The sequence below is a fragment of the Micropterus salmoides genome, unplaced genomic scaffold (genome assembly GCF_014851395.1).
Source record: "Micropterus salmoides isolate LMB-PRFRI ecotype aquatic unplaced genomic scaffold, ASM1485139v1 Ms_hic_scaffold_5, whole genome shotgun sequence".
Classification (NCBI taxonomy): domain Eukaryota; kingdom Metazoa; phylum Chordata; class Actinopteri; order Centrarchiformes; family Centrarchidae; genus Micropterus; species Micropterus salmoides.
In genome coordinates this window covers 21,453,913-21,740,632 of record NW_024044237.1, presented here as the reverse complement: position 1 = coordinate 21,740,632, position 286,720 = coordinate 21,453,913, and the positions used below count along the sequence as shown (strand labels likewise).

The 286,720-nt window shown below is 40.7% G+C and overlaps 14 protein-coding genes and 4 non-coding genes across 36 annotated transcripts in view; 9 read left to right on the top strand and 9 right to left on the bottom strand.

The window, feature by feature from the left end:
* Positions 1–21,757, top strand: part of si:dkeyp-115e12.6 (centromere protein F) — a 22,755-nt gene extending 998 nt beyond the window's left edge. Inside the window, exons 2-20 of one of the 3 annotated variants that reach the window (XR_005441869.1) lie at positions 1,018–1,109; positions 1,286–1,463; positions 1,997–2,193; positions 2,620–2,723; positions 3,036–3,100; positions 3,929–4,190; positions 8,167–8,360; positions 8,932–9,057; positions 9,239–9,367; positions 11,118–11,240; positions 11,898–12,033; positions 12,639–14,143; positions 14,704–15,567; positions 15,855–16,204; positions 16,356–16,455; positions 16,708–17,311; positions 17,984–18,112; positions 19,410–19,578; positions 21,598–21,757. Coding sequence is in view for 2 of the 3 variants with exons in the window: in XM_038698688.1 (XP_038554616.1) it covers positions 1,302–1,463; positions 1,997–2,193; positions 2,620–2,723; positions 3,036–3,100; positions 3,929–4,190; positions 8,167–8,360; positions 8,932–9,057; positions 9,239–9,367; positions 11,118–11,240; positions 11,898–12,033; positions 12,639–14,143; positions 14,704–15,567; positions 15,855–16,204; positions 16,356–16,455; positions 16,708–17,311; positions 17,984–18,099 (5,037 nt within the window). In the remaining variant the exon portion in view is untranslated. Of the gene's footprint in view, positions 1–678; positions 932–1,017; positions 1,110–1,285; positions 1,464–1,996; positions 2,194–2,619; positions 2,724–3,035; positions 3,101–3,928; positions 4,191–8,166; positions 8,361–8,931; positions 9,058–9,238; positions 9,368–11,117; positions 11,241–11,897; positions 12,034–12,638; positions 14,144–14,703; positions 15,568–15,854; positions 16,205–16,355; positions 16,456–16,707; positions 17,312–17,983; positions 18,113–19,409 lie in introns of those variants that run through there. The other 2 variants (XM_038698689.1, XM_038698688.1) reach the window with 2 other exon arrangements.
* A 420-nt stretch (positions 21,758–22,177) lies between these two features.
* kcnk4a (potassium channel, subfamily K, member 4a) lies at positions 22,178–42,844 on the top strand. 4 transcript variants are annotated; one of them, XM_038699937.1, is made up of 8 exons: positions 22,178–22,625; positions 25,270–25,445; positions 28,009–28,295; positions 31,804–31,921; positions 32,352–32,521; positions 33,700–33,886; positions 36,691–36,824; positions 36,914–42,844. In XM_038699937.1, exons 3-8 carry the CDS (start codon positions 28,107–28,109, stop codon positions 38,015–38,017), a joined length of 1,902 nt encoding a protein of 633 aa, XP_038555865.1. In that variant the 5' UTR covers positions 22,178–22,625; positions 25,270–25,445; positions 28,009–28,106; the 3' UTR covers positions 38,018–42,844. The 4 variants fall into 4 exon arrangements, with proteins under 4 accessions (XP_038555865.1, XP_038555863.1, XP_038555864.1 ...); XM_038699935.1 differs by having other exon boundaries at positions 25,241–25,445; XM_038699936.1 differs by having other exon boundaries at positions 25,241–25,445; positions 27,988–28,295.
* Positions 42,845–46,404: 3,560 nt separating this feature from the next.
* On the bottom strand, positions 46,405–54,806 carry tgfb5 (transforming growth factor, beta 5). The gene is made up of 7 exons (XM_038699933.1): positions 53,045–54,806; positions 51,880–52,043; positions 51,022–51,154; positions 50,805–50,915; positions 48,369–48,549; positions 47,802–47,955; positions 46,405–46,844 (listed from the first exon to the last, which is right to left on the bottom strand). Exons 1-7 carry the CDS (start codon positions 53,403–53,405, stop codon positions 46,686–46,688), a joined length of 1,263 nt encoding a protein of 420 aa, XP_038555861.1. The 5' UTR covers positions 53,406–54,806; the 3' UTR covers positions 46,405–46,685.
* A 1,647-nt stretch (positions 54,807–56,453) lies between these two features.
* On the bottom strand, positions 56,454–61,678 carry trmt112 (tRNA methyltransferase subunit 11-2). The gene is made up of 4 exons (XM_038699934.1): positions 61,481–61,678; positions 60,364–60,465; positions 58,339–58,431; positions 56,454–56,869 (listed from the first exon to the last, which is right to left on the bottom strand). Exons 1-4 carry the CDS (start codon positions 61,553–61,555, stop codon positions 56,768–56,770), a joined length of 372 nt encoding a protein of 123 aa, XP_038555862.1. The 5' UTR covers positions 61,556–61,678; the 3' UTR covers positions 56,454–56,767.
* Positions 61,679–61,922: 244 nt separating this feature from the next.
* atg2a (autophagy related 2A) lies at positions 61,923–88,808 on the bottom strand. 2 transcript variants are annotated; one of them, XM_038699931.1, is made up of 42 exons: positions 88,257–88,808; positions 87,801–87,963; positions 86,527–86,676; positions 86,249–86,351; positions 84,353–84,497; positions 83,419–83,661; positions 83,224–83,323; positions 81,371–81,535; positions 80,805–80,947; positions 80,387–80,465; positions 79,926–80,172; positions 79,606–79,747; positions 79,070–79,168; positions 78,160–78,315; positions 77,061–77,334; positions 76,549–76,621; positions 75,948–76,122; positions 75,709–75,851; positions 74,562–74,674; positions 74,314–74,471; positions 73,276–73,408; positions 72,951–73,132; positions 72,793–72,873; positions 71,303–71,409; positions 71,120–71,212; positions 70,909–70,979; positions 70,422–70,498; positions 69,499–69,669; positions 69,133–69,259; positions 68,231–68,454; positions 67,885–68,114; positions 67,590–67,725; positions 66,832–67,053; positions 66,507–66,608; positions 66,272–66,356; positions 65,926–66,079; positions 65,651–65,720; positions 65,428–65,510; positions 65,137–65,258; positions 64,866–65,020; positions 64,541–64,699; positions 61,923–63,712 (listed from the first exon to the last, which is right to left on the bottom strand). In XM_038699931.1, the coding sequence occupies exons 1-42, from the start codon at positions 88,425–88,427 to the stop codon at positions 63,476–63,478; spliced, it is 6,063 nt and encodes a 2,020-aa protein (XP_038555859.1). In that variant the 5' UTR covers positions 88,428–88,808; the 3' UTR covers positions 61,923–63,475. The 2 variants fall into 2 exon arrangements, with proteins under 2 accessions (XP_038555859.1, XP_038555858.1); XM_038699930.1 differs by having other exon boundaries at positions 72,951–73,135; positions 88,257–88,427.
* Positions 88,809–92,029: 3,221 nt separating this feature from the next.
* Positions 92,030–114,690, bottom strand: nxf1a (nuclear RNA export factor 1a). 3 transcript variants are annotated; one of them, XM_038698844.1, is made up of 23 exons: positions 114,477–114,690; positions 114,285–114,376; positions 112,085–112,144; positions 111,471–111,681; positions 109,805–109,994; positions 109,627–109,710; positions 109,253–109,357; positions 108,911–108,991; positions 108,508–108,577; positions 108,087–108,175; positions 107,841–107,948; positions 107,623–107,732; positions 105,227–105,263; positions 101,030–101,098; positions 100,782–100,837; positions 100,496–100,603; positions 100,208–100,266; positions 99,976–100,091; positions 99,841–99,883; positions 99,626–99,704; positions 94,044–94,226; positions 92,428–92,488; positions 92,030–92,339 (listed from the first exon to the last, which is right to left on the bottom strand). In XM_038698844.1, the coding sequence occupies exons 1-23, from the start codon at positions 114,533–114,535 to the stop codon at positions 92,301–92,303; spliced, it is 2,109 nt and encodes a 702-aa protein (XP_038554772.1). In that variant the 5' UTR covers positions 114,536–114,690; the 3' UTR covers positions 92,030–92,300. The 3 variants fall into 3 exon arrangements, with proteins under 3 accessions (XP_038554772.1, XP_038554773.1, XP_038554774.1); XM_038698845.1 differs by lacking the exon at positions 112,085–112,144 and having other exon boundaries at positions 114,477–114,687; XM_038698846.1 differs by lacking the exons at positions 112,085–112,144; positions 114,285–114,376; positions 114,477–114,690 and adding an exon at positions 112,225–112,484.
* A 1,454-nt stretch (positions 114,691–116,144) lies between these two features.
* Positions 116,145–121,176, bottom strand: si:ch73-22a13.3 (inositol-trisphosphate 3-kinase B). Its single transcript, XM_038698847.1, has 8 exons — positions 121,025–121,176; positions 119,935–120,869; positions 118,912–118,996; positions 118,308–118,521; positions 117,624–117,828; positions 117,409–117,510; positions 116,971–117,042; positions 116,145–116,776 (listed from the first exon to the last, which is right to left on the bottom strand). The coding sequence occupies exons 2-8, from the start codon at positions 120,850–120,852 to the stop codon at positions 116,525–116,527; spliced, it is 1,848 nt and encodes a 615-aa protein (XP_038554775.1). The 5' UTR covers positions 120,853–120,869; positions 121,025–121,176; the 3' UTR covers positions 116,145–116,524.
* A 155-nt stretch (positions 121,177–121,331) lies between these two features.
* On the bottom strand, positions 121,332–127,322 carry LOC119889302 (seipin-like). 3 transcript variants are annotated; one of them, XM_038700210.1, is made up of 10 exons: positions 127,241–127,322; positions 125,872–126,127; positions 125,627–125,705; positions 125,355–125,498; positions 125,204–125,239; positions 124,225–124,359; positions 124,019–124,116; positions 122,944–123,073; positions 122,710–122,791; positions 121,332–122,617 (listed from the first exon to the last, which is right to left on the bottom strand). In XM_038700210.1, the coding sequence occupies exons 2-10, from the start codon at positions 126,120–126,122 to the stop codon at positions 122,511–122,513; spliced, it is 1,062 nt and encodes a 353-aa protein (XP_038556138.1). In that variant the 5' UTR covers positions 126,123–126,127; positions 127,241–127,322; the 3' UTR covers positions 121,332–122,510. The 3 variants fall into 3 exon arrangements, with proteins under 3 accessions (XP_038556138.1, XP_038556140.1, XP_038556141.1); XM_038700212.1 differs by lacking the exon at positions 127,241–127,322 and adding an exon at positions 126,821–126,953; XM_038700213.1 differs by lacking the exon at positions 125,204–125,239.
* A 2,621-nt stretch (positions 127,323–129,943) lies between these two features.
* rnaseh2c (ribonuclease H2, subunit C) lies at positions 129,944–132,666 on the top strand. Its single transcript, XM_038700362.1, has 5 exons — positions 129,944–130,037; positions 131,092–131,246; positions 131,592–131,704; positions 131,830–131,949; positions 132,453–132,666. The coding sequence occupies exons 2-5, from the start codon at positions 131,093–131,095 to the stop codon at positions 132,474–132,476; spliced, it is 411 nt and encodes a 136-aa protein (XP_038556290.1). The 5' UTR covers positions 129,944–130,037; position 131,092; the 3' UTR covers positions 132,477–132,666.
* A 2,735-nt stretch (positions 132,667–135,401) lies between these two features.
* On the bottom strand, positions 135,402–141,549 carry zbtb3 (zinc finger and BTB domain containing 3). Of its 3 annotated transcripts, none has more exons than XM_038699749.1 (3): positions 141,458–141,549; positions 139,408–140,243; positions 135,402–139,219 (listed from the first exon to the last, which is right to left on the bottom strand). In XM_038699749.1, exons 2-3 carry the CDS (start codon positions 140,238–140,240, stop codon positions 138,151–138,153), a joined length of 1,902 nt encoding a protein of 633 aa, XP_038555677.1. In that variant the 5' UTR covers positions 140,241–140,243; positions 141,458–141,549; the 3' UTR covers positions 135,402–138,150. The 3 variants fall into 3 exon arrangements, with proteins under 3 accessions (XP_038555677.1, XP_038555679.1, XP_038555678.1); XM_038699751.1 differs by having other exon boundaries at positions 139,408–140,266; positions 141,458–141,541; XM_038699750.1 differs by having other exon boundaries at positions 139,408–140,296; positions 141,458–141,505.
* trpt1 (tRNA phosphotransferase 1) lies at positions 141,490–145,121 on the top strand. Its single transcript, XM_038699758.1, has 7 exons — positions 141,490–141,745; positions 141,959–142,040; positions 142,698–142,867; positions 143,635–143,812; positions 143,899–143,955; positions 144,107–144,217; positions 144,330–145,121. The coding sequence occupies exons 1-7, from the start codon at positions 141,680–141,682 to the stop codon at positions 144,350–144,352; spliced, it is 687 nt and encodes a 228-aa protein (XP_038555686.1). The 5' UTR covers positions 141,490–141,679; the 3' UTR covers positions 144,353–145,121.
* Positions 145,049–159,871, bottom strand: fermt3b (fermitin family member 3b). Its single transcript, XM_038699748.1, has 15 exons — positions 159,696–159,871; positions 158,381–158,534; positions 155,102–155,335; positions 150,744–150,860; positions 149,964–150,132; positions 149,326–149,428; positions 149,124–149,231; positions 148,436–148,570; positions 148,238–148,284; positions 147,956–148,080; positions 147,441–147,547; positions 147,031–147,252; positions 146,615–146,739; positions 146,321–146,462; positions 145,049–145,828 (listed from the first exon to the last, which is right to left on the bottom strand). The coding sequence occupies exons 2-15, from the start codon at positions 158,502–158,504 to the stop codon at positions 145,649–145,651; spliced, it is 1,938 nt and encodes a 645-aa protein (XP_038555676.1). The 5' UTR covers positions 158,505–158,534; positions 159,696–159,871; the 3' UTR covers positions 145,049–145,648.
* Positions 152,102–152,173, top strand: trnaw-cca. Its single transcript has one exon. It is a non-coding gene; the product is annotated as a tRNA-Trp (tRNA).
* Positions 152,477–152,548, top strand: trnaw-cca. Its single transcript has one exon. It is a non-coding gene; the product is annotated as a tRNA-Trp (tRNA).
* trnaw-cca lies at positions 155,413–155,484 on the top strand. The gene has a single exon. It is a non-coding gene; the product is annotated as a tRNA-Trp (tRNA).
* trnaw-cca lies at positions 155,854–155,925 on the top strand. The gene has a single exon. It is a non-coding gene; the product is annotated as a tRNA-Trp (tRNA).
* Positions 159,872–161,195: 1,324 nt separating the features above from the next.
* Positions 161,196–275,411, top strand: macrod1 (mono-ADP ribosylhydrolase 1). Of its 6 annotated transcripts, XM_038699754.1 has the most exons (11): positions 161,199–161,732; positions 162,602–162,700; positions 163,534–163,641; positions 222,097–222,126; positions 239,014–239,130; positions 259,408–259,529; positions 262,917–262,947; positions 265,344–265,417; positions 268,302–268,383; positions 270,644–270,673; positions 274,943–275,411. In XM_038699754.1, the coding sequence occupies exons 1-10, from the start codon at positions 161,312–161,314 to the stop codon at positions 270,646–270,648; spliced, it is 1,089 nt and encodes a 362-aa protein (XP_038555682.1). In that variant the 5' UTR covers positions 161,199–161,311; the 3' UTR covers positions 270,649–270,673; positions 274,943–275,411. The 6 variants fall into 6 exon arrangements, 5 of the variants coding, with proteins under 5 accessions (XP_038555683.1, XP_038555684.1, XP_038555685.1 ...); XR_005441976.1 differs by lacking the exon at positions 265,344–265,417 and having other exon boundaries at positions 161,196–161,732; XM_038699753.1 differs by lacking the exon at positions 270,644–270,673 and having other exon boundaries at positions 161,201–161,732.
* Positions 181,420–216,097, bottom strand: flrt1b (fibronectin leucine rich transmembrane protein 1b). 2 transcript variants are annotated; one of them, XM_038699747.1, is made up of 3 exons: positions 215,989–216,097; positions 190,218–191,237; positions 181,420–187,525 (listed from the first exon to the last, which is right to left on the bottom strand). In XM_038699747.1, exon 3 carries the CDS (start codon positions 187,508–187,510, stop codon positions 185,312–185,314), a length of 2,199 nt encoding a protein of 732 aa, XP_038555675.1. In that variant the 5' UTR covers positions 187,511–187,525; positions 190,218–191,237; positions 215,989–216,097; the 3' UTR covers positions 181,420–185,311. The 2 variants fall into 2 exon arrangements, with proteins under 2 accessions (XP_038555675.1, XP_038555674.1); XM_038699746.1 differs by lacking the exon at positions 215,989–216,097 and adding an exon at positions 210,669–211,326.
* Positions 275,412–286,720: the final 11,309 nt, after the last annotated feature.

The window sequence follows — 286,720 nt, the reverse complement described above, 5'->3', positions numbered from 1 at the left end:
TTTCTCTTTGTTGAATGTAACATCGTAATATGTTTGTGTTTTGGACTAATAAGGGCTGCATAAGCAAAGGATGTCAGCTTGGGATTTTGAAAGTTGTGACAGTGATCTATATTTAAATGGTTTCTGATGTTTTATTACCTAAAGTATAAATTGATGAATAAATTAAATTAAAAATTAAATGAAAGGTATTGACAGTTGCAGCCCTGAACCAAATCCAGCTTGTTTACCAGCATCTTGATCTCATTAATGCAAGGCTTAGCATGTCAAGCTAATGAAATCACACACACACTAACTTCAAAGAAGTCCCTCTACATAAGTGTTATGTGTAGTCTTTGTTAACACTCCAGGTGTTATATAAGGTGGGTATTAATGTCAGTTCAGTGGAGTATTTCTGCCACTCTTGTTTTCAGGAACAAACATGGTGACACAACCTGTGAGCTGTGACAGAAACTATCTGACTGACGTTCTGGTGTTAAGAGCCTTGAGGCTAGAGCGCATGTCAAAACTGAGTTCAAAATAAACCTTCAGGCTTTTCTTCATTCCAACACACAATTTTAACACTACTCCTTTGTGTGTGTGTGTGCATCTGTTGGTGTTAACCCATATAAAGTGCTACTAAATTCAGTGTTTGTAGATTTAACCTTTAAAACCATTGCCGTACAGATGTGATTTAATTGGAGCAGAAAATGTTCAGTTTTTATGTGAACATGTAAATGTTGTTGCAGACATATGATAGAGTAGGGATTTATTTCTAGCATGAAGTGCTCTCGGAACATTGTAGGCAGACTGTGTTGGAAAACATTGAGTCACAGCTGCCCAGCAGTGACAACCAGCTTCTCCCTGAGGGATCAAAGCCTTAGCAACATAACATATTCAAGAAATGACACACAGCCAGAGGCTCAGATGATTAAAACATGTTTGGATACACGTGGTATGGCTTGAATCCTATTTCATAACACAAATTGACATAGAATTACCTGTACCTCACTTAACAGGCCTGTACTTCTTTTGTTTCAGACTGTGTGTTGCTGGTTTCTGCAGTCCAACTACTGACTCCCATGGCTCCAGGAGCTGTCTGATTCTGGATCTGCTGAGCAGGAATAGCACAGGTCAGCTGGTACATTATCTCATAGATGCCAAACACAATCAGTCAAACCAAGTTGCCTTTAGACGTGAAGGGAAATGTTTTCTGCAGAGTGTCTTTATAATGCAGGCAAATTAAAACAAGGGAAAAAATTACTCATATTTGAGTTTTTGTTCTAATGTTATTTTCCCACCCTTTCAGGCCCAGGCAGAGAGAGATGAGCTGGGCTGAGGAGGACTGGACAGTGGGGCTGTCCGGACGGGTCCTGCAAAAGGTGAAGGAGCTGCAGGTCCATCAGGAGCGACTGTCCAGGGAGAACAAGCAGAAACAGCTGCAGCTGGACAACATCCATACTAGCCTCGAAAAACAGACTGTGAAGGTACAAGCATCGATGTTGGTTTATCACTATGACAATTAGTGCTGTTCTCCTTGGGGAAGAGCAGCAAACAAATTATTGTGGAACTTATCATTAATATATGTGTGTATATAAGTGTTACTGCTACTGTGAAAAACTGAGGTGTTGACATCAATAGAGGGATGGACTGTGGACAGGTTAAATTTATAAAGAACCGTGTAATTTGTAAGTTGGTTGTTGGACACAGTATTCTCATTTCAAAGTTATCTTTTTAATACATTTTCTTATCAAGCTAGGTAACGTTTGGTAAAGTCTGTTTCACTGTGCATATTAAAAGCTTATGCTGCGTAGTCCTGAAGTATAGTGTGCCTTGAGAGCCATATCCCAGTCTCAGTACACTATCTTCATGTTAGGTGTGACCTACAGTTAGTAACCTTTATGGCAATGCAGTTGAAAGAGGCTGTAAATATGATTTTGTATAAATATTTATTTTTCTGTGGTATATATACGGTGGTATGTATAAATATGTATGCTTTCTCCTCACCTCCCCTATTTAGTATGAGGAGGTGCGTGGGGAGCTCCAGTCTGTCCAGAGAGAGCTCCAGAGCGTTCGAGATGAGGCCAAGGCAGCAGTAACCAGCAGGGAGCGTCTAACCCAGGAGCTTCAGACTAAGCAGGCCCAAGTGTGTTCTTTCGAGGGCCAGCTAGATGCTGCTCGCACCCTCAACAACAAACTCACCCAGGAAGTCAAAAGGTTTGACCAGTGGAAAACATCTGGGATGATGTTAATTCTTCTATTTCTTAATCTGTCTTGCGGGGTTGGTTGTTGTTTTTTTTTATGGGGTTTTGCATTCTTGTTCAGAACAGCAGGGTTTTGTACCTCGACAGTAACTTGTACCTTCTGAAAAAATTAAACTGAGCAGTAAAATACTATATATTTAATGTTGGATATTTGTAGCAGATAACACTGAAATAAATGATTCTTAAAGCTATCTGCAACATTAAAATTAATTTTCTGCAGAGAGAAAGAGGAAACTCGTTTATGTATCAGTTGATGATTGACGATGAATTGAAACCAAAACATACTTGTTTCTTCCTGAAATGTCTTGGTTTTCTTGCCCACACACTGAACTCTTAACACTTCTCATTTGTTAATCCCTTTTCTCTCTCTCTCTGGCAGGCTGGAGGCAGAGCTGGAGAAGCTGCAGAACAGCAGCAGGTCAGCAGATACCACTCTGTTTTCTACACCCTGCTGGAATATAACCTCGCCCTGGGAACAGAATGGTATAGTCATGTAACTTTATGAATCCTGTGTGTATTCTTTGGTGTTTTCTTGCCTATGTGTTCATTAATGCACTGTGTAGTTTGGAAAATTAAATGGAAAAACTGCAAGACTCCCAAATGCAGAGAGGTTCTAAATATAGTCCCTCAGCTCCTGTTCTTTTCCAACCCTTCACTCTCTGGGGACTGTTGCGTTTCTCTTTCCTCTCTTGTCAGTAAGCCAGTTGGGTTCCTCACAGCTGCAGTTTCTGTTCAGCTTAGGTGATTGGTTTTAAGTACCAAGTCCAATCCATATGCTGTGTTTTTGCCCTGCAGGGAGCAGAAAGGAGGAGAGGCCAGGGCATAGAGATGAAGGACAGAGCAGGGTGCGCCACAACAGAGTAAGTACATTTGAGTTAGCATGTTTTTATTTTGAGCTATGCATAGGCTGCCTTTATTCTATATGTTTCTTATTGTCAACAAAGTTCATGAAAAGACCAAAACCAACCACGTGTTAATCCGCCTCCTAATACTTCCTGATGTCCAAGCTTGTCTGTGGCTTGTAGTCCAAGCCCATTGGCTCCTACTGAAGCCATCAATCTTTAAAAACCTCAGTAATCTCAGCATGGCACTGCAGTTTTTGGCTAATGTTACTCAAACAGGAGTAAATAGTGTATTTGTTGGGGATAAAGTGCTAAATGAACTACAGTACCTATATTCTGAAATATTCAGACTATTTTCAGTGGCGGCTTTGGTGCACTGTGTTTACGCAGCAACAATGGAGGTCTATGGAACAATGTAATACACCATATCAAGATTTAGGCACTCAAGTATTTGTTAGGTGCATCAGATTATTGCTGGTTTCTGTATTTTTATGGGATTTGTTTACAATTAAAAAAAAAAAAATAGAATATCACCAGACTTATCCTTTTAGACAGTTTTTTTCCTACTTGTGCACTGCTAAATTCCATAATGTACTTTGTTTTCAGGTCAAAAAAAGAGCTTCCACACTCTTTCTTATGTTCAGAAAATGTTTGTCTTAACTACAAATGTGTGGTGGGGCTTTACAGAGTCTAGTTTGTACTCAAGAAGTATCGTGAACATAAGTCCTACATCCCTGGATCTCTGTTGAAATTCTGTTAAAATCTTATTTTTAGTTTGACTTCCTGTTCAGGCTCACACCCTCCTCTTTCTATTCTAATCAAATCCTTCTCTCCTCCCTTCATCAGCAGCTGCAGTTCTCTGAAGGGGCTACGGCCTCGTTGCCGCAACAACAACACAAGAACACACCCCACCGCCACCCGTCCGAACAAACGGACACCTTCTCCACCCCCTTGGCTGTGTTTCCGTGGGAACGGGAGGACACACAGCCAGCAGCCAGGAGACTCTCCCCGTCCTTTCCCCAGACGCCCTGTGCTGCTGTCATCAGTCAAGGCCAGTCAGAGCAGAGGGTTTGTGGGAAGGAGAATGTCCACAGGACAGAGACAGAGAGTAAGTGGGGATGTCAAATGGTCGCCTTTGTAATATACAGTGAGGAAAATAAATATTTGAACACCCTGCTATTTTGCAAGTTCTCCCACTTAGAAATCATGGAGGGGTCTGAAATTGTCATCGTAGGTGCATGTCCACTGTGAGAGACATAATCTTAAAAAAAAAAGCTGCATAAAGACACCTGTCCACCCCATACAATCAGTAAGAATCCAACTACTAACATGGCCACAACCAAAGAGCTGTCCAAAGACACTAGAGACAAAATTGTACACCTCCACAAGGCTGGAAAGGGCTACGGGGAAATTGCCAAGCAGCTTGGTGAAAAAAGGTCCACTGTTGGAGCAAACATTAGAAAATGGAAGAAGCTAAACATGACTGTCAATCTCCCTCGGACTGGGGCTCCATGCAAGATCTCACCTCGTGATGTCTCAATGATCCTAAGAAAGGTGAGAAATCAGCCCAGAACTACACGGGAGGAGCTGGTCAATGACCTGAAAAGAGCTGGGACCACCGTTTCCAAGGTTACTGTTGGTAATACACTAAGACGTCATGGTTTGAAATCATGCGTGGCACTGAAGGCTCCCCTGCTTAAACCAGCACATGTCCAGGCCCGTCTTCAGTTTGCCAATGACCATTTGGATGATCCAGAGGAGTCATGGGAGAAAGTCATGTGGTCAGATGAGACCAAAATATAACTTTTTGGTCATAATTCCACTAACCGTGTTTGGAGGAAGAAGAATGATGAGTACCATCCCAAGAACACCATCCCTACTGTGAAGCATGGGGGTGGTAGCATCATGCTTTGGGGGTGTTTTTCTGCACATGGGACAGGGCGACTGCACTGTATTAAGGAGAGGATGACCGGGGCCATGTATTGCGAGATTTTGGCGAACAACCTCCTTCCCTCAGTTAGAGCATTAAAGATGGGTCGAGGCTGGGTCTTCCAACATGACAATGACCCGAAGCACACAGCCAGGATAACCAAGGAGTGGCTCTGTAAGAAGCATATCAAGGTTCTGGCGTGGCCTAGCCAGTCTCCAGACCTAAACCCACTAGAGAATCTTCGGAGGGAGCTCAAACTCCGTGTTTCTCAGCAACAGCCCAGAAACCTGACTGATCTAGAGAAGATCTGTGTGGAGGAGTGGGCCAAAATCCCTCCTGCAGTGTGCGCAAACCTGGTGAAAAACTACAGGAAATGTTTGTAATTGCAAACAAAGGCTACTGTACCAAATATTAACATTGATTTTCTCAGGTGTTCAAATACTTATTTGCAGCTGTATCATACAAATAAATAGTTAAAAAATCATACATTGTGATTTCTGGATTTTTTTCTTTTAGATTATGTCTCTCACAGTGGACATGCACCTACGATGACAATTTCAGACCCCTCCATGATTTCTAAGTGGGAGAACTTGCAAAATAGCAGGGTGTTCAAATACTTATTTTCCTCACTGTAGCACGACTGAGTGTCACCCATTTGTAGTTTGTAAATATGCACACACTCGCACACAAACACACACAGCTCATCCCGACTACCTGTCCCTAAAGCAAGATTAATAAAGTTAGTTGGATACCTGTGCTAAGTATGGACAAAATTAACCAGAGGTTCTAGGTTTTACTTAGTGATATTTATTTTGGATGTTTGTCACTGCTCTGACACCGGGTTTTGCAGACATCCATAGAAACACTTTCGGTTTTCAGGTGCTGTGTGCAGAAGTCAACATTGTTGACCAACCTAATGTCAACAGCAGTAAAAGCTCAGTCCCAGCTGGTCTGAATGAGAGAGAGCCATCCAACTCTGTTCAGAAAAATGTACAGTCAACTATTTGTTCGCTACTGAAGACTCAAATCTTTTTCAATGTTCAATAATAATTTCCTACAATAGCTCAGCAGTCATTTTTAGCAAAGTTACTCAAACAGGAAGTGCTAAATAAACTTTATTTGGGATCCATTAGAAGAAAGAAGCAGGATGTCACCCAATGCATCGTGGCTCATTTTAATAGTTTTGGAACAACAATGGTTGTCTTTGGCACAGAGGAATACGCTACTGTAAATGAATTTTTGGTGACACAGTCAGTACATGTTAGTAGGATCCATTCACTGTTAGTTTAGGGCTTTTTATTGGCATTTGTTGACTATAACAAATATCTAATGTAACTCCTTTTTAAGAAAATGTTTCCAATTTCCATCGGCACTGATATACTGACTTTGTTATTCATCAGTTTTAGTTTCGGGTGTAGTTCTTAATGTGAATTTGGGTTGAGCAATAATCCTGAATCTCATGTGCTCTGTATACTCCCAACAACACTTGTTACGTAAGAGGTTGTGTAGAAATCACTGGCTCAGTCGGTGAATCGTCTGCGTGCTCCCAGGCCAGCTTTACGATGTAGAGTGGCTCTTAGTACACATTGTAATTGGGATATAACAGTCTTCTTTCTCTCAGCTCCCCACTGTGGGGACAGTTCACTGTGAAACAATAAATGTTCCTTTTGTCAATGGGACACAGAGGGGGAGGGGCGGTGTTTACATTAGGTGTGCTTCTTTGCTGACTTTTTGTTTCTGCTGGTTTTATTTTGCTCCTCTCCACTGTAATCATTTAAGTCACATATGGATATGTTGCAGGATTTTATTCAGATTTGCTTCTTAATCAAGTAAATAAAAAAATTATAGAAACTGTTGGTTCTTTTTAGATTGGTCTAAATGGGTTTTTAGATTTCTAATAGTAGATTGTTGTTTTTTCTGTCTAGTCAAGTGAAGATGGTGACAATAATAATTATAGATACTTCATTGCAGCTCTTCACTTTATGAAGTTGAACAGTGTTGTAAAATTAAAGCAACAGGAAAATACGGACAGACAGAAAATTGATTTTGTCCCTGGTTTTTGAAATCAGTAGCCTGACATCCACAGGCTTGGTGAAAATGTCATGCAGAGTTACAACAGCTGTGGTTGTCAATAAACCAGTTGGTATGGATTGACCCCATTTCAAAAGACCCTAACTTTGTGGTGGTGGTGTTGTGTCGCTGACTGTTGTAGTCAGCTGTAAGAAATCAGGGTATCCTTTCTGATAATGTCGATGCCAATTTTGGGAAGAAAATATAGGTATGTGTTTCCCCAGTACTTCCTCTCTCTCATTGTTGTTCTCCACCCACTCCCCCATTTTAAAGTGGAAATCCTTCCTACACCGGGATTCAAATAATTTTGTTAACTTAAATTTGCCTCAAAGAGTTTTACTTAAACAATGTAATCAATATTTGTGACCATTGTTTTCTTCTAGAACAGTGGTTCCCAAACTTTCTGAGATCGAGACCCAAAAGAGAAATTTGATGTTTCCCTGTGACTCACATTTACAAAAAATCATGAAATGCCATGACATCTACATTAATAAACTGATAACACAGAAAACCATTCATTTAAAACTTGTATGAAATGTTTTTATTTCATTATAAAAGTGCATCACAGCAATAATCACAATTTCTGAGTCTAATTTGTAAGAAAGTGTGTGATGCAGACTAAATAATGATTTGATCCGTTCACTCGCTTTGCATTTTGTTAATTGATAAATATAATCTATTAACGTGTCTATTTTTGAAAGCATTCTTACTTTATAGCAGTTTTTTCACACTTGCCTAAAAGTCTTGCACTGTATGTATTATTTATATAAATTATTATGCAGTTACAGGACTGCAACACACCCACTCTGAGATTAATACAACATAGGGCGTATGTGCAATTTGTTCACCAACATTTTATCTGTAATCCTTACAGGACTTCATATCCTAAATGGATTTCCTGTTGTCACTTTTCTTTGTCCACCTTTAAGTCCTCCATTGATGCTTATTTCTTTGACATTTTTCACTTTAGTTTTTTAAAATAGTCTTGGTGGTGTACTCAAAGGGTTTTTCCTAAGACCTGTTTTTTTTTGCATAAATGACCTTATTAACCAGTACTTTTCTGTGTGTCTGGTCCATCCTCCAGTATCTTTGTCAGAAATGCGGAGTCGTGTTTCTGCTTTGGAGGAGGAGCTGCGTGCGAAGGCCGGGACGTTGAAGTCGATTGAAAACGAAATGGTGCAAAGCAAGAAGGAGCTCGCCGCCAGGGACCTCAGCATTCAGAGAGCCCGTGACGAACTCACCCTGGCGCACACACGCATGGCCCAGGAAAGTGAACGGGTAAAAACAGACACTAGTGCCACTGATCCAACTAGTGGTAATACTCCCCCTACTATTACTAATGAAACAAATTTGTTTCATAACAGTGCTAATGTATTTTCTGTAAGCCCAGTTTCTGCAGCCCTTGGGTGTTGGCCTCATTTTTTAAAAACATTTAACTTTGACTTCCCTGAAAATTACAAACATGTTGGGAATATTTTACTTGTTACACGATCACTTATTATCAGCAAGTTTGAAAAGGTTGAGCTGGAAAAATGTTGCCCTTGTTCTGTTTGTTCTGCGCTGTAAAACAATCCAGCTGATATTTTGTGAAATCTAACCTTTTGGTAAACAATAACATAAATGCAAGTCAATAAAACAGGTTTAGGGAAATTACTTAACATATACAAAGACACATATGTCTACAAATGTGACCTTTTTACATGTACACTTTAGAAAACTTGAATATGTGATAAATTGCTGTGTAGTAATTGAAATATCTTTAGTAGGATACACAGTCTTAAGCCCACGATGGCAGCAAGTGACCACCAAAAATATAATATTGATAAAGAATACGTTGTTTGTGTGGCAGACATCGGGAGCTGAGCAAAGGCTGAAGCAACTACAAGAGGAGCTGAAGTGTCAGAGGCAAAATGCAGAGAGCAGCCGACTACAACACCAGCAACGCTCTAAGGAGCTGGAGAAACAACATCAGAGGGTGAGGTGGAAATAAATGGGAAGATGATGTGGACACATGAAAGATTAAGAGAAACAACAGAAGGCGCTTCAAAAACAAATAAAGGAAGCAAGAGAACATAGTTTTTTGTTCCATCCATAGAAAAGTTGTGTTCCACAGTGCAGTTAATAGTGGCTCAGATTTTGTTGCGCGTTGCCTCCAGGATTTGACAGAGCTTCAGAAGGAGAGGCAGTGTCTGGAGAAGCAGCATCAGCAGGAGGTGAATAAACTCAACCAGGAGCTCCAGCAGGCCAGGACGCTCCACAATGCCCTGCAGGCACAGGCTGACAAGGTAAACGCACACACAAGGTCACAGAATCACACAAGTGAACAAGGCAAACAAGCCTTCTAAAATGCATTTACATCAAGATAAAGCCTTTAAATCAGATCTGTATCAGCACTGGAAACGGAAGGTCAAAGTAATATTCTGTACATGTTGTTTGCATTATGGTTCATATGTCTGCTCTGTTTGATCAGCTATTTCCTGTTTCTCTTTCCTGTTTTCTCTCTCCCTCTCTCTTTCTACTGGGAATTAAATTATTTATACTAAAGGTTAATAAACTTATCTCAGTACTTCTCCCACGCTTGCTTCTTGCCCTTGTTGTTTTCTCTCACTCTCTTGCTCTCTGTTTTTCTGTTTTCTTTCCCTCCCCCCCACCTGCTCTCCTCTCCGCTTCGTCCTTCTCTCGGTTTCTCCCCAGTGGAAAGGTTGAGCAGTGAAGGTAATAACCTGTGGATGCGTTTGACAGTGCAGAATGCTTTGGTTATGGAAGTTTAAAACAAACTCTTAACTTACGACTTGTGTGTGAGAAATACTCAGAGTTGTTACTAAGAGACGTAAAGGCACGGCTGCAGGATGAGGGTGAAGAAAGATGGAAGATTTGTATGAAGGTATTGAGGCAAATTGCATGAAAGAATGAAGGGGAATGTGTTTGTGCTTTAAGACATGGTGTTGCAATTTTCTTTTTATTTGGATTTCCTTTACGTGAAGGAATGCTGTGGTATTTATTTTTATTAGCTGAACAGTAATACACATTTTAAACTGAGCACATGGGGGAGCCTCTTGACTCATACGAAACATTGTTTTACCCAAACTTGATCCTTGTTCTTTTTGGACATGCTGTAAAAATTCTTAACAGTGAGCATTCATTCTACCCACAGTGTCCCTTAAAACCTTAATGTAAGCCCTTTGTAAAACACACAGATGTTATCATGTTATATCTAATATGGCTACGGAGCATAAACACACAATAGAAGCACAGTTTATGTTGAATCAAATTGCATACAAAACATCAGGTACATATTTTGCCTAGCTCATATTTACACAGCTCTTTCTGGAATTGTGTGCTGAAGGAACATCCTACTAGAAACTAGAAAGATCTGTATTGGGTCAATAAATATTATGATTTATATAAATTTATAAAGTTATTGTTAGTGTCAGAATTTGTCTAATTAATGACCACCACGACAAAAACCTCTGACACTTTCTCTAAAAGACAAAGTCACAACATTGAATTGCCACTGAGCTATATTCACCACCTTGTTTGCTGTTTTCTGAGCACTGTACTGTACATATTGCTATGAAGGTAGCATAAGACACAAGAATAATGAATCTAAAAAGAAATAGAGTAATGCAGGTAGTGACCCATTTGCTGGATTAGTAAAGGTAATGTGATTACTCTGTTCACATGCACCATGACATGAGATAATGTGCAGAGTAGATGAAGAATGCAGAATGAGCGCTGGTGGGAAGCCGATCAGCTTGTTAAGTCTTCATCACTTTCCCAAGAGAAAGTACAGTAGACAAACGTTAGACACAGCTTATGCTCGCTATTGATCACTGATTGCTTTCCTGCTTCCTGTTCCCTTCACTGGTCATGATTCCTGCGCCTACAACAACAGCCATTCATTTCTTTATTTCTTTTTTTGTTGTTTTTATGGCCTACCTCTTATCTTATTCCTATATCCTTTCCTTCCATTACTCTTTGATTTCATTTTTGCCTGTTTTGTAGCAGCTACTGAGTCATAATACCCTCTATCAGCTGTCTCTACAGAAGCAGGCTTTGGACAAAGAGTTGGACACTCTGAAAGAGAAACTAAAGTGGATGGAGGGACAGCTGCAGGAGAGCCAGAAGAAAGAGGCACAGACACAAGCCAAACTGACGGTAACAAACAAACACACACACACACCCTAGTCCTTCAGGGACTGCATGTGTCAATTATTCATTAACTGAGCGGTGGGTATATATGGATTTTTAAACATCCTAATGTGCCATATGTCAGTCTAGGATATTGATAATAATTTAACTGTAAATAAATTATAATTATATTGCTTCTTGGCTTCTTCCTTCATCCTGCTGCAATGTTATGTTTTAATAAAGCGCATTTCACAGAGCTAAAGAGATGAGTCTGACAATAATTGCCTCCACTGACAGTACTCAAAAAAACCTACTGTATTCAACTGTAAAACACTGAAATAGCTGAAAACAAGAAAAGCTTGTGTTCCCATGCATCAGATTTATTTTTATTTTAAAATAGCAGACCAAAACTGTTACTTCAGGGGTTTGTTTGTGGCAGTTCATTACATCTATAGTCAACATCGGCACTAATGCTGTCTTTTATATGTTTGTTAATGAACAACAATGGATAATTACTGTTCAACGGAGAACTAATCACTCGAAATAATCTGAGCACTTCTTTTAAATACCTAAATAAATTCTGTCCTGATGGTGGAATCGAGAACTTCTCCTTCTCCATTTTACTGGATTGATTTGACCTCATTTGTATTTTTTATTTGTTTTATTTTTCCATCCTCGCATTAGGAAGCGATGCGTGAGGCGGAGGGTGTGGCAGTGAGTCTGGAGCAGAGCAGGAAGAAAGAGCGAGCTCTGGAGGAGGAGGGGAGGAGACTGGCAGAGGAGCGAGCCGACGCCCTTCTTCTCCTCAAAGAACTGCAGGGTGAGGAGCGAGCTGTGGGTGGACAAACCCATGAGATTTATCATGTTTGTCATGTGATATGTACTGATGATAATTGTGTTAATGTGAAATGATTTTGAATTGGATTTCTTGTAGAGAGATTAACCTTTTTCTGTCCTTCCCCCACAGACAGTTTCAGAGATCAGGAGTTGGTAGGGATTAAGTGTCTTGCTGATAGACACTATTGCAGGGCAAATACTTGTCAACACAGAGGCTTGAACCGGTGTCCTCTGGTGGACTCCCTGTAATTATGTTTCTGTGTTGATTAATTTTGAAAAGAGATAAAAATTATGGACATTAATTAAGTGGTTGAGCTCTAGTGACATTCATGAATGCTGTACATTACAAGTAATGTTAATTCCCCTGTAATGTAGAAATCTCTCATCCTAGTACTGCCATCTGCTGGTCAATGAGACACCATAAATTTTCTCAAATGAAAATACAAGTTACTATTCCAGTAATGCACATGCTTACTAAAAAGACAGACATGCTCTTTCTTTATTGCTTTTCCTGTAGCCTGTTATTATACATCTTAGTGCATGTGTGGTCTAACAAACTTTTATATGTTTGTATATCTTTAACTCCAGAGCAAAAAGCTGCCCCAGCAACAATTTTACAACCTGTCCAGTTTTGCCCTGTTGGACAGAGTTTCTCCCCTCAGCCTTCTTACTCACTTCAGTCTCGGCCGTCAAATCACATAAAGAGGCCTACCTCTGCCACCTTAGCCGAGCAGAAGAGGGAAGAGGAAGAGGACGTGAACAAGCAAAGAGCAGAGACAACGGCATCTTACCCCTCTGATAGAGAGCCAGGAGAAGGCATCGACTCTGAACACATCACTGACCTTATCATCCCAGACTCTGAGAGTTTACAAAGGGGAGGGCATAGAAGAAAAAGTACAGAGGAAGAGAACAAGAGTAGAAATGAGGCGATAGAGTGGGACAGCTCTGGTAGAAACAAACACTCCACATTTGATCATGTACTCTCTAGTTCCTCTGTGGATGGTGATGCTTGCAGTATGATGCTTTCTCCTGAAAAGACACCTTCTCTTAAGTCCGAGCAGGCCAAGGCCTCTGAAGACCTCAAGAGGGAGAATGCCTCACTGCGTTCAGAGCTACATGACGTGCGCGAAGAACTGCAGAAACGTCTTGAGGACCTGGAAACCCAGCGGCGGGCCGAGGCAGAATCCAGGACCCGGCTCAAACAGCTCAGCCGTAAACATGCCGGCCAGGCTGTGGAGATGGAGCAGCAGGACAAAGAATGGAGGGCACAGCTGGAGTGTGAGAGGGCTGAAACGGAGAGGCTACGGAAGGCCATGGCTGCTTTGGAGACAGAGATGGAGAGAGGAAGGGGGGAAAGAGAAAAGACTGAGAGAGAGAGGCAGGAGGAGGAGAAAAACAAAGCGCTAGAAGACCAGGAGAGTGAAATGATAGAGCTTAATATCCAGCTAAAGAAACAGCTAGCGGGGTTGAAGGCCCAGCTGGCTTTAGAGCGAGAAGAGAGAAAGAGAGAGGATGAGGAGAGGAACCAAATAACAAACGCAGACATAGATGTAAAGAAGGAGCTGGGCACAAAACTGGAAGCACTTCAAGCTGAATTGGAAGAACTAAAGCGCAGCAAAAACAAAGAGTCACTGGAAGAGGAGAAACTTTTGGTTGCCAACAGCCCGCTGACATATCTGACTCTCCATGATGATGTGCTCAACTCCAACATGATTCACTGCGACAACAAGCTCCTCTCTTCACCAGAGCAGCACCTCCTCTTCTGTCAGTCCACCAACCAACGCAACATGCTTGTATCTCAGGCAACAGCAGATCTCATCCAGGAAGATGAAATAGTGATGGATCCTGAAAGCTTGCTGCAGTTAGATGAGGGGCAAAAAGGTCGAGTGGCGTCTGACCGGGAAGACACCAGACAAAACTATCTGGCCGGGTCTTCCCTGGAAGACACCAGAAAGGCACTTTTGGACCTCCAGAAAGGTGAGCCCGCACCCTCAGAATTCATGAAAGAGATGGAGGGTCTGCAGAAAGAGAATGCAAAGGAGACGGAACGTGCCAACGAGTACCAGGTTAAACTGGAGACCCTGCAGAGCCAGGTAAATAAATGTGGATTATACAGTTTAGTAATCAGTGGGACTTTGGTTCAGATATAAGAATGCTATTGCAATGTGAAGAATAATATTTAGGTATTGTTAAATATATATCACTAATTTTAAAAGGAGCTTATCAAACATATCTCTATAGCTGTTTTTTTAAAGAAGATACTCAGTCAATAAAGTAGAGTAGAGTTTAAATGTCCCCAAGGAGCATATAGACAAAGTATATTAAAAAAATCTTAAAAGTACACAGGTGCATAGGTTACTGTTGTCAGTGTTACTTGTCACCGAAAACACAGAGAAAAAGAAGCCAGAAACCAGGAGATGCGGCCACATTACACAAGGCCAACAGCTGTTGGAATAAAATACCATGGGTGTATATATATATTGCCACCTCCAAGGAAGCAAACCACACTTGAGCATTCTTTGGTTTATCTTTTTAAAATGTGCTATGTGCTGTCTTAACTGTTAGACAAAAACAATAAAGCTCTTCTTGTATTGGTTGATAACGTATTTCTCTTCAACAGTCCTCTGTCCGCTAATCTCTATTTTCTTCTCAGGTGACACGTCAGACAAAACAGCTAACCATGGCCTTTGAGAAGCAGAGTCTGCACATCTCTGGCCTTTTAGCTGAGCTGCACGAGAAGGAGAGTGCCCTCCTCAGCCAGGGACAGGAACTGCAGCTCTACAAGCAAGAACTGGATGCCCTAAAAGCCCAAAAAGAGGGAGAGGACAAGAAAAGAGGAGAGGAGATGAAGGTAGAGGTTGGGCAACAGACAGAAAAGACACAAGATGAGAGGTCGGTGGAGATCTCAGGGCTTCAGCCAAACCAGGAAGAGGATTTTGCTGTCACATTCTTCACTAAAAACTCACTGGAAGACAGTGACTCTAATGCACAGAGAGATGCAAGTTACCCGGAGATTGTGATTTCTGAAAGAGCAACATTGATTAGTGACAACGAAGCACTACGTTTAGGGGAACAGCATCCAGACTCTGTAGACTCAGACAAGACTAACCATGACTCTGCTTGTGTGATGGGAGAGACTGAGTGTGGTCAAGATGGAGGAACAACAGATATGGCTGCAGAACTGCTTGCTCTCCGGCAGGAGAATCAGCTGCTGAAACAAAGAATAGAGGGCTTGACTGTCTCAGACACCAGCAATCCAGCGTTACACACTGACGGTGAAAACCAAGGAGACCCAGTCAAGCAAAGCCAAAAGGAAGCCACAGGAGATGCTGTCCTGTCCTTCTTGGTGGTGCAGAGTTCACCTAGTGTGCCGAATGACATCACCCCTGAGGCACAACAAGGAGTGAAAAGTAGTGAAGATGGAGGAGATTTAGAAAGGGAAGATGGGAGGACTATGAGAGATGAAGATGAGCTGGATGCAGTGTCTGAGCTTCAGATCAACCGCCTACAGAAACAGGTACCGACAGTGTACCACCTCTTAATGTCTTTCTGAAGAAGTATGACAAAAATATGTTACATTAGTCACATAGACAGCAAAATTGCCATGTAGCTGTTAGTAGATAGACATCAGTAAAGGAAAACATAGAACCCAAATGTTTATAACATGATAGTATTCCAGACTTAATTACTGTGCAAAAATGGACCTGTAAACAAATTATATTATAGAATTGTATTTTTCCTATTTAAGTTTTATTTGGAAAATCTGTTTGATTCAGTCTGTCCTGTCCTTACCCTCCTGTCCAGGTGGTGGAGCTGCACATGAGGGTACGGGCTCTGTCTGAGGAGACCCAGCAACAGGCAGAGGAGCTCGCTGTGTGGAGACTGGCCTCCCAACCAGCCACAACATTTGACCAGTTCCTTCCCAACAAGGACAATCAGTCTGAGACCCAGGACCAGATATTTGCCGTGATACAGTCCCAGTTAAACCAGCCGCAGACTGATGAGTTGACCCACATCCTGCCAGGGACCCAGGTTCAGCCGCCTTACCAGGGTGTTCAGGAGAGCTCTGGTAATGTGACATGTGTCATCAGAGAAGATGAGTTACTCCTCTCCTGCTCCTCCGACAAACTGCAGGGCCGCATGTTGTTCTCCAGGTAACACAATCACACCAGGACTGGAGGAACGATCAAAAATATAACTTACATTTGGGCTATGTAAAGTGTATTTGCCAGTTGATCGTGATAACTGGTATGTACAGTGTACATTGGTAGATGCTTTGAATTAACTTTCTTCTTTTGCCACCAGACTGCAGAACAACAACTGTCCGGAACCAAAGAGTCTTAATTCCTTTAAAAAGACTGCAGAACTTCAGGAAGACACTCAGGACACTGCCAAGATTGACAGGGTGATTTTCTTTTATTCTTTTAATCATCTCTCACTAACATACCAGACCCCACTATATGTTTCAGGCTCTTTATATCAAGTGTTCCTAGAATATTTTAGTAGAAACGTCAAAACACCTGTCTCTCCTCAGTACTTGTCTTTACTAGGCAAAATAGAGTAAGGTGCTTCAAAGTTTTGACTTACTATTATTGGACACATCTTTGTTCACATATGGTATTGGGCCTTTCATTGTCTATGTTTTCTCTTCACTCAGGAATGTGAAAAAGAAAACCAGGAGATAAACGTCTTACATCAGTCAGATACCTGTCAAACACAACACAAGAAGAAGAGAGACACTGAAGTTATCCAGATGTCATCTGAGAAAACGGGTCAACAGTATGTCACCAAAGATTCACATAAAGTCTCAGGACCAAAGCAAACCAAAACAGTAGCATGTTACGTGGAGAATCCTGAAGGCAAACCAGATGTGTCCAGAGCAACCAGTGAAATAAACATAACCAATGATTCAGACAGAGAAGTCAGGACAGAAATGAAAAGTATCAGCAGTCAAACTGAAGAGAGTATATATCCTTGCAGTGCTCCAGCAGCAAAAGAACTCCACTGTGCCTCCACACAGACTGAGGAGGAGGAGAAGGAAGAAGATGAAAATGAAGACTCAGTGGAATCCCCTCCTGTCTCTCCTGGCCCATTATCTAAGGGGGCAGAGTTGGGAGATAAAATGTTTTCAGTTTCCTTCCCCATCCCAGCTGACCCTGCCAGTCTGGCTGCAAGAATCCGCCGTAACAGGACGCAGCTGTCAGCCGCCTTTGATGACACAGAGTATGAACCCTATGGACTGCCGGAAGTCGTCATGAAAGGTAACTTCATTAGGCTACTCTATGAAATGCAGGGTATGCAGATGTTAATAACAGCCGTCACATGTAAGCTACTTTCACCAACCAGTATTATGATATATTTTCTTCTGTTCCAAGACCAAAAGCATAAAACACGGGGGAAGAGCTGCAGACATTTATAAATAACTAAGATGTTGCTTTCATGTGGCTTTGTTGCAGTCCTTCACATCCTAACTGTCTGAAAGCTCCACCTCTTCTCTTATGTCTGCACTGATTATTGTATTATTAAGGACTGTAAAAAAAATAAAATAAAATAAAAACATTTTAACACTATTTTTCCAAGGTTTTTTTCTCAGAATATTACCCCATTCCTCGGCTCCATATTTAAAAAAAAAAAACTTCACAAGTCATCATTTAAACCTTCGCTGACTAATGATACTTGATACTTGGAAAATAAACAAGGAATGTGTCTTGTTGTTTCCAAAGTGTCCTCTAACTAATTTGGATTTGATTCAAGGCAATTTTTTTTTTAAATTTTGAAAGAGCTAGACTAATATTTACCCCTCCTTCCAGATACAAAAGTTCTTGCCTCTCTTTATGTGCTCTTTATCTTTGTGCTTTCACATTCTGCCATTCGTCTTCTTTCTCCTAATCCTCTTATTTGTACCCCTGTCTCGCTCTCTTCCCGTCCTGCAGGTTTTGCGGACATCCCCAGTGGCCCCTCATGTCCCTACATTGTGAGACGAGGTTTGTTAGGGACAGCTGTTGTACCTGGCCCTCAGAAAGAACCCGCAAAGGAGGAGACTGATTAAAACACAACTACAGGTAACCTCCAGAGACTGTCTGTCTTTATTTAATGAAATGTATGAAATTAATTGTTCTTTTGTAATTTATTTGTAGCTTTGGCAATATTGTTGTTTTACTTTCATGCCAATAAAGCTGAATTGAACTGACTGTTCATAAACACTGAGAAAACTAGTGTAGATTTTATGTCCCAAGAAATTCAAAAAGCATGTTGAGTAATAATAAGTTAAGCTAACTTAACATTGGTTTTTCATTTAATACAACAATATCAGGGTGTTTAAAGGTCCTGACAAGGCCTTAACATTTTACAGATTTAGACTGAATGTGCTGATGCATACAAATAAGTAAAATTTAATGTTTTGACTTTTTATATTTGAACCTAAACAGCAAGTTCATTAGAAATTAATAACCTATTTCATAGCTTGTTGTATTTAGTTTACTTGTCTATATATGGGAATAAGGACACAGTTGACAAATGTCAATGTCTCAAAACTTTATAAAGAGAAACTCTAGCATTAATTGTACACAGTTTAGTCACATAACACAACTGGCTTCTGATACAAATACTTTATTTCATCTTCTTTCAAAGTGGTGGTTTCTTTCCTCCAGTGGAGTGATCCAAAGTCGATTTTCAATCATTTTGTTATTGTCAACAAATTGCATAAAAAGACGAAAGGGGACTATTTTCAGCTGCAGATTTGGTGCACTAGCGAGTATTTATGGCAGCAGGACAGTGTATATAATAAACAACTGCGCTTATTAGAGCTGAAACAAATAATTGATTAGTTGATGAAATAATTGTCAATTGTTTTGTTAATTGATGAATCAATAGTCATTTTTAGAGTAAAAATATTTAACTAACGCTAAACATTTTCTAGTTGTAGCTTCTTCAATATTATTTGCTGCTTTTTTCCTTAAATCATCGTAATTTAAATATCTTAGTTTTGAACGGGTGGTCAAAAAAACAAACATTTGAAGCGGGCATTATTTTTGACATTTTATAGACTAAACAATTAATCAATCAACAGAACAAATAATTGGCAGATTAATCAATAATGAACATAATTGCTAGTTGCAACCATAGTGCCATTTCCATTCATGTCACAAATAACGGTGTGGCTCATTGATGCTTATTAGTAGGATCAATTCATTATTGATTTTTGTTGACAATATAAAAATTTCACCAGACTTATCAAGTGAAATTATTGTATTAAATTATTTAGTTTTCTTTTTTATTTGGATAATCAAGAATTAGACTCTATTCCAAGACTAAAATATGTCTTAAATCTGGATATTTTTGCACACTGACTGTCTACAGGTCTGGTGGAAAGAAGTGATCGCTATGGCTTGACAATGAACCTCAGTGGTGGATGACAGCAGCTATACACGGACACTCCGGTCACCAGCAACCTGAAGCACTTCAAATTAACACCGGACCAGTTAAAAAAGTGCTTCAATCACTAATGGACTTCTGTATGTGTGTGCAGGTAACTGGGCCTGTACTGGCAGAATCAACATTTCCACTGTGGATCTAAAATGTCTTAATGGTCACTAGTTTATCCTCTAATTGCTGTGTGGAGACATTGCTGTCCATCACAGTGCTGTTACTTAACACCCACTTGTGTATTTTGGTACAGAAGTAGTGATTTAGTGATGTTTCTTGAAGTTAAAACACTTTACCAAAGGGAGTGTTTAGTTTTTAGTAACTTAAGGCTCTAGCCTTGTTTGAATGACAACAGTGCCTAGATGCTTTTCTAAACACACACTTGTCAAGATAAGTTTGACTTGTTTTTCAAAAGGGTGAATCCAAGAGAGGCCTGCTATGAAAATGTGAAACATACATATTTTTCTTCTTTTTAATTCTCGAGGTGGCTTATTTATGGACACTTGAATGCGTTACAGTAGAGGGCAGGTGTTTACAAAAAGTGTGTGAAAGCATAGTGAGTGTGTGTGTGTGTGTGTGTGTGTGTGTGTGTGTGTGTGTGTGTGTGAGATGCTAGCTGGGAATGTGTGTGAGAGAGAGAGAGAGGGGGAGAGTGAGGGGCAAGCTCATGTCTATGACTCGGTCTAACCTGCGTTGATTTCCGCTCCATGTATGGTGATACACACTGCTCTCCCTCTCTCCTCCTCCTGTCGCTTTGCTTCTCTGTCTTACACTAGCGAGTGCTCGGTGGGCAGCTCTGAATTAACCAGAAACTGACATTTAAAGATTTATTTTATTAGCAGAGCATACAGATGAATTTAGTTGGTTTCTTATGTTTGATCAGATATTATTTATTTGATTGGTGTAACTGTTTTTGATCGATTTTGTTTCTTGCACATTTGTTGCTGTGCCATAGATGACCGTAGCCCACATGTATGTACTCTGTAGAATTTGTAGATATGTTTTGAGTTGATGTACAGTTTGTATTATGCCCTATTAAAGAGGATGTCACCACTTTGCTTGTTTACAAGGTTAAGTTAAAGGAGAGGTTCACATTTTGTTCAAGTGTATCACTGTACTCACATGCCAACATGTACATTGAAGGAGTTACTGGTTGTCATAAATGTTTCTTATGTCAATGCTGACTGCAAAGAGATCGTTTTCCAAATCAATATAAATATAAGAGATGGGGACAAAATCCACAGTACTCATTCAGTGTAAAAATACACAAAAAATCACAATAGCTCCTGGAGGCTTTCTCTAGCTTAGCTTGGGCGCTAGCGGGACAATAGTTTTTTTCAGATGATGCATTTGTACCATTGATTCTTGTCTTATAACTGTCTGCAAACCATTCCTCTCGTAAAGCAGTCAATACTCCGACAGCTAATAAGGCGCTATAGCTTCCTCCAACTCGAAAAGTTTACTTTCCCACTGCGAGTAAATCTACTAATCACAGCAATCCCATTTAAATCCTGTTGTGACCAGCCACCCACTTCAAGTGTGTATCTTCCAAAGTTACATTCTTTAAAGTATAGTCTTTATAAAGTGTTTCCCCGTAGTAACAAAAAGAGAGAATTTCATGCTGAAAGTCTGTAACTTTGGAAGACACATGGATGATTTGTCTTATCCTAACTCATACTGATGAAGCCTCATATTAGCTTCAGGTGTGTGTACACTGAAATTGCTTTGAGAAAGGTTTTCTTTGTGGCCAGCATGGACATGAGGAACAATAAAAACAACCATTGTTTCAACATACGCATTGGCATGTGAGTACTGTTTCAAGACAGACTTGACAAAATATGAATCCTTTAAAACCTTGCTGAGCTCTCTTTCAGTGACGAGATTATTTAGGTGGATGGTTTTTGACTTTTTTTTTTTTTAAAAGTGTGGAGTGATTTATTTTATTTAATGTATATTATATTATTTTATTTGGAGGTAGAGTCATTCTCTCCCGGCCTCAGCTTGTTGACTCAAGTCAGAACATTGTGTTACTGCACTGACTATGCCATTGCCATTCATTTGCCCCGTTGACACACTCACTCACTCACTCACTCACTCAGCTCTCTCTCTTCCCCTCTTTCAGCTGCCTTCATATCTCTGGGATCTGTAGTCTTTTGGCAGTGAAGTGGGATTGTCGGACTCTGAGCGGGGAAGCTCACTGTGTATTTGTTGCCTTGTTTTTGACACTTTCATGTGAATGTATCTGAGTGGTGTTTAGAATAAAAGGCTTTCTCTTAATTTAACAGTTGTCTCTCTCTTGGATTAATTTCTCCTTGAGCACCTCTGGGTCTGAGAAGTGTATCGGTGTACTTTAGTATTTCATGTCATGAGTTTAGGTCTGTTGGTTCCACTGTCAGCTGCGTGAGAGAAGTTGTTTGTGATGCTGGAGTACAATTAAGTCTAAATGATTGTCATGGTCCAATGAAGAGATCCTCAAAGCGTTTGAAGTGGAATATCTCGGTTAAATCACATCAGTATTTCCGCAATTAGAGTCCTCTCCCTTTGCCTCTTGGTCATGAGCACATTGTTGAGAAGGTGCTGAAAGCTTTGAATGAGCAGACTGGGATCAAAGAATAACAATCAATGGAAGAGTTGGGCTTTTAGAGTCTGTTTTATTTCATGATGCAATTCCTCCTCAAGTGCAAGAAAAAAACAGTGTGGACCATAACTCTGACTTTGAAGAAACAAGTGTCTCTTTACTTCCCAAAAAGAGAGGTTGGAAGGGCGAGGAGCTAAGCCCCCCCACATCCAGTTCAGGAAACTCCGGGGCCCTCTGCTCTTCCTCTGCAGTGACGGCACTTAATCACACTCGCAGTGCTGTAATGCTCCTCCTCCTCCCCTCCTATGATCTGCTCTCCTCTTCTCTGTCAGAGTGATGTAGAGTCACGAGAATGGGGAAACACCTTCCAAGGAGAAAACACACATGCACTTTCACAACACACACACACACACACACACACACACACACACACACACACACACACACACACACACACACACACACACACACACACACACACACACAGAGCTCCTCTCCGAGGGCTGAATGGTGAGAGAACAGCACATGCTGCATGAGATGAAGTTGGATTGCAACTTTTCTCCAAACTGAAGGTAAGAAATGCAGAAATAATTTCTTTCAGGGAGAGTTACATCATTTTATTCTGTTGTTAATTTTCACTTTATAAGCTGAAATGTGTACTTTTATCATACATTACTGTATGGTTTTAGATTCAGATTTTCTCCAAAATTTCCTTTTTATCTTTTTAACTATAGTTTACCAGGTATAGTAGCAGACTGTCACACTGATTTAAAAATAAATGATCAGTCCCCCTCTCTAACATTCCTGCCAATAGAAATTCTTTCAACCCTGACACTACAAACAACACCGTAATTTAAGTGCAAAATTTAGAAAACAACTTAGCTTAAAACTATATTTTAAGTTTCATGCACTGGCGAGTGCAGCTGCTGCTTTTGATAAGCGTTTCATTCTTGTTTGGTTTTGTAGCCTCAGAGGAAAAATGGCTGCTAGTTTATCTTTTTCTATGGAACTTCTGTAGTCCAAAACAGTCCCATTATTTTTGAGGATAATTCTTTCCCAGAGCAGGAAACCAGAATTGTAACCTGTGATCTCCTTCTGACGTCAGTGATGGCTAACTGAAAAACAGACAAATACTTTTTGGGGTGATTACATCTAAAGGAGCTTCATTTTCTCCCAGCACTGTAAATTCTTCAGTAGATACTATGTCCTCATTTGCAGACGGTCATATTCATCTCTGGAGGATTGTCAGCGCAGATAAGGGGTGGGACAAAATCTTTGTTTCCCTGGCTGTGGCAGATAGTCATGTTCACAATCAGGCCACTTTTTGTTAGCTGGCGTACAGTAGAAACAATATACACTCACTAAAACCCAGCAGTTGGTTTTGTTGATAATAGCTTTACTTCCTAGTTGCTCATAGTCTCACAGATTTCACTTCTGTGTAAACATCATAATAGAAATAGCAAAATCAACAAAAAGAACCCAATATGTAGAAAAGTACTGAACTGGAAACAAAATAAAGAAATGACCGTAAAGCATTATTATTACACCAAATAAGGAAAGTGTTCATGTTTTATATGCTATATTAGATAGTTATTTCCAAGTGTATATTACCTTTTGTTTGCCAAAAAGTAATTTGCAGACTATCAAAGGAAAGAATGTGATATCCTCCTTCATAGTGCTATTATTTATGTGTGAGTCTAACTCGCCGTTAGACTTTGTATGAACAAACTGTTAAGCAGAAATCTAAAAAGACGTATTTATTCACCAATCTAGAGCGCTAGTGCTGTGTAAAAAAACACTAGCCACAGATACAGAGCATATAAAAATCCGTTGTTTAACCATCTCTTTGATCCCAAAGAGGAGTAATGTATCAGACTTCCTGAAAAATGTCATCAGTTCAAAATCATGTTCATAAATCATCATTATAAATGTAGGAAAGGCATGATAAAACATTGTTAAAGACATATTTTCCCCCCATAAACAAAGTCAGTTATCTAGTTAGAAATATTATATTAAAATTAAAACCTTTTCTTTTTCCCTTAATTAAAAAGTCCACAATATGAATCTACAATGTTGTTTGTCTTTAAAAGTTTAACTGCTTGACACAAAATGACTCTTGCTTTACTGTGAAGTCTGTTGTCAGTGTTTGTGCACTGGAGGTTTCCAGTTTCCACATCGCACTTGTAAGTTGCATACTGGACCACGATTGGATCCAAAGTAGTTGATGTCAAAACTCCTGCTCGTACAACACGTGTTAAACTGAGATTTAATGTGAGAACAGAGAGAACTTTCCTCCTTTGGCAGATTAATGTGAAAGCCTTCTAAACCCTACACAGTGAAATTAAAACATCCAAGTGAAGTGACAATAAGCCAAGTAATTCTGTTTAGTTTTTTGAGGCTTGACAGTTAAACTAGGGTCTAACAAGTGAGAGAAATGTCTTGAGATGTTTTAGATTTCTTCTGTAGTTCAGCTCTTTTTTTCAGATTTGCTTTATACACCTACCTTAAATGTAAACTTAAGAAAGCTCATGTACATCTTCTCCCAGCCTTGTGCTTCTTTTCAAACAGCTCACCTCATGATTTATTTCCCCACCTGCCCCACTGTTTAACTTCAGATTAGATCACCGCCTGTCAGCCACAGTCCTGCACTTTCTAAGCTGCCCTCACTCAATATCTTAGCAAAATATCAAAATATGCCAACGCAGGTTTAGACAGTGATAACTAATAATATCTGTCAAGTGTTGAAGCCAGGGGCAGAGAGCGAGACTGTCCACATAAACCAAAGCCAACAGTCCATTAGCGCAGAATGCTAACAGTCAGCCAGACTCTGGGAAATCTCAGAACATTGTCAAGATCCATGGGGAGAGGACCAGGGCCGGCTGACCTAGGGCAAGAAGCTCCTAAATCCCAGTCCCCTGTGTGTGTGTGTGTGTGTGTGTGTGTGTGTGTGTGTGTGTGTCAAAGGTAAACACAGTTCAAAGAAAACATTAGACGAAACAAATGAAGATAAGCGATCAACATGTTTTCGATTAATGTCAAGATGTATGTTTGGGGTTTGGCAGAGTCTAATCGTTTGTGAGACCACTGGCAGGGTGGCCTGGTGTGTGTCAGTCCCTCCCTGGTTATTATGACAAAGTCTCGACAATGTGAACTCTTATTTAATGCCACTCATACCCTGCTGAAACAGGTCCTTTGTTCCTGTATCATGTTTACCAGTCTTCAAATGGCTTGAAGAAGAAAGAAAAGGACCCAAAGTCCTCCAATCCTGAACACTGAAGACGCAGGACAGTCAGAGAGAAAGCAGAACAAGCATACAGAGGAAAGAAGATTTCTCCATCACCTGACATGTGGGGCTTTAACATGGGATGAGCTCCTGACATCCGTGACTTAAGGTAATATCTTCATCAGCCTCTCAGTCATAACACTTTCTTTATTCATCATAAAAGCTATCATAAAAAGAAACCACATTAAACACGTGGAAGTGAATAGCTTCCTTTAAAATTACAGTTTTGCTCAATTTGGCTGTGATCACGTTGGATGCACTTCTTAACACACTGCACTTTATTTCATTTTATTTGTTAGACTGAAAGGAGTGATTACTGGCACGAGTAATCCAAGTTAAACAAGCCAGTCAGTGTGACACAGTGGAAACAAAGATTTTTATCTGGAGGGGCAGATGTGTTTACCTGGTGACAAGCAGTACTACTAAGGTCATATGGGTTTTTCAGATTGGTCTTAGAAACGACAAGTTTATAACAGAAAGACTACGTTACAAACTGGGGATGCTGAGCGAAACGGCGTAGACATTTACGAGGCAGTGAGGGTCTAATACTGCTTTCATATACAATAGGAGAGATTCCGATGTGAAGATGGTTGTTTATTTACAGAATTGATCGTGTGAGGATTAAAATGCTGTGAAGTGACAATATAACACCATATCCATTAAGTTGACGACCTTTGGTTGATGTGAGGCCTCCATAGTTGTTTGATATTCAGGCACTTCAGTGTTATTAAAGAGGAACTCAGCTGATTTTTATACATCAAAGTTTGCTTACAGATCTTGAGGAGTACTGCTATATATACAGTGTACATATAAAAAAAAAGTAGTACAAAGCCTTTTGTGGCTCCAGAGGGGAGCTGTGTGAAGTCAGTGATGCCACTTGAGTCTGCATTGGTTGGTTCTGAAGACTACAAGTTTAAAAAATGGGGTGTGGAGTTACAAAGAAGTGGTCTTACCAAACCTCTGTGGCTTGCTCCTCATCTCTGCTTGAAGCTAGCAGCTCGAGGCTACATTAGCCGCTACTAGCATGTCCGAACCGAATCTCTGACCAAAGTCGAGTTGTGGATAATGTAGGCACCGTGTATTTTTGTTTGTATATTTTTTGGGCCTTTTTAAGGGAGGAAATGAGGGAAAGAGAGATAGGGAGCGATATGCAGCAAAGGGCCGCATGCCAGATTTTAACCTGGGCCTCTGTATTAAGGTCTTAGGCTGGTACATGTTTTTTTTTTTTTTTTTTTAAATCTGTCCATTGCAGTGTTAGGATGTATAGGAATGCAGTGCTAAATCAGAGGAGTACACATTTAAGTGCAAATTCAGATACATCAGAGCTTTCAGAAAAATCATAATTATGACATAGATGTTGACATGAACACTATTTTCAAGTTGGATGCCATCAAGCTGCCTTTGGGATATGCAGGATCCCGTGTTTTGGAACCTTGCTGCTTTTTAATCTTTCTCTTTGTGCGCTCGCTGCTTGTAATGGGTTCTCCTTTAACACCAGTGTTAACCCACCTACGATATAAAATAACTGTTGCTCTCTATGGGTAGAAACCATAGACTGTATATAAAAAGGTAGAAACGTTTAAGCATATTTTACTTTGAAAATTATGTCACAATAGTAGGTGTTAAAGACACTATGCAAGTACATAGCGCTTTTTGCAAGTATTCTACAACAACACACACACTCAAACCCCGTTGGCAGCCAGCTACCATGTTAGGTGCTATCAAAACTTTTGGGAGCAATTTGAGGAAAACTGTCTTGCCCACACATATTTTGACATTTGGGCTGGAGGAGCTGAGGATCAAACAGCTGACCTTGACATCAGTAAACAACCTGCTCCAAATGGTGGTTTAGTGCTGATCTACCCTTATTTCCTCTGGTTGATATGACTCATCATCCTCATCTTAACCAACAGGCAGAGCTACTGTATCTTGAATATCTCTGAGAACGTTCTGAGGAGACGGTACATAACTCTCTTTGTGTCTGTTGACCGCTAAGACTAAACTAAACTAAGAAATTGTTGTACAACGAAGTGCAACACCATGAATGCCTTTTTGTCCTCCCATCTCATAAGTGTACCCGGGGCCTTAAGAGATGGGGGATAAAATCCACAGGAAAAGCATTGAAAAGATAATGTTGTACTGAAAATTTGGAAAGTACCCACTTGATTTAGCTGACTCAGACCACTGAAGCCTTTATAATAGCTTTGGTTAAGCTAGAATGCGTTTTGACACCGAACAAGGACTGTAGATTTTGTCCCCCGTTTTTTATATCAGAGTCCCTTTAGGACAAGCTCTCTTTATGTTGTATGGACAAGGTGAATGATTACAACATGCAAGTCTTACAGTGTTCATTGTTTTAAGATAGACTTGGGTAAATATGAAACTATTCTTTTAAGGTTATGGCTAATTCATAATGTATACTGCTGGTTAGTTTAAACATTTTATGGTCTGATGTTATGTACATTATTTATCTGTACTGCAGCCATCAGACTAATGTTGTGGGGTAAAAGAATACATAACACTAAATGAAAACACCAAGTGTGCTCATTTGACAACATGTCAGCTCTTAAATTTTCTGTCAGCCTTTCCAAGAACCCTTGTGTTGCTTGTTTACACATGTCTGTGGTCACGCATACAGTCTCTTTCTAAAGGAACTTCCTGTTTATGGCCAGCTGTACTCCAGTGTATCCTGACTGAGAGCCTGACCAGATCCTGGCCTCTGAGCTCTGACCCCTAACCCTGGAGGGGCGGGGGGGTCGACGGGGAGAAAATGCGGTGCACCACAGTCTTGGCCCTGCTGACGGGGGTCATGCTGTACCTGGTGATGGGAGCGCTTGTTTTCCGCACCCTGGAGGCCCCCAAGGAGAGTTTGGCGTATAAAAATCTGCTTGCTACTAAGCAAACCTTCCTCGATAATAAGTCCTGTGTCACCGAGCTGGAATTCCACAAGCTTGTGAAGGTACCCTTGGACACACAACAAAGCAAACTCTCATTACATAAACACTCACACTGACTGTGTAAATGTGGCTACAACTCTAAAACAAATTTAGCGCAGACATAGAGTATTTCTTTTGCTTTTTTAAGATTTAACACAGGACACAACACATGTCTGTTTTAAGGCATGCTACATTAGCTTCCACAAAAAACATATTGTGTTTTATTGTGATATTTAGGTCCAGTGTGTAATATTTAGGAGGATCTATTGCCCGACATACAAAATAATGTACATAATTATGTTTTCAGTGGTGTATAAAGACCTGACTTAATGTACATATTGTATTGTACATACTGTAATCATTGAAGTGGTCATTTGTGGTTCTGTTTGTTACATAGAGCACTAAGCTACTTGCACTAAGGTTGTAGGTTTGAGTCCCACTGAGGTCACACGGTGAAAATCTCACACCTTAGGGTGGTGATTCTGAAGTTTTGAATGTGAAGATATCAGGCAAATGAAACAACAATACATACATGTATATTAAGCAAATGTTTCAGCAGTGATCAATTAAGAACAATGAGCATAGTGATAGTAAAAGGTATTTTAATTGTACAGAAGAAAATCTAAACAAACATTCTTCATGTACTTTGTATGAACATAATGTATTTTATTGCTAAACATGTCTTTCTATATTTCTGTACCGAGTCAATGTCAGATGTGCACTGAGGACTGGGATTTAGGAGCTTTCCAGCAGAAAGTTGTGAAAAAAGGTCCTTTGATGATCTGTTGTGTTTTTTTGTACTAAGAGTTGTGAAATATTACCACATATTTATTTGAATAGTACCACAGCATCAGAAATAACTGTATGACCTAAGAATGAGCCATTTCTATCTACATACACCGCTGGCCCCCTTACAGTACAGTAGCCCAAATGGACAAACTGCTCTACATAGCATGTTCTGTCACTAAGTTGAATACATACGAAGAAGTAGTAGTAGTAGTTGACTGGTTTGTTAGAAGTAAGAACAGAAGAGAAATTAGGACAAATGTAGGACCACACGTATTATTTAGCACAAGAGCCGACAGAACGCGCCGGCCACCGTAGCTTCTCCTACGCGCTTGCAAAGGGGGAGGGGTGAGCGGTGACTGGGCAATTGGTTGCAATTCGCAACCCTCAACCCAAGATGCCACTAAAACTTACACACTAAACCTTTAAGTTTGTGCAAGAGTTTGAATATACAGCAGGTTTAAAGCACACAATGGAACATAACATTTTTTAGTCAGATAAGTCTCTGACACCTGTTATTAATGATCTCTAGAGCTGGAGATTTCAAACTGTGAGCCTCCACCCTGGGGAGGCACAGGAGAGTTTAAGGGCCAGTGTGTGAGGTGCATTTCGAGTCTAAAACTACTTCTCCTAGTTATGACTGCTTTATGGAGTCAGACAGAAAAATATATTTTTAGATTCAGTGTGACTAGCACTGGCCAATGATATCACTATCTCCAGTGTCCATCGCGGAAAGACGCCCTTAAATCTGCTGAGAAATCATAGAAAAATGATGTTCATTATAACTCCAGAACTTGCCTGAGAATCATCACATTTTTCTTCAGGTTCTTCAAGTTTTCTTCAGTATTAAAGTAATCCATGGATAGTCTGCCTGTTCATACATGGGTACAGTGCAAACAGGAACTACTAAAACTACTTTTAATGGCCAATTTGCCAAAATTTAAACAAATAGCAGCCCACAGCTAACTTACAACATTATACTTCCTGTTTACATTCCCCAAAGCATAATGGGAACTGTAGTTCCAAATCTTAGAGCATGATTATTTACCAAATAGAAGACTAAGAAATAATAGCAGTAACAACACCCATTAATATTGATTCAGCATAAACAGAATAATAATTTTTAGGCTCAAAATTCCCTTCAACATCTTATATTCCTTAAACATTGACACTGTCCTCTCTCCCTTAATAACATTTATTTACATAGCACTAAGTATAGCAGAGAGGTGTTTCATAAAACAACATTCCCAATTAAGGGGATTTTAAAAAGTCTGACACAAGTTACCATGGAAATGTATCCCTCCTGAATAACCATGTCCTGTTTTATAATCAATCTGCCAAACTGAAACAATGTTTTCTCCAAAGTTCCCCCCTGAAGGACGAAGGCTTCCCGAGTCAAATTCCAGTACATGCCATATGCGTTTCGTTTTGACATGGGCTGCACATACTGAGCTCATCTGCAGTTTTCCAGTCAAAATACAAGTTTATAAACGCACTGCAGTTAATATAAAAAAGCTAAACCGTAAGTAGCATTTTCACCAGTTCATTCTCTTTTTAAATGTGAGCTAAATATAGATGAAAATACAAGAGGGCAGATAGCCAATTAGGTCTTTAAACAGTATTTTCACCTCATGGATGCTGTTATTTCACTTGTATAAACCAGAGGTGGAAGGTAACTGAGTACATTTACTCAAGTATTTGTACTTAAGTACAGTTTTGCAGTACTTGAAATTTTCTTCAGTATTTACATTTTCTTCTACTTGACCACTTTTCAGAGGCAGATATTGTACTTTTTACTTCACTACATTTATTTGACTGCTACTGTTACTTTTCATGTTACGATTTTGCAAAAAAATGTTATAAGTTTATACCACTCAGTATTAAAGATTAAAGCAGTAGTTTTTGGCTATAAAAGTATTAACAAGCTAATAACGTAATGTAAAATAATATCAGTCACCAATGCCCTTTTTTTCTGCAGAAGGAGAACTCTTACTTTTGATACTTTATGTTGATACTATTACTCAATACTTTTACTAGGATTTTGAATGCAGAACTTTTAATGGAGCATTTTTATATTATTGCATTTGTACTTTTACTTAAATAAAGGATCTGAATACTTCCTCGACTACTGGAGCAAGGTCACAAAAGTAAAGTTAAAAATAAGACTATTAAAACAGTAAAAAAAAAAGAAACAAACAATAAAACATAAGCATCACAGACCTTAAAAAAAACACACATTACATTTAGCACTGTGCAACTGATAGAGAACCTATGTCTAGAAAATGCAAATAGTTTTATTTTCTTGATGTAAAAAAAAAAAAAGCTGGTTGGGGTTTTTATGTTTATTTTAAGCACTTATACAAACAAAGATTTCATTACTCATATCCAACTTGAACCCACGGTGATAAGATGACAAATGGAAACCTGAGCTGACAGGAGTTTAGTGGTGCTGAGTGTTAATTCTTTACTCTGAGCTAACTGCTGGTCTACAATCAGCTGCTGAACATTTTTCTTTTGCTGTTTTTGTGGCAGTGGTTTTGTCAGATTTTTACTTAATCTCATTCTTCGAATTATCTGTTAAATATGCGCTGCTCTATGTATTCGATAATAGAGTAATATAAGAATAATTGATAAAATAGAAAAACAAATGTATAAAACTAAACAAAGGACAATCTGTCTGTGATAGATTGTGTTCAGATTTGTGTTGGAGGGTACAGTTACATAAATGACAAACCTCCACTGCAGGGAGTGATGTCTGCAGTGGAGGCAGGCCTGGATGTGAGCAGCCTTCCTGCCAACTTTACCAGCCGCTGGGACCTGGCCTCCGCCTTCTTCTTCTGTGGTACCATCATTACCACCATAGGTAGGTTGGGACTCACCTTCAGGTTGCACTTTGAAGATCTTACAGCTATAAAATGCTCTCCTCTGTTGGAACGTTTACATACCTGATATGTTTTGGAAATGATTAGTAGGAGAACAAACTTTGTTTCCGTAATATTCAAGAGATCAGAGTTTAATTCTGAACAGACATGATCCTTTCTTCAAAACCAAATGGTAATCTGAAAACGTTTTACTTGTTTGTTTGTTTTTAATATAAGACTGGTAGGGATTTCCAGCAGAAAGGCATCTCAGAATCGGGTCTCTGTTCTCTTTTCAATCAATGTTAAGAAACTAAAGGGGCACAGCTTATGTATGTTGTCCCTTCTAATTTTAGATGTAACTATTAGAACTTGCATGCGTATTAACTTATATAAATAGCTGAAGATACCAGTGTTCCCCTCTTTTTTGGACAGGTTTTGGGAACCTGTCTCCTAGGACGTGGTATGGCCAGTTGTTCTGCGTGTGTTACGCCCTGGTGGGCATCCCCATGTTTGGCATACTGCTTGCTGGAGTGGGTGACCACATGGGCACAGTGCTGCGGAGAGCTGTGGCCAAGATTGAGACCCTCTTCCTGGTGAGAATGGTCTGTCCTGCCCAGGAACCAAATCTCTGTTGGATTTACACCTCTCTGAATCACAACATCAAACCTACAAGGCCTACACCTACTTTTTTTTTACTACTGTCTTAGCAGTGAATAATTGGGTTCTGTGTAAATAGTAGTGTAAATAGCTTTTCCTGTAGTTAAGATAGAAAGGATTATCAGTTTGGCCTAGTGTTTTAAAGAAAGATAATAATGTAGAAATGCTAAAGTAGCTAGAAGTAGCTGCTGCCTCCACAAAAGTCACAAAATGGAAACTGAAAACTTATTTTATTTAAAGCCTGTATTATAGTGTAGGTTCAATATATTGTCATTATAATTGAATCTGGCCTCTTTTTTTTTTCAATTAATCATTTCTTAATTTTGTTAGGAAATAGTGAAAATTGCCCTGTGTAATTTCCCTGAGCCCAAGTTCAAATGTCACGTTTTGTCTGACCAGCAGTCAAAAAATCTGAAGCTATTCAGTTTACAATCATGTATGACAAAGAAAAAGATACAATTGTTACATTTAAGAAGCATGAAACCAGCAAACATTTGGCTTTTTTGCTTGAAAAAATTACTAAAACAATTACTCCATTGTTGCTTTTCAGTCGATCGAAAAATCGGCCGTTCTAGTTGAAGCCCTGAGCAGATACACAAGATTCATCCTCAAAGGGCACCGTGGCTGATTTTTCTGCCTATCCTGACAGTCTTCAGTCTTCAACATATTTCAGCTGTCTTTTGTTAGATGCTGCTGTGCCTGTAAACAGTCAGGGATGTTCAACCTAGAAACCTTAATACAAAAATAGCTAAACAACAAAAAATGACAAAAAGAAAGATTAGACCTGACTTGACCTGACTCAGTATTTCACAGTAATGTATTGCAGAGTATAAAATGGCTTGCATACAATACATTGGGTATTGGAGGTTACTGAATAAATTATTCGGCATTAACTCTGAATCTTATCTGAAAAAGGGATATTATGGACACATCAGCATGCATTCAGGTAAAAAAAAGTTGACATTTGACCTGAAATTATTATAAATAAAACTGTCTGGTTAAAACCACACTTTAAGTCTAATGATTCATCACCTTGTTTCATTCAATCTAATTGTATCCTTAATTTGTAACTATTGCAGTCTTACGTTTTTTTGTTTTTGTTCTCTCTCTCTCTCTCTCTCAGAAACGTAAGGTCAGGCCGACCACTGTGCGCGTGATCTCAGCGGTTCTCTCCATCCTGATTGGTTGTCTGATCTTTCTCGCCGTGCCAACTGTCGTGTTTCAGAAAGTGGAGGAATGGTCGTTCCTGGAGTCGCTCTACTTTGTGGTCATAACTCTCACCACTGTTGGTTTCGGAGACTACGTACCGGGTAACTGACACACACACTGACACACTGACCCACCCACACACACACACGCACACACTACAACAAGTTGCACATAACCTCATGACAGCAGGTTTGTCTAGAGTAGTGATTAGTGACTAACCTTGGGGTCAAAACCAACAAGATGGTTGCCAGAGTAGGATACAAGAAAATCGAAATTTTCTACACAAAAGTCTGTTTATTTTTCAGATTTGTCTTGTATATATCTTCTTGTGTAATACTGAATATTTTCTTCTATTTAGGCCTTTAAAAACCATTTAAATGAAGCAGTCAGATAACAGGAACTTAATTATTAAATGGCTACAACCCATCAACAGGCACCATTTCATGAGAGGTTGCAAGTAAACTTTAGAAGAGATATTGCTTTGCCGCTTTGCTCAGTGCAGGATTCTTGAGGTGCAGTGTGGGAGTCTGAGGGTGCTAATCCACAGAGCTAACTTACTGCCGATATCCAGTTTCAGTTTGCATGTTTTATAACCTTTTACGGTCTGTTCTAACTGCCAGGAGACATTACTTTTTTTCAGAAACCAAGAGGCTTTTAAAAATAACAAACCGTATTTTTATAACAAACCTTGCAGCTGAATCTGATGGTGGATTTTTCACCCAGCAAATTCTTTTTTTAGTTTTGTCTCACCATTGTTTTGTGTGTTTTCTTCCCGTCGACCATGCACTTTTTGTCCTCCGGGTCAAAATTGACCCGGTCTGGTTATAAAGCATAATGTATAAATTATCACCCAATTCTGTGTTATACCTTCTTAGCCAACTTCATTCCAACTCATTACCACTAGTTTTAAACTTTTTTTTTTTGGAAATCAGGGTAAAAAAAATCTAATTTATATGAAAGTATGCCTGGGCATGCCATAAACTGGCTGTGGCTTCTTTACTGGATTAGTACCTGCGAGCATCAACAGACCCAAGTATGCCTGCTGAGGTATTTGATCGATCTTTGCTGTACACATAATGCCCCTGTTGTTTGTCATGTCCAGCACTATCTTTTCAATTTGCTCTGGCAGAAAACATTTTATCTGTTGAAGCATATTCCTCATCTTCTTTACAGTTGTGCTCTTCTTCTCATAAATCCTTTTCTTCTGCAGATTCCTCCTGGTCTCTCTCCTCCTCAACAGGGTTCCAAATTATATCTAGAGCCTCTGACACAGTACAGTATGGTAGAGCATGATAGGGAGGCCTCTTTATTGTGTTGTCTCAGACTAAAAGGGCTAAAAAGCTTCAAAAGATCAGATTTATCAACTTTTGTTGTTGTTGTGAAAGGCATATCAAAGGAGTGGTAGGAGCACGTTTACAGAGATGTACTTACACTGAAGAAACACTTTTGTTTAGGCTCCCATTCATTGTGAGCTGAACTCAAAGATCTAAGACTTTCTCTATGTACACAAAAGGCCTATTTCTCTCAAATATTTTTCACAAATCTGTCAACATTCTGTGTTAGTGAGGACTTCTCCCTTGCAGAGATAATCCATCCACCTCACAGGTGTGGCATATAAAGATGCTGATCAGAGAGCATGGGTATTGCACAGTTGTGCCTTAGGCTGGCCACAATAAAAAGGCCACCTCAAAATGTGCAGTTACATCACACAGCACAATGCCACTGATGTCTCAGGTTTTGAGGAAACATGCAGTTGGCATGCTGACTGCAAGAATGTCCACCAGAGCTGTTGCCTGTGAACTGAATGTTCATTTCTCCACCATAAGCCGTCTCCAAAGGCATTTCAGAGAATTTGGTGGTACATCCAACTGGCCTCACAACCGCAGACCACGTAACCACACCATCCCAGGACCTCCACATCCAGCATCTTCACCTCCAAGATCTGAGACCAGCCACCCGGACAGCTGCTGCAACAATCGGTTTGCATAACCAAAGAATTTCTGCACAAACTGTCAGGAACCGTCTCAGGGAAGCTCATCTGCGTGCTCGTCGTCCTCTTTCGGGGTCTCGACCTGACTTTTTTCCTGTGTGTTGGGAGTCAATTTCACTGTTTATCACGGGCCAGGGAAAAGTTAACATGAGCAGGCGGGATGGGAATCATAGATCTGTTTTTTATGAATAAACGGGTGTCATTCATTTGAAATTGGGGCGGGACGGCATTATTTTTGGGGAGAGTGAAAATCCACTCCCATGTCACCCTCTAATATACAGTATGGGATAAGACCTACAACCATTAATTCGTTAGTTGTTCAACAGAAAAATAATTTACATAATTTTTGAGAAAATTTAATTGCTTTGTCATTTTTCAAGCAAAATCCTCCCAACATTTGTTGGTTCCAGCTTCTCAAATGTGATTAATTGCTACTTCTCTTCGTCATATGCCATTATAAAATTGAATATCTTTGTGTTTTGGACTCTTGGTCAGACAAAACAAGCAGTTTGGGCTTAATTTTTTCACTATTGACTAAATGAATAATTGATAATGGAAAATCATCCTTAGTTGCAGCTCTTCAACTCTAATAGAAGAGGCCTGTGCAAAAGCTGTTTGCAATAATGTGAGCATGGCTGGTGGGGTCTCGTGCTAAGAAAGTTGTGAGCTACTGATCTGGTGAATAGAGCAATTGTCCTTCATCCAGGAGACCTATGCCAAAGCCACAACTGCAACCTCCAGGAAGATTCACTAAAGGAGAAACTGTCTCTGTACCTGCTCCAGGGCTGTTCTGTATCAGACTCTGACCTCTGACCATTGTGAGGCGGCAACAGAAAGGAGAGTACTGTATCTTTTTTGGGTATCACAAATCACATCACATTAAAACCCTCTTACATCCACTTTGTCTGTGTCCAGGTGGCGGTCGTGAGGGCATGTTCTTCAAGCCTCTGGTGTGGTTGTGGATAGTGTTTGGTCTTGCCTACTTTGCCTCCATCCTCACCATGATAGGCAACTGGCTGAGGGTGCTGTCTAAGAGGACCCGCGCTGAGGTGAGAGATATATGGTCAGCCAAGAATGTATACTGAGAGAGGAGAGAGCTTTGTCTTTTCCAATCTTTCTCTCTCTCTCTTTCTGTCAGATGGAGGAGTTGAGGGCTCACGCTACAGACTGGACCCAGAACATCCAGAACATGTCCATGGATTTTCGCATCCCAAACCCTCTGGAATTCAACGATCCTTTCCTCCTGCAGCGGCGGCGCTGGAAACGCAGTGAGCGTCGCCGCATGCGTCGGGGAGCCCAGGTCACTCTTGGACACTGGGATCGAGGAGGGTCTGAGAATGGACACCTGCCGAACCGCTGGGCCGGCCTCTCCAACTCAATGAGCCGGCTGGAGGTCCATTCGTCTCTTGAGAGAGCGGTGGTGGCCAACTCCAGGCCACGGGTCAGTGCTGCGGGAGATGGAACGGTCGCGAGAGTGGGGCCTGGATTGAGGGTTGACCCCGCTGTGAGTCTGCAGGTGGAGGGCAGGTCATACCATCACCTGCTGGCCCGCTCATTCTCCCTCCCTGCGGCCTGCTCCTCTTCAAAGCTGGACTCAGCGGGAGCAGCCATGCAGGGAGGATCCCTCTCTGGATCTGAGTCTCCTTTTGACTCCAGATCAGACTGCTCCTCGGTCTCTTCTTCCTTCTTGGAACCGAGCAGGTTCCAGCCCTGCCGCACAGTCAGCAACATGGAGGAGGGAGGAGCGAGAGATGCACACATGAACACAGCAGAAGAGAAAGACAAACTGATTCCTGCAGATAAATGTGGATCGGTATCAATCAATAGCCACAGACACGCACCTGCCTCTGGTTTGCTCCACTGCTCCTCCTCTATTCCCCCTTTTCTTCCTCCTTCTCGCCAGCGAATCCTCCTTCCCTCCCCTCCCCTCAACAGTGCCTCCGCATCCGGCTGCCAGCTGCTGGATTTCTTCGGCGAGAACCTGGCATACATAGACGAGTCCTCAGACACTCTGAGTGACCGTGCCCAGCCAGCAGCTAGCGAGGAAAGGATGAGACGGCCGCGAAAGCCCAAGAGGAGGAGCATGAGGAGGCAGCTGTCACACAGGTGGAGCCCCCTGCAGGTGAGGAAGCCCAACAGTGACATGCAGCCGCCGTCAAATCCCCCCACACCACCTCCAGACTCTTCTCTTTCAGACATGCTCTCATCAGAGAACCAGAGAGGTTCAACTCAGACACTCTGACAGCCACCACACTCACAATGTTTTGCCAAAGTCGAGATGTGACAGAACATAATAGTCCACACCAAAGCTGTGGGTTTACAGCAGACACTCTCAACCATCATGAATGTAGGTGATGTTCCAGGTATTTAGTATTTATGGTTAGCCTCACAAAGTCAGCCTACAAATTTAGCTTTGTTCTTTTGCTCGGGACAGGAACCTGCTGTACTCCAGGTTGAATAAGTGCACCGTTCTCTTGGCTGTCACTGATCTTTGCTCGATTGATCCATGCTCACAATGGTTGATCTCTAGCAGTTATAACGTTTACCATGTTGTTCATCCTTGTTTAGCTAGGTGGCACTAGATGAAAATGTTATGGAGTCAACAAAGATACTGGGGGTCCATTCTGATACCCACACTTGTGGCACCACCACATAGTAGACAAGTGTGTCCCCTGTCAGATAAATATGGACACTTAACCCACACTTGATTCTTCTTCTTTCGAAGCAGTATTCAGTGTATCCCACAACTCACCAGCCTACTGCGCAACAGCAGTCCAGTTGTTTGCGGTGGTGCGCCTATAAGCTGGTTGAAGGACTGACAATAATCAGCAGATGTGAAAAAGTTTATAAATTAATGACTTAAAAAAAGTTGGATTCATTGTGAATATTAATATTCATGATATTCAACACAAAGTTATGGCAGAACCTCCACAGATGGTCATCACATAATATTATGTTTGTCCTAATGCTACTGATAACAATAATCAGCATATCTGACACTGTCAAGATGAATATTAAATATCATATCCTTCTATCAAAGATTTTGAGAAATATTGCATGAGTGACTGGATGTCCTTTATAATAACTAATCAAGGGAGTTCCAGTGAACGCTAATCTTAACGGGCACTACTGGAAATATGCACACAAGTAGGCACTTTCATACACAGATGCCTAAGGTATAGGACATGAAAGCTTGTACGAAATATCATGGCAGTCCACCCAGTAGTTGTGGAGATATTTCACTTTGGACTAAACAGACCAGCATTGCCAGGTAGCTCCTGCATTTCTCAATAAATTGTTTTTATATAATTCTAAAGAGTGAAACAGGCCTTTCAACTGCAGGAATCATGCTTCCTTTTAAAATATACCACACCTGGTGTACGTACACAGTTAGTAAGAAGTTTCAGTGGTTTAAAGAGGTTATGAGTGACATCATTATCCATCATTACACATAATTATCTTCTTTGCTGATCTGTCTGGCTCAGTCGATTCTCGACAGAAGTATTCAACTTTAAACCTCAGATTTAAGCTGGCTTTGTGAGGCTAACTTTTGGCGACTGACTAATAGCTTCAAATTAAGTGAAGGTTTTCCTGCAGTGATTTATTGCTAAGGTGGGCCACCTCGCTTGAAACAAGCCAACGAAAAATGAATGCACTTTGATGAAATACAACAATGAAAGGGAAAAAGAACAGGGGAGGGTATTTTACACTGCAAATGCCACATATTTAAAAAGTGTGACTGTTGTTTAGGGTGTCATCTACAAACAAAAACTCCCGGAGGGAAAACCCTGCAGTGGGTGGAGAACGTGAACCATAACAACAGTACAATAGTATCAAAGCACGGCAGGGCAAGCGCTCACTCTCAGATCAGTGTCAGTACTCCGTGTAAAGCACGTCCTAATTATTGAAAACCTTCTTCAAGGTTGAAACTGTCCACTTGTTTGAGGGAGGAAGCAGGTGGCTACTTCCCCTAAAGGCCTTTGATCCTCTGGTTCATGAATCTGCTCTTGAATGTTTTTAAGGGTCAAAAAGGGTAAAAACCAGATCAAGTTACTGTCCACTGTTAAAACCTTTGTGCTTCCTACACCATGATAAGCATCTTCGTGCCTTGGATATAAGTGGTCAGAGGGCTGTTAAAGCAATGCTATGGTTATTTTTAAGTTTGTGGTGTTTACCAACTATACTATCAAGTGTCCTTACTGTTGTTAAGATCCTGCTGGTGACCACTTTTCCTCTTAGCTCATACTGTTTTATTATTTTTAAAGACTCAAGCCCCCGTGACACATAAATAACTGTGCGGGTTTTTCAACATGTGTACACACCAAGTACTGTAGTATTAGTTGAACTCAGTTAGATGCCTCATAATGACTTAAAATGACACGTTAAAGTGCAATTATCAGACACACATACACACTGCTATTTGATATTAACCTTAACAAGACTCGCCTGAGCAAATGCCTTTGTTATTTTATTTCTTTAATATTATTGTGACAATTTTCTTAAAGGTCCCATGTGGAGTTTTTGACTACCATTCATGCTATGGAGCAAGTTTTTCATGAGTGGCCCTGTCTTACACGTAGACAAGGACGCACATGCAAATGTTTTTAAGGAAGGAAATTCAATCAACACGTTTGTTAGACATCAAGGATACAAACAATGTGTTTAGGTAAACAGAAACTTTGTTTACAAGAAACCTCCACACAACACCTTTAAATTGTACAAAGCCTGTGGTGCCTGTGTAATCACGCTGAGTGTTATAGAACCAAACAGGTGTCCCAATTTCATACTACTACTGAAATTATGTCCATGTCTCAAAATACAGTAGACTATTATAGTATTCATACTATGTCCGTGCACTTGTCCCACAATGCGATGCAAAAAGGAAATGGAGGCTGCATTATTAGCTAAGAAAAATATAAGCTGTGACTGACTCCAGAAGGATTTTGGAAAACAAACAAAAGAAATGTCTAGAGAAATATTTTGTTTTCTCTTTGTAATGTTTAAACAAATTAAAGTTTAATGTATTGTTTAATTTCCTTACAGTATAAAAAGGTAAACAAGATTGGTATATAGTACATACTGTATACACTTATTATGCAGTATGAAATTAGGACACAGTCTGTTGCTGCCACTGGAGAGCAGGAGATGTGAAATGACCTGAACCCTGAAAGTCCTGAATGAACTCAGCTCTGGGTAGATAAACAGTAAGTTCCTGCTTACTCAGAACCAGGAACTCCAACAGGAGCCTGTCGTGGCATTATGCCCTCCACCAGGGCCAAAATAAGTAACTGACTGAATCCACACTCAAATTCAGGCTCCCACATATTTTGTCATTTGTTGACAGACGGCTGGAAGGAGAAAAATATTTAGGAACTGAGCTGGTGTGCTAACCATAACCCATCAGCTTTTGAACCTGACTCCTGACCTATGAAGGAAGTTTCTTTTAATTCTTCTTTAATGAAAATAAAAAAGACGGTGGGGAATAAGGGTATTTGAATTGTGCCTCGGCGATGACTCAAGACTATCCTTTATATCATATAATTTTCAATATGTGGCCCAAAACTCTAATTAACATTTCAGACTTGTGTTTGCATGATTCAGGGCACAATTTGTAGAGTGTAACATGCTCAAATTAATGCTCCATTTATGACACATTAATCTTCAAAAAAAAGCAAACTGAACTGAACTAATTTACAAGATTTCTTGAGATTTGCAAACTTTTTCATATCTATTTACTCTTTAAAGTAAATACCTGTCTAATAATACCTTAAGGCAATGTACAATCTAAACCCTTAATCTAATAATATCCTAAATTTAAATCTAAATGATCTATTTTAGTTTGTTTTTATTCCGTGTCAATGCAAAATATTTGACCCGCATCACATTGCATTACAATTTTGTATCAAACATTTAAATCTGCCAAGACATCTTATGATAACACATACAAGCCAAAAGAAAAAACTCAATGATAATATTACATATCTACGTATTTTCAGATTGTGTTTATTTGCAGAATCTAAACTAAATTGAAACTAAATTGTGCACCGAATAAAGAAAAGAAATGCTACAAGTCTGATAAAGATCTTTTTAAGAAGTAACTCGCTAACTTAAATGTTTATATGTGAAAAGTCAACTTGCGGCTCCCAGTAAAAAGGACAATAGAAAAAGCAATGAAACTCACTGACAAATCTGCTTTTCCTCTTGCACACTGACACTCCAGTTTAAACACTGGTAAAATAACTGATCTCAACTGGCCATAAAAAAGATTTTTGCTTCTTCTTGAAGGAATGTAGGATGTAATATGCACAATTGCATGTACGATATGACTTTAATATTAAGATTTAAGTTTTAGATTTCACATTTATGTTAATAAATGTAAGGTAAATCTAAAATCTAAAACTTAAATCTAAATATTAAAGTAATAATTTAATGTTGTACAAGAAAACTACAGAAAAAGAAGCAATCTTATGTTTTTAAAGTCAGTAATATGTGATTTACTGACTTTAAAAACATAAGATTGCTTCTTATTGTTAAACTAAATATGGCAAAATGGGCCATTAATTTGAGCACGTTACACTTAACAAAAAGGGGCCTATAACATAGATATGTAAAACGTTAGTCTTTGTTTGGTTGACTTTGCAGTAGGTTCCAATCAATACAGATCGATTGAACTGCTGAATGCCACTCTTTACCTTGACTAGAATCAGCCTGCCATGAATCCATGAGAGAAATAACAGAAATGTCGCCCTCATCTGTTTAAAGAGAGAACAGCCAGACATCTGTGGGTTTGGCCTCCCAGCTGTTTTGTCCCAGTAGGGCCTCAAGTACAGCTCCGGTCTCCAACTTTAACTGCTTCAGTAGAATATGGCTTCAGTAATGCTGAGGCAACGGATTGGTATCTCCTGTTTACTCTCGTGTCTCATTACCGCTCTGCTGCTTGTATAACTTTTTTTATTTTGTGCTTATGGTGTCCTGTTGCCCCCAACAGCTGTATTTTAATTTAACTGCCAGAAACAAATACGAACAATTTCAATCTATTTGTGACAAATAAAGTCTTGTCCAAACCTTCCATGCGAGCTATATTTGATGCTGACCATAAGGTGCATGAGAGAAAGAGAAATTTACTTTCTGTCATCTTCAAAAACATTTCACAACCGTTATCAAAGGCTTCTTACATTTTTGGTCAGTATGGGAAGGGTGAGTGAGTGGGTCGAGAACCAGAGCCATGAATCACAACATATTTTGGTATATGGAGGCTATACGAGCTGTACATATGTATGTATGGGTGTGCTTTTGATGCCTTGAAGGTGGTGAATGTGGACACCCCCTCTCAAGGTCAAAGGCACAGCCATGGTTTATGAAGAGAGGGGTGTGTGTGTGTGTGTGTGTGTGTGTGTGTGTGCGAGCGAGCGAGCGAGCAGGGGTCAGACTTCCCTCCCTCCCAAGGACAGTGGGACCCAGTGTGAGACAGAGCAGGGCGCTCTACCGTGGGATAAGTACAGGTTGGATATAGCAAGGGGTAGTTAAGTGGAAAAGACTAACAGATGCTGGGGCTAGTTTACTCGGGGGGAGGGAGCCTCACCACAGCTTGAGCACTAGCACCCTGACAAACACACACACACACACACACACACACACACAAAGTGAGGCTGCATTCTCACTGTGGCTTAGAAAAAACAATTTTACTGCGATGGCTAGAGAACAGTTTGTATCTCTTTTAAGCTATTTTAACAGCATAGCTTGGATTTAAAAACCTCTGAAGTAAAGACGGATGTATCTCCCGCTGGTGAATTTAATTTCAGGACATTTAAAGGCTCCGTTCATCATAATTACAAAAACAAAACAACAACACAGTGTAGTGGTACTGTAGTGGCATCTAGCTATGCAGATAGTTTTGGTCTCATTTAGCCAGGTTTTTCTAGTTATCCATCTGAGATTTTTGCCTCCAACCAAATACAATGGGGATGATCTGAATTTTATTTGTTGTGTACATAGCACTGAATAATGGAACTGAAAATATTTGTGTTCATATTTTTGTGATTGTGAACTGGTCCTTTAAGAATCTCACAACTACAAAGCCTGAAAAACAGTTTCTCTGTGGTTGGGATGAAGAGAAAACAAGGCCAGACGTATACATCTGGCCAAAGAAGTCATTAGTAGTCCCTGAAATAATGACAGGTAAGTGTGGGTGTGTGTATCCAGTGTGTCCTGATGTCATTACATAATGGACGAGGTGGAAAAAAATGTTAACAAATGTATCTAGTGATGTTAAAATCAGGAGCCTGCTGCACATGGTGATTGTAAAGAGGTCATGTCTAACTGCTACGTTATAACTCATTAGTTTTACACAAAAATAGATTGTTTATTTTAAGTTTATTTGTTGTCAGTTTAACCAGCGAGAGTTCAGGTACCTGGTTACTATGACATACTGGCAGTTTAAAGGCTTGGTTCATTCGGATTATAAAAGCCCCACATTGTTTCACTAACTGTTAGAGGTTTCTAGCCAAAGAGTTTGGGTTTTTGTCAATCCACTAGTAAGTGCGCCAGGCTTTGAAGCCAATTTGAGTGAGTAGGTCTATCTGTGGGTCTAGAGTACTACATCACACACCCTCTAAAACGGTCATAGCTGCGTTAGGTTTAGGCACCAAAACGACTTGGTTAGGTTTGGGAAACGATCATAGTTTGGATTAAAACAAATATGTTAATCCAGGAAGCTATCTCAGGGGGCGTGTCGTGTAGTAAAGGTTTTTTTGAGCGTCACAATGTGAAATTACTCATTAAACAATCGGAATTTAATCCATTTGGTCCGATAACATTTGGAAACACTAAAAGAGCCGCATAATTAAACAATTTTATTCCTATTCAAGTTAGCGGAGGGCTAAACCGGACATTAGCCGGCTCTGAACATTGCTGCCTCTACAGGCGGAAGTCTCTGGTGTGCAGTGTGCATTCATCCGAGAAGGGGTCTATCTGCAGTCTACACAACAACTGGGATAACTTCCTGGATTAATGTAATTATTTTAATTCAAACCATGATCATTTCCTAAACCTAACCAAGTCATTTTGGAGCCTAAACCTAACCAAACTGACCGTTTCAAGGGTGTATCATGTAGTAGGTCCCGTAGTACTTATTCATCCAGGTCATTTCTTTATGGGAAGTGGCTTTTTTGGCTTCATGCGCCACAGAGCAACCTTCACAAGAATGGACAAGGCCCCTACCTCAGCTGCTCCAGATCTTATACAGCCATGTTTTCTTTTCTTTAATCTATTATTATTTTAAGAGTTGAAATGTGTGAATGGACTTTTTTAGTGTGTTTTATTTATTACAGTTTTCATTGGAAAGCTTGTACAGAAAGAGTCCGTATCGTATAAAGCATATTTTCATTTTTTTATTGATCTGAGCAACCAAAGTCTGATTACAGATCTCTTTCTTTTTCAGTGATTCAAATATTGAAAGATAAAACACAATTTCCTTTAGAAACAAAGATGAAACAATTGAAACTGGTGGCCCTGATGTAAAATTCCTGCGTTTCTATGTCCAGCAACAATAAGGCTATTGTTGAGTACAGAAGGGAGACCAGAGGTCTCCTCAAACTCCACAACTGTATACAATGTTATTTTAACTAGCGCCTACCAGCCAATCAGAAACAAGTATTTCCTGCGGCTATAACTTCAGTAAAAGCATGAAAACCACTGGCTCTGTTCAGACATCTATGACAGGATGTTGAACACCCACCTGTCACAATCACAATAAAATTCACAATAAAAACCAGGGAATAAGTTCTGTGCTATGACGCATGACCTCACCAGCCACACACAAACACACACGCACGCACACACACACATACAAACCACCGGCATACCAGGGAGCCTATATTTAAAATGAGCCCTGGGGATGTTTTTTATTTTCAGCATTTAGACATTCTATCAAAAGTGGTCAATGTGGATACTTGGGTGAAGAGAGGCTGTGTATGTGTGTATGTGTGTGTGTGTGTGTGTGTGTGTGTGTGTGCGCGCGTGAAACATAGGTATGAGAAAATATAATCACAGCGTAGGAATAGCAGTGAGTCAACAGCTTTTTACAATAAATGCTCATTCAGAAAATGATGATTACTGAATGTTTGAGCCAGACCCAAATAGTTACAAATTTGCTAAGGCTACAAAATACCACCTTCCAAACTTGTAGCCGTTCCAAATACAGCCCTATCATCCCACGTCTCATTTTCAAAGCCACTCTTTTCTCTCTCTCTCTCTCTCCTCCCACCACAAATCCCAGAACCTCGAGCAACAGAGAGAGAGAGAGAGACACAGAGGAGATGAGGGGAGCATTTAAATCTAGCGTTCCGTGAGTGGTCGGGTCGATGTCTGGAAATCTTTCACATCCTGTTTACGCCGGGCACATTTCAGCCCAGGACCGCAGAGAGCTGGCAGGGCCTCTGGCTGGACACAGCTCCTCTCTCTCTTTTCTATCTGTTCCCTGCCTCCCTCGCCTTAAAGATCTCAGTCTGCAAACCTTTCCACTCCGCCTCCTTCCTATCAACACCTTCAAACCCAAAGCAAACACGCACACGTCTAGCTCGCTGCGCTCCGTTTCACCCTTTTACGCAGACCAAATCACACAACACCCCCTTTAATTTCCAAGTACAGGTTTAATACAGCTATGTCATATTTACAGTGTCCTATATCGAACGGAAAGTTCCAGAGAGAGAAACATTTCATGACTGTAAAGAGCAAAATCCTGATATGAGTCAGGAAGCGTAAAAATATAACGTCTCAAAAGTCTGCTGAAGGTGAAGGTTAATGAACAACCGTTTCATCTGTCCTCTCATCTGTATTTTCCCCCTGAACGAAGCAGTGTGTAGGTCCTGTCATCATTCTCCTCTTTGCCTCCCTCACCTCTTCCTGTGAACTCAGCGGCACTTGCAGGATTTGACGACCATGTTGGAGAGTTGCTCAACGCGTGGCGTGCGGCCTATGAAGTACATAATGGTGAGGGGCTCCAGGTCCTGAGGAACACAGCAGGGCGAGGCGGAGGCCTCAGGGTTCAGCTTGTTGTACAGAGGCAGGATCTGAAAACATAAAGGAGTATTATTTACCTTATTTACTAAAATGTCTCATCAAACTACACCTGCACAACCCTAATGAAGCAGATTAAGAAGAGAAACTAACTTTGGTTTCTGTGTAATAAGTCATACATATTTAATCTTGTATAGAAATACTGAAAAGTTTTCAGGGGCTTTTAAATATAACGTGTTTCCACATTTCTCTGTCAAATACTTGAACGTGTACAACAAAAATTTCTCATTGCTGCAAATATCACAATAAAGGATATGCAGGAAGAAAAGGGAGGATCAGAAGTCCAGTAGGAGTCAGCATGGCTTCAGGCCAAGACTATATGTTCAGAATCAGCCTACTGCGAGGTGACGGCCCATTTATGACGCTGGGGTTAACCAATCCTAGCTAACTATGGTGTTTAGCCGCCACAAACACTTTCAGCTCATTTAAGGTCAAATGAGCCGTTTCTGTACATTGAATTCAGGCTGAAAGTTGAGTGTTTTACTACAAAGACTTGAGAGGAATTACTTACATTTCAGAAGTTTTTTGACTCGAGCAACTGTTATAACTGATCAATCACAGATGATTTTAGTTATATAATTTGTCTCTCTTTGAGAAATCTGACACCTAGGGCTGGGAAATTTTCATACTAATGTTAATACAATATTTGAGATTTGGTAACAAGACCAAAACAATACTTTATTAGATACCTTACGTAACACCCCCCCATCCCCTTTTTTATGCAAAAGCAAAACTTCTCAAATGTTGATAGTTGACTAAACATGAGCAGCCATATTTTATATATTTATTAAAATAGTGACAAAATTGTGATTTGCATCAGGGCTGTCTGATCAAAGAATAATTAAACATGGAACAAGCATTTGGCGCTTCACAGTTTTCAATACTTTGTGCTACAGACCATTGAGACTCATACTTCATCTTACAGAAGTAGTTGACCCTGACTAACTCACCATGTTATAGTGGTTGTTGGCACTCCAGATGTAAGGACAGTTGCCGGCACAGAAGTTGGCTTTGTAACCCTTGGGCTCATGGATCCACTTCCAGTTGAGGTCGCGCCTGAAGTCTATGTAGAGCGAGCGCAGGCAGCAGCCCTGGTCTGAGCCGCTGAGACACATCATACACAGAGAAATATTTCAACTCACATACTGCTTCTTAAGGTCTGGGACAAGGGCCCAAAGCTGGGTCATGGGAAAATGACAACGGGTCACCATTGAAGAACCAGCCATCACAAGGTAATGACTATGCAAGGCTGCCAGAGTTTTCCCCTGCAGCGTGAGGTAGTCTAAATAAAACGCTGCACGCCTGTTGGCCTGCAGTCTAAACACAGGGTCAATATTGTTAGTTTTGCCACACAATAGTCTGCAAAGTGAGTTTTGGGTCAGGAGGAAAATAAACTGAAATCCACCGCCCACCACAACTAGATTTCAGAATCATAAAACTAAAAGTCCTGGAAGAATGTCAGTGCTGTCAGTCAGTCTCACATAACGGCACACACATGTGGCTGGTTGGCGGCCTACCGGGAGCAGGTTGTGGTGTCTGTGGCGGCCGCCCTCTTCTTACGGTTCTTCTTGGCCGGGTTGTCCACTCTGTCACTGGGCAGCACGGTGAGGATGAGGTGTGGCGTCTTGGTGCTGAAATCTGCCTGGCCTTTAACCGGACCGGGCTTTCTTATCTGACGAAGCTTCTCATCATCCACACCTACAGTATGGAAAGTCGTGCAGTGGTTAATGCAGTGGTTCTTGATCTGGGAGTCGAAACACCCAAGAGGTCGCAGGATAAACCTGAGCGGTCACACAAGACTTAACACCAAAAAGAAAATTTACACTGCAACATAAATAATGTTTCTTTTTTTGGACACTTCTCTAATGCTTTTTGTTTAAGTGTAAAAGATTGGGTAGTTTTACCTCTTCAAATATTCAAATGAAACAATCTCATAAGTTCAAATGCTCACAACTCATGATCTGTGACAAGGGTTTGTAAATAGATATTGCTTTGTTTTAAAGGGTCACAAGCCAATTAGGTTGGGAACTACTGAGTTACTGCCTTTGAGTTCAATTTGCCACAAAAATGTGGTAGTTCACCTACTGTTATAACCACACATTGACTGTTTCTGTTCATGAATTTCCTCTAATATGGCAATGTGTTTTTCTGATAAGGCAGTCGGATAGTTTTTCTTTTTTTTGCAATTTATGATTGTTGCTGATCAATCCAGTACATAGACAGAAATAAATACATGATACAGTTGTTTCTTAGACTAGCAAAGACATTCTGGGTCTTTGTGGCCTGTATAAGCACAAGAGCTCAAAACAAGCCCCTGCTTGTCTAACTTCAGTATCAAAAGTTGATATTTTTTCCAAGCAGTAAAAAAAGTGACTTGGCTCGGCTGAGTGTAAATCCGGAGAGAAGTGCTGTGAATTGGGGCCTAAATGAAGCAACGCAGACAGTCTAACATTCAACAGATTCACAGTGTGATGAAGAACAGTTTCTTCATTATTCCTGCATGATAGTTTTTAAATGATTCATGAATCATTTTGGAGGCGCCTCACAGAGGAGTCTCCACTTTCTGTTCACATTTTGTAACCTGCAGGATTATTGCCGTGCTGATAAATCTCCTTCAAGTGCTTTTAATGCCCCCACTAAGCCATTTACAACCAACCTCTGAGATTTGTCATCTCTGTGGCCACTGGGATAAAACGGAGGATTTAAGTTTAACTCAATGTTTTTCATCAAGTCTTTGGCACACTGGGTGTCACGTTTGTTTATGTATTGTATATGTGTTAGCTCAACAGCTAATTTTCACATGAAGATACAATGCAACTAATGTTCATCCACAAACAACCAACATCTACAGAAACTCACTGCAGACTTAGTAAAGCTTAAAACCCTCATAATCAGGCTGAATCTAAAATCCCTGAATGTCTCTATCCAGGACATGACACAGTTAGTCTGCAGCAGCAGGTAAAAATCCCATTTTTTCTGTAAGAGGTGTGAAAATGTCTTCTCAGTCAAAATATAAATACAGCTTAAAGGGGCAATGTGTAAGATATGGTCATTTTAGTTAGTTAAGCAACTAACATCAACAGAAAGTAAAAAAGTAACAGTTCTGGCATTGTGTTGAGTTCTATACATTGTTTACTGAAGTTAGCATGCTAACCAGCTATTTCCAGCCCATCCTGTGTTGTAATACAGTTTCGATAGTACAGCTCAGGCCCTCTGTAGTTTCAGCTGGGAGATGTGTGCAGCTAGGTCACTAAGTACACAAGCTCTCTTAGATTTTTTTAGTCTAATAAACAAAATGTCAAGAAAGGAAATATTCTAACACCTATTTTCCTCATTAAACAGACAAATACAACCCAACACTTTCTGAATTCCAGTCTCTCTCTTTTACGAATTAATTGCCCTGTTAACTCATCGTAAAACACACTTCACTCAAACTCGGGGGGAAAACAAAACTCACCAAAACAGTCTCGGTTAGACTTTCCACTGTTTCAACAATCACCATCTCTGGTTTGGTCAAGATAAACCCTTATTTTGCTGAGTGAGACGCTATAATATTTTGGCTCTACACGCTGTCTGATGACCAACCTGTCCCTGCCTGAATCTGCCACGTCTCTGACTCCATCGACCCTGGAGTTAAAGTCCTGGTTGGAGCGGTTTAATCCCCTCAGTACTGTATTCCCTGTCTGCTAAGTTAGCTGCACATCTAATTGAGTTAACTGGCTAATGACAGTATGCGGCAGCTATGACCTTATATGTGATACGCTGAGTATGAATTTGACAGGTGGCGACTAGCCTCAATTCTTACACACTGCACCTTTAAGGTTCATTGTCGCAGAGGGGTTAATCTGAGCCTTAGAAAGCTGCTCTAGTCGTCCACTCTGCACGCACATATGCAAGAACCAAAACCTGGCAAAGCGTGATAAGCCGTGAAAGCAACAAGAACTACAACAAACCTGCAAAGAGAGCCTCCAGCTCCTCACTTTTGTTGGGAACAATGTTGTTGGTGGATGGGACGAAGGTGCAGCAGGGACAGTGGACGCCCAACTTCAGGCCAAGATTATTCTCTGAAAAGTAGGAGACACAGAAGGACATTCATTAAGATAAATTAATAACTTATTAAGATGATCTTCATAAACACTGTAAAATGGCTTTGCTGGTGCTGAAGCTGACCTGGATCTGACACCCAGTCCTTGATGGTTTCGGTGACCTCAACCGAGATCCAGGCTCCCTTCGCCTTTGGCTGAACGGTGCGGGAGTCAATATAACGTTGGGTGGAGGTGCTCTCTTCATCTGGCCTCAGCAGCTGACACACACACATAGAGACAAGCCAAATTTTAGCATAGTCTGTCAGGACAGTTTCCACTATGATAAAGGGGGGCAGCGAGTTCATTGCCTTTTTATATCACTCATGAACGGCATGGAGCATAACAACTGTGTGTCATAACAAAAAATAATAATCTGCAAACCTTTCATCAGGCGGGTAAATCATGTTAACTCACTTTCCTGGGGCTGACATTTTTCTGTAAGAGGTGTAAAAGATCTCCCTCAAGCCAAAATATAAATTTAACTTAACTGGGGAAGATCCCTCCATCCCTCCATCCATCGTCAACCGCTTATCCTGCGTACAGGGTCACGGGGACTGGGGAAGATTTAGTGTCATAATAGTCTTATTGGCCTGATGCCCAAAATCCTGAAGGGAGAAATCTACACAAAATACAGATTTAAATGGTCTTCTTGGAAACACCTTATACATCATAAACAATATTTCTCTTTTGTTGGCTTCTTTTATAATAGAAGGGGACAAAAGGAGCCTGAAGTGACTTGAAAGACACATGGATTGAGTGTCTCTAATTGTCTGGGAAAAAGGGTTTTAATTCGATGTTAAGGTTTAAAAAGACCCAGCAATGTCATTGTCTCTCACTGTTATAACTAATTACATGCTGTTGCTTCAGCTGCCGTCAAAGTGATAAAAAGATGCATTGTGTTTTATGGTTGAGCTGCATCCCTCCATGTCGTACGGCTGCGTACCTGATAGATCTCCACTCTCTGCTCAGAGGCCCGGGCCTGCGGGTTAGGAGCTCTGAAGATCCTGAACTCAGCCTTGACCAGGGTGCTGTTCGTCAGGTCCACTCCGCTGACATCGAAGTGGACGACTCTGTAGTGGAGGTCGGGAACTACTGGCTGAACCGCATCTGGATGAAAAAACAGAGCGTAAAGGATGACTAATGATCCAACAACATCTCATGCCTTCTTTCACAATGTTGTATTTATACTATTGGTTAAAACAGCGCTGTGATGCATTGTCTCGGACATAATTACTGCTGATGAGTGTCTTGAAACTAAATTATAGGCTTGGGTATAGTGAGTAAATGTGTCTGGTCCTATGTTTAATATATGTGTAATTGTTAATGGGTTTTCCTGTATGAAACATCACCTCCCAACTAGACAGTTGTGTAATTATATACCATTCAGCACTATTAAACTTAAAATCTCTAAAATAAGGTCCATCTAGATCTAGTTTTGTTTCTTTGTGTGAGAGCTGCCTGCGACCAACCACAGCCAGTTTGTCACTGTAAAGATGCTCTGAAGGCATCAGAGAATCGAGCACCTTGCTCAAGGGTACATCTACAGAGGCTTCCTCATTTTCCTATTGCTTCCATTTTACGGGCAACAGTAACTCCCAGAAGTGTCCTTGATTAAAAAGGCAATGGGCAATATTTCAGTATATGTATTTATCTGTGCAAATACTGTAATTAAGTGAAATTTAGGCACTGGTACTTTACCTTTACGCTTCTCTATTTTAGATGGAAATATTGTAACTTTTACTCCATTTATGGTATCGGACAGCTCCAGATATTAGAACCATTGCAGACAAAACAATTTTCACTCACTACTAGTTCTGTTTATTTCTTCTCCTAATACTCCTGTACTATTATTTTGTTACATTTTGAATGCAGGACTTGTACTTGTAAAATACTTTCTACTTGTTTTACATATTGATACTTTTACCAAATCTGATTTGAATGTGGAATAAGTGACTCATTTAAAGGAGTCACAAGTGAAAAAGGTTGGGAACCATTGTCTATATTATTTAATGTGGATCATTTCTAGTAGGATCTTCTTGGACCCCTCTGGCCCCCCTTCAGTGACCACGGACCACACAGAGAATCCCTGTCACACATCATGGACTCACTTGTATCACTGCGGGGGGGCAGCATGTCAATCCTCTGCACCTCTTTGGCATAATAGTCCTCCTCGCTACTCTCGCGCTCGCACGCGGACTCGGCCAGTCGCGCGCGCTCCTTCAGCAGCTCCCGCGTACTGTTGTAGAGCAGCACGACCTCCGGGGGCACAGAGCCAGAAGGCGGGTCCTCGTCCTCGTCCGGCGGGCTGCGGATGCGAAGCTTGCTGAGGATCTGTCCGCGGACCGCCTCGATGCGCCGGGACTTCTGCTTGTCCAGGTTGATGGACTGGCACGTGTTGAACCCCTCCACCAGCAACACACCGGAGAAGCGGAGCAGCAGCAGCAGCAGCGCGAGGCGGGGGAGCCACATTGTCCGGTGAGGACACGGAGGGACAGAGAGACTCTCTGAACGGCCAAAACAATAATGGTCACTGTGGTGCAAGTTACTGCAACTAAAGCGAGGTCTCAAAGCATGAAGAAATATGTGCGTAAACTGGTTTAAAATTTAGCACCAGAGTCTCCAAAACCTCGAATAACATAAACGACAAAAACATCCAGGATCCAGTTCTACAAGTTATTTTGGTCAAAACCACTTTCTGTGGAAAAAGAAAACCACATCTGCTGACTTTACATTTATTCTGCTATGGTAATTATATAACAATGTTCATACATGCGCCTGCATATTTTAACACCAGACGCACAAAGACGCATTGTCATTTATTCTAAAATGAAGGTACTAAATCCTAAAGGAACTACTTTTTATAGACAAAAAGCAGATCAGTAGTAGTACTAGAAAAGCTGCTTCTGTTCGCTAAGTGATATCACACTACAACCAAACTCCACTGTAAAAACCTCAAATTTAGTGATTTGAAATTTGGCAGACGCCTCGACTCTAATCCGTCGCGCTCAAAAACGCCGGGGTTGCACTGTGCCGGTGAGTGCGCGGTTTCACGTGCAAAGGTGAGGATATTTAACGGTAGCCTATAACCGAGAAGTTAGAGTTTTATCCGTCTCCGTTATCCGTCTGCCCATCCTCGGATAATTCAACAGCTTTCAGGAGAGAAATAAGCTACTCATCCTAAGAGCTCAGCCCATGTCGCAAATCCTCCGAACAAAAACCTGAGCTGCTCACTTCATCGGAAGCGGCGTGGGTCCCGTGCTTTAACCTCCGAAAGACCCATCTGTGGAGTAAAAAAATGGTCCATACCCGCTTTCAGAAAATCTAGTTACAGTTTAAAAAAACCTCACTGAGATCCTCCCATTCCCTGTTATAGGTAAACAGAGCGCAGCCTGCACTAAAACGTAGGACCTGTTGATTTATGTCGGAAAACCGTGGTGGGTCTGTTAATCCCCCTCATATAAACATCAAAACACGGAAAAAGTCAGACGACATAAAAAGACATGACGCAGAAGAATATATGAAAGAACTCCTTGTGCTGTGAATTAAAAAAAACAGGAAACTGTACAGTAAATTACAGATCCCGGGTTTAAATGAGCTCCAGCCTGATGTCTGCTGGGCTGAAAGCTCTGCTGAAAACACTTAAATCTGCTGCATGATGTGACTCCATTATTCTGCAGATCCTCTGTGAGAAATGCACAGAGCCCCAGACAGAAAGAGGTGGAGGAGGGAGGGACTGGATGTGAGAGAGGTGGTGGTGGTGGGGCGGGTTGCCACCAAAGTCAAGGGAGTGTGTGATTATGTAGGCAAGAGCCATCTTCCTCCAACCAGAGTAGGCGGGCGAACGCGCGCGCGCGCGCGCGCACACACACACACACACACACACACACAGCAATTTCTTCTCTCCACAAAAATGCTTGCTCCACCTTCTCTCCGCAGGTAAACATCCCCTGTGGACATATCAGGCATAAAGGAATAGTTGGGACATTTTGAAAAATATGCTTAATTACTTTCTTATTGAGAATTAGATGAGAAGATTGATAATTTATCCCTCTCACAGTAAATATGAAGCTATCTTAGAGCCAGCAGTCAATTAGCGAAGCTTAGCATAAACACTGGGAACAGGGGGAAACTGCTAGCATTGCCCTGTCCAAAGGTAACTAAATCCACCTCTAAAGCTCACCAATTAACATTTTAAATCTAGTTTGTAAAGAGGAGTTATGCTGTTGCCTGACACCAGTTGAGACATTTACATTTACTTTGGCAGACACTATTCTCCAAAGTGTCTTACATATGAGGGACAACATACAAGCATCAATAAAGCATCAATATAGTAAGAGATCTAAGTAAGAGCAGCAATAAATACTAGTAAGAGCTATGTGAGTGTATGGCATCAATGGGTTAAATATATTAGGAAAGAAGTAAGAGTTAACTCCAGACACCAGGAAGTTAGTGGTTCCAGCCAAGAAATAGTCCGGCACATATCTCTCCATGAAGCATAGAATTGTCGTTTTTACGCTGATTAAACAAATAAGATATGACATGTTAATTATCGGGCTTTGTTGGTGCTGGTAGGTGGATTTTGTTACCTTTGGACGGAGCCATGGCTAGCTGTTTCCAGTGTTTCTGCTAAGCTAACAAACGGTCAACTTTAGCTTGACATTTACATGACAACCAAAAAGCCAAGAAGCAATTTCCCAAAATGTCAAACTCAGCTTATCCTAATTTCAATAAATCATCCACAGCCCATCCCTTTTTATCTTTATCTTTTCCTAGTTTCCAATCTAGGCCCTTTCTTTCCCCTCTGTTCCTCTTCGGTCTCATTGTTAATTACAGCTCAGAACTTGGAGAGGACTGTTAATCTGTCAGGGGTGGCTTTTATTGCTGCTCTGCTGCCATCCCATTATACCGTTATTATAGTTGCGGGTGCAGGCCTGTAATTGCTGTAAGTAGAAGGGAAAGGTAGGAGAGACTTAGGCTGCCTTGAGGCTTCTGGTCAGGGCCCCCCCCCCCCCCTCCTTCATCATCCATCCTGGCAAGGTTTCTAAAAATGATAACACCGCCTGTGAACAGTCTCCTGTTCCAACTTGAATGGTGCTGTACCATTTTCAACAGCCACAAACTATTAAAAGTACACTTCATTTGTCTATGTGGACCTCAGCTCTCTATCTCTTCAGACACAAGATCAGACACACTGTGGGGCATCAGATCAGAGCAGCCCGCCCAGGTGGGGTGTTTTTTTTGTGTGTGTGTGTGTGTGTGTGTGTGTGTGCACGCTTTAATGTATGGCATAAAAGGAAAATAGAGACTTCCTCAAAAACAAATTCTAGCCTGCCTGCTTTTTTTGCCTCTTTTCCTCAAAGCCAAATATAGACAAGCCACTGCCACGTCATCTGGCCCTCAGCACTTTCTTAAACCCTGACAGAGGGCGAGATGGGGTTCAGAGCCTGCCTTTCATTCATGGAGCCTCATGTCTGTAATATAAGTGAATCCTATATTTTCCACAAAAACCTAAAACAATTTTGGGTCGTCATGGAAATCAGGACCGCTTTATTGAAAAAAGAAAGAGCCCAAAAAGTTACAAAAATAAATACAGATAAAACCACAGGGGGTTACTCTCGGGGAACACTTCCATCTGTTATTCTTCAAATCTTTTTTCCACCACTGGCAGCATCGGCCATTTAATGTCATAACTACAGACAACCAAACAGCATGGCCTATTTTCTCATGGCATACACTTAAACCAGTCCAGCCTCTCTTCTCTCTGAATACCCACAGTCCCATCTGAGTGACAATTTGGGGGTGAGGTTGTGTATGAGAAACACTGGTGCCATCTACACCTCATCTTCGCTCAGCAGCATGTTGGGGATTCCTCTGGAGATCGGGAACTCTCGTCCTGATTCAGGGCACTGCAGAGAGCCCTCTATCACCTCCACCTGCAACACAACCCAGAGCAGACTGGGGGTTAGGGCTGAATAATTAATCGAAATCGCAACATGGCCAGCTGCAATTTTCAATTTTTAATATTTGTTGGTGATGTGAGTGTCAAAATCTTTTCAAATTAAATATTGTTGTGCTGCAGAGATGTGCTGGCCTATGCATCATATTCTAAAGACTTATGAAAACTCCTTTTGTTTGGTATAGATCCCTGCAGAAATCATAATTCATTTTAATATATTTTTCAATGAAAATGAGATTAATGATGTAAAAATTATCACCCCCCTTGTTTCACAAATCGTATCGCAATTGCAATATCGGTCAAAATAACTACACTTATTTTGTCAAAACCGTTCAGCCTTACTGGAGGTATGGGGCCACTACTAGATGTCATGCAGAGCACACTACATCGCCAAAAGTATATGGCCACCACTGCTGCCATACTTTTGATTTGGGTGCTGGTTTGTATGGTTTGGCCTCCATCTTAATGCTAAAGCATACAATGTTTTAGACCAGTGGTTCTTAACCCCTGGACATTCGGTCCAGTATTGTTGCTGCAGTCGGCAGCAACAAAACTGGGCTGCGACGTAATCCTTGGGGGTAATTGCGCCCTGTCAAAGTATACATCCACAAAAGTACATGTTTTTGTCACTGACAGGCTCAGATTGTTATTATACAACATTTTGGAAAGGATCCGTACAGAGACAAGAGTAAGATCCTTTTTGTTTAACCAGAAACAGTCACTATATCGATCTCATTGATAAAAACTCTAATTTTTTCAGTCAAAAAACTGAATGGACACGGTGCAGTTATGAAAAACAAGACACTGTGCAGGAAACTACCACATGAAAGTGTTGTTGCTAATTACTGTTTCCTGTAATAGAAACAGGATGTCACATTGTATCTTTCCATGTTACTGTAAGAGAATGAATTGTGCAAACCAAGGCAGTCTTTCCTAAGTGTTAAAAATGGCTGCAGGCTTGTGACAACCTGTTGGTTTGAAAGAAAATAACAAATTAAAGAGCAAAAACAACAATATATTTTTTCCCCCAAAACAAGATCTTTGTAACCACAAAGAAAAGAACTAGAATGATTAGTCTAACGTTATTAATTAGTTAGTCGATCGATAGACAATTATTTGGATAATCATTAAATGTTTTAAGTCATTCAAAACATTCTCTGTTTTCAGCTTCTTCAATATGAATATATTCTGTTTTCCCTGTTTTATATGATTGTAAACTAAAAATCTTTGGGTTTTGGGCTGTTGGTCACAACAACACCAAAGCCTCTGTGAAAATGTGATGGGCATTTTTCGCTATTATAAAAGACCAAAAGATTAATCAATTAATTGAGAAAGCAATCGGCATGTTATTAACAGAAATACAACTACATACTGTAGTAATAGATACCATTAGAGTAAAAACAAAACACCCACCAGTGCTAACAGGAATGACTGTGAGCTCCTTACCTCTAATAGCACTCTGTGCACTTTCTTCAGGAACTCTTCGTCTTTCTCGTATTCTGGCACCAGCTCACCCGGCAGGTCTTGTCGATGACCCAGCTATAGAAGGAAGAGAGACAATAACAAGTGTTCAAACTGGGCAGTGGACGTTACTGGGACACAAAACAAAACAAAACGCTGACACAATAACCAGCACTAGAGCCCGACCAATAAATCGATATGAGGTAATTGCAGTTAAATTGGTATTAGTGTTTATATCTGCCGATAAATGACAATTAAAAAAGAAACGGAGAGACGGACCCTTCAGTCATGTTCAGAGTGTTGTCATTACATAGTCTGTCCACCGGAGTAGTATTTATAACAATAAAAAAAGTTTATTTTTAAACTGTGAGGTCTCATAACGACACATAACAAATGTTAGGGATGATCTTTGTTTATGTGTTTCTGAAAAGAATGAGAAAAAAAAAAAGAATATTCTGCGATTTATATCGGGATATCGGATTTTAAATTCCTCAAATATCAACTCTACTGCATACTGGGAGGTAAATTCCTAGTAGTACATTTTGTTAACCATCTGTAACTGTTGTGGAAAATTGTGGTATTCCTGGCGAGGGATTGAGCGAATAATTGATTTACAACAAACCGTTGTCTTTGAAGAATTTATTAATAAAAGAGAATAAACACAGAAGTACTGCAACACAAATCAGCTGGACCAGAGGTTCAGTAGGACAGTCACTAACAATGGCCTAGAGCAAAGGGATGCATAATCATTTGCACAGTCTTGGTTTCTATGTTTTGGGGAACAAAGATCCTATCCTTGCCTTGACTGGTCCCAGTCAAGCCCACCCCCTTACATATCTACGCCAATCAAACACAAGAAACCTGAAATGAACATAAACAACAACGAATGAACGCCCCTAATCCGTGTGTTACACGATTTTAGATAACTTGTTACAGCAGGGACCAATTTATGTGTGACACACAAAAAAAACCAACACTGATCCACTGTTAGCTACAGTCAAAAACTTATTATAGAGAGCCTAAGTCACTCGCTTCTGCTTCCGGCCCACGGGACCCTATTTCAGGAAAATAATGTACGGTAGTCAATGGCAAGAGACAACTTATCTTTTTATCCTGTTAGAATTGAGCCCTGAATTACACATATAATGTTGGTCAATTTAAATATAATTTTGCAAGTCTTTGCTATTGGCCGAACATTCAGTGCATCCCTAAATAAACCCCAAACTCTTTATTGTAATTTGTAGATATGATAGCCACAGGAGAGTTCTTTCCAAAATTCAAATTGATGCATTGTTCCAAATCTAAAGAATATCCTTAAGTATATTGGCAGATATCTAACAGATTATAAATTTTCATACATGTCTCTGTCTCTCTTGCAATGATTTGTACTACGCGTCGTGTACAAAAAGTTCAAGACAATTCAACTTCGGCAGCTGGTGGGCATGCGCATGAGGAGACCACTTCACCTCACTAAAACAGGGACACTTGCTACTGAACATAGACTGTTTATGCTGTTCCCTGATAAAAGAAAAATGTTTCTGCTGCTGATACCTGTTCAGAAAAAATATGTTAACCTGTTGCTCAGAAAGTGCCTGTTATGATGTTATGATCGTGGCTCTGGACTCTAACTTCTTTTAACAAGCTATATAAATAGCTTTGGTTTTATATTTGATTTGATTACATTAATGTTTAAGTTGAGATTTACAAGAAATATTTTATTGCTATGGTGTAAAGGGAAAACTACTTGTAAAAAAGCACCTTATTTGTTTAAAGTGTTTGCAAACCACATGTTATTGCATTTTTGTGTATATAGCAGTACATTTAAATTAAAAGTGCGCAATACACTACTTTAGAATTCATTATTAAATTTTGAGCATAACAATGTGATTAATCACGTTAATCGCAGAAAATCATGCTATTAATTGCGATTAAAAACTTTAATCATTGCCCAGCACTACCTATAATCTATCTTCTGACAGTCTGGACAGACTCTGGTACAGTCTGACTCACCCCCTCTGCAGCCTGGACCAGAGCGCTCCACTCCAGTTTGGGGATCATCCTGCTGACAAACTGAGGGTTGAATTCCACCTCATTCATCTTCACCTCAGTTGCCTGCATAAAGAAATAGCAGGAGGAAACAACACAGTCTATTAGTGTGGACATTCCTACACTAAGTCCTTGCCAACACATTATGACTGGGTTCAAAAATCACTACCTCTGCCACTTGTTTCCATAGACATAAGACATCTAATAGTTGAAGTTGAAGAGTCTACAGTGAATTACAGCAGCAACAATTAATTGATTAGTTGTCTACTATTTATTTATTGGCCAACTATTTTGACTAGTCTGAGTAATTTTAGAAAAAAAGTAAAAATTCTCTGATTTCAACTTCTTAAATATTAATATTTTCTGTTTTTTTCTTCCTCTGACAGCAAACTGAATATCTCTGGGTTGTGGACAAAACACGACATTTGAGGATGACATGTTGGACTTTAGGAAACAGTGATTGACCCTTTTCACCATTTTCATTTTATAGACCAAACAACTAATCGATTACTAGATAAAATAAATCGACAATGAAAATACTGTTAGTTGCAGCCCTACAGTGAAGTGACTTTTTTGAGACAATATTATTCATCACGGATATGTGGAGTAAAGTGTCACACGTGTAATTTACACATCTATCAAATTCAAAGCATTGTCTTTTAGGATGTTTAGTAAAAACTGTAGCGTACGTAGGTTTTCTCATTCCATTGTGAGACGTTTTGAGCGCATTTGTGTGTCACATTCTTCATTCAGAAACTCGAATCAAAATGGCAAGAGTGTAAACATATTGCACTACGTAGCAAATAGTGTGTTAGTTTGAACGCAGAAGTTTCAAAATATAACGTTACATGATATTAATTCAAATTATATTTTGTGTGGCCAATAGCACAGCAAGATAGGTTTCTTTCCTGTCGCTAGCTTGCTGACATCTAGTTAGTTAGCTAGTTGTAAGATAATCTCTTCCAAACAAACAACATGTTCAAAGCTACAAGAGATATTTGGTATCGGTTAGCTCCCCACATAAAGCACAGGACTGTATGATGCTGTAAGTCAGTTAGCTTTAGCTTTGATGCTAGTTTACCTTGATGAGCAGCGGGTATCCTTTGGTGACTCCCTTCACGTGAGACGTCAACATGTTGTGCGTTAACAGCTTCATGTTTAGGGACGCTGAAAAGTCAGAGTAAACTGTATCTGGTTCAATGTAGACAGGTAATTACAAGCACTCGTCTGCATGTAAATCAGACGTTTACATGTGGACCGGAAGTACCCCTGTTGCATCCGCTAAAAAGTTCCCCGACACTTTTTCTCCACTACCGTTGGTTTTCTGCTTAAAGCCCAAATTTAGCTTGTTTAAATATCGATATTTATCTTTCTATTAGTCCCCTTTAACGCAACCCACTCTGTAAAAGAAAATCATCAAACATTAAAGTCCTTATCGGCTAAAATGTCTCTGGTATTATTTTACTTTAGTTACACTCCACCACTAACCATAACAAAATATGAGATTAGAAACAAAGATGGCGTTCAGTTTTTATACTCAAATTTTTAATTTTTTGTATTAATTTTGTATACACCTTATCTTTGTATAATACAGGTAATTCGTACAGTTTATGATATAGTAAATAGTAATTACACATGAGGTGTAACAAGCATCAACCTGCCACCTTCACAGACATGCATCATGTGCGCACACAAAAACACGCTCTCATTCACACACACACACACACACACACACACACACGGACACACATCCCTTGCACTTATTAAACAAAAAAAGATAAAAATGTAAAACTTTTTTTGAACCACAAAACGCTCCAATATTTCATCCTCCATTGTCACCAGGATTCACATCATCTCAACCTTTCTTTTGAAAACGAGTATGACAATACTTATGTTTTAACAAAATAAAAAACAAAACAAAAAATGCAGGAAGGCAACTAAAGAAGTGGGAAAAGCAATTCTGGAGACAGTAGGTTAATTCAAATCGCAGTCTTTAACTCTTCATGGAAACATAAGCACAAATGAGCTGCAGGTACAAGAACCACTGGCTGACACCTGGAAATTTTAAAGTGAGTTACAGACGACTGATGTCCAGCTTGACTTTGTGAAGCTTTAACAGAATCCAAAAGTTTCGTGTGATCCGGTGTGTCTATTCAGTCAGGAAACTCGTCCACAGTCCGGTGTGTATCAATTTAAACCAGTGTGTGTTAAACTTATAGTAGGGACGGTGCAGGATTGAGGGAGGCAACACAAACTAGTTAGAAAGGGCACTCTGTAAGATTTATGGCACAAACAACAGCACTGAGAGAAGCAAGTGCATAGCGGGCCAAAGCTGAACGAATGACATTGCCTTGTGTTGTGAAGTCGGGTGAAAACCATCTGCTCTGGGGGGAGTTAGCAAAGGACACTTTACTAAAATATTCTCCCCTTCTCCACTATGAGCATCACTGGACAACAAGTGGACCAAAACTCCGGTTTCTGGTGATCGATGAATTAGAACACAGAGCAGGGGTTTCTGTTCATCTACGTCTCTCGTCTTTCGAAGAAAGCTGAAACATGTTGGTCTCACAATAAAGTTGTTCTTTATATTTTAACTTAGAAGAAGGTGGAAAGGTGCCAGGAATCCCTATTTTAAATTAGACTACAGTTTAAAGCAGCACAATTCAGAGTACATGAAGTGCTCACAACCTGTGTCTTTCTTCTGAACAAGGAAACCTTGAGAGTGATGGTGATATGTTCACACAGACAGTAAGGAGAATCTGCAGACTAGTGTACTACTGAGAGGAGGATATATGAGAGCTCTTGCAGAATGCATAACAGGATGACTAATCTGTTAAAGTCCATGTATGATGGTGCCACATAAAACACTGGGTGTCAGTAACTGCAGTAGTCATTAGTCTTTGCTTTTGCATTGGAGCACACACTGACTCTTATTAGTCCATACACACATGCAAATACACATTCAGTCCTGTGATTCACTCCTTTAGCCGAGACTTTCCCAAATTATAATATCTCTCTCTCACACACACACACACACACACACTTTCTCTCAGACAGACAAAAAAAGAAGATGTTGTCATTCTTGGCCGTCCTCCGTGCGCCACTTCAGGAAATCCTCCTTCCGGGCGTCAGGTTTGATCTGGTTCCGCATGCCACCAAGCAGATTGGAGGTGGCTTCGGAGGCCACTATTAAAGGTCGGACCACAGTGGGTGGGATCTGCCGCAGTACACCGCCCACAGCACCGGGCAGGCCTTTCTGTTCATGGCCACGGGATGCTACATCGCACAAGGTCTGAGCCGTGTCAATCACTCCCTGTAGAGCAAAGAGAGGCCAGAGATTCAAATATTTAGTGTTTCAGTACATTTATATGCACACAAACCAGGCTACTAGTTAATTATGAAATCAGGCTATGCAGGAAATTAATTGATTAACTGTCTATAAAATGTCAGAAAACAGTTCTCAGAGGCCATGGTGACGATTTCAAATAGCTTTTTTTGGCCAAACAAAGCTCAATATCCAATGAAAAACAGAAGAGAAAGATAAGCAGGTCATTGCTACATATGAGAGCCTGGAAGCCTCAAACTTGGGGCATTTTAGCCGTAAAAATGACTCGTGCTATTAATCAACTGTCAAAATGATTGCAAATGCATTTTCTATTGATCGATTGATTCCTCGAGTAATAATTTCAGCTCCAGATCTGACAACCTGTTGCAGCAACATGCATTATGTATACCTACATAACACCTTGTACCCTGCCACACTGTCACAGCGATAGCTCATAGCAATATTTGTTTCAACTCTATTTGCAGAATGAAGACGATGTGGTTAAAAGTTCATCTGCAGGCGGACCTTTAGGTTCAGATTCTCTTCCCTTTGTGTTGTTTCCAAATACAAATCTATGCACGGATTAGAAACCTGCTAATGTGTGATCAAGAAACTGCTTTCTTTAGGAGAAATTTAGCCGCGGAAATCTGGTTTCTCTAACCTCCAACCGCGATCATCATAATCAGATTACAACAGCAAGTCAGCAGAACATTTGGTCAAGACTGTGAGAAGCTGAAAGGTGAATTTTGGTTTCTCTGTTCTCCAGAAGAAGAAGGTTCCATTATCAATTTTGAGAGGGAAAGTTCGGGGACGCACCTCTCTGACAGTGTCGTAGGCCTTGGCAACTCCTTCTCGGAGGTCTGCGGGCTGAGCAGCTCTGCGGGGCCGGCTAGAGGGGGCCCGGCCTTCTGTAATGGCATACCGGTTCAGGGGGGGAGTTGGAGACAGTATATCGTACACAGTCTCTGCTGTGGCCTGTAAAAAAAAAACAAAACAGACAGACATGAAACACCTGAGGCCCTATTCTAAATTCAACAACTCTGAACTACCTGAAACAAAATGTCGAAATCGAAATGTAGCTCCTCTATAACAATAATTCCCAGTCATGACCTGCACTGAACATCCCCTACAGACAAAGTACCTGTATGGCCTGCACCAGCCTGTTGCTGAGCTCCAGGGCAGCTGATGCTGTGGAGGTGCCAAAAGATGCTGCCCCCCTCTGGAGACCTCGAATAATGCGGCCGTCCTTCCTGTACTGCTCTATGGGCAACCAGAACAGATCCCTCACTCCGTGGACTGGAGAAACACACAGAGATGGAAAGAGGGCAAAAGGGAATGAGCCAAAAGATAAAACAGAATAAAGAACATGCAAATGTTAAGCTGACAGACAGACACAAGCAGTATCAACTCACACAGCTGGACAACCGAGTGCATGGGGCCAACACCTCCCAGAATACCCGGCAGCTGATTCTTCCTGATGTCAGAAAGCCACTCTGTGACGGCGTACTGAATCACTTTATCTACACCGAGGAGACTGGAAAGTGTTGCAGAAGAAAGACTAAGAAACTGAAAACTTAACTGGTGTAACATGGTGATATAGTCTCAAAAAGTCACAAGCCACTAAGCAGATTTGGGACTTTCTCGGATGACAGAAACATATCTCAAGCAACCAATGAGATGTCTGTGTTGGTGTGTATTTTTACCCGTGTCTGCAGCAGAGCCTCTTCAGCTTCAACTCAGAACAGTTTAACTGGGCCAGACCGATCAGAATCCCTGCAAACGTTCCCTGTGAAACAAAGAGCAGGACAGGAGAGGTGTGAAATTACAGTCAGCCTTACTTCCTGATTAAATACACAGAAATCCTACAGAATTCTTTATTTTACACGTTTGGTCAGGCTGACTGATGGACGAGCTGTGACTGCTCACCTGTTCAATGACCACATGTTTGCCATGATAGTCCAGCCAGATAGGCACTTCAGAGGTGAATCGGAACTCCCTGACAAGGACAGAGGGAAGGAATTGAAAAATGATCAATCAATAATTTAAACCTTTATTCATCTTAGTTCACTCGCTCTTATTTTAGCAGTGTTCTGCTTTCTTACCCTTTAGGCTGAATTGATGCCTAAATTTTGACATATTTGATCTTGTGTCTTCACAACTCAACTGCTTTGATGCCTTCTGGTGAATCAGTGTTTACATACCGGAAGTAGATCGGCTGGTCAGAAGACGAGGTGGAGCCGGCAGAGGAGGAGCTCTGCTCGCTGTAGGTAGTTTCCACAGAAGCAGTGAGGTCCAGTCCCAGACCAGCAGCTGACTCTGCCTCCTCAGACCCCTTCTGGGAAGGGTCTGCCTTCACTGGGAAAAAAAAAAAAAAAAAAAACATTCACCAGTATGTCTTAAAATAAATATAGGATCAAATGTTAAACATTCTCAAAATTGGCTTGAGAAATTATTTAAACATGTTCTGCAGTCAGTGAAAATTAATCTTAAGTATGAAAGACTACTGATGAATTATGCAGAATAAAAATATCATCAGACGTAGCTCACCTTCGGTTGCAGGGTCCACAGGCAGGTAAGGGTTAACAAAGGAAGCTAGATTACTGAAAAAGTCCTTCAGGAAAAACAGTGCGTCCTGGTCAGGAGACAGAAAAAAAAGGTGGGTTAGATGTGGAGAGGAGCAGCCCAAACTACTGCAGATCTGAATGCTCTACTCGGCCACTTCTAGGTGTCCTGTACTGGATTACACCAGCTGTTAGTATTCAGCCTCAGGAGCTGGAGTTACCTGGTCAATGTTAAGTCGTAGCGGCAGCAGGCTGACCCGGAGGCAGCACTCTGGACCACCGAGGCCAGACTCTGGACACACTTGGAGGGCCTTCACTGTGAGCTACAAAAAGTAAACACACAGTCCATCTAATTTACATGACACAATTAATATTTTGTCACTTTTATCAAGCCCTCCACCTAATTCTTCCTGCCTCCCTACACAAGAACGCTCTAAACTGTTTCAAAGCAGTTGCAAATGAAAAACCCTCCAACACAAGTGATTTCAGTGGTCTGTAAATCAAAGACTCTGTCCCACTCCTCCTCCCAGCTCTCTGCTGTCTCACCATGTTGGAGTGGGCTCGGCGGGGCATGCTCTCACTGGTGTGGAGGTAGAGGAATTTGTTGATTTGTGAGGAGGCCAGTCGGTCTCGAACCTCCAGCTCCTGGACGATGAACACCTGCCTGGAGAGGGGCTGCTCGCCGCCGGGACCAACCCCAACTGCAACTGCCACTGACCCCTCCCCATCCTGCCCCGCCGCTAGGTAGGACTCATGCTGGAAGGAAACCTGGAGGACAAAACAGGTGGAACGTGTTGAAAAAGATGGTGTTTAAATGTGTGTCACTATATGTTCAAAAGTTTGGGACTTCCGTGCCAAGAGTTAGATGAGAACCACTCATGTATCAGTATGATATATATTTGTGGAGGCAGCAGCTTGCTAGTTTAGCTCAGCATAAAGACTGGAAGCAAAGGGAAACAGCCTGGCTCTGACCAGGTAATAAATCTGCCAATGAGAGTGGTATTGATCTTCTCAGCAAGAAAGCATATTTCCCAAAGTGATCAAATAATTGTCATTTCAAACAAAAATGGACAGCTGAGATGAAACATTTCTTCTGGATCAGAGCAAGAATACCGAACAAAACATAAAAACATCAAGATGTTAACAAATGCGTGGGTGCATAAATACTGATTGCAATAAAATACCCAAGTTAGGATAGGTTTAGGGTTTTTTGCAACTATAAGTGGTCGTCAATTAGTTTATCTTAATATATATTGACGACCACTTATAGTTACTCTCATCTCAATTCAGCTGTACATGTATACCTTGGTGAGCTGGATCTCCATCAGCAGTGTGTGCTGACGCCCGCTGCCTCCAGCCCAGCGCCAGGAGTTCTGCGGACGAGAGGAAGTGGCAGAGCGAGATGGGGACCCACGAACACCAGCAGGGACTGAACGACCTCTGCAGAGAGAGGAGGACACAACAGTCATAGGAAAGGAGAGGGAGAGAAAACTGTACCACACACACACACACAGAAGTGAACAATTATCATGACCACTGATAAATATTGTAAGAGGAACTGCATTTCTGTGCATTCGAGAACCTACTTGTGTGTGTTACCTGTTTGCGTGCTGGGCGTGTATGGACATGGGCTTGCTGCCAAAGTCCTTGCCCCCATAGAGATGCCAGACCACAGAAATCTCCCGCAGCACCACCCTGCTCTGGGGCACCGGGAAGCGGCTGGGGGCTCGGAGCAGGTCTGAGCTACCTCGAGGTCTGGAGAAGTGACTGTCCTTCACCCTGATTGGCCCCGGGGACAGCACCGTCACAACGGGCTCCCCATCCTTGGGCTGTAACAAATCCCATGAGTGGGTATTTTGTGAGCAATGCTATCAGGGGAAGTGAGCTAACGTAGAGGTAAAAGTATATAAGAAAGACAAAACAGAAAGAGAGGAGAGAGACTCACAGGGATGCCCATGCCAGGAGCCTCCAAGATGCAAAAGTCATCATTGTCGGTGGAGCCCTCGGAGCCTTCCTCCGACATCATATCTGCCTGTGCCTCCGTTGCTGTTGCAACCAGCCCGTCAAGCTCAGAGTCCTCACACTGCAAGACGGAGGGGGGGAGCTTCGAAGCTTCACCAGGGAACAGGTAGACAGAGACAGGCGAGCCTCTCGGCATGGAGGGTGAAGCTGGACAAACGCAGAGAATCAGTCAGTCAGTTTAAACTGGTGCTGTAAACACTCAACCCTTTTCCACAGCGAGTGGAATGGTGCTTTCAGACCAAACGCAAATTTAATCCTCGCGGCGCTTTCCTCGCGTGAGTACATTCGCTGCAAGTGTTCACACACAATGCGAGAAGGCGATTAGAACCTGCGAAAAATTTGCTTGAGTTGGAAGTGTTCAACTCACGCAAAGGCCTTCACCTTGCCTTTGTGCCGCCGGACAGGAAATCGCGGCTCTGCGCGTCTTTGCATTGACTTTGAATGTAAACTCACCGCCCTGAACGCTCGCTTCGCTTTTGGTCTGAAAGCACAGTAAAAACCCACTGAGCACCTGTGTACAGTGTAAATTACACCACTTTTCTTACATCAGATTGTATTGTTGTGTTGGATGAACCTGGGAAACCAGGGGACCTGAGCGTCATGTTGTCTTTTTGGCTTCCTCTGACAAGGTATGACAATAAACTCTTTATCTGTCAAGCTTTACCACAGTTTTATTGCACTTTTGGAAACAAATTTAAATAAATAGGCCCCCAAGCCTCTTCCTTTACACAAGGAAACGTAGGTCATTGCAAAAATTTACTGAACCATGTCCTGCTGGGATTCAGATAAAAACAAAACAAACAAAAAAGAAAAACTCAGCAGTACCTGGATCTGAACTCTCTTCTCTATGGCTCTTATCTGTGTCAATTAAGGCATCAGCCAGGTCATACTGGTTGATCTCAGCGGTTTCAGCAGGAGGGCAGGGCAGCACCGACGCAGGACTTTCCGATAGCTAACAAGACAGAATATTATAAATATGATGCACTTGTAATACTTTCACATTTTGCCTGAAACTTTCTTATTTATTACACTTAATATTTTACTTAATATTATGCACTTCATTCATTCTGTTTCTTCATATTGTAACTGTAGAAGAGGGATCTCTCTGTTGCGCCTTTGTCTTTTTGTTTTACTAGTGTGAAGCCATTATTTAATTATTATTCATTAACTATTAATTCTCGCCAGCCTTACTGGTAATTTCTGGCCAGCGATTTCAGTGGGTGAGGTGTGTCTCGGCGGGGGGTGCAGGTCACCCTGGGAGACCAGGTACTGCAGCAGATTGACCAGGGCAGCGCAGGAGTCAGCACAGGTGTGAAGGTGAACCACATTGTTGGAACAACGGAGCTCAAAGAGAGGCTGAGACTGGAGAACAAAGAGAGGACACAGAGGAAGCATATTTAAATTAATTACAGGAGTAATCACAACATGCAGTACAACATGCCTTCCCTTTAGTAGCAGTGATGCTGGTGAGGAACTTGTTACAAGTCAAATCCTTGTCAAATGATGAAATAAGCCAAAATCAGCACATCTATTGCTGACTGTTGAATAAAGTGATGACGATAAATTTGATTTACAAGTTTTAATACTTAAGAATATCAATGAGATGTGAGATGATAAAAAAAGCACTTTGTGTCATAATCAGTGGTTTTTGTGTTTAACATGTGATACATAATATTTACCAAAAAAGTAAAAAAGAAAGGTTAAAAAGAAAAGACTAGACCATGCAAATGGACATGCAAAGCCTCACTGCATTGTTACATAACAAACTTTAAACTGACCTTTCTCATATTTGCACACCTTGTTACTGATTGGCTGAAAGGACAGCTGCATTATTGTTGAGGGATGGCATGTTTACTTTCGCCTTGTTGGTATTTGGCTCCAACTGAAAGGTGATCCTAGTCTTAAAGTGCTGTCTGCAGCTATTATTACAGTGTAAACTCATTATGGTAAAACAAATATTTATAGATACGGGGCCTGTGCTCATTAGTGGTTTTTGAAGGAAATTTAACTAAATTATTTTGTTTATGTTCACATTTTCTCTGGTGGTGATTTCCGTCGCTGCTGGGTGAATGTGAAGGGACACACAGGTACGTAAACAGATGGTGAGCACTCACCAGCTTGCCCGTATCACTGCCTTTCCATGTGGTGATGGCGAGCTCCAGCAGGTCAATGTCCAGAACACACACATAGTCTGTGTGACACAACACAGTGGTTTTTATGAGTGCAACTCATTTCAATGATTATTCCAGCTTACTCACTAATATTGGTAATACTATTATTCATATTGTTTGCTCTGATATAAAACGTTCCTTATTGTAAGATGACCTCTTTTTCGTTTACCTGTTTGCAGATACAAAATAATTTGATTAAAGTTGCAGACACCATGTTTAAAAGTCAAGCCTTTTTAATTTCCATTTTATTATTTCAAAGTGAATCAGCATTAACAAGAGCATGCAGTTGTTCTGTTGTTAACTTTAAACTTAATACCAGTTCTGATGTCAATCACACTAGTCCTATCGGGAAATCTCCCCCATTTATTTCTTCAGTGGCAGATGTTTCATGAACAAACTGAAACTCCTCAAAGTTACACTGGACTATTACCTCTCCTCAAGTCCACAGTGTCAGTCTCACATTTGTCAGAGAGGTAGAGAGCAGAGTCATCCAGGATGAATCTGACCACAACACAACAAAAACACAACTTACACCAGTTCATATAAAGTGATCCATTACCGACAGCTACATTTCAAACTGTTTACTGTGCTGGTTCTCATCCCAACAAATACAATATAGTTTAGTTAGCATTGAATTGTACCTGAGGTGGAAGGTGGCAGTGTCTACAATGATATTACTGGACAGAGAGAAGGACTCTGCTGTGAACAACACTCGCAGTGGCAGATACAGAGGTCTGGTAAAAAGAAGAAGATGAGGTTGAATAAAAGGAGAAAGGTATAATGTGCATTATCATTTTATCACCCATTTTTAAGGTATACAATACCGGTAGTCAACGGCACAGGTAGCCAGGTGTGTGTGGAGGACAGTGATGACGGCTGGTGCTGTGTATCCCAGAATGGGATCGTCAATGACATCAAGGAAGTCAACCAGCTGCAAAAAATGAACACAGCCAATTAATTCTTCTGAATCAAGTCTTACGTGCCATTGTGAGCATTTATACTTGTTTGTGTCCGCTTCACTCTGCAATTACACTGGCAAAGCGCTAGTTGGCAGTGGGTTTTCTATGTTTAACCGTGTTGGGTTTTTTCTTCTTTAGAGTAGTCTACTACAAACAGTGGCGACTGAACCTGAACGGATCATGTTGGAACTGATAGATGCTGAACAGCAGTTACTTTTAGTGAAATTACTTAAATGCAGAAACGAGAGAAGTCGTCAGAGGAGATGGTACGGACAACACTTGAACCGGCTGAGGTAGAATAACAAACCGGAAATGCGAGGAAGGAAGTGTGACACCATCAAGCCAGCCAATCACAGTTCTTGCTGTCTGCGTCATTGCGACATGTAGTTACATATTTGGGGAGGTGCGTGTCAGATTACCGTGTATCTACAGTGCAGAATCAACACAGAAGTATAAACTGGCCTTTAGCTGACAGGCAAAACAGCAAATGACAAAAAAATGTAATTCATCCACCTAATTTGATTTGACAGCAGAGTAAGGTTTGCATTTTTCTGCACAACCCAAATGGTTTATAATAATTGCAATTGCTGCAATAATAACATAGGCTGTAGGTCTATTTGGTTACGAAACCTGTCATATGAAATCATACTTTACTAGCTACAATGTAGTAGTATATACTTATTATCTCTGGGAGCCAGATAGGGAAAACAGTTGCTTTTTCTGGCAGGGCTGGTGATTTAGTACTGGTGGGACCTGTGCAGGAAAGCAGGCTGATGTTAACAGCTACGAGCACAAATGGTATAAAGTTCCTGGTCAAATTGTCTGTGTCAAGCTCTCTGGATTTTTCTTAAACATATTTTATTTTATGGATGGAAAGATTCTCTCTTCAGTATAATCAGTCTGTTAAATCCAAAACTTCTCAGTATTTTTTTCATTAACTGCAATATACCTCTTTTAGAGAGCCTACTTTATCTAAACCTGTCACAACAACTTCAGCACCCCCGAAGCAGGCGTCTGAATGATGCAGGTAATACACAGTTTATGTAGCTGGAGAGAATGCTTGAGTAACAGCTGCACCCCATATTTGGAATATACAGTGGACTACCCCACTGCTCTCTGGTCTGTTGTACTCCACCATTCATACATTTCTATTTCTGTGTGAATGTGGACAGTCAAAAATGTTGGTCTAGAGTAAGATGCCATTTTCTGACTCTGATGGAATAAAACCAAATCTTTAAATCTGATATCTATCTGAACTGAAAATAATTTGTTCATTGGGCAAGTAAAGCATGAATTAAGAAATATTTTATATTATAATATATATATAATATGTTTTTCCTTGTACCGCTTCTCACCTGCTCATGCCAGCTTTGATTAGTCTGAGTCATGTAATGTCGCATGGTGGCACCTTGAAGTCGTAGGGCGACTAGGAACTCCTGCAAAGAGAAAAAGAAACATTGTTTAATTTCAAACTTGAACTGACTGCAAAATCAAGCATTTGAGGAGGACGTACCTTGACATTCCGCTGTGGGTCGAGCGTGACTTTGATGGCTGTGGACAACATCTGTAGCTCCCCCTCCCTGCCACTCACACTGCTCACACCCACCTCTGTGGGGTAGATGGTAGGGTCCAAGTGCTTTGGGGGAGTGAAGCTGGGCATCTCCAACCGCAGTGGGATGGGGGTGTCTTTCACCACTGCTGTAGTGGTGTGGGGGGAGAAAAAAAATGTGCTTAATGACACAGAATACCCATTAATAGATCTACTTCAACATAATTTATGGTGGAAAATATAAATTATATTCCAATTAAATGTTTGCAAACAGCATGACAATGTGCACCTTGATGGTAGAGCTCTACTCGTATGCTCTCCAGACACAGGAAATTGAGATTGGGGTTGTTCTGGTGCTGCGCGACACTGAATATCTTCCCCCCTTCCAGGTCAAGCACAATTTCTCCATGACTCTGGTCCTCCTGAATCAATGAGATGAAAGCGAAATGTTTAAAAACACAAAAATGACAAATGGATACAGGTAAATGTACTGAAAGGCAAATCGTAATTAGTTGAGTACACACGCAGACATACTCTGCTGTATTCAACCTAACTAACAGGCTCAACTTGAGTTGTAATAGTTCGATTGCACTCTCAGGATTATGAAAGTTGGTGTCCTGGTTGTGTTCACAAGACGCATGAACGGTTACGCACAGGTGGCAGTATATTTCCACGGTTGCATATCTCTATATATGATGTAGGAGCATTTACATAAAAACACTTAATTCCATATTTTCCCCACAATTATCCAAATTCCTTCTGCAGTAGTCGGTTGCTGCCATTAAAAACTGTTTGGACGGCATAAAAAAATAAGTACATTCTCACCATGAATACAATAGACAAATGAAAACATTAATAATCTTAAATATCTGACAAATGTGAAAAGAAGCTTTTTTTATTAACATAAAGCAGGAATTAGCACGTAAATAAATTATTTGTGCGTCAGAATCATTTTCACAGCTGCAGGGAAGAAAATAGAAGATATGTTGCTGAGGAGGGGAAACTATTGAGCTACTAGTAGACTAATTGATTTTAAAATGAAAGTCTTTTTTTCCTCTCTCATCTGAATTTAGAGTTTGCTACATTTTATTCTTGTACCAGCAGTTTAGCAGAGCTCCAAAAGGCAAAACTAAAATATTGCATTTTTCAATATTTATGGAACACCAACTCAAGCCTACAGCTCTGGATCAAGTAAATTATGTGTGCAAGTGAACATCCTTCGTCTCGTTATATTCAGTGTCTTAATGGAAATTTTTATTGTACTTCATTTTTTGTAACTCACAGAAGACAATCCTCTAATACCATGTTTAGGAGCCACATGGCTCACCTTCTTGTCTGTTCTGGCTTGGAGGCGACCTTTGCCGATAATCACAGTGAGGGAGAGGAGGCTGAGGTTGTGGTTGGGACGAAGAACTGACTGTTGAGTCCTTCCAGCTGATTCACTGGCCATGTAAAACTGGGGCTCGTCCTCTTCTGAATCGGAGTCTGTGGCAGAGAGAAAGACAGAGGAAAATATTTGAATCTGTTTCTTTCATCTACTCGTTAAATGTTTTCCATCTAAGCAGCCAAACTCACCCAGTCTAAAGGCAGACTTGCAGAGCTGAAACTCGTCATGGTGGTGCCGGCTGTGGTCAGGGCTGTGGGCCAAGGGGGGAGGAGGCTCCCACATCAACAGATCATTATTGATCCTTTTGGACGAACAAAGGGGTGGGGGGGTGGGGGTGGGGGTTACTTCTGATGCAGGATTTAAGACCAATATAAAGACCGACAAAAGGTAAAAGCTGGAAAGGGAAGATATTTGTTACATAACTAATGACAGTTCTGCATGATTAAGGACACCAGCAATATAAAACGTCAAGAAAATGTGATGTTTAAAGGCAGATAAAATGCAAGTTGTAACACTTGACCCGGTTCTGTCTTCATCTAAGAGTGAACTGGCAGTACAATTAAATTTTTTGTATTTAAGACATTCTACTAAAGATCATTTAAAAACAACTTTTTGTGGGGATACCCAGTGGTGGCTTGTAGAATATTGAAAATCTTTAAAAGTACAATTATCATATCACAAACCTACTCAAGTAAAAGTATGAAAGTACTTGGTCAATAAACTACTCAAAGTTATTTTGTGTTTTAATATTGTTTAGTGCGTGGGGGCCAGAGATATTCCAGAGTCATTTTATGCAAGTCCAACCCAACTCTTGGTTACATTTGTTCTGCAGTGACTATATGCTATTAATACATCAATACATACATTAATTAAAAGTTAAAGTGTTTCTGCCGGCTTGTGAAAGGGTGACACAGGCTGCTTTAACACTGCCACCAGTGGCAGTTGAGTTACATTAGTAGAACAATCAAACCTTAAATAAAAAAAAATAAAAAGGCATTTTCCTGACTCTCAATTTTTGCATCTGCCCAGCTCATTAATATCTTGCACAAGTGCTCCAGTTTAAGCTCTCCTGCGCAACAGAGCTTGGATGATAGCTCATTTCAGTTAATGTAGCAAAATGCATAGTTGATGACAAAGGTATAAATGGCAAATGATGCAAAGTTAAAAGTAGATTACTGCCCCCTCAAAAAACAGTAAATGTAAAAGTACAGTTTTAAAAAGGAACGTGAAAATATACCGTTCCTAAAAAAAAATACTTTTTTACTCATTTGCCTTACTTGTAATGAGTTGCTACCCAACCCTGGGGATACCTGGATAATGTGAGCTTGGACGCACCTGTTGTAGACGCTCTGGAAGGCCTGTTTGCTGGGCAGGAGGATGTAAGCCAGCGGCAGGCTGATGTCCACAGCACACTGACACTGAGCAACACACTGCGCTTGAAACTGACGCATCTCCTCTGGGTCGGCCGGAATCACCATCTAAAACAAGGAAGGAGGAGAGACGAGTTAGGTCTGGAATCTTCATAAGATGGCTGATAAATGCAGATGTGTCTTTTTTTTTATGTGTCTGCGCACCTCCTCAGTCTCAAACATGGTGCGGTTGGAGGAGAATGGAGAGCTGGTTTTGTCGTTGAGTTCACAGTGACTTTCAAAGAAGGCAGCCCCAAGGTCTCTGATAAGGCCCAGGTTCATCCCATCCAGACCTGCTGCTGGGCCCTGAGTCTCACCTCCACGCACACGCACAGATATCCTGTCCACAGAAACAGTAAGTCAGTAATACTGGCTTGTGGTAAATCAGTGCATCATTCGTTCTTTTCATTTTTAATTGGGAATCCAAAAATCAGAAAATGAAGACAAATGATTGATTACATCATTATTAGTTTATTAATCCGTAAAGCAAATAACTGTTTGTGTTTTGTACTTTAGATTTTATGCTCCGATCAAAAATAGGTAATGAAATAAACAAACGTTTTTTTATTTTCCGATTTTGGATTCCCTCTTGAATATGAAAAGAACTGATGATACACAGATTGTGGTAGAGTACATTATAACATGAGCAACTCAATTTAGAAAGCAGAAACTCCAACTTTCTCTTCGAGTACAGCATGTAGTTTAACACATACAAACATTTTTGTGAGTTATATTTCCCATTATTCTCTTGATCACCACTACTGACCTGGGCAGAGAGTCACGGTTCTTCTTCACTCTGATACAGGGGAAAGAGCCGCCTTCCCAGCCCTCGTATGACCCTGGTGAGACACAACACCTCAGGTTTTTGTCTGCCTTTCACATTTTAAAGATTTACTTAAGTAATTTGTATATAAAAGAAAATATGACCCCATATGAGAGTTGCTGTTAGGTTTTAATAATGAATTGTGTTTGAATATCAGCTACATCATTATAAATTGGAAACGGTCAAATTTCCTGTATGTGTCCTCTATAATATGAAACATGCAACAACAACTTTTAGCATTGCTATGAGTTAACAGCTGGTTGCTTTCCAAATTGTTCTAAAAAAAAATATGCTAACTTGATTACAGTTAAATGGTTTGATATGTCTTATTGTTTTAATGTTTGTTACTAACTAATGTCTATACTGGACAAAAGGCATTGGTCAGGAGGAAACTGTATGTCTATGTCTGGTTGCTCTTTTCATGAATATTCAGTGAGTACAAACACGTAACCTACCGTGCAGATCAGTGAAGGAGGCCTCCAGCAGCTGAGTGAGGCAGGGGGCCCACGGCTGTCCCGGGGCAGTCTGCTCGCTCTGGAGGTCCGGGGCCTCCTGGTGCTTCAGCTCTAGCTCCGCCAGCTCCAGCACCAAGGTCTCCTGCCGCACCGCCCTCTGGGTCGGAGGTCGACGCTTAGGGAGGGGCCGCAGGTCGGGTATGGGGAAACGAAGCCTGAGGACGGCGTGGGGGGAGAGGAGAGTGAAGGAGGAGCACAGCTCACCGCTCTGGGTCTGAGAGGAAAGAAGTATGAGAAATCTCTTAGTATTTATTTATTAATATTGGCTGAACATTGTTTAAAAACTGATTCAGTCACAGAGTTACAGACAGTAGTCAGTTCTCGGAGCTAAAGACAATTGAAGAAGTGCTTATTTACTCTCATGCCTTATCTTATCTTTAGTTCATGTTTGTGTCTGCACAGATATGATAGGTCCGACATGACAGGATTTTCTTTACAGTTTTTCCATTGTCATGCTGACATAGAAATTTAAATTTAAATTTTGTGTGTTGTAAATGCCTTTGTACTCAGTTATGGGCAGTCTAATTTATAATACAGGCAGGATGCTGTATAGAAGAATAGCTCCTTTATTTTTATCAATTTGTTAAATTCTCTAATATTGTATCGATAGAATCCAGAGACTTCATTAGTTTCTGTTTGTTCCTTGTCTTAAAAAAAATGCTGTCAAAATGAGATAAATATGACAAATTGTGAACTCTTGGAGAGGGCAGCTCACTGTTCCGTTTGGTTTTCTTTGTGTGGTTTTGATTACAAACATATGCTGTGATCAGGAGGAGGTTCTGCTTGTATTTGTTTCTGCCATCATTACAAACTGCTTTTATTGCTGGTATGCTTAACCATGCTGTAACAAAACAGGTCCAATAACGTGTGTTTTAGTCGATGGTGTCACTATGCATTCCTTCTATACACCACGTTTTCTGGCATGTGTTTTAAATGGGTTATTGACTATTGCATTAGCTAACAGGTCTACATTTTTAGGGCCTTTTCTAAATGTGATAAGCTTCTTTGTGATAGAATAAACGTTGTGTGGGGTTCAAACCTGTATGTGTCCAGGTCCAGCAGTCTGTGTGGGACAGTGGCTGAAGGCTTTGCTCAGGCTCGCCAGGCGACTGAGGACGTCCAGGTCCAGCTCGGCGCTCAGCTCTGCAAGCTCCACTCGCACTACACTTTCTCGCCGCACCACCCGCTGTTTGCCCTGCCAGGACAGATTGATAAATTCTTGTTATCATCATGCCATCAGTCAGTCAATTTTGATATCATTATTTTGTATAGCTTATCAATAATTACACTAAGGGAAGCCTTTGCTTTCTTTCTAATACATCCTATTAGATAGATTCAAGACTGCATGAATATGTTTTGATTAATGGCATCATTATGCTCCAGGATTTCAGCCTACAGTTTTATTGGTGCCAAGGCCATTTTTTATATTTATGTAGCCTGCAGGATACGGTCCCGACAGTAAAAAAGTGATCACATTTAAGACACTAAACACAGGCAAAAAAATATAGGCTTTTGGAGACAAAGTTTGGTACCTGCCTTTAAAATAAGGGTGTCACAATATCAGTTTTCACAAATAACATGACATTAAAAAAGTTACATCATGAAGCTTTCTAACCTAGGGAGATTCATGAGAAAACAAATACTTGCTGCTTTACTTTTTAAACTAGCTTCATTTTTAGAATAAATGTTTTTACAGTTGTCGTCAATGACTCCTGTCAATCCTCAAACACCAGTCTTTGGCAGGGCAGTGTGTTAACGTTGTAACACTAAACTACTTGACACAAAGCAAGCAAACATTATTTATAAAGCACATTTTGCACACTGAAATGCAAGGCACTCAATGCAAAAACAAACTGAACATGAATAAAAAAAACAAATATCATTTCTTTGAGATAAGAAAGGCTATGTACATATCAAGTCACAGCGTGTCTGTGTGTATAAATGCGTACCCTACGCAGGTGTTTTTCAGTGAGGCTGTAGTGTAGTTGGGCACATGGTCTGGCTGTAGCTCCAATTGTGAACAGACCGGCTTTCTGGAACTGAAGCAGCTGGAAGGAGACAGAAGCATAATGGTGCATAACAATAAACATAATAGGTAAAGAAAAAGAAAGTACTGCAGGTCAAGAATCATAAATATAAAATTGACAATGATATATATTTAAAAAAATAATAACAAATGTTTAGTTATATATGACATTCTCAGCTGACATTTTCAACTCTGATTTGGGTCACTTTTATTTGTAGTTTTAGTCTGATACATATTTGTTTTTTATGTCGTCCTGTCGTCCTACCACAAAAGAAAGCTGAAGAACAGCTGAGACAGATGTTTAGACATTGAGATGTTAGATCTTATAATGATCTTATGTGATCACTTACTGTTGATAATGTTTACAAATAAGATCTTGGCACAGAGTTGTAATACATTCCTAAGTCTTACAGCGTGAACACAGCCACAGAGATACACGGACAGACAGAGATTTTCTACCTCGCTGTACTCAGGCTTTCCGTCTGCCCAGAGGCACTCTAACAGCTCCAGTCTGCTGAAGGAAAGGTCAGAGGTCACAGCCCTACTGTGGCGTCTCCCGCTCCGCATCTCACAAGCAACCTGTACCGCCGCTCCTGTCACTCTGGGAGAGAGGACAACAAAAATTAGATTCACTCTCAGCTAGGAAAAGCTTGTAGAAGCCCAATACTAGATGCCCGATTTAAGTATGTTTCTATCTTTAATTGTTGTAAAAGTAAATTAGGTGGGAAGCTACGTCCACATAAATTATAACTCAAACAAAGACAAGTGTCATTTTCTACCTGAGATGGGAGTGTGGACAGGCCTTGGCAAAGCCGTCTCTTAGATGGTGGAAGTCTCTCTCGCTGAACATGCTATCCTTGATGGCCAGCTCCCGGAAGAACACCTGAGACACCTGAGCCAGTGACAAGGCTCCATCAGGCCTAGAGGGAGGGTCCTCCTGCAGCAGGGTTAAGGTCAGCCCGCCCAGGGTCAGTCGCAACAAAGCATCGGGCTTCAGCTGCTCTGCCTGGCCACTGTGTGAGCGTCCTGCAAGGTGGAAGATTGAGAGATCAGATTTTTTGTTTTTTAAGACACACAAAATATATATACCATCTGTATAAAGTAGTAATGTGCAGGCCTTCATTGTTAGTAAGTACAGTAATTTTAGATGTAATTTTGTTTACAAATTAGCTTTAAACCGCAGAATAACTCTGCCTGAGTATAATGTTAATATAACTACTCAGCACTGCAGGGATTTTACCTCTGGTTTGGCTGTTTGACCGGGGTAGACTCGACAGACAGCCCGCGACAGGATATCTCCTAGGACAGTTCACCATACCCTGGCAGGGAAAATGACAGTGGAAATAAGATTGTTTGTGATCTGATAAGTAAAGTTCCAGTTATGTGTCTGTTGTTGTTCTCTTTAGGTAAGTAAAGAAAGAGCATGCATTAATCCATAAGATATCTTGTGCTGATACTTATTCAGCCATTTGTAACCACATGCACAATGCCATACATTTAAAAACTTAATATAAATTTAACATAAAAAAATACTAATAATATTTTCAGTAATATTAAATGATGTCAATATTGATTATCTAGGAATTTAAGCATATTTTGCAAATAAAGGAAAAAAAAAACAACAAGGAAATAATCTTATGGACACACAAAAGCTGTACCTGTGCAGACAGCGATGCAGGCTGTGTGATGCTGGATAGACTGTGTGTAGAGGACTCCATTTCACTGTCCGACAGCTCGCTGCCAGAGCGCACAGACGTCACGCTACTGGTCATCCCAGCAGGACCCATGGAGTAAAACATTTCTGGAGGTACACATACACGTACACACACACACACAAAGTGACAAGTTACATAATACAAACACTTTAAGGCACACTGCTCCATGAAAGGAGCAGCAGGAGTGTTTTTAAAGTCATTTCCAGATCAGCACTCTCTTAGACAGTCTCTTTGCATTTTATGCAGCCTAGCTAGATTTCCTGTACCTTGAGATTCATAAGGCTGTCGGTTAACCTATAATTAATAGGTATATATATACACACACACACACACACACATACACACACCTAGTGTATGAATGCTACATTTTTATTTTAGGGATAGGGTAAACTTTCTCTATTTTTACCCACAGTGGCTGGCATGGTTACAAACTACATGCCTTAAGGAGAAGACCTGCTGAGGCCATGATGTACATCAGGCAGACAGTTTATGAGTGGACCTTTATGTACCTCCATTCTCCAGGCTGGTGATATAGGGCTCCAGGTCAGCTTCAGTCTCCCATTGCTCATCTCTGGGACTGGAGCCCAGCTGCTTACTCAGGTCGTCCTCAATCAATCGCAGGTCGTCTGAGTCTAATGGCCGACTGTGTACTCCGCCACACTTAGTCTCTGTCTCTGGGGGGAGAGAGGATGGAGCAACAGCTTTATGAATGTCTGTATGTGTGAGTGTGAGAGAGAAAAAAAATAAATTAAAAAAACCATACTGCCAGAAATTAACAGAAATTATGATTGCGATATGATTTACGATTAGCGGGAATGATTCATTTTCACTGAAAAAACTCGCAATCATGATGATGTGACATTTTTTGGGATCTGTACCAAGCAAACATATTTTCTTACATCTGGAGAACTAGATTTGTAGGGTGGGGCATCTCTGCAGGACTTCATTTTAATTCTGTTTTTTCACACATTTTACAGTCATCAAAATAATTGCAGCTTCTGCGATTTGGATACTGCACTTGGCCATTTTGGGATTTCGACAATATTTTGATTAATTGTGCAGCACTGGTCAAGTGTGACCTCACATTTATGAGACCTTTACAGATCTCCACGACCTTATTCTCAAGCTCTGATCTTCAGAGGAAGCAGCACAGTTTATTGTCTGTCTAAGTGTGTCTGTTCAGAGTCGGCCTGCCTTTGAGGAGGTTTACATTATGTATTGCTAGAGACCGCAGGCACCCGATTATCCTCTAGTTTCTAGACACAGACGAAATAATGAATAAGTAGTGAATTTGTGGTTTTACTTTGTGAGTGCATGCATGAACATAAGCATCATTAGTACTAGTGTTGTAGTCAAGACCGCCCAAACCGAGACCAAGTCAAGACCAAGACCAGAGTTTATCGAAACCGAGACAAGACCAAGACTTTCAGGGGCTGAGACCAAGTCGAGACCAAGACTGAGGGAGGACGAGACCGAGTCAAGACCAAGACCAGTTCCCCACATCACACACGATAACATGTGGAACGAGATCATAGGTACTTCTCAAATTGATCTGAAAGATCCACATTCCTATTGAAACACCCACATACAAACACTAAAAGCTGAAATCAACATAAGCATCTTTATTCAACACTCCTTTTCTATGTTTACCATCACGGGGAGGGGTGACAGTCTTTAACAGTAACAACACATTTTTAAGGCTATTGGTTTCATTTAAAGCAATACGTTTTACATCCAATCAAAGTTAGGATGATAACAAATAAATCAAACTATGCAAAAGCAATTTATTGATATTCCCAAAGTTATGGTCTAGACCGGTCTTGAAATAAAATCCCGAGTCCTCAATGTCCGAGACCAAGACAAGACCGAGTACAAATGCGGTCGAGCCCGAGACAAGACCAAGACCATCAATTTGTGATCTTAAGACCGGTCTCAAGACCAAGGCCGGTCTTGAGTACTACAACACTAATTAGTACACTTTACGCATCATAAGCAGTAATGATGGAGAAACACGTATTTGCTGAAAACAGAAAATTATTTTGAAGGTTAAAGTCCATTTGATTATAATTTATTCATGTTATTATAACTGGCCTCGCTATGACTTGTCTACACTCTGACTGGTTCTTGGTCATCAGCCAGCTTTAGCTGACCATATCACCGTCATCATCTTTTAAATCATAGAGGCACATGACTTAATCACCAAAATATATATTACACATATGTAATGCAAATAGAATCAAACAATCAGAAAGACAATCCTAATCTTAGTCAAACTGTGATCATATATAGTGTTAAATGGCCGAAGTCAAACTGAAATGGCAGGTGTAACCATGTTCATCACAGTGGCTGTGTTTTACTGTACCAATGTCTATGCAGAGAGCCCCCAGCAGGTCTGTCAGATGGGTTATTTGATCTGGAGACAGCAGCATGTGGACACAGCCCACCTTCCCATCCAACTCCAACTGACGAGCAGAGAGAAAGAGACAGAATACAGAAGTCAATATGAGAGAACAGTTGCATTTACTAATCTTTCATATGTTATAGCATGCACATAAACCTTTGGTCCAGGCAGCATGTCGTTCTGTTTGATCTTGACGGTGGTCTCGATGAAACCGGAGCAGCTTCCAATGAGCAGTGGCTGAGATGGAGGGCAGGGAGGGGATGTCTGGAGATTTGCCTTTTCTTCACCTTCCTCCTCCTCTTCCTCCTCCTCTTCCTCCTCCTCTTCCTCCTCCTCTTCTTCCTTTTCTTCTCCTTCACTTGCAGTAGCTGATTCTGGGCGTTCTTCCCCAGGAGGACCCTAAGAAAGGATGAGAATTCTATGAGCATTTCTGGCTATAAATTACAATGATGTTTAAGTTTGTTTTCTTCCCTTCTGCTTGTGTCTGCACTGTCAGTACAGCTGGTGACATCTGCGGCCACTCATTCGTAAACAAAACAAACTTCCAAAGAGCAAGAAGTTCCACAGTGGTGTTCCTCCATATTCACAAAGTAACACATGTATGCACAGATTTCCACTGTCAAGAACTTTACATAAAAAAAAAATGGAAGTGGTTATTACTTTGTTAGTTTGCAACAATGGCAAAAGAGAAAACTTCATCTGCTTTACCAAAGTCTGAATAGCTGGAGGAGCTGGAGATTTTCTCCACACAAGTTATAAACCCCTTTAATCCACATCAGCTCCTGGACTGCTTCTGCTGTGGCGCAGAATGTTGTGTAAGCATTTTGAGTTTTTACCTTTTCATTTTTTGATGTTTTAGTTTTTAGTCGGCATAATATGTCATTACCCTGCTGATGAGCAGGTGATTAATAATTAAATTATTCATATAAATGAATAAAGTGTTAAAAAGTAACCACGGGGAAAATCAAAATAAAGAAGAAAGAATTTCAAGAATTTCCCGCCCTCTGGATCAATATTTCTGATATTTCTGATTTTGAAAGTAAAAAAGATATAAAGATTATACATAAAGAACCATTAGCAGTGTGGTCACCTGTACTGTGCCGACGCTGTCATAGAACAGCTGAACAGCGCTCAGCTGGAGGATTTTGTGCAGGAAGGCGGGCGGCTGGTGGATGTCGACAGGCACGGCAGTCTGACTGGCTGGATCTCGCACCGCCTCATCAAAGTACTCCAGCCTGGAGCATCAGCGTACAAACAAACACACATTAATTATCATCATGACAAAATTTAAATTCAGTGCCTAGGAGGAAAAGAGAAAAAGTTAAGAACTGAGAAGAAAGAGGCTGCTGTTTAAAAAGAAGTAGCCACATCTGCGTTGTGACAGCGAAGAAACTGGTTTTAACTCACAGTGCCATTAGTATCAGGCAGAAAACACTAGCTAATTGTTCATGCAAAGTATACCATGGCTTAGAATTTATATACCTGACAATGGCATACTGATCAGTAAAGATCAAAGAAGCACTTAATATTTTGTCAGTGTGTACTGACTCAGTGGCCAAGGTCTGTGTTGCTGAAGAACGGTTCTACGGTCGGTCCCTTGATCTCTTAATGAGAGAGGATCAGATTTTCTACTGGAGCAGAAGCACTGTTTAATAGTGCTTTACAGGACTCAAATCAGTTGCTAAAAAAGAAGCTTTTTAGATGACAGGGCCTTCTGGTCACTGACCCTAGATCAACACAGCCACCCTGAGCAGCTTTTGTCAATAAGCCGCAAACACAAAAAGGGTCAGTGTCACAGTAACACGTTACAAAAAGGCAACACAGTCGTAGGACAGGTGGCCCAAAGAGAAATAAACACACAGCGGTGCCTACCTGGTAATCATACAAGTGGATAGTTACGTTCCTTTGCAAGTTTATATTCAATAATATCATCACATGAGCATAATTTGTACATTTAATTAGATTAAAAAAGGATTAGGACTGACCACCACAGCTGAAAATAGTTAAGATGTTTGTTTTCAATAAATCATGATTGTACAAGCCAGATAATTATTTATCTATAGTCATATAACTAGTGTACTATCTGGCTGTGGCCACACTTCACATATTCATCAATGTCAAGGTCACAGACTCCCTTAACATCCCACATTGATGACACCTTAAAGTATAGCCTGCAGTTATTTGCAGTCACTGATGAAACCTGTTCAGGTGAATGACTTTGTCAATACTGACCCTGTTTACACAATGAGGCTGTCAGACAATACAAAGCCAAGGATTGTTCATAACTGAGCAGGGGCCTCACCTTCAGCCAGAGACTCATCCAGCCCTGAGCCTCAAAGCACTTTGAAGGCTCATTTGTGCCATCAGCCAATCAGGCTCCACAACACCACAGCACCAAACTAACGTATTTTCCTGATATACATTTCAGACATTTATCTGGTTGTAAATGGTTGCAAATAATAATTATTGATTGTATAATGTAAATAGTATGTAAATACTTCTCCAATACTGCTTCTGTTCTTTTATATGCCTTTGTGCTGCTATGTCGACTGAAATTTCACCTATGGGGGATTAATAAAGTTATATCTTATCTTAAAGGTGAAATGACGAAAGCCTTTTTTTTGAACATTTTTAGAAGTGAGAATCAAAGCTGCACAAGTACAAATTTGCTATCTCAGTTAACAGACAGTATGTGTATATTTCAGTGCAATGTAAGATACCAGCAATAAATGTTTAAATGATAAAGAGAGTAGATTCCTCATAATATTTCTAGAGAAGTGAGCAGCTCTTTAAACATCAGTAGCATAAGTCATGTGTTTCTGTTTTTGAGGATGTCCCATTAATATTTCAAAATGTGATAAAAAGCACTGTATGAAACTAAAAATATAAAATAAAGGAGATATAAACAGAGAGATATAAAACAAAATAGCAATAATCAAAAGGTCTTTCAATGGAAAACAACAGTCAGCTCAATTCTAGGACCTACCTTTTGATGTGCACCTCTAAGGCAACGCCTGTTTCCAGGTCCAGGGGCTGGTGCTCGATGCGAACGATGGTGTCTATGAAGGTGACTTTAATACGACGAAGGACTGCAAACACAGATGAGATGGGAGGCGTGAAAGGGTTAATTAGCACTGATCTTTCAAATCATTTCTTCTCAGCCGTGTGTGTTCAGACTGGGCTTTTCACTGGAGAGGGCTCATTATTACTGTGGGGACATGGTGACTTCTTTACAAAGTGAGGACACACACAGCTTTGACGCACCTGTCTCAATGGTTTGTGCAAACATCTCAAGCCCTTCCAGTTGGGCAGGCGGCTCCTCGGACGCCTCCGGGGGGTCCTTCAGGCACTCCTGAGCCAGCTGCATGCTGGAGGTCATGCTTGATGACCAGCCTTGGGAGTCCCAACTCCCACCTGAGTGCAAACAACAAAACCACATGCAGTTCAGTGATTTCTGTACTTCAGGGCTACCGTGTAAATTATTTCTAGTATTTATTGCGGCTCTTACTAGTTTCTATTATCACTTGCAGATATCCTACTTTATTGATGCTTTTTTCAGGCTTTATTGATGCTTGTATGTTATTCCTGTAAGTCACTTTGGATAAAGGCAGCTGCCAAATGAAAATGTTATGTAATGCAAATGTATTACTGAAGATTCAACATCAGGCTTGCAATCACCATTTACCCATTCAATATGCATTTCTTTGCACTATCTGTATTGTTTACAATTTACAGAAACACTTGACTTCTATACAGACATTGTATGTTGTTCATTGTTTCTTTACATATGTATAGATTGTTGATGGTACTGTGTGAAACTCAATATCTGTGCGTTCATTAAAGCTGATTCTGTAGAGTAATTGATATGTGTGCACTACCTTTGTGACTGGGACATTTATATACATCCAATAAAAGCATTTGTAAAGTCATTAGTATGTGACACAAAATGAACAATTTAAACATGGGACTTTGGCTTTCTGTAGACCAGCATAGTGCTGACAGGATTAGTTAATTGTCAGTTGACTATTAATCATCTCAGTCCCTTTTTAAGCAAAAAAGCAAACAATTATCTGGTTCCAATTAATCAAATGTGAGGATTTGCTGATGCTCCTCCTCATATTTATTATTATATATACATTATGGAGTTAGGACCATTGATCCCACAAATCATCTAATTGGAACATGTCAGCTTGGGCCCTAGAGAAAAAAAAGGGCCCTTTTCACTATTTTCTGACATCTTATTTGAAAAAAAAAAGAAAATTAAATAGTAAATTGAAAAACATCTATAGTTATAATCATGCTTGGATGCTTTGTAACCCTCCATCTTTTGTACTGCATTATCAAATATCAACTCTCACCAAAAAAGGAACACTGAGCTATGCTGCATGACAAGAGCTCTACATTAGGAATAGTTTGGGGAAAACAAAGCATAGGTAGATCTGATAAACGCTGAACGGTGCACGTTTAGTGCCCGAAGTGGAAATCCCATGAGGAAATCCCACAGGTTGTCTGGAGAAGATGTTTTTAAGTTAACTCACTGGTGCGGTACTTGGGTCGACATGTTATCTGAAGGCCAGAGACTTCTAAGGTGCAGTGATCTGTCAGGAGAGCTTGCCAGGGAATGGTCACCGCTATGCTGCTCACAAAGCCATCCACTATCTCCAGAGGAGCGCCCAGAGACTCCAAAAGCTCATTGACGGCCTGGAGTAGAGAGGAAGCAGTCAGTAAGAAACACTTTTGTGTGGAGCAATAAAGCAAAGAAAGAGGGATATCTAATTAGTATGTTTAGACTCCAAGAAGAGGTGCAATTAATCTGGTGATGTGTTTCCCATAAGTGCATTTCCTCGAAGAAAGGCGAGCTAGGCTAAGTGCATGACGTGTGAGATTGTTGTTGTTGAACTCGAGTGCAGTTGCGAAACAGTCAATAGTGCACGATGACTGCTGCTGTGGTGTGAAGTTGACAGCCACCTTTCTCTCCCCTTAAAAAAACTCACCCAGACATCGAGGTTGATTTCCTTGATAACACCGCTGCCATTGTACAGGTCCAAGCCGAGCTGGTCCAGGCTCAGCCGTTCCTGTAGAAAGTGACCGAGGTAGTGCTGTAAGAGGTACCGACAGGCCCGCTTCTTGATTGAGCCTGACCAGGGGAAAAGCCAGCGAGACATAGGGCCAGAGAGAGCGGGGAGAGGGAGCAAAGAGGTGGCGGAGGAGAACAAGTGCGAGTACAGTCCTCTGGCAACTGCATAACAGACTAACACAAAGAGTGCAGAGACAAGGAATGAGCCACAGCTAGCTACAGGGGGCTAAGGAAGGGGTAAACCGTAACTCTAGTTCTCCAATAGGCTTGACACAAAAACTCGAAAATCCTTTGTGTCAGGACGGACGAGACTCCCACGCGACTTGATGAGACGTTACTCCAACTGTCTGTAGCTGTCTCGGCTCATTTTTTCGGTACGTTTGAGTCGGATTACAGCGACTAGTCCTGTTGGTTCGTATCTCTTGTTTAAGGGTTGTTTATTGTTATCATACGCCAACTGATGGTATGGGGAACGTACGTGCGTCAGACACAACCCGGAAGAGAGACAGATGACGCCACCCAGGCGCCATCTTTGTAAGGTCAATGCCTTCTTTTATACAGATGGTCAATACATTTTTTGTAGAATAGGATCTTTTAACATTTACATATACAACAAAGTAAAATTAAAATAAACATTTAGATGACTGGTGAGACTGTTTGGAATTTTACTTTTTATATTGTTGCATTATTAAATTTAACAGAATGAGAAAATCTGATTTACACAGAGGCACAGTAAATCTGGTTGAGAGGTATATCTTTCATTCACTTTAGTATAGGCCCTCTATATTCACCTCTTTTATACAGTCAATGGTATAGTCCATAAATGTGAGAATTTCAGGGTGGCATCAGCTCAGTCAGTTAGGGCTTGGAAACCGGTGGGTCGTCAGATCAAGTCCAACATGAAACCACTGCCAAAGGTGCCCCCTGAGCAAGGCCCTAAACCCAAAACTACTCCCCAGGCGCTGTACAATGGCAGCCCACTGCTCCTAAAAATAGGATGGGTTAAATGCAGAGAAGAACTGTCCACCTCCCCCTCCCCTTTTAAAAGAATTTCTAATAAATACACGTTTCAACTGGCACGGGGTCTTCTGATTGGCATTTTGGCAATAATACGATTTCTGTAAGCCTAAAAGCATTTCCATGACTATCATCTACACTCACCTAAAGGATTATTAGGAACACCATACTAATACTGTGTTTGACCCCCTTTCGCCTTCAGAACTGCCTTAATTCTACGTGGCATTGATTCAACAAGGTGCTGAAAGCATTCTTTAGAAATGTTGGCCCATATAGATAGGATAGCATCTTGCAGTTGATGGAGATTTGTGGGATGCACATCCAGGGCACAAAGCTCCCGTTCCACCACATCCCAAAGATGCTCTATTGGGTTGAGATCTGGTGACTGGGGGGGCCATTTTAGTACAGTGAACTCATTGTCATGTTCAAGAAACCAATTTGAAATGATTCGAGCTTTGTGACATGGTGCATTATCCTGCTGGAAGTAGCCATCAGAGGATGGGTACATGGTGGCCATAAAGGGATGGACATGGTCAGAAACAATGCTCAGGTAGGCCGTGGCATTTAAACGATGCCCAATTGGCACTAAGGGGCCTAAAGTGTGCCAAGAAAACATCCCCCACACCATTACACCACCACCGGCCTGCACAGTGGTAACAAGGCATGATGGATCCATGTTCTCATTCTGTTTACGCCAAATTCTGACTCTACCATCTGAAATCGAGACTCATCAGACCAGGTAACATTTTTCCAGTCTTCAAATGTCCAATTTTGGTGAGCTCTTGCAAATTGTAGCCTCTTTTTCCTATTTGTAGTGGAGATGAGTGGTACCCAGTGGGGTCTTCTGCTGTTGTAGCCCATCCGCCTCAAGGTTGTGCGTGTTGTGGCTTCACAAATGCTTTGCTGCATACCTCGGTTGTAACGAGTGGTTATTTCAGTCAAAGTTGCTCTTCTATCAGCTTGAATCAGTTGGCCCATTCTCCTCTGACCTCTAGCATCAACAAGGCATTTTCGCCCACAGGACTGCCACATACTGGATGTTTTTCCCTTTTCACACCATTCTTTGCAAACCCTAGAAATGGTTGTGCGTGAAAATCCCAGTAACTGAGCAGATTGTGAAATACTCAGACCGGCCCATCTGGCACCAACAACCATGCCACGCTCAAAATTGCTTAAATCACCTTTCTTTCCCATTCTGACATTCAGTTTGGAGTTCAGGAGATTGTCTTGACCAGGACCACACCCCTAAAAGCATTGAAGCAACTGCCATGTGATTGGTTGATTAGATAATTGCATTAATGAGAAATTGAACAGGTGTTCCTAATAATCCTTTAGGTGAGTGTATATTGGTGATGCAGCAAACACTTTTAGGGTCCACTGGGAAATTAAGACAGGTCCATATTTTTTCATGTCAGTTTTAAAACAATAGTCAGGCGACCACACTTTGAAATCAGTGTGTCCCAAAGTCCAAGATGACGTCCTCAGGTGTCTTTTTTTGTCCACAAACCAAAGACATTCAATTTACTACCATGGAGAATTAAAGAAACCAGAAAATATTCACATTTAACCTGGAATCAAATAATCCATCCATCCATCCATCTTCATCCGCTTATCCGGGATCGGGTCGCGGGTGGAATCAAATGATTTTGACTTAAAAATTTACACAAACCAAATCGATTATCCAAATAGTTGGCGATTAATTTTATAATTGACAACTAAGAGAATAATCGTTGCACATCTAATCCACAGTCCTTGTTCTGTGCAAAAATTAATTAGAAACTTTAGCTGAAGCTAATATGAAGTTTTATCAGTCTGAGTTAGTCAAATGAAGTGGTTACTATGCCTCCGTTGCGGCTCAGCACAGAAACACCCTCTGGAAAAACAAGAAAATTAGTTTTAAAAAGACAGTTTTCTACAAAACTTTCACTTCATTTGACAAACTCAAGGCAGCTGAGGCCTCAAATTAGCTTCAAATAAACATGGATTACATTTTTGCATAGAATAAGGATTTTGTCAGAATTCTCACAGAAAGACAAAACTGTTTAAATGTTCATATGAGCACCTGACTATTAACTCCATAAAATGTCATCAGATGTTTCTTTAATATTTCTTTTCGCAATTAATACAATTTTCTGAATACAACTGATTTTATACTAATAACAGAATGGTTGATGACTGCATAAAATGTCTATCTGGTGAATGGCCACCGCTCGATAGTGTCACTGTTTGCTTTGTAAAAAACATTGTTTAAAATAATCACTTTATCATAACAAAAAATAGAGTTTATCATTTCAACTACTGGAATGGATTTGTACATGATATTTGTTAGTCTGGTCTCTGCCTCTGAAATGTTTTCAATTAAGTTTCATATAAAATACTTTCTGATGAACCCATTTCAATACTTACTTTGCTATGTATATAGCTACATATTTGTCATTTCATGTGTAAGTATTTGCATTATGACAATTTTATTTTATCATAAAATAGAAGATGTAGAACTGCAATTTATTTATATAAATATCCCCCAAGGCAAGGTCAAGAATGTACCTTCCTCTCAGTATTTTGTTCTTATTGTACCTAAAGTGAAATGTATCAGTTGTGTAACAAAATATTTTATTGTAAAACACGATACAACAAATCAACACAGATGAACACAAATTTAACCACTGGCCATTTAACCACTGGCCATTTGTCTTTATTCCTATGAAAACATGTAGTGATTTCTATACAAATGACCAAAAAACTAAGGTTACAATGACCCAAAATTGTATCATAACTTCAGTCTTTAGGTCAAACAGTTGACATTTGGCTGTTAAAACAAAACAGTTTTAGTAAACTTGAACTACATTATTATGAATAAAACAAAAGGCAGAAGATTAAAGGATAAAGCCATAAATAAAATTACTGCAGATTTTATTTCACAAAAGAAAGGTGATTCAACTCTTCATTTTATGAACGCAACGTCTGGGATCTTGCCTTCCGTCTGAAAAGAGAAGAGGAAAAAGTATTTTAGGGTGTTATAAAAAATGATCAGTTTCCTAGAGATGCAGAGTTCAAGTGAGTCATGTTACCTTTAACTGAGTGAATATTTGTGCCGCTCTGTTGAAATCCCACTCGTTGTCTTGTAGACACCTACGACAGAAGAATTGTTCACTTATTTTATATTAAGTTAATAAATTATGGTCGTGCATTAGGGCTGCATGATTTGGAGAAAAAGTCATATTGCGATAATTATAGCCAATATTGCAATTTGATAATAATGGAACAAATGTTACTATGAGTCTACTTGATTAATTATCAAGGAATGCGCAAAATGCTGACATTTTGAAATGTGTATTTCTCAACTTGAACAAAGTTAAATATTTATTACAACTAGTAAAACAGATGTAAAACAGAACAAGGGGAGTGTGTTACTCTACAGAGGCGGCAGCTAGAAGCAGCACATATTTGCACACTCGCACCAGCTCAATGTACATCTGTCTAATGCAGAGTCTCTTTCTACAACCTAAAGGAGGAACTGTCCATGAGTGTATTAAATAAATAGTATAATGTTTAGTTATAGTATACTGAAAGTATAACAATAATATACTACATTCAATATAATTTCATATAATAGTATACTATTTTACCACAGCTGAATATTAAATCCCGTTACAGCTGTTTCATTTATGTGGGTTGTTTTTATTCATTAAATCCTTGTGCATGCTTTACATTGCGTTAACAAATTAGAGACCAAAGTACTAACTTGTCAATAATAATATTGTTCAACATTTAATGATTTGCTCTAGCACATCAAACTTTTTTAACGTCTCGCCCCATCCAGGCTGTGATTGGTCGGTTTTCGAAAAGTGACTGACAAGCATATCTCCCCTGTGAAAAGTTGAACAACTAAATGCACTGATACAGTAGGGCTGGACCCGAATATTCGACAGTTAGATTTTCGATTATTGAGGTTTTTTTTCCGTGTGCCTGATCTCCGACAGCAGTTAAAGTAACGCTCCAGTTCACATCAAAGGGAAAACAAAATCAAGTCCTCAGATGTGTGGGAGCACTTTAAACAGGGATGACAGCAGTAGTGTGGCAGTTATGGCCTTTATTCATTTTACAATTGCTTGATTTCATTACAAAACAAAACAGTCAAATTTCCTACATTTTAAAATTAATCAGTAAACTGCAGGCTGGAAACAAAAACAATAACATAACTACGATACAGCTAACATTGATTGGCCAGCGCGCCAAAATCAAAGCTTCTTTATCTTCTCCCTGTTTTCTTCTGTCTGACCACTTCAACGTCTCTGTCACAGAGCGACCAGAGCACCGGCATTTCTCTTGGTGCTCCAGTGGTGCATCCGACTATGTTTTGAACGATTAGCGGCAGGGCGGGAAGGGGGGTTACTATAGCCTGCTGTCTTAAAAGTTACTGGCACACTGCTCAATTTTTCTCATTGCAGTAGGCTTATCTGTTTTTAGGGGCACATGAGAGCCCCGTGTGGGCGGAAATAGTGAGCAAACTGCAGCGCACACAGAAGACAGCATCACACACACCTTTTACAGTTTTATTAAATTGCACACTTTTTGCGGTTATGTAAACGCACATGACCACATGATATCGCAATTGCGATTAGATTTATTGTGCAGCCCCATCGTGCATCATTGCCAACCAAACATGCACAAAAACAAGACTTACTTTTGGGACCATTCCAGGTTCATGCCAGACGTCAATGAGAAGGCTGTGAGCATCTCCTGCTGCGGTGCAGTGAGAGTGGGGACAGGGCTGGACGATGGAGTCGGGGCTGGAGCAACGAAGGCTCGGCGGATCTCCTCCGTTGTGGCCATCCGGATGAAAAGCTGGTCGTTCACGATGCACAACCTGCGGCACAGGAAGAATGCAGCAGACAGACAGACAATGACATATGACTGTTTCAGGGATTTCATGAGGAGTTGAGCGTCCATTTTCTTGGCATTTTATTCAGAGGTGTTGATTAATATTAAGAATGTATTAGCATTATATAGGTGTAACTAAAAACGGAAAACCATTTAATTTTATTTCTATTTTGATTAGAGCTGATCAGAAAAAAAATCTGGATGCCTGCATGGATGTTTTCATATGAATGAAAACTGTATTTAACCTCTTAACATTCCTGTAAAATTCATGCAAAACGCCTATTCGAGGTATATCCAAAGTAAATTGAATGTAGTTCTTGAACCATTTGGAGTACATGCATGGTTTTAGATTTCTCTGAAAGATAACACTCTGGAGTGTCTGACCCAAAAGTCAGAATGATTGTAAGTGCTACTGGAATTGATTAAGTTTAAACACACTAGAACTAATATATTTTTCATTTCCGCTTCAAAATGCTTGCTAACAAATGCATGCAGATAACTATAGCTGGGGCTTCTTAGCTGGAAAACACTGTAGGACCACAGGATTAGCATTACCTAGTCCTAGTTTAAAGCCCCCCCCTCCAGTGTATTTTGACATTTCTATGATATTTCATATTTTTCTGTGTCATTTCCTTACAATGTTGATTACCCACATAGTTCAAATATTTTTTGACAAATGGTGTAATTTTGTGCTCAAAGTTGCAAATGTTGCTTAGTTGTTCAAATGGTGTGCTGACGTAGGACTATAGTAATTCCATAAGTCATACGTCATTCTCCAAGCTTGCCCAGGCTCTCTCTGTGTCTGACTGTTGGTTTGTCTTTCTAGTTTAGTTAGCTAAGTTAACTAAGTTGTAGTTAGCCAGGTGCAGTTAGCTAGCATAGTTATTGCAGAAAGTTAGCTAACAGAGGGTCTTCATTTTATTTTTTAGTTTCTTCCTCTTGGTTTAGTGTGCTGTTTATTTTCATTATGGCATTTTTACGTGTGGTGTTGGAGGACAGATGACAGAAAACGCATCGCACTTTCACCTGCCACCGTCTTATATACAGTCTGCAACATGCATTTTACTGACGGCCGTTTTACCAATGCATCGGCGGATGTGAATGGTATCAGAAGTCTTTATACACAGTTCAGAGTAATAGACCCCCCCACACACACACACCCCCGCGGTAAAGTAAGTGCACCATAAAACACAGTGGGAGTTATTGTGTGCAGTGCGTGAGAGGACCATCGACTGTATGATTGCTAACAGCGGAACCACGCACATTAGTTTTTATCATGGGTAAGTAATGGCTACTCCTGCCAGACACTTAAGTGTAACGTTACTAAACTTTAGTGTAGTGATGTTAACACAGCCTATCGTTACTGAACACTCCAGCTGGTCAGTTTTTGGTTGTCATGGTAGTGTATTACATCTGACTATTAACCACACCCCCATTCTCTGTTTGAGAAAGAACGTTAACCAAAAACGCCAGTTAAAACTGGAAGCAGGGGGCTTTAATTTTCATACCAATACCATGAAAAAGGACTATTTTACACAGGTTTTTCTGAGTGTAACATTATGTCTTAGCGTATTTTTTCTAAAACAGCACTGCTGTTTTGCTTCGTTGGCCTCGGATCCATGCTTCCCCATTTCTCTGTCAGCCAGTTGTTGGACCCCTCTGGATACTGAAGTATAAAGTTAGTTTTCGGGATGTGCAGTGTGGGTGCGGGGCAGGGCTGTGCTCCGGTTTATTCTGGGCTTGTGCCTGGAGTTCTCGGCCCTTGACGGGTGGGTGGGTTGGTGGTGGCATGCAGCTGAGCTGGTTGATATTGCCTCGTTGCTGGCTTGGCTGGTGTTGCACGGCGGCCAGGGGGTGTGCTGTGCATGGGGGATGTCGGCTGGCGCAGGCGGCCTTAGTTTTTTCCGGCGGTTGGGGGGACTGTTGAGAATTATTTTAGAACATTACAGCCTAAATTGTTATCATTAATTGCTAGAGCGAAGGTGGTCTGCATTGGCATCATTTCAATTATTATTTTAGAGTGTAAAGTTAAGATTACAGTGTCAAAACTCTATAGCTATTGTCATCATTTAGAGTGCTATTTTATAGTGTAAAGTTAAGATCACAACGCTGAAACACTATAGCTCAGAGTGTGTGGTCCTCTGTGTTTAGCTGCCCGGAGACAGTAACAGTAGCACATGTGTGTGTAAGCAGGCATGTGTGCTCTGGGAGCAGAGTGAGCACAGCAAGGCATCATCAAAAACACCAGCAAAGGAAAATGTAGAAGCAGAATTAGTGAAAATTGTGTTACAAAACATACATCAATACAGTAAGAATGTCCTGTCTATAGCACACAGCACAAGAGACACAAGCTTATTCCACAAAGTCAAGTTCTTGGTTAAAATAGCATGATCAGCAGAGGGTATGCCTAGGACACAGAGAGGGGGAGCATTGCAGACAAAAAGTTAGACATCAGTCAAGAAACAGTCATAAGTGATTATCCTTAATCGATATTAATAAGTGCATGCTTTGTTCTGCGGTAATCTACTGTTGTGATTACATGAGGAACTGCTGATGTATTAATCTACTAATATTAAGACTACGTGCTTAATTACTGATTAAGGGGGTTTGATTGTCAACTTTCAACTTCTGGTTATTATAGCCAGTATGAGCTTTGAGTGAATTTGCTTATGACCTGTGTGAGCTTTGAGCGAACTTGCTGAAGGAATTCATGCTTTGCAAAAACACGACAGAGGATGACCAAAAAACCGACAGATGCTTGGCAAAAACACGACAGACAGATAAGCAGAAAGCAGCCAGCATAACATCAAGAATGCTGTAAGAAACCAAGCATTAATTTCAATGCAACTTTACTTATGTTATTCTTATATTAATTGCTTTATATAATACAGTTGTGTGTCAAATTAAGCATGCGTACCCTTTAAAAAACACAACGAGACTGAAGTTGAAATGTAAATGATGAACTTCTTATACAGTAGTATAAAGATGAAGAAAATCTACATTACAGTAATAAATGACAGCTGGGAAACAGTGTTAATTGGTAAAAACACCTAAATAAAAGAGGAAAAGAAGTTCATCATGAGAAAAGGAGGGGGCCCAGAAGAGATATATATAAGACTGTCTGCAGACCAGAGGATGGACTTCATCCTCCGACCTGCTGGGATGTTGTACGGGTTTACGTGTCCTGTTTTGGAATAAACTCTTTTTGCACCGACTCTTGACCGTCTCCAGAGAAGTTTCTGCCTGCCTGAGTTATTGACTACCGTAGAAAGCTGGAGTATTTTTTGACAAAGTTTATTAAGTTGGTGAAGGTGGGGACCAGGCTTAACTGGCCCAGCCTGGTCGTACATCTGACCCAACAGGACGGCAGACTTTTATTGGCGGGTGCACGGTGGCCTGTGCGGTGCGTTTACTGGCGGGCTGGGACTTGCTGCTGGTGTTTCTCTCCGCTGGCTTTCGCTGTCGTGTTCTTCCGCTCGCTCTCTCTCGTTTGCCCGACCTCGCACGCGGGATTCGCAGGGGGCTGCTGGGCATTGGGTGTCGCCGTGCTCGCGCAGTGTGCGCGTTGGACTCGTCACTTGTGCATTGGTGTTGATGATTGCGTGGCATTTGGGCGTTTTGGTTGTTCACTGCGCGGCGGTGGGGTGCTGGGTGGGTGGGGGGGAGCACTGGTCTATGTTGTGTGCGCGCCGCGGTCGGTCCGGGCACTGATCTTCCGCGAGTTACGCTTCTTGCGTTCCGTCGGCATTGTGTTGTCAACTGGCAATTGGGTCGGGGTCTTCCGCGTTTGCATCGCGGTGCATCTGGGAGTCTTTGTTTTTTTGTTTTTTTAGTCCCCCCCCTTCTCTTTTCGTTCTCCCACCCCTATTGGCTACTGGGGTTCTTGCGTGCCTGTTGCTGGGATAAGTGTGGCACAGTCGTGGCGTCCCACTCTCACTAACAACTACATTCTTTAACAGGCTTATGCGCACACATGTACACACACACACACACACACACGCAAATTTAGGTTGTCCCTGGTAGAATTATTCCTGATGCTTTTCTTTCAGTTACTCATTTAAATTAATTGTTATTATTCCAGCTCTCCTGGCTGTGCTGTGTTGCTTATTTAGTGTGCTTGACTGTTTGTTTTCATTGTTCTCTTAGTCTTACTATGTCAGCTGTTTATTGCTGCTGTTTGGCTGGTTGTCTTTTACTATTATTATTATTGTTTGTTTTTGTTGTCGTTTTTCCTCCTCCCCAAGCCCCCCTCTCTGTTCTATTGCAGGTTTTGTTGCTGCCGCACTGCCACTTGGCGGCAGGTGGCTGCTGCTGCATTGTCCATATTAGCCGGTAGCTTGACGCAGATGTGTTTTTTTTGCTGGTAGATCATGAACTTCCTACTTAAAAGCTAGATTGTTATTTTCAGATTTTTATTGGCTACACGAAGTGCCAGTCATCGGCACAATTGCTTGCAATTGGCTTGGCCTTCCCACGAAATAATAGGGGCTGGCCCTTCCTTACAGCGCAGGCTCTCGTTGGATATTGAAGGCTGTGAGAGGGACATGTGAGCTCCTATTGGGTCGGATTTGGTGTCACTCGAAAGGTTCGAGTTCAGCGGCTAATTTGAATACAAGCCATCGTAGTTATTTACATTCAAATTGGCGTTATTACGGTTATAATGACATACGAGCCACATCTGCCGGCAAATATGAAACAATGCGGCAGCAGTCCCTGGGGATTTATTGATGGAATAATGTGTTTTGGACTTAATCTTTTTACTGGATTGGCTCCTCTGGACCTTTGACAATGCAACAAGACCATTTTTGTTGGAATATAATCGATCTGTAGATTACCATGGGGCTTCATAGGTGAGTCGTGACAATTTTGATTGTACTGGTTGGTCTGACAGAAGCGCTGATTGTATCTTGAAATGGTTTGCATTGGTCGCATTGGCCAGGACCTGAGGGCCCGTGGGCGTTGGAATGTTAAGAGGTTAAGGCCCATTTAAACATTAGTCTCTGTATAAATGTAGCTAGTTGTGTTATTATGGGCCATTAGGTGGCGTACTGGTAAAAGTACAACTGAAATCACATTTACTCAACCCTTTTTGTAGTCAAAAATAATGTTGTTTTTTTTAAATGTATTGTTAATAGTTATTAAAAAGAAGGAAAAATGTCTGATTTGTGTGGATCTTAGTGATTTTAAAACTCAGAGCTTTTTATTCATGAATGTTATTTCACAGGATGTAAAGCAGAAAACACAAAGATGTTTGTCCTGATGTCCAGTTCATTTTCTCAAAGATCCACAAGTGATGGTACTAATTTAGTACCTTTTCCCCTCCTCTGGGAAAATGTGAAAACAACATCTAGATGATACAACCCACTGGGAGCTCACTAAACTTACCCAGTAGTCCCTGCTGGGACTGTGATGAACACTCGAGAGAAGGACATGGTGGACTCTCGGGATTTACCATCAACAGCAACTGAAAAACAGTCACAACACAAATTAGTTTTGACATGGATGACTGAGAACCTTCACAGACAACACAAATAAGTGACAAAACCAACACCACTTATCTTTGCATCAAAATTTTAAATCATGATGACCAAACAACTCACCTTCTTTGAAGACTCCGCTCACTGTGAATGACAATAGTGTGTTCTGTAAACAGAAAACATTTTTGCAGGGTTAATACAGAGAAATGATTCACATAGAGAGGAAAAGGAAAGTGATAAGCTGACAGAACAACTCACGGTGTAGGTGTTTACATCGACAGTAAACGAAGCAATGTCGTGCTGAGTTTTGGGCAACTCATTGAGGAAAGCCACCACGTTCAGTCGTGTGTGCTTCAGAAGCCGAAACCGCATCGCTGAAGGAGGGAAGATTCAGACAGGGAAAGATCAGCAGGCATCTCAAATCACAAAAATATTCAGTCTCAACAATTCAGCCGCTATTATAAGTCAACAGCTCGACAGGTAAACTCACTAGAGTCTTTGAGCCTCTTCAGGTTTCGACTGTCTTTATGGTACTCTCCCAGACTGCTCCTAAAACCAGAGGAGAGGCATAGATGGATTCAATGTGAATCAAGTTGCGACTCAGACAGGGAGATGTAAGGAGTGGGATCAGGTATAAGAGCAGACAATGATGGGTGGAGCTACGCAAACATCTTTAAAATGAACGACTTACATTGGAAACACTGAAAAATGGTACTTCCTATTCCTCTTTGTGCTAAACAATGTCATTATGTGTACACAGACGTCTGTGTTTTCTTACCTGGAGGGGTTCTGGGTGGAGTAAGGTGTTGTGAGGGATAACGATGCTCCATCGTGGTAAGCATCCAGGAGTGGCTGTCTGTCCCCCGAGTCATATATACTGTAGTACCTGCAACACAGTCAGATGTCACGTGAGTTAGTTTACTTGTGATTCTTTCTTGACCCTTTTCTGGAAGTGAAATTTAAAAAGCAGTACTGGTTAATCAGTTACTGGTTAACCCTGGAAAACAAGCACAGATCAACCGACTGCTGTGATTACACTGTTTGTATGAAAGCTAGAAACTCACTGTTGCAAGAACCGAAGGATGAGAGCCTTGATTTCATCAGTGCCAAAACAGCTGCCCTGCATTGTCAATTGGAAAAACATTTGTCAGGTACAAAGACAATAATTGTCTTGAGACTTTCACATGAAGGACAATGCAGCTTAAACTTCTGAAGTTAGTTATTAAAAAAATTAACACCTTGGAGAGTTGTACTGAATGTCTTGTACACCAAAAGACTATAAATATACTATCAAATGAGATAAAACAGTAACCTTGCAGGGGGGGATAGTGGTGGGCGTCTCCACATCAAATCCAATGGGAGGGGGGAGGTCGTGACCATCCTGAACACATGAGGGTTACATTAATGAAATAAGCAATGGCGGAACTTTCTGCCACTCTGCATTGATTTCTTTAGGAATATGACAGAATTCATGTACTGAAAATGTATTTCACAGATGTATGGTTTCAAAACCAGACAAAATTTACACTGTCATTTACTTTAAAAAGTGGGCCATACAGTGCTGCATTATTACCAATCAGAAATACTTTATTGATCCCCAGGGGAAAAATTCTTTGTCACAATTGCACACTTGTCAAGGCATAAGGAATAGAAATAGTAATAAAAGGTAGATACATAAAGAGTATATAAATATGAGTATAAATATAAAATATAAGAAAAATATAAAGTGTGGGTATATACATTATTTACTTTATAAAATAATTATGGTGAACCAAAAAGGACTAGTGAATAAATAGCAGCAGAGAATATTGTACATTAATTAAACAGATAATATTGCACAAAAATAGATAATATAATCCAGTTTAAAAACTAAGTGTCCGTGTGTCAGAAACTTGGAGGGAGGAGTTATAAAGTTTGATGGCCACAGGCAGGAATGACTTCCTGTGGCGCTCTGTGGTGCATTTTCGGGGAATAAGTCTTGCACTGAAAGTGTTCCTGTATTTGATTTGCACATCATGGAGTGGGCGGGAGACATTGTCCAAGATGACATGTAGTTTGGACAGCATCCTCCTCTCTGACACCACCGACAGAGAGTCCAGCTCCACCCCCACAACGTTACTAGCCTTGCGGATCAGTTTGTGGAGTCCGTTAGCGTCCGCTACCCTCAGCCTGCTGCCCCAGCATGCAACAGCAAACAGGATAGCACTGGCCACCACACACTCACAAAACATCCTCAGCATTGTCCTGCAGATGTTGCAGGACCTCAGCCTCCTCAGAAAATAAGAGACAGCTTTGGCCCTTCCTGTAGAGGGCTTGAGTGTTCTTGGCCCAGTCTAGTTTGTCAAAGTGCACTCCCAGGTATTTGTAATCCTCCACAATGTCCACACCAACACCCTGGATGGTAACACGGGTCACTGGTGCCTTTGCTCTCCTTAGATCCACAACCAGCTCTTTAGTCTTTGTCACGTTGAACTGCAGATGGTTCTGCTCACACCATGTGACAAAGTCCCCCACCACAGCTCTGTACTCAGCCTCATCACCCTTGCTGATACATCCAACCACAGCAGAGTCATCAGAAAACTTCTGAAGATGGCAGGACTCTGTGCGGTAGTTGAAGTCCGTGGTGTAGATGGTAAAGAGGAATGGAGGAGAGGACAGTCCCCTGCGGGGCCCCGGTATTGGTGACCGTGCTGTCTGAGCACCGAACTGGAGGGGGTTCAGGAGAGGTCGGACCATGGGCCGCAGCTGATCCAGAACCAGTCTCTCCAGTCAGCGCCACAGGTCTGTAGTCCTTGGAGTCACTGGGACTTGATGTCTTTGGCACAGGCTTTGAGCATCCCGGGACGGACACCATCAGGGCCTGCAGCCTTATTAGAGTGGAGTCTCCTCAGCTGTCTTTCACCTGGTCAGCAGTGAGGTACACAGAGGTCACAGGTGGGGGAGAAGAGGAGTTGTTAGGCTGGAGAGAGCTGTTAACTCGAGAGCCAGAGGAGGGAGTAAGGATCTGCCAGGAGGAGGCCTGGGGACAGTGAGGAGGAGGAAGGGGGAGTAGTTGGTTTGGAGCTGAGGCAGCAGCTGAGTTAGTGGGGAGATGGGCAGGAGCCATAGTATCAAATCTGTTAAAGAACAGATTAAGTTCGCTGGCCCTGTCCAAGCTGCCTTCAACTCCTCTACTGCCAGTGATGTTCCTCATGCCACTCCAGACCTCCCTTCATGTTGTTCTGCTCGAGTTTACGCTCCAGCTTCCTTCTGTACTTCTCCTTAAGTATACTTCTGCGTCAAATTGACGGCATAGCCTCTGCATAGCTCCCTACACAAAATGACTCGAAAGTCAACACAGTGGAAGCTGTGGCACTACTGTCGACTAGCGTTTGGGGGTGTAATTGCAGAATGACGGACAGACCTATGCACAAGTATAAATGCATGGCTAAGTGCATAGCGGAAGAGCTGTTTGCATCCTGAACGTTAGCATACAGCAGATCCAGGGTCCTCTCCTCTCTAGTATGGCAACTCCCATACTGGGTGAAGCTGGTTAGAGTGGTTGTCATGTTGACGTGGTTGAAGTCACCCGAGATCACTATGAGGGCATTCGGGTGTTGAGTCTGGAGTTCAGCAATGGCAGAGTCGATGACATTACACGGCGACGTCGGGTTGGCAGAGGGTGGAATGTAAACTGCAACGGCGATGGCATGTGAAATTTCCCGTGGCAGATAATATGGCCGGAGTCCCATAGCAAGCAGTTCAGGGTCCGGGCTACAGATACGTTGTTTAACCGTAATGTGACTGGGATTACACCATTGTTAACTAGAACGGCAAGCCCCCCCCCCCGCCTTTACGCTTACCGCTCTCAGTGCAATTTCTGTCGGCCCGAACAGTCTGAAAGCCGTCGATGGAGACGTTGTAGTAAGGAATATCTGAGTGTAACCAAGTCTCCGTGAAGCACATTACACTACACTCCCGGAACTCCCTCTGACTCTGGGTTAACGCTGTTAGCTCGTCCATCTTATTAGCCTTCGCTGTTTTGTTCCTCCTCTGCAACCTGTGTGTCCTCCTCTAGATCTCAGTGGGGATGGGCGCCCCGGTCGGCTTCAGATGGGATCAGATGGTCCCAGGTGTAAACAAAGCGTGAAGTTGCTGCGCAACGGCGCCCTGGCTTACCAAAACTCTCTCCACTTGCATGATTTGAGAGAGTCTAGTTTAAATTACGTGTAGACCAAAAATCACACACGTGAGATATAAAAAAGAAAGTTAAAACAGGCTGCATGCACATTGGCGCATGCACACTATACCAATATAATATCAATAATAAAAAAGAACAATGGAGTGATGTAATCAGTTCATGAAAAATATAAAAAGACACTATAAACATTGCAGGGTTTCCCCAGGAAATTGGGGATTTTGTCTCTACTTTGTCTTAGATATTTTGCTCAACAACCCATAGGCCTTTCATTTTGTACTTTTTTGATGTGATAGTGTTTGTATGTGATATTGCAGTGTTTCCCCAATATGCATTCATGAATCATGACCGCCGCTACTAAAATTTCCCACGATAATTAAACTATGTGCTACAAATGTTTTCACTCGCACACTGTGGGGATATGGCAACACTCAATGCTTGGCTAGCTTCCTCTAATCGTTCTATACAAAACATCTATGTGACAGATGCTGTTATAACAGCGTAACTCCTGTAAGGAATCAGGAGGTGCGTAGTGAGTGCTTGATTGTACGAGCGACAGAAAGTGATGGTGAACGCGAGCGGCGGAAAATATTCTGGAGTAAATGTACGGTGTCTGTTACAGTGTGTCAGCTTCTCAAGACCAAGAAAAGGCTGTTGTTTCCCCACCTGCTGGAAAAGTGAAGCCTGTTAGCGCTTAGTTAGCTAACATCCCCCCTCCCCTTCAGACTGAGCTGAGCAGGAAAGCTTCAACAGCAGGCTGCGTCTTTTGGCTGCTATATAACTTAACATTAGCTCAATATAAAGTAACCGGTAGCTGTATTTTATTACTGCCTACTTGTAGAGAACATCAGATTCAATCTCAGAGTAAACTGGTGTAGCCTGCAGCTCTGTCCTGTACAGACTGGTTCAATTATTTTTCAGAAGTGTGGTTGTTAGGAAAAGAAAGGACGGAGGTGACTGGAGGAGCTGAGGTTAGTAAAGCAAATTAGTGATGCAAACTAGTCCTTTTAAGCTAATGAGACAACGTTTCTTTTTGGATTTTAATGTGCAAATAAGATGCACCTCAGAAGGGAGGAGGTTTCTCATGTTGCATACAAAAAGCAAACATGAACAACTGTATCTATAACGATTTGGAGGTCATATTAACAGGGTTTTAGGGGGTGATGTCCAAAACATGCTGTGCAATAAATGTCAAATCACTGTGGAGAGCATCATAACCAACCAAATAACTTTCCCCAAATCTAAATTTTGTAGTTCCTCCCCAGTAGACTGATCTTTTGCCGTTGGTCATTATCTGCTCTAGCTTTTCCAACTCTTTGTTCAGAGACTTACCAGTTTGAGAAGCCGGGGAAACCTCTGCCGCACAGCACTGGTACAGGAAGAAAAATCAAGAGCAGGAATGTTATCATCACGAACCACACCACACAAATAAAATCATGTATATTACTGTAGATATGAGAGTCAGTCACACCTGCTGGCCCACTTAAGGCCATTTTTCTGCCTTTTAGTTGATGTAATATAAGCGGCTATGTTGTCAAAAATATATGTTGTCATATATAGATACATGAAAATGGAGAGTAATTACAAACTGTGCCACAGGGGATTTAACCTTTATATACACATGAATCGATATATGGACTATCATATGCACCCTTATCCTCCCTTCAGTTTCAAGCTTTGCCCGTCGACAATTCTCCCACCCCAAAGTGTACTTACCAGCAGGCATACTCACCCTCTCCCACAATATGGAGATATACACAGATCTGACATGGGGAAGCAACACAAGCACACTTTTCTAGAAGCACACACATAAAAACACCCACGATCTACCGGACTGCGCTGGAAACCAATAAATACATCCATTTTGAATTAGCTGGGAGAGGTGGTTACTGCCAGTCGCGTGTCAACTCCCCCCCACCCCCCAAACTTTGGCCAAGATGCTGGAGAACAGATGAGTCTACGACACCAAAAAACAAACTGGATCTGGGTGAAAAAAATATATTAAGTGAAATTCACACAAACACCAGCACAGGTAGTCTAACGTTCAGAAGAGGCGGCAATCACTATTCATCATGTCAGTGAGTTTGTCAGTGTGTGTGTCCATGTTTATCGGCCAAGAAAGAGAAACCTGAAAAGAAAGCTGAACAAAAAAATAAAAGCTTGCCTCTAAGTGAGCTGGATCCAGCAGTCCCACCACTCATCCTAAAGCTTTCCTCTGCTGCACAAGCAAAGCAGTTACCAGTTCAGTATCTCATAGCCACCATCAATTCTGAAGAGATGGGTCTTCATGCATTAGCAGCAACTGGACTTCATACTGTAGATTTTCTATGTTAAATTGGGCTTGGGCCTCTGGTTAGAGGGACTGGGAGATCAATAAGCATTCGACTTTAGTGATAATTCTCTACTCTGCTCTCTCTGCTTAACATTTGAGCTTTTTTGTACTGGTCACAGCCATCAGAAACTGGAAGAGGAAGTTTTTTTCTCCATTTGACTTATGTCAGGCAAAACTGAACTTCAATTTCCAGTTCAGTTATTCCCCTCAGAAGTTAGTTAAGGGTATTTGCCAAACTCCACTTCATTCATTGACCAGCAGAGGCCTGTTTTAGGCCAAAGAGAACCAACTTAGTGGAGAAGACAGAGAGCTTTTTCTTTGGCTCATCATTGGTCATTAATAAATGACATGTATCCCCCTCCGCCTCAGCCCAACGGCTTCTCCTCTTGTCCCATCTTCATTTCTTCTAGTTGTGTTCTCAGCGAGTCAGAGCTCATAGGGACTGAGGCCGAGTAATCGTGACTGTGCCTGCCTTAGGTTGTCCCGGTGTTTTGAGGTGGGATCTTACCCGTCATTGGCTATCCAGCCTTCCATACTCGCCTGATACAGGGGTGCCGTGCGGGCAAGGGTGCTATGAGGGGAGGGGAAATCATTGGCTGTGGATTTTTTGTTTCATCCAAACATTTGTCAAGACAACTGTGGATTGCCCTCTCTCCAATAAACAACCTCCACTGTTTACAGTACTGCTCAAGAGATTGCTTCGGATTCTATTTTCGAAAGCAGTTCATAGTAAATTGTGGTAGAGGGTTGTTGTGCTGAACATCTTTTAAAAAGCACTTCTTCTCAGAATTACATATCACCAGTAGAGTGATGGTGTATGGGATAACTAATCAGGACGTCAGCAGGGGAGTGCTGGGTACAGCATCACTGAGAACCATAAAACAGAACAGAGCTTGACAGGAGGTCCCCACAGAGAAGCTGACTAAGTGGCACAGAGAAGATGGCCATCAAACTGAAGAGTTTATGCAAGCTGAAAGAAAAACAAAGTGGAACTACATCATGGTTAGATGTCCTCTCAGCAACTTTTGGATGAAAGAAATATTTAGTCTGCAGTGTGAAAGTGAAATGTTTATCCTCAAGTGGCAAGAAATGTGTAAAACAAAAACAAGAATCATTTAAACTAATTTCCACACCCGTATTCACAAACACAGGGAGTTAACGGTGAATGTCAGTTAGCTCTGCTTGGTCCAAAAGTACATCCTTGACTGCTGGGGAAATGGTTTCAGTTATTGTGCACAAACCCAAAAATGATTGCTTGATCTTCTTTTGTAGCACACTGCTGCATACTCATCATAGAGTCAGGACTCCTGAACATCCCTACTCGCACACAAACAGGCACACCACTGTGTCCCGGCATAAGATCTTCTCCCCTCACCCCCCAAAATCACTGACTGACCTGATGTATGAGGCCTGATCCTTGAAAAGGTCGCACAGAGGGTTCCTGTTCAGCCACAGCTCCACCAGCTTCAGGCCTTTCACCTTTTCCAGCTCCCGGTCTGACTTCAGCTGGACAACCACACAGAAACAGAACAAGTTGGTGTGAGATGAGGATTTAAAGGGGCCCAATTCCTGCCTGGTTATTATTCTCAAGATCCACTGAACAGCCAGTTTCACCTCATTGTGGGAAAGGTTGAGGGTCTTCAGATGAGGCACCTTGGTAACCAATTCGGCAAGTTCATCCAGTTTATGAATACGGTTGTTACTCAGGTTCAAACACATCAGCTGGCAAAAGACACAGAGACGTGTGTAAGCACATTCAGTTTGACCCATTACTTATTTACAGCAGTCACATTATGATATATAATACTTTGTTGCTTATTTTCCAGCAAATATCAAAAACATCTATTGTATTAATCTTACCTCTGGAATGTTTTCTTCAATGATCTTGATGACAGCTTCCATGTTAGTCTTCCTATTCAAGATGACTTCAATGTTCTGGGACACCAAGTCTGTCATATAAAATCAAATTAGCAAAAACCTAAAATACATATCCCAAACTGGAAAATTATTTAATATAATTTTCAGTGATGTAAAGTAATAAAATAAAGTTCTGTTCCATCACCAGATTGTGCACACCATCTATTGAATCCTCAGTGTAAAAAAGCATGTAAAACTCAGAACATAGAAAGACTAGATCCCAGTTTAAAATAAATTTTAAAAATAGTGTATAATTTAGTTGTTTTGCAGTACTGTTGGAAGCTGGTTGCATCCGATTTCAATATCACATCATACACAAAAGGAAAGGAAGAGGAATATGAAAAGAATGACAGAATATAATTACCTGGGTCTGTGCGGATGTTGTTCAAGTCCAGTGCTTGCTGGGAGCCATCAAAACGTTTTGCCATGCATTGCTGTAAAAGATAAACAACAGTCAACATGAGGCCTCATCTGAACAGCAAAGAAATAGTTTAAATTAATAGATACTTCCTCCAAATGCATTTTAATGAAGTTATGGGCTGAAAGAAAATATGAAATCAATATGAAAATTAATGCCTAAAAAATGTATTCCTAAAACATCTGTTACTTAGAAAATATAACACTCAAATGCCCCGTTCAACTTCTGTCAAATCATACCAAATATTGATCTACTTCGTTTCATGTATTTTGATCTACACTGACTCTCATCAGAACAAATAAAATTTTAACCACAGTAACCAGCCCCATTCAGACTTCCTCTAGCTCACCTTCAGGTGATCCAAGTGTTCAGGCTTCAGGTCAGAGAGGAGGAAGGATGGTGGAGCACTGGGGTTGACGTGCACTTCCACCTTGATAAAAAAAAAAAGAAAGAAAAAAAAAAGGCAGAATGAGAGAGATTAATAAAAAAGATATATACTGTACACATGTTGAGTTTTGGATTACGTGTGATTTATTGTTATTCATTATATATGAAGTCATGGTTGAAAAACTTTGGTTTGGGAATTTTGTGACGATGTGTCAAAGTAGAATTCCTCCTGCGGACAGTATAGCCATTATCTGCAAGCAACACACGATAATTTTACTAAATAATAATACTTTCTGTAGGGTACCTTATAGCCGTCTGTGTCTGTGATCTTGTGAGAACATTTGTGCAAAGCATTGGCAGCTGACGAATCATCCACGTAGAAATGGACCCTGTTATGGTCAACGTGGTACTGGACAGACCCGGGGGGGGGGGGGGGGGGAGTACAATTCAAAAAGTCATACACACTTTCCCTATTCATCTACTTATTCTTTTATTTCTTTTATCAGAACTCAAAGCACCCTGAATGCATTTACAAATAAAAACACCAGGCTAGAAGGTCATTAATATATTGTTTTTTTCCCCTCAACCCAATTGCATTAACTTCAGAAATACACAATAGCTCTTTTTAAATCTATTACTTTATAATTTGTCATAAGACAGTGTAACACTGAACCTTACCTGTACAGGTGTGTAGGGAACTGAACAGATGTTCTGAAGGGCTGTCAATAACCATTTCTTATCATATTTTCTTCCGTGTGGTATCTGTCAAACAAACAAAGAAGCAAAATATGACATAGCAGTAGAGGTTTGGATTTCTTGTGGAGATAGTGTTAATAGGATATTTTACAATACTCACTGTTATTTTGTACCAGCCTGACCGGTTTCTCCCGCCTCCATTGTTGCCTCCTCCACCTCGATCTCCTCCTCTAAAGCTGCCTCCTCCTCCTCCTCCTCCTCCTCCTCTACCTCCTCCCCCTTTGCCTTGTCGCCTGTCTCTGTCAAACCGTCCATCTCCTCCTTTCCGAAAAGGTCTTCCATATGGGTTGCTAAAGAAAAAAAAAAGTCTATATATTTAAACATTCCTCCTTAAGTCAGTGTCTAGCATGTGAACTACATCAGCACTCTCAACAGTGTAATGGTATACTCTTTTTTTCATGCCTTTTCATTGTAAACAAACAGTTCTGTTTACATTCAATGATTCTCACCTATTCTTAAGTCTTTACACACATTTTGAATCCACTTCCTACCTCATGAAATCATCAAAGCAAAGTTTTCTTCCTTTCCCTCCTCTTTTATGACTGTTTTGCCTCCCTTTATGGTGCATTTACACCACCAACTGTTACTGCCTCAGCAACCTCCTGCAGGTTGCTGCAGGCTTCCCCCGCCGCCACTTGTGGAGCTCCACAACTCCAAAAACTTTAAAGCACATTTTTTTTCCCCGCCATCCCTTCTCATAAAAATGTCAATATTCGAAATCTAGTGATGATCTAACATATGAAAATCTAATCTAAAACCATTACTGTGTAGAATTAAACATTGTTTTACTGTAGAGATAAATGCAGTTGAATTACGTCACATGTGACAAACTGTACCCCACTCTCCTTTAAACACCAGTCATAGCGCCTTTCTCAATCGATGTTCTTGTCTAGAGCTAGCGAACCAGCCCGCAGGGGGGAAGCTAACGAGCCGGCCTGCCAGTCAGCTCACAGAGCCCTCAGACACACAGACCACAGCAGAGTCCAGCAACAACAGCAAAGTAAAGACCCACAGCTGTAAGATAGTTTTAACGTACGTATCGCTGTTATTCTGTCATTACATTCTAAGTAATTTTGTAAGGTTTTAACTTAAATCAAGAGATATCTGGATGATGTACAGAAAAATGGTGATGTACAGAAAAAATAAACAAATAGTACGAAAGGGGACGTTTCTTTATCATCATCATCATTAATTATTATTATATTAAACATTACATTGTTAGTGTACAATAAAGTTGTGGTCACAGACACACACACGGAGCGGATATTAACTTTTTGCACCTGTTTAGAAATTGCTGGCCTTTTCTATCCCATTTTGACATGAGTCACCAGTAAGTTACTTGACAGTTCACATTTATAGTTTCACTTTAGCACTCCAGACCAAGGTGAAACTTGTTCTACTTTCTATTTCTATGACTGACTATTGCACAGAAAGCACTTTCTATGCTTGTTCAAATTAAGACAGTCCCCAAGCGGTTCAAACAGATCCACACCAAAGAATTTAGGCCTTGCTGTCTGTGTGTCACTCGCCTTACATAAAAAGAGCATACAAAACATTTATTTTGTCTTTTCATTTAAACACATTATTTGGTAAAGTTTCTTTCGGCTTATTCTCTTAACATACTTCTACAAGCCCTCCTAATAAATCAAGGTGGTGGTTTTGGAGCTTATCAATGAGTCATACATACCAAACATATCTGATGACATACACAAACTACCAACAATTTTTTAAGCAGCAAACTGACTTGGTCGTTTGCCCACACTTACAATCTGTGCTGGGAGCTGTTGTCCTGAGAGTTATCACTCATAGTTACATCTCCATCAGGATCATCAAGCCTAGACCGTGGTCCAGGACCTCCAAAGCCTCCTGCGTGGCTTCCCCGTTGGCGGTCTCTGCGGGACCGGTCATACGACCGACCCTTGTGAGAGCCTCTGCCCTTACGATTGCGAAACTGTGGTGCAGTTCTATCATCATGCTCTGAGAAAGGGAAGGATTCAAAAGTTAGTGGGTTCGACTTAAATATCAGCATATAGAAATCACAGTATTAGAGCCACAATGTCTTTTATTGCTTGCAGTATGATTATAGAAATTTATATAACAAAAAATACAAATCTTAAAGAAGGTTAACAAATCCTAATGTTACTTTATGCATGCGTGTCATTCAAAATGTTGAACACATTCAATTTAAAGAGGGCAGTCAAAACAGGGAACAAAACAACAGCCTACTAACCTCTGCAGTAACTGTTTTTAATGTGTTCTGTTAATAATATAACCCATTCCCTGGTAATAATAATAGAAAATTGTAATAAGTACTGGGTGAGCACTTATGTCTATAAAGTAACATATGTAGATCTCCAGGGGGCCCATGATATAATATTACCTCCTAGGACCATGAAGCCAGTGCTTCTGACCTCTCTCCTCACCATAAAGTCCCCATGTTCTGAAGAAAAACGGTACAAGTAGCACAGAACATGCAAGGTTAATGCTGTAACGTTAGCTGTTAGAGACAGGGTTTCTTACCGTAGTAATGTCCGCCATCCGCCATTTTTCTGAAGCAGTGTTAAATGAAAAGAACACAGCCCTGGCTGTAAAATAATATTTGGAGGGCCTCGTTTCTCTATTTCACGAAACACAAAGGCTAACGTTAGGCTGCGGAAGAATATCCAACATTCCAAGTCGTGCAGACGAAACACACAAAGGCAGGCCACGGCGCGACCAAGTAGCTACTCTTCAACTGGCACGTAGCTTGGCTAGCTTCTACTGCGTGTTGACGAGAAGACAACGGAAATACAACTTTACACACTTTCCCTTCCGGAGCAGGGGAATGGCGCGGGCAAATGAAAGAAAACATGTAGGAGTCCGGTCGAGGAATAAATATTAAAAACGAAACGCAACCACGCTGTAAAAGTCAGTTGAAGACTTTGCTATAGTTAGCTTTTACTTGATATCAGTGGTTAGCTACAGTTAGCATACTATGTAACCTAGTTTTACCTACCTGGAGTTCTTCGGTACCGTGAACAATTATACCAACCACGACTAGGCATAATGAGTGGATGTCTAACCACTTATTTACTGGAAAATATTTGATACATTAATGATACTTAAAAATGCCCTCAAGTTGTACAACGTATTTCTACAAAGACGCGGACATTAATACAAGAAACTGTTGTTTAAGCTATTTAGCCCCGGGCTTGACTATTGGTCACTACAGTGCTACTGAATTGTAATAGCAACACAATGTTAAGCAGAGCGTCTTAAAATCTGTGTTTCAAAGAGCAAGTTACTAGAAATATGCAGTTTCTAGGTTTATGATTCATCATACATCTATAAAAGAGTAGGTCACACCACAGTCACATTTTCTTAAGAATATAATTTAGCATTCTGGAGGAATTGCATTTTTTTGTTACTCAAAGAAGTCAAATTTAACCAGTAAGGATATTTTATACACTAATACTAAGCAAAAAATATATCTAAAAACCTACATTATAAAATAATTTTATTAGGTAAATTTCATATCCAGACCTCCAAATGATAAATAAATCTAACATTACCACTTAATGGAATAATGAAATAATCTTTGAATTTCTTCTTTTGAGTTTCTATATAAATATAATTTTATAAATACAACATCTCTCAAAAAAGTACTATGAACAGATTTGATACAGAACCCTGCACTTTGCATATTAGGCATGATACTGGCAGAGGTGGTCCTGTCAGCCCAGCATGTATGTGTTTTTGTTGTTGTTTGTTTGTTTCTTTGTGGTCATTATCTCTCCAGTTTCTGTTTAGGGAGAGATCGCTGTTTTTCTTTTCTCTGGTTTTATAAAATGTATTAAAAATACTTTTAATTTGGAATTGAGGAATTATTGAAAAATTTTTGAGACTACATTCGTTTTGGAATTCGTGTTTTTATTTTTGAATTTACATCTTTATTTGTTCTTTACATTTTGTGTCCTAATTTACTTAACATTTTTGACTCCTCAACTACTTCTGAAGTACTTGTAAAGTAACTGTACATGAGGCTTCAACAAAGCAGCTATACAAGTAAGTTAGCACTACATTGTCTTAATGAATTGCTGTTGGAAATTCTCACCTAAACTTTTCATTTAAAGAAAAATCAGCATAAAACCAGAAACAGTTGTATTGGTTTTGTGTAGTTCTGGAAAAAATAGGTTGCTGGTGTTTCCCAAGTCTACTAAATATTACATACATATAGAGTTTTTTTAAAATCCAATCCATTTACACATGTCTATTTGAATAACCTTTTTTTGTGTGTTCAGCTGCTCTCTTGACCAGGTGTTGGTAATCCTCCAATTACAACTGCTTAAATTTACCCATTAAAACGGTTTACACAATGCTGCTCGGGCCTGATCAGCAGCAAGTGCAGCACCCTTCCCCCCTCCTTGATGAAGCTAATTAAGCTTTATTTATTTTTAAATATTTAACATGTTTATCACCCCCACCAGACTTATCCCTGTCAATGTATAATCAAAACTGATAACTAACTTACTCAACTTCACCCCCAGCTAATGTCCAAACCGAGGCTAACGTTATACTTTGGATTTAAGGAGCAAACTTACCGTCATTCACCACACGTGCAACCACAGCCAGGTTGGGGTAGCTCCTCTGACAGAAAGTCACATGGTCCATCGAGACACACTTCACTCTCTGCCTTTAGGAAAACTGTCACAATTTACTTCCCAATTTACAGTCCCATATTATCTGTAATCTCTGTAAATTAAGAGCCAGTCAACGTGTTTTTACAACTTCACCTCAGAGATGAGCAGTAAATTGCGATTAGCTTTAGCGAGCTACCGTTATCTGTTAGCATAGCGGAGTGCCGCTGGACATAACGTTATCATGGTGGGCAGGCTAACGAACACAATCCGACAATGTCATTTATTTTACCGTAGTAATATTTCTCGAGGGGATATGGGAAGCAACTGCCTCTCCCTACTGTCTCCTGTCTCTGCTGGTGCCTGTCAGACAGTCCCGCTCATCTTTGTCCAGCACGAACCCAACATGGCGCCACCTGGTGGAGAGTTTTCAACCTTACAATAGGATGGACAAAATATTAGAAACAACTGTTTGTGTCTCCAAAATGACCGTATAGTTGAATAACCAGCTCAGAAAGGCAACTAATATTAAACATTATAAACAAAATGTGAAAAATTATGAATAAGATTGGCAACAATAAAGCATTTTACTAGTTTTAAATACATAGCTGATTGATATTTATCTAAAAGGACTGTGGCTCAGGAGGCAGAGTAGTTACTCTACTACAGTCAAGCATGGTGGTGGGAGTGTCATGGTCTGGGGCTGCATGAGTGCTGCCACCACTGGGGAGCTAAAGTTCATTGAGGGAACGATGAATGCCAACATGTACTGTGACATACTGAAGTAGAGCATGATCCCTTCCCTTCGAAGACATGATAACATACCTCCAAGACGACCGCTGCTTTGCTAAAGAAGCTGAGGGTAAAGGTGATGGACTGGCCAAGCATGTCTCCAGAACTAAACCCTACTGAGCATCTGTGGGGCATCCTCAAACGGACGGTGGAGGAGCGCAAGGTCTCCGACATCCACTAGCTCCATGATGTCGTCGTGGAGGAGTAGAAGAGGACTCCAGTGGCAAGCTCTGGTGAACTCCATGCCAAGAGGGTTAAGGCAGTGCTGGAAACTAATGGTGGCCACACAAAATATTGACATTTTGGACATTTTGACTTAGGGGTGTACTCACTTTTGTTGCCAGCGGTTTAGACATTAATGGCTGTGCGATGTGTTATTTTGAGGGGACAGCAAATTTACACAAACTGTACACTCAATACTTTACAATGTAGCAAAGTGTCATTTCTTCACTGTTGTCACATGAAAAGATATAATCAAATACTAACAAAAATGTAAGGGGTGTACTCACTTTTGTGAGATACTGTGTGTGTGTGTGTGTGTGGTTATGTGTGTATATATATACATATTTATATATATACATATTTATATATATATATGTACTCTATGGAGCCATTGAGTTCTTGTAAACATTCTTGTAGGACTCAACCTTGTAAGATTCCCAGAGAACACTGATATCTGCTAGCTTGACGCCTGAGCTACTGTCTCTACCTTATCAGTATAACCGTCAATCAGTCTCCCTAACAAGGACAGTTACATGTTAGAAATAACTAGAGCTGGAAGATCAGTGAACACTTGTGGGGTCAGTTAATGTCTCTAAGCTAGACCTGTTAAAATGCGGTTCTGTAGGTTTGAATGTTTGGCTGCACAGCATGAGTTTGAAGCCGTTAAGTCTGTATATTTAATTTGGAATTGCACATATTTCATTTGCCCCGCGACCCTGTACACAGGATAAGCGATTGAGGATGGATGGATATATTTCATTTGTTAAGTTTATGGAATTATTAGTGATGTGGACATATGAAGACTGAGCAGACAGAGGCATTCATTGTTTATTTTACTTGGAACGTTTAAGATGCGTTGCAACATGTGAGAACTTTGAACCCAACAAATAAAAAATAAAATAATGTAATAGAAAAGCAGAGAAAGTCTCTTAAATCTTAAAATCTTTGTGATAAAACACTCTCTCCACTGTTACATTACCAGTAAAACGACATCAGATTTCTGTGTACTTTAGCTAAATTGTATTCCCTCGTTTCTCTCCTCAGCCCGTGAAGACAGATTCCCCATAAATAAATCCTCCTCTTCTGTCACTTCCAGAGTATGAAAAGAGGCAACAGTTTAAAGTGTAACAGCAAACCATTTTGTCCACCTGATCCTGAATTTGAGTGTTGTTTTAAGGGGTGTCTCAATGTCATATGACACTCTTTTCTCCTCCACAGCTGTCCTCCTGCTGCCAGGAGGCCACACTGATGGCCTGGCTCAGAGAAGTGATGAGCGAGGTCAGACCGATGAGGTAGCCATCTTCTCTGCTCCCTTCGGCCCACGGGACGTTATGCTGGAGCTCGCTCGTGTCAGGCAGTTGGGTCGTCTTACCAAAGTCTATCATCCACACACTGGCCCTTCTGTGGTGGTCGTGGACAAAGAGAAGCGAGCTGCCGATCACCTGACGAGGTCAAATATATAAATGTATGTAGATTAGAAAAGATAAGAATATGAAGCAAAGATGAATTTGAGTGAGGTGAATAGAACCTGGATCAGCATGGACCTCTGGACTTAATATGGTCAATAGCTGCTATAAAAGCAGAATTTAACAAGAGGTCACTTGTCGGGATCCCAGGTCTCTGTGGTTAAACCAACCTCATGGGTTCTGAAAAACAGTGAATTTTTCAGTGCATCACTCAGGGCCAAGAGTCTGGAGTGGTATGCTTTCTGAGAAAACAGATGGGTAGAGTTGTGGTTAAAAAGCAACATATAGTTACACACATCACAGGATAAAAGATGAATGCAACAACCAGTACTGTTGTTTTGTGCACACATAGATAGTTGTCTTTAGACATGCACAGCAGGGATCACAGTACATGGATTATGTATTGGAAAGTAAATATTCTCCAATCATTTCTTCACTTCATTTGCAGGTCAGCAACTGGAGACTAAAACTGAACAAATATCGCATTTTTATTCCATTTTAGTTTTTGAGGCAGCTCAGTCTGCTTCATTAGGTTTGGTCCTCAATCAGTGTTTTAAAAGGAAGCACGGTGTAATGTAACTGGTGTTTCTGTGACAGACAGAACTGACCAGGATGTCCAGCTGACTCCTGGTGAAGAACAGCAATGCCTCCGTGACCTGAGCTAAAGTCAGAATTTTCCCAAAGTCCCGATGGACGCTGCCGTCCTCCATCTGGCTCACAGAAAAAGAAGCACAACAGCGCCGACATTTGACATTTAAAAACTTGTAGGGAATTTAAAAGTGAACATGAGTTATGCAGTGATTTTACTGGCCTTTGCTCCTACCATGATGCCCTCTATCCTGAAGCCCAGCGTGGACGTAGAACTGGTCGTATCCCTCCATTGAAGGTATCGCCACTTGGTCACTCCTTTCTGAGCGTGCTCCTCCGCTGACAGCGCCGACGGGTCTATTTTCACCATCTTCTGGTACATGTCACTGCGCAGGGTGGCCTTGGCCCGGGCTTTAGTCACTTCCTCCTCCTGGTACGTCCTGAGAAGGAAACTCTCACAATGTACGTTAAAGACATATGACTATAGGTCAAAATTAAAGTCCACATCATCGAACACTAATTTAATAGTCACAGTCACACCAGAGGTATCTGGCTCTAGAACACAAAAACAAACAGACATTCTGATTAATAATAAAGAAAACACTTTACTGAAAGTTAGCTATTTATAAGAGCTAGGTGAATTACATCCCCACTTTAGCACCATGACTGAAATTAAAGATCAGATGAAATCCATGCCATACAGTAATTTTTTATCTTTTACACTGTCAGAGGCACTCAAATGTTGAGGTGAAAAAGAGTGAGTTTAGGATGCTGAACAGAGAATCAAAATGAACACACAAATGTCAGTGGGACCACAATTATCTAAAGAATTTAAATGTAATTTATACATTTTGAGGCCTGCAGCACAAGACTAGACTGGTTGCTACTAGTGTAAACAAAAAATTGCTTCTAAACCTACCGTACTCCCATCTTGCAGTCCATGATGACTGGTCTCCGCAGGCCACTCAGCAGGTCTTCCAGGCGGATGTAGCAGTGCTCCCCCCTGGTGACCAAACCGTGGTACTGTGGGACAAAGGGTCTCAGCATGTCTCTCATCAGACAGTCCAGGCACTTTGCCTCAGTTTCATTGTACAGTTTCAAAACCTCCCCTCCCTCACTCAGCTGGAAGTTACCTGGTGAAAGCAGCAAGGAAGGGACAAGGGATCATTAGTTAACCATGTGGGCAATAAAACAAGAGAGCTGACTGTGGATATCATCTGATTTCAGGACCACCCTTCTAATTTGAGTGTATTTTACAATTTATTTGAAATCTTGTACATTTATTTGTATTCTAAAACACGCTGAATAAACTCAAAATGTATCGTGGTCAAACTAAAACATCTTAGTTCCTGAAGAAATGGCATTGTGGAGATGTAAGGTTGTAACAGTAGCAGTGATATTTACAAAAGGGACGATGTGAGCTCCATCCAGTAAGCAGTAATGTAGCGATAGAATGAATGTGTTTCTTTTTAGATCCTCTCATATTCATTTGTAGACTTTTGGATGAATTGTAACACACATGCCTTGATGTCCAGCCAGCTGGACCCAGGAGCTCTGCCGCTGCATCGACCAGTGCATCATGGTCAGATATGTTTTCCAGGAGCGGCACTGAGGCACAAAAGAAGAGCACGTTATGTTGTTGTCTTCATGCGAGGAAAACGTTAAGAAGGGAACATATATGCTGTTCCTGTCTATTGCAGTGTAAATGTCATTATCCACCATCCATTACCTATACAGCTTATTGTGTTCAGGGCTGGGAGGCTATCCCAGGATGCATTGTTTTTGGCATTGTTGTTACTGTGAGGTAACATTGCTCAGTCACTGTGCTGACCTATTATACTATTATACGTGGAATTATCCCACCTCCTTATTTTGGCTACTGTTCAGAAATAGATGGAGAGCCATTTAATGGGGTACATTAGTAAAGTAATAGTAAAAAAAAAAACCTCTTAAGTCCACTGTCCACATCAGAAACTGTTATGAGCGTCCCTGCATTTGGTATTTATAAACAGCACATACCTCGACAGTTATGATCTGTTTTGTATATACACAAAACAGCTGCCACCAGACACAGGCATGGCCACTGAAAAGCCCCAGAAAAAACAAGGAAGCTAATGTAGACCTGAGCATGCTCAGTCGAGATGCGGTGATGATTGCTGTTTGATGAAAATGTCTTAATTATTTGATATGTGCAGGTGTTTTTATTCTGTCCTTCTGTCCACAGACTACTTGTCAGTGACAATACAAAATGACTACACTGAGAAAATCTACTTCCTATACTGCTCCCTTCTGCTCTCATATCTGTAGCAGCAGCAGCCAGGCATGCAAACACCATTCAAATCTGACCTTGTCAAAGTCCTCTTTCAAGCCCATGCAAATCACCAGGATCACAGGTGCCAAGAACATTTGAGAAAAATAGTTTTAAGTCTCTGGCATGATAATACAAAGCAGCCAGACGTACAGGTTTGACGCCAATGCATAGATTGAAAAAATGAAAATTTAGTTTTAAACTAAATCCATTCTGTGTTTCTCCCGGTCACTCTCACCTTCCTGAATGTCTGCCTTTTTGAGATAGCATCCTCTCCTTCGCTGAAGACCTCATCGCTCTCTGCTGAGGAGAGGCTGATGGAGGAGCAGGAGGAGTTGGAGGACGAGGACTGCAGAAGCTTGGAGAGGATTGGATGTGGGGAGGCCCTCTGAGGTGTCGTGGAGCCCCCTCTCATTCCCAGCAGCACATCTGCCTCTTCATCCTTCCCCTCATTCTGTCCCTCTGTTTCTGAGACAGGAGTTTCCTTCCTCTCTTGATCCTCCTCTTCTTTTCTCTCTATCTCAGTACTGGAGTTTATACCTCTACAGTGTTTCCGCTCGCTGTTAGTACATCCTTCCCTTCCCTTATCAGCATGGTCCCTCTCTTTTTCAATCCCTTCCACTGTTCTTTTCCCGCTCCACCTTACACTCTCCCATCTATCTGGATCAACTTCATAGCTCCCCCATACCCTCTCTTTCCTCCTCATCCTCCATTTTGCCTTCACATCATCCCTTGCACATCTTGCATTCAACTCAAAGTCCTCTTTTTTTTCCTTTCCTTGAACTAACTCACTCCCGTCTTCCCACATCATATCATCTTGTCTGAGAGAGTGTTGGTGAGTAATGCTTGACTCTGAATTGAGCTCATTGTCCTGGTCCTGGTCCTCTCCGAGTCCACCTATAGGCTGACTGTAAGGGGGGAAACTTTTTGTGGATTGGAGTTTGGGTCTGGATCTCAGTCTGAACCTCCTGCAGCTACTGGAAGGCCCTTCACTGAATGTCAGATGCTGGCAGGTCTCATCTGATAGCTTGGGAGAAAAGTCTTTATCCAAAGTTTGCTTATTCTCTATCTCCATCTTCATTCCCTCCATGTGGTTGTCATCCGTCACGTCCATCTTTTTGTCGAGTGTGCAGCGTGGATGGTGAATCTCCTCCATGGGCCCACCATGAGCTTCTACAAAACAGGGGCATTTTGCATGTATTTGAGGATATGCATTTATAAGTCTAAACACCACTCTAACATGCCCTCAGCAGTTTTTCTAAGCTTTCTTAAAATGACACAAATGGAAATACAAAACTACAAATGATCATATGTGATGATAAACTTACCTTGCCGGTGTCTTCTACCTGTTTTCTGTGTTAGAAAGCTCTGTGCCTGGCAGTGAGTTACGTCCCTCTCCCGTTCTCCCTGCTACTGCCATATTTTGCATGCAGTGACGTTTTTAAGTTTCCAAAGCTTTATCTAGTTAGCAGTGCCACAGGCCAAGAGTGACATCCAGGAATGACACTGTGTTACATAACAGGGCGGAAATAGAGTAACGTGTCCTCCCACCAAATATGAGTGTGTACTTTGTGGGTTAACTGTTTTAGGGCAGCATTTTCTGACTGCAAGAAAGATTAAACAAGTAGTCTGATGAACCATTTTAAAAGGTTTTATTGGAGCAGGTAAACAGAGTGTATGTTAGAGTGGATATGCAGCCAAGTAATATACATTTTGGCTTAAAACTCAATCAATTTAAGATATTTTGTGCAGTATAAATGGGTGCACAGGTTGCCTCAAATGCTTTAATTATAATATTAGACTTTTCTCAATTAACAAACAGTTTAACAGATAGGTAAAGTAACATACAACTGGCATAGTAGTTATAATTTGCAAAAGAAACAGTTTCACAGTCTTACATTTCAAAGCTGAAAGAAGAGAGGTCAGTGTTTAGCATTTTAATATATATTTGTGCATGTTCTTGCCCCAAAGTGTTAAGTGTTATAAAATATTACAGAGAAGAAAAGAGTGACTTTAAAATAAATGTCCATGTGTACAGATATAAACCATGAAATTTAAATACTTATTAAATTGGTCATTTTTTACATGTTAATTCCAAAAGTTTTTATTTCGCAATACTAATTTCCTCCGTTGAGTGTTTCATTTCATAATACAAGTTTTCATCACAAAGTTCTTGTCTCTCAATCGAGACTGAGACAGTTTGGCTCCGCACTCATTTAGACTGGAACAAGAGTCAGTCACGTAAGTGGCTCTGCTCTGTTTGACAAAAAAAGAAGGGAAATTATGAAATAAAATGGACATTGCATTGTGAAACAGAACTTGAGAAAATTTGTTCTTGAATTCAAAAAACAGTGTGAAAAGAAGCAGGATGAAAACAGTTCATGATAATTACCTGTTTAACAAATGTATTATTATTTCAGAATTTCACAGTTAAGTTACATATTTTGTTTTGAAAATGTATTAATATTTATTTCATAATTTTGTATATATTTAAGTGATAAAAGTAATGAAAGTGATAAAGGCACTGATAATGACAGATTCAGATGTGTCAGTCCCATAAATCACAGGGTCTTTTACATTAGAGCTGAAACACCAGTGTGAGACACAGAGGACATAATGTCAGAGCAAAAAGAGCCACAGCTCAAACAGAGCGGCTCAGATCATCACACAGGATATTTGTGGGGGTGTATGAGTGCTTTCTGAGTTATTTTCAACCACACATCTCTTTTAAATCTTCATCTTTGCTGTCAAGCTGGCTCTCTATACACTTTTTCACTCTCCTTTGCTAACGGCCCCAGGCTGCCTCTGTTTCATTTATTTCACTCTGACCATGTCTGTTCTGTCACCAGAGCGGAAATGGAGCATCCCCTGGCTTGGATCTGTGGGGGCTGTCTGGAGAGGACCCAACAGCTCTGCAGGACCTGTCAAGGAATGTATTGTTGTAGTCAGTACTAAGTGACTGATGCAAATACCTTGAATAATGCTGAAATTGTCTGTGCCTGTGTTTTTGTACCAGCAGCAGCATCTTTTTCGTCCTCTTGCTGCTTGTTGCTCGTGTCCTTTTCCCTGTCTGACAGCACTCCATCTTCTCTGAGCTGTAAACAACAAGGAAAACAAGCACTCTGAGCTTGCTGAGTGCAGCTAAAACACACGAGAGGCATCTGGTCATAATTCACACTCACTAAAACACAGCTGCAGCTAAAGTTAAAGTTCAGTGTTGTCTGTGGTAATGGGCCTCTCATCTCACCTGCTCTGGTTCTAAGTTCACTCCCACCAGCAACCTCAAGTAGCTGAGGATGAAGACGAGACTCAGGAAGATGAAGTTACTGGACACGCCTACCAAGGCCGATAGGATGGGGAAGTTAAACATAAAGTGTCTGACAAAGACAAAAAAAACATTTTATCATTAAAGCATTACAGTAATTGTGATCTGATTAGATGTTAAAATGTTATCCTAAGTACTCAGATCCTTTACTTAAGTAAAGTAATTCCACACTGAAAATACTCCATTACAAGTAAAATGGTCCCTGTCAGTGTTTTATTATTACATCTGATGTTTCTGGATTATTAGTACTGCTGCATTAATGTGTATGTTGCATTTTACTGTGGATGTTCAAGCTATTTTTATGTACTTTATGTAGGGTAGTTTAACCCATAGCAATGCATTATATTCTATAAAATCATCAAACGTGTGTAGCATTGCTGTTTTCAGCTTTGTGTCGATGTATTTTCAAGATATTCCTAGGGGACCTTTTATATTGTTTATTTAGCTGAAGGAGAATTTTCTCAACCTGGGGATACCTGACAGAAAGGGTATGAACAAGTTTAATCTGAAAAGTAACTATTAGCTAAAGTTGTCAGACAAATGTAGAGGATAAAAATTACAATGTTTGCCCCTGAGATGTAGTGAAGTAGAAGTGGGAAGTTGTATTAAATTAAAATGTACCTTGAATTTGTACTTAAGTACAGTACTTGAGTAAATACATGTTACATTACTTAGTCACATTCCACAATTTGGTTACAATCACTGAATTCTGGTCTAATTAGGCTGCTGGGTCTTCTTCCTCTCTATAAGAGCTTGTATAAGGACTGTCACCAAAATGTGGTGTTTAATGAGATTACTAATATTCTGTATATAGTACTAGGTACAAACATCTCAACATGTTATATTTCATGAATTTGGACAATTGTCTAAATCTAATGCAGCCTCACCTTGTGATTTAGGTTTAATTTTTATTACTTTCTTTTCTGTAATGTTTGATCATCAGATATACTGCATGTTACTGTCAGATCGAATCAACAGCATGGTGTGCACATCTTACCGTATACCAGTGAAGTGAGCATGAATGTAGAGCTGAGATGAGTAAATCTGCACCTTTTTGGACAGGATCTCAATGACAGCAGTGGACGAGGGGGCATACTGTGCATGAAGAAAAAAATAGTAGGTAGACATCAACAAAAAAATCTTTGCTTGCTATTGAAGCACACTACACATAACACCACTTCCAAAACACAGTGCAGGACTCACGGGGTCTTCTGTGTAGTCTGAGAAGAGCTCCACCTCCAGGACTTGTTTCTGCTCGGCGGCTCCACTCAGAAAGGCCGGGAGGAGCAGTAGAGTTCTCAGGGACCCCAGCAGGTCTGAATGGTATCGCAGCATGCTCTGACCAAAGCAGGACAAAACACAGTCACACCCAGGGGCAACGTTATACACAGTCTCCTGGGGATTCATTAATCTGCTGTTTCGTTACAAATAGATAATGCCACATACCCTGTGATGCACTGAATATTTAGAAAAGGATAATGTTGTCACAGATGCAAACGTTTCACCTTCGGTCAATGATTGGGTTGTTTAATGAACACTAACAAAAGCTGATCTCAGTGGACTCTACTCGCTCTACTACCTACACTGACAAAACAACAAAGAGAAACCCCTGTCCAATGTTATGAAGTGCAATATAATAGTTCTGCAAAGTTCAGTTTTTGTTTCAACTAAAACTCCAATTTTTTGTTTTGACTCAGCTCAAGAGTGAGCTTTGAGGCTGTACTTTGTGGCAGGGGATTTGACTGAAAGGTGTTTCATATTTTTATGAGGCTGATTAACATACATGGAGGTACAAGAATACTCAAGACAAACTCTTATAAGGTACTACAGTACAGAAACACCACAAAACAGACTTAATGTAATGTCAGGCCTCAAAAGAAGTACCGGTATTTATTAGAGTACTGTTGCATTACAATGTACGTATTTTACTTTCTGATCACACAGTGTTTAACAAAATCAATTGAAGTCAATGATGGCATCCCTTCCATAACTAAATTAACTGCAAGATTTTCACCTCCACTGTGTATTTGCATCCATCATTAGTTCACATCATCTGAGCACTGAGATCACCATTGTGTTGCAGTGCAGGTTTTGCAGCAAGCATGAGCAGCCCTAATCTGGCTCTGACCAGGTTGTGTGATTAGATTAGGTAAAGGTTATTGTGCGTCAGTGCTATACTCACAAAGCGAGAGCTGGAGGCGGACAGCAGTTGTCCTGCCTGAGAAACACACAGCAATGCAACAGTGAATCAGTGGAGTTTGCAGGAACTAATACTGAAGCGCTGTTTGATTGTAGGTACATATGTGGCCACCTAGGAGTTGTACAAATCTTACAGAGCGGGCAGAGGAGGCAACTTGCCCTCCTTCCTGAGAGAAACAACCTATCTTGACCATGAACATCCCCAGCTCCTGATTGGCCTGAGATTCAGGCATCTCCAGCTGCAGGGACATCCGATATGTCTGGCCAAATGTCAGCACCTAAATGTACGTTTTAAAAAGATTAACATAATTCTTATTTGAAAAGATGAATATTTAATATACAGACAAAGAGAGATGGATAGAGTAGATGACAAAATTGAACTATACACACACAAGTTCATACATACATGCTTCTTGTTCCTCATCAGAGATATGTTGGCCACTGGATAAGAGCACAATAAAGAGGCAGGAGATTCACAGTCTGTCCTGTAGGCAAAAATGTGAATGACTGAGTGAGAGTGAAAGCAAGAAAGAAGAAATCGAACACACACACACACACACACACACACACACACACACACACACACACACACACACAGTAACAACAGTCTGTGTTTTCCAGATGAAACTGGACAGGACTTCACATACACACCTGTAATAATAGTGCACAGGTGTGGAAAAAGCCGCCTTGGGCATGAAAGAGTAGTAGAAGCTTCCGTATAAAAAGGTAGCGATACTGAGGAGCAGGAGGACAACGGAAAACACAATAAAGCCCTGTATAACTCTCTGACGGGTATGTGAAATCGCCACAACGACGGCATCCTGGAGCTTCAGTAGCATCTGGCCAATGACTACCGACGGTTCCCCATCATCTCCTGGATGCAAATGACTTTCTTGATCCATGAAATCTAAACATCAACAAACAATGAAGTAAATGGAACTTTTTGGAAAAAGCAGCTCAAAAAAACAACTTGGTAAAAGATAAAGATAAATGCAACCACACGACAAGCATGTTTTGAAAAGCTGAGCGTAGAAGTAATTAAGAGAATCACGCTGGATCACGAAGAGTAAGGGCCACAGTCTTTGTGGCTGAAATGCATTAAATGTCATCCAAAAAATGACCTGGTTCGTGTAAACTAGATAGATCAAGCACTGTCTGTTTAACATTATACAAAACTCAGTGTGGCTGAAGATGAAGCCTAAGACACAAGCACCACTTTGATAGTACGGAGAGCTGTGAAACCACTGAGTCCAATCTGAGTCACAAGCAGAGGCTTTTCATATCAGATGACTCCAAACTGTGTCAACTGCCAAACTGCCACTCTGACTGTCTTACATGCATCTAGAAACAAAGAAGCTACTAAGAAATGTGTAGGCCTATCACTTTTCTTTGACACAACATCCATTGTGTGATCATGTTGGTGGATTAATGGTATTTATCACTATTCCTCAGAGGATATCAAGTTAAGGTGTTCATTTTCTCATTTCATGTGGAAAGTTGTCTTTGGCTAAGCAAACAAAAGAAACAACAACATGGGAAACAAACAGTTAACACACACACATAGACAAGGACACATATTAAAAACAGTCTTAAGTCTCACCAGTCACTTTGTACAGTTCAGAATATTGATGGCATTCAGGATGAAGGACTTCTTAAATACATTTTTTGTTGCCAGAGGGACTCTATAGCGCCTCCTGAAGCTCGAAGGCTCAAACTGGCTGAAGACAGGATGGGAGCTATCTGCCAGCTATCTTCCTTCTCCTTTCTTTTAAAATCTGAGCCAAGGCCAAGTCGTAACTTGCTGTTGTGCAAGTTGCGACTTGCGCAATTTAAATGAACACATAACATGTAGATTTTCAGATCAAGAGTTATACTGGCTAGGATTTTAATGTGGGGATACTAAAGGATTTTTATCTCAAGATCCAAATCAAAAAAACAGTCCAATTTAAAAAGTCCATGTGGTATCTAACAGCAACATGCCTGCAACAGTACTCTGTCTGGCTATAAAAAAAAACCTCACCTCTGTTGGCCAACTACGAGCTGTTAAGAAAGCACTTCGCTTGACGTCTCCTTGTCCACAGCTAGACACACTGTCTTCTTACTGCACTGTTAAACCCCCCCAGTAAGTCATCCTAACCTCCTAAAAAGCTGCCATTGGACAGCGTTTAGCCCATCCCACATGAAGAGGGATGCTGCTGCCAACTGGAACAGAGTTATTAAACATGACACTGACAACAGGGCTGAGGATTGAGAACTTCAGTTTATATTTTAAAAATATTTATGTAACAGTATGTCCCATTGGAATTTTTCAGTGACACTGGTGAACAGCAAAGCTGCACTATATCGTTTATATTTAGGAGAAGAAAAACAAACAAGAGTGAAATTACAGAAAATCAAGGCTACCGCTGATGTCCCTTGTAGGAATGTAATAAGACAAATTCTTTACACTTGGCATTTAGAGAGTCTGCTAAGATCCCCTAATACCTCATGGTGTCTAAAAAGTATGTTGCTACTGCACAAGAACATTTGCACTATTTTGTAAATTAAAAACATCAAAAGGGAAAGTGCAGATATTTCTGTGACCTCGATCTGGATAAATTGATTAGAGTGTGAATGACTGGATGGAAGTGCAGATATGAATGTTTTGTAACCAATAGTGTATTAAACTTTGATATAAATATATGGCCTATATAAAAGAAACCATGCAACACAGAGACATATTTATTAAAAACCTCCCAAATAGGATATGTGCTTGATCATAAAGGAGGTGGTTAAAACACCTGCTCGCCCAAACCGGCGAGTTACACCCTTGCTCAAAAAGCCCTCACTTGACCCAACTCAAGTTGAGAACTATCGACCAGTGTCTCTTCTACCTTTTTTATCTAAAACTATTGAACGGGCAGTATTCAAACAGGTCTCAGAATTCCTCTCACGGAATGACCTCCTAGATCCATACCAGTCTGGTTTTAAGAGTGCCCACTCTACTGAAACGGCTCTTCTGTCTGTAACAGAAGCCCTAAGTTCAGCTAAAGCTGCAGCCCAATCCTCGGTTCTTATCCTGCTTGACCTATCAGCTGCCTTTGACACAGTCAACCACAGGATCCTGCTATCCGCTCTCTCAGCAATGGGCATCTCGAGTAAAGCACTCCTGTGGTTCGAATCCTACTTCTCAGGGCGTTCCTACAATGTTTTGTGGCAAGGACAATTATCCTCCTCCCACTGCCTCTCCACAGGGGTGCCCCAAGGCTCAGTGTTTGGGCCCCTTCTCTTCTCAATTTACACCACCTCACTGGGGCCGATCATTCGCTCGCACGGCTTTTCTTACCACTGCTACGCAGACGACACGCAACTCTACCTATCCTTCCCGCCAGGCGATCCCACTGTCTCGGCGCGGATCACGGACTGTCTATCGGACATATCTGCATGGATGAAGGCTTGCCACCTTCAACTAAACCTCTCTAAGACTGAACTCTTGGTCATTCCAGCCAAGCAATCTATCCACCATAACATCAAACTACAAACTGACTCCGCAACCATCACTCCAACCAAGGTGGTGAGAAACTTGGGTGTCATGATTGATGACCAGCTGTCCTTTTCAGACCAGGTTGCTGCTGTCTCTCGTTCATGCCGCTTTGCTCTACACAACATAAGGAAAATCAGGCCCTACCTCACTCAATACGCCACCCAGCTTCTGGTACAGGCCATGGTTATCTCTCGCATTGACTATTGCAATGCCCTCCTAGCAGGTCTTCCAGCTTGTGCGGTGAAACCTTTACAAATGGTTCAGAACGCAGCAGCGCGTCTGGTTTTTGATCAGCCCAAAAGTACTCATGTCACTCCATTACTCAGTGACCTCCACTGGCTCCCCGTGGCCTCCAGAATCAAATTCAAGTCACTAATGCTTGCATACAGAGTGACTACTGGGTCTGCACCCATCTACCTAAACTACATAATACAAACTTACGTTCCTGCTCGGCCGCTACGATCCTCCAACGAACGCCGCCTGGCTCTGCCATCCCTTCACACAAAGCAATCCCAGTCCAAGCTATTCTCATCTGTGACACCACGATGGTGGAACGAGCTACCACACGCCATCAGAGCAGGGGCGTCCCTCTCTAACTTCAAGAAGCTCTTGAAAACTCATCTCTTCTGAGAACACTTCCTCTTATAACACCTCTAACTCCTAACCTCTAACATGCACTTCCTGTGCTCTTCTTCTTCTATCCCCTACAATGATCTCGTATAGATTGCACTTTTTGTTTTGATTGCACTTATTGTTAACTCTTACTTCCTACCCTAGGTATCTACCCCATTGATGTGATATGTACTGTGAGCTCTTACTAGTATTTATTGCTGCTCTTACTAGTATGTTTTGTCAGTTGTAGATCTGTAATTGATGCTCTGTTGATGCTTGTATGTTGTTCCTCAAATGTAAGTCGCTTTGGATAAAAGCGTCTGCCAAATGAGTAAATGTAAATGTAATGTAAACACACCTCAGTATTGATGGCACTCCAAAACGATAGTATTAGGAAGGAGAAAGAAAACATTGAACAAATTTTTAAGGCAATTACCCTATTCACCTGCAGTGTCTCGCTTTACGAAAGGCAGAAAACAGAAAAGCAAAGAGGAGTTAAGATGAAAATAATGTTTTACCAACAGGGGGAGGAATCCTCTAGCTGAACAGAATAAACCCGCCAAAATATCTTTCAGCGTAGAAGAAGACGCTTTCGTCCAATCACACACATCGACTGGCGCAAACCGGAAAAGGTCCAATTTTACGTTTAATATCACATTGGCGTTTGGAAAACTGCTGAAAGGTAATGTTGGGGTTATTTTGCTCAAATGACCATTGAAGTCATTTGGTAACATGTTTAATAATGTTTAATAGGAACTGAGAAAACACGCTAATATGATTAATAGTCTTTAATAGGGGAAAACTGCTGTTTAATTTGGCCAAAGTCTGTCCTGGTTGTTCCCAAACCTCGCCATGAAAAATGGTTATTAAACAATAGACAACTTCTGATACAAATATTTATTCCAAAAGAACCATGTCAGAGAAGCCTCCTGAAAATTTTACTCATTGTAATATCAATAATTTTATATATAGCACACGTAAAACAACCAAGGTTGACCAAGGTGCTTTACAGGTTAAAAATACAACAATAAAACAGTAACAAAGAACAGCATTACAACATTAATTAGAATATACAGTATATGAATGATATTAAAATCGCCAAGGATGATAACTGTCTTGAGAATGATAATCACTATGCTTGTACTGTAATATGAGTAATAGAGCTGCAACGATTAGTCGATTAATCGACTAAGTTGTTGTCAACTATTACATTAATCACAAACTGATACTGAAATTGAGACCTTTTTAAAAGAAGAAATGTCAAAATTCTTAAATGTGAATATTTTCTGGTTTCTTTACTCCTCTATGACAGTAAACTGAATATATTTGGGTTGTGGACAAAACAAGGAATTTGAGTGACGCCATCTTGGACTTTGGGAAACAATGATTGACATTTTGGACCATTTTCAGACATTTTATAGACACAACAACTAATTGTTTTAATAATGAAAATGATCGACAGATTAATTGATGATGAAATTAATTGTTAGTTACAGCCCTTATCAGTAAATAAGATTGCATCAACAGACAGTTAACTAACTAACCTGTAGTGACACATGCCGTTAATAAATTATCATAGTTCTGCAAAATGGTAAAAGAAACGTCTCAAATCACAGCTGTGATGTTGCTGAGGCTGAACTCACTATTTGTTAATAGACATGGTGAAAATAGAATATTTATTAGAGTGCAATTTGATGTGATTGTGTGTTTTGCCCTCTTCTGTCTTCTGGATGCAGGATGTCCTGTAACACTAGTGTAATTCGTGTTCAAGTGCCATCTGTGGACCAGACACAGCGAGTCCCAGTCCACCTACTGCCCTGTGAGATTGAACACAATGGTCCGGCTCAGGTCTCACAATACCTAGCTGCTACCGTGAAAGACTGCAAACAAGGTGCACTCAGAGCATGTTTTATATTATATATAAACTGTCAACATGACTGACTTCCTTTTTATACTGGTATTGAGCCATTGTACGCTGCTTTATCTTGTAACCACTGGTCCCAATATGAGACAGTTGGCTCCAAGGTAAATGGGGACAAAGTCAGAATGAGTGTTTCTTCAACCATGATAAGAGAATGGATAAGAATGATTTGATGATAAATGCTTTTAACATATATGTAGCTATTTACATCAAATAGATTTTAAAAGGTGTATTTGATGTTTTAACCCACTGTATTTTTTTGTGGGTGGGAAAACTGTCTCTGACAACAATCCTCTGTGCATTTCCCCATTACAGAGAAGACAGTGTCGTTCAGAGGGCGTGGGTTGAAGGGACAGGAGCTCCGCTGTCCACAGGGCTACACTGGCTTGGTGTTAAAAGAGATCAACAAGACTGGCTCTGACCAAGAGGTAAACGTCACTGATGTCATATTTAACATCACAAAAACTATCCCCACAGCAGACATGCAGACATGCAGGTGTGTGGATGAGGATGTTGCTGCCCATGTCTAATTGATGATTAATCATGTGTCCAGGATAGGACAGTGAGGGTATCCTCTGTGTTTGACAAGCTGACCTACTGGAACCTAGAGACGCCTCCGAACTCTGATGATACAGTTGTGATGGCGATGGATTGGCCAGAGTTGGCTGAAGCTGTGAGTTCTTTTATCAGGCCAGACAATATCTCAGAGCCTAAAAAAATAATATTTATAAGCTAATGAGAAGTCTCGAGAAATCCTTGATCCTACATTTAGACTGGGTAAGTTTTGTTTTGTTAGTATGTCATTTTTATTGAGAAGCACGTGAGGTACATGTCGGTACACTGATTTTTGTTGTGAGGGGATAATCAAAGTCTAGTATAGCAGACAGATTTACTAACAGTAATTTTATCAGAAGATTTGTTTCTGTCATGTAAGTGCTGTTAAAATTAAATGTGCAGCATAAAACCTTTTTTTATGATTCAGCTTGTCTTTCAGTCACAACCATAGACTGTATAAAACAACTAGTGTCCACAGGCTAATAATCTGCATGACTAGCAGATATAATACAGTTCAATTAAAAATGGATTTCTGGGTTCCAAATTTGCTGTTGTAACAGTTTTGAGGACAGGACAAGGACAGAGGCAGGAGGTGGACACTGATATTTTGTCTCTTCACAGATCCACGGGCCAGTAGAAGACTGAAGAGAGAGACAAAACTACCTGCTAAGAGGTTGCAGGTTGGTGTCACCTCAGCATGTTAGGAACTAAATGTACAGTTTCCTGGTTGCTTACTGGCTACAGTCAAGAAATGCTAACCAGTTCAATGCTACTGTAAGCAAGTAACAAACGTAATGTTTATATTTTTGTACATTTTCTTTTGTAGTTAAAAAAATAAAAATAAAAGATAATGTTGACTGACCAACCTGTTCACTGTGTGATTCACTGAAAGATTATAATATTTTAAATATGTCACACTAGAGATGTAGGAGCAACTTGGGGGGGGGGGGACCATAGGGGGGGCGCTAAAAAGCTAGGTGGGTTTGTTTTATTTTATTTTAAATAAAGCACTTACATGCTCATTTCTAATGACTTTTGAATACAGATTGTACTTATTAGTGTGGTTGAAAGAGGGTATGTGCAGTGACATAAGATGGAGAATTGACTGAGGAGGGGATATTATGAAGACTGGGGTTGTAACTTCAGCGCACATGGTGAAGTTGGCCCATGAAGACATCTGTCAATATTAAGTCATAGCGTCACCTACTGGCAACAGGAAATGACAGATCCTCTCCTTTTCGATGTAGTCCACCTAGCAGGTTGACCAGGGCTGCGTTCGAAAAGTCTTTTTTGCTTAGGAAGGTTCCTAACTGAGTGAAGTGAACCGGAAGTATTTCAGTGGCAGCCATGATAAGAGCTGGTCGAATTCTCTAAAAGCTAAGGAAAGGAGCCTCAATGCTTCCTTTCATATCTCCTTTAGCATAGGGTACACCGGACCGTCCTTTACGAAAGGAAAGGAGAGAATGCCGTCCCACAATTCTTTGCGGCGGCAACATTTAAAGCGACGCACGTTCTCAATCTCAAACGATAAAATCCATTGACCACATTTAGCAAGATCCTTGCAATACAGACACTCATAATGATACTTTAATAAAACCCACAATTACCTTTCTTTTGGTTTGTTTTCTTTTGGCTTTTTATAATCTAATACTGTTTCAACACCGTTTTATGTTTCAGGTTGTTGAAATAAGCCATAAAGTGTTTTCTACAATAAAAAAATAAAATAAACCAACCATGACGGATAAAGGAGGTTGAACACCATGTAAGTTACCATAGGCTATTAAGCCTTTTCTCTCTTATGCCATAACTTGCTAATATGCATATATCTTAAACTGTCAACAATAACTTGAACAATATCAAGCTGGATAACCTCTACAGTAGGCGTTTCCCACACACTGATTTATTTGTGGCGCCCTGCCACAATATCAAGGCTGATTTTCGATTGATTTTGTTACTATTTAAAATGGGTAAAGTCGTAGGCTATTTGATCACAGAGCTCCGCGCAGCGCATATATTCTCTCAGCATCTCGCTCCGTCTCTCTCTCTCGGCACAGTTATGCTGTCATTCTGTGGGAAACACTGTATTTACATACAATTGGGATTCATGTTGATAAATACGCCAATGGGTGGGCAGGAGGGTGAGTGTGAGCAAGCATTCTCAATGTGACAACCCTGCCATTATTTAGTTAATGGTAGGCTACCTTATCTGCCATTTTGCTATCTTGGTTATTAAGTAATATATTCCACCGTGTTGTCCACCTTTAGATGGCCTGCATTACAACAACACAGGGCGCAGAGCCAAAGATGCGCTTTTTGTAGTCCATCTTCAGAACATTGTAGTTTCATCACGGCGGGTCATGTCAGTAAAATCCGCCATCGCATAATTACGTCGCTTAGAAAAGAGCAGTCGGTCAAGGAAAGGTGGTTAGGAAAGGAGATTTTTTTGACTTTTCGGATGCAGCCCAGATCAACCCCAAATTTAGGCAGCAAAGCCTTAAGACCTTGATGATGCTAGTGTAAAGCTCATTCATTGAATGCCATCCAAACACCATTGATGATGATTATTCGGCATGAAACAGGATGTTGTTGTAACTTGAGTGTGCATTAATCAATCTGTCTCAAAATTTCGAAGTTTGACAAGAGTCCTGGCCTACATGACAATTAGGAGTCCCAGTCATTGTGTTACCTACTGGCAACAGTAAGTAAGCCTTGTGATTTCTTGATTTACATGGAATTTTCATGGTGTGGTTAACACCTGATGTGCTGGAACATAATGTGTAGTGGGTGACCTCTAGTGTCACATGGTGGACACAGGAAGTGACATTTAATATCTTTGTGCAGGGTCCAAAACGAAAATCTTTAATTTAGAATTGCGTTGACCGATCTCCAGTAACGGCGCAGCTTCGGCAGCACATCTGGGTGTGCTGCCGAAGGTGTGATGGCCTGCTCATTGCAGCTTTAATCACACATTGTTTTTACTCAACAGTGTTTATTCACAAGGTAACATTTGCATACAGGCTACCATGAAACCCTCTAAAAGATCACTGACTCAACTCTTCCTCAAGAGTATCCAGTGCAAAAGTTGTGGGTTTGTGCCAATACTAATCAGTGTTAATTACACAAAAACTGTAATTCCAAAACATGTCAAAAAATGGTGCAGAAGTCATTCAGGCACATTTATAGTTGAAATTTAAACATTTAAAGAGGCAGAAATACTCCTTGTGTCAAAGTGTGCTCATACTGTATATTCTGTAATACCACAGGAGAAACACTACTGAGGGAAAGGTCACATGGGCAATTAGCTAAACCAAACACATCAAGTTATTTATGCCTCCCTCACTTCCACTGCTATCCTACCAGGAGATGTAGGCTGGAAATTGAACAATTGCACCTGTTTTCTAAACCTAACTAGTTTTAATTGACCCTGATGGAGAATGCCAAGCAAAGTTTGAAATATGTGGCAAGATCAGTTAAGACAATAAGGAATTACAGTAGACTACTGTATATAATCCTGGACAGCCACCGGGATGCATACATTTGTTGAAATGTAAATACGACTGGAGAAGAAAATTGTGGGGCAGTAATCTTTATTGTAAGATTGTCCTATCATTTAGAGAATTCAATCAGTTGTATGGCTGCCACGTCATTATTTCTGGGTCATTAGGAACCTCCCTAATCAAAGACTTCTTACTGCACTGCTAAAAGGCAAATTTAAGACTTTCTGTAATATACTAAAGTTACAGGAAAAAGTATGCGAACCCTTTGGAATTACCTGGATTTGTCATAAAATGTGATCTGATTTTCATCTAAGTCACAACAATAGACATACACTGTCTGCTTAAACTAACTCCACACAAAGAATGTTGTTGTTTTCATGTTTTTATTCAACACACTGAGTAAAGAGTCACAGTGCAGGGTGGAAAATGTATGTGAACCCCTAGGCTAATGACTTCTCCAAAAGCTAAAAGAGTCAGAAGTCAGCTAACCTGAAGTCCAATCAATGAGACAAGAATGTTCAATGAGGTTAAGAAGGATCCTAGAGTCAGCTGAAGACTCACGGAAATCTCTGGAACATGCCAACATCTCTGTTAACGGCTCTACAATACATTAAAAACTAAACAAGAATGGAGTTCGTGGGAGGGCACCACAGAGGAAGTCACTGCTGTCCACAGTTGTTCCACAGCACTACTGCAAAATATTCTGTGGATAGATGAAACCAAAGTTGAGTTGTTTGGAAGGAACACAACCCTATGTGTGGAAGAAAAAGGCACAGCACACCAACATCAAAACCTCATCCCAACTGGGAGCTATGGTGGAGGGGGCATCATGATTTGGGGCTGCTTTGCTGCCTCAGGGCCTGGAAGGGCTCCACAAATCCCAAGAATATTGCTGAACTGAAACAGATTTGTAAAGAGGAATGGTCCAAAATTCCTCCTGACCGTTTTTCAGGTCTGATCTGCAACTACAGGAAACGTTTGGTTGAGGTTATTGCTGCAAAGAGTGTCAACTAGTTATTAAATCCAAAGTTTTTCCACCCTGCACTGTGACTGTTTCCACGGTGTGTTCAATAAAAACATGGAAAGATATAATTGTTTGTGTGGAGTTGATTTAAGCAGACTCTTTGTCTATTGTTGTGATTTAGATGAAATTCACTTTTTATGACCAATTTGTGCAGAAATCCAGGTAATTCCAAGGGGTTCACATACTTTTTCCTGCGACTGTATATCCATCTGCTACTGACATGGCTTCATCAAGACTGATGCAAGGAAAAACTTCAATTACTAGTTATAGAATGGCACTATTTGATTCAAATTTTAGAATTTGTGCAAAAGTAAAAAGCTCAGACAGCTTCATCCTGTAAAAAAACAACTTGACAGTACAGTGCTACTACAGTTACAACCAGTCCAACTTTCACACACTGAAAAGGCAGTCGTACATATTTCATGTAACTGATCAAACAACAGGTTTCTCTTATTTGTGTTTTTAGTTCATATAGCAAACACTAGGTCTACGATGTCACACAATTGAGACATTTTCAAACATCTCCTGAATCTTCTTACAACAATTACATTTTTGATCATTTTTATATCCATACAAATGTATGAATAATGATATTAAAAAAATTATTTATAAAAATGACAAACCTAAACTGTAAAATGCCTCTTAAATTTTACAAATACGTAGAACTAGCATATAATCAGTTTTAAATTTAAACTTGATTAAATCAGTCTTAGGGTTATATGGAGACAATGTTCAAACATGAAGTTGGATGAGTGAGGGCTGATATTACGCTGGTGTTTACTCTGTGTGTGTGTGTGTGTGTGTGTGTGTGTGAATGAGTTATTGTATTTCTGTACTTATGGGGATCAAATGTCCTCAGTAGAATAGGAAGCCAGGGTGTCTGCAGGGTGTAAGCAAATATAAAAATATTAAGACAATATTTGGATAAATTGAGCAGGATGATTTGAGTCGAGAGGTGGCACAACTAGTGGCAATTGTGCCATTGTTTTTTCAAATAGGGGCCAACAGAGAAACTGCTTTTTCAGAGGGCCTCACATACAGTGCTTTTGATCATTTGATGAATTTTTAAAAATCTAGTATATGCCTAAGTGTCATAGTAAGTATGTAGTATAATCGTATAAAGTAGGAATGTAAGTAAAGTGCAACTATCAAGGTAAGATTTAGGTTGGTTTTAGTTATATTTAATTCTGAAGAATATATTTGAATAAATCAAATCTGATTTAATCTAAAAAAAAAACAAACTGGAATGAAGACCATAACATACTCCTGATTTTTATAGCTTCAAATTTAAAAAAATGTAAGACTTTAAAAGACCTGCATATACCATGGAAATGTTTCCAAGTGAGGACATTATGTCAGTCCTCACTACTTAAAGGAACCTTGGTCTTAGAGCTTCAAGGATTAGTTGATTAATCAATTAGTTGATCTACATAAGATTAATCATTTCAATTTCTAAGGAAAAATGCAAAACTTCTCAAATATGATATATTAAATATTTAAATACTATTAACAATATTTTCTAGTTCCTTTAGTCTTTTTTGACAATAAACTGAGTAATAGTTTGTAGTTTAGCTGTTTGTCAGACAAAACAGAATATTTGACGTTGTCACCTTGAGCTTTGAGAAATTGTGACTTGTGTGATTATCTTCAAAATTTTCTGACATTATATAGACCAAAAAAAAAAAAAATTCATCCAGAAAATAATCAACAGATGAATTTATAATGGAAGAGTTAGGATATTCGGTCTAAGTGTGTACGTGTATAGGTACAGAAATACAATAGTGTGATTGTTTGTGTGTTAGCTAAGAGGTGGAGGTGGTGGAGGTGGTTGTGGTGGCTGTGGTTGCAGGGAGGGCTCCATGTCTGCCTTGCTGCGTTTGGCTGGCAGTGTGTGGTCATGAGCTTTACGAATGTGTCGGTACAGGTCGCCCGATTGTGTGTAGCTCCGGTAGCAGTAGCGACACTCGTAAGGACGTTCCCGTGTGTGCACGATGGCGTGGCGCCTTAATGTGTATGTACATGAAAAAGTCTTTCCACAGACTCCACATGTGGGGACATCCTCCACAAAGTTCCCCATAGAGTCCTGAAAGTCCTGGAAGTAGGCAGGGGGGTCTGAATGATGCTGGGCTGTGGGTGGATGAATTAGGGAAGCGGCAAATGAAGAAGTGTCCTGGGAGGAAGGGCCGGCACCGGAAGAGGAGGAGGAGGGAGACAGAGGGAAGGAGTAGTCATTTGAATGGGAGGTCATTTGTAAGAGGCCCTGCGGGTGGGAGGAGAGAAACTGAGGGCTGTTCAGCTCCTCTTCTTGGATGTCATCTTCAAACTCATTGTCTACTCCCATTACTGGTTCTCTCTCTCTGCTTTCCTCTCTCTCCTCCTCTAGCTCTTCGTCAGATATAACAATGGCCTCTACTTTGACTTTCACATTCTCTCCATCATTGTCGTCTGTCCTCACTCTACCCATAAGAGGGTGAGACCTTTCATTTCTAGTGGCGGGTGAAGCTGCCGTATCCCCCACAGGCCCTCTAAGGGTGTCGGTCTGAGGAGCAGAGTGGAAGTCCAAGCTCTGGCGTTGGAGTGACACAGTGCTCTGGATTTGAATCTGGGGAAGCACATGCTGTGGTGGCGAGTGTGCTGGGTTTCTTTCTAAATGTGAGGTTTGGATTAACATGACCATCTGTTGTCTTCCCCTGTGGTCAGACTCTGAGGGTTTCCTAAGAGACTCGTCACGGTGCAGTCGGGGTGCGTCCTGATGAGGGCTGGGGGAGAGGCTGGCTTCTGACTGGGAAAGAGCTGACCGACCACTAGCCTGGCTCAGTGGCACCAGAGAGGAAGAAGACGAGGAGGGCTGCTGGTTACTGCTGTGGCTGGAGAAAGACACAAAGAAAGGAAGATATACTGAAATAAAGTATAGTATATATAGAGCAGAATGCACTGAAAGTCAAAGAATTAAACAAACTTACACACTGAACCTTTAAAGGACACCAGTCTAATATTCAGAGTAAAGTCTTGTTTTTGGAGTCTTCCTATTTTTACTTTTTCAACAGACACATACCTGTATGTCTCAGTGGTGCTGCAAGGGCTGCAGAGACCCTTCCCCTCTCCCTGACCTCCAGTCCTCAACCTGGCATGACCTCCCGAGGAAGGGGCAGAGGGGCCTGTGATGAGGCCCTGCACCAGCTCTCCACCTGGGGGCAGAGGAAGAGCGTCCATGCCTGGCTGCGTAGTATCAGCGAGGTCAGGACTCAGAGGAGTCTGAACTCGTGCCTCCGATGACCCCCTACAAGTCCTCTGCTCAGATTTCACACACTCCAGCTGACTCCTCTCTGCTGTTATGGATACTGATGAGAGAGGCGCTGCCATGGCGGCTGGATTCAAGCGATCTCCTGCCATGACCACCACAGGTGCAGCTCCACCATCACCCCCACCCTCACTCCCGGTCTCTATTGCCTTCCTGGCACCAGCGCTCTCTTCAGAGCGAGTGCTGTCTGCCTCAGCCAGAGGCCCTCGTTTCTGCAGTCGTCTCTTGCACACTCTGACCACCTCATTCATGTGCAGAAAGCTTGCAGCTGCCAATATGTCCTCCACTGGAGGAGACTCGCCAAGCTGCAGCACGCCTTCATAGACAAAGTCCAAAAGCAAGCCAAATGCAGCAGCCGTGACAATGTCGCTGTCGAGTGTAACAGAGCTGCTGGTGCTGTTTCCACCACTGACCCCTGGAGAGTCTGAGTAGAACATGTGGAAGAAAGGCGAGCAGGAGGCCAAAACAGCCCTGTGAGCCAGGAAACGGGATGAGCCCACCAAGACGGAGCAGTCACAGAGGAAGCCCCGCTGGCGCTGGGAACGCAGAGCTGACAGCAGCTGCTGGGAATGCTGGGGGAACTCCATCACCTGAGCAGCAGAGAAGATACAAACTAGAGAAGCGGAGCCATTATGGTAGTTCCCTAATTAGAAATATAACATTAAGTCATCTCTCTTTGGGAAATATCCATGAATGGTTAACTCATCCAAATGACAAAAGAACATCAATTTACAACTAATGGCATAAAACCATGTAGATAGTTTTGGTTGCTCATTATGCCAGTAACCATGACAATGATGGACATTTTGCCACTGAGCTATAAAAATGTTGATTTTCAAACACCACAAACCAAATTCCTTTCAACTTTATGGCAGAAGTCTCACAAGCAGAGACCTCAAACGCTGGAAATATATAAACAGAAATATCTGCATGTCTAGGAACAGTACTACAAGTGGTGGAAGAAATACTGTGGCTGCAATACCACACTCATTATGCAGAATGGCCTATTTCAAAACAATATTTATTATTGGATATTTTTAAATATGGGTGCATTAATGTGTAAGCATTACTTTAAAGATGCACTTGGTACAGGTGGGACTGTAACTACTTTATGTACTGCTGTGTATCATAACTTACTATATACTTAATTATATAACTTGTATTTTATATTTATAATTTGAATCTAGAAAGTAGTTAACTAAGTGTCAGATAATGGAGTAACTTACAACTTTTGCCACCAACATGTAACTTAGTAGAGTATAAAGTACACAAAGTATATTGCAGCATAAAATGGACATTGTATAAAAGTAAGTAACTTCTTGAGTTAATTTACTAGTTAATGTTACTTTACTTTCAACCACTGACCAGGGGTAACAGTGATAAATGTTTTGAGTGAACTAGCTAACGTTACCCCTTCAGCTAACCTATTTTGTGCTTTTCAGTTTGAACGTTAACGTCTGTAACGTAACGTTTCCATGGTGACCACTGGTAGCTTAGTCTCGGAGCTGGATCTTAAATTGTAACGCTATATACATATAAGACAGCCCAAGACAAACAGCACGGCGACCCCAATTATTCCAAATGTTGAGGTTGTCCAGCAAGAGAAACAGGCAATAAAACAGGCAGCTTCAATGCTAACATTAGTTAGCTAAGTTAGCTCAGCCTCTGTGTATTCACCGGGAGCTCCACTAACCGCAGTTTCCTTTGTTTGCATATATCGACAGGAGCTGTAAGTTACCGTGAAACATCCAGAGCTAATTCCGACATGAGACAATTATCGTAGATATGATGTATATTTTCTTACCTGCAGCTGCTGTCTGAGTGACGTTTTCTTCCAGGACAAAAACGGAGCTTTTCCTCTGTGGTCCCAGGGCACCACAGCACCGCCCGCCACACTGCCACCTACAAGCGGATGAAGAGAACAGCCAGGAAGTGCAAAACCCGTACGTTTGTTGACAGGAGTTTATTTTAAGACCACGAGTGTGATCTTGTAAAACGTTTCGCTGAGTTGAAATCAGCACATTATATGGCACAGTACAGCGATATAGGAGGAAGAAGAGGGAGAAGAGGGAGAGGAAGTCGTGGTGGAGAGGTGAGAGATAGAAGCCCTATAAATTCGGAAATTGTCCCAGCCAGCCATAGTTCAGAGACTGATTTCTGGCTTCTGACAGCCCTGTGTTGGCCATCAAGGCATCAGTATCAGTATCAGTATGAATTCTGGTCCTTAATTTAAATACACACAGCTTATGATTAGAGCTGAATTTGAGTTTGTGAGTGTTATGAGTGATCCCTTCTCTCCTACCAGGACAGAGATGTTCATCTGTCTAAATCCATGTCTTACGCTCTTCGCCATGGAGTCAACCAGATGGGTCTTCATATGGGTACAGGTGAGCTGCTCACAGTCTGGTCCAGGTAACATAAATGCCCCTTCACTGACTGTCAACAGTTTCTGTCTGACACAACTTTGATAGCAATTATAGATCTTAAGATATATTATCCTATTATCACCTTTGTTTTGGAGTTATTGTTCACTCTCAGTCTGGTTTCAACCAAACAGTTACCTTACCCTAATGCACTGCAGAATTATTTTTAATGATCTGTTATGTTGTGTGTGTAGCATGAAGGGACTCATGTTTGTTCACTCATCTGGTGTCTTGATGCTCACAGTTTTATTGGCAAGATATTTGTTTGGGTCTGTGCCTTAAACAGTAACTTGACATTTTCAATGAATTCTTGATTTAACCATTTGGGTTAAGAGCCATAGTTAAAGTACCTAATAAATCCAAGGTGATAATGTGGCATAGGCTTAACATCACAAGACTTGCACAGACAATGTAACATCATTTTTGATGATTTTGCTATAAATTAGGATTATTACTTTTAGTCTGAGGTCTAGAAATGGCAGGGGCTTTCTTTCTGCATCATTCACAACATCTGTAAAATACTTGCAAACTGTAAATTAATTCCAATACAGCATGCAGGGCAACAGAGAAAATCCATTGTCGAAATGTGACCGCAGCCATTAACAGTTCTTATCCCAATAGACGGATTCCTGTTTGTGGAAGAACTCCTGGCTCACCCGCAGTTCCGCTCATACTCATTGGAAGACGTCGAAAGAGTCGTGGCCACAAATGACAAGCAGCGCTTTAAGCTCCGCCCCCACCCAGAGGATGGCCGCATGCAGATTCGAGCCAATCAGGGTCATACAGTACAGGTATGCAGAGCAGCAGTAAATCTCAGATGAGTTATTCCTGAAAATATGTGGAATCTTGGGAATGGCACTGAGAACGGGATATTCAATTTTGTTAAAAAAAAACAGTGTGCCATGATGTATTATTCACCAGGTAGATGCTGTATTCAGTATTTATTCAATTTGCAACAAAATTGCTTTTAGATAGAACCATCTACTTTCCTGTGGACCAGCTAACATGTTACATCTCGGTGTGATCTAGACATAGAAAAAGTCACATCTTACTTTTGCACTTTTTGCAGATGTTTTTGTGGTCAGATGCCCAGTCTGTGTCTTCTGTATGAGTGTGGGAGAGTGTGAGTGAATCTAGAAATTATATGACCATATACTACACTGTACATTTACTTTCTAACTAACACAATTAACTCTGGGAGATCCCACAGCAGCTCAAACACTACACGTTGTTCCACTGAGTATATAAAAATGTAAAACAACTCTGGTGCTAAAATGCATTTTCAACTTTGATTATGTTGACTTTATTTGATTGTTAGTTTTTTCCTTTTGCATCATTGCATTTGTTGCACACTCTAGTAGTAGTTAAATGTGTTAGTATTACATTTCACTGCAAGATCTTCACATCAAGTAAGCAACAAAATTGTCACCATACTCAGATTTTACTTAACAGGCAGGTTTGTTACTCTCTTTGTCTTAGATTTGAATCTGATCCAAAAAACTCCAGTGTACCTTCATCTTAAATGCTGTGTTAATACTGGTTGCATTGCTGTGGTCAGGTAATGGATTTGGAGCTGAAACCGGTCCTGGCTGGTTCTCCAGACTGCCCTGCTGAGGCAGTTCATGGCTCCTACCTTCGCAACTGGACCTCCATCCAGCAGCAGGGCCTGAGGCGCATGAAAAGGACACACATCCACCTGGCATCAGGCCTGCCAGGGGAGGATGGCGTCATCAGCGGTAAGCTGTTTCTGGGTGTTGGCAGAGGAAAGTCAGCTGAACATTTAGACAAATAGGTTGTACAGTGTCATTTATTTTGCCACCAGGTATGAGAAAAGACTCTGATCTAGCCGTGTATATTGATGTCCCCAGAGCTCTCGCTGGTAAGCTTGCCTACTTAATGACTGCTACCCCATACACTGAATTCTGTCTATATACTGTGTGTGTGTGTGTGTGTGTGTGTGTGTGTGTATATATGTATGTGTATATATAAATATGTTTAGGCAAGAATCTCTCTCACATGTGTCTGTACAGACGGTATTGAGTTCTTCTGGTCAGAAAACAGTGTGTTGCTGACTGCAGGCGATGCTGAGGGAAAACTTCTCCCTAAATACTTCAGCCGTGCCTTAAGACTGAGACCTACAAGTAAGAAAAACTATCACATAGATTAATTTAATAGAGATTATTTTCTTTTAAAACTTGGATCGAGGACCAACATGTACTTGTTCACTGAAGTCACTCTTATCCTGTGTTTCAGGGAGCATCCTGCCTCTGCAGTAGCAGCAGAAGATACTGTTGTCATTGGTGATAGCAGGACTCCCCTGACTGTGCTAGCATGCCATGGTTGGTTGATGCTTATCCTAGTTCCCTTGGTAACACTTGTTTGGCAGGAGCATCGCAGCGAGATGTGGTTTGGTCAGCAACAGGAGAGTCCATTCAGAAATCATTCTCAGTGGGACTCAATTGGTAAACTTTTCATTATGGAAAGGATCTGGATGGCTTTAGGGAAGCATGCTTTATTTTTATATGACAATTCAATCATCTTATGCTGGCAAATGTCCCTTTTCATTTATGAGTATAGAGGCTTTGTTATCTCTACTGCATTGTTAGTGAGAAATACATTTTGGCGTACATTGACTAACAAGATAATTTCATAGCAGTTTTAAAATATATAACCCCAGTCACAAACACACACTGACAGCTGGCAACAACCAGCCAGGCCTTCACTGTAAATGGAGGAATCTTTGAGGATATTTTGTATGTGTGGTTAGCGTTAGTCACGTGACTAAGAATGGGAAAGCAGAGGATGCAGACACTGTGGTTTAGTTAACGGACTGCTTTTGACAGTTTCTTGTAAGATATGGACACACACACACACACAGCATGTGCCGGGAGATAAATGGTTTGAAACTTGAAAAAACAACAGAAATGATGATCACATGTCACGACCATAAGGAATGAAGACAACAGTAAATGAATAGTGAATTGCTGTATTTATTTGAATACATGTTTATTCATATATTTATTAAAGAAAACATAATAGTTTGTATTTTTGTACTCATTGTAGTTGATTCTTGGCTGTTATAATGTGGCTGTTGTAGCCATACATTTCAAACAAAAATCTAAGTGACATAAAAACTGCAGCTCTGGACAAAGAAAGGCTTTCTATCCTGAGCGACAGGAAGTCTTGATACTGCAAGGTAAAATAAGAGAAATTGCTGTTCCAACTGTTGATTTTATATTTCCATGATTGTCAAACCTGCTGATCCTGGACCAGATGTCCAGCAGTTTGGCTCAGCAGCAGTCCATCCTGAAGTAAAGGGGAAGTCAGCATGAGGACCACCGGAGTCCTGAACTGTCTGAACATGTTAAGTCGTTCATCCACTGATGTAGCTTGTGAAAAAGTTGGATGGAGGTGGGTTGTAACACATTTACACATAGAGAAGACTAGATAGAAGAAGTACTGTTCTGATGTGTTTGCCTGAATGCAAAGTAAAATCCAGTTCCACTGCTTTTCCACTGTTGAGACACAGAGCAGATCTCATGTGGGCGGTGAAGGACTTGTGTGTTTTAGTCTTAGAGAGCTTCATGGCCCCCAGTCAGCTTGTGGAAAAGCTCCTCATTGAGCGTGTCGCTCTTCTCACGACTGCGTGTCGACATGAAAATGTAGCCTCCGATGAACTCGTGAACGATTTTGCAGTCGGCGGTTATGCAGCTGAAAGCGATGTTGATGTTGCCTTCAAACTCTATGGCCACCTGGAGGAGTCGGAAACACACACAATGTATATGAGACTCTTTCAAGATGAAAGCTGAATTTTGGGGGTGGAAAAGTGTTGCACGAGTGAAGTTGCAGACGGCAACAAAATACGAACTTGATACATTTGGGATTCCTTTAAGAGTTCAGCTCTGCACTGTTAGAAGTGTAACACTTAATTTATGGGTAGTGTTAATAACATTGACAGCATGGATTAGCTGGAGTTCATGCTTTTTTAAATTTTTATTTAAAAAGTCTTACCTCACTTAAATTCAGCTGTTTTTCCTTAGTAATTATCACAAATTGATTTTAAATAAGATTTTATAAGATATGTTTGTAGATACAATTAGCCATAGAAACACTTATGGGAAACCTTAGCTAAAAGATAACTAATTCAGTACCACATACAGTATTCCTGGAAACAAAAGCTTGAGAGCTTGCAGACTGTTTTCCCTGACAGAAGCTAGATGGAAGCATTATATTGTTTTTCTCACCTGTTTTATGTCCCAGTTGACGTTCCACTGCTTCATGTTGTTGTAGCGCCACGTTTTCACCACATCACCCACGCCCAGGTCAATACGGATTAGACGGTTGGGAGCAATGCCCAGTACCTCGTCTTTGCGACTACCCTTAAACCTGTGGGGCAAAAACATCTTTAGCGTCTTTTCTTTTAAAATGAATCAATATTTAATCCTCCAAAACTATCAAAAGTTTTCTCATTGTTCATGGCCCTAAATTGAGGCTAATTGGCGCTGAATTAATTTTGAAAAGCTTTAAATTGAACTAACCTGACAACAACGTAAGAGAGCCCAAAGTCAGGCAGAGCTTGCCAGATCTGCAGGAAGCGCATCACTGCGTCTGTCAGTGGGAGCTGAGCCACGTTCTGGTATGCGTCCAGGATACGAGGGGTCAGCTGGAGGAGCAGGACAGAGTAAAAGGTCAGAAGAAATTCTATTTTTGTTGAGCACAATCTGGGCGCCGATTTCAGCTGCAGAACAGTTCAGTTAGCTAAAATGTGCCAAGTCGCTGTACTGCTGTCCAGAAACAAATGATTTCTGTTAATTGTTTGGCCTATTGCTAAATGTCATGCACAGTGTATAGGGTCAATTAACAAGAGATGATCCTGATCCAGTAGACCTGATCTCTGCTGTAGCTGTCATCACATTTACAATATTTATTATTTGTTTTTTTGACTCTCCTGTACCTGCTTGGCTTTGTACTTCTTATGGTAACGTGGCGAGACCAGACTATGAGGATTGATGCTTTCATCGTTGGCAGGTGTGTTGCCATGGGAACTGGAGCTGGTCTTTTGCATAGCAAGGAAGGAGCGGATGCTCTGGATCTCGCTCTGGAAAGTGCTGTCAGCCAGACTCTTGCCTTTGGAGCCCAGTCGACATGCAGCCATCCACTGAGCATACTGCTGCTCCTGGAGGGAGAGAGAGAGACAAAGCCACAGAGAGAGAGAGAGTGAGAAACAGACCTGTGAGGTTGAGGTCAGAGAGGTGACTCAGTGAGACAAAAATAGAGGTGTTGAAAGAGAAGGTGGTGGAAATAACAGGATGTCACATACAGAGATAAGGAGAGACGTTTGGGGGTGTGTGTGTGTGGCCTCACGTTTTCACAGCGCAGATAGACCTCATTCATGCCCTCAGGCGCTGGTATCAGCAGTCTGATAAGGAACTTCTGTGCTGCCATGTTAACGTCCGGTGCCACCTCACATCCTGTGTGAAGGATATATATCAGAACAACATCCAATACTGAAATTTGACATTTACGGGTTAGACATAGAATTTAAACATGGTGGGAAAAAGATGGGAGAGCGACGTGATGCACATTGAGTCAGACTTCCATGACATCTTGAGCATCCCGTCCACGCCTGAGCCCACTAAGTCATGCTCAGAGTTGATTTTCTGTATTTATGTTGTCATCTGCATTAGTGTTACATGCTTTTTTAAAAATAAGCATTACATTATCCTGTAATATGTAGTCATTGCTAAGCAGAGGTTACACAGAAGTGAATAAACAAGTTGCTAAACTATGACACTAATTCTGTTGATAACTGAGTACCTTGTTAGTGACATAGCAGGGGAATATCATAATAATGAAAAATACGTTAATACATTCTGTACCTTTGAGGTTAATCTGTTGAATGGGCTCTCCAATGCTCTCCTCTTTGCTCTTGAAGTAAGAGATGGAGGTATCCTGGAACTTGAACCAGTACTGCTTATATCCCTTCAGAGTCAGCCTCTTTGGCCTGAAACATCCAAGCACACAATTACTGAGTTTCAAAATTACAAATGCATGTTTTCATGTTATTTATTTTATTAGGAAACTGGTGCTTTGCTCTGTTCGAACCCATCTGTTATATAGGCTATGCTGATGCCGATGGTTGGTTGGAAAATTAATCTCACCTGAATATCTTTAGATAATCATTGAGTTCTGGTGCAGTCATGTTATCCTGAATGAAAGACAAAGATGTTTTTCAGTTGAGGTGAGGGTTTAACACACATCATGTCACAGTGTCTGCTACTTCTATCAGGATTAAGGCGAGACATTGTCACCCTAAGCCTGACAGTAGCCGACAGACGAGTACATCCTGTATGTCTGACCAGCATCTCCGATGCAGAGCTGCTCTCTCCCTCCATCTTGACCTCCAGTGACAGCAGGGCAGACTCCAGGTCCTCCATGGCTGCATTGGAGCTTAGCATCTGGGGCTCCGACTGAGACACCTTACTGATGTGGTACTGCAGGAGTTTGGGTGTAAGAGAGGAGAGTGACCAACTATGTGCTGGATGTTAAAGGAGAATACAATGCAATTTGTGTGCTATGTCTAGCTGTATCATCTGGATACTTACTTTTTCAAATTATTTATCAAAATATATAGTTCAGATTAAGTGGCATTTGTTTATAAGTTTGAAGACTTGATTTTGTTTTTGGATGAACTTCGGATGCTTTTTGATGGTTGATGTGTTTTTAATGCATTTGAGTTCAACATGCAGAGAGTTTGTATCCCAGAGTTTATTGGACTAAGATTAAGAGTGCAAAAAAGTGTATTAAAATATGTATTTTTTAAATTTAACCTGTGAAACAAAATCTAAAAGTATTATTAATAACTATGTCTTTGAAAACATCTGCATATAAATATGGAAACATTTGAATTCCTTTAATATGTGACATTTAAGAGTTTCACGAGTGAAGTATCCACTTCCTATACTGTATTTCATTATTATTTTTTAACGTTTCAAACCCCTATTTCCAACACATATTTCCCCTTTAGCAGAAGTGCTTTCTTTTTACCTGTAGGGCTCCAAACAGCATCATCTCCTCCTCGGTGCAGTCGATGTCCTCCAGCAAGATGGCCCAGCGTGCTTGCTCATACAGCTGGCTCAGGCGCACAACATCATACTGCATGGCCAGAGAAAAAGACTCAAATCAAGAGAGGAATGCAAAGCCAAATAAACACACATACTGTATCAATAAAAACAACACGCGCACACACCTTGGGTTCTATGTCATAGAAAGCAAAGTATTTGAAACGAAGCCAGAGTCTGTCATTTTCTTGGATGCCCTGCTGCATAAGACAACGGGATGAGTCCAACCACCTGAGAGGGAAAGACAATAAGTATGTGTTTATGAGCTTATGCAACATACATGTATATATATTTATTTTCAAATATTCATATTGAGTTTTCAAACTTCATCATACAACTTACTGGTCTGCACAAGCTCTCATTTTCCCACTTAGCCAACATGCTAATTAGACATGCACCTGCATGAGCTGGATAATACAGCTCTCAATCGATACAATAATAATAATAATAACAACAATAATACATTAATAATTGATAAAAGAATTGCCCCCAAAGTCTAACTTATATTATATATGCACACAGTCTTTAAATCAAAGATAACTCCTGTGGTTAGATTTTGACATTTTGAGAGAAAGGAATCTTGTTGGACCGCTTACACTGATGTATAATATGTGCAGTAAAGACTGTGACTGTAGAATTTAAAGTTTTTGTTCTTGTCTTATAAGCCACAGCTCTTCACTATGATGTTGTCACAGTCTTTCCATAGACTATTGCTGGTCCTAACTTAAAGGAAGGGCTTATCATACAGATATTTGTGAAAGCATACCTGCCATGGATGTGGGCCTTGTCCACCACGCTGGCGGGGCGGTACTGCTTGGCTATGACCTCGGGGGTGGGGGGAGGCTGGGTGACTGACAGCATCTTGTAGATGGCCTCCATCTGAGGTGAGTCGGCAAAGTGAGCCGGCATGCCATTATACAGACAGGGCCGGGATGCTGCACATGAAGTGTAGGAAGGTTACGGTCACATTTTCCAGGGAGTTCCCTTTGTAGACATCAGTCTACTAGTCGATATATGACTCAGTTTCTATTTTAAAATTCACAGTAACTACTTAATAAAATGGCAGTTTTTTTAGACTCCATGATTAGTCTTCTCCACTGTGCCCCAAGTGATGTTCTCAGGCCTCATCATCCCAATGTCATACCCAAACCCAAAATGCCCAAATCATTTCTCAGGGGAAAGTGACCCAAGAAACCGATTCTTGTTGATACTGCGTATAGTTCACTTAATTTGCTGTGACTATGCTTAGACTGACTATGCTTCTGCATGGACATAGTAGCATTATCTGTACAGTCATAAATGAATGGGAAATCAAAAAAAAAATTAAATGTAATTAAAACCTTTGATCTTGGCTTTTTGTTTTATAGGATTTGCTGTATTCTGCATTATATAATATATAGCACATATATCATTATTCTGCAGTATTCTTACCAAGTAGATCTTTAAATATAAATTAATAATTATAATAAATATTTGCTAAGAGCCACTAGTTATAAAATGTGTGCATGTCAAGCCTGCAGTGTGAATGATGTGTGATGGAGTGTACCCGAGGAGAGGGGCACCTCGGTCAGGTCGTAGATCTCCTCTGCCGAGTCCTTATCTTTCTTCTTCTTTTTCTCCTCTACGGGCCGAAGGAGGGAGAGCTCCTCGGGGTGACGGATATCTGTGTAGGAAATGGATGCAAAGATAATTAGCTTTATTAACTGAATGTCTCAGCTATAATGCTGACAGAAATTAATATGTAGAGAAGGGACAGCCTGATCACTATGGGAATGGTGCAGTGACTGAGGCTACATGCTGAGGCACTGGACACCTGACACTAACAGTACAGCATATATTCATATATACATTTTTGTAGGTCATCCAACCCCAGATGAGAAGGAAAGTATGCTGCTTCTTCCAGCTTTCCAACAGCAGATTCACGTCACAGTGAAACTATATGTTCACTTGTGGACAGTGTGTTGTGTTTAAGTCTGGGAAAAATATGACACAAAAGATACTTTTTACATGTGGTACAATTGCTTTCTCTCTCTGTTATCAGCTACTGTTTGAGCAACTCCATCCTCAGTGACTCTAACAAGTACATACTGAATCTGAGAAATTAATTGTACTCAGTTCCTCAGAACTGAAAAGTTCGTAGGTTTTGTGTGTTGATAAAACTGCTTTTAAAATGTTGTACTGTTGTATTAAAATGAAGTGTGAATTTATTTGAATGATAACAGACATTAAAAAAATACATTTTTGTTTATTTAACCACTCCTGACCAATTTATCATCCGACTGGTGGACCAATTTCTTGCATTAAATAAACTCTGTTGCGCAATGGCAATATGCTAATATTTGGGTGTTAGGATCATTGACACCTTTGGACATGTATACAGCACATTTGGAATATGCGTCTCAAGTGGGCTTTTCCCCCACTTTGTACTCAATTTAGCTCCACCATCGTTTGGTTTGTTGATAACTGAACCAGTTGTTATCCAAACATACAATAAAGAAATTCATCTTTTGTCAATTTAACTGTTCCCAGCCAATTTGTCATCTGATTGCATGTGTCTGACTCCAAATCAGAAGGTTGCGTGTTCAAATCACATCAGGGTCATTTCTTGTGTTTACTCATCAGTGTTGTGTTTAAGTCCCGGAATTACGCATTGTCCAGTGGTGAAATATGAGACAAGTCATGAAAACAGCATAGTCTCAATAAGGGTTTATTCCTAACTATAGCATTTTCTGATTAAGACACGTGGGATATGTCTATATTCGGGTTTTAGGACCATTCTTTGGACATGCGTCTCAATTGGGGCTTGTCGCCCACTTTGCGACACATGGCCTACTATGATCTAATCAATTTAGCTCCACCAGTGTTTGGTTTGTTGATAAGTGGACCAGTGTTACTTGCTGGACAGACTCTGTGGCGCAACGGTAGCGCGTCTGACTCCAGATCAGAAGGTTGCGTGTTCAAATCACGTCAGGGTCATTTCATTTGTTTGCTTATAAGTGTTGTGTTTAAGTCCTGGAATTACGAATTGTCCAGTGGTGAAATATGACCCGAGTCATGAAAACAGCATATTCTCTATAAGGGTTTATTCCTAACTATAGCATTTTCTGATTAAGACACGTGGGATATGTCTATATTTGGGTTTTAGGACCATTCTTTGGACATGTGTCTCAATTGGGGTTTGTCGCCCACTTTGTGACACATGGCCTACTATGATCTAATCAATTTAGCTCCACCAGTGTTTGGTTTGTTGATAAGTGGACCAGTGTTACTTGCTGGACAGACTCTGTGGCGCAAAGGTAGCGCGTCTGACTCCAGATCAGAAGGTTGCGTGTTCAAATCATGTCAGGGTCATTTCCTCTGTTTGCTTATAAGCGTTGTGTTTAAGTCCTGGAATTATTTTGAAAAGAGATTAAACCAAATCTCAAATGCTCAATGCTCAAATCACATTACTTTCCCTTGATTGGGACACAGCAGAGTCCACCTTACATTTCCAAAACAGATTTGTGCAGGTGTAGTTGCCCAACTACAGTTGTGTAACTACTGTATAATAAAGGCACTGCAGATACAAACAATATACTGTAGAGGTGAGATAAGCACTCATGTGCGGAGAGTTCAACTTTCTAGTTTGGTTAGTTGACCAGCCAGGCACCTCAGTTCTCTGCGATTCACAAATAGATACGTATTCATGTTGTGGTACAATTGCATTCTCACTCAGTTATTAGCAACAGTTCATGCAACTCCGTCCTCAGTGAGTCTCACAAGTACACACTGAATATGAGAAATTAATTGTACTTCTCATAAGTGGATTTAGTGATGAAATAACTTGTGAAAATTGTAAAATATAAAACTTTCTGTTGCTGGCCTCTGTCAGGCATGCGCAATGATGATGCAGTGAATAGTGACGATTCTCTCTGACCAATCAGTACTCTGCTGTGTTTTCACGTCACATTTTAGTATTGCCTCTGCTCGCTTGGAACCTCGATGGAGGTAATACGAAAAAAAGTACCTGTAAGCAGATACAAGTACAACTTTTACACAATGAAAAACCAAACAAAGGCGAGTCGAGTCGAGCCGAGTCGAGCTGGTACTATACAGTGGAAAAGGGGCTAAAGTAGGTAGGTTTTGTGTGTTGATAAAACTGCTTTTAAGGTTTATGATGTTCTGTTGCATTACAATGAAGTGTGAATTCATTTTAATGATAACAGACAAGATTTTTTTTTGCCAATTTAACCGTGCCTACCCAGTTCGTCATCCAATTGATGGACCAATTTAGAGTTTGAAACAGACTCTCTGGCGCAACGGTAGGATGTGACTCCAAATCAGGAAGTTGCATGTTCAAATCACATCTGGGTCATTGAGGGAACTCCTCTTTAAACAAATTTTATCTGAATATGTGACTCAGGGTTACTCAGTAGTTGGAATTATACATATATATGATCTCTGATACTTATCACTTCGAAAATGGTCAATCGGCAGTGTTGTGTAGTGCGTCTGAGTCCACATCAGGGTCACTTATACTGTGACTTACAGTTTTTGATATATCATTAGAATTATATATATATAATTAAGCTAAGCTTGAAACCACAGCTCATCTTTATTATATTAACTTAATGTGTATCTATCACTAATTCTTATTCATCAGTTTGTAGATTCACATAAAAATTTAGTTGATGGCAACTACAAAAATGTATGTGACAAAGTTCAACTTTATCTGCAAACTATTTATTTGGTATTACGATAAAGATATTACGATTATTACAGTAAGAAGATACATTAAGGGACTAAACCTGTTGCTTCTAATTACTTTATCTCAAGGAGGATTTTGCATGTTTCAGAGGCACATAAACAAAAGAGGGAAACCATCTCTATCCCGTAAGGCTTCAACTGCCAGTAATGGGCTTCCTATTCCAGTAAAAACTGTGGAATATAAATCCAAAGTGAATAATTGGCTAATGGAATGCCTTGCTTGCAAAAAACAATAGTTTCTTCTGTCTTCAAGTAGCAAGTATTGTTGAGGGCTTCTCTTCTGCTCTCCAGTGGAAGTATTTCCTTTGTTTTTATCTGCAAAGGGATTTATCAGAGGTTTATCCCTGTGTGCCTGCTCCTCCTCCATGTGTTTTAACTACCTGCATTGCAGCGTTGTAACTTTGATACAAATGAGAGCTTTCCTAATCTGTATATCTGCTCTCTCTAAGCTGCTTTTCTACTGACGGATTTCATTATTTCCCCTCGGCCTGCTGCTTTTCAAAACCTTTCCAGTCTGCTGTCACCTCCTGGGGATTTCTGGTGAGGAATTGAGACCAAGAAGTGCCAAAATAAGACTAAATGAAAGCATGAAGCAGATGGCAAAAGTCTTGTTTTCTGGTAATGATGTGTGTGTGTGTGTGTGTGTGTGTGTGTGTGTGTTGGTGCAGCCAATTCGACTGCAACATATTAATGAGACATTTTTTCACATCTTGGAGAATAATTAGGTTGTAAAGTGCTTTTATGGTGTGAGTCCTCACACACAGGCAGAACAGTGAGAAGGAGAAGTGAAAAAAGGAACAGTTAGTGTGGATGGAAAATATGTTGGATGGTGTGGATGGAAACCACTGTTTGATGTCAAAATATGCATCTTTATTTTTTTTTAAGTAAATGAAGGGTTTAAGTAATGGCTTAGTGAAAGTAGACTATGTCTATTGTTACTTGGATTTTTGGCAGTTTTGGTGCCTTAATGATAGGGGGAACCAAAAAGTAAAAAAGAAACAGACAGAAAGAAGAAAGTAAGCAAATAAGGCAGGGTGGAAAGAAAGAAATAAAGTTCAGAATTAAGAATAACAGATTAAGGATGGAAGGAAGGAAATAAATAAATAACTAGAATAAGGAACGAAATAAAGGAAATAAAATAAAGAGACTGAGACTCACTGAGCATTCTGCAGATGCCCATCACGGTCTGGAAGGCGGGGGAGGAGAAGCAGGCCCGGAGCCTCAGGGTAATGCCGTTAGGCAGACCCAGTCTCAGTGGCTTGTGTTGGGGCATGAAGATAAGCCGGGCGTCGGCGTGGATGCCATATTTCTCCAGAGTCCAAGCTGTCCGCAGCAGCCACCGCTGCTTCTGCTCCCACCATAGCGCATGGTCCGACCAATCACGCGTGATCTCTGCAGGGGACAGACACACTCAATTTTATTAGTAAGTCCTGACATTTTGTCCTGACTTGCCGCTTTACCACTAAAGAGACTCTGTGGCGCAACGGTAGCGCGTCTGACTCCAGATAAGAAGGTTGCGTGTTCAAATCACGTCAGGGTCATTTCCTCTCTTTGTTCATCAGTGTTGTGTTTAAGTCCTGGAATTACGCATTATCCAGTGGTGAAATATGACCCAAGTCATGAAAACAGCATATTCTCAATAAGGGTTTATTCCTAACTATAGCATTTTCTGATTAAGACAAGTCATGAAAACAGCATATTCTCTATAAGGGTTTATTCCTAACTATAGCATTTTCTGATTAAGACACGTGGGATATGTCTATATTCGGGTTTTAGGACCATTCTTTGGACATGCGTCTCAATTGGGGTTTGTCGCCCACTTTGCGACACATGGCCTACTATGATCTAATCAATTTAGCTCCACCAGTGTTTGGTTTGTTGATAAGTGGACCAGTGTTACTTGCTGGACAGACTCTGTGGCGCAACGGTAGCGCGTCTGACTCCAGATCAGAAGGTTGCGTGTTCAAATCACGTCAGGGTCAGGCTCGTTTTCATGAACACAATGTTTAAAGAGGTGGTATTATGCTTTTTTGCTTTTTCCCTCTCCTTTATTGAGTTATATATCTTTTTGTGCATGTAATAGGTTTGCAAAGTGAAAAAAGCCCAAAGTCCACCCCAAAGTGAGTTCCCATCTCTCACAGAAAACACTGCTCTGAACTGCCTGAAAATAGCTGGTTTGTAGTCCAGCCTTTACTTCTGCTTTCTTGTGATGTCACAAGAAAATACCTGTCATAATGCTCGCTGAGCGACTAGTCTGACACGCCCTCAAAAACACTGGTGGAAAAACACTGAGCTGCAGCGCCCACCTCTCCTCTCCCTTCCAAACACTAGCTACCCTCCAGGCAGTCAATGGACATGAAGTTGTTACTGTGATGTAGAGACAGAGCTTGATTAAAACTTTATGGATGAAAAATACTTTTGTTACAGATTAATAACTCACCACTCTGAAACTCTTGCTCCAGTCCATATTGCCAAGCTGGTTGGCAACATGTAGCCTACAGCTGAATCGAAGCTGTTTACCTCTTTTCGCTGACCTGCCCTTCTCTGCTTCTGATTGGCTAGTAGTCCTTAACTAGGAACTGCGCATGTGCAACTCCCAACAAAGATCATTTAGAGATAGATGTATCACTCTATAGCTAAAACAAAGCCTTCAACACAGGGTGAAAAGAGGAGCTGCAGCAATGTGCAGTATGACAAAAAATATGGTGTTTTTTTGAAAATGAAACCATGTAAACCTGTTCTGGTACAACCTAAAATAGGATTTTGAACCTGAAAATGAGCATAATACCACCTCTTTAATCAATTTAGCTCCACCAGGGTTGGGTTTGTTGATAACTGCAACAGTAGTGTGTCTAACTCCAGATCAGAAGGTTGTGTGTTCAAATCACGTCAGGGTCATTGTGTGAACTGCTGTTTGCACAAATTATATCTGTATAATTAACTCTGGCTTACTCAGTAGGTGGAATTATACATATATATGAACTGCAAACACATATCACTTTGTAATTTGTCTACCGGCAGTGTTGTGAAGTGCATCTGACTCCACATCAAAACGTTCCATGTTCAAATCATATTACTTTCCCTTGATTGGTACACAGCAGCGTGCACCTTACATTTCCAAAAGAGATTTGTGTATGTGTAGTTGCCCAACTACTAGACTGAAAATACATAACAAGGTTTAATAAGCAGAGCAAGCACAGACCTTATGCCGAATGTAACTTTTTACGATTAAGACACGTGGGATATGTCGATATTATTTGAGTTTTAGTATCATTCTTTGGACAACATTCAGAATATGTGTTTCATTTGGTGTTTTAAATGAATATTTTATTAAAACACTAATTGGTTTAGTAAGTACATGGTTTTAGTGAGTAAATGTTCCATCACGATAACCTGTTCTACAAATGCAAAGCCTCATGACACAATAGGTATTGTATTCATGTTGTGGTACAATTGCGTTCTCTCTCAGTTATCAGCAACAGTTCAAGCATCTCCATCCTCAGTGAGTCTCACAAGTACCCACTGAATCTGAGAAATTAATTGTACTCAGTTCCTCAGAGCTTAAAAGTAGGTAGGTTTTGTTTGTTGTTCAAACTGCTTTTAAGGTTTATAATGTTGTACTGTAACAGACAATAAAGAAATTAATTTTTGTCAATTTAACCACTCCCAAACAGTTTCATCTGATTAGTGGACCACTTCCTAAGACCAAATAGACTTTGTGGTGTAATGGTAGTGCATCTGACTCCAGATCAGAAGGTTGTGTGTTCAACTCACGCCAGGGTGTTTACTTGTGAATAGTGTTTTTAACTTCAGTGTGTTTAAGCCTGGGAATTGTGCATTGTGTCTAGTTTAATAATAAGAGCACTAACCTACCCACCAAATCCCTACAGGGGTCATTGTTTGTGTTTCTAGCTCCATTTAATGGATGACATGTTAGACATGAGTGTGCATATTTTATAGAGAGATATATAAGCTCTCCGTGAAATGCATTGTCAAATACTTTTGGCTTTTCTTGTAGTTATGAAAATCTTTAAACCATGAGCAATTTTAAATACTACATGGACAGTAGTTACTGGATGAGGTAAAACACAGTTTAAATGTGTTGATATTAGCATTAACGCACATGCTGAATATACTCAGGTTATTGCTTGGACAAACCCTTGAAAAAAATTATTTAAAGTAGATTTTGGGCAAACTGAGGAGTATATACTGTATGTTACACTGGTGACATTACATATATAAATATATAAATCACATGTTTAAATAATACTTAACTTATGATATTAATGATCAGAAATCCTGTTAAAGTGTTACTGATACACAGAATGTGAATTCTTGTGTGTCCATGCAAAGTATGTAACTATTTTTAGTCTGTGCACCGTTACTGATAGAAAGACTGAGCGAAAAACAGAGATAGACAGACAGACTGTGACCCACGTGTCTTTTCCACCAGCTTTAGGATGACCCCTCCGATGTGGAGGTCAGATGCCACGCTGATGGTGACAGGTGGCGCATCAGACCCCAGGTCCTCCACTATGACTGACAGGTCCCATGCCGCCATACTGGGAGAAAGAGAGAGAGAAATGCAGGACTGACAGAGTGGAAGAGACGAATACCAGGAGGGAAGATAAAAGCAGGGAAGGAAACATGGAGAGTGAAATAAATGGTAGATTTATTAAAGCAAGGACAAGGAGAATAAGAACAAGACGTATAATTAATCACTTCATTTGTTTTTCCACCACACTGATTAAACTGCCAGTACCATCTCTTCAGGTGATTCCATAATGCCAAACTGAGTGATTTAGCAATAATTTTTTGCTATATAAGACCTATATATGTGAGAAATTGTGCACTTTGATATAATAAAATAAATTGTTAAAATGCCTGGGGAAAACATTAAAAAACTCTTTAAGACTTTCAGAATAAAGTTTCATGCCTAAAATATGAAAGACAATTTCAGTTCTACTACATATTAATGACTAACAGGCATTTTAAGAGGGATAAAACTGCTGTGAAAAGTTGAGTTACATATGCCATAACTGTATTAAACTAAATTTAAAACATGTGTAATAGAACTAGATTTATTTCATAACACAAAACCTGCTTCAGTTTTCCAGGACATTTCAGATATTAAATGAGACAAAGAGGACAGATGACCTATCAATCAAAGTTTACTCATGGTTTAATATCACATTACACTGGGTACACACACTGAATGGGTGAGTTGATTCTGACATGTCCAGTTTGATGAGCACTTCCTGTTTCTGACTCTATCTATCACCAGGGACACGCACTTCCGCTTTCTGACCCACCCAAGTTGAGATGTTCATCCAATGCCAATACAGAGACACTGCTGTATGAAAGCCCATTGTAAAGATCTCACATTTAATGATCAAAATGTAAGTCTTTTCCCCATGCATCTGTATTTTCAAAGACTAATATTACAGACAATGGTGTAACAATGAAAAGATGACATGCCTACACCCCTCCTTACCTCTTAGAGGCCTAACCTTATCTGCATGTTTCTGAATATAAATTAAAATATAGATCTGTGACCAGTTCACTTTTTACATTGATACTTTGTATTTTGACCTAATAAATGACACCACATCTGTATATTTAATACAAAAGTCTCACACATGCACACCCTGCCCTAAATCGCTCTCTCTTTGTCTGTCTTTATGCTTTCTCCCACACTGTCACTCACACACATACACACACACACACACAAACACACTTAGAAAGAAAATACCTTTAGTCCCCTCTGTCTAAGGTTTTGAGAAGTGGAAACTTGGGGACTCCTGTGCTACCGTCAGATCTCTGAAGAAGTTTCCCAGGCTTTTTGTGAAAATGTGCCGCTCTCGGGCTGGGCAGGTTGTGGTCTCTGTAGCTGTGTCTGCGCTGCTTGTGTCACTTCTGTCGAGAAAGGCTTGTTCCTTTTTTTGTCAGTTTCCGCCAGCCGGAAATGTGAAAAGGGTTAAACGTTTGACTGACAGGCTGTGTGAGTGATGCATTTTAGGCAATGTGTGTGCATGTGCAAACAGCATTGTGTGGGAGATAACATTTGAGATATTAAATGGACATCCTCCAACATTAAGGCATTCCTCCCTTTGTTTCTTTGTATTTCTTCCCCCTTTTCTTGAGAATTGCAAGCACACATACAGTAGATTAGTAATCATATTTTGTGTGTTGCAAGGTCAGCAATGAGCAGATTTAGGGTGTGGGTTATGAATCTTACATTAAAGTAATGTCAGATGACATATAACTACAACAATTATTTTTTGATCGAATTTTTCATGAAATTAAAAAACCTGAATTGAAAACTTTCCTTTGTAAATTTAATTTAAAATTATAAAGATTATTATTAATAGTTAGTTCACAGGAAATGGCTACTCACACACCTCTTTCCCTGCCCCTCTCTTCCCCTCTCCCCCTCTCCCTCTCTCTCTCAGGCTGAACCACCCGCGCTGTACTTACAAATCCCCATATGGATCCTCTTTTTGTCCATGTTATCTGTTTATGAGGCAATAACAGGGTGCGATTTGTAAAAAAAGGGAGGGGGGATGTTTTGAAAAGCATTTTTTTTTTGTCATGAAAATACTGGGCTGCTTGTCATCATAGAAACAGATCATCATATTTTGATGTTTATTGCACCTTCAGAAATATCGGCTGCCTTCTTTTCAACAAACAGCTGCGCTGTTGATAGACTATTATTCGCAACGTGTAACTACTCAGATAGTGCTGTGGGTGGGGTAAATAAATAAACAAATACAGATTATATATATATCCTACACGTCCTGCTAACTATACAGGGTTTATTTTTTATTTACATTGTAATTATAATCTTTCAAGACCCACGCCCAACCACGCAACTTCTCCTTGTTATAATTATTATGACATTTACTGGCTTGTTTGGTCAGCCAGTGAGTGAACCCTCATCTGTAATTCCAATATTTCCGACAGTATTGAAGGAGGCGTCAGCTTGTGGTCGTTGGCTTCGCCTTTCCCATGTCATTTGAGTCGGGGTTCACACTGGCTGTGAGACTGAAAATAGAGCAGCGCTGGTCCCACTGTACCATATCATTTTCACTTATCATAACAGTACCCTTTAAATGCCGCTACTGGACACTATATAAACGTTTATTGACGCGTTTTACAGTTTGTCGTTTAGCTATGGCCAACTCGCACCCCTTGTAGATGGTACATTCCACACGTTCACGCCCCAAACAAAAATGGCACATGTGAGCTAACTGCCGTTCACCAGAAAGAAGTGTGTGTACGTTTCGAAAACGAAACCGTTTTGGCGGAGACTATTCTCTGTGAGGCTGTATCAACACGAAGTGTTGTCTCCCTCTGTGTCACTCAGCCATGGCACTGCAAATATCTGCTCTATTTTCATATATCAGAGCCCCACTGTTCACAGGCCCTCTGTCCCGTGTACGCGCAGATTTCAAGGGAGCCGGTGTCAAGTTCAAACACATTTTAAATACAGGGAGACCCCAGTTTGGAGGGAAGCCAGCAACAAGTCCTCTCCGCGGCCATATTAACGTTGCCCTGCGAACTGAGAAGTTTTCAACAACACCGACGGCGGCACTTTGGAAGTCCAGCCAGGGGAACGGTTCCTCTTCACCTCGGGGAAGGAGAGGCTGGCTGGGCAAGGTCGCCCTCGGTGCCGCCCTCGGAGTGAGCACAGTCGTGGTGGTCCAGTCTCTCCACACCGGAACCCTTACCGCCATGGCCCTCAAAATTAACCTGAACTCCGCTGAGGGAGACTGGAAGGAGACCAAGGGTGAGACTGTTCAAACCAAGGCCGAGGAGAGGATTTTAATTTAATTTTAAAGCAGCTACCCTGCAGCGTGCTTTGTAAACAAACGAAAGAGAAACGTTTGTGCTGTCACATGACCAAAAAACCTGTCCAGCTGTCATTCACTTAGTGATAGAAAAAGCGTACCTGAGAGTTGTCACAAGACTAAAACTACAGCGACTCTGTGCTTTCAAAATGGATGACGATGATGATACCAAACCGTTATTAGATTTAGTATACTATAAACTCAAGCTATATACAATACAATATATAAAAGACACAATTGAAGTCAGTATAGGAATGACATAAATACATTTGGGCAGCAACTCATGGTCATTTTAATGGATTATCTAGCCCAAAGTGATGTTTTTAAACTATATTTTAGTTGATCCATAGATTGAAAAGCAATAGATATGAATTTGAGAATAATACAAAATGAAGAAAAGCAAGCAAATAACTCTATGAGTAAATATTTGGTGTTTATACTTAGTTACCAATGGCTCATGCAATAAATCAGAAATCCTAATCAATTGCAGTAATTTATTGACACACAACATGTATTTTGCAGTCTTCACTGATTAAATCTGTTCTTGAACAAACTGGAACTTGAGTGCCAAAGCTGCACAAAGACCATGAAGTACTCTTAGGGTACTAAAATCTCACAGTATATTGTGCACTGTAGGAATTTTACTGTTCATTAGGTGGGGATTCAGGAGCTATTTTGTCCTATTCTTCATAAATTTTTTCTTTAGTATCATTTGTATCACGTTTCTGTTTCTTTACATAAATGACTATATAACAAAATATTTATATTTATCTTACAGATTATATATTCTTTCCCTATTGTCTCTTAGACTTCTTGCTGTCTCAGACTGTGAACGACAGGCGTCAGTACTACAGGACTTCTAGCTATGAGAAGCTTGACGACATCCCAGTGTGGACTCCCGCTGCAGGTCAGACACCCAACATCAATCAAAGTCACTGTCAAGTTCATTCAGGGTTGGGCGGTGGAGTTCTGCTAGTGTTTTCAGATATTTGGCCATAGCACATTAAATAAATCGCACACTGAGAGCATTTACAAATTATGAGCAACATAAAGAGAGTTGGAAGCTCCTTGCAAAACGTAATATCAACACAAATCAAAAAATTAACATACTTAAATTACATGTATTAGTTTATCAGCTCATATCACATAATCAGAAGCTTCAGTACAGTATGATTGTTGAAGTGCTTCCATCTGTCCTCATTTTGTTTATCTATTTCTGACTGATGTGGAAGCCCTTTCCCCTGTAGCCTATATGAAATGCAAACAAACAATGACATTTTTGCCTACAGTCTTCAACTATGAGGACTACAGTGTATCCCATACGTTAATTTATTTGTGGCGGCCCGCCACAATATCAATGCTGACCGCCACATATTGATTTTCGTTTTTTTACCAGGCCTATTTAAAATCATATTTGCGCAACACGCAGCACCCCCCCCCCCCATACCTGATGTGATGACAGCTATATTTAAAGATTGTTCACACTACTATATTAATATGTCCAATTTAACACTGCAGATCCACAAACCAAGACCTGTTTGGTTGAAGAAGAAGAAGTTGTGAAAACATTCTTGTGTAATTTAACCATAAAACTTTTGTTAATAATTGCTAATTCAAGAATTTGTACTGTTGTGTTTTATTATTTTAATGTTGAGTATAGGAACAAACCCCTTGTGCAAATTTACCAGGCCTATGTAACGTAATAAGATCCTGTATTGTATGTGTGTGTCTCGTTATCAGGTGCTTCTGAGCAACCTCTCCACCCGAGGAATGAAAAGTTGGACCACAAGATTTCCCTCTACAGCGGTGACATCACCGAGCTGGAGATAGATGCTATTGTCAATGCAGGTATGTGTGTGTAAACGGGTGGGTGTTTGTTTTTAGGTGGATCTGTTTGTAGGTTTGTCACCAATGATCGACTTTCACATATAAAAGGAGAAAAAAACAACGAGATAAAACATGATTTTATTTCCTCTTTTTGTAGCAATTAGTAATCAGCAGGTAAAAAAGAAACACAAAAAAATATGAAGAAAAAAGTAGTGGGAAATATGAAAAAGGCCCCAGTCTGTTTGTGCACATACCTTTAGCACAAAACACCTATGAGTTTGTGCTGTGATTATGGGTATGATGTTTTTTCAGTGTGTGGGAGGGACAGCTAGGCTTTTATCAGGTTACCAACATATTTGTAGTGTGAAGTAGTGTACATACAGTACAGAAGACTAGAAGAACCACAACAGGGTTTAGAATCAGAAGGATTGCTGACTGGCTCCCAATTTATAGTGATATGTGGTGTTTTGTGAAGGAAGAAAAAAATGAGGAATCAGCTGTCAGTGAACACAGCTAAGCATAGTTATATTTGGTTACCCCATCATCAGCGTAGTTTACGATACCATAAAGGCATAAAATAAATGGTTTGGACATAGTGCATGTACACATAAGGAGTGTGTTTTGTTTTTGTTTTATTCAGGGTCCGTGCAGGCAGATACATTGTTTGTTTTTGTCTTGTTTATGTAGTATCCCATCGCCATTTGTTTTTGAGGACACTACATCTGTTATCGCAACCAACTGCTAGTGCTGATTATTTTAATTATCAGTGAACCTCTTGATTATTTTTTTAGATAAATTGAATTGTTATTAACGTGTTGTCTTATTTTGTGAAAACCCCCAAAATATGCGATTTAGAATGATATAAAACTCAAAAAGCAGTTTCTGTTTTACAATCAATGAAAATACAACAATTGCGCTTCTGGTAGAAAAAAACTATGAAATATATATATATAAATATTTCATGTTCTATCATAGTAAAAATACCAATACTTATGAGGAAAACATATAAATTGATACTGAAATATATTTATTTGGGCTTTTTATGCACAAACCAATGTAATACTGAGCAGTTAAAAAATTTATCTCAGCCATCATAACTCAGCTAACAATAAAGATCTGATACCAAATTTAATTAAAAACATTTAGTAATATCAAGTAATATAATTTAGACTGAAAAATATTTTAAAGATAGGTGTACCATTTGCTCACATATCACCCTTCCTCCTATCAGTTGTTGTTGTTTTCCAGCACTTCCAAGTAGGATTAGAGTCTTTCTAGTGACCATTAGATGGAGCCAAAAGCCAGAAAATTTCCTGAAGACCTCTTCCCACAAGGCTGTTTGTGCAATTGGGGGGGACATTGAATCTGTGTCTTGGCACAGACGGTGCATCAGGGGAGAGCGAGGCAGGCCAGCATGCCTAAATGATGCTTGACGATGAGGCTTTAGCAGAAAATGATAGATCTTCATTGGCAGCTGACTGTCAGCAGGTGTACACTGTGCCAGCATCCAGTGAATATGTTGATTGTTGACTCCCATTTACGGAACTATTGCTTGTGTTTGTGTTTGTGTGCTTGCAAGCGTTCATGCATGCATCCGCCTGCAAATGTTTAAGTAATTATGTGTGTATACAGTAAGTAATTGTAATTTGTGGAGGCGACTTTGCGCTGGTGTGTGTGTTTGTGTGTTTTATAAGAGCTTTTACAGAGTCGCACGATGCAAAGTAGCATGGAATTAACAAGAGGAAACAGCTAGTAAAGTGTCATTTAGCCGAGAGGACGAGGCAAGGTGAGGGAGGGAGGCAGAAAAACACAACAGCGCCAGAGGAAACATGACTGAGAGACGGAGCCTGAGAGAGAGAGAGTGTCAGCACGGCGACTCACCAAAAGAGAGGGGAGAGTCTGGAGGAGTGAAAAGAAGAGGATAAAAGAGAGGCAGGGAGGGGACACAGGCTAGTATTTAAATCTCGCTCTGCATTGCCATGGCAACAAGCAGGTACACGGTACCCTCAAAAGGGGTTTTGGGCAGCAGAGTAATCATCATGCTTTTCTGTCTGACTGACTGGCCGGCCAGCTGACTGTCTCTGTGGTCATTCCGTCGACTAAAAGCGGCTGACCTTTTCATTCGATGACTAACTGATTGACTATGAGGCTTGAAGTGATGTCCGGCGGACTTAAAGAGATATGACGTTAAAATAACAGAGAGCAGCAAATAGACATCAAGGGACAATTATGAAAGAGACAGTTAGTTACTCTCGTTTAGAAATTTGCCAAACCTACTGCATACTCCTGTTGCAGATCTAACAGCAGAGCATCAGCGTTAAAGCAGCCAAAGCGGGGCCTGTGGTTTTTGACATGTGGAGGGGAGTGTTGTGGGTTTTTTTCTCTGGCTGCTCTGAAAGGCCTTGAAGAATCATTTAGCCCATAACACAGCAAACATTCAATTGAAGCCAACTGTGGCCAATTATACGCTATATTGGCAGACTGGTTGGCAAGTTGGGAGGGGGGCACCCAGGCCTGGCTAGTGGTTAGGCATTGACTGCAGACACACAAAAACACGCATGAATGCGTAAAGAGACACACACACACTTTAAAGTGTGGAAACATGCAGACACAGAAGCACCGGAGACCTTTGAATGAACAGGTGGAAACTATGTAATATGCTGCTCCACCCTGTTCCTTCTTTCCTTCCTTTCCTGTCTTCTTTCCTTCCTTCCTTCCTTCCTTCTTTCCTACTCTCCTTCCCTCAGTCAGCACTGATTGATCAGGTAAGCAGGGCGTTGCAGGGAGGCTGGGCGGGGCGCTGTTTGTCGTTTGTGTCGCTCTCAATAAAGATTGCATTTACAGTAACTCTCCACTCCTTCTCCTCTTCCTCCTCCTCCCCCTCCTCCTCCACTCCACCCACCTTTCTTCCACACTTTTACAGCCCCTGGCTCCTGCCCACTCCACTATAAAACACTACAAACATAAAAACCCACAAGCACTTAAGAGCCGTCCTGGCGAGGAGGGGGCGGTGGTATGGGTGGAGGAGACGGCGGGCCGAAACATCCTCCTCTTTACACCCCTCAATCACTCCGTCCGGAGAAGGAGAGATAGATGGAGGGGAGGATATATTGTCTCTGATGGGCTAGCTGATTAAGATGGATTGCACAATGAAATGTCGTTGGAGTGATGAGTTCTTGGAGTGTGTGTATGTGTGTGTGTGTGTGGAGACCACGTCTCGGCAACTAACTTTGCATTAAAACCTTTTTTTCAAATTGATTAAATGCAAATTTGCTTAGCTCTACTGAGCTGCATTTTCACTAGCAAAAGTTTTATTCCTCATTTCCATTCCAGCACTCACTCTCCACCGCTGTAGTGTTTATCGTGTTTGACATTAAATGCTATTTATTTTGGCCTACCTTTTTTTCCGCGTAGAATTGAAATTTAATTGAAAAAGATTTAAAAACTGGACGTATACGTCTTCTCAGTATTTTTGTGTAATGTCCTTTTTTTCTCCAGTGGAGCTAACTCCATGTATGAGAGTAAATGCAGCGGCAGAGTCGGCTGATAAATCTTTCAGGCAAGACTATTAAAAACTGTCCCTAAAATTAAGCCGTGCACCGTCAAGTGATAAAGAATATTCTGGTGCTATCTCTTTAATCTTTAGAGCTGAACCACTTGTCATCGTCACAATTTCTGTCTTCTGAGAGCTTGTGAGAGTGTGTGTGTTTATGCAGGACTGGGTATGTGTGTGTCTCACCTCTGCACACGTTTTTGGATGTATTGACAAGATTACAGTACATGTATGTCTGCACATGGACACCTGCGCACAGCTGCATCTGCTTGTGCCAGAATTTGACAGCACAAATACACCTGGCTCTATGCATGTGTGTGCGGGCAGTACAATATCTGGAGGGGTGGTACATGTGGGGTGTACCTTTGTGTGCAGGTATCCTATCGTGTGTGTGTGTGTGTGTGCATGAGATAGGGTCTCCCAGGTTTTCCTCTGCAGGTCAGAGATAAAGCTGTTTGTTGGCGCCAGAAACCTACTCAACAGGCAACAGCTGAGAGATACAAGATTAGAGCCAATAGTTTTTGTGGCCCGCAGGTGACAGACAGGATGAGAGAGAGAGAGAGCGCGGGTCTGTAGACTATACTGTAACTTCCTCATGAGATAAGAAACCTAGAAAGCAGGCCGGCATGTTGACAGACATGAAGGGGAAAAAGTCAGAAAGTAGTTAGGTAGGTGAAGAGTAGCAACACCTCATGTCTCACCTGCAATTTCCACTTAATACGTCATGTTAGCGTCAGCGGCTGGACAATAAAACAAAAACAATAATTGTCACAATATAATATTTTCAATAACAGTATAACAAGTGTTCAATAAATATTTACTCGTGTATTTGTTCACAAAGATTTTATCATGATTGTTTTGAATATTCTGCCTCAGATTTGTGAAGTGATCCACTGTTTGGCATCAAGTGTTGATCATAAAGAAGAGTTTAAACCACAGTTAACCATCAGGTTTCCTCAACTTTTACTCAGGAGCAAAAATCAGCCTTTAAACTTGAAAGAAATAACGATTTGATACTTGTCGTGATAATTATCGATATCGAAAGATACGAAACTTTTTATCGTGATAACATTTTTGGCTATAACGTCCAGCCTTACGTCAGCGTCATTGTGGCATACTGTAGGTTTTAGAAAGGAATATGGTGGGTCAAAAGAACAAACGTTTCTTCAGAGGCATCTGGAAATTCCAGGCACAAACAAGCCGATTATGACTAATGGCGGACTTGAGAAGAGCTGAGTGATATTCCTTAACATTAACTTGAGATTGCTCATCAATGCTTGAAGCTTGATTTATCAAGTAATATTAATAAAAGTTTGCATGCGTAGTTGATACAAAGATCAGAGGCAGACTCAGCTCAAAATCAAACGATAATATTATGTAGGACAAATCAGTCATTGCAAGTACAAGAGATCTCAGTATTATGTAGAAGAGGGGAAATACATCTTTGTCATATTCGTTAATATGTACAGGCGCCTGAACATACAATGAGCCCCTTTTGCAACACCTGATTCTAGATAAAGACTGTCCGAAGTCACAGTTTTAATTAAATAGTAGATACAGTAAGCATGGAATCAGTATTTTAACTGGATAACTACTATTGGAGGCAGTTCTTCCTTCTGTTTTTCAGTTTTCACACACTTTGTTTTGGGACTGTTAGACTGGTAACATTTTTCAGACTGCCTTCTTGGGCTCTCTATGACACAGTATTTCTTGACTGCTTGACTGATGTTTGATGAATCGCTGAACACTCCTGGTGCTGGAGCTGTCAAGTGATGGTACCTCACTGTCTCGCTCCAGAGTGTACAACTGCTGTAGTGAATGCGTTAAGACATTTAAATGTCTTGTCCTTGAATCTAAGACAACTCCATTTTTCACATGTAGCATTACATTATATCAATTATTGATAGCTTATTGATCTGCTGATTGTTTTCGTAATTGTTGAGTCTAAGGTGACATCTTCAAATATCTTGTTTGGTCCGAAACCCAAAATGATAAAGTAAAATCACAAGCAAATATATGTCATTTTTGCTTGAAAAAAAGTGATTATTGATTATTATTAGTGAAAAAAGTATTATTTGATTATCAAAATAGTTTCTTATCATATTTCATCAACTAATTGATTAATTTGATAATAGTTTAAGCTGTATGCCACTTCAATGCTGACAAATCTGGTCTCGTGATCAATTATGGTAGCAGATGAAAGCCAAAACAATAGCCACATAAACAAAATTTGGCTTTTGCTTTGTGAAGTAGTAGTTCTGCTCTTTTTCCCGGAAGGTTAAAGCAGCTATAATCATATCAAATGGCAACGTGAAAACAATGTGACAGTGTGAAAGGGGTTGCTCATAGTGTTGAACCTACAGAGAATTATACCTGGCTCTGCAGCTCTTATAGGCTTTACGGAGCTTTATAGTGAGTTTAGCTGTCTGGCCAACAACTTTACTGTTCTGGTTCACTCTCAAAGCGCTCTCATAGTGTTGTTTTCAGCCGCAGCAGGCAGCTGTTTGCAGTGAAAAAGCTCTAAACACATTGTACACTTCCTGCTCAGCACCAATCAACAGACAGACACAGTTAGTGACTCGCTGGTGGACATATTGGAGCCTTTAGCAGCTTATGAGCCAGATATTTACCTCAGGAGGTGAGGGGTTGATTCCAGCTTCTCAAATGTGAGGATTTATCTTATTTTCTTTGTCACATATAACAGTCAGTTTAATGTCTTTAGGTGTCTCCGTGGGACATAAAAAATTGTGAGGTCCAGTTTCAGTATTTTCCATATTTCATAGACTAAATGATGAAACGATTAATCAGGAAAGTTATTACAAATAATTGTGAGTTGCAGCCCTAGTATTTTTATGATGTTATTGGAGGTGGTCTCTATTCATGCGAGCACTGTGGGATTTGGTAATCAGAGCTTTAATATGGACTCTCTTTATGTAAAATGTACCTTTAGGCTGATACTGAACAAATCGGGGTTGCAAATTAGTCATGGCTAGAAACCTGTATGCATGGCATCTTCTTTATAAAACAATGTCTAATGCGTTTGTCCCTGTCAAATAAACACTAAATAAAAAATAAATGGTTAAAAAATTCCTTGCTTATTAAATATGCAAGTCATCTTGAATTGAATACAGCAGAAACCTCCCAATAGCAACTTAATATTTCATTATGCCAATGCACTGAATGAGGATGGATGTGTTGGGTAAGCATCAATAATTGAACGTTAGTGTTTTTTTGAGCGTGAATGCTTCCATTGGGTGCAATATATAAATTCAATCCGGTCACTGGGTTGAATTTATATATTGCACCCAATGGAAGCATTCTAGCTGGTGGAGCATCTTTTATTGATTCCAGAGAAGTCCATGGTTGATGATGGCCAATAGCTGTAGCGGGGCAGGTTGCGGGGCTTGGGGGTTACAGAGGATGAAGGGACCGGTGCGTTGGGAAGTAACGGATGAGTGGACAGACAGGCAGCAAGATATCGGCTAGAACAGCTGGAGGAGAAAGGTGAGAGGGATGTGCTCAGTGATCGTGTTTGGTGATTTTAAGAGTATAAAACAGGTAAACCCTTGGCTCTGCAGGTAGAGCCCCTTGCAATAGCATTACCCTACAGTGGCACAGCATCACACTCCTTCTGCAAGGCTTCACTGATTCTTAGCTGGCTTTGTCAATGGGGCTTAGCACTGTGCTTTGCGCCAAAATCAGCCTGGCAGACATCCATGCTTTTGACACTCTGCTACAGCATGTATTGAAGATTGTCAGGCCTGACTTGTTGTTCTAAATTGCTTCAGAGTGGCTAAAATTATTTCTCAGATTTCACCTGAGCTGCTTTTTTCTCGTTTGACTGGAGTAAAAGGGGACACAAAGTGGGAATCTTTGCATGCTTAACCACGTTATAAGGGATTTTCCAGCATCAGGCCAAGGATTAAGTGATTTTTGTCACAGATCTACTTTGAATGCCACAGTATCTACTCCACTCTCCCGTGCTTAAGCTTTTTTATAGTCTGTTTGTTTTAAGTATGTACATCATGTAGCAGCTATTAAAGGATAATCAAGTTGTAACCAGCTGTAGTATTTTTTTCGTCCCAGGGAATGAATGTTTTCAAGACCGCATTTCATCCTTACATGACTGCCATGGTTTTAATCAGGAGAGGCATGTTCTAGGGATCAACCCAGCCTCCCTGGTAGTAACCGGGGTCTGAGGAGGTCATAGAAAGCCCAGAACAGAGACTTCTCTTGCTGTTGAGGTCCCACAGCCCCCACAGTGTATGCTCCCTATCTCTCTCTGGTCTGCAGTTACCATATATTTACCCTAGAGCTCTTGTCAGCTCCTCTTAGGACAAGCTCATATTGCAAGATGCAAAATGTCACACCAAGTTTGCTATTGCAGACAAATATTTTACATGTGTGTGCTCTAAGAAACCCTCAAAACAGATACTGTAAAATGGGTCTAAGCTTATTCATGTTGGTGTTTTGATGCAGTAGGGGTGCTTAAATTCAAGGAAGATCAAATGAAAATATTCTACTTGCTCTCAGCCGACCTTTCTACTTGTTAAAATGTTTTTAGTTAGAGTTGTATTGTTTACTTGAAACGTTAAATGGAACAGGTTACAGATCCCTCGTGAACTGCTCTGTTTCTCCCTGCCTTAGTGACTGTACTTCCTTAGCTTTAGTTCCTATAGCAGTATCCCCACTGCGCTGACTTTGTGTTTTGTGGAGCAGTACTAATATGCACGATCTCACAATGCACCCCGTCAACTGTCTGTACACACAAGCACTAAGAGAGGCAAATTGGCATTGCTGCTTCAGTTTCAGAGTAAATATTATATGCTTTCAAAACTTAGCCCTGCCATGACTAGCGCTCCACTCTACCAGCTACTAAACTAGGACAAAATTACAGTGGTGAGCATTGAGCAGAGTGCCAAATGGAGACGTGAACCTGCTTGTGGAAAGACGATTTGCTGTACAAAAGCCAATTAAAGAGTGAGAGTGGAAAATCCATCTGATCTGTATGGATTTTAATCAGTGAGGTCAAAATGAAGCAGTGATAGGCAGGGTCAAAGGCAGGGCCAAGTACTTGTGGTGTAGCACAAAACACACTAAAAGTTTATCTATTACTGAGCAAAAGCACATCTGATTAGTATTTCTTTTTGTTGTGGAATGGAGCAGATGTTTTAGTGGTGAATTAGACCATCCTCAAATTGATTGAACATTTTCATTGCTAACCCACAGTAAGGCTGAAACTAACAGTTATTTTCATCATTGAATCATCTGCAGAATGCTTTGTTGATTAAATTGATAAATAGTTTGGTCAAAAAATAGTGAAAAATGACCATCACAGGTTCCCAGTTCGCAAGGTCACGTTGGAGTTGGAAAAAGAGTCTACTATGTCTGAAGTGAAAAACAAAATCTATTAGCTGGTGCTTAGGAGTGGTGGAAGGAGTATTGAGATATTTTAATTGAGTAAAAGTAGCAAACAATACTTGCAAAAAATATATATTGACACAACGTCTCGGTTCTAGACCTTCGTCATGCAAATGGTGTTATATATACGTAACACCATTTGCCTGGTGAAGGTCTAGTACCGAAATGTTGACTCTCCTGTCTCCCTCCCTGACGCACCTGTCTCTCGTTATAGAGGTGAAGAGAGAGAAGTTATTTACTGTTCTGAATTGAGTAAATGTACCATTACCACACCGTAAAAATACAGCATTCACACTTTCATGATATTATATTATGATGTAATATTAAATTATTAGTTATATTATCATTAAAACATTTAAATGTTGTTGCTCGGTGAGGCGAAGCAAATTTTTACTACTCTGTAACAATGTAGCATATTTTGTAAACTGATCACACCTTTTATATGTAAAATTATGATCTTCAAAGTAAGTAGTGACTAGCTGTCAAATAAATGGATTTCTTCTGAAATATAGTGGAGCAAAAGTTGAAAGCTGCATAAAATGTAAATACTCGAGTAAAGTGCAAGCAGGCAGGTGTAATAGGATGGCTGGACGTTATACATTCCCTGGGTGACCTTTACATAGCTGATTACGGGAATGAGGGGCGGGTTAAGATCATGTGACTGGGGAATGATCAGGCTCGAATGATGGGAAGAGCTGAAGGCCATTGCTGTAATGTGAGAAAATGACGGGCAGAAAAACGGGCAACTGGCCATGACGTCTAATTGCTTATTTTATCCAAAACATAGCTCTAAACCCAAAGATATTCCATTCACCCTCATATGAGATAAGACATCAGATTTTAGAGCCTGGAACTAGTACATTTTAGGATTTTTTTCCTATCAAAATTGCTGTTGATAAATTTCCAGTCGTTCGCATGAAAGATTAATCGACCAATACCAGCTGGATAGGCTCTAGATTGTAGCCGAAGCAATGTCATCCGTAGTCTAAGATTTTGAACCTTGTAAATCCTTTAAAATTGATTTAAGCATTAGTACAGAACGACTGGAAGTCATCGTTGATTCATAGTCACAGACAGCAGTGACAAAGGCATCGGAGGACCTTTAATTTAATGTATTTAATGTGTAAACACAGCCACTGTCTCAATTATAAATGCTTGAATATATATTTTTTTCTTTTGTAGGGAAAAATGGATTCTGTGTATATAAAAAAATAAATGAAAAAGTTTCTTTATAGACTTATTAATTTAAAATAAAAAAATTAATTCACATTTTTATGTAAGTACAGTAGCCTGTCACTCAGGGGACATGCCTGATATAATTACCACGGCACTTCTACAGGAATATTGCTTCCGGAGAGAGCTAATATCTAAGCTATAGTAATTTCTTTCTGTATTTATTGTGAGGGGTTTCAATTCCTCCGTATGATTTTAAAATACATATCAGATGAATAGAAAATTACTCTTACATGCCCTCTTGAAGTGTCTTGTTTTTGATGGTAAAGTAAGGCTCTAGGCGTATTTCATATCTTTAAGGCGTCAGACGATCTAAGCCTCTCTGCCACTCTGAGGAATCAATCTTTTCTACTCTCTCTACTTTTTTGAGATTTTTTAACGAGCACTCTGCTGACCCTCGTCTTGTCCTAGCTTAAATGAAGACTTTTGTATCTCATACTTTTCATCCCTTCACTGAGGTCATGTTGTTTTGTCCACTCTGTCCACTTGTATCTGTGTCTTTGCCATGGGCGAAGTTTGGAGGCTGCAGCATGGATTTAGACAGTGCTGCTGCTCTAGTTTTTCCAGTCCAGATCTGTCGGAGTTAATTACGGTACAACTGTCAGAAGGACCACTTTACTGGTCATTTGGGCTGTGACATTAATGCTCTCTGTGTACTGGAAATTTTGAGCTTTCAAGGTTCAGTGCTTGAGTTTCCGCGGGATGCTCTGATGTCCAGTTTGTGTCTCAATTTTAGTGGGAAAGTGGACAAAAAGCTACACTGCTTTATTGTGCATTGTTTTTTTCCTCTTCCTTCCCCCTTCTTATTCCTTACCACTTCCATTTAGACATCATCGCAGGGCTGTGACCTGACATGAGCGAATGAGCGAGACATTGGCATTAGACAAACGGGCCTCATTTTACAGCTTCAGATTGATTTACACCCTGACATTGAGAAGTTAACATACCCTTGGAGAGTTAATCCCTAATGTTGTCCGGTTCAGTAAATAAACGAAAAAAGAAAAGCCAAACTGGAGGAGTTTGCAGAAAAGCTCATTCGTGCTAATTATTTCTCTCCCACCCCTCCCATGTTAAAAGCTTTCCCACCCCTCCAATCAATCGCCACTTTAGCAAGCAGGAAGGGATGGAGGAAGTGCGAGGCTCATTAGCCTGATTGGGCCGATGTGGGAGATGGAAAGAGATGGAGTGAATGAGGGAGTAAAAGAGAAAAGGAGTCAGCTTGATCATCAGCACTTGGCCCATCAGAGCTTCTGTCATCAAGACGAGTGCTGCGTTCAAATGTGTTGGTTCCTTGTACAGCGTTGTGGCTCCTGGTAGAGCTTGTGAGGATCTTCTGAAGGTGCCTTAGCTTGACTTACTTCAGCTATTTTGTTTTATCTGTGTAAAAAGGTAAAGATTGCCAGCCTCAAAGCTGGACAGACATGGAAGTCCACCTTTTTCTTAAGTATGGATGAGAGATTAAGGGTTCAATATGCTTAAAAAGTGCCATCCAACCACATCTAAAGTGTTTACATCGGTCCCAAATGATTAGCCTTTGGTCTGGTGTTGTTCCCATTGACCAATCAGAGCTGTAGGCGGGATTAAGCCTGTTGATGTCATCTTCCTGTATAGCTTGCTATCTCCTGAGCTACATCAATGAAGAATAGCAACAGAAAAATATTGCCGAAAATAACGTCAGACTGATGCAGGTAAACTGGTTGTTGTAAGATGACTTACAGAATTAACATTCTTTTTTATTCGACCTTTGTGGAAAATGTTAAGTCAGTTGCTCTCATAGCTTCCGTGTCGAATGAAAATGACGTTGGCCTGACAGATTCATCACTTGTTATTTATTGGTTTGGACATAACAAAACAAAACAAAAATTGCATGACATAAACACGATGTCAGTCTCATTGAAAGTGCAGTGTTAAATCAGTCTGATCATCAGCCTACTGAATGGCCACACTCATTCTGACTGCATCCCACCGTCTTCCTTATCTCTGTCCAAGACCTCAGTTTTTTGTGACTTATTCGTCTGTATATAATAAATTGAACACGTGTCAATAGCAACGCACACTTTTGGACAGTTTCGCAAAAAAAGTGACGTAGGGAGTAGTTGTAGTTGTTTGAAGCATGAAAAAAAGAGCCTCAGATAGAAGTTTAAACCCTGCCTTATTGGTAAATGGTAAACCACCAAAACTGCTTCAACTTCAGCAGAAAATGTCATTTATCATAAGAAGCTGACTAGAAAAAATAGGCTGTCTGGAACATCCATATAATCATATTACTAATTTAGGGATTCAAGAAATGCAACTATAAATTGTGGCGATAGATGGGGAGGAGCTGACATGGAGGGATAAACTATTACACGGTTGGGGAGCAGGAATAGAAAAAAGGTCCGATCACCATAAGACTTAGAACATGAAATGGTGAGGAGTAACCGAAAAGAGGGTCTAATGGGTCTGGATACAGAATAGAGTGCTGAACGATGTGGTGGAGAATGAGGTGAAGAACAAGGAGTAAAGGGTAAATGGTCTGTACTTGTATAGTGCCTTTCTAGCCTATTCAACACTACAGGCTAAAGTGCCAGCTGCTCACCAGAAACAAAAATTAACTCATTCATACACATTCACAGCAATTCATTGTTTTGACCAAGGACTCTTCAACATGTAGATTGAACCCTGACCTTCTGATTAATGGACGAGCGCTCTAACCCCTGAGCCACAACTTCCCCCTAGATATATTGCAGTATCTTTATTAGTGGACGCGTAACAGGTGATTGGCAGCAGGAACGCTGCACCACTACCAGACAGACCACACTGACAGGAAACACAGGGAGGGCAGGAAACACAAGGTATGAGAGAGGGATACTGCTATATACCATAACACTGAGGAGGTTGGAGTCCTCTGAGGTTGTGACAGTGTGACAAAAATGTGCAGTTTGTAAAGCAGCTGTCAAACTTGTATGTGCTTCCTTGTGTAGGGCAGAGTTCAATTTTCTATGCTGTCCCACTTAATGCACTCCTTAGTGCAGCAATAATCGTTTTCATTCCCAGTTCTTTATGACAATAACCGTGTACTGCCTGCCCTTTTTTCAAATATTGGTTTTAGTGCCAGACAAGTAATCAGCCTCGCATTAAGAATTTGGCTGTGCATCCAAAGTCCCCGTCTCCTTGGCTGCTCAGGTCGAATACTTGAGTAGTTCCAAAAAAAAAAAAAACAACGACCCTAAAGTATGGCCACAATCACCTGATGAATGGCTTTTTTTTAAATGAGTTTATCAACCTTTGATGATTGATGTTTTTCATTTAGACTTTTGACATTTGAATCCAACCCTGTTTCACTGCACCAGCTGTGCAAATAATGTTGAGAAGAACTGAGACACACAAGACGGAATGAGAAGAAATTAGATATGGAAATTAAAAGCACATTGGGGGAAGATTATCCTCATTGTAGACAGTGTTATTTGAATAATAAAGTATAATGCAGCCTGACAATATGCTTCCATTTTCTCTCGTCTTTGTAATCATGGCTTAGTGAACAAAGTACAAGGGATGTATCATTGTAACCTCCAAAATGGGCTTTAATCTAACCCTGAGTCCTCTTCCCTTCTCTCTACCAGCAAATACAAGGGCCCCTCATTGTCTGCTCACATGTCCTCATCACAGACGATGCTTTTGTCACATAATCACACACAGGGACACACAGGGAGTACACACTGCACACAATTACCATCTTGTAATTGTGATCTATCATGCGTTGGTGTGAAGTGGTGCCCGATGCGCATGCTGTCGGCCCTGCTGCATTATCGGAGGAAATTACAAGACCATTTATAGGAGCTATTTATCCACTCATCCTGTTGTTGCCGTTGTCCACAGGTGGAACTGGCAGCCCTGGGTGGAGCTGGACCGACAGACAGATTGATCAATCAGTGCATCAGTTTACAGTATATGAAGTGGTGGATTACAGCATACAGTGAGCTATCACAGATCAGGAGGTCAACTAGTGAGTGTTTCAGACATCCTGTACAGGTGGTGGTGATGATGATGATATAAGACCAGAGAAGAGAACATTAACATCTGGTTGTAGCCTGTAATGTACAGTACATTTTATTGTCACTTATTTACTTGATTTGTATAATCCTAGCTAAAGATTTATTGAGCTTTTAATTATTAATAATATTAATAATTAAAATATCATATTTATAATTCTTTCAACACACCGCAGTCCAGTTTTTAAAAAGAATATTTTTCCTTAATTCAGAATCTGATGTTTGTCTTCTGATGTGTGTCAAGCAAACTGCAGGTGAATTTGTCTTTCAAGTCAAGGACACGATGATGCTTTGGGATACAAAGGACACCTCAATCACAGTATTGTCAAACAGTGAAAATATTTATTACACCCTTTACTTTCTGTGTCTTCTAAAAAATCAACAGCGTGTGATGGGTTCATGGTTTGCGCATGCATGAGCGAGCCAGTTATCTGTGTGCATGTTTGTGTTGTTAATCTTAGCAAAGGATTGTGTGGGTGTGTGTATATTGTAAGAGTCTGTCTCCAGGTTTTATTGAAATGTTAATATATTTATTATAGATACTGGTGTGCTTGTGTGCTTATGATGAGTGAGAGCTGTACAGTTAAAGGCTGGCTTTTTTTCTATGTTTTTATTTATTGCCTTCAATTCCCACAAAAAGACAAAAAAACAATAATGCGTCAGTCTGTCTATTCTTCTTCTATACTGGCACTCAGCTCTAAAGCCTATTTATTCCTTCTGTTGTTACTGAAACAGGAGTACAGAGTGCTTTTGTTGGGGACTTTTGGATTTTTGAGGCCAAAACCGATTCTGATATTTAAGGATTTAAAAGTTCAGATAGCGATTTATTTTGCAAATTTTTATTTTTTTCACATAAACACATTGCATACCCAAATATTTTTGATGAGTGGGACATTTTTGCAGTGGAAAAGCAGTTGACAATTGCTGTCAGTTGTCAGTGCTTTTTAGCAGATGTAATGCCAACATTACAGTATTTTTGGCATTTCTCTACTGCAGTTCCTTTCTTCGTTCATATGTCTCCAATAACCTAATACTGGCCAACACACTGTGTGCCTTTATTACCAGGTCACGGTAGAGAGATGACAGGAAATGAGGGGAGAAAGATGGGGAATGACATCCAACAAAGATCCCTAGGTTGGACTCCAACCAGGGACGTTGCATTTATGATTGACGCCTTAACTCCTAGGGAACCCTGCCTTATCAACAATAGAGGTCTATGGAACAGAGAAATAACATCATCCTTTGAAGGGAATACTTGTTAGTAGCTCACATTCATTGTTGATTTTTGTCTTCTTATAGGATTAATTGATAAAAAGAAAATACTACCTGCCTTAACTGTTAATTATCTGTCGCTATAAAAGTCTTGTCTGTTGGAGAGACAGCAGTAAAGTAGTTGCTCCTTAATTTACAGTTGATGAAAAGTTCAGATTAATGGTTGTGTGGATTCCATTATTTTGCGAAATATTTGTCAATACATTTTTTAATTTCATTGTGTCATCAGTAAGATGTGCCTTGAACCTGCTGGACCTTTGGTATGATCACAATCCCCGCCCTGTGGCATCTTCAACTAAGTAATGAATAATTTACTCTGCTCCTGAAATTCATTTATTTTTTGGCTGCGATGCGTCTGCATCTGCTGAAGGAAGCATGAGAGTCAGTACTCCAGAGAAATCACAAGTTGCCATAACTACAAGTGCTGAGGTCTCTGTGCAGTCCAGAGTGTAGCCCCGGAGAGGTGGGCAGAAAGCCGACCATGAGTGAAGGCTGAGAGCTCTGGAAGACCCCATGCAGCAGGAGCCCACACCGCCTGAAGCGCTCCTCAGTCAGACTTGTTTCTCTTCACGGTTTTCTCAAGTAGGCAGGAGATGAAACTGCATGCCTGATGGTTTATCAAGTGAAGAAAAGAAATCCATCAATTATTCACTTAATGTCAGTCGAGGACAATAATGAGGCAAATGGCACAAAGATTACTTAAGGTTATAAATGCTTTTAATTTTCTTCCTTTTCAGATGCTATTTTTCCCAACAGCAAGGTTACAAAAAAATTCAACGGTGCACAGGCTCATAATTAAGCTGAATTAAAAGATAAAACATGCACGACTGGGAAATTGAATAGAAGACAATTGCAGTACAAGGGCAATTTGGTTATCTTTTTGTTCTTGCTTTCCGTGTGGTTATGGCAGAAGTTCTCTTGGAAGATTTCTTCCCTCACCAGAGGCGTCGTGCAGTGGCACCAAAGTGGCTCTCTCTGATAGACAGCCTAATTCATACAGTTGGTGTTGTTATAATCCCCCGGAGGCTGTCTTAGTTTGCTCTCTGCCTTGTTTATTCCAGGGATGTGCTCTCCATCCGTCGCTACAGAGGAACCCAGACCACCACAGCTTAATGTTTTGTTGTTGTTTTTGTTGTTGGATCAGTTCATACCTCTGAGATATTTCGCTGGTTTCTTACAGCATGTGTGTTTGTGTGTGTGAGGAGAAACATGTTAGTGTTTGTTATCCGACTTCGCCGTGCTCCTTCGGGACTGCCAGTCCCCTGTCACTCAAAGGTGTATACAGATGTGTGTCCAACAACAACAGCTTTTAAATTTAATTTAAATTCAGATGTTTGAATTGAGATGAATTTACAGTTGAGGTGAGAATTTGGGTTAGAGGTTTTAAATCCTCTGATGTCTTTGGAATATTGTTTCAAGTTTAGCAATGCTTTGTTTGTGCATGCCTACGTGTGAAGTATGGACCTTTTGACTGCATCTGCGTGTGTTGATCTTATGGAATACCGATTTTTTTTGGGCATTTTCGAGTAGGCCAGTCCCTTATCTCTCGTATCGGTATTTTACGTCTGTTTGTCTGTCAAGTTCAATCTGCAGTCTGAAAGGAAATATGAACTTTTGATCAGTCTTACAGTCCATTCTATTTATTTTTTGTCATCTCCAGTGAATGATAACTCAAATTTGCAGGAACAGTTTTATCAGTGCAAAAACATTGTTGAATATATTCTGTTGTCATTGCTGGAAGAATAAGTGACTGCATGCATACATTTCCCCAAATGCATGCATTTATAGGAATACATTGACCTTTCGCTAAAGAAGCTTGTAATGCATGCAAACCCTGGAAGACACTTTACTGCTTTTAGATACAGCTTTACATCACTCTTAACAGCACTGTGGTGAACAAAATACTGAGTACGAGTTTTAAAATGCAATAGACCATTTAATTGCACATTTGTGAGTTAAGCTCATTTGTTAAAGAAACAGAGGTATTCAGTAATACACTGAATTAAAAGGCAATGCACTGAAACTTAACCATTGACACTTACCACTGTGCTTTTATGCAATATCCATATCTAACATGTAGATAACATGTTTGATATCTTGAACATATTCTAGAACAGTTATTGAAGCACATATCTTTATCCTAGACAATTTAATTTTGGAAAGATGACGTACTAGTAAATGTTACTTAATGGAAGGATGGCATATCTGAAAAATCACTTTGATCCCATTTGTTACAGTGCAAGAATACATTTCAGACAACAGATATGTACTGGAGTCTCTGAGTATACATCTTTTTGTTTGGTGTAATGTGAGTTTGAATAATTAAGCTGGAGGGCTTGCCACTAGATAATGGACTGCGACAGTGAAAGGCCTCCATAATGACCGATGAGAACTCAGGGGCATTGTTGTTAAGAGCACAGACGTCACATTTACAGCCTGCGTTGGCACACACGCACACAGACATATAATCATGAATCCTTAAGGTAAACATTCATATGAAGCAGGCTTTGTCTTTCTCTCCCTCTTAGACACAGTACAGCAAAACCATTTTTATCTACATTAAGTCTATATTTCTCTCTGACTCTCTCCTTCGCAAACACCCAACACAAGCAGTTACTTTAAGATGGACACTTATACACTTCCCTGTTCGTTATATTGATCCACGCTTACACAAGCATTAGCACTCACTTAGAATGAGAGGCATGTCTTCACTGAAACACACAGCGCACAGAGTATAAACACATGCATACAAATGCCCACACCGTGCTTCTCATGACGCTCAATGAAACATACGCTAACGCACAAACTTCTCTGGATATAAACACATGTGTCTCCTTTGGGCTGGCAGATTCTTCCAAATTGAATTGTAGCGTATAGCAACTGATGTATTCATCCAGTGTGTGTGATTTAACGAGGCCGGCTCCATCTCGTCATAAATCATATTAATAATCTGAGCTTTCTATTGATTTTTATTTTTTTAAGCCATCCCAGTGCATTATTTGATATCTTCAGCCGTTGTTTCTGATTTAATGAACTCCATGCAGACACACATAAAGAGAAGTCATGAAACTGCCTTTCCTTGTAGAAGTCTTTATTCATCTGTGTAGAAAAAATGACGACAGACCAATAAATGGAGTAGCGTTTTGCACCCATTTTTATGTTTATACATAAGCGTGTTTTCATTATCACATCTGAGGGTGATGGTTTTTTTTAAAGGAAAAGGATTTCTGCACAGAATGAAAGGAAGCTTCAGTGCTCTTTAAAAAAAGAAAGAAAAAGAAAGAATAACAAAAGAACCACACCGGAGCTCTTCCAATATTATTGGTATACAGTAACACGGGTTGGAAAAGAGAAGGAGAGCTACTGCAAGTAAGAATGGGTTTCAACACTTACAGGCTCTATATATATATTTTTATACCTCTCCTCCCCATCTTTCCCTCTACGGCATCACTCTTTATTTTTTTCTCTCTACCCTCTCCTCTTCCTCTTTTAATCTCTGGTTGTTTGTTAGCATTTTCCTTTGAAGTTCCTCCTCCCTCAAAGTATATTAGTGGGGTCAGTGAGAGGCAGTCAGAAAGCAGGTGCCGCTTCCTTTTTGTCATGTGTGTGTGTTTGTTTGTCTGTTGAACTGCACAGTGTAGCGGTAAGGCCGTGATCCCTGTTAACAGAACCGTGTCTATGCTCTACTAAGGCCTATAAAACCGGACGACCTGAGTCAACTAATGTACTTTACCTCACAGAATGCATCAGATCAACTCTAAAATTTCAGTTAAAGTAAAAAGAGTCAGTTGTGAAAATACTACAATTTAAAAACCCCTCTCGTAGGGTGGGGTAAATACGATGACAGATACCGCAAGACAATAGAAATTTGTGGGGCTGCAACAAATTTCTTTTATTATTGATTATTTGTTATTTTTTCAGTTCATTGATTAATCGTTTGTAGTAGTTTTGAAAGTTACATTTCCTGCCCAGGGTGTGACGTCTTGTAAAATGCTTGTTTCATCCAACTAACAGCCCAAAACATAAAGATTTTCAATTTACCATCACATAAGACTAAGAAAAGCAGCAAATATTCACAAATGGGAAGTTGAAACAAGGAAATATCTGGCTTAGAAAACTGGTTGGTGATTAATTGTTTGTCAAAAAAGTGAATTAAGTTTCTGTTGATTTATTTTGATTGAGTAAGCTCTTGTGGTATTAGGCTGTTGTGTTTTGAATAAATCAATATAACTACTTTATGGCAATATTGGAATTTCATATGATCAGTGTACTAGTGCTATAATTTGTCAGGTGTTTTGTCAGACATTCCTGTCTGGCAACTTTATCTAAAATCAGTTTCCTAATCAATATTTCCCAAGTAGTATATCCCAATACATATAAATATCACAATATAAAATTACATGTACTATGACAGATAATTTTATTAACATTGCTCACTCCTTTCCCTTAAATACTAATAGAAACAGTTACAACTACAACTTTTTAAATAAAATTGAAAAGATATGTTGTTATGGGTGGATTTTAACAAAGAGTAATTAAACCAGAGTAGTCCCGACTTCCACCAAAAAATTAGTAGCTGCTAAAATGTATTTTCAATTAAGAGGGTTTAACCAGGCTCTCAAAGATAATGGATTACTATTATAAGATGTATGATTAGGTTTCTTTCACTTCATTTGCAAAGGTAATTTAATAGTGAGACCAGACCACCAATAGAAATTGGGTACATGCAGTACTTTTTCTAAATTCTGAGAGGGATATTTTTAATAGTCGTTCTTCTCAAGCTAGTCATTTGTCCTGTGGCCTTGGCAATCATTTTACTTTTTTAAATGTTTTTCTTTGATTGTCTTGCCTCCCTTCCTCCAGTTGTCCTATAAACAGTTCTGAAATCGTGGCATGTAAATAGGTCCATGTTATGATGAAGATACATGATTCGTAAGGTGAAAACTGCCCAAAAAGTCTTCGACTTGTAATGATTACAGGCAACTGAAAGCATCAGTCCTCGAGGGACATGTGCAGTCTGTTATCACTCAGATATTTGCTGAGTGCAGTAGAGGATACGCTGTGCCATTTTTTGGATGATGATGATGTCACATTATTCCACTTGTCACCCCTCTTCTTTACTCTGTCCTCCCCCTTCTCGATCCCCCATCTTCTTTCCCTTTGCCTGCTTTTTTACCTCCTGCCGCTGCATTTGTCACACGCCCTTTTTTCACTTATCTTCCTTTTTTCTTTCCTTTTCTGTCCTCACTATCTGCCTTAAGCCAGCACACCTCCCTCAGTGTCTCCATCCCCAAAACAGCACCCCTCTCTCTCTCCTCGTCTTCTTTGATGTTCTATCCCTCCATCCATCTATCCATCACTCCCCACTCTCTCTTACTCTCTCTCCCCCTCTCATTAGTCTCTCCATGCTGTGGTTTGTGTCTCACGTCTCTGTCAGAACTGTTATCACTGCTGTCAGCTCCCTTGGCGAGAACAAAGTCGTCCTCTGCTCACGGCACCACAAAAGACACAAGAGAAATAAAAGGAAAGAGCCTCAGCCAAAAAAAAGGAAGAGGTGGAAAGGAGAAAAATTAAAAAGAAGGGGAGTAAACTAGAGGAAAAGGAGGGGGCTAGGAACACATCTTTTCATGTCAACCATGATGCATTGTCATCTGTGGGTTATAACAACCATTGATTTCTCCCTCTGTCATCCCTTTTATCTATACAGCACAGAGCTTACAGTTGGTAAGATATGAGAGCTATCTCTATACACATCAAGTGCCTTTTCCTCATATTATAAATATATCTCCTGCTAAATCAGCTAAGCCTAGTATATCAACCTCAAATAAGTTACTGTGTATTATTATGAGCTGAGAAGAACAGTAGGTTTGAAAGACACAGATATTCAAAAGAGAAAATGTAACCATTTATAATTATAAGTAGCGCTGAAAGAAGGGCCTACTGTATAATGTAGCATACAGTAGTAGAATATAGTAGGACTGTTACTTTTGTCACTCAATAGCAATGTCCAATCAACATAGCTGAAGTCAGTCTTTTCTACCTAGCAAACCAATCAGAATTGAACCAGCAGAGGCACAGAGGGTACTTTGGAAACCAAGGACAAAATGGCCACCAGCCAAGGGGTCGTCATCATAGAAATGGTGCCTGGCATTCATGGCTCGGGGATTTTGTCCCTGTATCATCACGTGTAGGCATAATCTATGTCAGGGATGCCACCCTCTCTGTAGCCACGGTTGGTACCATAAGTGGCATGATGGTGGCTGGTTTGGCTGAGGATGGTGCCATTGAGGCTGCCTGCTCCGTGGCTGCTCCGGAAGGTCCCGTTAGCTTGGGAGGAAGAGGAAGAGGAGGGGAAAATGGTGTGGATGTAGGTGACATCCTCCAGCTTAGACTGCAGCGGCTGATGGGCCATAGCTGTCATCTGAAACCCTGCTGGAGGGGCCCTGATCTCTAAGATGGAAGTGTCTTTCTTGGTGCCCGACTCTACATAGTCATCATAATGTTTTCCCCCTCGGCCCCTGCTGTATGAGCCTGAGTCCCCGGACATGTAACCTGCTCTCTGTCCATACCAGCAGAAGATGCCAAAGATTAACAGCAGGCTTACCAATGCTGTGGCACCCCCTATGATCCCAGCCAATGGCAGGGCTGTTAGTTCTGAGTCCTGTCCCTCTTTATCTGACCCATCCCCTCCTGAACTGACCAGAGCATCTCCAGTCTCTATCTGAGCGCAGGCTGGAGCCGAGTCTTTATTGTCCGTGTCCATGGTGCCAGCTCGAGATGAACCCATGCTGGAACCCCCAAAAGAGGGCTCCTGTCGTAGTGGCAGCAGGCAGATGAGGTAATGGGAGCGTGGGGTGAGCTGGGTTAGGAGGTACTGCCTCCTCTCTCCTGGTACCAGAGTCTCTGTTATGGAACCAAGAGCTGCACTGCTACCCAACCGGAGCCAAGAAAGGCGGAAGGAGGGTGTCGGCTGTGGGCACAGCCAACTCACCAGTACACTGTCCGAAGAGAGAGGTTTTACAGACAGCTCCAGAGCCTCTCCAGATACTTGTCCCCCTTCACCGGGAGGCAGAGGCATAACAAGGCCCGGTCGCTTGGCTCGCAGGGTGAAGAGGGAACCTTGTGTGGGGACCAGCAGAGAGGTAGTGGTGGTGCTGCCATGGGGGACTGAAACCACTGCTTGGTCCCCTCCAACACCATCTTCACCTCCTCCATCTTTTTCTGCTGGGTTGACTCCCATTCCAGTACTGGGACCAGCAGGAGGGCCTTCACACTGCTCCATCAGGGAGGTTAGGTCTCTAAGGGTTTGGCCTCTTACAGGCTCAGGTCCCGTGCAGGTCAGACCCCTGACTGTTACCGCTGCCCCTCGCCCATGCAGCCAGGCGTGGAGCCAGCGAAGGTTACAGCCACAGTACCATGGGTTTCCTCGCAGCAGCAGCAGCTCCAAGCTTTCTGTGTCCTTCAGAAGCCCTCGTGGGAGACTGGTCAGATTGTTTCCTGACAGGTCCAGCCTCTGTAGCCGCCGCATCCCGTCCAGTGCCCCCCGTGGTATGTGAGTCATTCCGTTGTCTTGCAAATGGAGTCGCACAAGGTGAGCCGAAGGTAGGTTGACTGGCGGAGACTGCAGGGCGTTCCTGACCAGTGACAGCTCCGTCAGGTTGGAGAGACGGGAAAAGGTGTCATCCGCAATGCGTGTGTTGGCCAGCAGGTTCCCATCAAGGACCAAGCGTCGCAGGGAAGCAAGCCCACGGAAGGCATGTGTGGGGATGGTGCTGATTCTATTGTCATCCAGTCGCAACTCTTCCAAGGATGCTGGCAAGCCTGCAGGGATGCTTGACAGGTGGTTCCGAGACAGAAACAGCAGTCTAAGCCGTGGAGTCCCAGAAAAAGCTCGCTCCTGGATGCTAACTGTGGATATAGAGTTATCATCCAGGTGTAAACGTTCTAGTAATGGTAACTTAGCCAGAGCTGATCTCGGTAACGTTCGTATATTATTATCCTGCAAATGGAGCTCCCGTAACGAAGGTGGGAGGTGTATAGGGAATTCATCCAGCTGGTTGGCATACAGGTAAATCACACGTATGGAAGTGCTGCGTTCCAGTGAGGGAGGCAGCCCAGCATTACTCAGACGGTTGCTCTGCAAGTAGAGGATGGCAGCCATTAACGGTAGTGGAGGAATTATACTGAGGCCACGGTCATTGCAGTAGACAAAACCCTCATCACAGCGGCACACTGAGGGACATACAATGCCCTCATCTCCCTCGCCCGTCTCCATGGCAATTGCGGCTGCCGCCAGTTCCAGCACCTCAGCCAGTAAGGTGAGGCACAGGAGGAGCAGAAATAGCCAATCGCGGAGCTCAGCAAGACTCTCAGCGGCCATGTTGGTGCACAGCTCCTGATTGGAAGAGAGGAAATGGGAAAGTTGATTAAAACAAATACAAAGGCTATAACTATTTCTAAAATCAAAGGAGTAACTTATTATATTCAACAGAAAGAGTTGTTCGCAAAAGGACCCATTTTAGATTAAGATGGACAAAGCACACAGTTAATCTATTTCTTTTAAACTGCTTAACTAAAGTTCTGCATTTTCTACCTGCTGTTAAAAGTTACATTTTTTTTTTTATTTGTCAAGTGGAGAAGATTTGTGGATTGAATAGTCAAGACATAATTTAGAGGAGCTGTCCAGTATTATGTGGGTCAGAGCGACCGAGCAGAAGACAAACGGACATTTACAGGCCGAGAGCGAGATGAAGGGTGGAGTGAGCGGGCGAGAAAGATTACAAGAATGAGAGACAGCAAAAGGATGATAGAGATGGAGAAAATTGGACAGTGACAGTTGCAGGGAAGGAAAATAAGGGAGGGAGAGTTTTTTCTCGAAGAGATTAACTGAAATGGAGTTAGTGACGTGAAACTAAAATGGAGAAGAGATTGGGGAGAAGGAAATCAGATTAATTGCCTGCAGTGCTGTTGATAGCTTTGAAGACAACAGAAGTGGTAAACTTGTTGTGACTGCACTGTATCTAACCCTCCAGTGAAATTATAAAAAGAATGCATGTACAGTTAATGGAAAAATGGAAAAGCAAAATTTCACAAGTTTCAGAAACACAAGGCATCTGATTGAGGTTATGACCAAGACACTCACAGAGAAACGCACAGACAAATAAGCAAACATACAGAACACAACGCATTCATATACAGAACAGTCTTAGTACAAGCTGAAATATATAATGCATGTTTTCTCTTGGTTGCTATTGTTCGTGAAATTTCTATAAATTATTCAGGAAAGTGGTCCTGAAATTCCCAGAAATGTTTTAGCGAGATGTTTTACAGAGAAGCATTTTTCTGCAACATTAATACGTTCCACGGTCGATGTTTTATGACTTGTCTCCCAGCGAATTCCTGACACCAACATCAGTAACATAAATTTACAATTCAGATAAAATGATCTCTATGCACTTGTATTCACAGCACACTATTTATAGAATATGAATAATATACAGTGGTGAAAGTTGTAGAAATTACATTGTTGCGTACTCTTATTTGAATCTTTTCTTTTGGGTAGCCTGGGGCTGGAAAATGTGCCCTGACATGAAATGTCTAACATGATTTGACAGCACATTTGATAAACAAATCCTCTAAAGGCAGGTTTTTCTTTCTCCCCTTCTGTGTGTGTGTGTGTGTGTATGTGTGTGTGTGTGTGCTCGTATGTGAAGTCAGTGCTAGATGCAAAATTGCCCCTTGGCTGCAGTCAAAATCCATGCAAAGCAAACAAGAGATGGCAACAATAGAAGAGAAGGAAGGAGGGAGGAAATGAGGGTGGCAAGGAGACAGATGGAGAGTTGGACAGTCAGTCAGTGGAGGAGAGGGGAAATGAGTTTCTGGCAGTGAAGACTCAAGTCAGTATCAGCTGAGTTTGCTGCAAAAAGAAGATTGGTTGGTTGTTTTTTCTGTAAGATAGGTGTAAAAATAGCTACGTTTGTGTACCTGTACATGCTTGAGTGTGCATCTCTTAAGTGTGTTTGTATAAAAAAGATCTGCATCAACAACATCCAGCTCCTGTCTCAGCTCAACACAGGCAGTATTTGATTTGTAAAGAAAAGAGTATGTGCCACGCAATTCGGCAAGGACCCAGACTTTATTTCTCCTTTTACTTAATGGTATTTTTAGCTTAACAGCATTTGAGAGACAGAAAAAGTAAAGGAGAGGAACACATGCACACATGAGGGAGTGTCAAGGTAGGAGCTGAGACCATATTGGGAATGCCATATGAATATCAACTAGCATATGCTTCGGAGCCTACGCTATCCCCACTTTCCTTTCATAAATATCCTCTTGGCACAAAGCTGTATGTGTGTTTTTGCCTACATGCCAAGGTTTCATATCGACACGTCCTCTTAATGATCCTCCCTGGCTCGTTCTCTAACTCTCCAACTGTCGCTCTGTCTTATGGCGCTCTCCTCTCTCTGCATCTCAATCTTTCGTGCCATCTACATCTCCCATCCGCCCACCACCACTTCCTCCCCTTAATAATCTTTCATTATATCCACTCTCAGGTTTGTTTACAGAAGTGTCCGTGCAGTCATTCTGTGCTCCTCTCCTCCCCGGTCTCTATCTCTTTCTAATCCTCTTTTATCGTCTCCTCTCCAGTTGTCCGGTGATTCCTACACACTGAGATTGGATCAATCAGCTCTGCTTCAGTCCTCCTGCCCGGAGCTCCTCTGTCCTCTCCAACGTGGCGACTTAGTTTCTTTTTTTCATTTAGATGCAGCAGACCCCCCTAGCTCCCCCCATTTCTTTCTCACTCTCTCTCGGCCTCAGCTTTCTCGCCTCCGCATTCGCCTTCCTCTCCCTTTGTGGTGTTTTTTTTCTCTCCCTTAACATTTCAATCATTTTCTGAAATAAAAGCCTTTGTTGGAGTGCAGAGCCACTGTGTGTGTGTGTGTGTTTTTCTCCTATCATGTAGCTGAAAGCAAGATGTAAGTGTGGCGTTCTTCATTGAGGTGAATACATGAAGAAAGTGTGTGTGTATGCCTGTGTGTGTAAAAGGTCTGAGTGACCCAGGATGTGATTGCAGAGGGCTTGCTAACCTGCTCAGTCTTTTGCTTTTCACGTCCGGCACGGCTTTGTTTTTCCTCTATCAAGGATTTGTGGAGAGTAGTATTAGTGTGTCAATCTGTGATTGAGGATGTAGCCGTGGATCTCTGCGTGTTAGCACAGTTTCCCAGTCTGCTTTGAATCGTTCAGAAGTGTAGCCTCACTCCTTGGGGCCGTTGAATCTTCCTCAGCTTGGGTGAATGATGATAGGGATGATGATAGCCTGTACTCCAGGGCTCCAAGAGCAGCAACACCAGCATGGCTCAAAGCCGCCTCAGCACCCACATCTGTGTGTGTTGTGTGTGTCCTACAGCCAAGCTCTTTCTCTCTCTCTGGGGTAAGGGGCTTTTAGGCCTGCCAACTCAAGTCATCTTCAACAAGCATCCAGAAGCCTAATTCTGATACCACACCCAAATGCTACAGTTGGGCAGACAGTCAGAAGATGGTTGAGGGCTCAAGGGTCCTTCTTCGAAGTCAAAATCAATCCTGGATACTCATGTAAGCAGTGGGTCATTCAAAAATAGTACGATGCCGTGCTGCACTTTGAATAGCCAGGTAGTGGGTAATGAGGAGTAAGGAAAGAATAAGAGAGATTTCAAAGCTCAGAAAAATCCAGAGACCTTTTTGTTATTGGTTGTATTCTAACAATTATTAAATTTCACCTTTCAATGATGTTAATGAGTATGTTTGAAGCTGTGATGGAAAGGTTGGCCTTGTGCAGAATACAGGCTGTAAGAGTTGGATTCTCCTTCCGTCTCAGTTTCAGCCTCACTCTCCTCTATTAAATATTTGATCGCTTCCTTTTCGGTTCACAAAGAGGCAGCAAAGCCAGATGACAGTGTGTACTGTACGTAGTCCGCTCTGAGCGGCACTGTGATGGCCAGTCACGTGGCTCAGTGTGGAAAGTTCTCCCACAGGTTAGCAGAAATGGACCGTCGTCTAGTATGCTCAAGGCAGACTTCGCTGGGGTTTGCTTCAGCAGGACAGCTGGCTGAGTGTTAGTGAGCACCAGCCTGAGAAGAGACAGCAGACAAGTATAGTATTAAAGTTTTCATTTGGAGATGCAGTGAATTAGGGTAACAAGGTATTTGAGAAATTTAGAAAGTGGTAAATTCTTCTTAATCCATATACAATGGGCCATTTGTAACCAAAGTGCATAACCAGAGCCTTCATTTTAGGGTTTCAATGACAAGAAAAATAACATTGCCTGGATAGTTCAGTAATCTCACATATATGTCAGGCTGATAACCTTACCTTTACTGCAAATATATTCAAATGTTGGCACAACTGCTTACATGCCTTTATTGCTAAAATAAATAAAACTTAAGCTACTTTTAAGGGACTAAAGCATAAAGAAAAAACTTTCCTCTCTTTTTTTTATACCAGCTTTCTTTAAGTGAAGCCAAGATGTAACTTTGGGTTTCAACATTGGCACAATATGGAATACTAAAAGGTGCAGTCTAAATAATTATCCCCCTCAGAATGGTTATACCTTTTAAAATTAAGTACCTCGTGAAAATACTACCTGAAGGTCAACACTGCATATGCGCAACACTAAGCTCCCAACGGACACAAGCCTCCCATTAAGGTAACATCATGTTTTATATCTGTATTTTTTTCTTCACACAAAGCTTTGGAGCTTTCATTAACCACCACGCGCTAAGTGCCTGTATCTTGTGTGCAGAATTGAAACCCCCAGTGAACACTGGCTTTAGAAATATAAGGTTTTCTTCAGGCATACTGAGTGTAGAGAGACAGATTCATCAAGGCCATTAACTGCTCCGCTACTCACATTCGCCAGTTCGCTTCATCCCAGAGTAAGTAGACTACATAGCCAACTGGGAAATTATCATGCAGTTTGCTTAAACACAAATAGAGACAAATAAAGCCGTCCTCATTTTCATTTTCAAAGGACACATGCTGTAGCTGAGAAGAAGTTGGTCAACAGGCTCCTGTCTGCACACGTATGCAGCTTTGAAGAGTATTTAAAAAGCTTCATAAATTGTGCACCATACAGCCTAAACTTTGGTGCTTTAACTGGTGCCACAACTGGAATGTGTTTGAGTGTGCAGTTTAGTGGGGTAGTTAGCTGGTTGGTGTGGGGTGAAGTTGGACAGTGTGTGGTGAGACAAACAGGCCTTTTTTATAAAACAGCCCCAGACTGATTTTCAGTATGTGGCATAGTAAACTGATTTATATGGGTGCAGCTAACATGCGTAATGAAAACAGTTCGAGATGGAACAGAATGCTAAATAGACATTGTTTGCAAAACGCATTGACTTTGTGATTGGCATTTAAGGAGAAATGAGATAATGCCTGTTCAAGGACACTCTAGATGTGTACAGAGCTTTGTGTTTGGCGTTATATGAACATTATAAATGCTTTACCCTTTATTGTTTATAACTCATTGATTGAGATCTTGTACTTCAAAAATAATGAAATCCTCTTGTGTTAGTATTTTGGAGGCCAAGGCTTTCAAGTTTTGAAGTCAAATCACAATTCAAATGATGACTTTTAATTGGATGTCATCAGTCATGTGTTAACAGCAGATGTCATCTTTAATAAAAGTAACTGTCATTTCAAAATAAGTCTCCTTAATTGGTTGCAGTGGCTGGTCCAAAACTACTCTTACACTCTGCACTAATCTTTGCCTACCACAGGCAGAACGTCTGCATGCACTGGACAAGATGTGAATATTGAACATCAGCAGCATTCCCATAACTCACTGCCATTGCCCATTAGACATCAATATGTGAAGCTCTATCTGTGTAATGCTGAGGCTGTCCTTAAAACTTTTTGTGATGGATTTTCAGAAACAAGCCTAGCTGGAGGCAGTGTGATGGGAGAGATGGAGGAAATAGGGAGCGTCAGGGAGCAACTATATCAGAGCAGGAAGTTAAGAGGCAAAAGACACATTTAGGAGAGGGGAGTATCTGAAAAGTCAGAGTTTGAGGGAGATTAGAGAAAGGTACAGAAAGCTACTAACTTCTGTTACTCGTAATTGTATTTCTGTAAATTTCTGAAGAAATATTACCGCTTTTCAAAAGATAATCTCCCTTAATAATTGCCAACATTTATCAAACACCTGAATATACCGGTTAACCTCCAAAATCGAGATTAAACAAAAGGAAGCATCTGCACACTATAATTGGTGCGAAAAATCTTTTTAATTAGCATATTTTCTCAATAATAAACTCTGACAAGTGTTGATGTAAACTTGTCAGAGTTTATTTATTACTAGTCCAAAATTAAATCTCAGGTGTTAGCCAACAGGTGTCCATTTATTTTTTTAACATGTTCGAAATGTGCTTTTTTTTTAATGTATCCACATTAATAGCCATGTGTCCACACAATCGAAAGACAGGTCGTTACAGAGTAAAACCACTTTGAAATGAATAAGTTTCCTCTGGTAACATTAGAACATTAAGAAAAGTAATTTAGAAACACTAGGTGCAAATACTTGAATCATGCTAGAGTTGTTTAGTAATAAAGTGTAAAATATCTCTGCCTGTTTCCCTTGAATGTATTGAGTATAGCTGCACTTCTGTTTTACTTTCTACAAAACATTTGCTTCATATTATTTCTTCTTTTATTTATTTCTATTTTTTCATAACTCTCACACCACCAGCGGGGAGAAGAAGCGGTAATAAAAAGAGCAGCTCCCACACTTCGGGCAGGTGACCCATATAGTGTTGAGGTCAAAACATTTCTGACTGAGCCTTCACTGTGCGTCTTTTCTGTCTTACTTCTGAATTTTTTTTTGCATTGCAGAGAGCACAGAGAAAGTCTTGTTCCTCAGGGGACAGAAATCATCACTCTGCTCTTGAGAGCCAGTCAATGACAACTGTGTAGCCTACAGGCACACTCACTGTGGCTTCTGTGCTTTCCAAATGCGCTCGCTGTTTTGTTTTCCTCTTTCCTTTGTACAATAACAATCGTATATTAGCATTTATTTTACTTTGCCAATAGTGAAGACAACATAAGTAAATAAACTGAGATCAAATATATTGAAATAAACAAGTATAAATGTATAAAGATCTGCATCTGAGCTCTGGGCAACTGAAGGCTACAGTATAAATATTAATACTGGCTCCGTGTTATTATGCATCTGTAAGAGATTCATGTTCTCACAGATTTCCAGATGGAGGTAACATCTGTACAGGAATATGGTCAGAGCATTTATTTGTGCGTTCTTACTGGTCACTTTGTACAGTTTACAGATGGAGGTAAGATATACAAGGGGAGTTTGGTACTACAGGTGCGTTTTCTTGTATACATATTTGCTTTGACATGAGGTAATACAAGAGGAAATGATAGGAATGAGACAAAGAAGGACAAAACATCTTGCAAAAAAAACCAACAAGTGCGCTAGTGTGTCCTTTGGTGTTTTTGTCATTTTCATCAGAAACAACCAGGACAAATGAAATATTTAGCAAATTCTCCTCCAGATGACCTTGCTGCATTATCACAAAATTGAAACATTGCAGTGGGTGCAAGCAGGAAATTGACAATATCAAATCTCCATTTCTATCCACCCTTTGCTCCATCAGGCTTTTCGGGATAATTCAGAAAATGGAAAGCAAAGAAAAGTGACAGCTGTGATACTTGGCAGTGAGCTCAGTCTCTGCACTGTGGGGAGATAGGAGATAGGAAGTAAGGGAGTAGGAGCTAGGGATCAATAGTTATGGGGCTGGGGACCAAAGTCTGAGCACTTTGTAATCATGTGGCTGCCTAACCCCAGTGTTAGTGAGGTTGATGAGCATGCGTCCCTGCTGACATACACTCTCTCTACATCCACTCTGCTGAATATTAATATGGAGGAGAGAATTCCTCTGAGCACCATTGTCAGACGGCCCTATTGTTCTCCACTGGCCTTTGCTTCAGCGCGTGTATATGTGTGTGCTTGGTGTTAATGCGTAAGTTGGTGTCTACATTGTGTGCTTATGCATATTATGCCCATGTCTTCATAGCGTGTGTGTGTCGGCTGCAGCTGAGCAGCAGTTAAAGCGGCAGTGAGGGAGATGAGGGGTGTGTTCGTGGCCCGCCGTGGCCCATAAAGACAACTGGCCTGAGAACACTTGGGCCAGCCATCAGGGCCCAACATTGGCAATTATTTCACCTAGAGGCACTATCTGTAAAATGAACACTCTCATTAAAATGGCCATGTGTGTCCACATGTGTGTGAGTGTGTGTGTGTGTGTGTGTGTGTGTGTGTGTGTGTGTGTGTGTGTGCATATGCCCACACATGCCTGCACAAGTCAATTTAGAGGTACGGCAAATATATAGCGGTGCAAATGCTTGTCCTTTAATCAAATCATAATGTTGCTGTTTATGATGTTTGACTGGGGAAGTGTGTATTTGCAAATTTTTTTGTGCATGTGAGCACATCTGTGATTGTGTGTGTGTGTGTGTGTGTGTGCGTGTCTACATCTGTGTTTGTGTAGGTGTGCGTATGTATCTGTATAGATTTATGTGTGAGTGTGACTGTTTAACTACCCCGCACACGTAACCTCCCCATCTCTGCCTCCCTGTTTCTCATTTACGGAGCCAGCGCCAGAGTGAAGGAGTGTGGGGAAACGAAAAAACAAGTGATAGGGAGAAAGAAGGGGGAAAGAGAGATGGTGAAATAGAGGCGCAGAGGGAAGGAGCAGGGTGGAGGTTTATACAGGAAAAATGAAGTGAGGCTGGAGCAAAAGGGAGAGAGCCGGAGAAGAGGGGAAGATAGAGAAGCATAGGCAGGAAGACGGAGGGGGAAAGAGAAAGAGGCGGAGGAGGAGGCAGCAGATTTATGAAGCCATTGGAATGTAATTTGGAGGCAGAAATTACTGTCAGCCTGAGCAAGGTTTAAAGTCAGTGAAGCCTGAATCCAGGGCCTGCTTCTGTGTGTGTGTGTGTGTGTGTGTGTGTGTGCGCGTGTAAGTATCAGACAAATGGATAGTAAATGTGATGCAGAATAATACCACAGAAGCTCTGCAGTTACTTGTCATACACACTAAACTCCACGTTTGTGTGTGTATATGTGCATGCACATTTTTACTCCTCCATGCATGGGTGACGTGACTACATGGCATCGGAACATAACCCGGCATTCATATTTAACAGCTCATATTTCATCTGTGCTTGAACACACATATACACACGTACACACACACACACACACACGTACACACAGACGCAGGCACTGAATTCTTGTCAGGCTCTGAAGGCCATGACTCCGGCAGACTCAGTCGAGGGTGTCGGCGTGGACAGAACGAAGGCTGGAGAGGAAAAAGACAGAGAGAGAGTGTCAAGGATAGACAGAGAGAAAGGTAGGTGGGAAATGAAAAAGTAAGAGAGTCTGAGAGAGGCTAAAAAGAAGAGTGAGGGGGATGTGACTAGCTTTCTAACACAGCAACACACAGCTTCCATTTAGCATTTGAGGGAGGGGCAGAGAAGGAGAGAGATGAGGGAAGCGACAGCAGGGATAAGCAGCAAAGATCTGAGGGGAGGCACGCCGGGGGTTGGCTTTATTTTTGCAGCTAATTTCTACTCGGACTCCTCATCAATTAGTTGTAGTGGGCAAGCATTTAAGAGGACACAGCTGGTCCAACAAATTCCAAGGAGACCAAAACCAACAGTGTGTATTCCTTGTCTCTAAACTTTCTAACCTTCCAACCCTGTCTGTGGCTCTCAGCCCTGAGCTCATTTATTTCTAGTGAAGACAGTCTTTACAAACGGTTCACAAATATATAGTTAAAAAGAAAGGGCTGAATATTGCAGTTGTAAGCAAACGTTACTTAAACAGGAGTGAATAGTGCATTTTTTTGGAAGACTATTTTCAGCTGTGGATTAACACACGTGCTGCACTAGTGAGTATTTACAGCAGGACAGTGTATGTGGCACTGACTCAAAATAAACTAGTGTCCATGTTCACCCAGTGTAACGCTGGGACTCATTTATTTGTTTTTAATCATTTTCAACAACACTGTAGCTCATACAATTTTTGATGCCATCTAGGTCTAGTTCCTATAGAGGCTGAATGCCCTTTCGCAGCCATTTCAGACCAAAGAAAATGTCTGAAAAAGTGCAAAATGAATGTAATTGAATGTAAAGGTCTGTATCACAGAAGAATATTGCTTGTTGAGTTTGGTATTTTAGGTGATTTGTTGACGATACGAAAAATATAAAATATTGCCAGCCATATCCTTTGAACCACCGACATTGTAATGATTTCTATTCCTGCTGCCAGCTCAGAAAACCTCTGCAAAGGGTAGTATTGGAAGTCCACGATTTGCTGTAAACAAAGCAAGGTGGCTGTCCCCGATAATCTGATTGGATGAAATGTGGACACTCTCAGCGCCTAAACTGGGACCGCTTACTGCATCATCCAGATTTGGAACAGAAAATAATATCACCCAAAAAAAATCCTGCACAACAAGCCTTACAACAGCTCTCTAGTAAGATGAACATTAATCCGTCCCCGAGTCTGTCTCGGTCACTCAAAAATGGAAGAAATGTATTTAGAGAGATGTAAGTGCACTACTTTAACACAGCAGAATAGTAGCTTAAAAGTGGCAGTGATGTACTAATGTCCGTATCACTTTTATCCCATATTTGATCCATTTGATGTGACAAAACTGAGTTTTTGAGTTGTTCCTGTGGTTGTAAAATATAATCCACAGTGAAATGTTGTTCCTTTGTGGTGGTTCTTTTTGTCATTCAGCGCTGAAATCCCTAGTATGACTGCAGGAATGTGAGGCAGAGCTCTAAAAAATACAGCTTTATTGTTGTTGCACAAACAAGAGAGGGGAGAAAAAAAGGTCACAATGCTGATAAATGTCAAGATAAACGTGTTTAACCATGTCAGTAACATTTTGGAACTATCAACTTCATCTGTGCCTTGGTGGTTTGGGCGCCACCAGCCTCGATCAGCAGCTGTTCCTCCAAAATGGACTCCGCTAACACATAAGTACACACACAGGCAAAGTTCTCCATATCAATAATAAACACTGACACAGCCTCTCTTACATGCTCACACACACACGTTTGTTGCTCTTTTGACCTGTGAACCTGTGAAGCACTGATTTACCTCCTTCTCACTGACACACACAAACACGTCAGTTCTCTGTTCTTTGTTCTTCAAGCCAGTGATAATGATAGCAACACCATTATGCACTGTGACAACACTAACTCCCACTTACTCTCTATGGCAGTTCACACCATGGTATGATCTCTGCTTCTGTCTCTCTCTGCTTTCCCCCAATTTCACTCCTCTCGCTCAGAATAGTGTTGAGGTCAATTATCTCTGAATTTACTTATACAGTAGGCCGACTGTTTCAGGATGCTGGAAGGTGTTGAGTAGCATCTGTGGACTATTTAGAAGGTTTTTGGCACATTTCTGTTGTTCATCCTCCTTCAACACCTCTTCCTCTACCCTATTCTTCCCTTTCCATTTGCTGGCCTTCATCTACTTGTCTTTTTCTTCTTTTCTTCTGTCTTTGTTCATCTCAGGTTCTCTCTCTTTTTACTTATTACTGTTTTTCTCTCTCTCTTTTGTTATTATTCTGGCCAAAATTAAATTATATTTTTTGAAAATTAGTTGATGTTTATATTTATCATTATATAAATTAGGTCAGTACTTGTGTTTAACTTAAGAATACCGTAAGATTCTCTAGATGGGGATTCAGAACTTGAAAAAATGACCAAGAATTAAGTGAGTTGCAAACAAGTAAAATCTTCATTTTATGTTAATCAGTTAAAATCGTTAATTTTCAGCACATTAAAAATGATACAGCATTTAATGCACTAATGGGGGAGAAAGCACGTAGCAAATAGTGGTGAGAGTGCAAGCACTTGCACTTTTTCTTTATTACATGGTGATGCTGCAGGGAATTTTTGTGCTCTTTTTCCCCCTCTTTGTTGTAACAGGTTTTAAACTTCATTAATGGTATTTATCAACAGTATACATGTGTTTTGTGTCAGACTGTAAGCAACGTTAGCCGGACTGTCTCATCTACTTTTAGTAGCCAAAGTCACGCCACAGACCTCTCGTTACCTCGTTTATCCACAACAGCTCTTTACTTTTAAGGTTGTTATGACTGTTGAGCTTTCTATCTATCTATCAGGAGCGCTCGCATCTCCCTTCTAATTATCTTGTTTCTGTGTTGGGATTGGGTTATTAGTACCTTGTCAAGCAGTGTTACTTATCGTCTGTATGTCAAAGTTTAAAATGGTCTTATTGACGAAATTTCCAACATCTATCACTGTTAATATCATTTAGCTCAGCCACACATTCAGTTCATTTCAGTTCACTTCTGGTGTTTTGGGGAATGTTGGCATAGCATGAATATAAAGATAAACTTTTTACATTAAATCCTTTCTCGCTGCCCCAATCTCTGTGTGAATGTGTGGTGGCAATGCTCCTTGCTGTTTTCTTTCTTTCCCTCTCCGTCTCCTCCTCGGCTTCCTCTGAACAGTAAAGTCAGTACAAAACTCCACTGGTGATAAGATGAGAGCAAACTACTGAGAGGCAACCAGTGCAAATGGGAATTTTCAATAGATGGGTCCTGAAACCTATTGTCAGAGCGAGTAAAAGCGAGAGGATAAAGAAGAAAGATGGAAGGAGGGGAGCATAGATGGAGGCGGATGGGGAGACAAAGTGAGCTGCAGAGTTTTTGCCCTGGAGGAAGCCAGTTTCCAAAGAGGGAAGGAACAGCAGAGGAGGGAGTAAACGAGACTTTGAGAGAGAGCGCTGCTGGAGAGAGGAAAACAGAGGAGAGGAGGTGAAAAGGCAGGACAGCAATGGAGTTGAGAGAGAAGGAGGGAGAGGTAGTCATAAGACAATAAGAAACGAAGGTGAAAGAGGCAGAGATGGGTGGACACACACACCTGGAAACACACACATGACACCCAGAGTGACGTGGTTTGCATAAATATGGTGCGAATAATGATAATGCTGGCGGCTTCATTTTAAACACAGCTGCTAATAATTAAAACAGTCAGACCTCACACTGTGGGCTACAGAGAAAGCACAGAGATTTTTATGCATAAGCGGTAAATAGGTAAGTAGTATCTCCCTGAGGTCTGCGTCCTTGGGTGCTGACAATATATATTCACAGCGCTGTGAGCTCGGGTCCAGCTACTTCACCCACTCGCTTCACCTCCAATTAAGTTTCGACAAATATGCAGGTTTAATGATGAGTTTTTTCTGACTGAAGTGGCTGCTAACAGCAAATTCCCTGTCTTTCAATTAAAATTTGACCGTTTTAATGGCAAACAGAAACTCAGTTTTGAAAACGATTCACTGTTTCTCCCAGCAAGTTAATCTTGGCAGGACAGAAAAGCCTTCTGCAATGGCAATTAGACCATGGGACACTGAATAGCCAGTGAAACCCTCACAGATGAAAGCTTTTAGGTGGGTTGGCAGCTCCTTAAGGCAGGGTGAAGCAGGTTTCATTGCAGGTTTTACAGACTGACACCCCTGAAGCTGGGAGTAAAATCCTCCCACACCATGCTGGAATGATTTCCATGCTTAGCCATCTGCGATCAAGAAATAATATTCACAGAAACATATTAAGTAGCTGTGGTACGAAAGGAGCCGCCATCACATCAGCAGTGGACGATTTGACCTGGCCAACGTCTGAATGATAAACAGGCCTAACACTGTTCTCTATCTGTACAGGAGGAACACATTATATTTATCTGCACAAAAAAAACCAATACACACACACACGCGCACACACACACACACACCCATCTGCCTGCAATATTATGTGCCAGGAGATGCTATGATATACCCCATCTCTCAGCACAACACACATTTCCACACACAGCCCAGCATGCATACACATCATATCATGACAGTATGTGGATAAATAATCCCATTAAATATGATTGAGGGTTTTTACGGCTCAAAGCATTTACAGTCTCTCTCCATCTCTTTCTCTCTCTGTGTCTCACTCAGAATGAGGTATGCACAAGAAGTATCTACAGACAGGCAATTTACGGGCCGGACACCCTCTCACACACACACACACACACACACACACACACACACACAGAAGGCACTCTTAGATAGGTCACAATAACTCTCGCTAGGTTGAACTTGGCACTTACGCCTTTGGAGCAGAATCCTTGTGTGTGTGTGTGTGTATATATATATATATATATATGTGAGTGTGTGCGCGCTCGTGATGACAGACGAAACAAGTCATTTTGAATCCAATAAGATGTGAAGAACAAGTGGCCTCCTGGTGGCAGGCTAAGGCACGGTACTGAAGGTAGGACTCCAGCTGACTAGGTTTGTTCACCCACCAACACTTTATCCCACTCTATTTCCTGTCACTCTCCATTTCATTATTATCTCGGGAAGAAAAAAAAGATTCCACGGGAGCTAAAAGAAAAATACCCCCCCCCCCCCGTCTGTGTGAGATATGCTGTTGCTGAGTAAAATGAGTCATTCTGTTTTCGCTGTTAACTTTTGTTCCTCATTATAAAGAGACAATCAGCACACTCCAGAAAAGGCTGTAGGGAATTATCTAAGCTTATTCAAGCGCAGAGTCTAGCATCATCCCTGTATACCTGAGAGATATATTGGAATTCAATGTGTCAGGTCAAACACATATTCCTGCCAGTCGCCCTCACAATCAAGCAGCATCTTGTCATACTTTGCAGAGAGTGTAGCACTCTGTGAGCATAGCTCAGTAATTGGCTTGTGTACATGTTTATTTCATTCTTTGATCTTGGATAGTGTGCTTTGTGTGATAGTTGCTTTTCACTCTTGGTTGCCATGATAGTTGGTGGTAATTTGGCATTTGGTTCCACTTAGGCACTTGTTTTGGTCGAAATATAGAGATTTCGGTCCTGAAACAGCAAACACAGAAACAGCTGTGTTATAACACCTAATTTCTGTGGTATTTGGTCTAAATTTGGTTTGGATGAACGAAAGTGATGCTTACGATATTGGTTAACTAGTTGTGACATTGGTTAACTAGTTGTGACATATCTAGTCTTAGATTAGACTTAACTAAAGTATAAAGCAAAAACAGAGCTTAGCAATTTAGACTGCCAAACATGTAAATGGTAGAAATTAGACACTATACTACATATTAGATTTTAAACAAACACAGAAACATTAGGCCTACATCTGAACACCCACCGTTTGTCATTAAGCAGTGGGCCAAGTCAGAAAAACATTACCAGGAAAGGCACACAGTTGGTACAAGTCCCAAAATCTAAAATTGAGCTTTTTAAAACACACAAGTTCCAAATGAATTACATGCACCACATGTCATTGCAACACTGTTTGCTGTAGGCAACACACTCAGACTGCTGCAACAGATGTGAACTATGGTGCAACTGATACAAAATTGGAGACAATCCTGGAGCTTGTGGCACATTGATGCCATTACAAATGTTCCGTATTTTGGGTTAATGTGAGAGAATTAAACTATGGGCCTGCAAAAGGCATCATTTTTTTTATTTTTCTGGTTCTGATTCTTTCATGTCCTTATATACAGTATTTTTGCACATTCTGAGTTGTTAAACACAAATGAACTGAAATTAAAAATGGACAAATATAACAAATATAATTTAAAAAAAAATCCATGTTCAGAAATGAAATAATCAGTAACTCCTGTTAAAGAAGCTTGCTTTATTCTTTACTTTCATTACTGTCCTTCTCCATTAGCTTGCTCAGCCTTTGATTTATAAAAGATCAAAAAGAAATCACTCTTTGCATCAAATGGACTCCTCTTCCAGGTGATCACATCTTTGGTCTTTGCTTTTCTTTAACCCCTGGGTTTATTCGTTCTACAAACTTTCTTCTTTCAACAAATCTTTTTGATTCTCCACAGTAACAACCACAATTTGTCAGAAATCTCAACTGTCGGCTAATAGTTTGTAATTATCTCCCATTAACCTGCAATATAAAATCTTAATGACAACAGTTCATGCGTTTTTTTGTGTGAGGCGCTAACTGTGTCTGTCATCTTTCCAGAGGCTAAAAAAAGTGTATTCTTTCTGAAGGGTTTCATTTTTGCGTCAGTGACAATAATCTCGTCAGTTTTAATGGAATAGAACATAACTTATTTCTTTTTTACAGTTATTCAGCACATTTTAACTGTTTAATCAAAGGTGCCGGTATTTCTGGAGGGGGTAAGGGAACAGTGCAGACACTCTGAAGTCATCCTTGCTGCTCAAACAAAAGCTCATCTGTGAACTTCTCTCTGTGTGACTCCTACTCTCTCTGACCTGCCTGCATCTCCCATTCCTCTGCTCCAACAAATGGACTAACGCACATACTCAGACACAAAGCCATAATGCAATAGAACACAACCTAATGCAAGGCCATTTTGTTTGTGTGTGTGTGTTTACGTCTCTGTGTCTCCTAAATTGTTAAAACCTTCCCTTGTGTAATGCATTTCTCTAATGTTCTTATCTGGCATCGACTGGGAGATATATTTATTTCAGGTCTTTTCGGGACAGTCTCAGCCAAAACATGGCATAACCTCAATTATATAAAAGCACAGTTTGTTTCAGAGCCATACTGCCTCCTACAATAGATTGCATAAGGCATAAACTTCGACAATAACAAGGCCTACATAGAATCAATTTCGAAATGTTGTCTGAATACATGTGTCGGTTTTCTTATTATAAACTCTACAGATTGTTTTTCTTTTAAAATAAAAAGGAAAACAAATGTATCGGGGATATTTCTCTTAAAACTAATTCTACATATTAATGTATCTTACATTTTTGTTTATGGGTTAGTAAACTATTGGTATGCATAATTAACTATGTAACTATTACTATTGTATTATACATTGTATGCTCTACAGACTTTTCCTTATTCTTTCTGGGCCGTCCTGTGCTCTGAACTGACTGTATAACCCCTAGTACACCCAGCGTTAACACACAACATGTATCCGGATAGGGAAAAAATGCATGTTAATGCAAGATGTAAATGCAAGCAACTTTAGCATTTATTTGGAGGTACATTATGTTTCTGGCCACCTGATTAATGCAAGTCCAATATTTGCTCTCTTTTAGCTCTGTTTTTGGTCTCTACCAACTCCTAAGGGAAGTATCTGGGTTGTTCAATATATCATTGTGTAAGATGTAGGTTATATGCAATATGTCATTTGTGCAATATGTAGGCTGTTTGAGTAGTGCAATATCTCATTTGTGCAATGTAGGCTATATGGGCTGTGCAACATTAATTGTGGCCAATGCAGGCTGTATGGGTTGTGCAAGTTAATATGCATATTTCTATAGGTACCTGTCTTATATACACTGCTCAAAAAAATAAAGGGAACACTTAAACAACACAATGTAACTCCAAGTCCCAGGAGCAGCACTGCCAGAGCCCTGCAAAATGACCTCCAGCAGGCCACAAATGTGCATGTGTCTGCTCAAACGGTCAGAAACAGACTCCATGAGGGTGGTATGAGGGCCCGACGTGCACAGGTGGGGGTTGTGCTTACAGCCCAACACAGTGCAGGACGTTTGGCATTTGCCAAAGAACACCAAGATTGGCAAATTTGCCACTGGCGCCCTGTGCTCTTCACAGATGAAAGCAGGTTCACTCTGAGCACGTAACAGACGTGACAGAGTCTGGAGACGCCGTGGAGATCGTTCTGCTGCCTGCAACATCCTCCAGCATGACCGGTTTGGCGGTGGGTCAGTAATGGTGTGGCATTTCTTTGGGGGGCCGCACAGCCCTCCATGTGCTCGCCAGAGGTAGCCTGACTGCCATTAGGTACCGACATGAGATCCTCAGACCCCTTGTGAGACCCTGGGTTCCTCCTAATGCAAGACAATGCTAGACCTCATGTGGCTGAGGTGTGGCAGCAGTTCCTGGAAGAGGAAGGCATTGATGCTATGGACTGGCCCGCCCGTTCCCCAGACCTGAATCCAATTGAGCTCATCTGGGACATCATGTCTCGCTCCATCCACCAACGCCACGTTGCACCACAGACTGTCCAGGAGTTGGCGGATGCTTTAGTCCAGGTCTGGGAGGAGATCCCTCAGGAGACCATCCGCCACCTCATCAGGAGCATGCCCAGGCGTTGTAGGGAGGTCATACAGGCACGTGGAGGCCACACACACTACTGAGCCTCATTTTGACTTGTTTTAAGGACATTACATCAAAGTTGGATCGGCCTGTAGTGTGGTTTTCCACTTTTTTAAGTGTGACTCCAAATCCAGACCTCCATGGGTTGATAAATTTGATTTCCATTGATAATTTTTGTGTGATTTTGTTGTCAGCATATTCAACTATGTAAAGAAAGGAGTATTTAATGAGATTATTTCATTCATTCAGATCTAGGATGTGTTATTTTAGTGTTCCCTTTATTTTTTTGAGCAGTGTATATGAGAGCATGTGTTATGTTGCATGAGAGTATGTGTTGCGAGATGTGCATTTTATTGTAATTGTAGTGTTGTTTAACAAAGCTGCCGAACGGACCAGTCCAAACCAAATTTCGCTTTGGGGAAAATAAAGTATGTCTTATTTTTATCTTATCTTTAGATGCTAAATGCTCCGCTATGTTCACCAGCTTGCCTCAAACGAAGTCCGATTGATGTTTGGTGCTGAGCAAGTAGTGTGCAGTGGGTTTTTAGAGCTTTTTCAAGGAAAACTGCTGTGACTGAAAATGATGCTATGAGAGCGGTGAGAGTGAACCAAAACAGCAAAGTTGTGGGCCAGAGAGCTAAACAATGAGTGAAAACTCACTATAAAGCTCAGTAAAGCTGAGGCAAGCTACAGATTCATGTGATAATTCTCTGAAGGTTCATCACTACGAGCGACACATTGTTACACTGTCTTCACATTGTCATTTCATATGTTATTATAAAAAAATCCATTATAGATACTTTTAGGGGAAAGAAATCACCCAGCAAATTGAAAGATTGTCTTATCCGCACAAGTGAGCCTGGCAAAAGCTAGTCTTCCCTCACACAAAGTGATTTATGAGTGATGCCTGTGGTTAGCATTACTTTTTTTTTTTTTTTTTTACTGGGATGTGCCATGTTTGTGGACAAGTTCCCCAGCCTTGCCTAACTAATTTGCATATTGACATCTGATCACAAGGCGGGCAGAATGAAGAATTCTTGTTAACACCAGGTGTAAACGGAAAGGCCCATGGATTGAATGTCATTATCCAGATACAGATCACATGTTAATACCATGTTAATACTATGTTTAATGAGCCTGTGCGTTGTCCTTTTGCAGATAGGAGTGTTCCTTCTTTAATAATAATATAATAATAATAATACATTTTATTTCTATAGCGCTTTTCAGAACACTCAAAGACACTTTACAGGTAAAAGCAGAAGTTATGTACATTTAAAACCGATTAAAAACATAAATGGCATAATATAAAATATACAAACAGTAGATAAAAACATGTGGTGCGGAAATACATGAGAGCAAGTGGCTCTATTTGATGTTAAAAGCTAGTCTAAAAAGGTGGGTTTTGATAAGTGATTTGAAAGAGTCCATGTCGCTGCAATCTCGGATGTGTATGGGTAAGGAGTTCCAGAGGGAGGGGGCTGCGATGGTGAAAGCTCTGTCGCCCCAGGGTTCTTTACATTTTCATTTATTTTCTTCTATAAGATCAGAGAACTGAGAGAGGTTCAAACCCATGACTTATTAAGAGCACATCGTATGTGACTTAATGTGCTGGCCCACCATTTACATTATGATTTTCTATCAATTGTATAAAGAGTAGGGACATTTTTTTTTATCAGTTTTTCTTATAATCTGGGACAGTGCAAGTGTTATCTACAAACATGTTGTTTCGGCCATTAAATAAACTGTGAATTTTTGAAAACAAAAATTTAAACTGAAATGTGAAGTTCATATTGGAGTAGCGGACTGTTCTGGATCTTAATGAGCTTTATTTTCCACTAGTATTTGTTAAGGATGAGAAAATGTGCCGTAATCCTCAGCAAATCAAACTGGGTGCTGTCTCAGTCTGAGTCTCTGTAAAGCTGTTCAGGACACGGTTATGAAATCATTGTTTCGGGGGCGGGTTAAACTCTAAATCTGGCTACAAGTGCAGTGTTTCTCACACACAGGCTTTAATAGGGTGGGGTGCCTGGAAACATTAATGCACAGGTATATTTGGAGATCTATATATAGTAGGCACTCCCCTCCTACTCCTGTTCTTATAGTTTGTTCCACCAAATCACAGTCTACCTTAACATATACTTGGATATATATTTTGTAAATAAATATCATTATTGGGTTCTGTATACTACATATTCTCTATTTGTTTTTTGATGTATGCTGTGACCATGAAGATGACAGGACAATTTCCTCTCTTGCTGATCAATAAATCATTACCTGGTCTGGTTCAATTCATCTGACTGGTCAGTGGACTTCACAAAGGCCACAAGCCAGTCGAGGGCAGCATGGATATCTTCCATTTGTTACAATCATATATTGATTTGGATGGGTACCAATTCCAATATTGAATCATTAATAAAAGGAAATGTTAACAGCCTGCCAAAGTCGAAAAGCATTGATATGCATAGTAACAGCCCAGTCCTGGTTTTATACTGCTGAATTATTTACATTTTATATTGAAACATTAATGCTGAATGTCATAACTGTAGGCATGAAAACAAGGCTGAGAACAGTGTTTAAAAGTGATGTAAATCAATTCCTAATTTGTAATAGATGTAAGCAATAGTAGGAGGAACTAAATATTATGAAGCTAAAATAAGGAGGTAAAATAATGAATTAATAGATTAACAGAATTAGAATTCATTCAGGTAGGCGCATTAGATAAGAAGGTCAAATAGCCTCAGGACAGCAGACATACTGCTTAGAAACATGAAGCACAGAGTCATCTCTTCCTCTTGCCACCTGCTGTTCTGCCACAGGGTGCATACGTACTGCTCACAACTACATGTAATCACTTGCTGGTAAAAGCCACCACCAGGGAGAAATGCCCTCGCTGCTGACAAAAACTGGGGGTAGTTGTAACCCCGGGGTCATGCTACAGGGGTTTAACATTTGACTGTATGGAATAAATTGCTTGTATACAGATCAGCAAGAAAGGAGGTATGTTTTCAGTCATTTATCAAGTTCTAGATATGTTAAATGCACTGATCAAGATTTTTGTATTAATAATGCTGAAAAAATGACATGTAATGTGAAAGGCGTCATTGCGGTAATGAACCGACAGAAAAAGACTCACACGGCTCTGCATTTCCCCTCAGCGCTACAGAGCATTGTAGCGTCATTCAGCTCACTGTTTTGGTTTCTCAGCCCACAACTTTATTATTTTTAGTAAAGAAAGCTCTGATAAACCCACAGTACACTACCTGCCCAGCAACCAAACAGCAGGCAGAGAAAGTTATCAACTATAGCTGGTTAACATGGAGTGTTTAGCAGCTCAATAGCCTGATATTTCCCTTGGTGATGAAGTAGAGTCAATATTGGACTTACATTCGCCAAGTTGCACCGTCTCTGTTGTGTGTGTAAATAGGCAACTGTTTGCTAATACATCCACTGTGTCAATTTTATATTTATTATTGCGATAGTAGTCTATGTTGTGTTTCGAGCTTGTTGCACTGCCCCCAAGTGGCCAAAATAATCTGGAGGTGCAGGTTTAAGAATCAAATTTCATGAGGTGTTGAATTAAGAATGAGTACTGAGCCTCAATAACATAAATTCTACATGGAGAATCGGTCCAGTCCTTCTACAGATCAGTATACAATTTAGCTGATACTTTGGAAGATCTAATACCTTATTTTTTGTTTTAAAATCGAGCTCATCAATCATATTTTCACAATAAGGCACCTTTTATTAGTCTGATATTCGCATCAGCAACCTGATTGCACAGGTAAGTCAGCAATACTAAAAGCTGCGTGAAAAGGTGTGAATAATCTGTCAGAAGTAATTCTTTTTAATTTAGGACCACACACCTAGGGTCTACAAAAGTCTTCACAGCTGATACATGCTGTGCTGAACACATTGGCACTAACATGTCTTTTAACACATGTGATGCTAAAGTCTTAACAGAAGCTCGGCCAGGGGATTTTAAACAGCTCCTGAGGTGTAAGCAGGGCCTTTTGTTAGGATAAATGATGCCTGTAACAGATGTCAGGAAATGAAAAATACTGCCATTCAGGCACAGAGACGACGCTGAGGTCTGCTTGACTGGGAACACCTCTCTGCCCACGTTTTATTTTTTAATTTTGTTTGGCAATTTAACAATCATAATATGCCTATTGTGTGTGTGTGTGTGTTTTATCAAACCCCTTCTTGGTTTATTGTGTTTCAAATGGAGAGTTATATAAGCAGCGCTCCTCTCCAGCTCCTCTCCTGCTGCTGTCGGATGGGTGAATAAGAGGAGATCAAAAGGGAGGCGATAGAGAAAGAGTGTCTGCAGCCTTCTCCTCTTCTTTATTCTCTCCACATTCTGCCAATGTGCAGTTCCCTCTAACTGCATGACTTGCCCTGGATTCTCTCTTTCTCTCTCTCTCTCTCTCTCTAGGACATTACACTTTAATCTCATGTTCTGTGCTGCTCTCTCTCTTTTTCTCTCTTGCCCCCCTTTTGGTCTCTTTGCCTCTCACTCTCTTCCCTTGTTCTCTGTTCATCACTCCATCCATCCATGCCTGCCTTTCTTCTTTAATCCCATGTTCTGTACGGCTTTGGCAATGAGAGTCTCATTCTAATCTGCTGTCTCAATATGGCCCCGTATGACTGCTAATCCTGTGCTTGTACATATACAATGCGCGTGTACGTTTGTGTTTACATCCAGTGAGAGATGTTAGGCAGCTGTGCTCAAATGAGTTGGATGATGCAATGTTTTGTTTGTGTGTTTTTAGTCTAGTTGGTGTCCTGCACAACATGGAGCATCAAAGCACACAGGCCCTTATGTGTGTGTTGAGGTGGTGGAGGTGTGCAGACATTGTCACGTAAGAAGGGCATGTCCAGTGGGAGACAGTCTTGGCCCTTCTGACAAATGCAAACAAACACACACACACACACACACACACACACACAAAAGACCACATGAATGCACACATGAAAAACACACACGCACTATTGTTCACATGAGGGATGCAGGGAGGGAGCAGAGAAGAGCGATGGGAGAGATGAGAGGAAACATGCAAGTGGGAATTATGTCTCTTTACAAAATATAATCTCTCACTTTAATCTCCCTTTGCCTGTAACTCTCTGAAGCCCTGCTGTTTAAATCTCTGACTTTTTTGTGTTGGTCCAGCAGGTAGCAGCACAAATGAACACAGATCCATATAATAAAGGACACATATTTTTCAACAAGAATTTTAAAAAAAGAAAAGAAGAAAAAAATAGCCTGTTAGCATCAACATGCCACCACCATGAGCAAAATATAAGAGGGTGACAGTCCCTCAGTATCACCTGAATGCAGTTTACCCTTTTTCCTCCACGAATGCACAGTCATCAACACCGAAACAGATCATACCTTTGTTATCCATTTTCTGCCGCCCTCCTGGTCGCTTCCCTCAAGGCATCCCTGTCAAATCATCTTCTCAACTTAATAGATTTTGCGGGTCCGTTAAGTCCCGGTGAGCAGCCTGTAACGCGCCGCGGAGGGACGGGTGGGGGGGGGGGATGTTCGGTCCGCCCGCACCGGAGCTCCGCGATGTGCACTAGTTATCTCCCAACCCTGTTGTTTCACACTGGGCTCTACTGTGGGTTAATGTGTTTGGAGCGAGTGTGTGTGTGTGAGAGAGAGAGAGAGAGAGAGAGAGAGAGAGAGAGAGAGACTAACCTCGGATAAAGTCACGTTTTTTTCTCTCTTTTTGCTCCCGGTTCTCGCTGTCAGTTAGCGCCCCTCAGCCGACATCTAACCTACGTCAACTTCGCTACTTGAACTCCAGAAACGGCTTGTCATAACGTCAATGCTACATAGCCTACTCCTTTTTTCTCTCCTCAAAGGGCTCCGTGTCTCTCCCTGAGCGCAAAACAGCGGCAAAAGGTGCGACTAATCTCTATTTCCACCTCGGTTTATCCCCCAAGTCTTCAGGGCGCCGAAGTCTTTCAAAATAAACCAACTGTGTTTAGTAAAGGCTTGACAGGTGTCGCCTCCAGCGCACGATATATCCTCCTATTCTTCTGCTTCTCGCGCCGAGGCTGCGCGCGGTGTTTTCTGTGTGTGTGTGGGGGGGTGAGTGGGTTTGTGGTGGGGGGGCACTCTTTACAGTGGCTCTCTGAGCTCCGTTACAGGGGTTCAGCAGGTCGCCACGGTCCAACAATTACCGACAACTCACCAGACATTAGACTGACAGGTGCACACGCACACACACACACAAAGCCCAATGACTGTATAGATGGTGCTGTGGGGCCGCGTATGCAGCCAGTTTAGGGGCCTTTTAGATGGAAAATTAGAGGATCTCAGCCCCTGAGGGAAGAAAGGAGGAAGGTTTCTCACACTTGAAAGGAATGTAGAAAGGAAGCTCGGTTCTATATATCAGAGTCAGTTTGAGTTTTAATTAAAACAGACAGTCTAATGTAACACAAATGCTGTCACTGACATACTTTATCAGGGTCGGTTCACCACAAGGTTCCTTGACTCCTTTAGCTGAGAGTCAGCTAGTGACTGCTGGTTCAGCACTGGTTCAACTGATATTGACGTGTTTTAATTCAGGCTTCATGACCAATGATTTTTATTTGCCTAAGAGGCATACCTCACAATTAATTTGCATTTATTACCTTTGGGCAGTTCTCTCACAAAAGAGTTACCACAGCTTAGCCCTTTGGGCGCTGCATAGAGTATTAAATGAGGCTTTCACTGGCAGAACATGGTCATGCCAGACCTGGGTGAAAAAACACTTAACTCCATCCAAACGCACACACATGCACCATTTTATTGTCTACAGCTGTAAAAGGTTCATGTGGGCCCCTAGGGGCCATGGTTCAGAGAGCAGCTGCACCACCAGCACCCTCTGGCGATTTTCCAGAGATAGCTTCCCAGGATTTAGCCTGATTCAATCCAAGCAACTTGCATAGTCTGACTCACAGTCACGATCAGAAAGAGACAATATGACTATCGACAGTAGAAACTAGTGCCTGGCCGATACTGAATTTATTAAAGATGGTACTGATTTGAAAATAACAGAGCAGTTATTGATATCTCGACAGATATCTTTTGATAAGCATCCCTCAAATAGTTTTTTTTTATAGAATGGTGACCATTAAATGACGTGAGCTGGATACTTTGCAGTTTTACAAACTTGTCAGCGCTCTCTGTAATGTCATCACTGTTTCTAAATTACCCCAAACATTCAGAAATATTGGCCACCACTGAAACCGATACATCTGTGTTAAATTAATATTGTTTGATTTATCGGTCAATCTCTACTAGAAACTGCCTAAATAACCCTTTGCAGTATAATAAATTTTTAATTTTAATGTAAAACACAATAGCGTGAACTCCTCAACACTATAATGCAATCCAATTCCTTTAGTCCTGCAACAAATGTAACCTTTGCAATGTGTATAATCAGTTTTTGGTAGGACTGATGGGAAGTAGCCATTTATCTCCACAGTGGTATGCTCTTATGTGCATTGATTGTGATATTGTTGTTATGCATTACATTATATTGTAATATTTCTTTCCCCATCCTACAAAAACAAATAGTAATGCTAATTGCGTGCTGTTATAATTGGATCATTCAAATCAGTTTAATATTTTTTTCATTTTGATTTATAGTTTCCTTAATGAAAAATGGCAGCCATATTCTTATAGGAGCTATTAGTGCGTCTGTGGTAAATCACAGTAATTTATGGTCTAGTTATCCCTCATGGTATCAGTTTAATAGCCCTGTGTAAGCAATTATTGTCTTAAGCAAAAACAGGTTAAAGCGCACTCACATTACCAACAAAAACAGGTGGTTGTATTGGCAGAAACTTACAATACAATATGATTTGGACTCAAAGGTTCACAACTTATAGAATATTGATTTGATTTGACGAATTTGCTGTGTACAGTGTAGAATGTTGTAACAAATAAAGATGGTCAAAAAACATTAATGCTTAATATTTAATTCTCTATATTAAACAGTAAAACTTCTGCACTGATGATTGTAATTTTATAAGTAAAATACGGTGCTCATTTTGCAGATGTTTAAGTCCGATTGCTCAAGTGGTCAGACCACAGAAACCAATTAATAGTCATCTCCAAACTTTCCTCATCCTCAACATACCTCAAACTTTGCAACTTCCCTCTCTCACATATTTGTATGTTGGTCATATTAGTTGATCATACTCTAGGGGGGTAGTGTAGGCACATATTATCTGTTATGTTGTTAAAGGCTTAAAAGGAGCGCTAACCTGTTGAACATCTGGGTGATGTCTGGTCAGACAGTCTGAATTGGCACAAGCGTCCATATTAAGAGTTACTAAATGTATAAAGAATCTAAAACAAGTCAATCAAACTATTGTAGAGTATTTTTTTTTTATAATTAACCCATCACTTTGTTTACAGGTGGATGGGGGTGGCTTTATGTATGATTTGCATGCAAAAACTCCACCTGTTAACGCCACAGGGCTGCAGTAGCACTATGAGTGATTTACAGACTCGCTGAACAACAAATTGGCTGCTAAGTCACTGAGTTACCTCTTTTGTTTGTGTCTAGGATTATAGGAGGCGGTTGGGACAGTATTGTCAAACATTTAAAAATAACTCCCACTGGGAGACTAGCTAATAGACTTGTAGCCTCTGATTTCTATAAAATTAAATAGGTCTTAATGATAAAACAAAAGTGCAACAAAACATTCTTAAAATAAAGTTACATCCATCTTGAGTACAACTTTAAGAGATCTTAGGAACTTGGAGCTACAACTATCTATTATAGATTAAAATGTCAACTTTGAAATGAACAAATTAACCATTTACTCCATAAAATGTTAAAAAAATGACAAATAAAAAATTATCAAAGACCTAATCTATAATGTAACATTACTTGCATCGTCTCACCAATGGCTTTACCCAAAACAAATTGGTAATCAAAACTGTAATCAGCACCCTGAAGACTTGAGGGAGTTTCCCTCTATGATGGCCAGCTGGGTGTTTCTGTTCGAGTTGTTGAGGAAGGACGCAAACTACAGCCAACTGTTGTTGCGACTATAGTCACAAGAGAGTTTACAGCGGAAGGACGCAAAGTGAATACTTAAGTTGGTAATTCTCCACCGCATCACTGCTCATTTGCATAAAGTACTGGTCAGCTGTCTTCTGTTTCCAAGTTGTTGGAGATCTCTCTGCTCTGGTTTACTTATTTTTGTAACGCACGTAACAGTGTTAAGAAATGTGCTATATAAATAAAGATTATTATTATTATAGCATTAATTTCAAATGAGGTACTAACAGATGCTTTGTTTCGTATTGTTTCTGCAGGTGTGAATGCATTGTAAGAATGTAGCAACATAACTACAGCTTAAGTAATTAGCAACGTTTGGTACATCACTTCACTTAAAAATCTACTTTCAAACCAGACCTGTTCAAATAAATTGCTATAGGTTTTTTGATACAAAGTTGAATACGATGAGGTATTTGTGTTGTAAAGATCCAACAGTGTTTCTCTCTGTTCACTACATGGTCTCAGTACGTCAGAGTCACAACCTTGAGGTGAAATACAAGTGTTTCATATCAAGGAAGGAAGGAAGCTTGAAAACGCTTTCACTGTGAGACTCGGGAGCTTAATTTGCTGAACGACCAAGGAAAGGGTATGAAACACAGCTGCAACTAAGAAAAACAGCTAAGCTAATTTACTGCAAAGGATATTTCTTACATCTGTAGCCTTACAGTAAGGAGGCATCCCTACGATGATCTTTCTGGATTGTTGATTTTGATGCGCAGTGTTGGACAACCTTTAGTTAATACTTTAAAAGCTTAATGCTTAAAGAAATACTTAATAAATACAGAAATTAGAGGGTTTGTCATTGAAAGAAAATGCTTATATCTTTTGGGAATCTCTAGTTTTTGTAGGTTCCGTTTCTCCTCTTAATCTTTACCTTCCTTTGCTGAATAAGTGATGTTTTATTTAAACCTAAGGATCAATTTAGCCTTACTATAATCTCATTTAATCCCAGATAAAGGTGTAGAACCGTGTCTGCATTTATCCTGCGCTGTATCATTAGCTTTGTCCTCTTTTTTTTCTGTAAGTACGCCAGCAAATTGATTGGCATGCTCAAGTGGACCAACTAAATGATGGCCAGAAATGAAATGGCTGAAAGAGGTATGGTGGTTAGGACAAGTGGATAGAGGAGAGAGAGAGAGAGAGAGAGAGAGAAACAGGAGAGGGAGGAATACACAAACAGGTTGCACTGGGGCCTGGGGAATAAAGGGGGAGAGGGCGCGGAGTGCAGAGAGAAAGAAGAATAAGATGGAGGGCTACAGAAAGCAAAGACAGAAGACTGGTTTAAAACAGAGCATCATGCAAAGGAGATTTAAGCTTGCTGTCATCATCGTCATCATCATTACTCCTGACTTCTAACATAATCCCACACACAGACAGACACATCCACACACACTCTCTCTCACGCACACACACACACACACACACACACAGGTGGTTAAACCTCAATTTACTCTGAGCCAAACAGCAAATGAGTGCTTTCGCTCTCTCTTTCTATGACACAGCCAACTTCTTCCTCCTCCTCTGCCTGGCCAGGTTTTAAGCATTTAGCTCTTGTCCTTCACTGATGCAGCAATCTATCCAGCCCCTCAATCCTTCTATTTCTCTCTCTGTGTGTCTTTCTCCCCCCTCAGCGTGATTACCTACCTCCCGAGAAAGGAGTACACTCCATCTTGTTGTTTTATGTTCCCAGCAAATTTAGTCCTGCGTCTCCCGTCTCCACCCTGAACTCTCTTTCACTTTGTCTCTGTCTCTCTCACTCACTCTTTGTCACCCCTCCCTCCCCTCCCCTCTCCTCCCCTCCCTGAGCCTTCCCTCTGTCCCCCGACACCTCACACTCTCCACCTCCACTCTCTCCCTGTCAACTTACCCACCCTCCTCCACTCTCTCTCACTCTGTATGCAGTTGTGTAACTTATCACCCTGATCCCTTCCCCACTCTAATAATTGGTGTGTCTCAGTAGCAGATGCTAGCACGCTTTATTTAGCCATTCAGCATTAGCTATTCCAATTATTCATCTAATACAAATAAGAAACTGTTAACCTTAATGTATTCGGCGCCACGGGAGAAGGAAGTTGTGTGTGTTTGTTTTTGCCCATGCAACAACTGCGGCCAGTGCGCGCACACACTTCAAATACTCTAACAGACACACACACACACACACACACACACACACACACACATAGTTACTCTCGACCGGGTACATGTGGGTTTTAACAGATGGTGAAACACTTTCCCTTGAGTATCGACATTACTTACTCACTCACTCTCTCTCTCTCTCTCTCTCTCTCTCTCTCTCTCTCTCTCTCTAATTAACTAGGTTTCAGTAACAAACCTTTGGGCTTTGCTGTCGCCATGGTTACCCAAACTGTCTGCATTTGTATGTGTGTACGTGCGACTGCTGGCGAGTATGGTGTATGTGCGTGCACATTTCGTGGTGCTCACACCCCGCTGTGTGTGTGTCCACGTCCCTGCAACTGCATGATTGTGCATACACATGAGTGTTTTGGTTGCTTTGATGCCTTTGTTTCCCCTCCGAGGCTGGTTCTGTCTCAAGCACTGATGTGTCCACACAGAGAACAGCAGTATTACAGGGGATCAGTGATAATTTATCATAAGTCTATTGTACCTTATATAAGGCAATCTTAATAATTATATAATCCCATGAATAAAGATCACAAGCGAGATAAATTTTAAATGGGGAGATAAAATAAAAATTATGTCTGTACTTGTGAAGGTAAAACTTTGAAGCGCACCTTCTCTGAAAGTGAAAATAAAGTGAAAATATGATGTGGGATTATAGCTTCTGCATTGCCTGGGCAGCCGACCGTGTATATGATTATGAACTCATGCATAGAGTTCCTAGTAGCTACCATAGCAAAAGTATATTGTAACGCTACAGGAAACGTAAGCAGCCAACCCTACATTAGTGTTTGATACATTTTTTAACATGCTGCAGTGAAGTAAAGACAGAAAGAGTTACTTCAACCGGACTATGGTCATACAACGTGTTTACTGAGCTTGTCTGTGGGAAAGAGCTCAGTTTCTTTTGCATTTCTTTGTTGTCTTGATTCGTTAGATCATACCAGTGGGGATAACAGTGTAGTGAGTGTCGGACAGTCTCTCCTCCAAGGGATTTGTGGTGTTGCACTTGGTTGCACACATTAAAAGTGAGAAGGGTGTAAAAAAGGGGGAGAGAGTTTCATAGAGAAGTTCAAATCCTGCCTACTTACACACCTACCACACCTGGCGAATTGCTCCGTGACGTGGGCATGAGTGTCGCTATCGGACATTTACAGAAATTTGTCAGACGCAGCCTCCCTAAGCTGTCGTAGAGGTGTGGAGGGAGGGAGACGCTGTTAGATAGTGTTCATATAAACGTTAATCCTATGTGAATAAAACACACCCCCTTATTCATAAAATGGCAGTATAGATCTTTAACCTGGCTCAACTTGTCAAATTACTCTTACAAGTTGCAGTGCAGTTTTGGTGTCTGACAAGCCTTCGGAGTCATGGGTCTATTACTTAAAATTGGACTTCCCGGATGGTATTTCTATATCTCACAAGTACCTGAACCGTCACAGCCCCACTAATTCAGCATTTTCTTTTTAAGTAGGGCTGTTTTCCATCTGAGCTCTCACTTAGACAATCCAACAAGCACTTTGTTTGAAGCATACAGAGGCCAAGGCAGGCATGACATGATCTTTTAGGTTGCCTTTCTTGACACTGATATTTATTTAAATGTAGAAATATGTTGGGAGGAGGCCTCGGGGAAGACCCAGGAATAGGTGAAGAGATTATATTTCCACACTGGCCTGGGAACGCCTTGGGATCCTCCAGTCAGAGCTGGTTAATGTGGCTTGGGAAAGGGAGGTTTGGGGTCCCCTGCTGGAGCTGCAGCCCCCCGTGACACGACCCCAAATAAGTGGTTTAAGATGGAAGGATGGTATAAATAAGTTTGCAATGTTCAAGTTCCACGCATACTACTTTGCTGCATATGTACCTTGCAATTCTGATGCCATTTTGTTGCCATTTTGTTAACTATATTTTCCTTATTTCTGATGATGTCCAAACACAGACAGTGTCACCTCTCACTGACGTTTTCAGCAGCTACAATGGAGCGTGATTATAGAAAAAGACACCTCAGCAATCTAAAACACAGAGAGGCTTTGTTGTCAGTCCCTCAGAAGGAAGTAGAAGAGTTCTTTTTATACGCACCATTTTGCAGCAGCCGTTCATCACATCAGTTTTACTGGGAGAAATACATCGCAGAGGAGGAGATACAGATTTCTACACTGATGGCAGCCTCAGTAATCCAGAAGGCAATACAACCATAAAACATGTTGTCTTTTGACTTTTTTCTTGACTGTAGGAATTTCCCAGCTTGAGTCTGTTCTCTGGGCTTTATTGCGATGACACTTTGGGAAATGTTCGCCATTAACTGACATAAGTGTAGACAGTACAGGTAGGAAAGCAAGTGAATTTTTTCCCCCACACTGCATCACAAGATAAGTCCATAAACTGATACATAACTGTAAAAGCATCCACAGGCATATTTTTCATTTGAAGTGCACTGAAGGAACCCCTTCGTGCTGTTTTTCTGATATCCTGACCAGGATTTTTGATCCACCTTTTCCAGGTGGTTAAACTGTGACAACTGTGAGTTGTGAGGTAACTGCTAGTTTCCTTTTCTCTCATATCTTCAAAATATTCAATGAGAAATGTGCCATTAAAAACAACAAAAAATACAGCATTAGATATAAAATTGTAATGGGTCTTAATAAAACATCTTTTTGTTCCCCCTCTCTGATGAGTTTGGGTGTGGGACCCTACATAGTTGAGCAGAAAGTGAAGCCAACCGCTCGTAGTATGTATCTGGGGTCTGTTGCAAGAGCTCCTCATAAGTTCAAATTTAGTGTTTACTAAGTGGAGATTTACACATCACTAGATTGCAACACATAAACTGCTTGTTATGTAAAGATTTGCTGTTGCTGAATATTTGTACCCAGTAATATTTACTGAAGCATCTGACTGGACATTTGATTAAAATGCTGTACAATAATAATGTAAATTTGGAAGATGTTAAATTACATTTAATAAAAATAACTCAAAATATCTCAAATTACAAATATCATTACACTAAATAAACAACTAGGTTAGCATAATCAGATATTTCCCACTCAATTTAAATTGCATGAATACATCTATCTCTAAAACACATATTTCTTCATGTATGCAGATATAAATAAAACAAAGTAATACATACATTTATATAGGTTTGACAGCATTTTTTAATATATAGTTTCCCCCTCTGAAACTGTTATTTTTGCAGTTATATTACAGCTTTTGTGACACTACTGTGACTTGCTCTTTACATGCTTTATTCCTTCCAATAGGACAATTTTGCTGTTGTCTGGCAACTGATTTCCACATAACTAAAGCCTGACTAGCGAAGACATTTCTTAAGTTTTAATGGTGCAACCCGATTTTGTAAATCGCTTGTCTAGGAGTGATTGATTTAAAACTAGCTTGTGCGTCCCAATCCTGTTGTCCCAGCTCCTCCACCAACAACACTGTGGTGTTCCATGTTGGAGTGCATCTTCTCTACTTCAAGCAGATTTGTCTTTTTTTTATAAGGAAATCTTTCAGCACTCACTTCAGATGTATTTATATAGCCTGGGGCGTGTTAGTCAACATGGGCGAGTATTAACAAGACCCAGCATGTGATATCACTCTTATATTCGGCCTGCAGCTAATCAGGATGAATGGGAGACTTAATGGAGACATTATATTTGTCTGAGCTTTTACATCTGAATGAGCTTTATTTCAGTTCCTCATGAGATCTATCAACTCTTAAACAAGCTGTGCATCTGAAATAGTTTCACACTGTCACATTAAATAACTTTCTTTTTTCAATTCTTCTTCAAATAAGAAAGGGGAGATGTTTCCTTTGGGAGATGTTAGTGAGACAGTGGTTCACATATACAGAGAAGTATATTGTGTTTAAATGCTGAAATTAAGTGGGATTAATGAGGCAGTTGGGGAAGGTGAAAGACAGCTGTGGAATGTAGTCTCTCTTCCCTCTCTAAATCCAACCTGCCTGATACACTATCTGAGCGCGGACCCAATTGGCACAATGCCTACTGGCAAAGAGTAACTAAAATGAGAGCCCGTGTGTTCTGACGTAACTTTGTAACGGTCAGAGAGAGATTATGTGCTTATCAGGTTTTCCTAACATTGTCACAGCAACCAAAATTTGATCTACGAGCAGGCAAAGAATTGGGAAAACATGATTTGTGTGAGTTTGTTTTAGTTTTCTGGAAGCGCTGCAGATGCCCTTGGGCTAGTGCACATTTATGGATTATGCAGGTAAGAAAAAAAAACACATGAACACTGGTTTCACATATTGGAAGCAGCTGCGGCCAGCCATATAACCCTGCCAGCAATTTACACTCTTCAAACATGTGCAGTATCTTCATTCGAATCGGGAAGGTAATGACTTGGGACACACTGGTCAGTCAGCATTAGTTCTCAACTCCTCACGCTGGAAAAAGAGCTCATTATATTGTTATTTTATTTAAGTAACAGTCACCTTGTTTTCCAGGTAGAAAGTCGCTGTATGATTGACTGTTTCATAACTAAAAGACAAATTGAACCATATTGCTTGCATATTTGTTCTCTTTAGTATTTTCCTTTGGACTGTAGCTTCATTATCACTTTATTCATTAGCTTTGCATGCAGAGAAGCTGCTTGTTCTTACTTTTCCCTGCTCCTCAGTCCTCATTGGCGAGACTTAGGGCCTACTGGTTCTCATTCTATCTATCTAATCAGTGACTGAGTTATACCTGCGATGACTCGCTGGTTGGAAAAAAACAGCAGCACTGTGAGCCCTGAGGACTTTGATTGAGAACCACTCTTGTTGAGAAATGCTGACACCAATAACAAATTATGGAGACACATTTTTTCCCCAGCAAGTAAATATAAGCAAAAGCCTCAAACTATTTTGGTACACAAAAGTTCACCCAATTAGATTAAAAAAAAAACTTGATTAAGTCTTAGGAGATCAGAGTTTCTGAACAGCACGCCCACACGCACACAAACAGTGCAAATGAAGAAACTCGGCAGTTAATAATTGTGATGTGTTTTTTTAACACTGTGGTGAAAGGTCAATGTAATGCAATCAAAGCTACCAATTTAACCTGGAATTCAGCTGTAGTCAGTACTGCATTTTGTATTAGTAGTTATTTTGGTTGCAACTAACAATTATTTTTATTATCAATGTATTTGTTGAAGGAAAAAATCTTGAAAGTCTTTAAAAATGCTCATCACACGTTCTGAGATCCCAAGGTGACGTCTTCAAATGTGTTGTTTTGTTTGACCAACAGTCCAAATCCTGAGATGGGATGTAATCTTGACTTCAGCAATGTTACATTTTGCGTTAGCTGTGGTTACGGTTGCAACTAAGTGTTGTTTTCATTACTGATTAATCTGTTGATTGTTTATTGTACAATTTGTAAATTATGTCTTGTTTTGCTGAACAAAACTCAAAGATATTCAATTTAAACTAATGTAAAGCAACATCTCAGATGCTGAAACTAGAGAATATTAGCCAGTTTTGCTTGATTTACTGTAAATGACTGTAATGATTAATTAATAATTAAAATTGTTGCTGAAAAGTGTTCTGCGCATACACCAATTGTTGTTTTTAGGTGTGTGTGTTTCATAAATATTTCCTCTTTCTTGTCTCTCTTTCAGCCAACAAGACTCTGCTCGGCGGAGGTGGAGGTAAGTCGCAACCTGTCTGATCCATTGGTTGTGTGTGTTTGTGTGCTTGCCAAGACACTTGTTGCTATAACAAGCTTTGTGGTGCAAATAGTCCTTTCCAGACACCAAATAATTTAAACCGTTGTTGCTTTAATCAGATGATGCAGTGCACTGTACCAGCCAAAGAGTGTGTTTATGTGTGAGTGTCCTGTGTCTGGTGTGTATTTTTCTTTGTGTCTGGTAGCAGGTAGCTCTTTGTTGTGGCAGGTGTTCACGGTGCGTTTGCATGCGCCGTGTGCGTCTGCCTGCCCGTGTTTGTGTGTTGTTGTGTGGGCGCCCAGGTGCAAAGTCGATAGTTCATAATTTATGGGTGTGGAGTGCTGTGGACGTAAACAGTCATTTTTCAGTGTATTGTTGACTCAGTACTTTGCTGTGTGCGTGTGATGTTGGAAGTCAATGCTTAATCGATACTTGTAATAAATCTGTACAACTAATGCGCCAGCCACATTCACTAAAACATGTATACACACACACTCCTTTTTTTTGTGTGTGTGTGTTAATGTTAATGCTTGCAAATTTGGGTGCTGGTGCGTTTGCCTGTGCTTTTTTTCATTTTCTTCATTTGGACAAACAGCTTTAGCCTTTTAGACTAGCTCACTTGCACTGCCATTTTTAACCTTCCAATTTGTGTGTGTGTGTGTGTGTGTGTGTGTGTTTTGCTGTCCAGTCTCCATGGTGACTTATCTAGTGGCACACCTGTACTGTATGTGTGTATGTATGCGTGCATGTGCATTCGCATGTCAGTTTGTAGCAGTGCATTTGCTTGCCTCAAGTGCTCTGTTGAACCAGTATGTCCTAACATCCACGCACTCGCACACAGGCTCCAACCCTTACTGATACATAAGCTGAGCCTCGAGCCATGAAAAATGGACTGCACACATGTCCTGTGGCTTCACGCATACACACACACACGCACATTCAGTACATCCAGTCAAGCACCTCCAGATCTACATCATCGTTTGATGTTGTCCTCAAGTCTCTGATGGCTCTACAAAGACAGATGGTTTCTAAAGAGACCGTGAATGTGTGCGTGTGTGCGTGTCAGACTGTGCGCATGTGTTCCTATGGAAAGCAGTGTTTATGTTTATCGCTTTGGTTTAGTTATCTTAACATTTGTTGATAAACATCTGTTAAAAATGTCCATTGACTAGCTGAAAGAGGCTACATATCCAACAACCACCATCTGTTTTTTTTTGTTTTATATATATATATTTTTTTTATCAGTTTCTTCGTGTCACTCTATACCAGTTTCCCTCTTCATCAGTTGTTTCCTCTTAACTCTTTCTTATTGTATTTATTTGCCTCTCTCTGCCTCTCTTTCCAGCTCTGTCCACGGGGGTTTGCTGAGGCAGATAGAGCCTACAATAGGTGTTAATTAGAGAGAGGGGTATGGGTAGAGACATTGGGAAGAATGGAACAAACAAGAGAGGTGGGAGGGAGATGATGGTTACAGCGAGAGAAGACAAGAAAGGCGAAAGCAATGAAGGTCCAAAAGATAACAGACATTCAGTATATATCTTCCTTCGTTTGTGAGAGATCACACTCTGCACTGAGTAACCAAGCAGACATTCATTCAGCTTTAGAGAGTTGTTTTTTTTCCGTCAGAGGTGAAGCAACAAAAGGTCTTTACAGTGCTTTAATACTCAACTCTCAAGGGTACCTGGATAAATGTCATTCAGTTAGATCAAACGCACACCTGCCGACATTGTTTTCGTACTTCAATCTGGAGGAGTGCTGAGCTCAGGCAGCGCATCAACAACAAACTCAAGTGCAGGAAATTAACCTTTTTTTATGTCCACTGGCTGCAGTTCCTCATTTATTCCAGAACTTATCTGCCATTTCAACGTTTCACTGCTTTGATTGATTTTCCAAATTGAAAAGAAAGCCCAGATGATGATTGCAGGTTCAGTCAACCAAACAGTTACCATGAGCTTTTTTTCTACCTGGCTTTTTTTTTGTTTGATTTTTGAATGATTGCCATTAACATTGCTAGAGCCAGCACTCACACTTTTAAGTTTGCATTTGGTGCTTCTTCTGGGTCACCATATGTCAGTATGTACCTTTGGGATGTGTGGAGGGTGTTTGGGAAGTGTTTTTCCACAGGTTTGTGGCCTGCACGGAAATGTCACCAGCCATCAGTAAGCCGTCCACAGGGATGAGGGGCTGAACCTATTTACCACATTTCAAGCCACAGTAAACAGTCTTCAAGGTTGAATACTGCAATGTCCTATTTCAGTTGGTGCTGAACCATGAAAGTTGTCATTACAATTTAACATGTGGGGCCACAGTCAACCTACTCTAGTATATTGAACCTAGAGTTACCTTGTTTTTATGCTTTGTTAAGGAAGGAAAATGTTAAGTTGAGCTGCTGTTGACTGTTAAAGATGGATCCATTTAAAATATCTGTTATGTATGAATACTGGTATTTTGAACTGTACATTAGGCTAGCATTCTACTTCCTTATAGATTTCAGGCTCTTGTGTAAAGGTCCCAATGAAAGGATAGGTTTGGATTTTAGCAGGTCAGCATTAATCCAATACTCAATACGATATGTACATTGATTGATTGCTGTAATCATTCCCAAGAGACCCCTTTCTAGAGTGAGTACACTATAAGAGATGGGGAACAAAATCCACTTTTTTGTCCCATGCAAAAATGCACTGCAGAGTTTTAAAAGGCTTCAGCAGTGTGAGTAAGTAAAACTAAATGAGGATGCAAGATCCAGCTTTCCTCTACCGATTCTGATATCTTCCGATAACTCAGGGTATCTGAGCCAAGGCTGATTACTGATCTGATACCAGTGTTCTCTTTTTCCCAAATTTAATATATGTATACCTCACACTGTGGAACTGTAATATTTTTTATGTAAGGTAACGTGAAGCTGAGAATTGCTGTGGCAACTGTTAAGAGTAAACACCAAATTTTAGAATGACATGACACATCAGACAGATACCCAGTCTGCTTATTAACGGCATCAGGAGTATCAAGTTACAGTCTCTTTACTACAAAATTTTCTCTGTATTTCCCTATTTCCTTGCTGAGCTGTGGCAGAAGGTTACTTCCTGGTGCTACGACAAAGAGATCCATTTGATTTGGATAACTCAGACTGCTGAAGCCTCACATTAGCTCTGACCAAACATTGGAGTGCCTTTTGGCTTCGAATGGCCGCCATCTTTGACAGTGCTGTCACTACATGAAGGGGTTGCCTACATGGCTCCTATTAACCATCTTTTCCACCCAATCTTTAATGTGCACAGTTCTTGTAAACATTCATTGAGAATACCACTGTTGGAATACCACTTGGACCCATATTTGCAATTCATTTAGAAATATGCAACATGTCAAAACTGAAATAATGAAAGTCTTGATTTTGGCTCAAGACACAGCCTGAAGACCATGTAAGACCAAGCTAGGTAGGTTTTGTGGATTGTATAGATTTTAAATCACATTGAGTGGGTTCATGAGTCGATTGGTTAGTTGTGGGTTAACGAAACCAACCGCACCAACATATCACCCACTGGCTACCACATGCTTATATAACTGGAGGTACATCCACAAAACTTCTATCTCACCTTGTCCCGTTGCTGAATAGGAGTTGTGCCATGCTATCGCTGTGGTAAAAAGCCGTGATCGCAAGTACCACTCTGTTTGTAGAACCAATCACAGCTTCTGCGTGCCATGCGGTGTCCAAGTAGCCGCTGTAGCCCCGACGTGTGGAAACACATTTGGTGCAGCATGTTTAAGCTGCAGCATTGCTTCATGACCTAAGTACGGAGCCACCAATGCTGTGCTTACAACTATAAAAACAACTTAAGGCTAGAAGTTTAGACATTTGCTGCTTTGCATGGTTGGTAATTTAGCCTTAGAACGGAGGAAAGATTACAGCAACCAATTACTGTTTTAACGCAGGCATTGTATTAAGATAGAGATGAACTAAACCTATCCTTTAAGCACTGTCACAGCAACACATCTGAAGTCATACTTGCATCAACCCCTCACCTGCTATGATGTGCTGTACTTACAATAACAACGTACTTATCAAACAGAGACACACAGCTACAAACACAGGCAGCTGTTATCAGAGAGCCTGTTCTGGGTCTGTGGGGACAGAGTGCACAGGATGTGAACCAGCCATTAAGACAGTGCCTGCATATGATTGGTTTAGATGTTTTAAGACCATACAATAGATGAGCACAATTCCTATTAAATTTTCATCCACATACTTTTGTTAATTTAAGTGGGGGGAAAAAGAACAAAATCTACTTGCTCTAGATTTCTTGCAAAGCTAAAAAGCCACACTGAATTTGTGTGTGCCGACATCTATAATCCATCCTACAGTACGGGGATGGGGTTTGATACCCTCTGCTGGAAGTCTCTCAGCTGTGGTCCCTGAGTGTCTGCAGCCCTCTCCATGCTCTCTCCTTGTCTGGATGAGGAGAAAAATGCAGGTGGAGGACAGGCTTGTCGGCTTGCCTTTCAGAGCACGTGAACAAGAGAGCGTGTATTGTGAATAAAGGGAGAGAGCAGAAGATTGTGTTTTGGGCCACGGAGATGAGATGAGAGGCAAAGAGCACTTAGTGTACCTTCCACATTCAGACAGTGCTGTCAGTGTCTCAGACGCATACATGAATTTGCCTGTTTCACCGCCGTTAGCAACAGTCGTTTTGTGTGTGTGTATGGATAAGTTGATAGTAGCATTTAACAGGTAGCTGGCTGTTTGTATGCATGCATGTTTAAGTTTGTGTGTATGCAAGTGCATATATGCATTCAACTGTGCATGTCTGTGCGTGCATCCACCAACAGACCCATCCTAAATGTTGCCTTGGTAACAAGCTGACTGAAGTAAATGAGTGTCCTGGCTCTGCTGAGGGATTGTGGGAAAGCAATATGCCAGCGTTCCGCCCCATTAGTTTGACGGACAGCCTGTTTGGCCTATAAGAGGTCAGCTGACAAGGGCGGCCATATTAGTATTCCATAGGAGAGACCTCAGGATTGGTTTTACTCTAATGTCAATCTACCTGTGTGTGTGTGCATTTCCTTGTGTGCGTGGGTGTGTTTGTGAGGGTGGGTGGCGGGTTTTGTAGGAGGTAAAGCTTGTACTGGCATATAGCATTGCAGGCAGGTGTGTGTGTGTGTGTGTGTGTGTGTGTGTGTGTTTGTTTGTGTGCTGTGCTGGGGGTTGCAGGCTCCTCGCCAGTTAAGCATATCGCCAATTATCACTTCCCAGTCCCCCTGCTTCTCTGGCTGCCTCCCTCCCTCTCTCCCCCAGAGTCTGTCAATACAAAGCCTGTGAGGGAGACATGATAACACCTAAACTGGTCAGCCGCCTGCCTAGCTGGCTGGTCACTGGTGTAAAGAAGCCAAAATACTAATTTCTACCCCCGCTACCTGCATCCATCCATCCATTGCACCCATTTATCCATTCTCGTATAAGAACTCCTGCTTATCATTCATCTCTTCCCCTTTTGTTTTTAGCCTCCCTCTCTCTTCACCAACACACACCTTTTTACACTTGATCCCCTTCCAATCCCATTTCTCTTTGTCCAACTCTTCAATTGCCCGTCTCGTCAGTCTCTCCATTGTTTTTTCCTCTGTTCCATCTCTCATTCCCCAGAAGACTGGGCTTCAGCAGTAGAAAACATTGATGTTATATTTTGTATGGTAATGAAGGCTAAATAATGAATGCTGTTTTTTTAATATGGAAATGAATTTGACACTTCCTAAAAGACTTTTTTTGTATTTAGTAATATAAATTAAATTCATGACTAATTTGTTATAATGTTGATGTGTGTTGGTGGCATTAGGGGTAGCCAATTATGGCTGATAGTTGAGTAGTTCAGGTACACCATTTGCATGCGACGGAGTCAGTGGAGTATGAACAACAAGTATCCTTTGACACTGCAGTGATGCTAATTTGGTTAGGCCTTCCCCTGTCTCCGCTGTCAAAATGAGGGATACATCAATACAGATACACAGTGCTGTATAGCCGATATAAGTTTGAATTCATTATATCCAAAGGGAAATTGATTTGCAGTGATGGCACAGATATAAGAAACATAGACTTTAAAAAGTGACAAACACCCACACTGGTGGAATATCACAGAAGACAAGACTAAACTTGTGTCTGAAACACTCCCATTGTATTTGAGGTCCTGAATTGTTGAGTGTTTAATTATTGCATTACAAATGGCTTTAAAATCCCAACAATAAGAATGATACACTGGTGGCTACAGCATGAGCACTTCTTTCTGCTAACAGTCCGAAAATGCAATGCATTGTCAGTGACGACAAAGAGTGATGATGATTCATAAGTCTGAAATCTGAATTTGTACACTGTGTCTATTGCTTAATTTATTTGTTAATTAATGCTGTTTTCTGCCATCCGTCTCTGGTAACTTTTACCAGAGAAGAGCTCTTAGACATTGGACTTTCAACTGCTCATACTATTCCACCGCTCTTTATTGACCCTGGAACTTTCCCGGGGTTACAAGTTGGAGGAGCGGCAGCTTGCTTGGGATCCTTCAGAAACGGCGCAGAGGAAAACGTGCAGGCGCGCTGGTTAAGCTGAGACAGCGGGGATTTCGCAGTGCGCTCCCTTCTATCCACCTGGCGAATGTCCGCTCTCTGGCCAACAAAATGGACGAAATGCTGCTCCTCAAATCCTGGCTCACCGAGCACATCCGGGACAGCGCACTTCACCTCCCGGGATTTAATCTCATCTGCGCGGATCTCGAAAGGGAGCTCACGGCAAAAACACGTGGAGGCGGACTCTGTTTCTATATAAACGAAGGTCAGAACAGAAGTATTACTTATTTATCAAACGGGTAAGAAGTTCTTCTTCCATGTAGGCCTACATTTACTAATTTGGCAGACACTATTATGCGGAAAAAGTCACCTGAAAAAGAATGTTCTTTCTACAATTTGAATCTGGACCTCCTGAATGTGGGACGGCTACACTGCCGATGCACTACTGTGTAGCTGTGTTCCACGGAGAGTAATCCACTGTTACTTAAGCGTCTCTTTCGTTGTCAACTTCCGTTGTGGTTCACTTCCGTTGTGGCCTTTTGTATTTGTGTTGTGGCTTTTTGTATTTGTGTTGTGGCATTTGTATTTCCGTTGTGGTTTTTGTATTCGTGTTGTGGCTTTTGTAATCGTGTTGTGGCGTTTGAATTTCCGTTGGGGTTTTTGAATTTGTGTTGTGGCATTTGTATTTGTGTTGTAGCTTTTGTAATTGTGTTGTGGCTTTTGTAATTGTGTTGTGGCTTTTGTGTTCGTGTTGTGGCGTTTGTATTAGGCCTGAAACCTACGGGCCACCGTAGTTACTACACTTGGCTGACCAGATAACTAACGTGGAGAAAAAACATCCAGACTCCCCGCTCATTGTTCTCGGGGACTTTAACAAAGCAAACCTCAGTCAAGAACTTCCAAAATTCAGACAGCATATTAAGTGTCCCACCAGGGACACTAACACACTCGACCACTGCTACACAACATTAAAGGACGCCTATCGCTCTGTTCCCCGTGCAGCCTTGGGACTCTCTGATCACTGTCTGGTTCATCTTATTCCGACACACAGGCAAAAACTGAAATCTGCTAAACCTGTTGTAAAGACTGTGAAAAGATGGACCAACGAGTCAAAGCTGGAGTTACAGGCCTGCTTTGACTGCATTGACTGGAGTGTTTTTGAGGCTGCAGCCACCAACCTGGACGAACTAACTGACACTGTGACATCTTACATCAGTTTTTGTGAGGACATGTGTGTGCCAACTAAAACCTTCTGTACAGACAACAACCAAAAACCCTGGTTCACAGCGAAACTCAGGCAGCTTCGTCAGACCAAGGAGGAGGCCTTCAGAAGTAGGGACAGAGTCTTGTACAACCAGGCCAGGAACACAATGACTAAAGAGGTCAAAGCTGCAAAGAGGTGCTGTGCTGAAAAGCTAAATAACAGCTTTGCAGCCAACGACCCTGCGTCGTTGTGGAGAAGCCTACGGACAATCACAAAATACAAGAGACCATCCCCCAACACTGCTGGTACTCAACGACTGGCAGACGAGCTAAATGGTTTCTACTGTAGGTTTGAAAAGCCCAGAGTCACACCTCCCCCCCACTCCAACACCATCTTCAAACAGTCACCTTCCCCCTCTGACCTCTCACCTGCACTCAGGATCTGTGAAGAGGACGTGAGCCACCTCTTCCAAAGGCAGAAGATCAGGAAGGCTCCTGGACCTGAAGGTGTTTCACCATCGTGCCTGAAAATCTGTGCGGACCTGCTGTCCCCATCTTCACTCAGATCTTCAACAAATCATTGGAGCTGTGTGAAGTTCCCTCCTGCTTCAAATGGTCCACAGTCATCCCGGTCCCAAAAAAACCCTCCATCTCTGAAGTCCTTTGAAAGACTGAAGGACCTGAAGGACATTACTGGCCCCCTGCTGGACACCCTGCAGTTTGCCTGCAGGGCTAACAGGTCAGTGGATGATGCTGTCACCTTGGGTCTGCATCACATCCTGCAACACCTCAACTCTCCAGGGACATATGCAAGGATCCTGTTTGTGGACTTCAGCTCGGCGTTCAACACCATCATCCTGGACATCCTCAGTACCAAACTCACACAGCTCACTGTGCCAGCCTCCACCTGTCAGTGGATCACAGACTTCCTGACTGACAGGAGTCTAGCAGGTGAGGATGGGAAACATCACATCCAGCACCCGGACTATCAGCACCGGCGCCCCCGGAGGGCAGTGTGCTCTCCCCACTGCTCTTCTCCCTCTACACCAACGACTGCACCTCAAGAGACCCATCTGTCAAACTCCTGAAGTTCACTGACGACACAACGGTCAACGGCCTCATCCGGGACGGTGCCGAGTCGGCCTACAGACGGGAGGCTGATCAGCAGGCTCTCTGGTGCGGCCCAAACAACCTGGAGCTTAACACGCTCAAAACTGTGGAGACGACTGTGGACTTCAGGAGGAGCCCCCCCCCCCCCCCCCCCCCACTCTTCCCCCATCACCATACTCAACAGCCCTGTGTCTACTGTGGAATCCTTCAGGTTTCTGGGTTCCACTATATCCCAGGACCTGAAGTGGGATCCCAACACTGACACCATCATCAAGAAGGCCCAGCAGAGGATGTACTTCCTGCGTCAGCTCAGGAAGCTCAACCTGCCTAAGGAGCTGCTGATCCACTTTTACACAGCCATCATTCAGGCTGTCCTCTGCACCTCCATCACTGCCTGGTTTGGATCTGCCACCAAAAAGGACAAGGACAGACTACAACGTACAGTCAGGACTGCAGAAAAAATAATCAGTGCCAACCTGCCCTCCATTCAGGACTTATACATTTGCAGAGTCAGGAAACAGGCAGGAAACATCACTGCAGATCCATCTCACCCCGGACACAACCTGTTCAAGCGCTTCCCCTCTGGTAGGCGCTACAGAGCACTGTACACCAAAACCAACAGACACAGAAGCAGTTTCTTCCCACAAGCCATCACTATGATGAACAGCTGATTTCTGACTCACGGTGTCAGGAACAATCCCTGTGCAATAACCCAGTAAGTCTGTCTCTAATCAGCCACCTGTTTACTGGTTTCCACTTATTATCTATTTATTCAACATTCTCTATTTCAGTGCTGTTCATACTATGTTCATACTATGTTCATACTATGTTCATACTATGTTCATACTATGTCATATTGTATATTCTGCATACCAATACACCTACCTCAGGTCATACGATAATAGGTCTTATTTATTTTTTCCAGCATCCTTTGCACTATGCTCCATCACACTGTGTACATGTGTACATGTATGCATGTATGTGTATGTGTACCTGTATGTCATATCCACCTTCAATATGTACATAATGAGAATAATAGTTTACTCTTGCATCCTCTGCACTCTGATTACTGCACTCTTTGTCAATATGTCTATATTTTTTTGTTCATAGTGTGTATATTAGTGTTGTCTATTCTGTAGTTTGTGTCTGATTTTATTTTATTATTATTTTATTATTGTGTTATGGTATTATTGTATAAGTAAGCACATCGTGAGCAATGTACAATCCTGAGTCAAATTCCTCGTATGTGTACACATACCTGGCAATAAAACTGATTCTGATTATACAGGGAGTGGTGATGAGTGAATGAGGGAGTGATTTCGGACACAGCCTACAGCCATTCTATCGTCTTTATGAAGCTGTACTTTGGCACAGTGGTGCTTTGAGCTACATGCTAATGTCAGCTGGCTAACATGGTCACAAACCAAAGTACTGGATATGTTGAAATTTTGACCTGGTGGTGGCACTAGGTGAAAAATTAAAAGTTGTGTGACAATTAATTATGTAGGGAACATGAACGTCCGTACATACTTTCATGGCAATCCATCCAATAGTTGTTGAGTTATTACAGTGGTGGACTGACATCCCAACAGACCGACTATCCTGAGAGTCAAGTCACTAGTATGGCCAGAACATAAGTCACAACAGGGACATAGCCCACAAATGACAAACATCCACCCATCATCATGTGTGATATTCCAAAAACAAATGCAGAATAATTCATATTTTTTTCCTTTTTTATTAATTTCAAAAAGTTAAATATTTCATGAACAAACACAGATTTTAATTAGGTTATTTTGCTCTTTGCCAGATGACCAGATGGATTCAGTTGATATTGCTTTGTAGAAGCAATAGACAATATTTCTGCTCTCAGTCACAGGCGATCCTTGACTAATACACCTGCATATATGCCTGTGCTGAAGAAGTACTGCGGGTGCAGCTTTACATCTTTCATTTGCACTCCCCCCTGCTCATGAAGTCCCCTGTCGTATTTCTGACTGCATTGAAGTGACAGAGCAGTGTCTGAATCTACTCAGTAGCGTGCAGTGCTCATGCTGGGTTATTACACCGGCTCCCACAGAGTCAGAAGTTACCACAGTCTGAAAGAAAGCTGTCGTGGGCTGCCTTCAGTGAATGTAGTTAGAGGGACAGCTCTTTACGTTAGAATGGTGGGAGTTATGGAGCTACTGAAAAGGTGTATGAATATTTATTACCCCTTCTCACCATGTTCAGGCAATGTCCAGAGAGAGATAGAGAGCAGTTTATTCGGTCTCCTCTTTTCTCCTCTTCATTTGACGAGGATAAATCTAACATGAGAAAAAGCAAAGGATTCTTTAGCTGAATGCACAAAGTGTGATTCATGTGAAAGGAAATACGGCAGTGTGTGTAGTCAATATGGCTTTTTTGCCGCTAAAAGGGCAGGATAAGTTGGCTGCATTTAGAAGTTGTGCACCACCTGTAATTGAAACAAGAAGAACAGTGTAGCAATGTCTTAATGTATAACAGAGACAGTCCTCCCCTGAAGAACACTAGTATCTACAGCTTGTTTCAGACACAGGCTGAATTTAAGGCCGGAACGCTACGTGAAAGCACACACGGTTGCGGGTTTATCTTGCAATATTTTGTTCAGTATGATTGAGTGAAAGCGGCATATTGGCGGACATTCTTTCCGTGTTTATTGCGGGATCTCTGTGTGAAAACAGCTATCCACAAGTGTCAAACATTAAGCGTGAAGCAAAACAAAAGGTATTGTTGGTTAATGTTTCAGTTCAATTTCCATTGCTTTTTCTTTTTCTGTTTTTCTTGCCTGTTTCCTTATCTCCCCCCAGACTATTTTTACATCTGCTGCTCTCTCCCTTATTCCCCTCCCTTCCTCCCTCCTTCTCTTTTCCCATCTCTCCGTCTTATCACACTTGTTCTCTATTTCAGAGTTGGGCTGCTTCAAAGTTAGTGTACAGTGTGTGTGTCACCTCAAGGACTCACACAAACACACATAACTACTTCTGTGCACAGTAGCACATATGCTTTGACTGGGATATGCACACACCAGAAATATTTTACTAACAGCACGCTCACGCACACACAGCATGAGCATGGTATCTAAGCTTTTTTCTGTGCACCCTGAGGAGGTAGCCAACGTTCAGAGCTCGCCTTTCACGCCCTCACAATTGTGCTTAACTCACAGTGCGGCCCTGTTCAACATGGCACAGCATGACATGGAACACTACAGCCCAGCACCGCATGTGATATGCCAACTTAACACAATAATGTTCAGATAACACCAGACCCCCACTTGGAGCCACTCAGTTTGGTGAAACACACCGCTGTAACAGCTGGTCTGTATACAGTCAGACAGAGATAAGAGCCTAGGGCCAACACGTTGAGCTGCGACATATGGATTGGTGTTAACGTACTATTTTCACCAAGTGCTGACAAGTCTCGTAGTGCTGTGACAATAACCCTTCTTGACAGATGTGTTTTATTCTGGGTTAATTATGAATTGTTTACACCAGACTCCTACATTAGACCTCTGAATTATTGCAAAAGAAAAGTACAGTCTTTGGTCGGGATTGTACCCGGCTATAAATGCCGGTGATGGTGAAGTTACTGGCAAACTGAGTGGTAATATTCTGATACAATAATATTTTAAAAAGACTTTCAACCCTAGAAATGGTATAAACAGAGGTTACTACATAATAATTTAGCCAACTATACATATTTTTAGGGAAACAGAATTGCTGCCAGGATCATGTTGAGTTGTAGGAAGTACACAAGGGTGTAGGTTTACATATGGAGGGTAGGGACCATAGACTGTATAAAACAACTGATAGTCTAATCACATGTCTGTCTGTGTGTGGCGGCAATTGCGACCGGGGGGTGGAGTTACACACAGTAGCTCCGCTTTAATCTTGAGAAGCTGCAGAGCCGCAGTCCCTATTTATTCGTCAGTGAAATTTAGAGCTAGAGGCTTGTTGTTGACCATTTTCTCTCTGATCGCCTGCCATTCACTGGTCTTGTGTAGAGTTTTGCGTGCGTGCGGCCGACAACTGCATGCATGTCTCGGTTCCTCAAGGGTCTAGTTCAACTACTGTTTTTGTGTGGTTCACCAGTGGTAATAAATGATCACAATGTCCCACGATGTGCGGACAACACTGGCAAAGCTGGGCCTTCGTCTCTTCATACATTCTATGCCCACACATGTGCACTGATCCCCCTTTTGAAGGGTTTTTGTTACAATTTTGGATTTATTCACGCACTTTAAAAACATTTGTTACCTATGCCCTTGCATAACAGGGTTGGGTCCTTTTCTATGAAAAAAAGATCCTGATTAGCTGCATAAAGTCTTTTGCAGTTTTTGCATTGACTAGATCAGTGGTTCTCAAACATTTTCTGTCATATTGAAGCCCCCCCGACCACATGTAAACAGATTCAATTCATTGACAGTAATGGGGGAGCAACAAATAAAAAAGGAGCCAAGTTGAATTTCAATGAAATACTAGAAATGAATCCGGTCAGTAAGATAGCATCAATAAAATCTTGTTGTTTTTTTGGGTTTTCCATATTTTTCCCCTAGTCATCACCCACCCAAACAAGCGGCGGAGGGAGGCTTCAGCAGACTACATTGGGTGCTGCGTGTGGGAGAAGAACAGTGCTCCATGAGTAAACAGCCGGCGCTCTATGGATAGTAATAATATAATAATAATAATAATGATCTTTATTTGTAGAGCACTTTTCAAAAACAAGTTACAAAGTGCTTCAACAAGTGCAAAGACAACAATACAAGCAAAAAACATTGAAAAGACCAAAATACACGTTTAAGATACATATAAAATAAGTAAAATAGAGTAAAATAAAAGGTCAAATAAGGATAAAATAAAGTCAAATAAGATCGGGAAAGGCTCTCCTATAAAAGTACGTTTTAAGAAGGGACTTAAAAGAGTTCACTGACTCAGCCGACCTGATTTCCTCGGGCAGGCTGTTCCAGAGCCTCGGAGCCCTGACAGCAAACGCTCTGTCCCCTTTAGTTTTCAGTCGAGACTCTGGAACAGACAACAGACCTCTGCCCGAGGATCTCAAGGTACGTGCTGGTGTGTATGGGACTAAAAGGTCAGAAATATAACAAGGCGAGAGGCCATGAAGAGCTTTAAAAGTGATCAATAAAATTTTAAAGTCAATTCTAAAACACACTGGGAGCCAGTGTAATGAAGCTAAAATAGGGGTGACGTGGTCATATTTCTTCTGGTTAAAAGCCTGGCAGCTGAGTTCTAGACAGTCTGGAGTCGATCAGTAGATTTTTGGGTTAAACAAGTGAAAAGGCTGTTGCAATAATCCAGGCGTGATGAGATGAAGGTGTGTAAAATGGTCTCGGTGTCCTTAAAAGTTAACATAGATCGAATTTTTGCTATATTTCTAAGTTGATAAAAACATGATTGAACAAGCTTTGTGGTGTGCTGCTCGAAATTTAAATTACTATCAAACCAAACACCAAGGTTCTTTGCCACAGGCTTAATGTGATTTACTAGGGAACCAGCAGATGGCGGTATTTGATTTGCCATCTGCTGGGACCCAATGACCAGGATTTCTGCTTTGTCTGAGTTCAGCTGGAGGAAATTATTTGACATCCATTTTTTAACTTCACAAAGGCAGTCGGTAAGTGAACTCCAGGGTCTCCGCATTCCAGGGTCTGTGGATCTGACGGGCAAGTACATTTGTGTGTCATCAGCATAAATATGAAAAGAAATACCATGTTGATGGATAATATGTCCAAGGGGAAGCAGATACAAGGAAAACAAAATGGGTCCTGAGACCGACCCCTGAGGCACACCATATTTAACTGGACAGAACGAAGAGACATAGTTGTTTACAGACACGCAAAACTTCCTATTTGACAGGTAGGATGAAAACCATTCTAGGACAGTACCAGAGATCCCCACCCAGTGCCTAAGTCTGTCTAACATGATGTTGTGATCAGTGATGTCAAAAGCAGCGCTAAGGTCCAGGAGTACCAGGACTGAGCACATGCCTTCATCAGCAGACATTAAAAGGTCATTGGTGACTTTAAGCAGGGCAGTCTCAGTGCTGTGGTACTTCCTGAAACCAGATTGAAACTTTTCAAATAATTTGTTATTTTCCAGTACAGTGAGCAGCTGTTTGGACACAATTCTTTCTAGAATCTTTGCAATAAAAGGCAGTTTTGAAATTGGTCTAAAATTTTGTGGGAGGGAAGGATTTAAACCTCGGATGAATAGTAACCATGGCAATAGCTTCTGTACACTACATAGCTGTAGCCTATTTAACATAAAATCATAGGCTACATAACTTTACCTGATAGGCCTACATCTAGTTTTGCGGGGATGCTCTGCCATGCAAATTCCTTCCTGTTGATGTCCTGATGACTATTTAGGAGTAATAGATTAGATTCTGGAAACTCACAAACAGCGAGGATCAGTCTCTCTTCCAATGATTTGTGCTGCATGTCGCAAACAAAAAGTTCAAGACAATTCAACTTTGGAAGTGCAGGGGGCGTGTACGTGAGGTACATTGCGACAGTTTCACAGAAATGCGCCCACTTGTTGCTACACCTTATGCTCGACCACTTCACCTCACTATAACAGGGACACTTGCTACTGAACATAGACTCTTTATGCTGCTCCCTGATAAAGGAAAAATGTTTCTGCTGATACCTGTTCAGAAAAAAAACAAGAAAACAGATTTATATGTGTTAATATGTTTATATATGTTAACATTGTGACTCTGGACTCTTAACTTGTTTTAACAAGCTAGATAAAACGTAATGCCCTGGTAGTGGCAGATAGCTTTGGTTTTACATTTGATTTGATTACATTAATGTTTAAGTTGAGATTTACAAGAAATTTATTGATACCGTGTAAAGGGAATACTGCTGGTCAAAAGCACCTTATTTGTTAAGTTTTTGCAAACCACATGTTTGTGTATATAGCAGTACATTTAAATTAAAAGTGTGCAATATACTATCATTAATCGCGATTAATCGCAGAAAATCATGCAATTAATCGCAATTTAAAATTTTTAATTGTTCCCCAGCACTAATTAAATTGAATCATGTGTGTGCGGCTTTTCCTTCCTTTCTTTGATGTCTGCATGCGAGCCAGCACCTCACTAGAATAGGTGTGTTTTTTCTTCAGTTCTTCTTAGCGGAAACGTGATGTCATTTCATGATCTATTATGAAATGATTTTTCACATAGGGTTAAATTCAGTTTTCCTATTAAAATGTATGTTAAATATATTGGCTTTGAAGAATTGTATTTGTTGTTGCATTCAAATCCGTTGTTCCTATTTTGCCTTAATTTGTGTTAATCATAAAAGTATGATTTCATTAAATATAAATGCAGCTCTCTGGTCCATAATGCGGAGAGTCAAAATGATAAAGCTGTTGTGATCAATGTTAATGGTATAAATGTTAACTTTGATGATATGTGTTTAACTGCAAAGGGGGTGCAAAGATTATGACTGAAACTGTGATGTGGCACAGCTGTAAAATTGCTTTTCCTGCATCATTGCCCTCCTGGAAATGAACACAGTCACGGTCTTTAGATGTGGTGTGGATCAAAGATAGATACACATTTCTGAATATTATGAAGATTTATGAAAATGTAATTAATAGAGTCTAATTGACCAAAAAGTCAAAGTCAGCTGAGTCCTTAATAGGACATTAAATCGAGTAATTAACTAAGGCAGCAGCCCTAAAATCCATTAAATAGACTGACGTACAAAAAGCAGATGCTTTGACTTACTAAAAGGAAAAAAACACAGCATTGGTGTGAAATGTTAGCAACCTACACTTTTCAACCGAAATTCAACCGTTCACCACTAAAACTGACATTATCAGGTTCTTTCAGCTCTAAGCTCTGACACCTGTAAATGTGCCTGCTGGACTTCAAACAACATTTAGACTCCCTGTAAGTAGTCAGATTGCAGGGGATTCATCTAAGTAGGCCAATTCTCTGAATCTCCTGTCCTCTCCTCTCCAGTGGACGGAGCGATCCACCGCGCTGCAGGTCCAATGCTAAAAAAGGAGTGTGCTTCCCTCCACGGCTGCGAGACCGGAGAGGCTAAGATCACTTGTGGCTACGGCCTCCCATCAAAGTGTAAGTATAAAAGTGTGTGAGAGTAGCTTCCAGCTACTCCAGTGAGGCTGCTCAGTGTGGTTTTACTAGACAGCTTGCAGGTGTGAATGTGCGAGAAAGGGTGACAGTGATGCAGGGTGTTGCTTAAAAACAAAAATAAGGCAATTCTGCTGTCCAAATATGGAACAAGAATGTTTTGTTCTTCACAAAAATCATGTACACACCTTAACTACTTTTCTTCTGCGAAGAAGTGATGGAACACATCTAGGTATACGTACTAATGTCACTTACTTCCTTCCATTTATAGCAGAGTAAATGGCACTCAATTATTAAGTGGCACTCCATTGCAGCATGTATAATGTGGGGAAACTTAGAATTCAACATGACAGGAAAGCTTTTCTAGGTTTTTTGGTTCCGGAAAAAAAGATCTCCTCCAGGTTTTCTGACGTATAAAACACAGCACTCACTGTAGACATTAATAAGAAGGACTGAACAGCAGCAACTAAACTACAGTCTCTTCCTGTTTCTAGACACTCAGGATTGAAGTCTGTAGGTAAGTTTAATTGATCATGCAGTTACTGATATTTTGTTGTTGACCTTTTGCTTCATGTTAAAGATGGCTAAACTATCATATCACAATTGTGTCTTCATTTAGTAAAATGTTCCAGTTTATTTTGAGAACATTTTGAAAAAAGATTGTGTAGTTAGTAAGAGCAGTAAAGTTCAAAGAGCCCAGAGTTACTTCTTTAAATTACTTGTTTTGTCCATCCAACAGTCCAAAAGTCAAAGACTCAATTTAGAATAATAAAACACAGAAAAGCAGCACATCTTCACATTTGAGATGCTTGTACTAGCAATTAATTTTCTGTCAATCAACTAAGCATTTAATCCAGTGGCTCCCCAACCTGAACCATTGTCTACTTGTGACATATGTCTCTGGTGCCCATTTAAACCAAACCTCCTGATTTTAAAGATGATCTTTTGATGTGGAGCTAATCATGATGTTGCTCGCCACTGTAATGGCACTCAAACAGCACCAATAGGTATCACAACAACTTCTATAACCAAGCCATGTATATTACAATGACCACCCAGTTACGTGTCCATCATTGTGTGTGTGAGAGAGAGATTAAAGGAACACTGAGGCTCTGTGATATCAGCTTATGGTTCCACAGAGAGTTTAAGTTCACAGTGAAAGAAAGAGAGAGAAGCGACGATGAAGGCGAGTTCAAGGCAGAATGAGAGCAGCAGTACAAGAGATAGATAAGGAGAGAGTGGTAAAAAGATAAATAAATAAAACAAAGTAGCGTGGGGGAGGCGATGGATGTGAGGGGAGCTGAACACAGGAGGGAATTAGGAGGAGATGAGTTCTTACGTTGTCTGTTCTCCTTTGTTGGTTCACTTGTTTAACTTTGAGGGTGTTAGCTGTAATGTTTGTGTGTGAGTGGATGCGTCTTGTCACTGTGTGCAACTATGTGTACATGTTTGTGCCCGAGCATGTAATTGTGTGCATGTGTATTTTTCTCACGCTGATTTACTCGATCGTGCGTTCTGGTGCTGTGCCTCTGCTTATTGTGTTTACTAGTGTCTGCGTTGTATTAAGTGTTGCATATCAGTGTATACAGTGCGGGTTGCCTGTCAGGCCCTATCACTCTCTTACCTGTAACTATCTGTCAGCATGAGATCTGTGTGACTGACTTTATTTCTGACTAACTGAATAACTAACTGTGTGTGGGCATGTGTGCATGTGTGTGCTTGAGCCTCTACGCCGCGCATTCATGTATGCGATACCCAGCATGTGGTGTGGAGACTGGCTGTCTCCTCCCAGACAAAATATTAAGACCCACGAATAATTCAAGATGTGTCTGCTCCATTGCTTAAACACTCACAACAGGGCTTGATTACCTCTCAGCAGGAGGGAGAGAGAGGCGAGACAGCAACAACGGAGGGAACGCAAAGCAGGGATAACAAAGCAGGCAGAGTACGATGTGAAGGCAGCACACTGCTGTGGAAAAGAGCAAGAAATGAAAATGAAACTCGACAGGAGAGCGGCAGAGAGGTTGAGAGACAGGTCCAATCTCAAAGCCAACACTTTGATCTTGATTTGTATGGGCTTGCCACCAGATGTGGGATTTCAAGAGCGTGTGACTCACAAGTTGCCAAATGGTCCAGAGGACCTGCTGTCAGCCCTCCTTGCAGAGTGTCCGTCGATGATCCGGCAGCCACTTAGCCAGTAGCATCCCAGTACCGTAACCTAGCAACACCCGGAGCGCATGGCACACTACCGCTGCTGTTTAGCAAAAGTCGCATGCAATTTGGGGATGTTGACAAATGACAGCTGGAAAATTTCAAGCAGGGCCTGCCTAAATTCACATGTTAACCAAAACTTAAAAGCAGTTAATCAGCAATCTGTCAACTTCGGGGCATATGAGCCACTGTAATTAGGAGGACTTGATTAGGAGCGGAAAGGTGTGGGATCAGTCTGTCTGTGTGTGCATAAAATCAGTGTGTTGCTCACTTGCAAGAGCACATGTGTAGGTGTGCGCTAGTGTGTGTTTTGTGGTTGCCAGAGAGGGGAGTGTAGGCCGAATGTGTTGTCTGGACTACCCAGCGCCCCAGTGCTCACCTGTGTACCGATAAACACAGCTTGTAACCCTGCTAACCCATTCCCCAGCTGGTCCTTGCTCCCCTGCCGAACACACCGAGATACAACGTCGTAACACACTGGGGAGAGGGAGGTGCTGGGGGCGGGTCTAAAGAGAAGGAGAGAGAGAGAGATTGGCAACATGAGGTTAAAAACCGTAATCCCTATTCACACGCAGTGAAGGCAGCTCTGCTTTAGTGACGTCAGTACAGAGACTTACAGACAACCGTTCATTCTTACTTTGATGATCAGCTGATCATCTGAACCTTCCTAGGTCCACAAATACAGTGGAAAATAAGAAGTCATTATGAAGTCACACGACTAGGGTTGGGTATCGTTTAATATTTTACCAGTACCAAAACCAGTACCCTTAAAGTGATACCTATACCAACTGAGTACTTCATTCGATACCTTGTCTAAAATGCCACCTGTTGAAGCCATAGTAGTTGATTGGTAGCCTATTATTATTTTTATTGTTGTTATGGACAAGCAAGGTTATCTATTTTATTTTCTTCTTGTTTCAAATAACTGATTCATAAAAGTATTGGGAAATTGTATCAGATCGCTCCTCATCCTAATTAGGTCATCCTCACGGGTAGTATTATACAGGGAAAGACTACAGCTTGGGAGTTTTTTTATATTTGAATGAGAGAGGAGGAGGGAAATAGTTTAGTGACTAATAAGTTGTGGGAAACAAATTTAAGGTAATTTTTTGATCCATGTGTTGAGAATTTTTGTTAACTTTTGATCAATAAACTGAATTGAAAGATCTCTGCGAGTGCTTTTTCCTTTATTGGTGAGTCGCAAACCTCTAAAAATGACAGTAACAAGTATAAATCGAGTAAGGAATCTGTTTAAACAAGTGACTTAACTTAATTGATAACATAATGTTGACGGAATGCAAAAGGTGGCGCTCTCGGAAGTGCGGAAGTGCAGCGCCTGGACAGTCCTCCAGTGTGCACACAACAGAGACTATTCCCCCTGTGTTCGGCGTACCACAAATGCATGAATGAATGACACCCTATTAAAATTTCACACGATCGTTAGTATCAATGTGCAAATAATGATTTTTACTCGCACTTGACGCTTGGCTGGCTCCCTGTGTATCCTGTGTGTGTGCGTAGTGAGCGTGTGGGCGAGCGAATGAGAGAGTGCGAGTGGCAGAGAGTGACGGTAAAAAGTTAGAGGAGGAAAATATTAGCATTAAGTTGTCTGTCTGGCAGTAAATGTACGTGTATGTCACAGTGTGTCCATTAAGAAAGTCTGTCTGTTGTTTCCTAAACTGCATTGTTAATTAGCTGCATGTCATTTCTACCTACTTGTCCAGGAACATCAGGTACAAGCTTAGAATGAACACATACTGCACATCCTGATAGTTTCAGAGGAGTCTGAAAACTGGTTGTTAAAGAAAGGATGGTGGTGGCCATGGAGCAGAGATGCTCATAAGTCTTTGAGCTAGAGTCCAAGTCAAGTCTCAAGTCTCTCGTGGTTATAATTAATGTTGTATCACCCGCTGCGTTCAATCCAGGCTGCTTATAAAACTGCATAGCTATAAGGAATTCTGTAACTGTAACCTGTTTTTCACTTACAGAGCACAACCATGTAATGTGCAATGCAATCAATGACAGCTTAAACTCCTGTAAGTCAACACATCCCCAAGACTCTCAAACCCAGTATAACGTCATAACTAAATAAAACTGTAACGTTACATGATCAACAATAAACCTGTAACCTGTTTGCAGCCAACGTTAATAATTAACATGATGGCAGCCAGCGGGATGTAAATGATTACATTAATCGACCACCACAAGTTTGGCAAGTAAATAAACGCTCATTCATCTTTTCATAACAAACGACAGTCGGAGAACCCCGGTAGACTTTAGCTAAAGCAAGAAGCAAGCTAACGTTAGATGGCCAATACTGAACTAAACATGTTTACTAACCTCAGGTTACTAACCTATTTGCGTTCAGCGCTTCTTTGTTTGGGTCTTGTTGTATGACGTTTTAAAGCCAAAGTTTTGATGAATGGCTCAGCAGCTGCCGCTGTTTGTTGTCCTCTCTCACGTGTGGCCGCGCACAGCTGATACTACGTGTTATGTAGGCAGATTATAGGTAATGGAGGGAGGGGAATAACAGCAAGCTTATCAGACGTTTCCTAAAAATAAACATTGTTCACCAGTCCCGCACCTCGAGTCCGAGTCGAGTCTGAATGTTTCGAGGACGAGTCTGAAGTCAAGTCTGAAATCACTGTGTGGGCGACTTAAGTCGGACTCGAGTCCGACTCTCAAACTCGCGTCCCCATCTCTGCCATGCAGGAGCTGAGTAAATTAGTAGTTACTTAGTAGTAAGTAAATTAGGCAAACTAGTCCTTTTAAGCAAATAAGGTGACGTTTCTTCTGGATTTCAATGTGCAAATTAAATGCCTGGTAATTATCCATCATTTTTATTATCGGTGCCTAGAGATTCCCACCCCTAATATTTACATTAGTTGTGCGGACTCTATTTTCTCCTGCAATGAGGGATTATTTGGGGATGTTAATGTGTGCAACATTATCATTCATTTGGAGTCATTGCCAGTTGATCAATGTAAGTCCAATATTCACTCTCCTTTAGCTCAGTTTGTGGTCTTTACCTGTCCAGGTCCTACTTGTCCTACTTAGTATGTCTGTTGTTTGGTGCTGAGCAGGTAGTGTACAGTGGGTTTTTTTTTTGAGGATTAGAGTAACTTTAAAAAGCAGAGCTGTGAGAATGGACCAAAACAGAAGTTCAGGGGCTGGAAAACCAAAACAGTTAGCTGAAAGATGCTAAATGCTCCATAGAGATGAGTGGAGCTGCAGAGTAGAGTGATTATTCTAAAATAAATAAATTGATTATAACAAAACTTTTCAGCATAATTGCCCACATTGTTTTGTGTCATCGCGATGTCTTGAAGTTAGGGAGAAATTGGCAGAGTGAAGCATACTGTTTGGGGACAGCGGGAGTTAACACAGTTGGAGGTGGAAAAAGATGGAAAGAAAACAAGATGGTGACGGAAAGGCCCAGATAGAAAAAGTGCTGAAGGAAATAGAGAGGTACAAAGCAAGAGAGATATCACTCTGTCAAAAGCTGGCTGTTATGCTCCCCTCTCTTCGCTCCCATCTCCCAGATTCTGTTCCCTCAGTGGCCAATTACCGCTAATTAAAATCCTCACTGCAGCTCTCCCGGACTCCCCCTCTTCCTCTCCTCCAAGAAAGACCTCCATCTCCCTGCTTTGCCTGTCACCCCGTCGCTCTCTTGTCTGTTTCTCTTTCTTTGAAGACATGGTGTTTCTGCTTGTCGCGATCAACAACTTAAACACCTTGTTTCCCCCTGTTCTTCTCATGTTCTTCTCACCTTTGTACCTCCTCACCCCTCTCTGTTTTCTCTTTCTACACTACATTTGGTCACCCCCCCTCCCCTCCTTCTTCTTCTTCATCTTTCTCTGTTGCATCTCGCGCCTATCCCCCCCCCCCCCCCCCCCCCCCCCCCCCCGTTGCTATCATCAGCAGCAGCAGCAGTAAGGTTTCTTTAGTAGTGCCAGGAGACTTGACAAGGCTGTGGGCTAAAGACTGTAGCACTCAGACTGTGATACCTCTCTAGTTGGGAGTTTTTTTTTTTGACAAGGTTGTCGACATCTTTGCTTCTTCCTGCCTTGGCGTCAGCAGTGCGATACTTCTAGGTGTTAAAGAGCTTCGTCAAAGCTGCTGCTGATGATGAGGAGGAGCGTGATGATGATGATCGCAGCAGCCGCCCTGGTGTTAATTCATTCAGTTAATTCATTCGCCTTGAAGGAGAAAAAGAGATCCCAAAAAAAAAATAAAACCTCCAGTGTTGCTTGCCTCAGCGAAAGAGAGTTGAAGTGAGAGGGAGTAAACGTCTTTGCTGCTGCTCTCTGATGAAAAGAATTATGTCTGCTCCTTTTAGCATCGGCCTCTTGTTCCCCCCTCCACCGGCTACTCATGTCCTCCTGTTTAGAATAACTGCCCCTCTGTCTTTCTCAGAGAAAGGTGGAAAAAGATAGGGAGAGCCGTAGGGACCTTTACAAGACTTGAGCCTTCCTTTTGTGCCAAAGCCTGGGCCTGGATTTAAGAGCTGTGTCCGCTTGGCTGAGCACAAACTGAGGCCGGGCACACAAAGGACCAGCTAGCCTTTTTCCTGCCTCCTGCTTTAAAGGCAGATAAAGAAAGGCGAGAGACAGATGGAGGTATGAGAAGAGAGGGAGAGAGAGAGAAAGGGGAGGGCAGAGGATGGACGGCCGGATGGATGGACGTTGAGTATGAAAAGCAGGAGCAGCGACTCGTGGCCTCCCAGGTAAGAATGGTGAAAGGCCGTTGGTGGTGGTGGTGGTGGTGGTGGGGGGGGTGCAGAGTTAAAAGGAGGAGTGACAATAAGCAGGGAAAAAAAGCTGGAATCGCAGACAAAAAGAAAAGCCAGGCGGGTGTCACTGGATGGTACTCTTAAGGCTCTTGCCAGTGTGACGCCCACTTATACAAGAGAGCAGGCCGACACACACACACACACACACACACACACACACACACACACACACACACACTGTCTCCCTCTGCCACTTTGTTGGGTAAATGTGCATGGCAAATCAGGTGTGTGATGAATATAGTTTAGACTGCACTCAAGTACAAATTTACTTGCTTTTCCCTCCTGTCTTATTGTTGTTATTTTTTTACCTTTACTTATTTTTTTACCTTTACTTTGTTTCCTTTCATTTGGTTGTTGTTTTTGTAAGATCATACAGTGTGAGGGGCCCTTAAATTAAACACGTGTAGCAGCAACAAGCCTTTGTGTTATAATTAGGTCAGACTGATCTTGTGTTTTATATCTTATTCTAATCGATCTGATAAGCATTCAGTTTTACCAGATGGAAAACAGGATAAAACCACAAAGGATATTAACATTTTATGAGGAAAGGGGGCTGTAAGAGAGAACAACTGACATAAAAGAAAAAGACTGCGGTAAAAGCCTCGGATGAGACTGGTGGTACTGCTCGGTTTAGAAAAAAAAAAGATAGAAAGATGCTACTTTAAATTATGTTTTTTATATACATTTTACAAGTTTATACAAAGATTTTAATCAGGTTGGCTTCGGAAAAATACTGGTTTTATTGCACCAAAATGATCTCCATTATTAGAAACTTCCTAGATAAGAATGTACCTAGATGTCTGTGGTGGAAAGTAACCAAGTAAGTTTACCAGCTACTTTAAAATTTTCTTTAAGATTTTATATAAAAAGAATGGAAGATGAGCTTATTAATATAATGTCTATCAACCAACTTCAACATTAAATGATTAGATATTAATGCACTAGTAATAATAATTTGTACAATTATAACTCTGACATTCTGCCTCCACTGTGAGTACTTTAACTTTTAATACTTTAAGTACATTTTGATGATAATTCTTTGTTTTGCTTAAGTAAAACTTTGTAACAGAGTATTTATACATTGTAGTGTTACTGTTTTTACATAAGTAAAAGATCTGAGTACTTATTTCAACTATGGAAATAGCACATGTTGAGATATCTTAATTAATTTATGTGCAGTGACATTTAATATAATAATTTATATGCGTAAACTATGCTTTATAAAAAACTAGAAACACATGTTGATGTCAGAAATCTCATTGCTGCATGTATTTTTTTGCAAAACTTGTCTCTGAGACAATGAAGAGGCACTTGGAATACATACTCAGTGGAATATAAATAGTATAGCTCGCTGTGCTGTACAAAGTGATTCCTTCAATGGATAAAAACCACAAATCAATATAACATCCAAACCTGGTTGGAGCGTTAAATAACCATTGCCTTAAACAAGTCTGTAAACAAAAGAAGAGGAGGGAAGAAAAGTAGAAAGAATAGGACATCCAGTGAAAAAATGGCTGGTTGTTTTTTGACATGACATTAAAGCTTGGCTAGCCAATTTATTTCAAACATTTTTGTATGGGGTAAGATTTTTTCAGGTGGATACTTTCAAAATCTAGCTGTCTCTTGCTAGTTTCTCCAACATTGCCTACCCCAGCTTTAAGCTGCAATCAAATCACTGTGCAAATATATTAATATGATCCGATGAAGCTTGTTGTTTAGACGCTTTGGAGACAAGGTCTGCAGGGTAAAAATCAAAAGGCCTCACATCTGTTTAACAATAGGTCATGATTCCCTCCTCTGTGTGGACGAGCGACCTTTTCAGACCCACAGAAGCAAGGACACGATACGTCACTGAAATGCACAACCAGAGTAATGACAGCCATTAATTCATATTGCATGCTAATGTTCATCTACAGGCACTTTAAAATGTCTTCTCCACATATCATAAACCAACATGGTAAGCAAACATGTGCGCATGTGCATGTAATGACGGTTTGGACATATTTAACCTCTAACAGGATAATAAAATGTGGCCATTACATGCTTAATTTTGCACTGTATGCAACTACCGCAGTGATAGTTGCTGTTAGGTATAAAGCATAAAAGCTTGTTGGAAAAAATGCTTGTTCCTCTTATGTGCAAAATCAGCATGCACAAGCTGGTCTGTTAAGTTTCTCCCTCGTTAATCAACAAACAGGCAGAAACTGAAAAACACTACAGGAAAAGGCCACAGTGCTGATTTTGAAAACCTGGTGTGATGAAGTGAGCACAATTTGATTGGTTCATGTGAGTCTAACTAAAAGATGGTTTGCCATTTCTCTGAATACAATCTGTTGAAGGTCTTCATACCCTGTCATAAACATTAGACCTGTGTCAACTGGAAGTGAAAGATTTTCTTCCTTTCAGTAGTGAAAGACCAGTACTTTCATGTATTCACCTATCCTTGAAACATTTGTGTGTGGAGAAATTTTCTGATATTTATTCTCATAATACAACATATTTTTGTTGACACAACTTTGTTGTGCCTTTTTACTTTTTTTTATACAGTTCTTATTATGCTTATGGTATATGTACATAATAGAATTTTACCTCAGCAGATAAAGAACTAAAGAAAGGTGAAAATGATCACGATGGCAAAAGAATCTGTATTCACAATGGAGTTACAGGAGATCACTTTGCATGCATATACAGTACACTGTATGGATGAAAATCTGTGGACATCTGTCCATTAGGGCTCTACAATTAATTGAATATTGATCGCAATTATGATTTTAACTTCCCACAGTTAAATGAACATGATCGACAGCGATATTGCTGTTTAAAATGCGTGCTCTGCTCATGGAAAACTCTGCTGCATATCAAATTAAGCGCTTCCTAAATTTACAGCTAGGGATGCACCGAAATTAAAATTCTTGGCTGAAGCCGAAACCGAATATAAGGAAAAAATTTGCAGATTACTGAATACCAAACAAATACATTCACATTTATTCCATTTATTTTTTGCATAAATTAAATAGTTAAAAAATAGTTTTTACTCAGTGTTTACCACAGGATTTGGAGAGACTACGATGGGTGGATCCGAGGCCCGAGAGGGTCCGGTAAAGTAAATTACATGTGTCCTTATACTTTAAATGTACACATGTAATATGTTTTATACTTTCTCTGAATATAATCCAATTAATCTCATTTTCATACTTTATAGACACCTTATTTTGAGAACCGGACGTTGTCACATGTGTGTCCTCGCGCTAAATTTAAATATTAAAGTCCGACACAATTTGATAAATGTTGTATGTGGTTCTCGTATCGCGTAACATGAAGACTTCACAGCCTCTCTTCAGGTAGGACTCTCATACCACAACACTTGTCTTTGTAAAGAGAGAAAATGACAGGATAAAGTCGCTAACCTGCCTGTCAGCTCGCACTGGTCCGTTTCAGCGGATTTACCATAAAGGCTTGAATACATGTGAACTCCAAATGAAGGTGCGGCTAGCTTAATCGCCTTCTCAGAAACGAGTGACGGAAACATTGAAAGTGGGTCAGACAGTTTGTTGCCTTTTCTAAGAAGTCAGCCACAGATGGAGTGGATGTGCTAGGAGACAAACCACCAGAACAGTGTCTGCAAACGGTGATTTTTACCTCTTTCTCGCACTCTTAAAAATGCTGCCGGAGCTGGTCAGAGCTGATGGCCTATATGATGTTAGTCACATGACGTTAACATTGTGAAATGGTCGTAGTTGGTTAGGTTTAGGAAAAGATTGTGGTTTGGGTGCAAATAAGTATATTACAGAAGTCACGTGGCACGTAATCCGTTCCTCTGGCACCAAAGCAGCCAAAAGATGACACTACCTCCACCATTGTTGACGAAAGGATAAAAAAAGTGAGTAGGAATGCCAAACATTTGAAAAAATGTTTTTAAGCTTAGAAAACTTGAAGTATTGATACAACCAAAATGCAACAAAGTGCAATGGAAACATACGGACATAAAGCATGTGACTTAAATGTCTACTGAAGAGAAAAAAAGCGGCAGATGAAAACATGAAATGTTTGAGCGATGAAGAGACTGTAACATTATTACAACTCGTCGTGCCCTCTTCTTTGCAGCCAACTGGATAGTTAGCATTACTAGCTGTTTATCTTGGTGAAACAATGCCTAATAGTGCATAACAGTAGTGGATGGAAACAAATAACCCCATCTCGCTTTCCCCAGATCTCTCATCCAGAAGTTTTATTGTTTATCCATATCTTGTACAGTAATGTTCGTCCAACTTTGTGGCAACAGTTTACACAAGCCCCTTCCCATTACAAAGAATCTTGTAATACACAAAGCCAGGTTTGGTGCGGAAGAACTTGACTCACCTACAAAGAGCCCTGACCTCATCCCCATCCAACACCTGGATGAGCTGGACAGCCAACTGTGAGCCAGGCCTGATCGCCGAATTCTCAAGATCTTGTGGAAAACCATCCCAAGGGAGTGTAATATAGCAGCATGTTTCTCATTGCCTACTCATTTTTGGAATGATATTTTCAACAATCACAAATGGGCATAATGTTTGAGTGTCACATACTTTTGGCCAAGTAGTGTACACCGTGTACATTACAAATTCACTGAAAGAGATTCCAAAATCCCTCCTTTGTTAGCAAAACCAAACACGCAGGCTGGTTGTGTATGTTTAAATACACACACATAACACATGCACACTCTTACTGTCAGTCAAACACACTTTCACAAGACACACATCCACTTCTGCTCCATAACACACTATCCTACACACTCTCCTTCACATAAATCCCTCACACATCCTAACATGCTCCGCTAGCTTTCCATCTCCCCATCGAGATCCCCCCATCTTTCCCCCCTTCTCTCCGTCTCTCTCTGTGAGCCAGCAGCCGTAACACTGGCGGGGGGAAGGAGTAGGAGTGGTGTTGATGTATGGTGGAACTAAAGCAACCCTGCCGATCGATAATGTAAACAGGAGCGAAGAGAGGCTGTAAATAAGGCAGACTCCTGACAGAACTGTCTACCTTAGGTGACGGAGAGAGAGGGAAAGAGAGGGAGAGAGAGGAGAAGTGGGGTGAGAGGAATATCTAATAGAGGAGGTGAGGTAGAAAAGGGGTAAAGAGCATAATGGAGGGTGAGAGAGACAAGGTATGAGGGGGGGGTGATGGGAGGATGAAGGTTGGAAGAACAGAGGATAGAAAGGAGGTGATGGAGGGATGGGGAAGAAGGTGATGGGGCGAGAGGAGAGGTGGGATGACTGGATGAGGTAATGGTGAAGGAGGGAGGGAAGAAAAGTGACGACAAAGGACATAGAGAGTGAAACAGAAAGAAGAAGAATGAGGATGAATTGGATGGAAGAGATGATGGAGAGGGAGGGATTCAAAGAGTGGAAGCAGCAGTGGTAAAAACAAAGAGGACAGAAACACAGCTGATTGGGTTAGCAATGAGGAAAAATCAGCGTGCAATTATAGATGACAATTCAGTTTGAGCAGAAACAGTGCCTGTACTTGTGTGCGTGCGTGTGAGTGCGTGTGTGTGTGCACCCAGTGTAGCAGTGACATTTAGCAAATGGATGCAGATGAATGACCACCAAGTGACCCACTGTTGAACCGAACCAGCACAACACATACAGTACTGCACACACACATTACTACTCACACATGCAACCGAGTTGTGAAACTGGCCCCCGCTGAATGCTGCATTTGCACATGCTCACTCTGGGCTACTTGACTACTGGAGTACTTAGGACTGAGTGAAGAGCAAACACACACGTAAACAATCACACAACACAGAGACAAACACACATGCAGAACAAATATGTGCCAAATTGTAATATTATGATTACACTGTACTCCTTTATACTCTCCTTTCTTTCTGTTCCTTCAGGCGTGAGTGCATGTTTGATCATGGTAATTTACCTCTGTGTCCAGTCTTTCATCTGCTTTGTATTTTAACTCATTCACATGTTCTTAACTTTCCCTGGCGCTATTTATAGAATCTGCAGCATTGTACACTATAAATAAAATTGTTGCTGCTCACCAAGTGATGAATCACACTAGTGATTCATCCTATAGCCAGTTCTTGTAGGCTCTTAACATTTTCGATTTTTAACCAGTGTTTTTTTCTGATGTGACAGTGTAATGTTGGGTTTTCTAATGCTCTCTCGACAGCTTCAGTATTGTACAAAATACAGTACATCATTAAGTTTAAGGTATTTTAAGGTATGATATTGCCCCTGATGTGAAGTTGTTTGGGCCACTGTCTTTAAAGTGAATTTTGCATCAGAACATTTCAGTGATTAAAATAACCCAGTCAGTGGCGGCCCTAAGCGTCCTTTTCAAGAGCAAATGTGGGGCCCTACCCAACCCGGTGATAGGGCTGATTGGCACAAATGCACAACATGACTTTAATCAAGAATCATCAACTTTAGAAAACATTTGCATACATTAAAACATTTGTTTATAACATAGGCCTTAACCATACATTTGCTTCTGGTTAGTATATTCTTACATAAATTAGAGAGTGAAAAGTGCCCACCAACCCTGGCCTCCCCTACATAGGGACGCAGAGAGAAGGTTAGTCTACTGTATATAATGATGTCATGCTAAATGGTGCGTGATTTTCTTTTTTTTTTTTGTATTCATTTGAATGGCCAAGATAACTTATAGCTAATAGTTATTAACAACAAATTACAACCATTTTAGAAGATTTAACACCTCAGCAGAAAGCAAAAATGAACACCAACAACAGGAACTAATGCATGACAACTGCAGGGAGATAAAGAGGGAGAGACAGCGCCTATAGTATTGCAGAGCAGTGAGGATACAATCGTTTCACAGAGCAAACCTGTTTCCTGTGTCCATGCCTGTGAAATAAGTTGTTAATTTTAAAATGGGTGAATTATTCTGTTCTTGCATGTCAGTCTGGGCCCTTTTGGAGTGCAGGGCCCATTTCAATTGAAACAGGTGAAACATACAATAGCTAAGGCTGCCAAGCAACCCCATGAACATCAAGACGGGGTGGGTGATAATTTCCTTTATCGGATTTCAGCAACATTACAATGTGATGATCTTATCATATTATCAATCTACAAATTTCTGTTAATTCTGAGCAAGTTGGGATTAAAAACAAAATTCATAGAAAAAGTGTTTTATGGAGTGGAAACAGTTAGTCAATTAATTAATTATTCTATCAACATAAAATTAATGGGCAGCTATTTGGATAATCAATTAATTGTTTAAGTCAATTATCAATTAGAAATACCCACAATTCCTTGCTCCCAGCCTCTCAAATGTGAATATTTGCTGAATTTTCTTGAGCTTCTTTTATCGTAAAATAATTATCTTCAGATTTTAGATTGTTGGTCAGACAAATTAAGCAATCTGTAGGTGTCTCCTTTGGCTATGGAAATCTTTTTACTTTTTTTTACAATTTTATTACATTTTATAAATTGATCGAAGCCCTTGTGTTTAGTTTGACACATGAATGCAATGACAGTGGAAGGCAGGACATTGCTTTGAACATCAGATTGATTTGATATGTGATTTTGGATGCATGATAATATTGTGATAAAGATTTGAAACATGTTGGTCCACAGGCTGACATCAAGTAATTCTACACTTATAAATACTAAAAAATGTAAAATTAATTCAAAAGTTATATGTCAGGTTATAATGATAAATATCATTGACTCTTTTCTTTACAGACACAGCAGGCCACTTCACTGTTTTTTAGGAGGTTAAGCCAGCATAAAATAATATGTGGCTGAACAAAATTAAATTGTTGAACTCCCTTTGCACTTTCTCTCTATGTTGGTTCATAGACCAGTGAAGTTGTAATGTAGAAAGAGTATAGCAGAGCACATTCTTGTTGGTGCAAGAGAAAAAAAAAATAGCTGGCCGATGTTGTGGCACGTAACATCTAATAGGCCTGCAGCCGGTGCTCATTGAGAAGACTGCAAACAGTGTCTGGTGGAGGATTAACACTTGAGCATAGACACCAAGCTCAGATTTGGAACAAATGTGGATGGAGAGGAGAGTCGGGTGGGAGGGACGGTCTCATCAGGGTTATCAAGTGTGATCCTCCCATTACAGATATTTGTCTGAATAAGCCCCCTGACACCTCCAGGAGGATCATTAGGCTGTAGCAATAGCAATGATTCGTCACTCTCACACACACAAAACACTCACTCTCACACAGAGCTTTAGTAAAGCCTGAAAAACTACATAAAGTGCATCATACACTGAATGGGCAATACCTATGGACAGTTCATGAGGGAAATCCAGGGGAAAATCTATACCAATCATAAAGAGAGTTCTGATTAAAATGTTCTACTGTTAAGCCATCCTTTCTGTGTCCTTGAGGGTCCCCTTTGGTCCGCGTGACCCCTATGGGGATGTCTGCTCACAGCCCAAAATGTGTGACTGTGTGAAGTATACGCATAGCAAGTGCGCCGACTGTGCATACTCCAGATAATGGATCAATGAAGTTGGTTTGTTTGTAGTTGAAAGGGGTCACTGCCTGACTTTGGAGGTGCTTTGATTTGCACATGCTTTGCATCGATGGCGCCCAATTCACAGTGGAAAGTCAAATCATCGGGAAATCTTGTGCTATGTCCGCCCACTGTGCTTTGTACGGGAACAGATTCTGGCTGCAGACCACGCCATAGAGCTCAGGAATAATCAGTGGCATGTTGCTACAGCCCAATCTGTAACTTGCTGCTATAATTTGCTCTGAAGATCTTGAACCATGGAACGCCAGACTGACGCTGACCCTCATTGGAGTCTAAGTGGAACTACATGCATGTCCCTGCGACTGGTAAGTCCAGTAGCTGTCCAGTGAGGAACCCCCAGAGTTGCAGCTTGAACTGTGCAAACTACAGTCAGACACCTTCTTTCAAGAAAAACGCAGTAAGAGGGAAATTTAATTTTGGAGATTACTACACGAGTCCCAAGTTTCAACCTTTAGGGATTTTGCACTGTCGGTGGCCAGGATGTTTGGGTGTATCTTATATCTATGAGAGCTTCTTCTCAACAACTAAGCACATCACGTCAAAAGAGAGAAAAAGGACGACAGATGAAGCTCTGTTCCAGCTCATGCAGATTTGATGCACAAACACATTAACATTCAGTCGATTGTACGCCAACCGGAGACGCCTTAAGAATGTGGACGTTTTGTTTCTGTGTTAAGCTCATTACATGAATAAAAGCATTACTAAATGTTACCCTCACTACCTCGTGGCCAATTCTATCATCAAAGTTGTCCATCCCTGGTGTACTTGATATCCACCTCCGATTTCATGAGATATGAAAGAAGTGATATGGCATAAACCCTAATAATCTTTGCAATATGAGAATATTAGTGTCTAATAGTATAGACAGACTTTGATAGGAGCCCTTTCTATTCTTTCTGTATGGGTTCATTCACTCAGACTAAGTGATTTCTCAGGGACTGCACTGTCCTTCATCAGTGAGCAGTTTGATGAAGTACTGTCATGTTATTCAGACATGCTTCTTTTAATCCACATCTGTGTTATCTGTAAGCAGTCCTCTCTTGTACCAGTCTGTCGTGCAGACTTTCATCCACGCATTTCTGGTTTTAGGGGGACACAGAGGCATCACAGCATATAGTTTTTGATAAGTCGCCCTTGCTGTAAACTTGTTTGCTTCTCGTCTCCTGTTTGGTGATTGCAGTAGGAGTATATTCCGCTGAAAGTGCTGCTTAATTTAGAAGAGTGGGAGTACAAAAACGTTCACATTCTTCAGTGCAAAATATATTAGTACTCCTTGTTGACAACTATTCTGTAAAGCAGCCATGACCGCTTTTTTTATATTAACAATTGATCAAGTGACTATGAATGTATTCAGAACCACCTGCTATACTAGCAGCATGTACCGGCTGTTGGCCTAAATGTAGCATGCAGTATGTAAACAAAAGCAAAATCTGCAGCATGTTAATCTAGTGGCTCTTGCTTTGAAAATGTTACAACATTTTGACCGAAAAATATTTACTAAAATTAAATACAGTGAGTGCTAATAGTATAAATATCTACAATTTAAAATTTATTACTCAGAATCTAAATAAATATATCAAAGAAAGCTACGTGTAAAACCTGTATCGCATGTTCTCAAAATGTTTGCTACCATGCCTATCTTTAAGGAGATTGAACACAAAGTGGTTTTAGATTGAAGCTGTGTGTGTGAAGTCAACTTAAATTAGGTTTCTTTGCCAAGAGCTTCCTCTCTTTCAGCTTTGTTTTTTATTAAGAAAAAACTATTGTACTGTGTTTCTTAGTACAATAGTTTTTTGGCAGACAGCTCAGTTCCACCGCCTGGGCATAATGAGTAGATCCTGCATTGCTAACCAAATATCCTCCATTGATTGTGGTTAGGTGGCAGAATTTCCTTGCCAATGGATACAATGATTTCTAACAACAAACGAGCCTATAAAGTTATGTCGGGGAATTGGACACAAGAACACATTTCATGCTTCTGCTGTGAATTTCTGGTTATGAAATAAGATCATCAGGTCATATTTCAAAAAGTCCAAACACTGTGTTAAATCTTGCCTTGCTTGTCTCTGCCTAATGGCCTCCTATCCTCTGAGGGTTGGATTAGAGATCTTCTTCCAAGCTGCTTCTGTGCTGTCGAGTCTGCGGCTTGTCAACTATGTGTGTGTGTGTGTGTGTGTGAGAGTTTGTGTCTCCTGTGTATGTGTGCTGTATTAATGTCCATCTTAATATAATCAATCATTAGTCTGATATTATTTTGAATTTTAAATGAGGTAATGGTTTGGCCCACTCACCAACACGGTGAACAATTGAATCTGTGCTGCAATTAAAACGGCACAATTTGCATGAAAAATCGCACTCCACCTTGGAGTGATAACTTGGTCAAATCTGAACACAGAGACATAACATGTTTTTAGATTTAGTGTGACTTACACTTTCCGCAGGCTATCATTATCTCTAATGTCCATTGCAAACTATCATCCATCAATCCACTTTAAAATTATAGAAAAAAAATGCTCCTTATAACTACAGAACTTGCCTGGGATTCATTTCGTTTTTAAGTTTTGCAAATAAGCTACAGTACCATAATGGCCTTTAAGTTTTGTCATTACTGATGGACCAAATAATGCCTCTCCTAAACGGAGGTTCAAAATCTTGACTACTTTTATGAAGACTGGGCAGGTTTGAGGCTCTGATTGGCAGTGATTGATTTGATGTCAGTCAAATCTGGCAACACTGCAGATCAGCCTAGTAGTTTCCCAGAACTGGCACATGATTCAAAACTGAAGTGACAGGACTGATCTGTAGAGGTATAAACTGAGATTATTTCACACCATAGGATCCTTGTAAGAAAAAAAAAGTAATACTTGATCAAATATATTGTTGAAATGGAATTGGTTTCTGTGTGTGTGTGGGGAGGCAGTGGACGGCTAGGTCTTATGACAGCGTTGGTATTCACACTGAGAGCAACATGCTGAGCCTCATCAGAATGTGTGGTGTTGTGGATGTAGGCGTGTAAAAGCTTGTTAAACCACATCTCGACTACAGCTTTCGCTGTTCCTCATTCAGCTTCTGTTTGTGATGTTCTCCGTTTCCTTCCTCTGTTTATCCCTCTCTCTCTCTCCTTTCTGCCTTCAATTCAATAACCTTCAATTTATTTATCCTTTATTTAATCAGTTAGTCCAATTGTAGTATTTTTTTCAGAGACCTGAGAAGAAGAAAAAAACATTTATTAACTTGAGAGAATACACAGTATGAATAAGTGAAGCGCTCCAGCAGCTGCATGACAGGAAAACATGAAAAATATATTGTACAAAACAATTAGATAAAGACACTGTTGCTTAGACAGACAAAGAAAATATATTATGTATTAAAGTGCTTAGCAAATTTTTCAATTGGATAAAAACTGTGTCGTACTTAACCGTCTTAGTAAAAGATTTATGTGAGAATCATTTAAACTCAGCAAGTAGAGAGAACTTTGTTGACATGATACATCCTCTGGCAGCCATAGGTCTTCAGCCCTTTGCTACAGTGGCAGCTTATAATAATGTTTGGGCAGCTACCTTGCCAACTAATTGGCTAGTGACACCAAACACACCAGCAGATTTCTCAGTGTGGATAAAAATTTACTTTTCCAAATTATTGACTTCATAATTAATGACAAACATCCCCAACATTTTTTATAGGCGTCCCAGGGTTTCCTGCTCAGTTATATATTTAACAATGATCTGCGTGCAGCATTTAAACCAGGGACAGCAGTGGCTTTATAGCGTCCCAGGTGTGCTGTTAAGCTAAAACATTAAATGCTATTAATATACTGTATATGGGAGATAAGACAGAGAGCAGTTTACTGAAAGCTGAGCGCATGTCATCTGTATCTCTGGTCTCAGACCTTCAAATGGCTGCCCACACAACAATGTTTTCAGCTATTCAAATGAACATGAATAATGATGTCAAAACAAAATGCTAATTCAGTCCGTCATCGGGTAAAACATTACTGTGTGAAATGTGAAAAACACGGCCTACCTTTCACCTAACATGCTCACAACCCAAGAGCCTGGCCTGTGGGGAACAGGACTGGCACACCTGTAGCTGGGAGTTACTTATCATAAAATGACAGAGGCATTGTCCCAGCTGCCCTTGTCCTACCAAGCCAGCTCTTATCTTGATGTAGGCAGGTTTTATTTTTTATTATTTTTATTATGGGTCCACTGTTGCTCTCCAGGCATCCACCAGCTGTGTGGCCTCAGCAGCTAATTATGAGCCTACCAAACCAAAAGTTATTGGTTTGGTAGGCTTTATTTGTTGTAGCCAAGACCCCAGTTTCACAGTGAAATTAAACTAATGCTCTATTTGTAATTAATATGAACAGTGATTTTTTTTTTAAAACTCTCATAAAGCCCACTGACCTCCATGATGGCACAATCATTGTTTGTAAGGAGGGAGGTGATGTAACTTCAGAGCTTATGGGATTTAAAACATGCTAGAGATGGTACATTGATGCCTTCTTGTGAGTTCAAGTCTAAAAACATATATAGACTTTTATGTCAACAGTAGGGCTAAATGTATATGATTTATGTCTTTTATTAATTTTGTGGGACTATATTTAACATGGCTGCCACAATAAACACTGACTAAATAAGGAATTTGATTGGGGAGATTAAACATTTTTACTTTTATTTTACACTCTTTTCATATCTGTCACATTGAGGTAAGAAGTGCATCATCTTCTCATCTCTCTCTCTGCAGATGTTATCCACACAGTGGGGCCAATTGCACAAGGAGGAGTGGGAGAGGAGGAGAAGAGGGCCTTGAGGTCGTGCTACAAGAACAGCCTGGAAACAGCCACCAAAAACGCTGCACGCTCTGTGGTGAGAACGGAGGGATGATGGAAGCTGTGGATGGTTGCTAGAACAAAAAGGAAGGAAGAGATAATGAGTTATTCAACCTTGTGTTGTATAATGACAAATAAACTACATTTTACCGTGTACCTTGTACATATAAGAGGAAAGATGACAATAAAGAGAGAAGGACTGAGTCACGACTGTGTGTAAAAAGATTAGATACTGTAGTTAAGAAAGAAATCAGACCTAAAGATAGAAGACGACTCATCACGATCAACTACATTCAAACTGAGATTGATAGAGAGAGCGGAACAGGAGCTGCAGGTAGGATTATTGGGTTGTAAGGTTTTATGAAACACACCAGGCAGCAGGTTTCACAACAGAACAAGGTGTTAACATGAAAATAAAGTCAGAGGTACAGTAGAAGAAAACAATGATACGTGCTGTGTTAAAATTAAAATTTATCAGTTTATCAGTCAATTTTGCCTCAAAGGGCTTAATTGACTCTAAAAAATCAGATTTGGGGTGTTGGCACTAGTTAATAGTTAATAATAGATATTTATGCCAGTTTGTGTCAACCGAAGTTTAATTCTTGATACAGTTACCTGCTCCTAAATACAACCATATTTCCACTAGGCAACAGTGCTGTGTGGGTTTTTTTTATTAGGCCATTTAACATTTGTGTTATAACTTTACTCCCATTAAGTTTTATGTTTACCTTTCATCTTGAGGACTTTGTGAGTCATGTCTGCTCTCATCCTGAGTTGCCAAGTTCGCAATCTGGTCAAACGAACAGGTCTGGAGACACAGAGAGCATCCTGGCATCTGCCAGTACTGCAGTATCTGACAGCAGGTTGAGAATCTGCCAGATTTGATTTACTTTGAAGTTTACTTGCTGCTTTTCTCAACTAGTGGTGTAGGAGCCAGTGGTGTAGCATGAACCTGCCTGATATAGATCTGAGTGACTTAGAATTATGACCCCTAAAATATATATATATATATATATATATATACATATATATATATAATATACATTTTTGAAACTATTTATGGCTGACATTTTCCAGCAATAACCAATTAATGTATGTACACTCAGTTATCACTTCAGTGTTAAGTAGCTTTCATTGTTACAGGTGTATTTCACCTGCCCTGCGCAGGTTTTAAATTACATTGTCGCAAGGGATTCACAGGAAACGATGCATGCATGTTCTTTTATCTAACTGATAATGTGGTACTAAAAAGACTAACTTGGGAAGATACCCTCCTGATTTGGCTAACTCATACAGCTGAAGCCTCATATTAGCTTTGGCTGAAATAGCTTTAGGAAAATATATTTTTTGCGGCCACATTGCATTGGAAAAATAATTAAAGCAACTAACAGTGCTTTCATTGTACATAAAGGGCCCGATTAACTAACATCCCGAATAAAGAGTACTAATTACGAGTGCATTCTAAAATATTGCACGTGTAGTTGTAGTATCTGTTATGGGTGATTTACTAAGAATTATTCCGTAGATGACAACAGGAGCAAACACAATGGAGGTGGCAGTATTTAAATGAGGGTTTTGTTTTAATGGTTTCCGCCATGGAGAGTCGGGAGGGAAAGCAGCCACTGCGTAGAAACCTTGGTTTGTTTCATTCAGTGCATCCTGAGTATGTGGAAATCGTATGTACCTGCCCATCCTGCCTAAGATTGCACTTGGGACAGCACACCTGAAAAACTGCTTTGGGAAACCCCAGCAGAAACAGCTACGCTGGAATGACCGAGACGCGAGGAAATATCAGCAGATCGTACTTCCTCCAGCCAGAGGGAACAATCACCGACCGTCCGCACCGTGCCCGGTCGCTCCTCGATCTCCAGTCCCTGGCCCTGTACAGCCCAACGCCCCATTCCCTTACCGATGCAATGGGTTGTATCGCTATTACGACCGGCGCTGTGAACAGTTCATTCCTTCTGGCTGGATGAATTTTACGCGTGATCCATGCACTGCAGAGCCACGCAACTTTCTAAATTCTTCCATCTCACGGAGAAAAGAAGTCAGGTCGAAACGAAATTTGCTTTATTGGCATGAATGTTAATACAACAGTATTGCCAACGCTAAAGGAAAATACAAAAAACAATTCATATACTTCATCAATAAATAAAATAAAATAATTGTATTTCTATATAGTGCATATAGTATAGGCTAATATTGTTAATTTCTCTACGTTTTCTTTCATTATGGCTGTGTCTCCTTCTGTCAACAATAACAGCAGCCATCTCTGCACAACACTTGGTGGTTTGCACCTTCCTTTCAAAGGTATACAGATGCTTTTGCACTCACATGAAGTTGCATTTATGCTTGTTAGATCACATTGCCTGTAGTAAATAAATGTATTTGTATGTTACCCTTCCATTACTTTGCACAATAAAATTGAAATGCCCCAAATTGCATATTCATTAAGACAAAAGTACTAAATGAACAACAGGCGCTATCTTGCACTTTTGAAAGACATTATTCTATGTGCAGCTTAATTCAGCTTAAGTGTTAATTTTTTGGTGAAATCAAGTTTGCACACGTTTTTACTCACGCAAACCTGGCCCATAGACATGTCAGGACTATACAAGTATGTATTTTGGGGCATTTTATGCCTCTATTATGTAGTGAGAGTAGAGAGATGCAAGGTACTCAACAGGCTTCTTAAACCCTAAGAGAATCTTTTAAATACACATTTGGGGCAGAAAACAACTATTATTTAAAAGCATTCAACTGCCGAAACACAGGCAGCTTTCACTCTTGAATAGCCACAGTGATCTGTTAGATGAAGAGTTGCGGGGGACAGCTCCCCTCCAACACATTGTCAATGTAAACAATTCCTTTTACAAGTCTGTCCTGTGGTGTGGATTATGGTTGCTCGCAGCATGGCAAAAAAAAGCCAATTATTTACTGTTGTCTTGTAAATGTGACTGAATAAGTCTTCTCAAGCCATGTTTTGCTTGGCTTCGCTGTAATCAGATACCCAAGTTGTTACTTTTTTTGTCATTCTGAATGTAACTCTGGGACCTGTATTGTTAAACCACACTAGCTGTTGTTAAAAGAAACCAGTGGTGTTACCAAATCAACCAATCAATCACCACATCTACCGTTATAATTATTGTAATAATGCTTAGGGCTAACAGTACTGTAGCTGAGGAAGGAAGTTCTTCTACACCAGTTCTGACATAAAGGATGATCGACACTTTAAATAGATGTGAAATAAAGAAGAAAGACTGCCATAAAAAACAATCAGGAGAAAGAGTCCATCGACATCCAGCAGAGTGTGATTTCTGTGCATTGGGGTGTGTGTGTGTGTGTGTGAGTGTGAGATGAAAGCAAGCTGTTATGTGATCAGCAACAGATTGTAACCACTTTGTTTGTCATCTTTACTCTGCAGGCTTTCCCTTGTATCTCCACTGGAATCTACGGTCAGTGTCTGTGTGTCATGTGTGTCTCCTCCTCTTAACATGCATGACGTTGTCTTCTGTTGTGTGTGTGTGTGAGAGTTATCATAATTGTCAGAAATTTGTGTTTTTACGGTTTGCTTAGGGCCTTATACTGAAACTGGGGATTTTTTTTTTGAGTGAAAGAGAGAGAAAAATGTTCAACATAATATCGGTGTATGTGATGTGATGCATCTATGTGTTGCCACGCTGAACACACTGTCTGTGTTTTTCATCAGATGCTAGTTTCCAGTATCAATCGTCATGTTTAACCAGAGTGCTGAGCCACCCGGTGCCACTTGTCACATTATCTCCTGTAGCCCAGAGGTGGTTCTCAGATTAAGGCCTTGGATTAAGACCGGCAGATTAAGATAGATTAGGCCGGAGATTGTGTCAGATGGACTGTAATCCCCCTTCACACTGGCAGGAGAGAGAGTTACGGATAGTGCTTAAACACTCCCCGGGGTGGGTTTGGGTGTGAGGGTTGTCGACACTTATACCCTGTTGCTAGACAGAGGAAAAGGCCAAAGTTGTGATTCACTCAGTGTGCTATTCAAGTCCTCTGCTCTGTTGCACCTGTTTTTCAGTGTCTGTCTGCTTTTAGCTCATCGTCTTTTTAAGAATACTGCGTTTATTAAATGAAGAAGGAGAAATAAATTGTCTAAATTTAAGATGTATTTTACAGTCCTTTATGTTATCTAACAGCTGTTAAAGCGTGAAGCTGGCATGTGATAAAATTGACAAATATAAAAGGTGTGTTGCCAGCAGAACTGCCAGCCAATCACATTAGTAGTTTTTGAATATTGCTACAGACAGATCTTAGAGCTTGTTGTGGAGCACTGAAAACCGAATACATTTTGATTAAATTGGGAACCATTAGTGGCAGAATTCACAGACATACAGTAGTCATGCCACTCTCTCAGAAATAACAAAATACCTGGTCTTTAAGTTGTTTTCAGTCACTTTGGCTGATTAGACCTCATTAAAGTTTAGGGGGGAACACTCATGAGGGGAATTAGGTCCCTTAACTCAATGTAGCAATAAAAATACTAAATAAGTGTTGGAGCAAATGGTATTGCTGCCTTGATTATGTTCATTAGCAACATTTTTCTCCAGTTCAGGAAGTGCTGTGTACACAGGAGTCGTATTTAGGTGTCAAGGCGGACGGGGGACACAGAAAAAGCTTTGACACCGGAGATCAGGGTTGGCATCCTGCGTCCCTTGTGTGGTTCTGTAAGGGCTACTAAAACGCCTCAGTTGAGGTGAGGAAAATATCATGGTTTTGATTAAATATTAAACAATTAAACAGGTCCTGTATTTTCCATTTCTTTTTTTAATATTTGACCAAGACTGTGATCTTTCCTTAACATTAACCGAGTGCTTTGAGTTGCCAAAACATTAATCTTGCTTTAGTTGCAAAGAGCAGCACATTTGACTGAACATTTTCCTGATAAGGTCATTATCGTATAAACAAGTTGCAACTTCACAAAGATATTAATTTCGTCATTATGTTGATTAAACTGGATGGTATTACGTTCCATTAAAAAGTATTAGTAGTATATAGTAGTATATATATGTATGTACTTTTGAAAAAAAGCTAACAGAAGCGTGAGGCAGGTGCCAATCACAGTTTGCACACACCCACAGGCAAGAGTAGGAAAGTAAGTGAAATCATCTGTGGGTGTGCAGAGGCTTTAAAGTTTATTTATTCTAAAGATGCTTTTTCATCAGATGGACAAGACTATTTGACTTTAATTGTAGTTATGGAAAACCATACGTTTCTATTTTTTCCATCAAGCAGTACAATTGTTTAACGTTATATAAAGGGCCCAGTTTGACATATTATGCATCCCTTGCAGTGTGAATAATGTAAAAAATGTGTGTATTGTGGGGAAACAATGTGTTGTTGAGCGCTAATTTGCACCCTTATGTATATTCCTACCGTCACATGTTGAACCCTCTCTCCTGATGTATGGAATAATTACTGTATAATCACACGGTATGTGTTTGTTTGGGCTGAGCAGTTTGGCCAGATGATGAATTTTTATTGCCTTTGTGTTGCGTTTCCTGCGGCGGGGATAATTTACCAGCACTGAAAGGTCTCGGTCGCTGAATGACTATAGAAGAAGCACTGTAGTTTTTCACTCCATCTGTCTCTTCGCGACCAACAAGTGTGTTGTGTCTGCTTCTCGCCGGAATTGGCGAGTCGGGGATGAGAGGAAGTGCAAAAATACAGAACATAGTGTTAATAATGAAAAGATGAACAGGTATCTCTTTTGGAAAAAAAAAACAGCGCAAACACACAGATCTGGCACTGCACCTGTTCTTGCAAATTGTGTGTATATTTTTGATTTTGTGTGTGTGTGTATGTGATGGTGCAGGATATCCACCTGAGCAGGCTGTGCACGAGGCGTTAGCAACTGTGAGGGAGTATCTGGATCACCATCATGACAAGGTGCGTGTGTGTGTGTGTGTGTGTGTGTGTGTGTGATTGCCAAATTTTCCCAACCATTTCCTCTAGGTATTATTCGTTTCACAGCTGTTGTTTTTGTTTTCTGGTGGGAGCGAGGAGAAGGGTGTATTGAGAAAACACATATATGCACACAGTGACACACACACACACACACACACACACACACACACACACACACAAATATACCATTTAAACACACAAACCCAAGCTCTGGCTCTCATGCTCTTGGCCAAGTCTGCGTTTTAATTGGCTCCTTGCGGGACTAAACCCGACTAACACAAACACATACGCGCACACACGCTTTCTCTCCAGAGGAACAGCAAGCACAGAAAAGGCAAAATGATGGAATAGATGAGAGGAGGGATGGAGGGGGAGAGGGGTTGTGAAGGGGGAACAAAGAGGAAACTTTCCTATCAGTCGTTTACGTGCCCTAAACACTCCTACCCTCTTCCTCTTTTACATCTCATGTCTCCTCCCTCTCCTCTTTTCAATCTTTCTTCCTCTCTCTAACCGCTGTGCTGTATCTCCTCCCAGAGAGGGTGCTGACGATGTTATTGTTAGTGCTGGAGTCTCCAGAGTGTCTGTAGCAATACCAGCCGAGTGATGCCATCAGCCGTACCGACCTCAACAAACTAACATTAAACATTATGTGTCTCATCAGAGGACAACATTCAGCAAGACTTATACGAAGGAAAGCCAAATCAATGAGGCCCTTATTTACATTGTTCCCAGAAAAGTTCCACTGTGTGTGGTTTTTTTTTATTTTAAAGGGGAGAAAAGTTTTATTGTAAACAAACGGGACGGAGTATATTTGCATACATATAAAGTAAGAATGCTCACTAGAGGAAATTGGGTTTCTTCCTTAATTGAACCCCCTCCATTGAACATTTTTTACAGTGTGTTTTGTTGGGCTTGTTCTGGCTCGGAGTGCAGTATCATAGAAAATGAAATTGGAAATTATAGACAGAGTAAGATACTCAAGACACGGGGCACTGTGCCAACACTCTGCATCAAGTGTAATAATCAAAACATGAATCATTTATGCGTAAAACACAGCAAGAAAGTAAGACCAAAGGCAGTTTCATAGTTGCTATAGTTTATAAATTATATTCACAGTCGTCCAGAAAGTTTAGATGAAACTGATGTATGACATTTGAGATCTACCCCACAAGGGCCATTTATTAGCTGTTCTGGGGCTTTCGATCAGCAGATGACGTTTACCCAGTTGTTTGATAACCTCTGTCCCCATTAGTTACTGTTGCCATTTCATTCTCTCAAAGCACATAGAGAGACAAAGACATTTCTAACAACACTATAAGGCAGTGAGCTAATTACTGTAGCTGCACATGCGAATGTTTCCAGCTTACGTAGCGGATAAGCACACTGCATAAACACACAATCCACCAAACTTTGTGAGGTATGATTGAAAGTTCACTGTTCGGGGGAGCAAACAGTCAATTGTAGATGCTTTGCTGCAGACAGATTTTCTGTTTGAGAAGGGAATATTTACAGGGTCTGTGTTTCCCTTCAAGACAGGCAGTTTTGAGAGAGCCCATTACATTCGGTTTATGTTATTGTTAGCTTTAGCATCTCCGGGGTCTCTGTCGCAATAGGATCAAAATGAGCTTCCCACTGCTACCATTTTCTGGAGGCCATTTTACGTCTCTCATCACAAGCATTTGCTTTAATTTGAATGAGGGAGGCTGTAAAATGGCACAAGTGGATGCAACTCAGTGTGGAGGTTAGAGATTTCGAACCTTAGCCCAGGGGATGTAGTTACTTACTGCACATTTCCATATCTTCTCTTTTAGCCTCCATTCAAATCCTAGCAAGTGATGGTAATTGTGCAACAAGCCGGGACTGAAAAACACATGCTGCGGGGTAGCAGGCCGCTAAAATGTCTGTATTTGAAAGCAAAGAGACTTAAACTCCCACACCAGGCACAAAGTGATAGAAACAGCCTGGCCATAAATTTCACAGCCTCACCCAAACCGGAAAAACCTAAACCTTTGTAGACACATTAGGGTGGTAATAATGTTTGTCAGAGTCTGAGAAATAAGAGCACAGTGGAGCTTATATCCCTGGAAGCATTTTTTAATGTAGCTACAGTAACAGTAACTTTAATCATCAGGTTACATATAGTGGTGTGTTGTGTGGTCTGTCCAGTTTTAAAGAGTATAATGTAAATATTATAGACTGCAGAGCCAGGATCTACAGAACACAAGCACAGAGCATAAAGATTGTTTATTGTTATAAAATAGCTGCACTCACTCAGCCAGTGTCTTAAGATTATTTGAAATCTACTCTCTTTATGGCTGTGCTCTGTGTGTGTGTGTGTGTGTGTGTGTGTGTGTGTGTGTGTGTAGAGGTAAGTCTGGATTGAGTTGACTGGTGTTTCTCACACAGTAATGAGAGAAACACCAAACACACACACACACACACACACACACACACACACACAGATTATCATTTGGTGACATGCATAAAAACAGTTATTTTTCTCTCCCTTATACACATATACATAAATACAAACACTTCAACAATAGAAGTACTTATATACCCACACAGGAAATTCTCCTCTCCCTACCTCTATTTCTCTTTCTCTCTCCTTCTCTCTCTTTCACGCTCACACACACTTTTCAGCTCTCTGTCCCCAGCATGCAGTTTAATAAGTGCTGTGTTGTAGCATGATCATAATAGTGAGCTAATAGGAGAGTAATGGACTAATCCATTAGCTGCATTCTCCTGATATCACCACCGCACAATGTCACAGACTGTTACATTGTTCCTCCCTGCCTTTGATAAATTCATGTTTATTGCATATGCTTGTAATAAAGGTCATTGCATGTGTATGTGTGTGCGTCAGCTGGACAGAGTCATCTTCTGTGTGTTCTTGCCGACGGATAAGGAGCTGTATCTGCAGAACCTCCCGCTCTACTTCCCTGCCGGTGAGTTGTGTCTCTCCCTCTCTCTCTTTCACACTCACACACACTCACAGATACACACACTGTACACACACACATACACACTCGCCTATAGACAGTGTTGACAGCTCAGCTCAATTTAGCTACACACACTGTGGTGTGATAAATACTCTACATCATCCACCGTGTGCTATTTGCACATCCACTCCATCCACACATACAGGAAGCCATTAGACACATCACACTGTGTAGATATAGCACTCCTAATCAGGTTTAATTGCATCAAATAAACATACTTGCTCCCCAACACACATACATTCAGTGACATATAAAACATTTAAATACACATTAACATGCTTATAGGTATATTTTATTAAATGATTTGAATGCACAAAAGCACACACGCAGATGCATATTCTGTTGATTGGCATGGCCTTTTCCATAGCTGACCATCTGGGAAACTGCCTTGTTAATTCACTCATTAATTTATTTGATTTATTTAATCACTTAAGTCTCTTTGAACACATATTCCATTGACTGTTTGTGTCACACATTTGTTCTTGTGACTGCTAAATGTTACATAGTGATATGCGGCTACACATATGTCATGCAAGTTATTGTCACAAATAATTTCTGTAAAGGGCAGAGCAGAACAAACAAATGGCATGTGCAAAATATTTAATTGTTTTAGAATTATTTTATTGCACCACTAAAAATGAGACACTTGTTACATTCTGATGTATTTATTGGTACTGCCAGTCACGTATTTTATGAGATTAAAAGACTTGAAAGGGGTAAGTTAGTCCAACATTTTAGCAAATATGCTTATTTACTTTCTGATGGTTAAAGGGACTATATGTAAGTTTTTCAATGAAATTAATCAAATTTTCATTGCCTTACTGTCAAGGGGCTAAAAACTCACTTAGAAATGAAGCACACGCCTGTTTTCTCTGTTGTTTGCATCAGCCACTATTCATTCTGCTTTCAATGTGGGGACTCCAGGTCGGATTCAGCCCTGTGCGCTCCCGAGCCTCTCTCGTACTACAGCGACAACAGGCCAGCTAACATGCTAACATGCAGTCCACTAACACCATAAAACTTACACGACCCACATAATATACAATACTGAAACTTCACAGTGACAGCAATCCAGACGAAGAGCCATGCACTAACACTACAGTAAATTTACTTACTGCGGTCTAACTGTTATGAAGTGTGACACTATCTCGTTATAATATTCAGTCCAGCTCACTACCTGTTTCGTTATCATCCAATATATTTAGCTGTGCTGACATTGCTGAGCCTCCAGTGAAAGATACACAGATAGTAGAAATAGTTATTGAAAGCAGCAGGTGAGCTAACGTTGTAGCACGTCGGCTAAATGCAGTAAATGTACTGTGACAAGCATGGATTAGTTCAACCTGCAGCTGATAAAACTATTACTGTAACGTTACAGTAGGGGTTTACCTGACCGGTATATTGTGTGAAGCTGTCTCCCTGCCTGTCTATAGCCACTGTCACTCTGCCTTTTTCCCGGGAGGATTGTGCCGATATGCAGCTGGCTGCGCTGAATGAAGTAATGTTACGGAGCCATTGTCGATCTGCCTCTGAGACGGGAACGTTGAAGTAACAGAGCCTGAACATGTCTGAGTGAAAAGCCACAGCCTGCATGCTGGTGTGACTGCATTTATTGCAGGATTTCTGAATGAAAGCATGAAAGTGTTTGTGTTTCGGATTATGCTCGCTCATAAGTTCAAGCGAGCATGTGTACGAGCACACGCCTGGTAGCAATCTTAAAACCGCACCGCTAGTGGCCACTGGAAACTCCATAATACCCCTTTAATTGAGAAGATCAGTACCAATAACATGTCTGTATGATAAGTATGGAGCTGGACGTTGTTAGCCTAGCTTAGCATAAAGACTGAAAGCGGTGGGAAGCACAACATATTGTATCTCATTTTGCCATTATTTAGTTGGTGGCATGCTGTAACTTTTTCTTGACAAACAAGAGTTTTCTTCCAGCCAGTACTCCTTTGCACTATCTCCAAGTATAGCACAGCTGCTAGATATCAGTGAGCAAAGCCGAACACACTTACCACATTTATAATTAGCCACTTTGTGCGTCTTGGGAGGATCAGATGGTTATCCAATATCAAAAAAGTCAAGAGAAAATGCAACCAAGAAGCATTAAAGGCCAATTAAAATGAAAATGAATGAGTGCATGAAGTGAGTTTTCTTAGCCAATCATCTGTGTTTTGCCCTCATTTCTGTGCCCATTCTCTAGTCTGACCAATGACAGCAGCTTATTGTTCAGGTAACCAGCATGGTGTGTGTCAACATGTGTAGCTTGCTTTATCAACAGGAATAACTGCATTTAGTCTGTTGGTAGATGGGCAGTCCTAACCCCTGTGTGAAAAGTAAATGGTGTGTTCATGGAGAAAAGCCTGATATTTCCTCCAGCCTGCACTTACAATATTTTGGGAATAAATTGCCAGTACTTCCACCTCAAGTTAAATGAAATTGGCTATTTGCATTCTTTACATTTCTGAATGCAAGTAATGGGCACCACTGGCCTCGAGCTAGCTAGTTTACAAACTGATGCTGGGAAAGAAAATGTGAAATGTTTTTCCTCCGAAGGTGAAAAGTGTCTGGTTTAAATAAAAAAAAGAACAATCATGTTTTAAGCCTCCAAGGTTCCTTCTTCAATCTACAAGTCCTATCTCACCTGATTTCAAAATAGACTAGAAGCAAAGTAGTGTGCCATTATTGCAAATTGATCTGTATGGTTAAATGAAGTTTAGTAAATACGTAAATTTGATGTTGGCTCGACATGATGACTTCACCCATTTGTTTTGATTGCACTCGTGATTGATAGTGTTATAATGCCAAGCAGTCTGGGCTCCTAAGCATGATCAGTCATTCACTCAATTATTCAAATTAAGCATCGGTATTACAACTGCAGCCTTAACCTCTAATGTCTTGCTTTACCACTGCTATAAATCAAACTCACATCTCCCCTCCAAAACATTTTGAGAGAGAGGTTTCAGCCATCTCATGCTTTCTGCTTTTATAAAACAGTTGTTTTTTTCATATGACTTGGCACACAGCTGCTGCCAAAGCCAAACATAAGACCAACAAAACAATCAGAAAGTTTCTCAGAAGAAATCCTTCAAATCTTCACCTCCTCAAGTTTAATACTGCTGCAGAGTCTGGCATCTAATTTGGAAAAAATCTTACACTTACCTGAATTATTCAGCTGGAGCAGCGTCACTAAAACCCATATTGTTATTACAGTAAGAAGCCGGCAATGTAAACAACTGCGGACCTCAATTGATGCCTTTTCAACCTGCCTCTGTCTGTGCTTTTAGACCTCAAAAAGCAATTAGAATAATCATCCGTTTTATATTTCCTTGTTCCAGATTTGCGTGACAAAAATAGCAGCGATAAATTAACTGAAACAAACAAAAAAACCCACCAAAGATTAACTACAACAAACAGACAAACCTTCACACACTGTGCTGTCAACAAAAACTTGGCAGCATGACCAACAACGCAGTGAAGCAAGGCTGACATTGAAACCAAAGCAGGTGGAGTGTTGTGTTTAATTTTAAATGAAAGGGGAAATGTCATGGTCTAAGTGGCAGTAAAGTAAAAGCAATGCCTCTGGGGTTTGAATATATCACTCTGTATAACATTAATGCATGCATGATGTGTAACAGTTCAAGGCAATGTATATAAATATATACAGTATGCATGAGATTTAACATAATTTTCTTTCCATTACTATTACAATTCAGAGTATGTTTTAAGACACACAACAGCAAAACAGCAGCGGCTTTACATAAAAGATGAATGCACTTAAATACACAAGATTAAAAACATACCATTTGCTAAGCATTTGACATATATGCCCTGATAGACAAGGAGTAAAAGAAGAGTAAGAGAGAAAAGAAGGAGCAGCCTATTAATAATAAGAGCAGAATCCAATCAACTTTGCAGCCGTATCTCTCACATAAGCTTTAAACTCAGACACTGGGTTAAGAGTCTTAATTTTTTTAATCTTTTTGAAGACAGATCCAACCAGTAGTGGCTGATACCAAGAAGGATTTCTCTCTCATTTCAATGCGAGCCTCTGGGAACCTCAGTTGCTAAAAATAATGGGATCTCAAACTGCGTTGCCTTTGTACTCTCTATTTTATACAAAAACCAAAATATGTAGAAGTTTACTAAAATAGTATTTTGTAGATAAAAATGTAAAAATGACCAATAAAATAAATTGATCCTATTAACAAGTATTTCTTGTATAGAGAAAGCCTAATATATCTTATCAGTCAATCAGTGACATTTTGAGTCAGTTCAACTTACATACACTGTCTTGCTGACGATAATACTCACCCCAGCATCAAATGTGTATTAATCCACTACTGAAAATAGTCCCTAAATGCACTCTCGTTTACGTTTTACAGTGACCAACTGTTGTAAGAATGTTATTTCCTTTAAAAATAAAACTATATAATTGTAGCCTGTATTTAAAGATGTATATCTTCTGTAGGGACCAGTGTTCTAGAGTGCCACAGACAATGTAGGGAAGTCAGAAAGTATTGACATATGGACTTTCTCATTGTTGGTTTTGGTCTTTTCGTAAGATTTTGAAAAAACAAAAAATATATCAACTTTATCCTTTGAGTTTGTAATAAATCTCAGTTCCCAATACTGTTGTTTGACTGTAATCCTTCCTCTGAACACAGAGTTTCTATTTTATCTGGAGCATCAGAAACCTTTCTTGGACTTTTCTCTTTTCTTTTCTTAGGTTTTTCCGCCAAAGTCTCTGCCATACTGCTAATTGCTGTAGCCTACTCTGTCGCTACGGTTCCTTCATAGCCATGTAATGAAAGAGTTGTGTCATCTCCTTTTTAATTACAATTCAAGTTGCTTTATTGGCATGACTGCATACAATACAACATTGCTAAAGCATATTAACACAAACTATAATCATAATAAACAAAATAAACAATTCTTAATAATATTGTATATTGAATGTTGAATGTTCTCTTCTATGGACATTTTTTTCAGCTCCGGCAAATGAATCATTGCTAGTTGACGTAAAACGCAACATTACTTGTGCACCTGCACAGGAATGGGCCTGAATGTAACAGACGTTCATTTATTTGTGTCCCGCTTTGATTTTAGCCAATATTTAGACAATCAAACAAATGTATTAGTTCTTGATCAAAGCAGTAATAATATACATTATCATCATATGTATTTTATATTAACAAAGAATCAAATTACTGTGCATCATGTTAATGGTGTTGCTTGTAGTGACAAACCCAAGAATCACCTAGTCAACAGAGCACTATAGCATCTTTCAACACATTTTTTTAGACATCTGAAAGCACTGATAAACCTACTATATGCTAACTACTCTGCACTAAATGGAAGAAAGATTAAGTTAGTCACTAGCTGGTAAACATAGTGAAGCCAGATATTTGCCTCTGGAGTTGGAGGAAACCAAAACAGAGCGAAAAAGAGAGTGAATATACAGACTTATAGACTCCAAATTAATGTAAATTTTGCTGTGTAAATCAGCAACTGTTTACCATAATGACCTAAGGTCATAATACATCACTGTTGTTTATCTGCACCCAGCTGGCATCAATTAATGCTGTTTAAAACGCTTATGTGTAAAATTAGCTTTGATTTCATGGTCAGATTGTTGAGTTATTTTATATAGTAAGTAAGGACACTTTATTGTATATCACTTTTCACACATAAGTCAAAAAATGCTTTACCAAAAAATACAAGAAAGAATTCATAGAAGATGAAGTGAACCTGATCCACATTAAGAAAAGTGCAAACTAAAAAAAAAAAAAGAGAATAAATACACAGTACATAATAGAATACACCGTAAATAACAAATAATGAATACTGAACCTTGAGTCCATCCAGCTTTAGGGTTAGAGGGTCTGTTTTCTTACTTATGTGATGATGCAAACTCTGAGCTTCCACTCCACATGCTGCAGTTTTAAACTGTGACACGGCATCCGCTCTCCACTTGAAGCATGAAATCAGCACTTTTTCATCTTCACCACCGAGTCAGTTGACTAAAGAGGTTATCCCCCCCCCCCCCCCCCCCCCAAAATAAAAAGCAGGTGTGTCCCTTTAAAAAGTCTGTGCTAGCTGATGGTGTCTTTCTCCTCTAATGGATGTGCAGTAGATTTTGTAGCAGCAGTGAGCGAGCAATAGTGGTGCTTGGCTGGTAGATGGACCGGAACTGTCGGTCTGTGTGACAGAGCTGCTGCAGGCAGGCCTCCAACTCTCCACTATAAACCTTATGTGTCTCCAACACCTGGCACTGCCCACACTGGCTGTCTGTTTGATGTGTATGTGCGTGTGTTTGCATGTTTTTGAGTGTGTCTTTAGCCATGTTGGACTGAGAGTGACTAATCCTCGCTAACAGATCCCTCTGAAGCGACCAGACGCTCCAAAAGCCAAAATGCTATTAACCGCTGCATGACCAAGGTAAAATGCTCGCTTCCCTTGTTTTACAAGTTTCAAGTTTTTTCTCTCTTAACTCCCACAGAGGCCACTGTCATGAGTAAACTCTGAGAGAGTGGATTTGTCAGATTTGGTTGCTGTGGATACACACTGCTACGCTCAACATCCAGATTCTTCCTCCTCCTCGCTGTCATCACAGATCAAGACCTTCCTGAGCAGGAAGATATCTCCTAAATGGATGAATGCTTTTTTGAAGTGCACACTGGCTCTTCTGCAGATGTTGATTAGTTTCTCTGTTTCCCTGCTAATTATTGAGGTTAATAGAGTTGTCATGACGAAGGTTTTAAATGATATTCTGAATGAATTCTTGTGAAAAATGGATTGTGTGTACCTTAAGCTGCACTCAAACTTGACCTTTATTGTCTGTGACCAGTGGTAGCTTTGCATCAAGCTTACAACCCCCTATGTGTCCTGTGCTATTTGAATATTGAGATTCCAGTGTGTGCATGTGTGTGAGACAATGACAAAAGCTTATTAAAACGAATCACACAGGCTTCTTGTGTGTATGAATTGATTATTTCTCGGGATGCGATATGAGTCAGTGAGCTACAGCATCACCAGGGAACTCTTTACATGAATATTTCTCTCTTAGTTTTCTGTGCGTCTGTATGTGAAGCAGATAGAAACAGGGACTTTGTGCAGTGGTGGAAGGTAACTAGCACATTCAAGCAGATTTACTCAAGTGCTGTACTCATGTCAAGTACAACTACCTCAGAATTGACATGAGTATTTCTGTATTATATTACATTAAACTTCTACTTCACGACATTTCAGAGGGAAATATTATACATTTTACTGCACTATATCACTTTGACCCATATTGGTACTAATAATTTTGAAAATCCAGATTTTACAGACAAAACTCATCAGCTTCTAAAACGTGATGATTTTTTAGATTAAACTTCACAGTGGTATATAAAGAACTGGCAGTAGTACCATCAGAAGGGCTTGGCCATATGGTTTATAACAATATAATGATATTCAAAGTTTTATTCCCAATAATAATATGTTGTGCAAAATCACAAATGAAATAATCAAATTGATTTTCGCTTTAGTGAACTGTGTTTCAATGTTATGCATTACGTAAGACAAAACTTCACACATGTTACTCAAGAAGACTCATTTTGGTAGATAATAATTAAAATGTACTTAGAAGCAGTGATTCAATCTGTTAGAATGATAAAAAATAAAGATACTGTCACCATACGATTCCAGTAATGTTGATAAACTAATGAGTTGTCACTGAGCCCTTTTGATCATAAATAACTATAATCAGTGTTATCATTCATTTGGAGTTTTGTTTCCGGCCACCTGATGAATGTAAGTGTAATATGAACTCTCGTTTATCTCTCTCAACCAACTACTGAGGGAAATGTCTGACTCTTTAGCTGCTAAATGCTCCACTAAGTTAAGCAGCTAGTCACTAACTTTGTGTGTCTGCTTTAGTGTAGTGGGTTTTTAGAGCTTTTTAGAACATGTTCTGTATTCATTTACTCCATTTAATAAAGCAAGACAGCAATGATAACACCACACTAAAAGACCTCCCAAAACCAAAGACAGATAAACACATGAATTCTAGACTTACTGTCTAAGCATAAAGTCCATTTGAATGATTTAAGGACAGACAGGGATCTTTTTAGAAAACAACAAAACAACACTTGAGAGCGGTGAGAGTGAACCAGTGAAGTTATGGGCTGGACAGCTAAACAATGAGCTGAAGCTCACTATGAAGCTTTGTAAAGGCAGGAGAGCTACGAATGACCACTTTTTTGTCACATTGTTTTTGCATTGTCATTTGATAGATTGTTATTATAAAAATATAGATTATAGCTGCTTTAAGTACATGCTGCTATCAAAAGGCTACTTCTGTAAGTAGGCCTACTACTACTACTTCAAATGCAGGTCTTTCTTTCTTGCAATTAAGTATTATTATGGTGTAGCGTTACTACTTTTACCTGAGCAAAGAATCTGAACACTTGTACAGAAAGCAATATCATTTACAGGTTTTCACTTTCATAGCTTCACTTTTTTTGAACGACCACGGCACCTGTTCATTTTTAACAATAATCATCAATCCTTTTTTCCTCCATGCTGTCCAAATCCCATCTAGGTTTGCCTGTCTGCCTGTCAACCACCATATGTGTATTAATACAAGCCTTACAGCACATTTGCATGAGTTTTTAATTGTTTGTTGCAGGATGTAGCCGTCACGTGTTGGGAAGCAGGCAGTGATTTGTGTGAAGCGAATTGAGTGTTTAGCGAACCACCGTCCCGCCCTGCCAACAACCATCTTTATTGATTCCAAACAATCTGCCACGGTGGCACAGACGCACTGGGAGGAGGGGGGTGGAGTGTTGGGACAAAGGAAGGAGATTGGTTGTAGGGGGAAAAATAAACTACAAAGAATATCAACAGGAAATTGGTAGAAAGCTCCCCATTTCTATAAAAGCTTCATCTGCCACAAAGGGGATTGTCTTTTCCTCTACTGAGCTCTTTGATTCCCTCCCTGCCTGGGCCTCCATTTCTCCTCCTTCCTCCTCCTCCTCATTTCTATTTCTCGCTGTTTTACTCTACAGGATGGTGGAAAAAATAAACAGATGGAAGAGGGAGGAATAAAGAGACAGAGAGAGGAAGGATGTAGGAGTTCAAACTGAGAGAGGGGGAGGAAAAAAAGGTGCTGGGATGAGAGGATGCAGAACTGGCGGGAGGATGGAGAGATGGAGGGGAAAGAAAGGGGTGGAGAGCCTGATGAACTCATCTAAAGGCGCTCTGGGTTTTTTAATAAGCAGCAGACTGTGAAGCTACTCGACGACCAGTCACTCTGAGTAATGAGAGAGAGGGAGAGAGAGAGACAGAGGATGAGAGGATGAAAAGACAACGGGACTCATTATCCTCAGACCAATTTTCATCACTGTCCCGTCAGTAATCTCTCTCTCTCTCTCTCTCTTTCTCAGGACTCAAACAGTCCACTGCTCTGTTTGAGATGACAGATGAAGACCAATTACGCTAACTGTTTCATTAACTTGAAGGGTGATTCCCTGCCATCTTCCAGAACATACACTGATAATCCTGTTGGCCCTGGAAATTACTTGGTGCTCACAGCTCTCAAACACACACACACACACGTGTGTGTATGTGTAGCTTTAATACTTTCAATAGTTAAAGTGTGTGGATGTGTGTGTGATGAAAAATGTCCACTGCTTGTTCGGTCGACAGTATCTAACGGCAGTGAGCTCTCAGGTGTTTGATGAAGAATTATTTCAGGCTGATGACTGCTGGTGCTGACTTTGTTCCTTGCAGTCTAATAGGTTTCTGCCTTGTCAACATTTTCTTGGCACTTAAACATATTTGTTGCTGTTCTGCTTGAGTTTCTTCCAGCAGGGGAGACAGAGTATAAACTTCAAATTGTTAGTCTCTCTTTCTGTTTATTGCTTTTGCATTGTGTCATTTTAATCCATGCGGCTCTTATTCAGAAACTGTATTTCCTCCTGTTGCACCGTTTCTGGTTGGGCTGAAACATTCTTATATATGGAATGAGGAATATTGGTGCTTTTGCAATTTTCCTCATTTGTTTTTATTGCAGCAAGCTCTCGATGTGATTTTCATCATGTTGTGTCTCAGCTGTTCATTGTGTTGTTGTTGCAGGCCTGGGCAGGGCAGCCAATTGCAATGTGATAAGCTAATTTATTTATATGCAGGTTTTGTTACAGGCACAGCACAAAAATATCTCTGTGTTACTTGGAAATAAGTAAATATTTATTTATATAGCTTATAGTGCTTCACAATAAAATTCTGTCCTACCTGATAGCAGCCATTTTAATCACTCAGGGTGGGAAGATTGTCACACTATTAATGCTTGCTGTTGGACTAAAGTTATGGGCAGAAAGAATGAAGAAAAGCAGTGCACTCATAACTCTGATGCAGTCTTTTTACTTTAAAGATCAATATCTTGCCTTGTTAACATTCCCTGCACACTCATGGTGAACCCACAGAGGTGTTTTTAATTATTTGGACTGATTAGGCTTCAGTTGTGGCTGAAATCACTGTCTATGTGTGTTATACTGTCCACCAATTTATTTAAGTTTAAGTTAAGCACTATAGTGCCCTCACAGGTGAACACAGCAAATAGTGTTTATGACATGTACACTGCTTTCTGTTAACAATCCCACAATGCAACATGTTGCATTTTCCAGGTTCCTGTGTGACTCTACAGCTGATGGCGTTTCATACAGTAAGTGTCCAGGATCTAAATTTTGTGTTCACTATAGAGTAAACTAATGGGTGTCTGTTATATAAGGAAGTGTGAATGAGGGAGTGATTTCACTACGCTCAGGACTATGTAGGGGTGTATCCTATATGCTTGATTGTTGTGTCACTGACTCTCCTGTTAGCTTTGTTGCACCACTTTCGGCGAGAATAAAACAGATATCGTCCTCATAAGTACATGGAGTCAGTTGACCTTATGCAAGTCCAGCATAGCACCTGAGCAGATCTCTAATGAGACAATCATTGAAAATGTGTGTTTGAGTGCAGGGCCTTTCAGGATAAAAGGCAGCAGGACATAGTATTACGTCGCATCGTTCAGACCGTTGTAACTAGCAACCAAGTGCAAAAATTATTTCAGCTTCCTAGTTTTTAGTGATTTGATCTGATTTGATTCTCCCATTTTGCAGACAGAACTACAGAAATGTCAACAAACAAAATGGCTGCAAATAAAAAAAACTGCTGGCAGTTACATCTAAATAAAATCCAGTATTAACACTTACACAATTGATTCAGCTAATTTAAAAGAAGCTACTGTGTGTTTGCATCTGGTTTCACTAGTTAACAAACTTCTTCAAATACTGAAGATGGCAAAAGTAGCTCATTTAAGCTGTAAGTGATGTGACTAAAAGGCAGTGTGGGTAACCATCTTGGAATAATGCGCTCCCAAGAATCAACATTTCTGGACTGAAATGTCAGCCTTCATTGCATAAATATAATATACATGGTATTTATTTAACAACAAATCCCACCAGCACAGCATTAACAGGGAAACAGTAGCAGCTGTCAACAGTCTCTTTCACTCCTTCAGTGCTTTGTGTGACTGCCTGTTGCAGGCATTTCTCTGCCTGACACCTCTAGCCTGCAAGCCTCTCAATCTGCAGTTGTAGAATATTATCTCCCTGAAGGGCCTAACAAACCCGCAGGCCGCTGGCAGGCAGAGGGTTATGGCTCCCAATATTAAGATTCAGGTCATCACACACTCAAAGCTAAGAGCTAAGCTTTGAAGGAACAGCTTTATAAACGTGACAAGATGAGGTATTTTTCCACCTGCATCTTGTTAGGTTGAAGTGCACTAAACCGCAGAATAAACGGTGGTTTAGGGCACTATTAATCACAATTACTTAATCACAGTCATGAACAGTGCTACAAAGGTGGCTCACATTAGACAAAATGCCAATTAAGCAGCGACAATCACCACTGTGGGAGGTGAGTTTTCCGAGCAACATGATAAAACTGAGTTTTACATTTATTCAGGAAGAAAAATCATGGCAGCATTATCCAAACAGACAAAATGCTTTTCAGAGAGGGACAGTGGCCACAATTTTGAAACTACTGACTGATATGATGAACACAATCAGTGTCCTTTGCAAGGGGTTTGAGACATGGCATTCAAACTAATATGATCCACCTGTGCAGCAGTGTTTGCAATCATGTTAATTCAAAGTAAAATTATTATTTTGTCAGTTTGCTCTGCTGCTGGTCCACAGAGCCTGAAACAAACAACTTTCTGCACGCCAAATTGAGAAGATTTTTTTGCTATTAGTGAAATTTGAGAAACAGCACAGTTAATTATACTCTGGAGAGAGTCAAATCCATTATATTTGACTCTCAGTTGAAGTAGCTGGTGTCAAAACCGAGTGTAAAAACAAAGTGTCACTAAATCAAACCTGTAAGTGTAATTGTATAAATATTAACTCTGAACTTAACTCTGATCCTGGCTTTTACACTTGAAGTGTTCATGTCACCCCGCCTCCACTGCGTAGGCCTACACACACCGGTTGGCTGAAGCCAGGAGAGTCTTCATGAAAGCACTCAACTAACTGCTGCGAAAACTAGGAACTTTTGACCTGCATCTAATCTGTTTAATAAGTAAATGAAGTAGTATCTGTTAATGTTAAATTTTTTATTGATATTTCTCTCTGTGGCTTACACTTCTGTAGTGAATAAATGATCCTCTGATCCACTACATAAAAGTGTTAAGAAAAACTAACACTGGTGTTAAATTTTAACTCCACAAAAGAGTAAAGACATTACACTAAATTAGTGTTAAGGTACCAACACTCCAAAAGAGTTAAATTAACACATTTGGTGTGGACCCACATGGACACTTTAAAAGTGTAAAAATCAACTGTGTTAGTTAACAGTATTAATGTTGATTTTACTGTAAGCTGAGGTTGACAGTACGTTCTTGAACTCAACAATCTCACCACCATGACCATTTTCTAGCTGTTCTGGAGTTTTCTATCATATCACATGATCTTCATCTGCAGGTAGTGATTGCCCATTTCTCATATTGTAGATCAGGGCTAATCAATTACAAATTCAATTGGGTTGGATTTTAAAACCAGGACACAGAGATGGGCTGAACATGTTCTCACAAGTTGTACCAATAATTATAGGTAATCCTTATTGGTTTGGTTCTTTATAGATGCTCTTATCAGTCCTATTCATTACTAAATAATTGCATATATTGTTTGAAAAAATAATATATTTTTATTAACTAAATGTTATTTCTAGAGCAGCAACAAGATTTACAACAGCAAAGTCACGAATAGCCTATCTCACTGGAAACAAATCTAAAATGTCAGTAAAATAAATCATATTAGCTGAGCTAGCCTGTGCCTGTGTAAAACCAAAACAGCTGCAGTGCATGAGAGACTGAGCAGATTAAAACATTGTGTTTTGCGTGTTTATGCTTATTAAACAGCTGTGTTGGTAAAGTATTGGCTTTTTACTCTCAAAGTTTTTATTGCAACAGGTAGCCTACTTAACGAGGGTAGTTGTTGTCGGCGTCAGTAATGTCTACTGATCAGCTGGCTGACTTGCTCTGTGTTTGCGCGCGTGTGTGTATGTGGAGTGGAGGCGCTCTGCAGAGACACAGTGTTTGTTAAAAAATGACTTCACTGAGAACGTTGTCCTTTCTTATCTCCTTTAGCATCCACGTTGCTTCATTGTCAATGTTTTTGAGTTACAAAAACATTGTAACATTCATTAAGGCTTTCAGTTCAGGTTAAAGCTCGAGTTCCAATATCAGTCACTTCAATGAGGTCATAAGTGTTGAATATAGTTGTACAGTCCTTTGAGCTTTGCCATTTTTGCTTCTCAAGTCTCTTAAGTGCTTCCACGTTTCCTTCACTTGAATTTTTTCTTTGTGGAGAGACAGACGCAAGGAAACCAAGGCTGCGTCCGAAAAGTAAATAAAATCTCCTTTCCAAAACACCTTTTCTTGACGTCAATGGAAATGTCATGAGGTCAAGGAAAGATGTGTGGGAGAATTCATAAAGAGGACTGCGGGTCTAAGAGAACCAAACTGCTTTTTTCCAAGCGACATAATTATTCGATGGCGGATACTGCCCTAACCTGCCCTGATGAAACTACAATGTTCTGAAGATGGACTACAAAAATCTTCTTTGACACTGCACCCCGTGTTGTTTTAATGCAGGCCATTTAAAGGTGGAAAACATGGTGGAATATATTAGGCTACTTCATAATCAAGATAGCAGAAAGGTCTATAGGGGTACCAGTCACCAAATATTGGACAGGGTTGTCATGTTGAGAATGCTTGCTAATACTCACCCTCCTGCGTTTACATACAAAAATTGGGATTCATGTTGATAAATATGAATCCCAATATTTATCAACATGAATCCCAATTATTGTATGTAAACGCAGTGTTTTCCACAGAATGACGAGATGGCGAGAGGAGGTGCTGAGTGAATATATGCTGTGCGCAGCCCTGTGATCCAATACGATTATACCGATAGCCTAGAGAAAAAAAAAACAGTAATCGGAAATCAATAAGTGGCGGTTAGCTATGAAAATGTGGCAAGCCGCCACAAATAAATCAATGTGTGGTAGACACTGAAATACAACATTTACTGTAGAGGTCATCCAGGTTGATTATTGCCTTTATTAAGGCAAGGGTGTCAGCATAGTGACTGAAGTAAAATTAATTAATGATATTGCTGAAGGCTGGCTATACATAACGTGAGCCTACACGCTGCAACATTATCCTCACTTTGATCATTTACAAGACTAGAAACATAGCTCGCATGTGTCTCAGTTATTGTTGACAGTTCAAGACATAGGCCTATGCATATAGCAAGTTATCACATAAGAGAGAATAAGCTTAATAGCCTACGGTAACTTGATCAACATCCTTTATCCGTCATGGTCATCGATTTCTTTTTTTTTTATTGTAGAAAACTCTAATACAACACTTTATAGCTTATTTCAACAATCCGAAACATAAAATGGTGTTGAAACAGCATTAGATTACAGCAAAGCCAAAATAAAACAAACCAAAAGAAAGAAGGAAATTGTCTTATTCAAGTATAATGTGTGTCTGTAGCCTATTACAAGGATTTTGCTAAATGTGGTCATTGGATTTTTATATCTATTGAGTTTGAGAACTTGCGTTGCTTAAACGGAATTGTGGGACGGTATTATCTCCTTTCCTTTCGTAAAGGATGGTCAGGTGTACCCTATGCTAAAGGAGATAAGAAAGGAAGCGTTGAAGCACCATTCCTTAGCTTTTGGAAAATTCGACCAGCTCTTATCATGGCTGCCGCTGAAATACTTCCGGGTCACTTCACTCAGTTAGAAACCTTTTTAAGCAAAAAATACTTTTCGACCACAGCCTTGGAGAGAAGGAATGAGAAAATATGTTTTTAGAGACATGAGACGCCCTTTCCTCTGAAGCGTCAATATGATCATGGTGTCTTTGGTATTAATGCTAAATGTTTCAGGGGAAATTGAAATGATGTAACTCAAATCAACATCGACGCTCAGCTTTAGCCTTTCCGTTTGTTTCCTCTTCTGATACCCTTTAACACTTCTGCATACATTTTATTTGCAAGTCACATCACTCGTCATCGATTGATCACTGTGTTCCATCATATCAATCCAATGGTATTTTTTTTAGCACAGCTTTTATTCATACTTTCATCAGCTGATTTTACTGGCGGAGCTGTCAGCTGCTTTCATCAGATGACTGGATGTGCAGGCTTTATTATCCTTTGCTTGCTTCATTAGAGACTTTAGTGCAGTTTAGTGACATGTCCTACTCCTTACTTGTTTACTATGTTCTATTGTCGTCTGTTTGGACTAAACACAGGAATGACTAGCCTTGTGTGACTGAATAAAAATGACGATAAATTATGTGAAACATGTTTTTTGCTGACAGACTCTACAACTCTCTTTGACTTTAATTGTTTCCATTATAAAAGTTAATGGGAGAAATAAAAGAAAGAAAAATCTTTCTAATAAATGAAGAAAGTCAAATCAAATATAAGACTTTGCAGTGAAACACCTGAGTTTAATGTCACCTGTGGTGATGTATCAGATCAGTCCGATCTGCTGCAGCGTCCAATCAATATAACGGCTACCCAATAAGAGGGCGTGTCGGTCTGTAAAAGACTTCCGCGAAGGATGCACTGGTGTACCCTCGCTCATAGCTCCTCAGAGATCGCTACTCGATCCTTGGAGCGCAAATAAGAGCTTAGGGACGGTCTGTAAGATGGCAGAACAGAACAACTTCTGGTTCAATCGAGGAGCGAGGAAAGGACAAATATAAGAGACTTGTGAAGCACCCACTGGGGAGGGGAGAGGCTGCAGGTTGGACAGTTTAGCCTTGATTGGCGGTAACCAGTACAGCACATGTGAAACTCAACAAAGGTGAGAAGGAAACGATATAGCTCACTCTTTTGCTACTTCCATTGACAATACATGTAATTTACTTTTGTTGTCATATATCCGAAACTATTGAACGGGCAGTATTCAAACAGGTCTCAGAATTCCTCTCACGGAATGACCTCCTAGATCCATATCAGTCTGGTTTTAAGAGTGCCCACTCTACTGAAATGGCTCTTCTGTCTGTAACAGAAGCCCTAACGTCAGCTAAAGCTGCAGCCCAATCCTCGGTTCTTATCCTGCTTGACCTATCAGCTGCCTTTGACACAGTCAACCACAGGATCCTGCTATCCGCTCGCACGGCTTCTCTTACCACTGCTACGCAGATGATACGCAACTCTACCTATCCTTCCCACCAGGCGATCCTACCGTCTCGGCGTGGATCACGGACTGTCTCTCAGATATATCTGCATGGATGAAGGCTTGCCAACTTCAGCTAAACCTCTCTAAGACTGAACTCTATCCAAGCAATCTATCCACCATAACATCAAACTACAAACTGACTCCGCAACCATCACTCCAACCAAGGTGGTGAGAAACTTGGGTGTCATGATTGATGACCAGCTGTCCTTTTCAGACCATGTTGCTGCTGTCTCTCGGTCATGCCACTGTGCTCTATGCAACATAAGGAAAATCAGGCCCTACCTCACTCAGTACGCCACCCAGCTTCTGGTACAGGCCATGGTTATCTCTCGCCTCGACTATTGCAATGCCCTCCTAGCAGGTCTTCCAGCTTGTGCGGTGAAACCCTTACAAATGCAGCAGCGCGTCTGGTTTTTGATCAGCCCAAAAGTACTCATGTCACTCCATTACTCAGTGACCTCCACTGGCTCCCCGTGGCCTCCAGAATCAAATTCAAGTCACTATTGCTTGCATACAGAGTGACTACTGGGTCTGCACCCATCTACCTAAACTACATAAAACAAACTTACGTTCCTTCTCGGCCGCTACGATCCTCCAACGAACGCCGCCTGGCTCTGCCATCCCTTCACACAAAGCAATCCCAGTCCCGGCTATTCTCATCTGTGACACCACGATGGTGGAACGAGCTACCACACGCCATCAGAGCAGGGGCGTCCCTCTCTAACTTCAAGAAGCTCTTGAAAACTCATCTCTTCCGAGAACACTTCCTCTTATAACACTTCTAACTCCTAACCTCTAACATGCACTTCCTGTGCTCTTCTTCTTCTATCCCCTACAATTATCTTGTATTGATTGCACTTTTTGTTAACTCTTACTTCCTTCCCTAGGTATTTACCCCATTGATGTGATATGTACTATGAGCTCTTACTCGTATTTATTGCTGCTCTTACTAGTATGTATTGTCAGTTGTAGATCTGTATTTGATGCTCTGTTGATGCTTGTATGTTGTTCCTCAAATGTAAGTCGCTTTGGATAAAAGCGTCTGCCAAATGAAAACAAGTTTTCATGTCCCAAAAGATATTTCCTTTACATCAGTAAACATACGCCTTTTTTACTTCAGTATAACATGAGTCAGAATCCCTTCTCAAATAAGCTACAAGTGCAAGTGTTTGAACAGTGATTGTTGTACATTGCATCTGAAATGAATTAATGACTTAAGTTTAAATCCTGATGTTTTACACCTACTGAGTGAACAGTGCAGGAAATGTAACCCTGTACATTTTGTTGCAATGTCCTAAAACTGGGGTGACTGTGCACTTTTAGGATTGGTCTTTGTTTAAGCTCTCAGCTTCTTACCTTTTTATAGTTTAATTCATTTGAATATATAATGGTGAAAGTCTTATTTCACATTACAAGATATATCATATTAGTTGTATGTGTATATTTAAATATGCATAGATGTACGATACCGATCCATATCCAG

Excerpts from the sequence above, each read along its gene's own strand:
- tgfb5 (XM_038699933.1), bottom strand. The coding sequence starts at position 53,405 with ATGTGGCTCCCCCGCCTCGCGCTGCTGCTGCTGCTGCTCCGCTTCTCC. Across the intron at positions 52,044-53,044 it reads GCCCCCCCGCAGTGATACAA|ATGCGGTTCAGCCAGTAGTT; the intron begins GTGAGTCCATGA and ends TTTTTCATCCAG. Across the intron at positions 51,155-51,879 it reads AGAGAGTGGAGATCTATCAG|CTGCTGAGGCCAGATGAAGA; the intron begins GTACGCAGCCGT and ends TGTGTGTGTCAG.
- si:ch73-22a13.3 (XM_038698847.1), bottom strand. The coding sequence starts at position 120,852 with ATGGAGGAGATTCACCATCCACGCTGCACACTCGACAAAAAGATGGAC. Across the intron at positions 117,511-117,623 it reads TCAGGATAGAGGGCATCATG|ATGGAGGACGGCAGCGTCCA; the intron begins GTAGGAGCAAAG and ends TCTGTGAGCCAG. Across the intron at positions 116,777-116,970 it reads TGTTTTTCAGAACCCATGAG|GTGATCGGCAGCTCGCTTCT; the intron begins GTTGGTTTAACC and ends TGACCTCGTCAG.
- atg2a (XM_038699930.1), bottom strand. The coding sequence starts at position 88,427 with ATGTCTCGCTGGCTTTTCCCCTGGTCAGGCTCAATCAAGAAGCGGGCC. Across the intron at positions 79,748-79,925 it reads TGTCCACACTCCCATCTCAG|AGTGACAGGAGCGGCGGTAC; the intron begins GTAGAAAATGAC and ends CCTCTCTCCCAG. Across the intron at positions 65,259-65,427 it reads AGGCTCTGCTGCAGACACGG|TCTCCTCGGTGTAGATAAAG; the intron begins GTAAAAATACAC and ends AACACTTTCCAG.
- zbtb3 (XM_038699749.1), bottom strand. The coding sequence starts at position 140,240 with ATGGAGTTCCCCCAGCATTCCCAGCAGCTGCTGTCAGCTCTGCGTTCC. Across the intron at positions 139,220-139,407 it reads AGCACCACTGAGACATACAG|CCACAGCAGTAACCAGCAGC; the intron begins GTATGTGTCTGT and ends GTCTTTCTCCAG.
- fermt3b (XM_038699748.1), bottom strand. The coding sequence starts at position 158,504 with ATGGCGGCATGGGACCTGTCAGTCATAGTGGAGGACCTGGGGTCTGAT. Across the intron at positions 150,861-155,101 it reads GGGCATCTGCAGAATGCTCA|ATATCCGTCACCCCGAGGAG; the intron begins GTGAGTCTCAGT and ends TTTCCTACACAG. Across the intron at positions 148,285-148,435 it reads GCTCTGCATCGGAGATGCTG|GATAACATGACTGCACCAGA; the intron begins GTCAGACATACA and ends TCTTTCATTCAG.
- kcnk4a (XM_038699937.1), top strand. The coding sequence starts at position 28,107 with ATGCGGTGCACCACAGTCTTGGCCCTGCTGACGGGGGTCATGCTGTAC. Across the intron at positions 28,296-31,803 it reads AATTCCACAAGCTTGTGAAG|GGAGTGATGTCTGCAGTGGA; the intron begins GTACCCTTGGAC and ends CCTCCACTGCAG. Across the intron at positions 32,522-33,699 it reads CCCTCTTCCTGGTGAGAATG|AAACGTAAGGTCAGGCCGAC; the intron begins GTCTGTCCTGCC and ends TCTCTCTCTCAG.
- trmt112 (XM_038699934.1), bottom strand. The coding sequence starts at position 61,555 with ATGAAGCTGTTAACGCACAACATGTTGACGTCTCACGTGAAGGGAGTC. Across the intron at positions 60,466-61,480 it reads GATACCCGCTGCTCATCAAG|GCAACTGAGGTGAAGATGAA; the intron begins GTAAACTAGCAT and ends TTCTTTATGCAG. Across the intron at positions 58,432-60,363 it reads TGGTCCAGGCTGCAGAGGGG|CTGGGTCATCGACAAGACCT; the intron begins GTGAGTCAGACT and ends TTCCTTCTATAG.
- flrt1b (XM_038699747.1), bottom strand. The coding sequence starts at position 187,510 with ATGGCCGCTGAGAGTCTTGCTGAGCTCCGCGATTGGCTATTTCTGCTC.
- LOC119889302 (XM_038700210.1), bottom strand. The coding sequence starts at position 126,122 with ATGGATCAAGAAAGTCATTTGCATCCAGGAGATGATGGGGAACCGTCG. Across the intron at positions 125,706-125,871 it reads CCTGTGCACTATTATTACAG|GACAGACTGTGAATCTCCTG; the intron begins GTGTGTATGTGA and ends TTTTGCCTACAG. Across the intron at positions 125,240-125,354 it reads TTGCCTCCTCTGCCCGCTCT|GCAGGACAACTGCTGTCCGC; the intron begins GTAAGATTTGTA and ends TGTGTTTCTCAG.
- macrod1 (XM_038699753.1), top strand. The coding sequence starts at position 161,312 with ATGGCACTGCAAATATCTGCTCTATTTTCATATATCAGAGCCCCACTG. Across the intron at positions 161,733-162,601 it reads AGACTGGAAGGAGACCAAGG|ACTTCTTGCTGTCTCAGACT; the intron begins GTGAGACTGTTC and ends ATTGTCTCTTAG. Across the intron at positions 162,701-163,533 it reads AGTGTGGACTCCCGCTGCAG|GTGCTTCTGAGCAACCTCTC; the intron begins GTCAGACACCCA and ends TCTCGTTATCAG.
- nxf1a (XM_038698844.1), bottom strand. The coding sequence starts at position 114,535 with ATGCTAACAGATAACGGTAGCTCGCTAAAGCTAATCGCAATTTACTGC. Across the intron at positions 107,949-108,086 it reads TTGAAGAAAACATTCCAGAG|CTGATGTGTTTGAACCTGAG; the intron begins GTAAGATTAATA and ends GTCTTTTGCCAG. Across the intron at positions 92,489-94,043 it reads AACCTGGAATGGTCCCAAAA|GTGTCTACAAGACAACGAGT; the intron begins GTAAGTCTTGTT and ends CTTCTGTCGTAG.
- trpt1 (XM_038699758.1), top strand. The coding sequence starts at position 141,680 with ATGGCACAGTACAGCGATATAGGAGGAAGAAGAGGGAGAAGAGGGAGA. Across the intron at positions 141,746-141,958 it reads GAGGAAGTCGTGGTGGAGAG|GACAGAGATGTTCATCTGTC; the intron begins GTGAGAGATAGA and ends CTCTCCTACCAG. Across the intron at positions 144,218-144,329 it reads CTTAAGACTGAGACCTACAA|GGAGCATCCTGCCTCTGCAG; the intron begins GTAAGAAAAACT and ends CCTGTGTTTCAG.
- rnaseh2c (XM_038700362.1), top strand. The coding sequence starts at position 131,093 with ATGTCCTGTAACACTAGTGTAATTCGTGTTCAAGTGCCATCTGTGGAC. Across the intron at positions 131,247-131,591 it reads CGTGAAAGACTGCAAACAAG|AGAAGACAGTGTCGTTCAGA; the intron begins GTGCACTCAGAG and ends TCCCCATTACAG. Across the intron at positions 131,705-131,829 it reads AGACTGGCTCTGACCAAGAG|GATAGGACAGTGAGGGTATC; the intron begins GTAAACGTCACT and ends TCATGTGTCCAG.